The sequence below is a fragment of the Ovis aries genome, chromosome 23 (assembly GCF_016772045.2).
Source record: "Ovis aries strain OAR_USU_Benz2616 breed Rambouillet chromosome 23, ARS-UI_Ramb_v3.0, whole genome shotgun sequence".
Taxonomy (NCBI): Eukaryota; Metazoa; Chordata; class Mammalia; order Artiodactyla; family Bovidae; genus Ovis; species Ovis aries.
The window spans coordinates 26,495,582-26,783,939 of record NC_056076.1 but is presented as its reverse complement, the minus strand read 5'-3'; positions in this window follow the sequence as shown (position 1 = coordinate 26,783,939).

Below are 288,358 nucleotides of genomic sequence, written 5' to 3'. Positions count from 1 at the left end.
TTATATTTCAGATTCTGGATCTAGAGATACTAGCGTTCACATATCTAGTAAAACTTGAATAAGATTAAAGTAGGCTTTCTTACTGCAACTATGGTTAAGCAGAGTTGTATCTTAGGGGTCATCAGAGTGCATCCATGCATGACTATTGCATTTCAATGGTCATGTAAGCAGTAGCAAATGAAACCCAGATCCCAGAAGTAAGCCATCAGATTCTCTTATAGCGCAAACATCTATGAACCAAAATGTATTGATCACTAACTTTTACTTTTTGGAAAGCACTTTTTGAAAAGTTTTTACTTAAGGCCTATGTCTCTTTATTTTAAACCAAAATCAACTAGGTGGCTGACTCATTGGAAGAAACCTTGATGCTGGGAAAGAGGGCAAGAGAAGAAGGGTGCAACACAGGGTGAGATGGTTGGATGGCATCACCAACTCAACAGACATGACTTTAAGCAAACTCTGGGAGATAGTAGAGGACAGAGAAGCATGGCGTGCTGCAGTCCATGGGGTTGCAGAGTCCGACATGACTGAGTGACTGAACAACAGCAAATGATTATCTTGAATCCAAGGATAGAAATAAGCTCACTGAAGCATAGCAGCAAAGGAAGTGCAAAAATCAGGCATACTGATTAGGTGCCATAAAATAACCAAAAAGGAGGGGGAAAAAAGATTTTTGATAAATATACAGTAAAAAAGTCTTAACAGTTGGAGGCCATTTTTGTAAAGCTCATCAGACAAGTATAGCTAAATAGCTTCCAAGTTCATTTTGTAATGAAAGCAGACCAGAATAATCACCAAATGTTAAAATTATGCTTTGAATACTGTGCTCCAAAGTCCACAAAAATTGGTGTCAATTTAAAAACTTCAACTCAAAAAATTTTAAATGTAGAACATACAACTAATGACTTTTATAGGAAGAAGTTTCATTTATGTGAAATGCTTTATTTCCACATAACGCCAGAGAAGTAAGCCATTGTTTCACTCTAGAGCTCATTGAATATCACCTCTTTGATACTATAACATTAATAATTAGGATTTTAAATGCATTCAAGTCTATATTGCCTTAAGACAAGTAAACATTTGCCTTATGTTCCTTATTTTCTGTCTTCTCCACTAGAGGGATGGAAACTTTTGTCTCTGCTTATTGGTAAATCCATAGCACATGCCACCACATACTACTTGTGTAGTAATTTTTATATTTGATTTATAATTCATAAGGAATAAAGGAATACTAAAAGAAGATTTTGTCATACCAATCTGAAAAACTGATATTAACCCACAGTACTTTTGTTATTTAAGCCTCCATTTTTAACTTCTGGGGGCAAGCCTCTTCAATTAAAAGTCCACTTCTAACAAAGTTAATAAAATGTAAGTAAATAAAATGACAACTAACGTTAATAGAACTAGTCTTAGTGTGATCTCTAGCATGTTAAATACAAACTGTTCTTTCTCTGCACATCCCTATCCCTGGTAGAACTTTTTTACTTTATTTTGTGTCTGTCTTTGTTTTGTTTTGCCTTTCTTCCCTTTAACATTTAAAAGACAACTATATTTTCCTAATGTACAGTTAAATAAAACAAAAAAGGTATCTGCTTTCAAACCTATGAACTATATATATGTCTCTTTATGCAAAACACATGTGCATTTCTGGACTGCTTTCTAAGACACGTGAAATAAGGTGCAGGATAATTCCCCAAATACAAAACATAGCAATACAGGTGTGCTAAGTTGCTTCAGTCATGTCTGACTCTTTGCAATCCCATGAACCGTAGCCCACCAAGATCCTCTGTCCAAGGGGATTCTCCAGGGAAAAATACTGGAGTGGATTGTCATGCCCTCTTTCAGAGGATCTTCACTACCCCGAGATAAAAACCACATCTCCTATGTCTCCTGCACTGGCAGGAGTGTTCTTTACCACTAGTGCCCCTGGAAAGCCCTACCAAACACTGTAGTAGCCACAGAAAATAAAGTATTTAAAATAATAGCCATCATGTATGGAAACTTTATTAAATGCCTAGCTGTGCACTTATATACCTATCTTATCTATCCCATCTCAGTTGTTATTCACATACTCCTGTATTTGTTTTCTATTTTTGCTGTGACAGTTCAGTTCAGTTTCTCAGTCATGTCCAACTCTTTGCAACCCCATGGACTGCAGCACGCCAGGCTTTCCTGTCCATCACCAACTCCCATTTGCTCAAATTCATGTCCATCGAGTCCAACCATCTCATCCTCTGTCATCCCCTTCTCCTCCTACCTTTAATAATTCCCAGCATCAGGGACTTTTCCAACGAGTCAGTTCTTCAAATCAGGTGGCCAAAGTATTGGAGCTTCAGCTTCAGCATCAGTCCTTCCAATGAATATTGAGGACTGATTTCCTTTAGGATGGACTGGTTGGATCTCCTTGCAGTCCAGGGGATTTTCAAGAGTCTTCTCCAACACCATGGTTCAAAAGCATCAATTCTTTGGTGCTCAACTTTCTTTACGGTCCAACTCTCACATCCATACGTGACTACTGGAAAAACCATAGCTTTAACCAGACCGATGTTTGTCAGCAATGTAACGTCTCTGTTTTTTATATGCTGTCTAGGTTGGTCATAGCTTTTCTACCAAGGAGCAAGCGTCTTTTAATTTCATGGCTGCAGTCACCATCTGCAGAGATTTTGGAGCCAAAGGGGGGAAAAAAAAAATCTGTTACTGTTTCCATTGTTTCCCCATCTATTTGCCATGAAATGATGGGACCAGATGCCATGATCTTCGTTTTATGAATGTTGAGTTATAAGCCAGCTTTTTCACTGTAACAAATGACCATAAAAAATTAGTGGCTTAAACAACAGAGTTTATTATCTACAGTTCTATAGCAGTCTGACTCAAGCCTCACTGGGTTTAAGTCATGATATTGTCAGAGTTTTGGTCCTTTGGGAAGCTCTAGGGGTGCACAAAAGTTGGAGTTAACTAAATGTAGGTTCAAAGCACATTTACTCATTCCAAGAAGGGCAGCTTTGGGCCAGTTATGCACAGTGATTTCATACATGCAATGGAGATAATTCCTTTCTTACAGCAATTTTCTAACAAAGAAGCCTTCATAAATATAAAGCATCTGTCACAATGATTGATACATAGTGATGAGCCACTCACCTCTTGAACTTCACTTATTATGAGCATCTTGACCAGTAAACTAAATTGCAGATTTGCTGTTTGTAAGGCATGCATCCTGGAATAAACCATTTTGCCTCTTTGATCCGCAGTTGCTTTATCTATGAAGGAGGACTTTTAAAAAATTCAACTTGCCCTGAGAATTAAATGGGACACAGAGGATGAAAGCGCTTGTAAACTGTTAAGATAATTCATTACGTTATTCTGGGGACTTAGCTTAAATATCAGGAATTATTAAATCTGAATTATCATTTATCTGATAACCTGGTGACCAGTGTTCCACATCTCAGAACACCAAGGGCCAACGATGTGTCTCATTTTCAATTCCAACATAGCAAAACTATTAAAGCTAAACCCTGGAAACATTTCTGAGCCAAAATTCAGAAGTTTTTCCCTAGGCTTCTGACACCAATTGTCCTCCTACGTAATACATTCTAACAACAACAAAAAAAATTCTAGGAACTGTTCTCCAAGTGCATGTCTGCAATTTCAAACAGACTCACGCTGCCATCTGCTCCTTCTGATAAGAGACTCATCTGTCTGCTGAGGAGGTAGGAAAAAGGCTCACTAAGAAAGAATAATGCTACTCTTCAGCCCCTACAGAATCGCTAGGTGGCTCATGGACATGCACCAACTAATTAGGGGTCAAACCAACATTTTTAGGATGTATTTGGATGGAATTTGAATTCATTGTGGCTGTGCTCTAAACAGCACTACGTACAGCTACTGGTGTAATTTGGACAATGAGCCCAGCATCTGCTACCTTTCAGCAACAAGGCATAACAAGAGAGAAGAGTGATTAAGGGAATTTACCTACCTCGGTGGTTTTCATGATTTTAAAAAGCTGAACTGAGAGATGCTTCTACACAGGAAAAGGAATATGTACGTGTGCTTATGTATATATGATCTAATAGCTATATAATACAGATTTCTCAGGGTAATGAAAATGATACAATTAAACTTGTTTTTATATATAAGGGAAAATTAAACTTTAAAAAATAATCCAAATAAACTCTCCAATTCAAAATAACGGACTTTAGTCAATAACATAACATATTAAATTGTACAACTGATATAATTCCTATTATGTCTACACTGGCTTTATGGTTTGAAAACAAATTAAGATATTTAACCACATACATATGCCTGTATATGTACAGGAAATTCCTGGAGGTACATGCCAAAAAAAAAAAAATGTTAGTAACACACCACAGAACACAATTTTGGTTGGATGGGAAGTTTGGAAAGGAACATCTTTAACTTTTCATCAATTATCTTCTGATTGTTTGGAAATCCTGAACCTATGTTACTTTATAAACACTCATCTAATTAAAAAAGGGAACTGGAAATTAAATCTAATTTGATTTAATCAGTCTAATTTTAAAGAGTAATTTTGCACTTAGAATCAGGAAATCAAGTTAGTTTTTCTCTTCTACTAACAGTACTGCAATTAATATTGAGGGACTTCATCTAAATGATCTTTGTTTCTCATCAGTGAAATTGGAACAGTATAATTAGATCTAGTCCACCTTTCGGAACTGTATTATATCTAAAATCAGATTTATTGTAATATATGATAGTATTAGTATTATTATGGCAATAAATTGTGGTCCAGTGTCTAACTACCAAGAGATGGAGGTAATTTTGTATATATTCAGAAATTTTCCATTTACTTGAATAATTCAAATAATGCTACTAAGAAAACCAGCTGTTCATTCAAAATATAAAAATTATATTTTAAATGAATGCTATATGCTGACATTGCAGAATATTTAAACCTTAAAATAGTTATTTCATAAGTTTTCAAGACAGAAAATACTAGATGATTAACATTATTATTCAAAATCCCATATTTGACATTTCTTTCACTTAGCATTCCTTTTAACTCATTAGAAAAGACTAACTGAGACTGATGGTAAAAATATACTTTAAGTCTTTGACTTTTACCTATGTTTTACCTTTTCTGCTTACATAGGGTACGTTAATTACAATTCTTGATTTATATTTTTGAAAGTGCTACAAAACACCTTCCCAACAGAAAAGGAAAAATAATCTGTAAACTGGAAAGATAAGTGAAGGTTGCAGTATCCTATTTTTTCTTTTTCTTCCTCCTTAAATTTTTGCTCCAGCTAATTCTGAGCCTTCCTGGGAGTTTGGGGATGATAGGGAGGAGTGAAAATCCAAATGCATGAATAAATAGATAATGCAAAGAATCAGCCAGTTCTGATGTTGGCTTCATGTCTTCAGTTAAAGAGAAAAGATGAAAAGGAATATTTGTTTCAAGGTAGAAAAAGACAAAGAATAAATATAACTATCAGGGGAAATCTTCACAAAATTTGCAAGATCTATAGTCTTCTGGGGTTCTGTGAATGTTTATATCCTATTGCTCACATAACACCTGTGCTTCCACAGCAAGTAATAAGTGTGTGCGTGTGTGTGTGTATTTCAATCCCTAAATACTCTGCTATTAGTAGGTGTGTTATGATGCTGAATGAATCACCACATTTCTGTGATTATTAGTATGGTTATATGCATGCTATGGTTGGATTATTGTATGCCTCAGTAGAAAATGTCAAAGTGGAATAATGGAAACAATAATGGCAAAAATAATCCATGTGGGGAAAAGGGCTCCTCTTCTTTGCCCAGGTTTTCAGCAACTTAGAGGAACATGCAACATTCTTCCCCAATAGGACATTTTTTTTCTTCCAGCCAATGACAAGCTAATAACAATACAACACCTCGTATATTTCTAATACCTCTTCCCCAAGGAGGCCACAGCATTTTGCAGATATTAGGTCATAAATCTCCAGATTTCTGTGCGCATTGGAGGAACTATGTATTATTAAAGTCACTTTACTTAGCTGAATCAGGGCACAGAGAAGGAATATGTATTCCAAGGAAAACAACTAGATGGCTATAGGGCGTAAACTTCATCCCACCAAGTCCATGTTTTTGTCATTACTCAGAGATTTGTTTTTATGCAGTGATTGTTTTGTTGCTGAGATCCATGGATGAGCAGTGTCAGCATCCTCTGGGAACCTATTAGAAAGTAGACTCTCAGGCCACATTTCAGACCCACTGAGCCATAACTTGCATTTACTAAGGTACCTAAATGACTTGTCTGTTCACTGAAGTATGAGAAGTAAGAGACTTAAGAGACTGTGGCATTAAAAAGACCTAACAACTTTCACGCTTTTTAAAGTTCTTCCTGCACATATGTGGATGGCCGATACTGAATAGCTACTCACCAGCTTCATTTCTGTTTCCTTCCAAGAAAACACCATCAGATTTCCTTTCCCACTTTCTCTTGCGGTTAGGAGTGATCACATAGTGGAGCTTTGGCCAGTTCCATATGGGTGGACATGATAAACCCTCTTTTCAGTCTTAGTACACATGACCCAATGCTCTTTCTCTCTCTTGTTCTTATCTTATTTTAGAGAGTGATCAGGAATGTAGTGAATGCACTGAAGTTAACAAAGGTTTTATCTGTTTGTTTTTAATTTTTATCAGAGTATAGCTGATTTACAATGGTGAGCTATTTTCAAGTATACAGCAAAATGAGTAAGTTATATATATAAAATATATGTACATACATATAGCTCCACTTTTTTTTTTTAGATTCTTCTCCCATATACATCATTACAGAGTAGTGAGTATAGAGTTCCCTGTAGTATTCGTTAGAATTCTTATTAGTTATCTATTTTACATATGGGTCTTCCCAAGTGGCACTAGTGGTAATTCCATATATAATAGCATGTATATGGCAATCCCAAGCTCTCAATTTATCCCTCACCACCTCATCCACTGGTAACCATAAGTTTGTTTTCTACATCTGTGACTCTATTTCTGTTTTGTAAATAAGTTCATCTTTACTCTTTTTTAATATTCCACATACAAGCAATATCATGATATCTGAATTTCTGTGTCTGACTTAAATTCATTCAGTATGGCAATCTCTAGATCCATCCATGTTGCTGCAAATGGCATTAATTTTGTTCTATTTATAGCTGAGTAATATTACATTGTATATATGATCCACATCAATATCCATTTTTCTGTGGATGAGCATTTAAGTTGCTTCCCTATCCTGGATATTAAAAATAGTGCTACAATGAACATTGAGGTGCATATCCTTTTCAAATTATGGTTTTCTCCAAGTATATGCAATGGCACCCCACTCCAGTACTTTTGTCTGGAAAATCCCATGGATGGAGGAGCCTGGTAGGCTGCAGCCCATGGGGTCGCTAACAGTCGGACACGACCGAGTGATTTCACTTTCACTCTTCACTTTCATGCATTGGAGAAGGAAATGGCAACCCACTCCAGTGTTCTTGCCTTGAGAATCCCAGGGACGTGGGAGCCTGGTGGGCTGCTGTCTATGGGGTCGCACAGAGTCGGACACGACTGAAACGACTTAGCAGCAGTAGCAGCAGCATGCCCACTAGTGAGACTGCTGGGTCATATGCTCATTCTATTTTTAGTGTTTTAAGGACCCTCCACAGCAGTAGCCGTGCCAATTTGCATTCCCACCAATGGGGTAGGGAGGTTCCCTTTTCTCCATACCCTCTCCAGTATCTATTGTTTGAAGTTTTCTGATGATGGCCATTTTGACAAGTGTGAGGTGATACCTCATTAGACTTTTGATTTGCACTTCCCTAATAATTAATGGATCACAATAAACTGGAAAATTCTGAAAGAGATGGGAATACAAGACCACCTGACTTGCCTCTTGAGAAACCTATATGCAGGTCAGGAAGCAACAGTTAGAACTGGACATGGAACAACAGACTAGTTCCAAATAGGAAAAGGAGTACGTCAGGGCTATATATTGCACCCTGCTTATTTAACTTCTATGCAGAGTACATCATGAGAAATGCTGGGCTGGAAGAAACACAAGCAGGAATCAAGATTGCTGGGAGAAATATCAATAACCTCAGATATGCAGATGACACCACCCTTATGGCAGAAAGTGAAGAGGAACAAAAGAGCCTCTTGATGAAAGTGAAAGTGGAGAGTGAAAAAGTTGTCTTAAAGCTCAGCATTCAGAAAACAAAGATCATGGCATCTGGTCCCAACACTTCATGGGAAATAGATGGGAAAGAGTGGAAACAGTGTCAGACTTTATTTTGGGGGGCTCCAAAATCACTGCAGATGGTGACTGCAGCCATGAAATTAAAAGATGCTTACTCCTTGGAAGAAAAGTTATGACCAACCTAGATGGTGTATTCAAAAGCAGAGACATTACTTTGCCTACAAAGGTCCATCTAGTCAAAGCTATGGTCTTTCCAGTGGTCATGTATGGATGTGAGAGTTGGACTGTGAAGAAAGCTGAGCGCCGAAGAATTGATGCTTTTGAAGTGCGGTATTGGAGAAGACTCTTGAGAATCCCTTGGACTGCAAGGAGATCCAACCAGTCCATTCTGAAGGAGATTAGCCCTGGGATTTCTTTGGAAGGAACGATGCTGAAGCTGAAACTCCACTAACTTGGCTGCCTCATGTGAAGAGTTGACTCATTGGAAAAGACTCTGATGCTGGTAGGGGTCGGGGGCAGGAGGAGAAGGGGACGACAGAGGATGAGATGGCTGGATGGCATCACTGACTGGATGGACGTGAGTCTGAATGAACTCCGGGAGTTGGTGATGGACAGGGAGGCCAGGCGTGCTGCGATTCATGGGGTCGCAAAAAGTTGGACACGACTGAGCGACTGAACTGAACTGAACTGAACTGAATAATTAGTAATGTTGAGTATCTTTTCATGTGCTTTTTGGTCATCTCTATATCTTCTTCAGAGAAATGTCTGTTTAGATCTTCCACAGTATTCTTGCCTGCAAAACCCTATGGACAGATGAGCCTGGTAGGCTACAGTCCATGGGGTCCCAAAGAGTTGGACATTTTTTGGAATGAGTTGTTTGTTTTGATATTGAGCTGCATAAGCTGTTTGTATATTTTGGAGATTTATCCTTTAACAGTTGTTGGTTTTCAAATATTTTCTCCCATTCTGAGTGTTCTCTTTTTTGTTGTTGTTTTTAGTTTCCTTTGCTGTGCAAAATCTCACAGAGTTTTAAACCACTTGGATCCCTCAGTCCCCTGAATTGCATGAGGGAGTGCAAATGCTCTTGTGTTTAGCCATTGAGTTTCAAGGTTTACCTATCTGAGGTAACACTTTAAATATTTTTCAGAGGTAATTATTAAGCTTTAAAAATAGTGTCTTGAATTATGGTATAGTTAAAAGAATCTTAGGTTGAGTAATATTGGGCTAGTTTTATCCCTTTAGCTGCATGAGTGCAGCCTCAACTCCCTTGGACTCATTTTATGTCATTTCCCTTTCCTCATAACTTCTTTATTCATCTCTCCTTAAAATCTATTATTCATGGCTTCTTAGCTTCTAGAATTCTCTACATTGCTTAATTATTCTCATTTTCAAAGTCAGGGAAAATTTAGAGAGAAATTGCTAGCTATGATCCCAATTTGGTAGATGCTAAGTGCCCCCGATCTACATTATTACTTATGCATGGCACCAGGGGAGCTATGGCGATTTATAAGCATATTAGCATCCTTTATTCATTTTTCTTTTTGAGAATATGTTTAATAATTTATGTATCTATTCAGAACATTTGTTTATTTAGTCTTTATTAAGTGAGCCACTTGTGGAAAAATTAGACAGTCCCACTGGCAGAAAAATTACCTCTTCTGACTGATGGAGTTTTAATAAATGATTTATAATTGGCTCTCTGATTTCTTGTTATAACTGGTCTCTGCAAACACACCACACTTTCAGATATAGATACAAACACAGTTTATATTTCAAATAGATCTTTGCATTGATGTGAAGAAAATGACCTAAAATGGAGAATCATTACATATATTTTAAAAAATATTTCTCTGTAGAATAAAACCATGAAATGGGCAGTATCTGATTATGTACTACATAGCTCAAGCCATTTGTCAGCCATTCAAAAGTACTGACTTCGATTTTACAGATTTGAAGACTTATTGCAAAGAAGAGCAATGAGACCTTTCAAGGAAAAAAAAAGATTTTTCAAAGAAAGAGTTTTGAAGAGTAAAATCAATGCTAGGTTATCTTGTTTTAGTTACAAAATATTCATAAACTGAAACATAATTGGTATTGATTAGTAGCCACAATTAATGTAAAGGATTTGTGCATGCTATTTAAACTAACTTAATTTAGGACTAATAAAAAATAGGAAAATATTTTCTATATATTTTCTGTATTTTATTTTTTAATTATGATCATCAGTAGAATACCCAGATTCCATTTAGCTTAAGTTATTTTTTTTAACTTTAAAGCACAACTGGGAAAAGTAGAATTCAGTAGACAGTCTATGACTGGATATTTTGAAAGAAGAAAGAATTGTATAACTTTTTCAGCATGTCTTCCACTTTCTGTTTTTCCCTTACCTTGATTTCTTTTTTTTTAAATTTTACTTTATTTTACTTTGCAATGCTGTATTGGTTTTGCCATACATCAACATGAATCCGTCACGGGTGTACATGAGTTCCCAATCCTGAACCCCCCTCCCACCTCCCTCCCCATCCCATCTCTCTGGGTCATCCCAGTGCACCAGCCCCAAGCATCCTGTATCCTGCATCGAACCCAGACTGGTGATTCATTTCTTACATGATATTATACATGTTTCAATGCCATTCTCCCAAATCATCCCACCCTCTCCCTTTCCCACAGAGTCCAAAAGTCTGTTCTATACATCTGTGTCTCTTTTGCTGTCTCGCATACTGGGTTATCATTACCATCTTTCTAAATTCCATATATATGTGTTAGTATACTGCATTGGTATTTTTCTTCCTGGCTTACTTCACTCTGTATAATCGGCTCCAGTTTCATCCACCTCATTAGAACTGATTCAAATGTATTCTTTTTAATGGCTGAGTAATACTTCATTGTGTATATGTACCACAGCTTTCTTATCCATTTGTCTGCTGATGGACATCTAGGTTGAAACCTGCCTGACTTCAGGCTATACTACAAAGCCACAGTCATCAAGACAGTATGGTACTGGCACAAAGACAGACATATAAATCAATGGAACAAAATAGAAAGCCCAGAGATAAATCCACACACATATGGACACCTTATCTTTGACAAAGGAGGCAAGAATATACAATGGATTATAGACAATCTCTTTAACAAGTGGTGCTGGGAAAACTGGTCAACCATTTGTAAAAGAACGAAACTAGAACACTTTCTAACACCATACACAAAAATAAACTCAAAATGGATTAAAGATCTAAATAAACATAATACCAGGAACTATAAAACTCCTAGAGGAGAACATAGGCAAAACACTCTCCGACGTAAATCACAGCAGGATCCTCTGTGACCCACCTCCCAGAATACTGGAAATAAAAGCAAAAATAAACAAATGGGATCTAATTAAAGTTAAAAGCTTCTGCACAACAAAGGAAACTATAAGCAAGGTGAAAAGACAGCCTTCGGAATGGGAGAAAATAATAGCAAATGAAGCAACTGACAAACAACTAATCTCAAAAATATACAAGCAACTTATGCTGCTCAATTCCAGAAAAATAAACTACCCAATCAAAAAATGGGCCAAAGAACTAAATAGACATTTCTCCAAAGAAAACATACAGATGGCTAACAAACACATGAAAAGATGCTCAACATCACTCATTATCAGAGAAATGCAAATCAAGACCACAATGAGGTACCATTTCACACCAGTCAGAATGGCAGAGATCCAAAAGTCTACAAGCAATAAACGTGGATGTGGAGAAAAGGGAACCCTCTTACACTGTTGATGGGAATGCAAACTAGTACAGCCACTATGGAGAACAGTGTGGAGATTCCTTAAAAATTGCAAATAGAACTACCTTATGACCCAGCAATCCCACTGCTGGGCATACACACCGAGGAAACCAGAATTGAAAGAGACATGTGTACCCCAATGTTCATCGCAGCACTGTTTATAATAGCCAGGGGAAATATTTTTAATACTGCATAAGTTGCTCAGTTCTTTGAATTTTTAATAACATAAGAAAGCCGTGGTACATATACACAATGGAGTATTACTCAGCCGTTAAAAAGAATTCATTTGAATCAGTTCTGATGAGATGGATGAAACTGGAGCTGATTATACAGAGTGAAGTAAGCCAGAAAGAAAAACACCAATACAGTATACTAACACATATATATGGAATTTAGGAAGATGGCAATGACAACCCTGTATGCAAGACAGGGAAAGAGACACAGATGTGTATAACGGACTTTTGGACTCAGAGGGAGAGGGAGAGGGTGCGATGATTTGGGAGAATGACATTCTAGCATGTATACTATCATGTAAGAATTGAATCGCCAGTCTATGTCTGACGCAGGATACAGCATGCTTGGGGCTGGTGCATGGGGATGACCCAGAGAGATGTTATGGGGAGGGAGGTGGGAGGGGGGTTCATGTTTGGGAACGCATGTAAGAATTAAAGATTTTAAAATTTAAAAAATTAAAAAAAATAAAAGAATACAGCAATACTAAACCTAAAAAAAATTTTAATCCTTGTGCTGAGATTTTAATTCTGTGATGCCTTGATTTTCTTCATTACAAAATCACTAATAATCATAATAACAAATGGGACATTTGTATCATTTCACCTGGAGATTACAGGAAATATTCTTATTCAGTTGAAGTGATCTGAATGAAAGTGTTAGTCACTCAGTGTTGTCCGACTCTCTGCAACCCTATGGACTGTAGCCCACCAGGCTCCTCTGTACATGGGATTAAATTCTCCAGGCAACAATACTAGAGTAGAAAGCCAGTTCCTTCTCCAGGGGAATCTTCTCAATCCAGGGATCAAACCAGGCAGATTCTTCATCTTTTGAGCCATAGTCTGTTGATACGGGGCAATTCTTAGCAAGTTTCGTTCCAGATCAGTGTATTGGTTACTGAAGGGGTAGGTCTGTCTTGTAAAACATGATAAAATTTTAATTGTGATCACCCATTTTAGACAATTACAGAAATATATTTATTGAATATAGTCTGCTCTGGATTCCAGCATCTGAGTTATTTGGGATTAAGTTTGAGGCTTTTTGTATTTTTCTATCATTTAGAAGTTTAACTCCATCTGAAGACAGAGCAGAAATGTATCTGGCTTTGCTTGAAAAAGTCATTCTCAAAGAATAAGACCTATTACTTTGTAAAATGTACCTGTCGTTCATTCGCATCTTTTTCTTAATGTATCCTGCATCTTCTTATACCTTGAAATCTGTAAACATATTGTACCATGGAAATTCTTTCTCTTTTTCCTTTGTGCACACCTTTCCAAGTTTTGAAAAACTTCAGAGAAGTCAAGCCATCCTCTTCAAAGATCCAGAAACAACTTCTTCAGAACCATTACTAGTCCTGGTGATCTACTGTTACTTGTTCACCTCTCTGTGATTTCAGGAGCTATGAGTTCCTGAAATCAGGGTCATGGTCACAGATTATTTGGCACACACAAGGATTTTTCTCTACCATTCCCTATGCCCTGCTCTTCCCTCGACCTTCCTTCACTCATCATTCATTCTGAAAATTTTAACCTGTAGAAACTTTATGACTCTTCCACTAGAAAACCGAATATCTGTACAAGCATTAAATACCAATTCCAATTTTAGTAGGTCCAGAGACTACTTAAAGTATTTTCATTGGCTTCTGGTTAAAATCCTCTGTTTTAAATGGCTCGGCGTGGTTATTTAATCAAGTCTTGATTTTTAGTTTCCTTTCTAATTAGAATCAGCACTCGCACTGCCTTCCCTTCTTCAAAATATACATAAATTCAGTGAATGGGTAGAACTTGGAACATTCTATTCCAGGATAGAACAGGTTTGGGAATCATTTCCATTTCCAGACTCCATGAAGTAGCTTCATTGTCTACTCAAAGCCTGTATGGACCTGTGTATTAGTCGAGCCTGACTCTTTGCAACCCTTTGGACTGTAGCCCGCCAGGCTCCTCTGTCCATCAGATTTTTCAGGCAAGAAAACTGGAGTGGGTTGCTATTTCCTCCTCCAGGGGATCTTCCCAACCCAGCAAATGAGTCCACATCGCCTGTGGCTGCAGCACTGCAGGCGGGCTCTTTAACAACTGAGCCCTGAGGAAGCCCACCATTGCGCAAAGCTGATTGGATTTTCCCCTCTTCTGTTGGAACAGTTCTCCCATCCTAGTATTAAGTTAATCAAAGCTATGGGAAGTGTTCTAAGATAGCTACCCTTTTCCTGTAATTTTTCAATTCTCTGGTAAATTATAAGGGAGATGCAAACAGAAAATAAAGAAAATGAACACTAAAAGAGCAATACATTCTTGCCTATCTGTATTTGTCATTCAGCAATCTTGGAACAAAATTTTCTACTTGAGAGAAAACTTAAGAAACTTTAATTAGGATTTTGGAACTTAAATCCGAGACCACCACGGTTAACGATGGTATTCCACTAAAGACTTGACTTTGTCATTCTTGTCTCCCTTCAGCTAGATATTACAAGTAAATAACTCCTTTCGTTCATTCTTAAAATGTGGAGACACATCAGGGGAAAAAAAATGAGACTAGACAATATTATCCCTCTCTCAGAGAAGTTGAGCAGGCATCTTTGATTTTAATGTCTGGGATTTGACAGAGCTATATTCAAGGAAGGAAAATAAGTGTCTGTGAGTTTCTAAGGGAGAACCCTTTGTAGTGGGCAGTTGCCTGTGAGTAAATCATTAGGGATGAAACAGATCTCTTTTGGAATTGAGAGTCAAAAAGAGGAGGACTAGGCTCCTGGAAGGAGACTTTTGGAAGAAGGATGAAAGAATTTTGAGGACAGATGCAGTCCTAACCCATTTTAAGGTGCCAGGCTTTGTTCTTGACCCAGAGCAAGCTGGAGGCAGGAGATTGGGGAAACAATCACTGTGAGGAGCACCATTTCATCCACACTACAGGACCATCCCAGATTAATCCCCACCAGGGAAGGAGGATTATCAACATTTCCTCATTTATTGCTAGCACTCTGCCTTTATGAACATTTTAGCATAATTTTAAAAAAATATTCCAAAATATTTCAAGACCTAGAGGACTAATAGACATGAAATGATTCAGGTGCTGCTACTGCTAAGTCGCTCCAGTCATGTCCAACTCTGTGTGACCCCAGAGAAGGCAGCCCACCAAGCTCCTCTGTCCCTGGGGTTCTCCAGGCAAGAACACTGGAGTGGGTTGACATTTCCTTCTCCAATACATGAAAGTGAAAAGTGAAAGTGAAGTCGCTCAGTCATGCCCGACTCTTAGCGACCCCATGGACTGCAGCCTACCAGGCTCCTCTGTCCATGGGATTTTCCAGGCAAGAGTACTGGAGAGGGGTGCCATTGCCTTCTCATTAAATTTGTGGACAGAATTTAGTCAACCAATAAACCTTAATCTAGCAACTAACAGAAATGAATACACTTATAATGTGTACTGGGCTTCCCTGGTGGCTCAGATGGTAAAAGAATTTTCTAACAATGCAGGAGACCTGGGTTCAGTCCCTGGGTCAGGAAGATCCCCTGGAGAAGGGAATAATAATCCACTGTAATATTTTGCTAGGAGAATCCCATGGATAGAGAAGCCTGGCTGGCAACAGTGCATGGGGTCACAAAGAGTCAGACATGACTGAGCAACAAGCACAACATTACTGTACTATGTTTAAGGCAACATTCTAGAGTTATTTGTACTATTATTTCTAACTCAAATAAATGTATTAAGTTATCATTGTGTTATGCATATTGTATGTGATAGACATGTGCTATTCCTAATCTGACCACAATGCTGAGATAGACATTGTTCTCCTTATTCATCAACTGAAGAACCTGAGATCCCTAGGGTTAATTAGCTCACCCAAGGTCAAGCAGCTATAGGGCTGCAGAGCTGTGATTTAAATCAAGACTCATGTGAAATGTGTATTTGCACAATGATTAGATGCTTGTGTGTCATATTAACTTTTCACCTTCACCTAAAACATCAACTCAAGTTAAGATGAGGTTATCATTTTTGATGGCTCACACACTTTAATCATCATCAGATACTATTCTTAGTACTGAGCAGTTTCAGTAACCTGCTTATTATCTGCCCATAGTTCTCTTGGTTACCCCAGAGACTGAATATATAAATATAATCCAGGTTTATTCCAAGTTTAAGAATCAGACATTTACCTTCTGTACCCCTTGTTTGGGCTCTTTAAAGCGTATAAAGGTATCTGCAGAACAATCTGACTGTGACTGGAATTGAGGCAATCTCCTTGAGCAGAATTATAATAGATGTCTTATGGTCATTTCTTGTGACATAAAAGGTAATATTTTAGTTCTAGTCTTAATTTTTTTTAGGGCTCTCCATACTCTTCCATAGTGACTGTACCAATTCATAGTTCCACTACAGTGTATAAGGGTTCCCCTTTCTCGACATTTCTCCATTTGTTATTTCTTGTATTCTCTGTTAGCCATTCAAACAGGTGTGAGGTGGTATCTCACTGTGAATTTGATTTACACTTTCCTGATAATCAACGATGTTGAACATCTTTCCATGTGCCTGATACATTGATTTATATGTCTATTTTTTGTGCCAGTACCATACTGTTTGGATTATCAATTTGCAGTGTAGTTTGAAATCAAGGAGCTTGACACCTCCACCTTTGTTCTTTTTTCTCAAGATTGTTTGGATATTCAGGATCTTTTGTGGTTCCATATACATTTTAGAATTATTTGTCCCAGTTCTGTGAAAAAAATAAGGTCACTGGAATTTTGAGAGGAATTGTATTGAGTCTAGAGATTATTTTGGGCACTTTGGACATTTTCAGTTCAGTTCAGTCTCTCAGTCATGTCCAACTCTTTGGAACCCATTTGATTGTAGCACGACCAGCTTCCCTGTCTACTACCAACTCCTGGAGCTTGCTCAAATTCATGTCCATCAAGTCAGTGATGCCGTCCAACCATCTCATCCTATGTCATCCCCTTCTCCTCCTGCCTTTAATCTTTCCCAGCATCAGGGTCTTTTCCAATGAGTCAGTTCTTCACATCAGGTAGCCAAAGTATTGGAGCTTCAGCTTCAGCATCAGTCCTTCCAATGAATATTGAGGACTGATTTCCTTTAGGATGGACTGGTTTGATCTCCTTGCAGTCCAAGGGACTCTCAAGAGTCTTCTCCAACACCACAGTTCAAAAGCAGCAATTCTTTGGTGCTCAGCTTTTTTTATAGCCAACTCTCACATCCATACATGACTACTGGAAAAACCATAGCTTTGACTAGATGGATCTTTGTCGGCAAAATAATGTCTCTGCCAAGGAGCAAGCATTTTAATTTCATGACTGCAGTCATCATCTGCAGTGATTTTGGAGCCAAAGAAAATAAAGTCTTTCACTGTTTCCATTGTTTCCCCATCTATTTGCCATGAAGTGAAGGGACCAGATGCCATGATCTTAGTATTTTGAATGCTGAATTTTAACCCAGCCTTTTCACTCTCCTCTGTCACTTTCATCAATAGGCTCTTTAATTCTTCACTTTCTGCCATAAGGGTGGTGTCATCTGCATATCTGAGGTTATTGATATGTCTCCCAGCAATCTTGATTCCAGCTTGTGCTTCATCCAGCCTGGCATTTTGCATGATGTACTCTGCATATAAGTTAAATAAGCATGATGACAAAATACAGCCTTGACGTACTCCTTTCCCAGTTAGGAACCAGTCTGTTGTTCCATGTCCAGTTCTAACTGTTGCTTCTTGACCTGCATACAAATTTTGCAGGAGGTGGGTAAGGTGGTCTGGTATTCCCATCTCTTGAAGACTTTTTCACAGTTTGTTGTGATCCACACAGTCAAAGGCTTTGGCATAGTCAATAAAACAAAAGTCAATGTTTTTCTGGAACCCTCTTGCTTTTTCTATTCCTCTGCCTTTTCTAAATCCAGCTTGAACATCTGGAAGTTCACAGTTCACGTACTATTGAAACGTAACTTGGAGAATTTTGAGCATTACTTTGCTAGCGTGTGAGATGAGTGCAGTTGTGCAGTAGTTTGAACAGTCTTTGGCATTGCCTTTCTTTGGAATAGAATGAAAACTGACCTTTTCCTGTCAGCCACACTAATGTCCTATGGCCACTGCTGAATTTGCCAAATTTGCTGGTGTATTATATCCTGCTCTTTGTGACCAATTTTCCAGGCCAGAATACTGGAGTGAGTAAAGTGAATTTTTCCTTCTCCAGAGGGTCTTCCCAACCCAGGGACTGAACCCAGGTCTCCTTCATCGCAGGCAGATTCTTTACCAGCTGAGCCACAGGGAAGCCCTTGGACATTTAAGCAATATAAATTTTTCCAATCCATGAACACGTAGTATCTTTCCATTTTGCATGTCTTCTTCAGTTTCTTCCATCAACGTCTTAAACAGTTCTCAGTGTAGAGGTCTTTCTTCCTCAGTTAAGTTTATTCCTAGATGTTTTGTTCTTTTTGATGCAGTTGTAAATAAAATTGTTTTCTTAATTTCTCTTTCTGATAGTTTGCTATTAATGTATAGAAATATCAAAGGTTTCTGCTGTTTATTTTGAACAATACTTTGCATTCTCTTACAACTTAATTATTTACTTTTTAGTTAATTATTTATTTATTTTCACACCCAGGCAGCAACACTTAATTTTTCGGTCCTCTGAATCAACAAATACAATCCCACATTTTTCACTACCTATTGCCAAGTTATTGAATGCTAGTACTTAGATTAGAACTAAACTGATTATATATATATATATAATGTATATATATATATATATCACCAGTAAAATTGCAATGTGTTTAAATTACAATTTTAGCTGATCCATTCAATCATTTTACATATTCTTATTATTCTTGCTTTTTCATTTCTTCCAGGTATTCCAGAAATTCACTCTCTTCTAAAGTCATTTCATTCCACGAACTTTGCTTTTAGCAAACAACTTAAATTATAATCTCTCTAATACTCTTTCCTTTATAATTAACAAAATGTATTGTCACCATCCTCATTCCTGCTCCTACTTGAAAATGTAAGAGAATAATGCACGCTGCTTCACAATCACATGATTCGTTCACTAATGCCTTTGATATCAAGACCTATCTTTTCTCCTTTCCAGTGCTTTGTTCCATCAGTTCTATACCTCTGTAGCTATTCCTTTTGCAACCTGTAAACATATCCAAATCTATTTTATTTTCAAAAAATATCTCTCTTAACTATGTGCCCCCTTTATACTCCTGAAAAATCTTTTTGCCGCCTCATACAAATGTCTAAAAGAAGTAAGCACCTTTCCTATTTTCACCCTTTCATCTTACTTTTCCTCAACTCAGTCCATTAATTCAACTTTTATCAACTACCATACTCCCAAAGCAGCACTTCTGAGATTACCAGAGATGTTCTGATTCCCTCTCCCTATGAATATATAATGTATTTATCCTAACTCTACCAGACATTGCTAATCGCATTTGCTATTTTATCAACACATTCTAAACATTCTTTATATCTTTGGCTTCTGTGATTCTCTACTCTTCTGGCTTTCCTTGTAATTCCTATTCTATGTCTTTAAAAAATTGCCATCTTTATAAATTGCTTTTTCTTCCAAGGTTCTTTTTATCACCTACTACCTTTTATTCTATTTATGCTTCCTCCTCTCCTCTTACAGTTTTAATGCTAACCTGTAGTGGCTACTGCTAAATCTATATATCCAGGTGGTATTTCCACTCTATCTTTTGATTTATATAATAAAATCAATTAACATAATTATTAAGGGAGAATGTACTTCAGCCATATTTTCTAAGTTTAAATTCTGGCTCCAATACTCAGTAGCTGTGTGATTCTAAGCAGATTGTTGAACATCTCTGAGCCTCTGTTTCCTCATATACAAAATGGAGGGAGGCAATAGTATAGTACCTGTTTGGGTATTTAAATGCATTAATATAAATAGAATGTTTTGACTAACACCTGGCACATTTGAAAATGTTATGTTTGTAAATGCTAATCTGAGGAATAGCATTTTTAGATATGTGTACTAAAATGCCTCCTTCAAATTTCAAATGTTTAAAACTCACCTCATCCTCTTTCCAGCTCAGTCAGCATCCATACTATGACTCACACAGACTAGAAAGTGAGAGTCATTCTGCTTTTCTCTCTTGAGTTCACTCCCAGCTCTAATCAATTTCCAGATTTACTGTCTTTATCACATAAATGTTTGTTGGATTTGTGTTCCTTCCCCACTCTTTTTCTATCTGCTTCTTTTTTATTTATTTTGTAAACTTATCTTTATCTGGCCTCAAGCATTTCTCAAGAATTTCCCTAACCCTTCTTCTTCGCTAATTCTATCCTCTCCCTAGTCAATTCTAGTCCCAAACATGGCTTTAAACATTTTCTTATGCAGATAGCTTCCCAATTTCTCTTTCCAACCAATAATATTCTTCTGAGGACCAGATTTATATGTTTGCCAGCCCAGCTGACATAGTGATTTAGATGTTCGAAAGGTATCTCAAAATTCTACATTAAATCTGGTCCTTCCTATAGTCCGTCAATGCCTGGCACCAACATTCATCAATTTCCACATGATGGATATTTGTTTACCTTTTTTGACACCTCCTTTGCTACAACTTCCTGAAAATCTAATCTATTTTCAAGTACTGTCATTTTTCCTACTAAATATCTTCTGCATATGTCTATTTCTCTCCATCTCCATCCCTGCCACGGTGTACCAAGCTAACATCACTTTGACAACTTCCTAAAGCATCCCCTTTTGTTCACTCTTCCACTTTCCCAATCCATTCCCCATAGCAGGCTGCCTACAGCCAGTGTTACTGAGAGCCAGTGGTCTTAAAATTTAGTGATGACTCTTGTCAGATTCCTTACTCTTTCAGTGGCTTGGTATTGAACTTAGAAAAAGAACAAAGCTATTGATATGATGAACAAAAACCCTATTCTCTAGGACTTACCTAACTCTTCAGCCTCATTTTGCCTCTAGTCACATTAGACACTTCTCTCCACCTTACTGTCTATACTACAGTCTTGTTGTAGTTCAGTTGGTAAGTCGTGTTCAACTCTTTGTGACCCTATGGACTGCAGCACACCAGGCTTCCCTGTCCTTTACTATCTCCTGGAGTTTTCTCAAATTCATGTCCATGAATGATGTTATCTAACCATCTCATCCTCTGCCACATCCTTCTCCTCCTTCCCTCAATCTTTCCCAGCATCAGGGTCTTTTCCAATGAGTTGGTTCTTCCCATCAGGTAGCCAAAGTATTGGCACTTCAACATCAGTCCTTCCAATGAATAATCAGGGTTGATTTCTTTTAGGATTGACTGGTTTGATCTTGAATTCCAAGGGACTCTCAAGAGTCTTCTCCAGCACCACAATTTGAAAGCATCAATTCTTTGGCACTCAGCCTTCTTTATGGTACAACTCTCACACCTGTACATGTCTACTGGAAAAACTATGGCTTTTTCTCGTAGCTGTTATATAGCATCACTGACTCAATGAACATGAATTTGAGCATGTACAAACTCTGGGGGATAGTGGGGCTTCCCCAGTGGCTCAGATGGTAAAGAATTTGCCTGCAATGCAGGAGACCCAGGTTCGATCCCTAGGTCGGGAAGATTCCCTGGAGAATGGAATGCCTGCCCATTCCAGTATTCTTGCCTGGAAAATTCCATGGACAGAGAAGCCTGGCAGGCTACAGTCCATGGGGTCACAAAGAGTCAGGCATGACTGAGCAACAAACATGTTCACTTAACATTCCAGGAGATAGTAGAGGACAGAGGAGCCTGGCATGCTGCAGTCCATGAGGTCACAAAGGGTCAAATGTGACTTAGCGACTGAACAACAACCTCACCAACCCTCTTCACCATACCTTAGTTGAACCACATCCCCTCCAACTACAGATCTGTAGATACTTTGCTTTGGACACATCATGGCTGTTAGCACCTCTCTACCGCTTACTCCTCTTACCTTCCACTGCAATGACTGGTCAGCATATACCTTGGTCAACCTCCTACTGGTGTGTCTGACAAACCTAGCCCTGACCATGTCCTCAGCCAGGTATCTCTCACTTCTTGTCCAGGGCCTTCTCTGATGTCAGTATTTAGATACCCACAGAAAACATTCTGAGATGCATTTCAGAAGGTCTCAGAGAAGTTGTCCCCAGGGGAATCAATTCCCTCCTCCAGGGCATCTTCCCATCTCAGGGATTGAACCTGTGTCTCCTGCATTGACAGGCAGGTTCTTTACCACTATCACCACCCAGGAAGACCTCCTATGCATATATACCTATGATGATAAAGTCTAATTTATAAATCAGCATAGTAAGAAGTTAGCAACAATAACTAATCATAAAATGGCACAATTATAAAAATATACTGTGATAAAAGTTATGTGATTATCATCTCTATCCTTAATCAACTTCAATAGTACAAGAAATGAGGCAACTTCTTCATCTGTGACAACTTCTACAGGAATTATTATATTTTTCAATCCAAATCTATTCTATTCCTGAATCTGTATAACTATCCCTTACTTGCAGAGTCTTCCCTGGTGGCTCAGATGGTAAAGAATCTGCCTGTAATGCAGGAGACCTGGGTTCGATCCCTAGGTAAGGAAGGTCCCTGGAGAAGGGAATGGCTACCCACTCCCATGTTCTTACCTGGAAAATTTGGCCTCCCTTGTTGAAGTCTGTATGATTCAATGTTTTCTGGTCATTGGGTGGAATACATTTTCTGTTCCAGTCTTCCACCCACAAATACAATGCTCTTTCTACTTCCCCCGAGCACTTATCATGTGCCATGGCCTTAAATTTTGCATTTTGAGAATGTGGCAACAAAACTAGCACAAATTTCTTTTTCCTTCTTCCCAATTTCACAGATAGCAGATTATATTATTATTATTATTATATTATATTATATTATTATTTCTTCAATTTTAGCAACCTCAACACAAGACTTTTTTTCTTATTAAGTGAAGAACTCTCACTCTTTCACTTAAAGGAAGCATTTTTTGGCTTCTCTTCAGCCTATCACTGCTCTTCGCCAACATCACCACTCTTGAGCTTTGGGTTCATTATTAAGTAAGATGAAAGTGACTTGAACACAAGCACTACAATGCCACAAGAGTCAATCTGGTAACCAAAGCAGCTATTAAGGGACTAACAGACAGGACACGTCAGACAAAGGGAAGATTCACATCTGAGTGGACAGAGCAGGACCATACAAGATTTCATCAGACCACTCAGAACAGTGCACAATTTAAAACTTACAAATTGTTTTAATTCTGGAATTTTTCATATAATATTTTTGGGCCATGGTTGACTGTAGGTACCTGAAACCATGGAATACAAAAGGGGAGACCAATGCATCTCATTCTCCCTTCCCTCTTTGCACATTTTTATAGGCATATTTCTCACCCTAGTGCTTCAGTTGATAGTTAACATTCGTTTGGGCCAGCATCAGCAAATATTTTCTGTAAAAGGTCATTTCGTGAATATTTTAAGTTTTCTCACCCATATATCACTGGCACAAGTACTTAACACTGCTGTTGCTTAAGGTTTTTAAAAGAGAGATGTGGCTGTTTTCTAGTAAAATGAAATTTACAAAAAAAGATGTGTAGCAGGTTCCTAGGGCTGCCCTAAAAGTGAAGTGAAATGAAGTCACTCAGTCATGTCTGACCCTTTTCAACCCCATGGACTGTAGCCTACCAGGCTCCTCCCTCCACAGGATTTTCCAGGCAAGAGTACTGGAGTGAATTGCTATTTCCTAAAGTGCCAAAAATTGAGTGTCTTCGAAGCTATAGAAATTTGTTGTCTCCTGTTTCCAGAGACCGGAAGTTTGAAATCAAGGTATAAATAAGGCCATGCTCACTCTGGCACCTCCAAGAAAAATAACTCTTTTGCTTCTTTTAGTTCCTCCATTTCCCAGAAATCCTCAACATTCTTTGGCTTGTGGGTACATCACTCTGGACATATAGCCTTTCTTACCTGTGTGTTTTCACTTCACCTTCCACTTTGCAAGTCTCTGTATGTCCAAATTTCTATTTTTTTTATAAAGACACCAGTCATATTGGGTTAGAGTGAATCATAATTACTGAATTTTAACATGATTACTTCTACAGAGATCTTACTTTCAAATAAAGTCACATACTGGTGTACTGGGGATTAAGACAATATATCTTTTAAGCATGACATAATTCAATCCCTAACAAAGTCGAAGTCTAGATTTGCTCTGAGAGCTATTGTCAATTCCTGATCTATGTAATGTTTTGTTAAAAGCCATCTGCTTCATTATCTTGAAAGCCTTGAGAATAGTGAATGTGTTTATTTTAGTTTAACTTTGTACTCCTAAGATTTAGGATATTGCTTGCTATAAAGAAAGCATTCAATAAATTTAGATTAAAAAAAGATTAAAATGGCACAATTTAATCTTAAGAAAACTCATATTAGATTATTAGTTAAGAACCCTACATGTTGTCTTTTCCTATATTCCACTTTCTCTAAAATGCCCCACAAAACAGATAAACTTAGCTATCTCGAGTGACAAATTATCAAATTCCCTTAGCTGCAAAAAAAAAAAGTCGAGATTTTTATTTCTATGGACATATTCTGAAGTTCTCTATATCATGACTATTGGCTACCTGTCAGTCCCATGATCCATTGTTCTCTAGCTGACATTTGATGATGCTATCACATTATAAGACATGGTTTCTGAAATATACTGAACTGCTTTATTTGGGTGGCCCTTGGTACATGTTACTTTCCAGGCTTGATATATCTGGCCTGTTTTCCTTGTCTATCAGTTAACACAAAACAGTCAGCTCAGGCATTATCAATCCCAAGAAATTATCCCTAGTTTTCCAATGGTAGATTAAGTACTTGTCTGTATTGTGTCTGAAAGTGCATTCTACAGACCTTTCATTGCACTTACGACAATAATTTTTAATTATTTGTTTCTAGAGGGTAATTACCAATGTGGGAAGGAGAATCAAATTACCATTTCAGAAAGAATAAAAATATGGATCTGAAAAAAAAGACATATAATTGTTCTCAACCATTTAAAAGATTTTTATAAGGAGTAAGGATTAGATTTACCCTTCATAGTTCAATAAGCTGGAAACATAACTGTTGTACAGTATTAGATAATTCTTAAGCAGAACTTTATTGTTGGAAAGGTTAGATGAAATTATACAGGTAAAGTAGTTAACACATGGTAATAACTCAAATATTTTCCAGTGTTTACTGTTCATAGTAGTAGCACAGCAGCAGTAAAAGTAAATTATATTTAACTTAGAAATTTCATGATTTAAACAATGATAAAATGGCATGAATTTATTTTAACATTCTAACACCATCTGAATGTTAGAAACAGACACTGTTTTTTTTAAAGCATGTCAGGTTTTAAAGAATTTTTTTTTCCTTCCCTGGTACATATGCTTAGAATTTGCAGTTTCTATGACACCTAGATACACCAATGAGTACCTGAATACTTAGACTAGGAAGCTACATGCTGTCATAAATCATGAAATTAGTGGAAAGAACTTTGTCATTTATCCAAACATAACTGAAAGCAAATATGATTCTATAGAAATTCACATTCTTGGTGTGATTTCATAAAGTCTTTATAAGAATTGGATTTCTTAGGCCTGAAACAGTAAATTTTCGAAGGAGAAGTTGATATATCAGAGTCTCTGGCACTAAGAATCTAGTGTAGACAATAAAGGTTGAAAGCATTACCAGCAGATTTTGACACATACCCATTCCCTCTGCTAAGTGATGAGAACAATTATTCAGATACATAATAAAAATTCAGGGGAAAAAAGCCCACTCCTTGGTAGGAAAACAGAATCAAGAACTGAATTTATTACATACTGAATGATGTTAATTTATGATTCAGTTCAGTTAAATCTTTTGTTTTTAAAGTTCTGTTTGGGCTTTTGAATATTTTTTATATATTTTTTTGACTGTGGAAAGAAAACCAACATGAATTGATTACCAACAGCACACTGGCTCTAGACACTGTGCTTCACATGCACAGCTTAACCAGAATTAAAAGGTAGGTGATGGAGCATGCATTTTTAATACATGAGTGGAATTCATAACAGATGGCACTGCAGGACAAAATTCATTGGAGCCAATTTTCCGGCCCCGAATTCTTTCAAAAAAATTGTTTCTTAAGATAATCCTTCATAGTGAATTTTTACTGAGAAGGTTATTCCCTTTATCTTTAAATTATAATGGAAGCTCTTCAGAGCTTTGGAAAACATAGTCCCTGTCACATTACCCTCAAAATTCCGAAAAGACAAATAATCATATGCAAAAGTCCAATATTGTTACAGGTTTTTCACAGAAAGCGGAATCAGCTTAATCCAGGGAAGAGTAGTAATTAACAGATAAGTGGTTCATTAAATGAATATGCAGTGCCATGATGTTAGAACTGGGCATTGATCACTGTTAGATACAGGTTTTCCCCTTGCCAGAAATTCTGACACCACATTTATCACTCTATCTATTTTTAGAACTTTAATGAGTAGATCACTAAGACTTACCTCATTAACTTAGGTTCTGAGAAAACATTATTTACAGAGATAATAGTAGGTTAGAATAGGTACTACTCTCAAATTTGTGAAGAAAAAAAAATACATGGAGAAAAATTACATTTATTTCATAGCAGGAAAATCTGATCTTGTTTAACAGGTAAGCTTTTAAAATATTTGTGTTCCTAAAATTAATAATATTAATTATATATATATGTATATATGTGTGTGTATACATATATATTTTTAAGAATATGAGAAATTTTTATTTTACAGTTCTTATGACTCATAACAGCACATCATTTGAAGTAATATTCATTACTTAGTATCTTTCTGCACTTTCAGTTAATAATTATTATATATTAGTAATCAGTACTATTTTCAAGAAGTGTTTAAAAGCATTTTTTGTCTGACTTTGTTTACCTAGAGTAATAGAGGTTATACTGTAATTAGATGCATTTTGTGTGTATTTTGAAGTTTAAAGTCATAAATCCAGTGTTTTAATAAATGAAATATAGTATAGAGAATGTGTGTGGCCCTTCCACCAATCCGATAAAAATGGTAGTGGAAATTTAAAATAACGGCATAAACCCAGAAAGACAAGGGGAAAAGGTATTGGGAGATGTAATATGTCTTCAATAATTTGGACAATGAAAAGCAGATGGACAGAAAAGGCAACTGACTAGTAGGTCAGAGGAGCCTGGAAGAGGAAGACCAGGCTTAGGCAGGCTGATTCCCTGCACGGCACCAGATGAAGTCTGGCTAATGGAGGCAGGAGGGAATCTTTAGAGAGTAGGACAAAAGGAAACAAGATAATTGATTGCACATCGTTGTAAGGAGCAATTGTATCCTTCTTGAGTTCCTTCCATCACAAAATTACTCCTTTCCCATCTGTGAAAAAGTCAGATGTTTCTGTGAGAATGCCAGAGCTGGCAGTGGTAATAAGGGAGGCTGGAGGGAGGGTGGGGCTCTATGAGACACAAAGGGATCAAGTGAAAGTATGGGTATTCAATCCTGAGACCCCCCAACCCCACTATCTTGCTCAGCACCAAAGCAGATTTTTAATGTCTGGTCACAAATGGGATGGGGGGTGGGGTGGAAGGAAGGTTCAAGATGGAATGGATATATGTATATTTATGGCTAATTCATGTTGTTGTACAGTGGAAACTAACATAACATTGTAAAGCAATTATACTCCAATATAAACTAAACTAAAAAAAAAAGTCCAGTCACAAAACTTAAGAGTTTTCTTTAAGGAGAATAACAAACCCAGGAGAGGAAGCATAAAGATACTAACAGCTGTGGGCCTGATACTGTCCTGGTGACCTTTAGGGAATCTCAAATCAGCAAGATCTACTCAAATATTCACTTTCCTATCTGCTTTCAGTATGTTGGTATAAATATATAAATTAGACTCAAAGATCATCAGTTGAGGAGTACCTCCAACGTAAAACATAGAAACCTAAGAAAATAAACCAAATTGAAAGGACTCAGGAGAAGAAAAAGACAATAGAAGGTAAGGGTTAAAAAAAAATTTCAATTTTGTATCTACAGAGAGATAAAAAAAAAAAATCCTTTAAGAGCAGAACACTTTTTAAAAGAAATACTCAGAGAACAAGGAAGAGCTCTTAGAAATTAAATACTATATGGCAAACATATTTTCAAATCCATTAAAGAGGCTAAAACATAATGTTGTAAATTTTCCCAGATAATAGATTCAAAAATGGAAAACAGGTGAAAAATATAGGATCAATTCAGAGGTCTAATATTTGAAGAAGGAGTTCTAGAGGGAGAATGTAGATGAGGGAAAATAATAAAGAAACAAATATTTTTATAATATACTGTATCTGAAAATCATCATTTTTTAGATAGTAGCAACCAAGATAATCACGATGGTGTGATCACTCACCTAGAGCCAGACATCCTGGAAGGTGAAGTCAAGTGGGCCTTATAAAGCATCACTATGAACAAAGCTAGTGGAGGTGATGGAATTCCAGTTGAGCTATTTCAAAACCTGAAAGATGATGCTGTGAAAGTGCTGCACTCAATATGCCAGCACATTTGGAAAACTCAGCAGTGGCCGCAGGACTGGAAAAGGTCAGTTTTCATTCCAAGAAATGCAATGCAAAAGAATGCTCAAACTACTGCACAATTGCACTCATCTCACCCACTAGTAAAGTAATGCTCAAAATTCTCCAAACCAGGTTTCAGCAATACGTGAACTGTGAACTTCCATATGTTCAAGCTGGTTTTAGAAAAGGCAGAGGAACCAGAGATCAAATTGCCAACATCTGCTGGATCATGGAAAAAGCAAGAGAGTTCCAGAAAAACATCTATTTCTGCTTTCTTGGCTATACCAAAGCCTTTGACTATGTGGATCACAATAAACTGTGGAAAATTCTGAAAGAGATGGGAATACCAGATCACCTGACCTCCCTCTTGAGAAACCTATATGCAGGTCAGGAAGCAACAGTTAGAACTGGACATGGAACAACAGACTGGTTCCAAATAGGAAAAGGAGTACGTCAAGGCTGTATATTGTCACCCTGTTTATTTAACTTATATGCAAAGTACATCATGAGAAACACTGAGCTGGAAGAAGCACAAGCTGAAATCCAGATTGCTGGGAGAAATATCAATAACCTCAGATATGCAGATGACACCACCCTTATGGCAGAAAGTGAAGAGGAACTAAAAAGCCTCTTGATGAAAATGAAAGAGGAGAGTGAAAAAGTTGGCTTAAAGCTCAACATTCAGAAAACGAAGATCATGGCATCTGGTCCCATCACTTCATGGGAAATAGATGGGGAAACAGTGGAATCAGTGTCAGACTTTATTTTGGGGGGGGGCTCCAAAATCACTGCAGATGATGACTGCAACCATGGAATTAAAAGATGCTTACTCCTTGGAAGAAAAGTTTTGACCAACCTAGATGGTATATTCAGAAGCAGAGACATTACTTTGCCAACAAAGGTCTGTCTAGTCAAAGCTATGGTTTTTCCAGTGCATGTATGGATGTGAGAGTTGGACTGTGAAGAAAGCTGAGCACTGAAGAATTGATACTTTTGAACTGTAGTGTTGGAGAAGACTCTTGAGAGTCCCTTGGACTGCAAGGAGATCTAACCAATCCATTCTAAAGGAATTTAAATTTCTGAATTTTGTAGTAAAAATATGAGATGAAAAGCTTACAAAAATGTAAAACCATTCCTTAAAAATAATATTAGAAATTAGCAGGAGAAAGCTATCATCAAAATTATGAGAAATAATTTTTAACTTACCTTTTTGTTTGACCAAAGTATGAATTGATTCTAAGGACAAAAAAACAATATTTTCAGATTTGATAATTCTTTAAAAATTTGTATCCATCTATTATCCTTTCTTGGGCTTCCCTGATTGCTCAGACAGTGGTAAAGAATTCCTGCAATGTAGGAGACCCAGGATCCGTCCCTGGGTTGGGAAGATCCTCTGGGGAATGGCAAGGCTACCCACTCCAGTTTTCTTGTCTGGAGAATCCCATGGACATAGAAGCCTGGTGGGCTGCAGTCCATGGGGTGACAAAGTTTCAGACATGACTGAGCAACTAACACTTTCATCCTTTCTTAAAATGCTATGGCAGGGGGAGGGGTGATGATCTACTGAAATAAAGGAGAAAACAAAAGACAAAATGTACTGGGAATCCAGAGAAAGAGTCTCCAAAGTAGCAGACAGGCAAAGGGAATTACCAGGATGGTAAGGAGACATCCCCGGAGAAGGCAATGGCAAGCCACTCCAGTACTCTTGCCTGGAAAATCCCATGGACGGAGGAGCCTGGTAGGCTGCAGTCCACAAGGTCGCGAAGAGTCGGACATGACTGAGAGACTTCACTTTCACTTTTCACTTTCATGCATTGGAGAAGGAAATAGCAACCCACTCCAGTGTTCTTGCCTGGAGAATCCCAGGGACGGGGGAGCCTGGTGGAATGCTGTCTGTGGGGTCACACAGAGTTGGACACAACTGAAGTGACTTAGAAGCAGCAGCAGTAGCAGCAAGGAGACATCCCAGGCTTCCCTGATAGATAGCTCAGTTGGTAAAGAATCCACCTGCAATGAAGGAGACCCTGCTTCAATTCCTGGGTAGGCAAGATCTGCTGGAGAAGGGATAGGCTACCCACTCCAGTATTCTGGCCTGGAGAACTCCATGGACTGCATAGACCATGGGATTGCAAAGAGTCAGACACAACTGAGTGACTTTCACTTTAAGGAGACATCCCAGCGTAATAAATGTACAGCAGGCTTAAAGAATTCTGATCAAGACTGAGGCATAGCTAAAAGCTCTAATGAGAATATCTCTGTATATCAATTGAATGTTGTTGAGCAAAGGCCACTTCCAAACTTAATTATTTAATTTTTATTATTATTACTAACATATTTATAGACCAACTGAGCAGTGTCTGCATATCTGCGCTGGGCCAAACTTATCTTGGCTAGACTTGTTCACGATGTGAGCAGCTAGTGTTGATAGATTATCTAAGGGCAGACAGCACTATATTGGTCTTGTGGGACAACTCAGGTCTCCTTTATATTTATTTCATATCTTAATAGCAAACTAGCAAGCAATATGGAGAAGGACATGGTGACTCACTCCAGTACTCTTGTCTGGAAAATCCCATGGACCCAAGGGGCCTGGTAGGCTACAGTCCATGGGGTCGCGAAGAGTTGGACACGACTGAGCGACTTCACTTTTACTTTTCACTTTCATGCATTGGAGAAGGAAATGGCAACCCACTCCAGTGTTCTTGCCTGGAGAATCCCAGGGACAGGGGAGCCTAGTGGGCTGCCATCTGTGGGGTCACAGAGAGTCAGACACGACTAAAGCGACTTAGCAGCAGCAGTGGCAGCAACAGCAAACAATAATCTCTTGAAAGGAAGCACATTTCAAGCTGTCCCTAGTACCAAGTTTGCTACTCTCCTAGAAGACATGGCTCTAGGCAACCAATTCATATGGCTAAGCCCAGAGTCACTAGAAGAGAGATATCAAAGAGCATGGAGGCAGGAAGATGTGAAAAACTGGGGTGATTAACATAATCTCTTCCCTAATCTCTAAAAAATATGTAAAATGATACCTGTTTGTATTTCCTTACATTTTGAGAGGAGTTTTAGTATTTCTAGGTGAAAGTTTAGGGATAAGTTAGTAATAGACAGACAGGAAAACCAACAACAAAAACACATTAGATAATTATTAATTTTAGGAGAAACAAAACTACAATCATGTCAAGAGTTGAAAAAAAATTGATAACTATTACAAGAATGTTTTTAAATCACAAGGAATGCATGGTGGATGGGCAGGTATGAAAAGCAGATTTCTGAGTTCATTACAAGTCTTAGAAAAACAGTTGAGTTTTTTAACTCTGTGCATATATTTATTTTAATCTGACATGTAAAACAAAAAGAAGCCAAAAGAGCAATGATATATCTTCATAAAGGATACTTTACAAAGATATCAAGAGCTGAATGACCTTGAATTTCCTTATCCTTATTTCCCTTAAAAACAAGCAAAAATAATCAAATGAGCTAATCAATCTCTATCATTCCTTTTTATTTAAAAATTTCAAGATCCACAGTTCCAATAAAACTTGCTAAAGACTTATTCTTTAAAATCACATCCTTAAATTATTTTTAAATAATAATTTAAGTCTCAGTTTAATGTCTTTATTCTTTTATTCATCTGTTCTATGTATGTTTTGTCTATATCCATTTAACCACAAATTCTGCTGTCTTGATATTATTATTACTTGTTTAACAGCAGGGCTACTGTCCTTATTCCCCAACTGCCTGAACCAAAATTACTCTGTTTATTTCTGAGCCTAAAAAAAAATTTTTCAAAAAGGGCTAGAGAGTGATATAAGCACCTCAGGCAGAGAAGTAATTTAGAGCTTCTTCAGACTGCTGTCTTTTAAGTAGTGGCTCAAAAACTATCTAGTAAAATATAGCCAGTCAGAAATATTTTTCTTTGTCTGTTTTTCAAAGTTATTCTTAAGGCCATTACCTTCTGCAGGAAAAAAGTGAATTCATTTCAATAGTAAGGTGTTACACATCGATGTAAATTTGGTATCATTTCTGATTTATTCAGTGGCATTATGTGCTTCTTATGAATTGGTGCTCTAATCAGCTTCCTAACTGGCACTCGTTGTTATTGAGTTTGGGTCTTAAGTGCTCTAGCATATCTACAGTGCTCAACAAATGTCAATGAGGTTTTTTCTTTCCATTTTTTTTTTCATGTTCACAGTATACAAAGCTGCTTGGAGGTTTCATCATTATCCTTACTTTTCCTAGGGTGATGTGATACAACATGCTAAACATAATATCTGACTATTTTCTCTCCTAAGTAGCCAAAGTGGAACCTTTCCAGCTTAATCACCCACCCCTTCCTACTTGTTACCATTCTCTTAGGAGAGACATTTTGTGTGTGACTAAATGTTAGAATATTTTTCAGGCAGAAATAGGGAGCAGACAGAAAGGATTGTAACAGGGATTTAAAGAAGGAGAAAGGTTCGATCATGGTGGTTTAAGTTAATCTACACCCCCTGTTGAAGATCACTTGACTGTCCTTGGGTGAGTTTATTTCTTAGATGTTTATTCGGCTCTATTGGTCTTTATATCAGTACCATACCGCTTTAATTACTGCAGCTTTGTAATATATCTTGAAACCAGGAAGTTTGATGTCTCCAGCGTTATTCTTTTTTCTCAAAATCACTTTGGATTCTGGATCATTTGTTGTTCTGCATGGATTTTAGGAGTGTTTCTCCTACTACTATGAAAGAATGCCATTTGGGATTTTGATGCAGATAACATTGAATCCATAGAATGCTTTGGGTAGTATGAACATTTTAACAATACTAGGTCTTCCAATCCACAAATATAAGCTGTCCTTCCATTGATTTGTGTCTAATTTCTTTGATCAATGTATCATAGTTTTCAGTGTACCAGTATTTCATCTCCTTGGTTAAGTTTATTCTTAAGTGATTTATTTTAGTTTAAATGGAATTTTTTATTCATTTCCTTTTTGGATCATTTATTTTTAGTATCGAGAAACACAACTGACATTTGTATGTTGAGTCTTTATCCTTCACATTTATTGAATCTATTTATTAGTTCTACCATTTTTTGGTGTTGACTTTAGGTTTTTCTAATATAAGTTCTTATTATTTGCAAACAGATAATTTTAATTCTTTCTTTCTTTTTGGAAGTCTTTCATTTCTTTATCTGGCCTAACTGCACTGGCTAGAACTTCTAGTATTATGCTGAGCAAAGGCAATTCTCATGTTGTTAGAATGGCTGTTGTTGTTGTTTTCTTTTTTTAATATAACATGTGTTAGTGAGAGGAATAAGAACCCTTGCCCATTGTTGGTGGGGATGTAAAATGGTAGATCTGCTATGGAAAACATAATGGACATTCCTCAAAAAATTAAAATTAGAACTACCATATGATCCAGCAACCTCACTTCTTGGTATATATCTAAAAAAATCTGAAATTAAAATCTCAAAGAGATATTCTGTACTCCCATGTTCACTGCATCATTACTCACAACCAAGTTATCCCAAGAATAAAAAATAAAATGTCAAGAAAAAATTATATATGGTAGGTGTGAGAGCTGCCTCTCCTAGAGCAGTTGGAACAACGTCCTCTTTTGTGTTAATAATATCTATATTATATACCCTGAGGGCTTCCCTGATGGCTCAGAGGGTTAAGCGTCTGCCTGCAACATGGGAAATCCAGGTTCAATCCCTGGGTCGGGAATATCCCCTGGAGAAGGTAATGACAACCCACTCCAGTACTCTTGCTTGGAAAATTCCATGGATGGAGGAGCCTGGTAAGCTACAATCCTTGGGATTGCAAAGAATCAGACACAACTGAGAAACTTCACTTTATACACCCTGGAGGCACATGATTAAACTAGGTTGGGATAGCCAAGTGGCCAATGGGATAGTACATTTGTTGTTCAACAGATGTCAGGAACTGAGATTAAATGTCAAAGACAGGAAGATGTCTAAATAATGATTTTAAATGACTACAGACTTAGGGGGCAAATATGAATTTGAATCCTTGTGTGATCACTTACTAGCTGCTTTATCTTAAGCACAATGGTTCTGCATCTCAGTTTCTCCATGTGTAAGAGAAAAAGTTGCATATGGCAATTTGTGTCCATTGCCAAGAGATAAACATTTGACAAAAAGAAAAGCAAGTGCACAGCTTTTCATGTACTTAACAAAAGATTTACATATTGGATGTCATGAGCAAAATTACTGAGATTGAAAGGATAAATTAAATATACATTGATCCTGAAGAAGCCAAAACACTAGGAGATAAGATTTGTGTGTGTGAGTGTGTGTGTGTGTGTGTGTGTGTGTGTGTGTGTGTGTGTGTGTAAATATACAGAGAGATGTCACTAGTGTTATTATGGAGAACACATGGAGAAACTCAGGGAGAGAGAACTGCTAGCTTATAGGAAGAAATGGTTTCATTGCTAACAAATAAAACAGCCAAGAAACAGGATTTAAAGTTTCCCATAGATATTAACTCTGGGAGAGAGAAACAGCTCTTCTTAGACCAGTAAGATTACAGAAAGATTAGGGTGAAGGGTGAAGTTGCTCAGTCGTGTTTGACTCTTTGCCATCCCATGGACTGTAGTCTACCAGGCTTCTCTGTCCATGGGATTTTTCCAGGCAAGAGTACTGGAGTGGGTTGCCATTTCCTTCTCCAAACAGAAAGATTAAGTAAATTTAAAGATATATATATATATATATATATATTCTTATGGAAAGAAAATATTTATTGATTGATAGAAATAATTCAGACTGTTTTTAACAAATTCAGAGGCAACTCATTGTTAAAGTAAGGGGAAGAAAAGATAAACAGAGAAATGAGAGTACTAGAAAAGAATCAATAGATTTTGATGAAAAAATGAATTGTTTTGCCTGCCTGGATTGCTGTCTGCTTGCCCCCTTTCTAACCAATTAAAGCCCTACAGAGACTTCAGCAATATATTGGTCATGTCTCCTTAAAGAAATCTCTGTTCCTGTGTGTTTTTTTTTTCTCTTTTCTGTGATTTCTCTTCTTAAATGTTCTTATATTGTATAGTTTATCCTGATAATATAACCTTATGCCATACAAGCATGACATTTTCTTCCAAATATTTCATGGATATATCTTGTCTGTAAGCTCCTCAAGGCTAGAGATGCCATCTGTGCTTATCTTTCACCATTCCTTATTCAGGAAACATTCAAAAGTAACGAGCTGTACAACTTGTACAAAGACTTAGGGAAGGAGGCTGGTGAAAAAGTAAGATTATATTCCCTTTACTATTCCATAAACTATTTTCTTTTTATTAAACTGGAATGAATGAAAACTATTAAATCAGTCATATTTATATTTATATAAAATATAAACATTGCAACTGTATCAATCATGTTATCTTTAAATTTATATATAATCCTTACCAAATAGTGAAAAGAATTTTGTAAATATTTTCAATGAGGGAGAAATGAGCCAAATTTCATTAGTTTAATGTCAAAAGAGACTGAGTGATGTATTACCTTATATTGCCAAATTCCGTAACCATTCTAAAAGGAGCATCAAAAAGACATAGAAAAGACAAACGTAAAGTTAAATAAAACAGTGAATCTATTATCCATGCAGCATAGAGGTTAAATTGATTCATCCCTTTGTGAAACAATTAGAATAGTTATATCATCATTTATTTATTTAAAAATAAATATAAAATATTTTTTAACTTCAAAAATGATGTGTAATAATTTGAGGAAACATAGAAAAGTATAAAGCAGTTGAAGCTATCCATGAACAGTCCAACCAGAAATAGCCAGTGGTGACAGTTTAGTATATAATATTCCAGTGTTGCAGTACCCATAAACAAGAGTACTTGTCTTGCAGGGAAATTAAAGAAGCTGAAGAGAAAGATGAAACCAGGACTAGAGTCTTAAAGGCACCCAGGGAAATATAAGATTTTCTGCCACATTGTGATTCAATCTAATAGCATGGAAGCAATACACACTGTATAAAAGACTTATGGCTAAATGCTTATTGAATTCATACCCAATTCCAGAGAATTGGACCAAGCAGAATGGGGATGCAAAAAAAATAATAATAATAATAATAATAAAAAGGATTCTGTCCCTGTTCTTTTAAAATCAAAATCCGGTAAGAAAGATAAGATAGAGAAACAGGTGAAAATTAAAATATGTTAATATTGTAATATTTAGATAAAAATTCAAGACAACAAAACATATCAGAAGATTATATATGATCAGTTAGCAAAGGAAGTCCACAGACAATAACTACTATCTGAGTTCACAAGCACCTAAGTGTGACTTATGGTAAGGCCCATTTAGGTAGGAACTCTAGCATAACCCCTAAGCTTCCTAGGAGAACTCCATGTATAAAGGACCAGTGCAGGCATACTTTCAAGTTCACCAACAAATTGAAGCTATTCTCTTTTGATTAGTTTGTCCTACTTTCCCCGCTTTTCTGCATTGCAAAGAGCATCTGGACTAAGAAAGCCTGTATATAAACTTTGTTAATAACAATAAATAGTACTCTTTGGTCAAAGGAGCAGAATCCTGACCACCAAGAGACTCATCGTAGTCCAACCACCTACAGTGGTTTTAATCATCTCTTACAAGAAAAGTCTCTGCAAAAGACCACTCCTGACAGTAGCAATCATTATTGTGGTGGGGTTTTCCTTATGCATGCACTAGAGGCCTTGTGGATAGCTCTGTTTCCCTAAGCTAACAGCAAGTTTAAGTAATCTCCCTTTTGTTGAAAGACCTCTGTCTCTTTATAATATTAAGGGGGAAATGAGTGCTGGGAAAACCTCCAGAAGATCAGAAATTTGGAAAGAAAGCAGTGTTTCTTTCTTTCAAACAAATTTATCTATTTATGTATTTGACTGTGTCAGGTCTTAGCTGCAGCATCCAGAATCTTCGTTGCACCACGCAGAATCTTTCATTGAGGTCCACCGGCTTAGTTACTCTGCAACATGTGGGATCTTAGTTCCCCCACCAGGGATCAAACATGTGCCCCCTACATTGCAATGGAGATTCTTAACCATTGGACTAGCAGAGAAATCCCGAGTGTTTCTGGCTAAGTGTTACTACCATCCTCACCTACTCCCAGTATCCAACTCTAAGGAGCCAGGAATCCACTCATGACCTTGGCAGCCCTGTGCCATTTAACCACAGGATTTGAGAGAGAAATGAATGACTCTCCTAAGTGACAATATCCCAAAAGATGACTTCTCTCTGAACTTCGCAGAAGGGAAGAAATCTTCCTCTTGGGCATGGGAAGGAGCTGAGAGTGAATCACTCATTTAGCAAGAATTCCTAAAGCTTTGGAGCCCCATTTGGGGTGCAGTTATGTTCCTGTACTCCACCGGTCTACCTCAACATTTCCTAATTCTGTGGATGGAATAATAATAAATAAGGGATGGGAAAGTGGGTACAGATGTGGTTTTTAGGTGTTCTTGGAAGCTAACAATATAGGCTGTCAGAAAACTTTATAAAGGCATTACACTACAGTTTTCAGAATTGTTATTTCTAGCACTCAAGATTCCAGACAAAACTGGTGTAAGCTGTTGATAGATTAATTTCTGTTAGCTATAAAAAGTTAATTTTTTTATTTATACACTTGAGCGGGTGGCAGGTTGTAAGGTAGCTCATACAACACTCTCCATCTTCTAACATGACTTCATGTAATGGAAAGGCTGACAAGATAAAATGGCCTGTTTCAGACTGAAATTATCCATGTCCCTTTGTGTTCCACCCATCATGGAACTGTGAGCAGTGTGAGATGAGGAGATCAAATCTTTGGGGAACCTCAGTGCCAGAGGCACCTGGGTTTTCAACAGCAGATTTCAGGCCTTGGGGCAGCAAGAACACTGGTGCTTCAGCAAGAGCAGCCGTATGTCTGTGTCTGTCTTTTTCCTGCCTAAGGTATCTCTGACATCATTGTTCTTAAATAAGTAGCCAGAATGGACATTCCTGACTATAATTAAAGTTGATAAAAATTTGGGAAAAGTTTATGATTAATTAAGAGCAGTTTACTTGGTCATTCTGGAAAAAAATGGATTTGAACCAGAAGGTGTAGATCAAAAAATTATTCTACAACTTAAATGTATTCAACCATCCCTGAGCATTTAATGAGCACCAGGTATGAGTTAGGTGCCATGCTAAGTACTAGGACTACAAAGATGAAGATATCTAGGCCTCATTAAAAAAAAAACAAAGCGAGTGAACTTTGATGTCCTGTAATAAGGGCCATGATAGAGGAAAACAGATGCATTATAACACAGAAAAAGTAAGCAGGTCAGTTCAGTTGTCTCAAGAAGAATACCTGGAAGGGTAAGGGTGAATCCCTAAAATTTGGAATAGGAATGTGGGGCATTTCCAGCAGATTGGAGAATGTGGAGGAAGAATGAAATTAAACTAGAGGTTGGTGTTTCTTCAGATACTAAGTGAAGTGCTTGGTAGGGAGAACTATAGGGTGAAGGGAGAAGGAACCTGTGAGTCAGAGGATAAAGGTTGTTGTAAGCCATGCTGGAGAGCTTGGATGATACCTATAGACACTATGGGAATTAGCTATGGAGTTTCAAAATGGTGCTAAAATGCAGATAATAAATTTAAATAGGTCACAATAGCAGCGGAGAAGGCACTGGCGACCCACTCTAGTACTCTTGCCTGGAAAATCCCATGGACAGAGGAGCCTGGTGGGCTGCAGTCCACAGGGTCGTGAAGAGTCAGACACGACTGAATGACTTCACTTTCACTTTTCACTTTCACTTTTCACTTTCATGCACTGGAGAAGGAAATGGCAACCCACTCCAGTGTTCTTGCCTGGAGAATCCCAGGGTCAGAGGAGCTTGGTGGGCTGCCGTCTCCGGGGTCACACAGAGTCGGACATGACTGACGTGACTTAGCACCAGCAGCAGCAGCACAATAGCAGCGTGAAGAAGCTAGGAAGGCTGGTGGCATAGTCTCTACATGACATAACCTGCTTTGGAACAAAACGGAATAAAGCAAGGGATGTTTAAAAAATATGTCAGAAGTTATGATGTAGGGCTTTATATCAGAAGCACAAAGACTTCCCTCTGACTCCAAGTTTCTCTTTTGAGTGTGTAGGTGGAATGTAAACAACAGAGCACAACACACTTGGACGTTAGTCAACGGAAGAATATTGTCCAGTTGGCCTTAGGTAGAGTTAAAGAGCATGGCAGGGGCCAGCCAGTGCAGGAGATGCAAGAGTCAATGGTTTGATCCCTGGCTCAGGAAGATTCCCTGGAGTAAGAAACCTGCTCCAGTATTCTTGCCTGGAGAATGCCATGGACAGAGGAGCCTGGCAGGCTACAGTCCATGGGGTTGCACAGAGTCAGACACGACTGAGCACAGCACCGCACACACAATGTTATGGCAGCCCGCCTGGGAAAGGATTCAGACAGCGTACAGTCCCAGAAGCAGTGCCTAACTGAGTGATGAGATGAGTGTACAAGTTACAAAGGCTTTTTTCTTCAATATTGTTTTTTCTTTGCATTCTGCTATTAATGTAACAATTGGGCATGTACAAAAGAAGTAAATATACCAACACCTCTTCTCATGGGAGACAAGAAAACTTAGCAGAAAATGATTAATAAACATTCCATGTCAACTTCCGAGTAAATATTTCCTTCAAAGCAAATTACCCACATTACTGATACGAGTGTGAGGTGAGTGTCACACCTCACTGGTAAACGGAAGTAGACGCTATATTGTATTGTTAAAGAATTGTGCAATTATCCTAAGACATCAGTTTCATGCTTTCTACATACTGCTCAAATTTTAAAAGGTTGCCCCTCACAGAATTCATGCTTAAACAGCTTTAATGTAATTTAGTGATTCTGTCAAGTGAATTCAACAATGAAAATATTAGGACAATCCCAATTAATATGACAGAATGGCAAGAGAAGCAGCTGGCTGAACAATATTTTCACCTCTGGATGTTGTCTGCAATTAAATTTCCTATCAGATGAAAGAATTGATTAGTCTTTTCAAGCAAGAAATCTTGCTTCCTGCAAGTAAACAGAACTGTTTCAATTAAAGCTTTCAGTCCCTTTAAGAGGTTGTCATCTCTGACCGGTGAAGCAGTTTATGGCATCTCAGCACCTGCTTTCAATACATGCACTGATTTGGCCATCAATGGTATGCTGCAAATTCAGGAACATCCCCTACAAAGGCCCTAGTTGGACCCCTGAAAAAGAGACAAAAGACTCAGCCAGTTACCTTTGAGTTTTATGATGTGTATTTCTATGCTTTGATATGCAGTTGTGTATACACAATCTAATTAGTGCCAACACTAGCTTTATAATGAAAACAATCCATTTTCTTACTCAATATCTAATTTTCTTATTTGTGACATCTTTGATTAAAAAGAGCACACCACACCGTCTTGTTGATTGCAGCAAGGATGGAGCCCATTATTACATTATTAAGGCAATACACTGAGTGATAAAATGAATTTGGCCAGGAAAAAAATTACATTTAAAATAATTATGTTGAGTGGTTTTAATGGAGATAATCACACGTTTTATTTAAAAACATACATGAGCTTCTAAACCATAGGGTAAATTTTCGAGTGGATATCTTGAATATTCAAGATACTTGTAAAAGGTATAAAAACCAGTAAAGATGAATTAGGTAGTTCTCATTCAACATTTAAGCCTAAATATGTTTCGATTCACACCTTGGCTATATACATATCTTTTTAGTCATCAATTTATTTTAGCAATTTAAAAACATCGTGTTCACTGATGACCTATGTTAACTTTCTGATATTCATGGTACAGTACTTCAGGAATACATTCTTATATTTACATAAGCCACATGATTTCATACAGTTTGTGATGAGCATCTATCTACCTTATAATGGACCTCCATGGTAAAGAATATTATGCTTCCAAGATTTCTTCTCCCATACTGTTTATTTATCATTTTTAATAAATAACATATATAGGTTACTATCAAGGATAGTGTGGCAATCAAAACTATAAATATATTAGCTATGATTACTGAGTGTCATTTACAATTTCCATGCACATGTATACAGTTGCATGGCAGAGGAAATAAGGAATGTGAACATATATGGTAAAATAAACTGTATTTTGTACTTATAGCTGTATATAAGTATAATGTTACCATATACAGAAAGATCATGTTTTTGCTTCAGAAACTCGTAATCTCTGTCATTTAATATAGTACACAGGGTGAGTTCAGACACTTTCCATACAGGTATAATTCATGTTTAAAGAAGACTCTCAAATAGAAATTTTATGTAAGTCTGAAACTATCACAAAAACTGAAAATTATGCTATGAGGTAGCTATTAAATATAGGCCTTACCTGGGACTGTAACTGTGCTTTGATTTTAGTTTGGCTTTGATTTTTATTTTGATGACTCTCCCAGTGTTGTATGTTCCTTTAAATACTTTTTATCAAAGGAGCAGTGCCAAGTATCTGCTCTGTACATCCTTACATCTAGAAAAAAGTGCACCTCTTAGTTCTTTGATCCATGAAACATCTTCTTGCTTCTCCATTCTTATTATAAAATCAATACATGTCATTAGAGAAAATTGCCAAACTGATAAATATAAGGGAAATCACCATGGTCGTATTACCTAAACACAGGTATTAGACAATTTTTGTTGTTTTCTTTCCTCATGTATGTTTTTTTTTTCCTCATATGTTTTTCCGTTTTCAGACTTTTAGCATATTGGACATGTAATGGCATGCCCTGCTTTTTATGCTATTTATACCACAGATGCTTTCATGGATCAGCTTTTTAATAATTGAAGCACGGTTGATTTATTATATTAGTTTTAGGTGTACAGCACAATGATTTGAAATGTTTATACATAATGCACCATGCAAAGTTATTATAGCTGAATATATTCCCTGCACTGTGCATTGCATCCTTGTGACTTACTTATTTTATTTTATAACCGGTAGTTTGTTTCTCTTAGTCTCCTTCACCTCTTTCACCTTCTCCTACTCCCCTTCCATCTGGCAACCACTTGTTTTGTTCTTTTCAATTTAAAAAAGTACGCTTTAAGTTTTAGCATAGCTTTAGATATTTAGAAAAGTTATAAAAATAGTACAGAAATTCCCCATATACCCAAACAAACTTCCCTGATGATGAAATAAGGTTGATGTATCATTATCAACGCCAACACTATATTCAGATTTCCATAGTTTTCCCTAATGTCTATTTCCTGTTATAGGCTCCTACCGAAGACACCGCATTACATTTGGTGGTTATGTCTCCATAAGCTTCTCTTAAAAATGACAGTTTCTCAGACTTTCCTTGTTTTTGATGAGTTTGACAGTTTTTGAAGACCACAATCACGTCTTTTGTAGGATGTCCCTCCCTTTAAATTTGTCCAATGTTTTTCTTATGATTATACTGGGGTTATGTGAGGAAGACCTCAGAGATAAAGTGCCATTGTTATTACATCATATCAAGGATACATGCTATCAACATGACTTATCGCTGTTCACTTTGACCTTGATCACCTGTTTAAGATGGTGTGTGTCAGGATTTCCAGTGTAAAGTTAGTCCTTTGCCCCTCTTTTGATACTGTTCTCTTTGAAAGGAAGTCACTCTGTACAATCTAGGCTTAAAGAATGAAAGACTGCTCCACTTCTGAGAACAGAGTATTTACATAAATTATTTGAAATACATCTCATGGGAGGGTTGTCCATTCTTCCACATTTATTTGTAAAGTCAATATCATTTATATCAGTGTGGATTCAATGATATTTATTTTATACTTTGAGTTATAGTTCAATACTGCTTTATTTTTATTGCTAAAATAGTTGTAGGTTTGACTCTTGGGATCTCTTCCAGTAGGTTCTTTAACCGTTTGATATCCTCCTATTAGTCTGCAGTTGTTTTTTAACACTTTCTGATTTTCTGGTGCTTTTCTTGATCATCAATCATCTAATGTGATACTCCTCAGATTATAGCACCTGGGAGTTCAACAGAGTCATAATAACTGTTAATGATAACATCTACTTCTGATTTATTGATTACACCAAAGTTTTTGGCTGTGTACATACATCACAACAAACTGTGGAAAATTCATCAAGAGATAGGAATACCAGACCACCTGACTTGACTCCAGAAATATTTGTGCTAGTCAAGAAACAACAGTTAGAACCAGACATGAAACAACAGACTGGTTCCAAATTGGGAAAGGAGTATGTCAAGGCTGTATATTGTCAACCTGCTTATTTAACTTATATGCAGAGTACATCATGTGAAATGCCAGGCTGGATCAAGTACAAGCTGAAATCAAGATTGCTGGGAGAAATATCATAACCTCAGGTATGTAGATGACACCACCCTTATGGCAGAAAGTGAAGAAGAACTAAAAAGCCTCTTGATGAAAGTGAAAGAGGAGAATGAAAAAGCTGGCTTAAAACTCAACATTCAGAAAACGAAGATCATGGCATCTGGTCCCATCACTTCATGGAAAATAGATGGGGAAACAATGGAAACAGTGACAGATTTTATTTTCTTCGGCTCCAAAATCACTACAGATGGTGACTGCAGTCATGAAATTAAAAGACGCTTGCTCCTTGGAAGAAAAGCTGTGACCAACCTAGACAGCATATTAAAAAGCAAAGACATTACTTTGCCGACAAAGGTCCATATAGTCAAAGCTATGGTTTTTTCCAGTAGTCATGTGTGGATGTGAGAATTGGACTGTAAAGAAAGCTGAGTGCTGAATAATTGATGCTTTTGAACTGTGGTGTTGGAGAAAACTCTTGAGAGTCCCTTGGACTGCAAGGAGATCAAACCAGTCTATCCTAAAGGAAATCAGTATTGAGTATTCATTGGAAGGACTGATGCTGAAGCTGAAACTCCAATACTTTGGCCACCTGATGTGAAGAACTGACTCATTTGAAAAGACCCTGATGCTGGGAAAGATTGAAGATGGGAGAAGGGGACGACAGAGGATGAGATGGTTGGATGGCATCACCGACTCAATGGACATGAGTTTCAGCAAACTCTGGGAGCTGGTGATGGACAGAGAAGACTGGCATGCTGCAGTCCATGAGGTCACAAGGAGTCGAACATGATTGAGGGACTGAATTGAACTGTTAATAAAATATTAGTCCTCAGACACACCATCATCCCACAGCAGAATTTCTGGTTGTTGTTATTGTTCAATCACTCAGTCATGTCCAACTCTCTGCAACTACATGGACTGCAGCAGGCCAGGCCTCCCTGTCCCTCTCTGTCTCCCAGAGTTTGCCCAAGTTCATGTTCATTGCATCGGTGATGCCATCCAGCCATCTCATCCTCTGATGCCCTCTTCTCCTTCTGCCCTCTATCTTTCTCAGCATCAGGACTTTTCCAATGAGTCATCTGTTCGCATCTGGTGACCGAAATACTAGAGCTTCTTCAGCATCAGTCCTTCCAGTGAATATTCAGGATTGATCTCCCTTAAGATTGACTAGTTTGATCTCCTTGCTGTCCAGGGGACTTTCAGAAGTCTTCCTCAGGACCACAGTTAGAAGGCATCAATTCTTTGGTGTTCTACCTCCTTTAGGGTCCAGCTCACACAACCATATGTGACCACCGGGAAGACCATAGCCTTTAGTATACGGACTTTGACAGCAGAGTAATGTCTCTGCTTTTCAACACACTGTCTAAGTTTATCATCGCTTTCCTGCCAAGAAGCAATCATCTTCTGATTTCATGACTGCAGTCACCATCTGCAGTCTCTAGTGTGCTCTGTCAATTTCCTCCCTTATGCTCTAGCAAAGGGCAGAGGTTCCCTTTGAGCAACTGTGAAAAGCCATGACTAACCACACATTTCCCCTCAGAGATATTTATCCCTGAAAATTAGTTCTTTATTCACTCCTAATGACAAGTGCAGTTCATGTCATAATTCTTGACATGATGCCTGGTGATAAACCTTGAACAAGTGAATTCTCTGATCATTTCCTTAACTGAGCACTAAGAAAAAATATCTTTGTCTAGCACAGCTATAAGGAAAAGTAAATATTTTATGTGTCATATAGATGTATGCTATTGCATAATGTACATTTATATAATATACAGAAATCAAAACATAAAATATATCCTTCACACTCACCTTATACAAACACACACACACATGCAATAGATATTTAACACATGGAAGTTCCTCTCCTTTTGCTCCCAGATTTAGTGCATCTCTGTGATTCAGAAGCTTCCTTGGATGGTTTCTTTACTTAGCTCTTCTCATTCATCCTGCTAACCCATGTTCTTGAGGTCTGGTACAGAAAAATAAATTAACTATCACATAGCGATAACCTTCATCTGAGGCCAGTCATTGTCTCTGAATCAAGTTTATGTTGGCTTAGTGCCCTCTCTTTCCCCTTCTCCTTTAATTGAGTTCCTGATTAAGGAGACTTGTGTGATGAATACTTATGGGAGATGGCCCTGGATAGGCAGATACTCAATGTTTCCTGTGACTGTACGTCCCAAGGGCATCTTAGGCTTTCTCATGAATATTCTGCCTGACTCACGTATGATCTCAGTACAACCAGCCAGGTTGGAACCACAATGGCACACAGGTCTCTAGCCCTGATCATTTTCCTTGTCCATATCTGTAATGGAACCACTCGCATTCTCTTCTGGGGATATTACTTAACCCTTTGTTTCTCTATGAACACTTCACTAAGTGGAGCAAATTGAGAAAGCATATATGATTTCTACCAAGCTGCCAGTCCCAGCTGAAGCTGCATGAGCTAGAAGACCTGGAATGAAGAAATAAGTGAGAAATGTAGAAAAAGGGGAGGGAACCCTTTTGAATTTATTTCCTTATTCCTTTGCTCTCATACACTTTTATTTTATTTAAAGTAAAACTTTATTTTGATTTTAAGTATATATTAAATCAGACTTTCTAAGGTTTACTACTACTGAATGATGAAAAATAATATTTAGACTCTACATGTGGAAATTTCTAGATGTGCACAAAAGTAGGGAAAACTGAATTCCCCTGATCCCACTGTTCTCTTCTACTACATTTAAGGTTCCCTCATGTTATGTGGCAAATATGGTTAACTGCCTAACCTAGACTCACTCCTTCCCACCCCACCCACTTCCTTGTTAAAGGAATCCTGATGTGTGTCAAAATGGCAACATCCTACTGTGGCAAGCTTAAAGCAGTCTTCCCTACAGAAAGACAGTTTCCAGCCAGGCTTCCAGGAAGGCATGAACATATCATCCAGTTCTAGCCAATGACACGTAAGAAGAATCTTCTTTCTCTTTGGCAAAAGAAAGCCTCATTTTACCCATGTTTTCCCTCTTTATTTTATATCATAATATGTGGATGCAATACCTGGAACTCTAGCAGCTATTTTGTGATCAAGAGGTAAAGAAGATCACATGAATGACTAAGATGCCAATCTAGGGCACTGATATTATTCATTCATTTTACAAACCCTGGAACTGCTTACCTTCTCTAGATTATTAACTGTGTGAGATGATAAGAAGGATGAATTGCTGCATCATGGTTGCAGGCAGCCAAAATCTTTTGGTCCATTTCATAATAGATTAATATATTTGGTTTCATATCATAGGAAGCTATATAGAATCTTCAGATTTGTCATGTCCTGGGCTCAGACAGTAAAGAATCTGTCTGGAATGTGGGAGACCTGGGTCAAGAAGATTCCCCTGGAGAAGCAAAGGGCTATCCAATCCAATATTCTTGACTGGAGAACTCCGTGGACAGAGGCTATTGTCCATAGGGTCACAAAAAGTCAGACATGACTGAGCTACTTACACTTCCTTTTCACTTTCAAATTTGAGGTTGAGATACACCTCACAATGTGACTGGTAAATCAGTGAAAGTACTTGATCAAAATTCCCCTCTGGGAGCTGGAAGGAAGACATGCCATAGTGAGCTCCATAAAGAATGGTCAGAGAAAGGCATCTGGGTTTTTATGCTGGGCTTTAAACTTGTGCCAACAGCTCACCCAACATGAGAGATTTGCCTTTTTTGATCAGTCCTGGTGATGTAATGATGGTCACTTCTACTCATCTTGGAAATAATATTGATCAGCTAATGTGGAATGACTGAGCACCAAAGAATTGATGCCTTCAAACTGTGGTGCTGGAGAAGATTCTTGAGAGTCCCTTGGACAGCAGGGAGATCAAACCAGTCAATCCTAAAGGAATGCGAAGAGCTGACTTATTGGAAAAGACCCTGATGCTGGGAAGAATTGAAGGCAGAGGAGAAAGGGACAACAGAGGATAAGATGGTTGGATGGCATCACCGACTTAATGGACATGAATTTGAGCAAGCTCCAGGAGATAGTGAAGGATAGGGAAGCCTGGCGTGCTTCAGTCCACAGGGTCACAAAGAGTCGGACACAACTAAGTGGCTGAACAACAACAAAAATGAGGAATGTTCTCTGTGGCAGCATATATTTCTGCTAGCTGCTCTCTGTGTGTACAGGGGATATTTTCACTTAACTATACACAACAGTTAAAGCATTTTAAAAGGTTAAATTCAATTTATTTTTAAAATTCCTTGACTTATTAACTGATTACTATGAAGTTTTGATTGTATTTTCCCCTATGAATTTTCTTTGGGGATGAAGTTATAAACCTTGGTTTGAGTCTAGGGTCTTCACACTCTGGCCCCTCTGGCTGGAAAGCCCACTCCAGCAGTCTTGTCCTTACTTGTCCACATTCTCACACCTGGCACCAAGCACTGTGTGTGTGTGTCTGTGTGTGTGTGTGTATGTGCACTCAGTCATGTCTGATACTTTGTGACCCCATGGGCTGTAGACTGCCAGACTCTATCCATGGAATTTTCCAGGCAAGAATACTGAAATGGGTGGCCCTTTCCTTCTCCTGGGGATCTTCCCAACCCCAGGATCAAACCTGTGTCTCTTGCATCTCCTGCTTTGGCAGACAGGTTCTTTACCAGCTGAGCCACAGGGAAGTCCCAGCACCAGGCACTGCTGCTGCTGCTGCTGCACCAGGCACTGGTTACACTTAAATATGTGAGCACAATCTGATCTAACTGCTTCCAGGTCTTCCTGTGGTGCTGAGATATCTCTGATATGTATCAGAACTGTTCTTTACAAAATTCCAAGGAAGAAGTTTTTTTTCCTTATAGCTGTACCTCATTTTTTTGAGGTGTCCATGTCACTTCTGGTCCCTGAACAGCTCCCGCAAATTTGTCTTAACCCAAAGTAATAGGTGAGGGTGGCAAATGGGGCAAGAGGACACTTTCGTTGACTGAGTGCTTATTATGTGGCAGGATCTGGGCTAGGTTCTGCTCCTAGGATGTTCCAGCAGACTGAGAGCATAGAAGCAGGAACCAGGTGATATGATCTGATGGATGGATAGTATAGCGCTCAGATGCCACCCCAACCAAATCAAGAGAAAACACTCCCTTCCAAAGATTCCTTTTGACTGAAGAGAGGTGCATCTTCTAATATCATGTCCTTCATGCTCCATTCATAAAGACGGCCTGTATCCTGTGACTGGTGAATACATGTGTACACAGGTCCCCTTGCCCAACTCTGCAAGACCATCCCAGACCCAGAACCCTGGAGCTGCGACCTTCGTTGTAAGTTTATTCTGGTTCAGCTTCCCTCTCTGCCTATTCTGTCACTCTTCCAGTATGTTGATTTGAAGAGCGCTTCCCCCAATACACGTCCTGCAGGTTAATTGCTAATTTCCGCTTCCCAGAGTAACTCACCAGCAACCCCTCTGCTCACGACCTTGGGTCTCATGCTTCTACCTGGAAAACTGTGGAAGGTGGTTTGTTCTATAAAGCCTATTTCCGACTCCATGATGCTCGGGAAAGAAGGATTCAGGGTTAGGAGAGTTTTTGCGTACTTGTTGCTGTTTAGTCACTCAGTTGTGTCCAACTCTTTGAAACTCCGTGGACTGTAGCCTGGCAGGTTCCTCTGTCCACGGGATTTTCCAGGCAAAAATGCTGGAGTGGGTTGCCATTTCCTGCTCCAGGGGATCTTCCTGACCTAGGGATCGAACCAGAGTCTCCTGCATTGGCAGGCAGATTCTTTATTGCTGAGCCATCTGGGAAGACCTTTGGCATACTAAGTAACAACAAAGTAGCCACCTCTTCCTGGATCAAAGCCTTGACACTGGAGCTCTGTGAGGACCTGCGTGGGTCAGAAATCCCTGCAGTCATTCTTCACTGTCACTGATCACTGTGACCTATTATATATTTTATTCTTTTCTAGACTTTTCTTGTTTCTCAACATGTAGTTATGTATGCCATATGTGAGATCATTTTTCCCTTTCAAATAAATCTTATAACTTCTGTGTTTGTCAAGAAACCCAAAGTAGAGAAACGTGAGTTGTGAATTGAGAAAAGTTCAGGTGACTGAGCTCCATTAATTCTCAGGAATGACGAGTCAAGGTCAGTCCAAGGAAGAATGAAAAATATCACAAAATGATTTTCTTTAAAATGAGAAAAAATAAGCCCGAGGAGGGTGTTCACCTTAGTTCTTTTGAAAATATTTTATAGCCTATAAATAAGATATGAGTTTATAAAACAAAGGCCATAAATTTTATAGCTTAGAAAAGTAAAAACTTGATTTGATATATTTTGACTATATTTAATATTATTTAAAATAAAATCATTCTATTCTCTTAATGATCCTGAAGCTTCCTTAAAAAAAATTTAAAAGACATTGATTGAGCAGTCTATTTATTTCACACTAAACTCTCAGATTTCATCAAATGAATATCACTATATATTTAATGGAAATGTCTTGTATTTCTGTTTGCATGTTTACTATTTAGTGGTAGATGCTTGGCATCATTTAAGAAAACATTTAGTTGATAATATAATTTTTAATCCATATATTTTAACATCACATAAATAAATAAGTGCTGGGACAAGGCCAGAGATAATGAAAGCATAAACTTCCCCCAGATAAATTTTGTAAGGTATTTTCTCTGGATATTTTAATATTTCTTTCTTCTTTTTTCAGGTTCCCAGTCATTTCAATAAACAAAGCTATATATATATATATATATATATGAAATTACTGGCCCCATTACAACAACACTTCTTTAGAAAATGAAATTTCTGACAGATTTTAATACACTGATCCAGTGTTGAAACCAACCTGTGAGCCTAAGTTTTGCCCTAAGCTTAATGAAAAGGCCACAGTGTCATTTTTCCTAGATGACTGTCTTATTCTCCACACTGATTGCTCAGCTTCTTCTCTAGCCTTTCTGTTGTTCAACTGATGTCTTATAACTTGAATATGATTTCACCACTCCTCTACTTAAAGTCCTCTAAAGGAGTTTCATATATATATAATATAGATATGTATGTGATATCACATCTCTCCTCTCCACTCATGATGACAGCTCCTGTCAGGTCCCCTTTGCCCCTGGCTCTTAGTAGCCATTCCCTTCTCCAGGGGTCTTTCTGACCCAGGGATTGAACCTGGATCTCCTGCATTACAGGCAGATTCTTTACCATCTGAGCCCCAAGAGAAACCCAATTCTAACTTGTACCTTGCATTAAAATTGTTCCTGGCATGTGGTGCTAATTCTATGGCTTGTCGTGAATTGCTGTCCTAAACACTGAACCTGAGTTCCTTTTTTTTTGTTCCATATTATGAATGGATTATTGTCGCAGTGTGCAATAAAAATGACTCTCAGGTACGCACAAACTCTGAATAGTAAATTGCCCCCCAAACAGGCTTATCTTAAATTTATGCTTTGCATGTTTCACCTCTCATAGTGATTAATATCATATCACTATGTAAGGCTCAGATCATTCAGCAATGTAGCCACCATACTTTGAAAGTCACACAGTGGAAAAACACTTACTTTGCTAGTAAAATAGCATCCTTTGACAACCTGATTAATGAATATTTGTGTTACATAGAATAAAGATACAGACAGTATCAGGAGTTAATCTTGCAAACACACACACACACACACACACACACACACACACACACACAAACCCTTTTTCCTGAGAGAAAAGGCAATTCCAAAAGATATTTTGGCAATAAAAAAGTACTAGCTCACAAAGGGGACCCATTTAAATTTATGAAAATGCTAGAGGATTAAAGAGAAACTTTAAAATATGAGCTTAGGGTCTTGGGTCCAAAACCATTTGGATAAAAATCCTGCTAGCATTGGATGGATTGAATCTTGGATTCAATAAAAGAATGTGTTCCAAGCAATGACCTTTAAAAAGATCTAGTAAAAAATACAAAATTGAGCTTTAAAATAAGCTCCAGGAAGGCAATACCTCATCTAGGAACATGAACAAGCAAACTTTGCCAAAAGTAGCTTTGTGTAGTTGTTTTCATTTGTTTATATTTTTAATTTTTGCTTTTACCTAAAGGCTAATTTCTTTTTTCCATACATTCTAATAAATATTGTCACTACAACTTAATAGGTTACCCAAAAAAAGACATTCTTAAACTTAAGCTGGATGCCCCCTCTTTCTTTGTCAAGCACCCTTTTGAGCCAATATTGTACCTTGTACCTAGAATTTGATATTTTAATGTAATTTCATACTTCTTTGAAGAAAAGTTATGACCAATCTAGGTAGCATATTGAAAGCAGAGACATTACTTTGCCAACAAAGGTCCGTCTAGTCAAGGCTATGGTTTTTCCAGTGGTCATGTATGGATGTGAGAGTTGGACTTTGAAGAAAGCTGAGTGCCGAAGAATTGATGCTTTTGAGCTGTGGTGTTGAAGAAGACTCTTGAGAGTCCCTTGGACTGCAAGGAGATCCAACCAGTCCATTCTGACGGAGGTCAGCCCTGGGATTTCTCTGAAGGGAATGATGCTAAAGCTGAAACTCCAGTACTTTGGCCACCTTATGCGAAGAGTTGACTCATTGGAAAAGACTCTGATGCTGGGAGGGATTGGAGGCAGGAGGAGAAGGGGACGACAGAGGATGAGATGGCTGGATGGCATCACTGACTGGATGGACGTGAGTCTGAGTGAACTCCGGGAGTTGGTGATGGACAGGGAGGCCTGGCGTGCTGTGATTCATGAGGTCGCAGAGTCGGACACGACGGAGCTACTGAACTGAACTGAACTGAAACTGTGGGCTAAACTTTGCCTAGTGCTAAGGATACAAAAACAATAAAGACCTTGTCCCTGTCCTCAAGAAAGTTACATTCTAGGAAAAGAGAAACAACATTTAAACAAATAAGTCTGCTAAAGTGTTATACAGTACACAGGAAAAGAAGGAAATGGAGGAAAAGGTGACACCTCACAGAGGAAGCAGGTATTCTTCTGAGAAGCAGTGACCTTTGAACTGCATCTTGAAATATTGGAAATTCCATTTTCAACACATATTGGGTCCAATATGTTTCAGGCCATGGAATCACTATGAATGCAGTCATGGAGATCATGATGTAGACTTGACACTGGGGTTCTAGAATGAGGAGTCATTTCGTTTAAATTCAGATATTCTTTCATTTTGTTAGAGAAAGTGTTGATGGAGGGAGCTCAGAGACAAGGGTGGCAGAAATAAAGCCAGAAACGTCTGTAGGAACTTGACTGTGTACCACTTTATATTCTTAATAATGATTTTGAACTTTATTTATTAATCATTTGAGAACTTTTGGACAGTTTAGAGCTATTTGATTATCTACTTCCTCCCTCCTTTGAAAAATGGGAATAATAAAAAATATCTACCTCATAAAAAGGATTAAGTGAGAAAAATTATATGAATCTACTGTTTGTTGTGACTCTCAGTTGTTATTATTACATATTTGGCATTGAGGATTTATAGTGGTCATGAAAATCACCTTTCAAAAAAGTAGAAAATATTTTTGTAGAGAGACATAAGCAATTCTGTAATATTAACATATATAATTATCTTTCCTTTGAATATCAAATTTTAAACTTTAGCATTTCTTAAATGTTCAAAATGCTGGATCAGGCCAAATGATCATTCACTCACTTTAATAATTTTAACTTTGTAGTACATATGATAATAAGTTTTAAATTATTAAAATTTCGCCTTCAGTACTTTCTTGGCTATCTGAAAACCACAAAAGAGTACTATATATTTACAGGTTAAATTCTAATTCCTACAAAAACTCTAAATTGAATAATGGATAGTTCAATAAGTTTCTTAAAATGTCAAGTACTAATTCTTGTACAAGTAAGAGTGTGATGATTATTTTCTATTGATATGGACATGACAGTGTTCAGTAAATATACAGTTGACCAATATTTTTTACAATACTTGTAGAGTGATATGAACATGTATTTCCTTATGCAAGCTAGAGTTCTGACTCTTTTAACACTGAAAAGATTATTTTTCATCAAGTTGACAGCTGATGAAACTGCAGGATTATTGTGAATCCACAGCTACCTGTCAATATAATGTGAAGTAAATGATTTTCAGGGAGATCCATAAAATAAGGATATCAGCACGAACTAGAATGGTTGCCTTCTTGTCCAATTTATTCAATGCGCTTGGTCTTGACAGTATGAAACACTAAAGCTGGCAGCTGGCATCATTTTGAGCACGTTCCAGGTTCACAGGCCAATCAAGGACTATTTAGAATCCGCTTGTCCTCGATCTATGTGAGTGGGATAAGGGTGATGTAGCCTTCAATGTTTGTGTAAAAAGGGGCATGAGAAATTGACTTCTTGTAAAACTCATTTTATGACTTTACCGAGAAAAGCTTTTGACAGTTCATTGGTCTTCTGTCACTCATTAGCAAAAAACTGCTTCCCAAGGTCAGTGTGACATGGCTCAGTATTAGAGTGCATTGTTCTTACAGTAGATGTCTGATCACACATGGGATGGTAAATAGTGAAAAATTAGCTCTTATTCAAGGATGTATGCTTAATACTCTTTGCCAAGAGTTCAGATTAAATAGGTACAGTAGCTTTTGTCCAAATGGATTTTAAAAAATCTCCATTTGTGATTTACAAGAGAAGAAAAAATGAGATGGTTATGGGGTTTTATTTGCACGTTTTGTTCTAAGAAATTTATGGACCAAATTTTGTCCTCAGATTTACATAAAAGGTTTATGGACTGTGTGCACATTAGAGCAGAAATTGCTTTTATTTAGTGATGCTGTTTTCCCAAAATGATATTTCCATGCAAAATTCATTCATCATAATTTTTGAAATTTGTAGAGGCCTTAGTTACTCCAAAATTAACCCATAATGCATTTTTAATTGAATCATAAATGTGGTATTGCTCAATGTAAGTGCACTGGCTCTTTCTGCATATTTATCACAATGTAGATGAGAAAAAAAACATTTTCTGGATATCCAAGTTATAAAACCTTGGGGGGGTGGCAGGGAGGTTTCAACTATGAATACTGTTTCTGTCTTTAATGAGAAACAGTAGCCCCAGATCTCAACTTTTCACGTTTGAAAAATAAGAAGAAAGGGTCCTACCTCATAGGGCCAGCACAATACCCAACACAACGAGAGTAAGCACTAGCTAAATATTCATAAGTATTATTATCACGAAGAATTGAGTGGTCTCTATTTTTGTAATTTCATTTGCCTTGCATGTTCATGTTTTGCCTCATTTAGATTCTTTAGCCAATAAAAATATGCAATAGTTGCATATGCTACTTAGGGAAGTGAAAATGTTTCTGCTATTTTCTGCCTACCGTATTGAAATATTTGATGTTGATAATGAGTTTTATTAAGTGAAGTGAAGCAAATAATCAGATGGAAAACATGAAGAAAGGTTGAAATTTAACCAGGGTTGTGCCCTAGTCCAATAGCACAGTAACAGCATGAATTTTAAAGATATATCTGTTACACTTATTTACAGTACATCTTAAATTTGTCCATCGCATTTCAACTTCCAGAATGTGTCTCATCTAAGCCATCCCACCATTATCTCCCACCTGAGTGGATGCAATGGTTTCCACACTATCTCTCTAGATGAGTTATTATGCTGCTGCTGCTGCTGCTGCTGCTGCTGCTGCTGCTGCTGCTGCTACTGCTAAGTCGCTTCAGTCATGTCCGACTCTGTGCGACCCCATAGACGGCAGCCCACCAGGCTCCCCCGTCCCTGGGATTCTCCAGGCAAGAACACTGGAGTGGGTTGCCATTTCCTTCTCCAATGCATGAAAGTGAAAAGTGAAAGTGAAGTCACTCAGTCATGTCCGACTCCTAGCGACCCCATGGACTGCAGCCTACCAAGCTCTCCCGTCCATGGGATTTTCCAGGAAAGAGTACTGGAGTGGGGTGCCATCACCTTCTCCAGATGAGTTATTATAAGGTCCCTCCAATTCATTGTCCACACAAAAGTCAGAGAAATGCTTTCGAAACATGAAATATTTGTGCCATTCATTTGCATAAGTCAGAATGACAGAGATAAAGACTATATGCTGTCACTTTTATGTGGAATCTAACAAACAAAACAAACCAAGGAATATAACAAACAGAAATAGACTCATTTACATAAAAAACAACTACTGGTTAAATACCATTGGGGAGAGGGGGTGAGGGATTAAGAGGTACAAACTATTAAGTATAAAATTAATAAGGTGGCTCAGACATTTAAGCATCTGTCTACAATGTGGGAGACCCAGGTTCGATCCCTGTGTTGGGATGATCCCCTGGAAAAGGAAATGGCAATCCACTGCAGGACTATTGCCTGGAAAATCCCATGGACAGAGGAGCCTGGTAGGCTACAGTCCATGGGGTTGCAAAGAGTCGGACACAACTAAGCAACTTCACTTTTTTTCTTTCTTTTCTTTCTTTCTTTCTTTCTTTCTAAGGCTATATTGTGCTGACACTCCAGTACTTTGGCCACCTCATGGGAAGAGTTGACTCACCGGAAAAGACTTTGATGCTGGGAGGGATTGGGGGCAGGAGAAGAAGGGGATGACCGAGGATGAGATGGCTGGATGGCATCACTGACCCGATGGACATGAATCTGAGTGAACTCCGGGAGTTGGTGATGGACAGGGAGGCCTGGCGTGCTGCGATTCATGGGGTCGCAAAGAGTCAGACGCAACTGAGCAACTGAACTGAACTGAACTGAACTGAACTGAAGGCTATATTGTACAACACAGGGAATCTAGCCAATACTTTATAATAATTTTAAATTGGATTATAATCTATTAAAATATCATATCACTAAAAAAAAGATCTTTTAGTCAAGGCTATGGTTTTCCTGTGATCATGTATGGATGTGAGAGTTTGACTGTGAAGAAGGCTGAGCGCCGAAGAATTGATGCTTTTGAACTGTGGTGTTGGAGAAGACTCTTGAGAGTCCCTTGGACTGCAAGGAGATCCAACCAGTCCATTCTGAAGGAGATCAGCCCTGGCATTTCTTTGGAGGGAATGATGCTAACGCTGAAACTCCAGTACTTTGGCCACCTCATGTGAAGAGTTGACTCATTGGAAAAGACTCTGATGCTGGGAGGGATTGGGGGCAGGAGGAGAAGGGGACGACCAAGGATGAGATGGCTGGATAGCATCACTAACTGGATGGACGTGAGTCTGAGTGAACTCCTGGAGTTGGTGATGGACAGGGAGGCCTGGCGTGCTGTGATTCATGGGGTCGCAAAGAGTCAGACATGACTGAGCGACTGAAATGAACTGAACTGAACTGAATCTTGCCAAGTGATATGAACAGTATCTATCCAAAAGTTACTTCAGATTTTAGAAATCCATTGCATTCACCAAAGCATTTAGGATTCTGCCCTTTCCAAAAGTTTCCTGGGTTGTCTTTGGTAGATTCCACTGAAACTTGATCTTTACAATTTTAGTTAACTTGATAGTGAACTAACTCAAAACTAGTACAATAAACTAAACCAGAATAAATTACAACATGTACCCACACACACACACACAGATACACAAAACCAACAAAATTCCCATACCAATGTTTCTGATATGGAGATTTAATATGGGCCTTGTTTGGCTTCATTTTGTCTTTTAGGTGAGCATACTGGTGAAAGCAGTATACTTTGTCTTTGAGCAAATTCAAATTCCATCAAAGTCTCCTATCAGTGAGATTTTGTAGCCTCTAGCAGTATATAGAGAGTTTAACAACACTTTCTGAGTATCTATCAAATGGGATCATGTTCTGGGATGATTAAACATCAAAGTAAACTCATGTACAGAAAATCTGAATGATAACAGTTATTCCTCAAGAGGTCATTACTGCAGAGACCATTTGAATTAAAAAACAAAACAAAACAAAAGTGAGATCTTAGCAGTGAACACATTATAACATTAATCTAAAGTTTCTGCAAAGAGGAACTTTGCTTACGTGATGATCAGTGTTGGCTATTTTTATCCTATCATTGTTATTATTGCTTATCTTTTTAAAGATTTTCCTGAAAGTAAACTCTAAAGTTGTATAAATATTTCAAAGTTCCTTTGACTTATAAACTAATTTTTATATCAATCATCTCCAATCTCACTTAATGCAATGTAAAAGATAAGATAAAGAAAATAAAGTTAATACAAAAGATTTTTAAAATTTAAAAATATATTTTAAAATGTTTGCTGTGTAAGAACCTATAACATGTTATTTATGCTGTTTTCAGCATTATATATACATTTTGACCATACTGTGGTTGGATCAATCAAGTCAATTACTTATTACTTTTGAAAAGAGAAAATCAGAAAATGTATGAGTTGATTGAAACCTCTGAAAAACTGCTTATATGATGCTATGATGAAATGCACTTTGAATTCACTAAAAAATTGCACATCCATTCATATTCATATGACACTTTAAGATCTACACTAAGCTTGCAACTTTTCATGAGTAGCGGCCTTGGTAAAGATGTGTCACACTCAATTTATGATTCAAAGGGATATGATTGAATTTATGATTCAATGTCAACTGACATTGTGTATTTGTTATAGTAGAGAGAGAATTCATTGTCCAAATTGGACATACCAAGAATCCCACCATAAAGTTGTCTCAGGTGGTGAGAAGTGGTCACTCTAGAACAAGAAGTAGCAAATTAATTTAACCTTTGATATTAAAAGTATACATATAAATAAGCCATATATATTTATGTTTTAGATATGTGATATAAATGTGGATATAGATAAAGATATGGTCTTCCCTGTTGGCTCAGCTGGCAACAAATCTGCCTGCAATGCAGAAGACCGAGTTTCAATACGTGGGTCAGGAAGAGCCCCTGGAGAAATGAAAGGCTATCCACTACAGTATTTTCGCCTGGAGAATCCCATGGACAGAGAATCCTGGCAGACTATAAACCATGGGGTCACAAAGACTGGGAACAATTGAGCAGCTAACACTTTCACTTACTTATATATAAATATATATATATATATATATATATATATATATAATATGTGTGTTTTACAGAAAAACAAATGAAACGGGCTTAAAATGTGTATAGCTTAAAAACTTTTTGTACTTCTTTTTTCCATTACTTAAATTATATTCCAGGCTTCCCAGGTGGGTCAGTGGTAAACAATCCCTTGGAATAAAAGCCATGACAAATCTAGACAGCATATTGAAAAGCAGAGACATCATTTTGCTGACAAGGAGCCTTATAGTCAAAGCTATGGTTTTTACAGTAGTCATGTACGGATATGAGAGTTGGACCATAGAGAAGACTGAGTGTCAAAAATTGATGCTTTGGAATAGTAGTGCTGGAGAAGACTCTTGAGAGTTCCTTGGACTGTAGGGGGATCAAACCAGTCAATCCTAAAGGAAATCGATGGTGAATATTCATTGGAAAGACTGCTGCTGAAGCTGAAGCTCCAATAGTTTGGCTACCTGATGTGAAGAGCCAACTCATTGGAAAAGATCCTGATGCTGGGAAAGATTGAAGACCAGAGGAGATGGGAGTGGCAGAGGATGAGCTGGTTGGATGGAATCACTGACTCAATGTACATCAGTTTGAACAAACTCCAGGAGACAGTGAAGGACAGTGAAGCCTGGCATGCTGCAGTCCATGGGGTCACAGATACAACTTAATGATTGAAAAACAACAGAATAAAGTTACTTTCTAAAGTTGAGAGTGGTAGCTAGAGAGGCCAAGATCCATAGCCTCTTTAGATCACTGGATTGCCTCTTAGAATATATGATTCCAGGGAGTTAGCTTGAATTTAATTATACCCTATCTGACTGATATTAATCAGTTCTCTCTCTTGAATTGAATTGGCACTTCAACAGCCTAGGTCTTCACAATATCATTAAAAAAAAGATAATTTAGCCTAAACTATTAATTAGTTCATTAATTTTTAATGATGTTTATTTTTATTTGAAATTTTACATCATACAATGAGTTGACTGATACAGTGAATAGGCTGATATAATGAATACATCAGTAATTTTAGGATACCATTTTAGACACAGAAAAAATAGTTCATTAGAGAATACGTTGCATATATTGCTTGGTTTTTAACATTTTATCATCCTTATACGTTAATTGATGCAGAATATCCCAATAATATGTTGGGAACTTTGGATGTTAACTCTTTCCTTTTACTTACTTGACTGAGACTATTCTTGTAATGGCCTAAAAGACATAATGGCTCAGACAGTAAAGAATCCTCCCACAATGCAGGAGACCTGGGTTCGATCCCTGGGTTGGGAAAATCCCCAGGAGAAGGGAAAGGCTACCCATTCCAGTATTCTGGCCTGGAGAATTCCATGGACAGAGAAGCTTGGAGTCACAAAAAGTTGGACACGACTGAGCAACTTTCACTTCACTTCACTTCCATCACGTGAAGATCCTTCTCTATAACATGAAAAGAATAAGAGTTGTCTCACAAATCAGGTAACATTTGCAAAGCGTTTGGTATGGAGTATCTGTTCAAAGAACATTAGTTTGGGCTCCCCTCGTAGTTCAGTCTATAAAGAATATTCCTACAGTTCAGGAGACCCGAGTTCCATCCCTGGGTCAGGAAAATTCCCTGGAGAAGGAAATGGCAACCCACTCCTGTATTCTTGCCTGGAGAATCCCATGGACGACGCGCCTGGCAGGCTTTAGCCCATAGTGTTGCAAGAGTCAGATATGACTTAGTGACTCAGTCAGTGCAGTCTCTCGGTCATGTCTGACTCTTTGCAACCCTATGGACTGCAGCATGCCAGGCTTCCCTGTCCATCACCAACTCCCAAAGCTTGTTCAAACTCATATCCATCCAGTCGGTGATGCCATCCAACTATCTCATCCTCTGTCATCCTCTTCTCCTGCCTTCAATTTTTCCCAGCATCAGGGTCTTTTCCAATGAGTCATTTCACCAATCAGGTAGCCAGAATATTGGAGCTTCAGCCTCAGCATCAACATCAGACTTAATAACTGCTGCTGCTGCTGCTGCTGCTAAGTCGCTTCAGTCATGTCCGACTCTGTGCGACCCCATAGACGGCAGCCCACCAGGCTCCCCCGTCCCTGGGATTCTCCAGGCAAGAACACTGGAGTGGGTTGCCATTTCCTTCTCCAATGCATGAAAGTGAAAAGTGAAAGTGAAGTCACTCAGTCGTGCCCGACTCTTAGCGACCCCATGGACTGCAGCCTACCAGGCTCCTCCGTCCATGGGTTTTTCCAGGCAAGAGTACTGGAGTGGGGTGCCATTGCCTTCTCCAGACTTAGTAAATAGACCGCCACAAAAGACATAATATACTTCTCAAACGTTCTAATTAATTGGTTACCCAAATCATAAATTATATTAAATTGCAGAGTCATAGAATCCTAGGTCCTGTGAGAACACTTTAAGTCATCTATTCAAACCTCCCATCAGATGAAGCAAATGGAAGGAATGGTTTGTTCTCAGAATGATTAACTAGCTCATTAGTTCTATAATTACCCCACATACCTCAGCTCATTTCTATGCTGTATTAATATATCCTCTTTAACAATGTCCTTGTCACTTCCTTTAGCAATATATATAGTTTAAACATCTAAGTTACAGATCTATTCATCTATAAATATTTTCAGATAATAAGAACAAATCAAAAATACTAAGATTGGAATTCATATTATTATTTCAAGGTCCAAAAGCTGCTTAGTAGTTGATATCTTGTTAGCAGTAGGATCTCTTTAGCAGATTTCTGAGCCTACTACTGTAAAATGCAAGGAACACAGAAATACAGATACCTTGCAATTCTGACACACACAGATGATTCATTTTGCTCTCAGAAAAAATGTGCAATTGGCACTTCCCACCATTATGGGAGCGTTTTTGCTCCCCATTGCAGTATTGATTTACCCTAAACTTTGGATTACTGTAGATTGAATCACATTGAACTAAAGGTAATTTTTGTCCAGGAATTTCATACCAAGTTTTATATCAAGGAATGAAATATTATCTACAATGAGATTGTGAATCCATAACATAAATATAATTACTGTTTTATTAATTATCTTAAATCAAGTACAATATTCACAACAATGTGTATAATAAATACATCTAATATTTGAAAAACTATATGTAATAATTTAAGAAACAGTTCATTGTTTTATTTGACCATGTTAGTACTATTTTTCAACATGGAAAGAGAATTGCAATTTATAATCATGAAATATTTTACTGCCATAACTTGTATGAAAAATGACATTTACCAAACAATGATGTAATTTTTCTTTGTTAATTTTCTTGCCTAATCACTTAAACCCCCTGGAAATTTGTCAAGTCTCTCTTAGAAAACTGATCTGGAGTGGGGTTACAGAAAACAAGGACATTGATAAGAACTGCCCTTGAACTCATCTGTAAGGTTTAGGTATTGATTTGATTACTACCAAGATAATGATCAGTAGCATGTGATACACAATTAATAAGAAATTTAGCGAAAAAATGATTAGAATTTGGATAATAGGTGAACTTCATAAAATAAAATGGTACAAATTGAAAACACTATACAGTAAGTGGTTGGTGACTCAGATGGTAAAGACTCTGAGTTCCTGATGGCTCAGGTGGTAAAGAATCTGCCTGCAATGCAGGAGACCTAGGTTCAATCCCTGGGTTGGGATGATCCCCTGGAGAAGGGAATGGAATGGCGATCCACTCCAGTATTCTTGCCTGGAGAATTCCATGGACAGAGGAACCTGGCAGGCTACAGTCCATGGGGCTGCAGAGTCAGACATGACTGAGTGACTAACATGTTTCATACAGTAAGTCTGTGGTTAGCCCCAACCATGTTAATAAAATTCTTTTAATATCCTGTGAACTATAGCCATAAAAAGAAGCAGGTCACAGACTGAGTCAAAGCACTAAATACTTTCTTACTCTCCCCTTTGAATAACACCTTTCTAGTGCCATAGGTGAAACTTTCCATTATTTCATCTCTTTATACCTGACGAGTGAAAGCCAAGAGAGGGGGGAGAAGACCAACAGACATGAAGAAAAAACATAATGTCTAAATATTGCCCTCTTTTCTTATCTTTCTCTTCTCTCATTTTCTCTTCCTTCTTCCAGATGCCATGTTTGCAGATGAATGCTAATTCCTTAGTAGAAAAACCAAACCCAAAAGTTCTGGGGTTTTTATCAGAAATACAAGAGAGTAAAAGAAGAGGAGAATGAGGGACAGAGGAAGAGACAGACACAAAGATAGAGAAAGACAGAGAGAGACAGAGAAAGGGAAAGGTTGATCAAAAGTTAAAGAAGGCGATCGGGAACAAGAAAGGAATGCTCCCTCTCATGACTTTTATTCAAACTATTACTGCAAATCCTAGGCAAAGAAATTAGTCAAGAAAAAGAAAGAAAGGAATCCATATCTGCAAAGAAGGAATAAAATTTTCTGTAGCAGCAGATAACATGACTTTATATATAAAAAAACCTTGAAGATGCCACCAAAATGCTGTTAGAACTAATACATAATTTCAGTAAAGTTGCACAACACAAAAATCAATATACAAAAATGTGTCCTATTTCTACATATGAACAACAAACTATCAAGAGAGAAATTCAGGAAAAAAAATGTGTATACTATAGCCTTGAAAACATCATAATTCTTAGGAATAAATTTAACCAACAAGGTAAAAGACCTGTACACAGAAAATTAAGACTTTGACTAAAGAAATTGAAGATGATATAAATAAGTGTAAAGATATCCCTTTTCTATGTATTATAAGAATTAATATTGTTGAAATATCCATACTACTCAAATTAAACCATAGATTCAATACAATCCCTCTCAAAATTTCAATGGCATTTTTCACAGAAATAGAACAAACCCAAAATTTGCATGGGACCCACAAAAGACCCTGAATAGCCAAAGTAATCATGAAAAAAATAAAAGAATAAAACTAAAGCTGTCATACCTCCTGATTTCAAGCTGTATTACAAAGCTATAGTAATCAAAACAGCATGGCAGTGACATAATGTCATATACATCATGTAGACACATAGACTGAGGAAATAGAAAGCTCACAAATAAACCTCTGCATATATGGTCAATTATTTTTCTACAAAGCTGCCAAAAGTATACTGGAGAAAATATAGTCTCTTCAATAAATAGTGTTGGGTAAACTAGGTAATCACAAGCCAAAAAAAAAAAAAAAAAGATTAAATTGGACTGCAATCCTATACTGCACAAAAAAATCAGCCAAAAATAGATTCGACTTGAACACAAGATCTGAAACTATAAAAATTCTAAAAGAAAGCACAGGAAAAAGCTCCTTGACATTGGTCTTGGCAAGAACATTCTGGATAGCAAAGGCTTAGGAAAACAAGCAAGTAGGACTACATCAAACTAAACAACTTCTGCATGACAGAAGAAAAAAGATAATAAAATGAAAAGGAAATGTATGGAATGAGAGAAAATATTTGCAAACAACATATCCACTAGGGATAAATATTCAAAATACACAAGGGACTCATACAACTTTATAGAGAAAAAAAAAAACTTCAATTTTTTAAAAAATGGGCAAAGGATCAATATAGGACTTTTCCAAAGAAGACATATAAATGGCCAGCAAGAATATAAAAAGGTGTTCAACAATACTAAACGTCAGGGAAAGGCAAATTAAAACCACAGTGAGATATCACTTCATACTTGTTAGGATGACTATTATCAAAATGGCCAACAAATAACAAGTGTGGCCAAGATGTGGTGAAAAGGAAACCCTTATAGTAGGAATGTAAACTGTTACAGCCACTATTACAAACAGTATGGCATTTCCTCAAGAAATTAAAAATAGAACTTCCACATGATTTGGCAATCCTACTTCTAAGTGTATATCCAAAGGAAACAAAATCATTATTTTAAAGAGATTTCTTTACTCCCATGTTCATACTGCTGCTGCTACTACTAAATCACTTCAGTTGTCTCCGACTCCGTGTGACCTCATAGACAGCAGCCCACCAGGCTCCCCCATTCGTTGGATTCTCCAGGCAAGAACAGTGGAGTGGGTTGCCATTTCCTTCTCCAGTGCATGAAAGTGAAAAGTGAAAGTGAAGTCATTCAGTTATGTCCAACCCTCAGCAACCCCATGGACTGCAGCCTTCTAGGTTCCTCCGTCCATGGGATTTTCCAGGCAAGAGTACTGGAGTGGGGTGCCATTGCCTTCTCTGCTCATGTTCATAATAGCAACATTATTCACAAGACAAGGTATGGAAAAAATTAAGTGTCCATCTGTAGATAAATGGACAAAGAAGTTGTGGTATATATATGGGGGCTTCTTCGGTGGTTCTGAAGGTAAAGAATATGCCTACTATGTGGGAGATCCAGGTTCAATCCCTGGGTTGGGACGATCCACTGGAGGAGGACATGGTAACTCACTCCAATATTCTTACCTGGAAAATTCCATGGACAGAGGAGCCTGGTGGGCCACAGTCCATGGGGTCACAAAGAGTCAAACATGACTGAGCAATTAACACACTAACACTAACTCTGTGTGTGTGTGTGTGTGTTTAATAGAATATTATCCAGCCTTAAAAAATTAAAACTTGTCATTTACAAAACATGGATGAAACTGGAGGGCATTCTGCCAAGTAAATTAACCAAACAGAGAAAGACAAATACTGCCTGGTGCATGGTATCACTTATGTGGAATCTAAAAAAAAAAAAAAAAAAAAGTCAAAATCAGAAATTAGAGTTAAAAAAGTGGTTTCAGGGGACTAGAGAGTGGGAGAAATAGGTAAACATTATTGGAAGGATAGAGGTTAATGACAGGGAAGCCTGGTGTGCTGCAGTCCATGGGGTCACAATGAGTGGGACATGAATGAGCAACTGAACAACAACAATGAAAGGGTGTAAACTTCCAGTTACAAGGTGAAGAGTTTTGAGGATCTGTAAGTGTAACATGATGACTATCATTGGTAACACTGTACTGTATAGTTGAAATTTGAGAAGAGAGTAGAAAAATGTTCTCACACAGACACAAAAAGGTAAATAAGGGAAGTGATGGATGTGTTAATTCAAGAGAGTGAATCCTTTCACAGCATACGTGCATATCAAATCATTCCACTGTACACTTTAACAGTTTTACGGTTTTTTGTCAGTTACACTTAAATGAAGCTGGAAAAAAGTCAAAGAAGAAACTCCTAGTTTTTAGCTATATGGATCATCTTACAATTAACACCATTCAATTAACCTTTCATGTCATTTCTAAAGTTAAAAAAATATTCTAAATGTGGTGACTTCTTAGAGCTATTTGCAAGGTGCTTAACTCTGTTCATAATAGAATATTATTATAGGTTAAGGGCTGGGAGTTGATGATGAACAGGTAAGCCTGGCGTGCTGCAGTCCATGGGGTCACAAAGTCGGACACGACTGAACGACTAAACTGAACTGAACTGAAGGGCTAATCATTTTACCATACACTTCATAAAACTTGTCATCTATTTCCTATTTAATCTTTAACATCCATTTTTCATCTGCAAAATGAGTTTTAATATCTCTTCAGGTTATTTTCAAGTATAAAATGAGATAGCAGAATATACGTAACAAGATTTCTTTTATTTTTTGTTTGTTAAAATGCCCAAATGCCAGATTAACCATTTGTATACTGGACTGGTTCAAAATTGAGAAAGGAGTATGTCAAGGTTGTATACTATCACCTGCTTATTTAACTCATATGCAGAGTACATCTTGTGAAATGCTGGATTGGATGAAGCAAAAGCTGGAATCAAGATTGCTGGGAGAAATATCAATAACCTCAGATATGCAAATGACACCATCCTTATGGCAGAAAACGAAGAGGAACTAAAGAGCTTCTTGATGAAAGTGAAAGAAGAGAGTGAAAAAGCTGACTTAAAACTCAACATTGAAACAACAAAGATCATGGCATCTGGTCCCATCATTTCATTGCAAATAGATTGGGAAACAATGGCAACAGTGACAGACTTTATTTCCCTGGGCTCCAAAATCACTGCAGATGGTGACTGCAGCCATGAAATTAAAAGATGCTTGCTCCTTGGAAGAAAAGCTATGACCAACCTGTAAAAAAAAAAAAAAAAAAAAAGGAAAGAAAGTGAAGTCGCTCAGCCGAGTCCCACTGTTTGCAATCCTGTGGACTTGAGCCTGCCAGGCTTCTCCATCCATGGGATTTTCCAGGCAAGAATTCTGGAATGAGTTACTATTTTCTTCTCCAGGGGATCTTCCCAACTTAGGGATCGAACTCGTGTCTCCCTCCTTGTGGGCAGACTCTTTACCATCTGAGTCACCAGGACAGCATATTAAAAAACAGAGACATTATTTTGCCAACAAAGGTGTGTATAGTCAAAGCTATGGCTTTTCCAGTAGTCATGTACAGGTGGGAGTGTTGGACTATAAAGAAAACTGAGCCCCGAAGGATTCATGCTTTTGAACTGTGGTGTTGGAGAAGACTCTTGAGAATCCCTTGGACTGCAAGGAGGTCAAACCAGTCAATCCTAAAGGAAATTAGTCCTGAATATTCATTGGAATATTCACTGATGCTGAAGCTCCAGTCCTTTGGCCACCTAATGCAATGAACTGACTCACTGGAAAAGACCTTGAAGCTGGGAAAGGCAGGAGGAGAAGGGATGACAAAGGACAAGATGGTTGAACGGCATCACAGATTCAATGCACATGAGCTTGAGCAAGCTGCAGGAGATGGTGAACAACAGGGAAGCCTGGCATGCCACAATCCATGGGGTCACAAAGCATTGGACATGACTGAGCGACTCAACTGAATTGAACTGATACCCAAGTGACTAATGGGTTAACAGAATTTTACTTGAGTACCTTAAAATTATACTTCCTAACACAAGGCATTTTTAGAAATTCTAACTTGGAAGACTCCTACATATGTATCTTAACATCACAACAAAATTTGAAAGAATATTTTAAAGCTTTTTGTTGTTCAGTCCCCCAGTTGTATCCAACTCTTTGCGACCCCATAGACTGCAGCACACCAGGCCTCCCTGTCCCTCACCAACTCCTGATGTTTGCCCAAGTTCATGTCCATTGCATCGGTGACAGAGACATGAGTTCTATCCCTGGGTTGGAAAGATCCCCTGGAGAAGGGCATGGCAACCCACTTCAGTATTCTTGCCAGGAGAATCCCATGGACAGAGGAGCCTGGCGGGCTACAGTTCATAGGGTCACAAAGAGTGGGACACAATTGAACTGACTTAGCAGACACCCATGCATACTCCAATGAAACAAAATATTTTAAAAAGACTACTAAGCTTAAAAACTGATTGTTCCCATAATAAGACAAAACCCAACTGTCTCTTTAAAATATAAAAAGTGCAAGATTCACATATAGAAATATAGTAACTCAAAATTTAAAATATACAGTCAATGGAAACTATTCATATAAACATATTCATAAATAACTTTCACTAAGCCATTTTAAAGCAGAAATCTAATTCTTCAGCTTTGTAGAAAGAAGGTGCCCTTACTCTATGCACAGATTCAAGAGAGACTGTCCTAAAGAAGGAATCTCTGCCTTCAGACAAAAACTGATGCCAAGTCCTCCTTGGAGGCAAGTGAAGAACAGAGAAAATTGTCATGCACAACTAATGTGTCTGTTGCTCATAGTGGCCATCAATGTTTTCTCTAGTGGGAACTCATAATTATTTGGCTTTTCATAAAAAAGACAGAAAAGGGTTCAAAAAATTAGAAATGATGACATGGTTAGTACTGAAGATAATATATTTAGTATAAAATATCTAATTGTGTTAAACTGCATTCAACACTTAAGTGCATACATAGCAACATCATGCCAAGATCACGGTGTCTCCATAGCTTCATGGGAAATAGAAGGGGAAAAATTCAAAAGAGTGACGAATTTTATCTTCTTGGGCTCCTCAATCACTGCAGACTGTGACTGCAGCCATGAAATTTATAAGACACTTTCTCCTTAGAAGAAAAGCTATGACAAACCTAGAGGGTATATTGAAAAGCAGAGGCAACACTTTGCCAACAAAAATGCATATATTCAAAGCTATGATTTTTCCAATAGTTATGTACATATGTGAGAGTTGGACTGTGAAGAAGACTGAGTGCCAAAGAATTGATGCTTTTGAATTGTGGTGCTAAAGAAGACTCAAGAGTTCCTTGGACAGCAAGGAGATCAAACCAGTCAATCCTAAAGGAAATGAAACCCGAATATTCATTGGAAGGACTGATGTTAAAGCTGAAGTTCCAATACTTTGGCCACCTTCGCATCAGGTGGCCAAAACCCCTGATGCTGGGAAAGACTGAGAGCAGGAGAAGAAGGTGGCAACAGGGGATGAAACGATTGGACAGCACTGCTGACTCAATGGACATAAGTTTGAGCAAACTCCAGGAGATGGTGAAGGCCAGGGAAGCCTGGCGTGCTGCAGTCCATAGGGTCACAAAGAGCCAGACATGACTTAGTTACTGAACAACAACAACAAATCCAGAGAACCTGAGGAATGCTGAGTAATGGGGAAAGGGATTTATATATTGCCTGGCTCTTCATTCAAGAACACACATAAAAAGAAAACATTATATTAACCTGGTGAAACAATCACTGGCATTTCTATATTTGGGGTGGATTTTTGAAGCATAGTACATGGCTAAAGTAAAATTAAAAAGCACCAAATTATGCTGAGCTTCAAAGAAAAACTTTGAGCAGGTAGCATGGCCAAAACTTATCACATCTATCACTACAGTTTCTATAGGAGAAAATTGAGATTCAGGCATATTAAGTTTCTATGTTTAAAATCAGGTTGATTTAAGAGATGAGTAAGGCTAGACCATGTATGTTACCATATCACTGCTTTTATCATTATGCTTTCCTTTAAGTTCCCACCATACGTTCACATTCTCACTTTGTGAGAAAAAAGTTTCATCCTTTTTTTGTCCAAGAAGCTAGAGTATTAACATCTGTCTGGATGCTGCAGAACTAAATAAATCAAACATATTAATTGATAGATCCCCATATTTCTTGTGGATTCCAATCATTTTGGATTATGTAGAGATAAGTAATGTAAATGTCAAATAAAAGTAGAAGAGAGAAATAATCAGTACAGTGGTTCCTGTACTTACATTTAATATCATTCACAGAGTGGTTTACCAAAGAAGGGCTAGAAGTGTGAGCGGCATTCTAGAGCTCTCTGGGGAGCTCTCTACCCTGTCCTATCATGCCAAATCCAGATGAACACTTACCGCTTTTCCTGGCCACAGTTGCCAATAGCGTCTCACTGAAATTCCAATTATGGCTTCTCAGCCAAGTGCAGAAGAATCTCCTTACACATCCAACAAGACTGTTCCCAATTTGTTACATCTATCTACACGTGAACATCCATGTTCTATATTTGAACTTTTGAATTAGTTTCATCTTGCGCTCAATTATCATGTAAATTAGAATTTCTTATACCTCTCTAATCTTTCTTTTTTAGTCAAACAACTTTATGTCAGGTTCTCAAACTGATACTATATTTCTTGCTGAATATTTATTCTATGTATAATAATTCAAAATGAGCAATTACTGAGTGAATAAATGAATAAATTCAAAGCTTCTGATATCTCTGAGATATCATTTAAAGACTATTATCATAGAAGCAGAGAAGGAAATGGCAACCCACTCCAGTATACTTCCCTAGAGAATTTCATGGACAGAGCAACCTGACAGGCTACAGTCCGTGGGTCACAAAGAGTTGGACATGACTGAGCAACTAACACTACTACTATCATAGATGAAATGGGCAAACATTATTTTGGTATGAAAGAGAACTTGAATGCCTGGAAAATACATATTTCAATGAAATCTGAGTAGTATGAGCACCATACACTTTTTTTTTTAATTTTTATTTTTACTTTATTTTACTTTACAATACTGTATTGGTTTTGCCATACATTGACATGAATCCGCCACGGGTGTACATAAGTTCCCAATCCTGAACCCCCTCCCACCTCCCACCCCGTATCATCTCTCTGGATCATCCCCGTGCACCAGCCCCAAGCATCCTGTATCCTGTTTCTAACATAGACTTGCAATTCGTTTCTTACATGATAGTATACATGTTTCAATGCCATTCTCCCAAATCATCCCACCCTCTCCCTCTCCCTCTCCCTCAGAGTCCAACAGTCTGCTCTACACATCTGTGTCTCTTTTGCTGTCTCGCATACAGGGTCATCATTACCATCTTCCTAAATTCCATATATATGTGTTAGTATACTGCATCGGTGTTTTTCTTTCTGGCTTACTTCACTCTGTATAATCGGCTCCAGTTTCATCCATCTCATTAGAGCTGATTCAAATGTATTCTTTTTAATGGCTGAGTAATACTCCATTGTGTATATGTACCACAGCTTTCTTATCCATTCGTCTGCTGATGGACATCTAGGTTGTTTCCATGTCTTGGCTGCAGTGAAACAATGCAAACAGTGCTGCAATGAACATTGGGGTACACGTGTCTCTTTCAATTCTGGTTTCCTTGGTTTGTATGCCCAGCAGTGGGATTGCTAGGTCATAAGGAAGTTCTATTTGCAATTTTTAAAGGAATCTCCACACTGTTCTCCATAGTGGCTGTACTAGTTTGCATTCCCACCAACAATGTAAGAGGGTTCCCTTTTCTCCACACCCTCTCCAGCATTTATTGCTTGCAGACTTTTGGATCGCAGCCATTTTGACTGGTGTGAAGTGGTACCTCATTGTGGTTTTGATTTGCATTTCTCTGATAATGAGTGATGTTGAGCATCTTTTCATGTGTTTGTTAGCCATCCATATGTCTTCTTTGGAGAAATGTCTATTTAGTTCTTTGGCCCATTTTTTGACTGGGTCATTTATTTTTCTGGAATTGACCATACACCTTTAAGAGAAAAGTTTTTATCTTTTTTTTCTCTAAACTAGGTTCAAACCCAGCATAATAAAAACTAATCTCCCATGTCTCATAATCAGTGAAAGCCTGGAAAATAGACATAAAGTCAAATGCGTAGCTAATAATAATGCCTTACTCTACATACTGCCTTATAATTTATAAACTTTCTCATAGTTATCTCATTTGATCTTCAGAACTGCCTTTCACACTATAAAGTATAGAGGTATATGATCTTTTATCTCCTCTTTCAAAATTCAAAAATCTCTGAAAATCAAGTGTTGTTTTTTTTAAAATTTTTTTCAGTTTGGTGCCAAAACCCATTTAAAGACAAAAACTAATCTGAGCTTTTGTCAGTATGTTTATAGACCTTCTTTCCCCACTTAGTATAAATATTCATGAATCACTACAAATATATGAATATGTTTCTCTGTGGGATGCTGCTCCAGACCCCACTTAGTATTAAATAATATATGATAGACACACTGCATGATTTTGCTAAATTTGAATTTAAACACAACTGGGCCCACAGGTTTCACAGAATATATTGTGGGCCATTGTTTACATGGTCGATTTAATAATGAAAAAACTAGTTCCTAGTGGTTAAAGCAACTCACCCAAGTTCACACTTCCAAGCAACTCCCATTTCAGGTACAGGGCTTTGATGGCCTTCTTCAAAATCATATTTGCTAGATAAAAAAGATTTTTAGCCAGGGCAATAAACACTCAAAGATTTTAGATCATAGTAACTTTGTTTCAATACGCTACTTCTCCAGAATGAGTAGAGGACAAAATATAATCTTCATTCTTGTTTAAGTAGGCCTATGGTCAATCTACTCACAGGTCCTCTAAAGCAAGAAATATAGATATGACTTGCAATCTATAACTCACTCCAAGTGACAGTCCTTCAAAACTGTAAGTAATTTACCCAAAATGAAAGTCAACTTTTCCGTTAATGTGGTACACCAGCAATTAAATATTTAACTAATAGTGGACACTTACTGAGGGCTTCCTTAGTGGCGCTAGCGGTAAAGAACCTGCCTGCTAAAGCAGGAGACATAAGACACAGCTTCTATCCATGGATCAGAGGAGGAGGGCATGGCAACCCACTCCAGTATTCTTGTCTGGAGAATCCCATGAATAGAGGAGCCTGGTGGGCTACAGTCCATAGGGTTGCAAAGAATTGGAGACAACTGAAGCAGCTCAGCAAGCAAGCGTGCATGCAACATATAATATAGCCATAAATGAAAGTCTTCTCTGCCTAAAAATATTACTTAAAATCATGTAGGTCTTTAGAATCAGAAGGCACCTCAGAGGCCATCTAGTTTGAAAGGTCACCTCCTGCACTTCTAGAAACAAAAATTTAAATTCTTATGTTTTTGTCAAATGTATTATAAAAAATTCAAAATAACTTCCTATAACTTCCATACATTTCAGCATGCTAGCTCTGAAAAATAGAGAATAATTTCAATCCCTTCCATGTAAAAGTCCTTTATGCGGTCGAAACCTGATACTAAGACCTCCATTTCCCATAACTCTACATCCCGACAATAATATAAATAGATATTTTGTTTGATTTCTCTACTTGCATTTTTCATAGCAGTGAAAATTTAAAAATTATATTAAAAGGAATTGATAAACTGCAAGGCTGGATTAAAGACAAATGGTGATTGCTATGATGATAATAATTAATATTACATGATTCTTACAATTACCAGGAACTCTTCTAGAATTACTGTAAAGTGTGCCCTGTGTAATAAAATTTAATCCTCACTCTCATCTTATAGGCTATTCACTATTATTATTCCCACTAAAGAAGGAAAGTGACGCACAGGGAGGTTGACTTCCTTATGGACACACAGTAAGTGGCCAAGCTGCAATTTAAACCAGTCATGTCATTATGGTTATCTTTTATGTCATACTATAGAATATATAAAGAACTAATGGAGCAAAGCATGTCCCCTAAATACTAAGCAATTAACAACTGGTAACCACTGTAAGGAGATCCAACCAGTCCATTCTGAAGGAGATCAACCCTGGGATTTCTTTGGAAGGAATGATGCTAAAGCTGAAACTTCAGTACTTTGGCCACCTCATGCGAAGAGTTGACTCATTGGAAAAGACTCTGATGCTGGGAGGGATTGGGGGCAGGAGGAGAAGGGGATGACAGAGGATGAGATGGCTGGATGGCATCACTGACTGGATGGAGGTGAGTCTGAGTGAACTCCTGGAGTTGGTGATGGACAGGGAGGCCTGGCGTGCTGCGATTCATGGGGTCGCAAAGAGTCAGACACGACTGAGTGACTGAACTGAACTGAACCCAAACACATGAGGACAAGGAACAAATAAAAAAATAAAGTCAGCACATGTTGTCAGATAACATAATTGAACTAGTGCAGCAGTGAAGTTATTGTCATGCAACTTCACCTGAGTTTTAAACTTTTTAAAACCTCCAACTACCAATTAATAATTTGTTTGGAACAAGTTATTTCTCTGTAGGTGGAATCACATGGTCTCAGAACTGGATTATTAGAAATAAGAGAAACCTAGAAATAATTAAATTGATCTTCAGTGGCATCTTCATATATATCATTCTCTTTTATAAAAATAATAGAATAAGAGCAATTTTACTCTTTGTTATTTGTTCACCTTACAGAAGACCCATTCATTATATAAATCATTATTGTGTCATTACTATATTCCAGGTACTATTGAGCACCAAAATATCATAATGAGAGACACTATCTCTGTCTTTAAAGCATGAACAGACTAGTAGAGGGAACAGAGAAGTTAATCAAAAATTATAACCCACTGTAAGTGCAGAGTAGGTGTAATAACAGATGTTGTGAAAATAGAGACACTTCAGGTAACCCTGATGGAAAGGAAGGAATCATTGCATGGAGTCTTAAAGAAACTTTCCAGTTAACTGTAGGGGAAAAATAGAGAAAATAAATCTTTGAACAGAAGTAAGGCAAATTACAAAGCCTAGTGGCAAGAGAAAGCATCTAGCAATGGGAAAATTGCTAACAATTTGCTCCTATTTTAGAGACTGGTTAAAGAGAGACTTCTGTTACATTTCCAAGCAAGACTGTTAAAGGAACCATATTTACCCTCTTGCCTTGAACAACCAAAATAAATAAATAAATCGCAGCATATATAAAACATTATTTTAAAGACACTGACAGAGAGAGAGGGAAAGATGGCGGAGGAATAGGACGGGAAGATCACGTTCTCCCTCACAAATTCCTCAAAAGAACATTTCAACGCCAGCAAACTCCGCAAAACAACTTCTGTAGGCTGGCAGAGGACATCAGGCAACCAGAAAAGCAGACCATTGTCTTCAAAATCAGATTTTTAATCTTTGTTGTCAATTTTGTACATTTAAAAACCCAAACTTCACTACCCAAGTTTACCTGAGAGCAAGATTACTGGCTTGTCCACTCTCTCCTCCTCTGGCCTCTCCTTTTTCTCCACCAGGTGGCCTCTGTCTCTTTTCTCCCCCATCTCTTCTCTATCCAACTCTGTGAATCTCTGTGTGTTCCAGACGGTAGAGAACACCTAAGGAACTGGTTACTGGCAGGATTTGTCTCTCTCCTACTCATTCCTCTCTCTTATCCTCCTGGTCACCTCTGTCTACTTCCTCCCTCTCCTCTTCCCCGTATAACTCTGTAAATACCTCTGAGCGGTCCAGACTATAGAGCGCACATAAGGAAGTGACTACTGGCTAGCTTGCTCTCTCCTCTCTTGATCTCACCACATCTCATTCCAGTTACCTCTAACTACCCCCTCCATCTTCTCTTCTCCTTGTAACTCAGTGAACCTCTCTGAGTGTCCCTCAAGGTGGAGAAACTTTTCATCTTTAACCTAGATGTTTTATCATCAGTGCTGTATAGATGGAGAAGTCTAGAGGCTACTGTGAAAATAAAACTGAAAACCAGAAGCAGGAAGCTTAAACCCAAAGCCTGAAAACATTAGAGAACTCTTGAATTCAGGGAACATTAAGCAATAGGAGCTCATCAAAAGCCTTCATACCTACACTGAAACCAAGCTCCACCCAAGGGCCAACAAGTTCCAAAACAAGACATACCACGCAAATTCTCCAGCAACACAGGAACACTCCCCTGAGCCTCAATATACAGGCAGCTCAAAATTATCCCAATACCTTTGATGTCTCATAACCCATTACGGGTCACTCCACTGCACTCCAGAGAGAAGAAACCCAGCTCCACCCACCAAAACTCCAACACAAGCCTCCCTAACCAGGAAACCTTGACAAGCCACTGATAGAACCCCACCCAAAGTGAGGAAGCTCCATAATAAAGAGAACTCCACAAATTATCAGTATATAAAAAGGCCACCCCAAACGCAGCAATATAACCAAGATGGAATACTCAGCAGGTAAAGGAACAGGAGAGTTGCCCACCAAATCAAACAAAAGAGGAAGAAGTAGGGAATCTACCGGAGAAGGAATTCCGAATATTGATAGTGAAAATGATCCAAAATCTTGAAATCAAAATGGAAACACAGATAAATAGCCTAGAGACAAGGATTGAGAAGATGCAAGAAAGGTTTAACAAGGACCTAGAAGAAATAAAAAAGAGTCAAAATATAATGAATAACACAATAAATGAGATCAGAAACACTCTGGAGGCAACAAATAGCAGAATAACAGAGGCAGAAGATAGGATTAGTGAAATAGAAGATAGAATGGTAGAAATAAATGAATCAGAGAGGAAACAAGAAAAATGAATTAAAAGAAATGAGGACAATCTCAGAGACCTCCAGGACAATATGAAACGCTCCAACATTGGAATTATAGGAGTCCCAGAAGAAGAAGACAGAAAGAAAGATCATGAGAAAATCCTTGAGGAGATAATAGTTGAAAACTTCCCTAAAATGGGGAAGGAAATAATCACCCAAGTCCAAGAAACACAGAGAGTCCCAAATAGGATAAACCCAAGGCGAAACACCCCAAGACACATATTAATCAAATTAACAAAGATCAAACACAAAGAACAAATATTAAAAGCAGCAAGGGAAAAACAACAAATAACACACAAGGGGATTCCCATAAGGATAACAGCTGATCTGTCAATAGAAACTCTTCAGGCCAGGAGGGAATGGCAAGACATACTTAAAGTGATGAAAAACAATAACCTACAGCCCAGATTACTGTACCCAGCAAGGATCTCATTCAAATACGAAGGAGAAATCAAAAGCTTTACAGACAAGCAAAAGCTGAGAGAATTCAGCACCACCAAACCAGCTCTCCAACAAATTCTAAAGGATATCCTCTAGACAGGAAACACGAAAGGGTGTATAAACCCGAACCCAAAACAATAAAGTAAATGGCAACGGGATCATACTTATCAATAATTACCTTAAACGTAAATGGGTTGAACGCCCCAACCAAAAAGACAAAGACTGGCCGAATGGATACAAAAACAAGACCCCTCTATATGCTGCTTACAAGAGACCCACCTCAAAACAAGGGACACATACAGACTGAAAGTGAAGGGCTGGAAAAAGATATACCACGCGAATAGAGACCAAAAGAAAGCAGGAGTGGCAATACTCATATCCGATAAAATAGACTTTAAAACAAAGGCTGTGAAAAGAGACAAAGAAGGCCACTACATAATGATCAAAGGAACAATCCAAGAAGAAGATATAACAATTATAAATATATATGCACCCAATATAGGAGCACCGCAATATGTAAGACAAATGCTAACAAGTATGAAAGGGGAAATCAACAATAACACAATAATAGTGGGAGACTTTAATACCCCACTCACACCTATGGACAGATCAACTAAACAGAAAATTAACAAAGAAATGCAAACTTTAAATGATACATTAGATCAGTTAGACCTAATTGATATCTATAGGACATTTCACCCCAAAACAACGAATTTCACCTTTTTTCAAGTGCTCATGGAACCTTCTCCAGGATAGATCACATCCTGGGCCATAAATCTAAACTTGATAAATTCAAAAAATCGAAATCATTCCAAGCATCTTTTCTGACCATAATGCATTAAGATTAGATCTCAATTACAGGAGAAAAACTATTAAAAATTCCAACATATGGAGGTTGAACAACACACTTCTGAATAACCAACAAATCACAGAAGAAATCAAAAAGAAATCAAAATATGCATAGAAACTAATGAAAATGAAAACACAACCCAAAACCTGTGGGACACTATAAAAGCAGTGCTAAGAGGAAAGTTCATAGCAATACAGGCATACCTCAAGAAACAAGAAAAAGTCAAATAAATAACCTAACTCTACAACTAAAGCAACTAGAAAAGGAAGAGTTGGAGAACCCCAGAGTGAGTAGAAGGAAAGAAATCTTAAAAATTAGGGCAGAAATAAATGCAAAAGAAACAAAAGAGACCATAGCAAAAATCAACAAAGCCAAAAGCTGGTTCTTTGAAAGGATAAATAAAATTGACAAACCATTAGCCAGACTCATCAAGAAGCAAAGAGAGAAAAATCAAATCAATAAAATTAGAAATGAAAATGGAGAGATCACAACAGACAACACAGAAATACAAAGGATCATAAGAGACTACTATCAGCAGTTGTATGCCAATAAAATGGACAACGTGGAAGAAATGGACAAATTCTTAGAAAAGTACAATTTTCCAAAACTGAACCAGGAAGAAATCGAAAATCTTAACAGACCCATCACAAGCACGGAAATTGATACTGTAATCAGAAATCTTCCAGCAAACAAAAGCCCAGGTCCAGATGGCTTCACAGCTGAATTCTACCAAAAATTTCGAGAAGAGCTAACACCTATCCTCCTCAAACTCTTCCAGAAATTGCAGAGGAAGGTAAACTTCCAAACTCATTCTATGAGGCCACCATCACCCTAATACCAAAAACCTGACAAAGATGTCACAAAAAAGAAAACTACAGGCCAATATCTCTGATGAACATAGATGCAAAAATCCTCAACAAAATTCTAGCAATCAGAATCCAACAACACATTAAAAAGATCATACACCATGACCAAGTGGGCTTTATCCCAGGGATGCAAGGATTCTTCAATATCCGCAAATCAATCAATGTAATTCACCACATTAACAAATTGAAAAATAAAAACCATATGATTATCTCAATAGATGCAGAGAAGGCCTTTGACAAAATTCAACATCCATTTATGATAAAAACTCTCCAGAAAGCAGGAATAGAAGGAACATACCTCAACATAATAAAAGCTATCTATGACAAACCCACAGCAAACATTATCCTCAATGGTGAAAAATTGAAAGCATTTCCCCTAAAGTCAGGAACAAGACAAGGGTGTCCACTTTCACCGCTACTATTCAACATAGTTCTGGAAGTTTTGGCCACAGCAATCAGAGCAGAAAAAGAAATAAAAGGAATCCAAATTGGAAAAGAAGAAGTAAAACTCTCACTGTTTGCAGATGACATGATCCTCTACATGGAAAACCCTAAAGACTCCACCAGAAAATTACTAGAGATCATCAATGAATATAGTAAAGTTGCAGGATATAAAATCAACACACAGAAATCCCTTGCATTCCTATACACGAATAATGAGAAAGTAGAAAAAGAAATTAAGGAAACAATTCCATTCACCATTGCAATGAAAAGAATAAAATACTTAGGAATGTATCTACCTAAAGAAACTAAAGACCTATATATAGAAAACTATAAAACACTGATGAAAGAAATCAAAGAGGACACTAATAGATGGAGAAATATACCATGTTCATGGATTGGAAGAATCAATATAGTGAAAATGAGTATACTACCCAAAGCAATTTACAAATTCAATGCAATCCCTATCAAGCTACCAGCCACATTTTTCACAGAACTAGAACAAATAATTTCAAGATTTGTATGGAAATACAAAAACCTCGAATAGCCAAAGCAATCTTGAGAAAGAAGAATGGAACTGGAGGAATCAACTTGCCTGACTTCAGGCTCTACTACAAAGCCACAGTCATCAAGACAGTATGGTACTGGCACAAAGACAGACATATAGATCAATGGAACAAAATAGAAAGCCCAGAGATAAATCCACACACATATGGACACCTTATCTTTGACAAAGGAGGCAAGAATATACAATGGAGTAAAGACAATCTCTTTAACAAGTGGTGCTGGGAAAACTGGTCAACCACTTGTAAAAGAATGAAACTAGATCACTTTCTAACACCGCACACAAAAATAAACTCAAAATGGATTAAAGATCTAAATGTAAGACCAGAAACTATAAAACTCCTAGAGGAGAACATAGGCAAAACACTCTCAGACATAAATCACAGCAGGATCCTCTATGATCCACCTCCCAGAATTCTGGAAATAAAAGCAAAAATAAACAAATGGGATCTAATTAAAATTAAAAGCTTCTGCACAACAAAGGAAAATATAAGCAAGGTGAAAAGACAGCCTTCGGAATGGGAGAAAATAATAGCAAATGAAGCAACTGACAAACAACTAATTTCAAAAATATACAAGCAACTTCTGCAGCTCAACTCCAGAAAAATAAACGACCCAATCAAAAAATGGGCCAAAGAACTAAATAGACATTTCTCCAAAGAAGACATACGGATGGCTAACAAACACATGAAAAGATGCTCAACATCACTCATTATTAGAGAAATGCAAATCAAAACCACAATGAGGTACCACTTCACACCAGTCAGAATGGCTGCGATCCAAAAATCTGCAAGCAATAAATGCTGGCGAGGGTGTGGAGAAAAGGGAACCCTCCTACACTGTTGGTGGGAATGCAAACTAGTACAGCCACTATGGAAAACAGTGTGGAGATTCCTTAAAAATTGCAAATAGAACTACCTTATGACCCAGCAATCCCACTGCTGGGCATACACACCGAGGAAACCAGAATTGAAAGAGACACATGTACCCCAATGTTCATCGCAGCACTGTTTATAATAGCCAGGACATGGAAACAACCTAGATGTCCATCAGCAGATGAATGGATAAGAAAGCTGTGGTACATATACACAATGGAGTATTACTCAGCCGTTAAAAAGAATTCATTTGAATCAGTTCTGATGAGATGGATGAAACTGGAGCCGATTATACAGAGTGAAGTAAGCCAGAAAGAAAAACACCAATACAGTATACTAACACATATATATGGAATTTAGGAAGATGGCAATGACGACCCTGTATGCAAGACAGGGAAAGAGACACAGATGTGTATAACGGACTTTTGGACTCAGAGGGAGAGGGAGAGGGTGGGATGATTTGGGAGAATGACATTCTAACATGTATACTATCATGTGAATTGAATCGCCAGTCTATGTCTGACGCAGGATGCAGCATGCTTGGGGCTGGTGCATGGGGATGACCCAGAAGATGTTATGGGGAGGGAGGTGGGAGGGAGGTTCATGTGTGGGAATGCATGTAAGATTTAAAGATTTTAAAATTAAAAAAATAAAAAACAAAAAAAAAAATTAAAAAAAAAAATAAATAAAAATAAAGACACTGACATCAGCCACTGATTTAAAGTGATCCCTGAGAAACAGGAACACCATGAGAGCTCTCCGGCTGTTCAGTGGCTTTGATGTATTTCCTGGTCATAGTGCAGACAGGGGGAACCCAGCAGAATATTTAAGTTGAACTGGAAGTTCTGGGTGACCAAAAGGACTAACACTGGCAGTACTGAGAACCTATGAGAAGAGCGCTGCTCAGCAAGCATGCTCTGAATATATAAAGAGACCTTCTCAAGTATTCAGCTGAGTACTGATCAGCGTACACTTCCAAGGAGACTAGCTCAGGGCTGAGGCAATCCAAAAGGATTGAAAGAAACAGAGCTGATGCTGACATAAGGTGGAGGATAGTGATTCATCTCACTAGCTAGACTGAAAGAACTCATGCCTCACTGGGCATTGGCTAGAGTACTCAGAAGAATCTTATCTCAGTAGTAGAAATCAGCCATACAGTAGGTATTGGCCAGGTCTCATAACACAAATCTTAAAAGTAATACATAAAGGATCAAACTGTTCCAAGTACTTAGATGTGTCCTGCAGTAAAACTCAATTATATCTTTGTGTGCTCAGTAGTGTCTGCTCTTTCTAACTTCATGGACTGTAGCCTGCCAGGCTTCTCTGTCGTGAAATTTTCCAGGCAAGAATACTGGAGTGGGTTGCCATTTCCTACTCCAGGGGATCTTCCAGACCCAGGGATCAAACACATATCTCCTGTGTCTCCTGCATTTGCAGGTGAATTCTTTACTACTAGCACCACCCGGGAAGCCCCTACAATATCTATAGGGATACAAAAATATCTAGGACAAACTAGACAAACAAGTTAAAGTGAACAATGTCTGAGATTCAATAAAGAATTTCCACATATGGACAGAGAGAAAAAATTATTGCCTATCATTTTAATTTTTTAGACATAATTGCAGTCTTTCCAGGTGGTGCTAGTGGTCAAGAACTCGCCTGAAAATGCAGTGGACATAAGAGATGTGGGTTCCATCCCTGTGTCAGGAAGATGCCCTGGAGTAAGGAAATGGCAACCCACTCCAGTATTCTTGCCTGGACAATCCCATGTGGACAGAGGAGTCTGGCAGGTTATGGTCCATGGGGTCACACAGAGTCAGCTATGACTGAAGCAATTTAGCCATGCAAAATAATTGCCTGTTCAAACAAAAATGGTATCAATTTGTGTGGGTTGATTATATATTAAATGTGAAATATAATAACATAAAGAGTAGAATGGGAGAAATGCAAGATACTATTAGAAAGTTCTCATACATGAAGTGCTGTAAACCCACTTGAAGATATATTGTGATAATAGTTATATACTGTAAACCCAAATGCAAACACAAAAATAATAAAACAAAGATTCATAACTGATAACAAAGGAGATAAAATAGAATCATAAAAAGTAATCAGAGAGAAGGCAAAACAAGAGGGAGAAAGCAATAGAGAAAAATTGGAGAAAGCAAAAGAAATATCAAGAGGAAAGACTTAAAATCAAGCTTATCAATTGCATTAAATACTATGGTTGTTGTTCCGTCCCTCAGTTGTGTCTGACGCTTTGCGACCCCATGGACTGCAGCGCTCCAAGCTTCCTGGTCCTTCACCATCTCCCAGAGTGTGCTCAAACTCATGTCCATTAAGTCAGTGATGCCATCCAACGGTCCAACCAGATAAATTATAGATTTCGGTAACAAGAGCAACACTCCACTATAGGCTGCTTATGAGAAACATACTTTAAGTATAAAAATAAGCATGGATTAAAATTTAAAGGGTAGAAAATATGCATCATGCTAATATTAACCTAAAGAAAGTTGTAACAGTTATATTAATATCAGAGAAACTAGACTACAAAGCAAAGAATACTGCCAAAGCTAAAGAGGGTAATTTCATAATGACAAAAATGTCAATTCATTAAAAGAATATAACAACCCTCAAAGTTTATAAACCTAGAAACTGAGATACAAAATGCTCATAACAACTTTATGTAAAGAATATTTTCAAAACTTCTACAAAGAATTCATTAACAACCTACACTTTACCTTTGAACAACATAGATTTGAACTGTGTGGGATCATTTATACATGGATTTTTCAACCTTTGATAGCTAAGTTGGTAAAGAATCTGCCTGCAATTCAGGAGATCCTGGTTATATTCCTGGATGGGGAAGATCTGCTGGGGAAGGGTAGGCTACGCACTCTGGTATTCTTGGGCTTCCCGTGTGGCTCAGCTGGTAAAGAATCTGCCCTCAATGTAAAAGACCTGGGTTTGATCCCTGGGTAAGGAAGATCTCCTGGAGAAGGGAAAGGCCACCCACTCCAGTATTCTGGCCTGGAGAATTCCATGGACTGCAGTCCATGGGGTCACAAAGAGTCAGACACAACTGAGCAACTTTCACTTTCACTTTCTTTCAAACACTACAGTACCACATGATCCACAGTTGGTTGAAGCCAATTATAAGTTGTATTCAGATTTTCCATTATTTTCTAACTATAGAGGATATTTAGCAAACTTTTGCTTTTTAATGTATTCTGACTTTTTAGGACTAGAAATCTACTCATATAAATTGTTAGAAGTCATTTTTCTTCTTCACATATCTAAATAGCAAGCACATGTAACAATGTTATTATATTCATAGTGACAAAGTAGGCTAATTCAGACTGGTACATTTTATGTAGCAAAATAAAAAGATAAAGTATAATCAATTTTTCTGTCACGTAACTTTTGAATGTAAATAGGTAATATTGCACACCCCATGGACATTTACTTTAATATAAGACTGTCATAGCATTCAGACAATTGCGATTTTTAAGTTAGCACAATTGAGATGAATCCTAACTTGAAAACTAATTTAAATTTTACTTGTATGGAAAATATAGGCATGATTGTTTTTTCAAAATGTACTCATTACAGTCCTTATTTTCATTCAGACATGATTAATCAGCCATTAATGAAAAGAAAATTTCTCTATTACTGTAAATACGATGATTATACCACTCTAATTTATTATATTATGGGATCTAGCCTTTGCTCTCTACAGCACTAATATATACTGCCTAAATTATCACAAGTGGATTTCCTACTGTTATGTACAAAAGCTAATAGTAACATAAATTTAAAAAGACAGGATACTTAAAAGCATCTACAGGCAACTCATGATTACAAATGTATTGTCAACAGGGGAACAATATTTTAAAGCTATAAAAGCCAATAAAATTATAAAAATTATAAAATATAAATCTTTGGCTTCTACCAGAGAATACAATTTTTTTATTGCATATGCCCCTGGTGACAGTTAACAATTTTCACTGAATATCTTTATCAATAAAAAGCTTAGCAAAAAATACAAGATATATAGATTTCTACTTGCTGTTAAATTAAAACTGAAAGAAATAATGATCCATTTTATACAAAGATAAAATTAACAAATGCATTCCATCAGGAAAGTACCACCCACCTATGTTTACCACCACTAAATCTGACAAGGTGTCCTTTAACTCGTGGTAAGAGCTATGTTAAATTTAGACATAAACTTGATTTAAGCATCCATATGTTGCACTTGACTAAACTTTCCTAAAAATGTTAAGTCGAACAAAATTAATACAATTCATTTAAAAAATAAAATAAAAATAAGTCGGCAGTCACAGGTCACTTAAATCTCATTTTTATGGGAGAGTTGGAGTTTCCACATATAATTTCTATATTCAAGTTCTAAGTTTGCTTTAATTACAATGTATTCTTCTGAATGCTATATCTTATTTGCAAAGACAGCTACATTCTCTGTCTTTGAATGCTATGTTAAATTAGGCAGCACTTGTGGAATCTGGTGGCTATGAAAGTTCTAAACACCCCTTGTTTTATTGGAAGAAAATTGCATTCATCAGTGAATGAGTCATAAAGATATGTATATCCACCTCAGCTGTGTTATCATGAAAGATAGGGCTGAAAGCTAAAGGCAAAACCAGACTCCTCCAATAATTCCATACTGGACATCGATCTTTTATAGTCAAAATCTTAAGAACTGATTATACCTGCAAAGTGAATTTTCATTAGCAATTTTAATGACTTTAAAAATTTTTTTTCATTGAGTTCAAGTAAAGGATTATGCAGCAAATATGTTAATGTTTTACATATTTTTTTTATCATGTTCTCCTTTGCTTTAGAGACTGTACATCCTACGTGGATTTTGAAATTCATTGCAGCTTTTAATATTTCTCCTATTTGAGCATAAATCAAGGAATTGTTTAAAAATTATGTCAACCTATGATATTGAATAATGATAATAAAAATAAAAGTTCAAACCCATCAAAAAGATTTTGAATTATATAATGATATTCAAGGTATGAAAACTTAAATACCTTTTCATCTAATTTATTGCCTAGTATTTAACCAACTAGTATATTTTAAATATTTTAGCATACTATGGTTTATTTTCCTTAAAAAGAGTGTGAGAAAAATTTGAGACACGAAACTTTATTTCGAAACATAATGAAACATCATGAGAATGCCACTTGTGTGTACAGCATTTCATTAATTTAACTTTATCTTCAGACTCCCAACTTCTTGTTTTACGTTACATGGTTCAGTTCAGTTCAGTTCAGTCTCTCAGTGGTGTCCAACTCTTTGCAAACCCATGGACTGCAGCACACCAGTCTTCCCTGTCCATCACCAACTCCCGGAGCTTACTCAAACTCATGTCCATCGAGTCGGTGATGCCATCCATCAAGCTGGTGATGATGATGTTACATGGTGCACTGTGCTATATAATACAGTGTCCAGAAATGGCAGGAATTCTAACAAGTATACTCAGAAGTTTTTATCACATTCTCTGAAGGCTCTGTCTACACATGAGAATTATTTATCAAAATATGATTTATAAAGTTCAAATTACTAGAATGAACTCCACACGGACAGCTAGTAATATGAAAATGAGATTCAGGGACTTCCCTGGTAGTCCAGTGGCTAAGACTCCACGATCCCAATGCAGGGGGCTCAGGTTCCATTCCTGGTCAGGGTACTAGATCCCACATGCCACAGCTAAGAGTCTGCATGCCCCAATTAAAGATCCTGCATGCCACACCTAAGAACCAGTGCAGCCAATTATAAAAAAAAGAAGAAAAGAAAATGAGATTCATTCCCAAACAACCATTCCACACCATTTTGGATGTCAGATCGCCACCTTCATGCCTTCTAGTCATCATCTCTGCCCTGTGTCATTATTTCTTCCCCTGGACTACTTCTACAGAAATGTTTTCTCTAGGTGTCTTCTCTTTACATTTTTCATATTACCAAGGCTGCAAGGATGGTATTTGGTTGTGCCAACAACCAGTTTGTGCCAACTTTGCATAACTGTATTTTTAATTTATTCATTTCTCCCTCCCTCTACCTTTTTTTTTTCCCCCAACAGGAGGCTGCTAGATGAAACTTTCTTCTTTTTAATCTATCCCTGTTTTCCACTCCCCAAAACTAAGGTCACTGGTTATGGCTTACCCATTTCCTTTTCCTTTGGAGAAATTCTTTTCCCTAGTGTCAACTTTTATGCCTGCTTATTTGACAAGATGGCTAATTGAAGGGCCAGGAAAACAAACAAACAAACAAAAAATGATGGGTGGGTGAACTAGTATTCTCCTCTATGTCCTCTTTTAATACCAAATTTCCATTTCTCCAAGTTCCTTTTACTGGAATGGGTGTTATTTTAAATTTTATCATAGGAAATGATAAGATATTCAGAGTTCTAAGCTTCATTTTCCACAGAATCCTTTCCACTTGAAAATTATTATCTTCCTGTTTCTCTATCTTTCCTCTTATTTTCTGAAATCCAGTGGAGACATAAGGGATTAAGATATGTCTTATCTTAATCATGTTTCTGAAACTTTTGTCCATCAAAACAAAGATGTGTTGAGTTCTGTTCAGTTGATGTCTCATGTCCAACTCTTTGCAACCCCATGGACTTCAGCAGGCCAGGCTTCCCTGTCCATCACCAACTCCCGGAGCTTACTCAAACTCACGTCCATCGAGTCGGTGATGCTATCCAACCATCTCATCCTCTGTCATCCCCTTCTCCTACCACCTTCAATCTTTCCCACCATCAGAGTCTTTTCCAATAAGTCGGTTCTTTGCATCAGGTGGTCAAAGCTTTAGCTTCAGCGTCAGTCCTTCCAATGAACACCCAGGACTGATCTCTTTTAGGATGGACTGGTTGGATCTCCTTGCAGTCCAAGGGACTCTCAAGAGTCTTCTCCAACACCACAGTTCAAAAGTATCAATTCTTTGGCACTCAGCTTTCTTTATACTCCAACTCTCACATCCATACATGACCACTTGAAAAACCATAGCCTTGACTAGACGGACCTTTGTTGGCAAAGTAATGTCTCTGCTTTTTAATATGCTGCCTAGGTTTGTCATAGCTTTTCTTCCAAGGAGCAAGTGTCTTTAATTTCATGGCTGTAGTCACCATCTGCAGTGATTTTGGAGCCCAAGGAAATAAAGTATGTCACTGTTTCCCATTGCTTCCCCATCTATTTGCCATGAAGTGATGGGACCAGATGCCATGATCTTAGTTTTTTGAAAGTTGAGTTTTAAGCCAGCTTTTTCACTCTCCTCTTTCACTTTCATCAAGAGGCTCTTTAGTTCTTCTTTGCTTTCTGCCATAAGGGTGGTGTCATCTGCATATCTGAGGTTATTGATATTTCTCCTGGCAATCTTGATTCCAACTTGTGCTTCATCCAGCCCAGTGTTTCTCATGATGTACTCTGCAAGTAAGTTAATAAGCAGGGTGACAATATACAGCCTTAATGTACTCCTTTCCCAACTTGGACCCAGTCCATTGTTCTATGTGTGGTTCTAACTGTTGATTCCTGACCTTCATACAGATTTCTCAGAAGGCAAGTAAGTTGGTCTGGTATTCCCATCTCTTTAAGAATGTTCCACAGTTTTTTATGATCCACACAAAGACTGTGGCTTAGTTAATAAAACAGAAGTAGACTGTTTTTCTGGAATTCTCTTGCTTTTTCGATAATCCAGCGGATGTTGGCAATTTGATCTCTGGTTCCTCTGCCTTTTCTAAAACCAGCTTGAAAATATGGAAGTTCACAGACATGCATTGTTGAAGCTGGGCTTGGAGAATTTTGAGCATTACTTTGCTAGTGTGTGTGATGAGTCCAATTATGTACTATTCTGAACATTCTTTGGCATTGTTTTTCTTTGGGATTGGAATGAAAGCTGACCTTTTCCAATCCTGTGGGCACTGCTGAGGTTCCAAATTTGCTGGCATATTGAATGCAGCAATTTCACATCATCTTTTAGGATAAGAAAGCCCTCCTCAGTGATCAGTGCAAAGAAATAGAGGAAGACAATAGAATGGGAAAGACTAGAGATCTCTTCAAGAAAATTAGAGACACCAAGGGAGCATTTCATGCAAAGATGGGCACAATAAAGGATAGAAACGGTATAGATCTAACAGAAGCAAAAGATATTAAGAAGTGGCAAGAATACACAGAAGAACTGTACAAAAAAGTTTCATGACACAGATAACCATGATGGTGTGATCACTCACCTAGAGCCAGAGATCCGGGAACAGGAAGTCAAGTGGGCCTTAGGAAGCATCACTACGAACAAAGCTAGTGGAGGCGATGGAATTCCACTTGATCTATTTCAAATCCTAAAAGACGTGTGGGTTCTTCATTTATTTGATACCTTTAATGCCTTGATTAGATAGTAATATTTTGAAGAAAAAAGCCAATAATGGATATTGTCCCATTACCATTTATCGCATCTATATATTTTACCAGCTACATCACGGATTAAAAGAACAATTCTGGATTTGTCTAGAAACTTAAGCCCATTAAATATTTGCATGTCCTTAGACTACAAATTGACAAATTGGAAGTTGCCCATTTTATTACCAATCATTAATTGTTGTTAATTAATGGTCTTACCAATTTTCCATTCCAGAGAAAACAGAAGAGCTAATTTTTAAATGTTTGTTATTATAATTATTATTTCTATAAGAAGGTATCTTACCTTCATTCTAATTCGAGTAGGATTCCTTTAACAATAAGAAGCTCATATCATTGTGACAATGAATTTTATTCTTTCATTGAAAACTCCTAGTTTTTCTTTTTTTTTCCTGTGTACAATTTATTGCCTAAAAGTTTGTTAAGCTCTGATCCTACAGCCTCTATCCAGGCTGAATAACTATGCTATAATCTGAAAATAATAGCTGAGAACTACTTATCCCAGAACATTTAAAAAAAAAAAACTTATTTTATTACCTTTTTTTACAAAAAGGAATTAAAGCACAAAGATTTTGTGAAGTCACTAGACTGTCATGACCTATTTTAAAATTTGTATGACCTGGAATGGAAACTATAATTTAATTCTTCACTAGAGGGAACCAAAATTGAACTTTAGTCACATAAGGGAGGACTCTTCGGAAAAGCTAGCTTGACTTGCCTGAGAGCTGAGGCCAAGTCATGAAGACCTAACTTAATTATGCATAAGTAAGGAAGAGCCAGAATTCTCAGAAAAATCATGGGTCAGGGGAGCAGTGAGTTAACCCTGGCTGGTAGTTTCAGGATCTTGGGAATGATAACAATATAGGTATGTTCTTTCCTGGGGATTTTTCTTTAGAATTTTTATAAATTTGAAAAGTGTTCTTCAACAACAAAAGTACTTTTCTCATTTAGAAACAAAGGATCCAAATATAACTATTGATAGTGATAGCTTATGGTGAATGATGTTGATATCAGATTCCTCATCTCCAAAGATTTACTTTCGGGACCAGGGACCAGGCTTGACACTCAAGAGCTTTTGTGTAGCAGAGTTTATTAAAGTATAAAAAGGGACAGAGAAAGCTTCTGACACAGACATCAGAAGGGGGTTGGAGAGCACTCCCTCACTAGTGTTAGCAAGGGAGTTATATACTTTTTCAATAGGTTATTACAGTAAATTGTCAACCTACCGAAGAATTGACTCTCTCAATAGGGATCTTCTTTAACATAGCTGTAAAATCTCCTGATAGAAGGATCCACTGTGTGAAGATGGAGGGGAATGGTGTGGATGTTTTGATAGGCATAGACAAAGATTGTCTCTACTGCCTGGCCCTGCAGTTATCTTTGAGTAAGCTGTAAGAAAATCTTTTCTGTGCTCCAGGAGAAGGATAGAGGTTCACAGGAAGTTCAAAAGGAATGAAGGATAGGGGGCCTATGAGGGAAATTAGAATTGTATTTTTGGGTGACCCAAATTTTTATCCTTTCCCCCACTAAGGATTCTTTAGTAAAATCTACATTAGTCATTAGTGCTTTGCAAGATCAACTTTGTGTGTGTGTGTGATAAAAATTTTGTTTCAGTGTTGGCACAGAGAAAAAAAATAGAGGCTGCCTCCAGGACAGGCAACCATAGCTGGATTAAATGTAGCATGAAATAAGGAGATTGTTAAAAAGCAGTAAAGATAAACGAGTCTCAAATTCTTGTTTCCCTGGATTCTGGGAGAGTTGGAGCTAGAATACTCTTTCACCTTGGACAATAAAGGGCTTTCCTGGTGGCTCACAAGGTAAAGAATCTGCCTGCAAATCAGGAGACCTGGGTTCAGTCCCTAGGTCAGGAAGATCCCCTGGAGAAGGGAACCCACTACAGTATTCTTGCCTGGAAAATTCCATGGACAGAGCAGCCTTGTGGGCTACGGTCATGGGGTTGCAAAGAGCCAGACACAACTGAGCAACTAACACTTTCACTTCACTTGGACAACAAACATCAAGAGCTTCTCATCACAACTGTGGGTGACATAGTTCAGTTCAGTTCAGTTCAGTTCATTCATTCGGTCATGTCCGACTCTGCGACCTCATGAATCACAACACGCCAGGCCTCCCTGTCCATCATCAACTCCTGGAGTCTACTCAAAGTCATGTCCATAGAGTCGGTGATGCCATCCAGCCATCTCATTCTCTGTCGTCCCCTTCTCCTCCTACCCCCAATCCCTCCCAGCATCAGAGTCTTTTCCAGTGAGTCAACCCTTTGCATGAGGTAGCCGCAGAATTGGAGTTTCAGCTTTACCATCAGTCCTTCCAATGAACACCCAGGACTGATCTCATTTAGGATGGACTGGTTGGACCTCCTTGCTAATTCAGTTGAGGTCAGTTCAGTTCAGTCGCTCAGTCATGATTGACTTTTTGCTACGCCATGAATTGCAGAATGCCAGGCCTCCCTGTCCATCACCAACTACTGAGTTCACTCAAACTCACATCCACCAAGTCAGTGATGCCATCAAGCCTTCTCATCCTCTCTTGTCCCCTTCTCCTCCTGCCCCCAATCCCTGCTAGCATCAGAGTCTTTTCCAATGAGTCAGCTTTTGGCATGAGATGGCCAAAGTATTGGAGTTTCAGCTTTGGCATCAGTCCTTCCAAAGAACACCCAAGATGGATCTCCTTTCAAATGGACTGGTTGGGTCTCCTTGCAGTCCAAGGGACTCTCAAGAGTCTTCTCCAACACCACACTTCAAAAGCATCAATTCTTCAGCACTCAGCTTTCTTCACAGTCCAACTCTCACATCCATACATGACTACTGGAAAAATCATAGCCTTGACTAAATGGACCTTTGTTGGCAAAGTAATGTCTCTGCTTTTGAATATGCTATCTAGGTTGGTCATAACTTTTCTTCCAAGGAGTAAGCATCTTTTAATTTCATGGCTGCAGTCACCATCTGCACTGATTTTGGAGCCCCAAAAAATAAAGTCTGACACTGTTTCCACTCTTTCCCCATCTATTTCCCATGCAGCGATGGGACCAGATGCGATGATCTTCGTTTTCTGAATGTTGAGCTTTAAGCCAACTTTTTCACTCTCCTCTTTCACTTTCATCAAGAGGCTTTTAAGTTCCTCTTCACTTTCTGCCATAAGGATGGTGTCATCTGCATATCTGAGGTTATTGATCCAGCAATCTTGATTCCAGCTTGTGCTTCATCCAGCCCAGCGTTTCTCATGATGTACTCTGCATAGAAGTTAAATAAGCAGGGTGACAATATACAGCCTTGACGTACTCCTTTTCCTATTTGGAACCAGTCTGTTGTTCCATGTCCAGTTCTAACTGTTGCTTCTTGACCTGCATACAGGTTTCTCAAGAGGTAGGTCAGGTGGTCTGGTATTCCCATCTCTTGAAGAATTTTCCACAGTTTATTGTGATCCACACAGTCAAAGGCTTTGGCATAGTCAAGAAAGCAGAAATAGATGTTTTCTGGAACTCTCTTGCTTTTTCCATGATCCAGCGGATGTTGGCAATTTGATCTCTGGTTCCTCTGCCTTTTCTAAAAAAGGCCTGAACATCTGGAAGTTTGTAGTTCACGTATTGCTGAAGCCTGGCTTGGAGAATTTTGAGCATCACTTTACTAGTGTGTGAGATGAATGCAATTGTGCAGTAGTTTGAGCGTTCTTTGGCATTGCCTTTCTTTGGAATTGAAATGAAAACTGACTTTTTCCAGTCCTGTGTCCACTGCTGAGTTTTCCACATTTGCTGGCATGTTGAGTGCAGCACTTTCACAGCATCATCTTTCAGGATTTGAAACAGCTCAACTGGAATTCCATCACCTCCACTAGCTTTGTTCGTAGTGATGCTTTCTAAGGCCCACTTGACCTCACATTCCAGGATGTCTGGCTCTAGGTGAGTGATCACACCATCCTGATTATTTGGGTTGTGAAGATCTTTGTTGTACAGCTCTTCTGTGTATTCTTGCCACCTCTTCTTAATATCTTCTGCTTCTGTTAGGTCCAGACCATTTCTGTCCTTTTTCAAGCCCATCTTTGCATGAAATGTTCCCTTGGTATCTCTAACTTTCTTGAAGAGATTTCTAATCTTTCCCAGTCTATTGTTTTCCTCTATTTCTTTGCATTGATCACTGAGGAAGTCTTTCTTACCTCTTCTTGCTATTCTTTGGAACTCTGCATTCAGATGCTTATATCTTTCCTTTTCTCCTTTGCTTTTCACCTCTCTTCTTTTCATAGCTATTTGTAAGACCTCCCCAGACAGCCATTTTGCTTTTTTGCATTTCTTTTCCATGGGGATGGTCTTGATCCCTGTCTCCTGTACAATGTCATGATCCTCCATCCATAGTTCATCAGGCACTCTGTCTATCAGATCTAGTCCCTTAAACCTATTTCTCACTTTCACTGTATAATCATAAAGGATTTGACATAGGTCATACCTGAGTGGTCTAGTGGTTTTCCCTACTTTCTTCAATTTAAGTCTGAATTTGGTAATAAGGAGTTCATGATCTGAGCCACAGTCAGCTCCTGGTCTTGTTTTTGCTGGCTAAATAGAGCTTCTCCATCTTTGGCTGCAAAGAATATAATCAATCTGATTTCGGTGTTGACCATCTGGTGATGTCCATGTGTAGAGTCTTCTCTTGTGTTGTTGGAAGATGGTGTTTGCTATGACCAGTGCATTCTCTTGGCAAACTCTTAGCCTTTGCCCTGCTTCATTCCATATTCCAAGGCCAAATTTGCCTGTTACCCCAGGTGTTTCTTGACTTCCTACTTTTGCATTCCAGTCCCCTATAAAGAAATGGACATCTTTTTTGGGTGTTAGTTCTAAAAGGTCTTGTAGGTCTTCATAGAACCATTCAGCTTCTTCAGATTACTGGTTGGGGCATATACTTGGATAACTGTGATATTGAATGGTTTGCCTTGGAGACAGAGATCATTCTGTCGTTTTTGAGATTGCATCCAAGTACTGCATTTTGGACTCTTTTGTTGACCATGATGGCTTCTCCATTTCTTCTAAGGGATTCCTGCCCACAGTAGTAGATGTAATGGTCATCTGAGTTAAATGCAGCCATTCCAGTCCATTTTAGTTCACTGATTCCTAGAATGTCAATGTTCATGCTTGCCATCTCCTGTTTGACCACTTCCAATTTGCCTTGATTCATGGACATAACATTCCAGGTTCCTATGCAATATTGCTCTTTTCAGCATTGCACCTTGCTTCTATCACCAGTCATATCCACAACTTGGTATTATTTTTGCTTTGGCTCCATCCCTTCATTCTTTCTGATTGGTGGTCATCAAAACTGCAAAGAGCAGTCTTGAGAAAGCTGTAGATGTAGCAAGAAGTATGAGGATGATGGTGATCAAGATGGTCTTAAGGTTCCCCTCAGCTTGAATGAATTTCAGACAGATTTCTTTCTAACTATGGCTCCCTAATCTCCATTTTCTTACAACACTTACTTTAGAAAATCTGTCATTGTAAATTCTCTCTCTGAGAAGAAATGTATGTGAATTCTTCTCCTAGTCTTTTGCCAATTTTACAATCCAGAGAATGTCTTTCTCAAGACATTTCTCCCATGCAAATATTCCTGAGTATTTCTTTGATTATGTGTGTGTGTGTTAGTCACCCAGTCACATACCACTCTTTTGCGACCCCATGGACTGTAACCCTCCAGGCCCCTCTATTATGAGGAATCATATGATTACATGATTGCTCACATATGTTTAGCAAAGCATCTACTTCATCCAGCACTCTATGGCCCAAGCAGCACTGCAGATTTTCCCAGTTGCTGCCACAATGACCTCTGTGGTTTCAGCCACTTATAATGCTTAGATGGCATCATGTTGTAAAGTGTGGGGAAGTGATACATTTGGCTTTCAATTTTTCACTATGTTCTATTCATGGGTCTCATGATAGCTGGAAAATGAGGAGGAAATACATTTTAGGCAGTCTGAGTGATAGATTTATTAATACTGATAGGAATAAACATAGGTGGCTTGTTTGAGATACTGACTTTGCATAATATCATTTAGGAGAAGAACAGAAGATGAGGCAGAAAAGGTAGTTCAGGACCAAGTTGTGAAGGATTTTAATAACATGCTCCTTTTTCCTTTAGGACAAGTGGTGAGGCATTCCTGAGGATTTTAAATAATAGAATTACACAGTTAAATCTTGTTTTTAGAGTCTCCATCTTGGTGTTAATATGAAAGACATAATTTGTGCTTAGAGGCAAGGCGACCCACTAGAGTGTTAGAGTAGAAAGGATAGTTAGAGATAAATGTCTAGAGTGCAGCCAAATCATCCAGATGGACTGAGACAACTTTGGGAGACATTAACTGGTTTAGTAAAGGCTGTAGGAAATAATCCCAGGAAACTTTATAGATCTGCAGCAAAGTAGGCGAGAACTCTGGGGATGATCAACATTTGAACCACTGTGATGGTAAAAGAAAACAGAGTTGGAAGGACAACCAGAGAAGTAGTTAGACCAGGAAAGATTGGATTCATGGGGTCCAAGGCAGGGAAGAGATTCTGAGAAAACACTCAGTGTCACCTGATAAGAGCTGAAAGCAATCCTCAGATTTGGCAGGCTGTGTTGCATCAGTGCATGAGGGCTACTCAGTTGAGAGGTGGGTATGGAAGTTCACTGGCAATGGATTAAGAAGGCTGTAAAATAGTCAGTCGTTGTAGGGTTTCTTTTGCTCCCATGGTACAGGTCTTGGGCTGACAATTTGATAATATTAAAAAAAAAATGTACTTGAAATGTTTATTCATCTCAGAAAATCAGGTTTAATATTCATGATATATTCTTCCCTTGTGTGGAATGAGTTTTCTTCAGAGATGTCTCATTCCTTATGTAGTCAGAACACTGGCAACAGCTCAAGATTCATGTCCTCTTCATTTTACCAGATGTACACAGACACATCTGATTTTTACTTGGTCTCTAGAGGGGCCCTAACACATTAAAACTGAAATTATGGAATTTTACCAGCTACCTCTAAATGTAAAAGGTTGGTCACCTCATTTTCTAACTTTGTTTTTTCATTACATTACTTCATATCTTAATTTATAATACTAAACATAAGAATTACACCATTTAATCAATTCTTCTTTTCTTACGATCATTTTCTTACATTCTCTGTCCAATCTGATTATTTCAATGTCAACCTAAAATACTTTTATATTTTTTTAATTCAATCCAACTAATTTTAGAAGTTATACATGTGCTAAATAATATTGTTAGTAAAATAGAGATAGACTCTCTAAAAATGGTAAAATATTGATAAAGCCCTCTTAAGATACTTTGGCTTGTTCTTTATGAGGTGTTTTAAGTGAACTTAAGAATACTTGCTGTTGGCAAATAACTTCTTAATATTTAATCCTCCTAACTTTTGATTAAAATATTCTTCATGTAAATATGCACAATAAGTGATTGTACTTCCAGATTTTCAAAGCTATGCTAATATTGGGGGGGAAATTGGCAAAAAATATATATTATAGTGTTCAAAAAAGTAACTTTATTACATCAACACATCTTGAAAATATGTTTTGCTAAACTCTCAGACAGCATACACCTGGCATATCCAGGGCAGGTGTTCTAATTTGCTTAGTGTACCTAAGCATGTGCCTTAATGTTCAAGGGAATATACTCTGCAAAATGTGGAAAGTCCTCCTTTTTTATATTAGAAAAGCATGTTCTTAGCATCCTTTGAAATGTGTCTAGAGGTGAAGTTGGTATTTTACATGATATTTTAAAGTTTCATGGAGAAAAGTTTTTTTAAGAAACAATTAACATTGCATATTCAAATACAACTTACACTTTATTTCTCTGCCAAGTAAAATCAAGTTCTTGGATTGTTGTTCTAATAAAAGAAAAAACCTCTAAAGAATGATATCTTTTGGCATTCTAAATCAAATATATTTTGTCACCAAGGAGATATCATGCTTTTTACTTGTTTTTATATATATATATATATATATATATATATAACAGATGTCCATTTAGGCCCATTTCCAATTTTAAATAAATCTCAGACACATCAGTTGATACCAATTAATCTGATTCCATGTAGTAAAAATTTAAGAAATACAACAAATAAAACTGAAGCATAAATACTCAAAATGATATGAGTAAATACCTTTGGAAATTAAAGGAAGTAAATCCAGCAATATTATCCTAAATCCTAAATCAACAAAACATGAAATTCAACTTTTGGAAGGATTTTGGAAATGTATTTAACACAATAACATTCCTGAGCTCCATTCAGATTTCCTTTTGTTTCATGGTTTATACTGTGCCAATCAAATAATTTCATTTAATCTTCACAGAACCCATGGAAGCAGAGATTATAATTACCTAGCAAGTTGGTACATGACAAGGCTGGAACACAACTGACTTAGAAGACCATGTCAAGAAATCAGTATTTTTGATTAATGTTGATTTCCAAGACATCAACATTAATACTTTCTTGTCAAACCATCTCTTATACCAGTTCGGTTTAGTTCAGTTTAGTCGCTTAGTCGAGTCCGACTCTTTGCAACCCCACGAACTGCAGCACACCAGGCCACCCTGTCCATCACCAACTCCTGGAGTTCACCCAAACCCATGTCCATCGAATCGGACGACATCTCATCCTGTGTCGTCCCCTCTTCCTCCTGCCCCCAATCCCTCCCAGCATGAGTCTTTTCCAATGAGTCAACTCTTCACATGAGGTGGCCAAAGTATTGGAGCTTCAGCTTTAGCATCAGTCCTTCCAAAGAACACCCAGGGCTGATCTCCTTTAGAATGGACTGGTTGGATTTCCTTGAAGTCCAAGGGACTCTCAAGCATCTTCTCCAACACCACAGTTCAAAAATTCAATTCTTTGGTGCTCAGCTTTCTTCACAGTCCAACTCTTACTCCATACATGACCACTGGAAAAACCATAGCCTTGACTAGACGGACATTTGTTGGCAAAGTAATAATGTCTCTGTTTTTGATTATGCTATCTAGGTGTGTCATAACTTTCCTTCCAAGGAGTAAGCGTCATTTAATTTCATGGCTGCAGTCACCATCTGCAGTGATTTTGGAGCCCCCCAAAATTAAGTCTGACACTGTTTCCACTCTTTCCCCATCTATTTCCCATGAAGTGATGTGACCAGACGCCTTGATTCTCATTTTCTGAATGTTGCGCTTTAAGCCAACTTTTTTGCTCTCCACTTTTACTTTCATCAAAAGGCTTTTTAGTTCCTCTTCACTTTCTGCCATAAGGATGGTGTCATCTGCATATCTGAGGTTATTGATATTTCTCCCAGCAATCTTGATTCCAGCTTGTGCTTCTTCCAGTCCAGCGTTTCTCATGATGTACTCTGCATAGAAGTTAAATAAGCAGGGTGACAATATACAGCCTTGACGTACTCCTTTTCCTATTTGGAACCAGTCTGTTTTTCCATGTCCAGTTCTAACTGTTGCTTCTTGACCTGCATACAGGTTTCTCAAGAGGTAAGTCAGGTGGTCTGGTATTCCCATCTCTTGAAGAATTTTCCACAGTTTATTGTGATCTACACAGTCAAAGGCTTTGGCATAGTCAAGAAAGCAGAAATAGATGTTTTTGGAACTCTCTTGCTTTTTCCATGATCCAGCAGATGTTGGCAATTTGATCTCTGGTTCCTCTGCCTTTTCTAAAACCAGCTTGAACATCTGGAAATTCTCAGTTCACGTTCTGTTGAAGCCTGGCTTGGAGAATTTCAAGCATTACTTTACTAGCGTGTGAGATGAGTGCAGTTGTGCGGTAGTTTGAGCATTCTTTGGCATTGCCTTTCTTTGGGATTGGAATGAAAACAGACCTTTTCCAGTCCTGTGGCCACTGCTGAGTTTTCCACATTTGCTGGCATGTTGAGTGCAGCACTTTCACAGCATCATCTTTCAGGATTTGAAACAGCTCAACTGGAATTCCATCACCTCCATTAGCTTTGTTCGTAGTGATGCTTTCTAAGGCCCACTTGACTTCACATTCCAGGATGTCTGGCTCTAGATGAGTGATCACACCATCGTGATTATCTTGGTCATGAAGATCTTTTTGTACAGTTCTGTGTATTCTTGCCACCTCTTCTTAATATCTTCTGCTTCTGTTAGGTCCATACCATTTCTGTCCTTTATCCAGCCCATCTTACCAGTACTTTCTTACAAAATGAGAACTGGTAATATTCATCCAGAGTTAAATCCATGACTTAAAATCAAATGACAATAGTAAGTCAGTGGATAATATCTAAGAGCATTAGCTTTAGAGTCAACCAGACCCAGGGTTGAATCCTACTCTTGCAGTGATTAGCTCTATAGTATTTATTTAGCATGTTGGTTATTCTTTTCATTATGTGAAATGGGTCAACTGATAATTACATCATAGATTTATTATAAATAACAGTATAGTCAAATAGCAGCTAGTAAGAGCACCATATAAATTATTTCAGGATACATAAAATAATATAGTTTCCCAGAATGGTAAACATGTACTTTGAATTTATTTTATGTGATATGTTAAAGAATCTTTTTTAATAGTTACATACTTAGTTTATATTAAAATAGCAATAACTATTACCTCAACACTGTGATTTTAAGGGTATATTTCCTTAAGTTGAGAGTTCCTTACCTTCAGGCTAAGATAACACTGTGAGTTGGCTTAAGGTTAATTTGAAGAAAAATATTCTGTTTCAGTGAGACCAAAAGATTTATAACTTGGTAAGAAATACAGTCAATAAATTTTAAATCAGTTGGGATGTTCCTAAAAACCCAAATTAATGTTTTGGGAGAAAAAAGAAGAAAAGGGGAAATAAATAAAATAATCTTGTAAACATTCTATAACCTATGATTTGTAAATTTAGCTAAACTTGTTTTCTAATGTTACATACAAAACAATTATATATTGTCATATGAGTGACCTATTTTGATTCTACATATTAATAAAAAGCTCACTATAATTCATAGAAAGCAGATGTATAATGGACTATATACTGCATTTTATGAAGTGCAATAGGTCTAGTTATTTTCACAATTGTTTAATATTCATTCATTCAATCAACAATATCCTTGAATGACTTTTATAAGCTAATCTATTATAATATAATTATAATCTAGCATTATAATGCTAGCATTATAATCTAATGCTAAGAATATAATGGTAAATAAGACAGACATAAACCCCTGCCCACATTCTAGTACAAAAGACATGAAATAAATAACTGGATGTTTACTTTGTTGTAAAATATCACTGGGTTTTTGAGCTAGTCACACAATTTTATACTTAGATCCATTCCATTCACTTTTCTCATTGGATTATGCTAGTGCTAGCATAATGGCAATGGCACCCCACTCCAGTACTCTTGCCTGGAAAATCCATGGATGGAGGAGCCTGGTGAGCTGCAGTCCATAGGGTCACTAAGAGTCAGACACGACTGAGCGACTTCACTTTCACTTTTCACTTTCATGCATTGGAGAAGGAAATGGCAACCCACTCCAGTGTTCTAGCCTGGAGAATCCCAGGGACAGGGGAGCCTGGTGGGCTGCCATCTATGGGGTCGCACAGAGTCAAACAGGACTGAAGCGACTTAGCAGCAGTAAAATAAATTCTTTTATCAATAAGATCAGATTGAAGGATTTTAAAACATGAGCATATACTATTTTGGTAAACATATCTGTAATGTATAATGGTTAACTTATATGTATCATTTCTTTCTCAGTATATATATTATAGTTTCATATAGCCTTCATGCTAAAGAATGTGGGTTTTCAGTATTAGGATTTCAGTTGTGTTCACTCAGGGAACACCAGCTACTTCTGCACCTTCTCATCAATATTGCAAACTTTCAGAGCTCCTATCCAAACCATCTTACAGTCAGTTTTTATTTAAAAAGCAGATCAAACTTTGTATTTAAGCTTCTCATAAAAGCATGCTTTCTTTCTTCTGAATAACTCAGAATAATGATCTTTTAATTCTCTGTCACTCTGAAATGACTATGTAACTTTGATTTTTAGATTTTTTCTCTTCAGAATTATTTTTTTAATTGAAAAAACAAGTGACTTAATATAAACTCATCTTTATTTTCCAGTGTCTTTGAAAAACAGAGGCCCAAACAATAGTCCAAAATTTAAACTTAGAAAGATATGTAGGACACAGCAACTTTGTCTAAGTTCCAATTTGATAGAATTAATTAGAGAAAAAAGATTCCATTTGCAAGCATTTCAGAGAACCAACAGATATTATAAAGTATTTCACTATCACCATCACTTCAACTAAGGAAAAGTAGTTTTCCATAAAGAGCTGTCAGAAGAGAGAATACAAATGATGGGTTATTTTCTTAACTGCCATTATTCTTGCTATTAAGGTTTCTGTTTTTGTTTTTGTTTTGCCAAGAAACCAGCTTTAGGAAAACTCAAACTCTGAGCAAATCAAGTTTTTTCTTCTACTCACTGACTTTAACCTTGAGGTTCTGAGTGTACAATCCATTTCCTCACTTTGCTCACAAAAATAATTTGAATTTTTGCAATAATTCCAGCACATGAGGTTGTTGGGTACAAACTAAGAGACTAGCCAATAAGCTATTTAGGAGAATTATGTTGGGCAAGGAAGTACTAGCTAATTATTCTGTCAGAAACTGTCAATGCAATGAATTGAGAGATTGATTTAGATGAATTTTTTCTTTCAAGGAAAAATCCCTGAATCCATAAGGCAATTAATTATACCTATGTGGAGATTAATTTGGTAAAGGCATTTTTTTTTTTTTTGTTCAACAAAAGTAAAAGAGATAGATCTCAGTCTTCCAGAATTCACCAGCTACACATAGGGGGAAAAAAAAACCCTGCATAAAACCCATTGCACACTGAAATCTAAATGAGTGAGTTCAAGGAGAGCTTCAGTCATGTAAGACTTTATGATTTCTTCATGGAGGAAGTAAGACTTTATCTGGATGAAGAAGGAGAAAGAGAAAGCACCTTAAATATCAAAGGGCATAGATATTTTGACAAAAATGTGAAACCATGAGTAAATATGCTCAGAGCACAGGGTTTCTATAGAAAAGTGAGGCCATTTTAGGAGCAAGGTTGTAATTCCACATAAAATGCTGAGAAATCTAGCATAGGGGTGGGACACATTTTTTTTTTCTTTAACGATGGAATGAATTTAGAAGACAAGCATTTGTTATATGTCACCAAAGAGATACTTCTGTTATAATAATATATGATCATAACTGGGCTTCCCTGGTGGCTCAGCTGGTAAAGAATCCACCTGAAATTCGGGAGACCTGGGTTCGAGCCCATGGTTGGGAAGATTCTTGTCTGGGGAATTCCCATGGACAGATGAGCCTGGCGGGCTACAACCCGTGGGTTGCAGAGTCAGACACGCCTGAGTGACTATGCACATGATCAAATCTTCTTTTTTCTATTCCTCAATATTCTAAGAGTACTGAGCGCAGGCGGCTGCGAGCAGCTACCCCACGTCCGAGGTCAGGGGCAGCAGCCTAGAGTGCCAGGCTGCGACAGCACAGGAATGGCCAAGAGGAGCTACCCTGCGTCCGAGGTCAGAGGTGGCCAGGAGAAGCCTCCTCGTACCCGAGGCCAGGGGCAGTAACCCTGAGGAGCCACCCGGAGCCCGAGGCCAGGGGCGGCAGCTGGGAGGAGCAACCTGAGGAGCGGTGGCTAGCAGGCGCAGGAGGGCCTAGAGGAGCTATCCCACGTTGAAGGTCAGGAACGGCGGCGGTAAGGAGATACCCCTCGTTCAAGATAAGGAGCAGCGACTGTGCTTTGATGGAGCACTCGTGAAGAGATGCCCCACGCCCAAGGTAAGAGAAACCCAAGTAAGATGGTAGGTGTTGCAAGAGGGCATCAGAGGGCACACACTGAAACCATACTCATAGAAAACTAGTCAATCTAATCACACTAGGACCACAGCCTTGTCTAACTCAATGAAACCAAGCCATGCCTGCAGGGCAACCCAAGACGGTCGGGTCATGATGTAGAGGTCTGACAGAATGTGGCCCACTGGAGAAGGGAATGGCAAGCCACTTCAGTATTCTTGCCTTGAGAACCCCATGAACAGTATGAAAAGGCAAAATGATAGGATACCAAAGAGGAACTCCCCAGGTCATTAGGTGCCCAGTATGCTACTGGAGATCAGTGGAGAAATAACTCCAGAAAGAATGACTGGATGGAGCCAAAGCAAAAATAATACCCAGTTGTGGATGTGACTGGTGATAGAAACAAGATGGATTGCTGTAAAGAGCAATATTACATAGGAACCTGGAATGTCAGGTCCATGAATCAAGGCAAATTGGAAGTGGTCAAACAAGAGATGGCAAGGGTGAACGTCAACATTCTAGGAATCAGTGGACTAAAATGGACTGGAATGGCTGCATTTAACTCAGACCATTATATCTACTACTGTGGGCAGGAATCCCTCAGAAGAAATGGAGTAGCCATCATGGTCAACAGAAGAGTCCAAAATGCAGTACTTGGATGCAATCTCAAAAACGACAGAATGATCTCTGTTCGTCTCCAAGGCAAACCATTCAATATCACAGTTATCCAAGTATATGCCCCAACCAGTAATCTGAAGAAGCTGAAGTTGAATGGTTCTATGAAGACCTACAAGACCTTTTAGAACTAACACCCAAAAAAAGATGTCCTTTTCATTATAGGGGACTGGAATGAAAAAGTAAGAAGTCAGGAAACACCTGGAGTAACAGGCAAATTTGGCCTTGAAATGCAGAATGAAGCAGGGCAAAGGCTAATAGAGTTTTGCCAAGAGAGTGCACTGGTCATAGCAAACACCCTCTTCCAACAACACAAGAGAAGACTCTACACATGGACATCACCAGATGGTCAACACCGAAATCAGATTGATTATATTCTTTGCATCCAAAGATGGAGAAGCTCTATACAGTCAACAAAAAGAAGACCAGGAGCTGACTGTGGCTCAGATCATGAACTCTTTATTACCAAATTCAGACTCAAATTGAAGAAAGTAGGGAAAACCACTAGACCATTCAAGTATGACCTCAATCAAATCACTTATGATTATACAGTGAAAGTGAGAAATAGATTTAAGGGACTAGATCTGATAGATAGCGTACCTGATGAGCTATGGACTGAGGTTCGTGACATTGTACAGGAGACAGGGATCAAGACATCCCCATGGAAAAGAAATGCAAAAAAGCAAAATGGCTGTCTGGGGAGGCCTTACAAATAGCTACGAAAAGAAGAGAGGTGAAAAGCAAAGGAGAAAAGGAAAGATATAAGCATCTGAATGCAGAATTCCAGAGAATAGCAAGAAGAGGTAAGAAAGCCTTCCTCAGTGATCAATGCAAAGAAATAGAGGAAAACAATAGACTGGGAAAGATTAGAGATCTCTTCAAGAAAGTTAGAGATACCAAGGGAACATTTCATGCAAAGATGGGCTTGAAAAAGGACAGAAATGGTCTGGACCTAACAGAAGCAGAAGATATTAAGAAGAGGTGGCAAGAATACACAGAAGAACTGTACAACAAAGATCTTCACGACCCAGATAATCATGATGATATAATCACTCACCTAGAGCCAGACATCTTGGAATGTGAAGTCAAGTGGGCCTTAGAAAGCATCACTACAAACAAAGCTAGTGGAGGTGATGGAATTCCAGTTGAGCTGTTTCAAATCCTGAAAGATGATGCTGTGAAAGTGCTGCACTCAATATGCCAGCAAATGTGGAAAACTCAGCAGTGGCCACAGGACTGGAAAAGGTCCTTTTTCATTCCAATCCCAAAGAAAGGCAATGCCAAAGAATGCTCAAACTACCGCACAACTGCACTCATCTCACATGTTAGTAAAGTAATGCTCAAAATTCTCCAAGCCAGGCTTCAGCAATACATGAACCGTGAACTCTCTGATGTTCAAGCTGGTTTTAGAAAAGGCAGAGGAACCAGAGATCAAATTGCCAACATCCGCTGGATCATGGAAAAAGCAAGAGAGTTCCAGAAAAACATCTATTTCTGCTTTCTTGACTATGCCAAAGCCTTTCCTTTGACTGTGTGGATCACAATAAACTGTGGAAAATTCTTCAAGAGATGGGAATACCAGACCACTTGACCTGCCCCTTGAGAAATCTGTATGCAGGCCAGGAAGCAACAGTTAGAGCTGGACATGGAACAACAGACGTCCCAAATAGGGAAAGGAGTACGTCAAGGCTGTATATTGTCACCCTGCTTATTTAACTTCTATGCAGAGTACATCATGAGAAACACTGGACTGGAATTAACACAAGCTGGAATTAAGATTGCTGGGAGAAATATCAATAACCTCAGATATGCAGATGACACCACCCTTATGGCAGAAAGTGAAGAGGAACTTAAAAGCCTCTTGATGAAAGTGAAAGAGGAGAGCAAAAAAGTTGGCTGAAAGCTCAACATTCAGAAAACGAAGATCATGGCATCTGGTCCCATCACTTCATGGGAAATAGATGAGGAAATAGTGGAAACAGTGTCAGACTTAATTTTGGGGGGCTCCAAAATCACTGCAGATGGTGACTGCAGCCATGAAATTAAAAGATGCTTACTCCTTGGAAGAAAAGTTATGACCAACCTAGATAGCATATTCAAAAGCAAAGACATTACTTTGCCAACTAAGGTCCATCTAGTCAAGGCTATGGTTTTTCCTGTGGTCATGTATGGATGTGAGAGTTGGACTGTGAAGAAGGCTGAGCGCCGAAGAGTTGATGCTTTTGAACTGTGGTATTGGAGAAGACTCTTGAGAGTCTCTTGGACTGCAAGGAGATCCAACCAGTCCATTCTGAAGGAGATCAACCCTGGGATTTCTTTGGAAGGAATGATGCTAAAGCCGAAGCTCCAGTACTTTGGCCACCTCATGAGAAGAGTTGACTCATTGGAAAAGACTCTGATGCTGGGAGGGATTGAGGGCAGGAGGAGAAGGGGACGACCAAGGATGTGATGGCTGGATGGTATCATGGACTCAATGGACGTGAGTCTGAGTGAACTCTGGGAGATGGTGATGGACAAAGGCCTGGTGTGCTGCAATTAATGGGGTCGCAAAGAGTCGGACACGACTGAGCAACTGAACTGAACTGAACTATCATAAAACGGCCTAGTGAGCTGCATCAAAATCTAGCTTTGTCAATCTCAATCTCCCTATTTATCCCTCTCCCCTATCACCCTTGGTAGCTCTTACATTGTTTTCTAGGACTGTAACTCTATTTCTGTTTTGCAAATAAGATCATTTAACCATTTTCCTTGTTCACAGTAGTAGATATAATAGTCATCTGAATTAAACTCACCCATTCCAGTCCATTTTAGTTCACTGATTCCTAAAATGTCGATGTTCACTCTTGCCATTACCTGTTAGAACACTTCCAATTTACCTTGATTCATGGACCTAACATTCCAGGTTCCTATGCAATATTGTTCTTTACAGCATCAGACATTACTTTCAACACCAGACAAATCCACAACTGCGTGTTGTTTCTGCTTTGGCTCAGGCTCTTCATTCTCTCCAATATGCCCGGAGATGTTTCTCATCTCATATCTGGCATATTGGGCATCTACTGATCTCGGGAGTTCATGTCTCAGTATCATATCTTTTTTGCCTTTTCATACTATTCATACAAACAAAGCTAATGCAGGTGAAGGAATTCCAGCTGAGCTGTTTCAAATCCTGAAAGATGATGCTGTGAAAGTGCTGCACTCAATTTGCCAGCAAATTTGGAAAACTCAGCAGTGAGCACAGGAGTGAAAAAGGTCATTTGCATTCCAATCCCAAAGAAAGTGAAAGTGAAGTCGTGTCAGACTCTTTGCGACCTCATGGACAGTAGCCTATCAGACTCCTCTGTCCATGGGATTTTCTACGCAAGAGTGCTGGAGTGGATTGCCATTTCCTTCTCCAGGGGATCTTCCCAATCCAGGAATTGAACCTGGGTCTCCTGCGTTGCAGGCAGACGCTTTACCGTCTGAGCCACAAGGGAAGCCTGCATTCCAAAGAAAGTCAATGCCAAAGAATGCTCAAATTACCACACAATTGCACTCATCTCACACGCTAGTAAAGTAATGCTCAAAATTCTCCAAGCCAGGCTTCAGCAATACGTGAACCATGAACTTCCAGATGTTCAAGCTAGTTTTAGAAAACGCAGAGGAACCAGAGATCAAATTGCCAACATCCACTGGATCATGGAAAAAGCAAGAGAGTTCCAGAAAAACATCTATTTCTGCTTTATTGACTATGCCAAAGCCTTTGATTGTGTGGATCACAATAAACTGTGGAAACTTCTGAAAGAGATGGGAATAGCAGACCACTTGAGCTGCCCCTTGAGAAACCTATATGCAGATCAGGAAGCAACAGTTAGAACTGGACATGGAACAACAGACTGGTTCCAAATAGGAAAAGGAGTACGTCAAGGCTGTATATTGTCACCCTGTTTATTTAACTACTATGCAGGGTACATCATGAGAAACGTTAGGCTGGAAGAAGCACAAGCTGGAATCAAGATTGCTGGGAGGAATATCAATAACCTCAGATATGCACCACCCTTATGGCAGAAAGTGAAGAGGAACTAAAAAGCCTCTTGATGAAAGTGAAAGAGGAGAGCAAAAAAGTTGGCTGAAAGCTCAACATTCAGAAAACGAAGATCATGGCATCTGGTCCCATCACTTCATGGGAAATAGATGAGGAAAGAGTGGAAACCATGTCAGACTTAATTTTGGGGGGCTCCAAAATCACTGCAGATGGTGATTGCAGCCATGAAATTAAAAGATGCTTACTCCTTGGAAGAAAAGTTATGACCAACCTAGATAGCATATTGAAAAGCAAAGACATTACTTTGCCAACTAAGGTCCATCTAGTCAAGGCTATGGTTTTTCCAGAGACCATGTACGGATGCGAGAGTTGGATTGTGAAGAAAGCTGAGTACCAAAGAATTGATGCTTTTGAACTGTGGTATTGGAGAAGACTCTTGAGAGTCCCTTGGACTGCAAGGAGATCCAACCAGTCCATTCTGAAGGAGATCAACCCTGGGATTTCTTTGGAAGGAATGATGCTAAAGCTGAAACTCCAGTACTTTGGCCACCTCATGCAAAGAGTTGATTCTTTGGAAAAGACTCTGATGCTGGGAGGGATTGGGGGCAGGAGGAAAAAGGGACGACAGAGGATGTGATGGCTGGATGGCATTACCAACTCGATATACGTGAGTCTGAGTGAACTCTGGGAGATGGTGATGGACAGAAAGGCCTAGCGTGCTGCGATTCATGGGGTCGCAAAGAGTCAGACACGACTGAGCGACTGAACTGACTGAATTGAACGGGGTTCTCGAGGCAAGAATGCTGATATGATTTGCCATTCCCTTCTCTAGTTTGCCAAGTTTTGTCAGAACTCTCCACCATGACCCATCCATCTTGGGTTTCCCTACATGGCATGGCTCATAGTTTCATTGAGTTAGACAAGGCTGTGATCCATGTGATCATTTTGCTTAATTTTCTGTGATTGCAGCTATCATTCTGTCTGCCTTCTGATGGATGAAGATAAGAGGTTTGTTTGTGGAAGCTTCCTGGTGTGAGGGACTGGCTGTGGGTAAAACTGGGTCTTGCCCTTGTGGGCAAGGCCATGTCAGTATATCTTTAATGAAATTTTATGCTGATAGGTGGAGCTGTGATGACCTGTATATGGGTCAAGAAGCAACAGTTAGAACGGGACATGGAACAAAGGACTGGTTCAAAATTGGGAAACAAGTACATCAAGGCTGTATATTGTCACCCTGCTTATTTAACTTCTATGCAGAGTACATCATGAGAAATGCTGGGAAGGATGAAGCACAAACTGAAATCAAGATTTCCAGGAGAAATACCAATAACTTCAGATATGCAGATGACACTACCCTTAAGGCAGAAAGCAAAGAGGAACTAAAGAGCCTCTTGATGAAAATGAAAGAGGAGAGTGAAAAAGCTGACTTAAAACTCAGCATTCAAAAAATGAGGATCATGGCATCTGGTCCCATCACTTCATGGCAAATATACAAGGAAACAATGGAAATAGTGACAGACTTTATTTTCTTGGGCTCCAAAATCACTGCAGATGGTGACTGCAGCCATGAAATTAATGACACTTGTTCCTTGGAAGAAAAGCTATGACCAACCTAGATAGTATATTAAAAAGCAGAGACATTACTTTGCCAACAAAGGTCCATCCAGTCCAAGTTATGGTTTTTCCAGTAGTCATGTATGCATGTGAGAGTTGGCCCATAAAGAAGGCTGAGCACTGAAGAATTGATGCTTTTGAACTGCGGTGTTGGAAAAGACTCTTGAGAGTCCCTTGGACTGCAAGGAGATCCATCCAGTCCATCCTAAAGGAGATCAGTCCTGAGTGTTCACTGGTGGGACTGATGCTGAAGCTGAAACTCCAATACTTTGGTCACCTGATGCAAAAAGGTGACTCATTAGAAAAGACCCTGATGCTGGAAAAGACTGAAGGCAGGAGGAGAAGGGGGCAACAGAGGATGAAATGGATGTATGGCATCACCGACTGGATGAACATGAGTTTGAGCAAGCTCTGGGAGACAGTGAGGGACAGAGAAGCCTGGCGTGCTGCAGTCTAGCAGGTTGCAAAGAGTCTGACATGACTGAGCAACTGAACAACAGCACCATTCCACATACATGTATTAATATATGATATTTTTCCTCTTTCTGACTTACTTCACTGTGTTTGACAATCTCTACGTCCATCCATGTTGCTGCAAGTGGCATTATGTGTTCTTTTTTATGGCTGAGTAATATTCCATTTCATATATGTCCTGCATCCTCTTTATCCATTCATACTACTATATATAAAATAGATAACTAATAAAGGCCTACTATGTAACACAGTAAACTCTACTCCATGCTCTGTGGTGACCTAAATGGGAAGCAAATCTAAAAATGACATAATCTAAAATAGGTATATGTATAACTGATTCACTCTACAGAAGAAAGTAACACAATACTGTAAATACTCCAATAGAAGTGTTTTTTAGAAGTTTATCTTTGGTAATGCCAATCTCATTATGATGGATAGACTACTGTGGCCTGAGCAGCAGGGAGGGAACACGGATGTCCTGAAGATATGTCCATCAACTCTGCTTGTGAATTCAGTCAAAGCCACTAAGGCTCTGAGCTACAGTGCAAAAGCCTAAATCCATAATACATGGTCTAAGCCAGTTTTCAAAAACAAATATCCCAAAATAAATATTTTGATCAAAAAATTTTTGGAAATAGAGGCAAAATGAGTCTAGAAATCTAGAGATATTGTAAAAGGGAAAAAAAAATTGTCCCAAAACACAAACAGGGATATTAAGGATTTGGGGAGGTTTGACAGCATATAAGCAAAAGTAGATAGTGGAGACAAATTTTGCTCAATATAACCTTGGTAAAATAAAGGATGGGCTTCTTAGGTGGCTCAGTGGTAAAGAATCTGCCTGCAATGCAAGAGACAAGGGTTTGATCCCTGGGTCAGGATGATCCTCTGGAGAAGGAAATGGCAACCCACTCCAGTGTTCTTGCCTGGGAAATCCCATGGACAGAGGACCCTGGCAGGCTACAGTCCATGGGGTCACAGAAGAGTCGGGCACATCTTAACAGCTAAACAATAAAACTAAAGGATAAATCCATTATGTTAACTTAGAAAGTTTCACAGATAGGAAAACCCTTTTTCCCAGAACAGTATTTCCACACTGCTCTGATACCTTAAACGGGTGAAAAAATATTCCTGCTCTTCTATTTCTAGAGTAGAATGAAACCTGAAGAAATCTCTAAGTGGCAATGCCTTCCTCTCAATAACAACATGAAAACTATACATTTACAATTTCACCATTTTCTGCTCATCCACACAGTTGGAACTTTAGTTCCTGCAGAGAGCCTCGCTGCCCTCGAGTCTTGGCACAGAAATCTAGACTTATCTGTGTGTCACAAAAATGTTTTCTTGACAGACTGCTACCCTAGCAGAATCCAGCATCCCAAATGTAAGGCCGTGGATTCAACCACCTTGTCTCAATTTCAAAACATTGAAGTTAACATCTGTGAAAAATTAAGAGTTTGGATAATAAATCATCCAGGCTACACTGTCCAAGCTTCAAGAAGCAAATAAGGAAAGGGAAAAAAAAATTCATTCATTTAACAGTTACTGAGGTCGATTAGCATAGAAATAGTGCTCACATATAAACCTCATATGTATTTCATCTTGTAAGTGTTCCACTTTGTTCAGTTTTTAATATTTGCTATTATAGTCCTGATTACATGCCAGAAATTTCCATTTAAGTTGAAACGAAATTTTATGATTATGTCTTGTGTCCGGGACCAATTTGGAAAGCAGGAAGTAGTAAATCTATAGAGGCAAATTTTTCATGGAGCTAGATGGGGAAGGAGCATGCTTGCCACTAAGTGATAGCACAGAAATTTACCTTTCAAGATGCAGGGGCTTCCTCAGAGGTCAGTACAAGACCTCCCGGGCAATCTCGAGGCTGAAATGGAGCTGAGCGTTCCTTCAGTTACTTTCCTGCACTTCTCTGAGGTATTTAGAGAAATAACATACCTGACAGTGATGAAGCTGGAGACCTGGGGACCACGATGGCTACCCAAGAGTATGGAGCCTGCAGGAGAGATATGGAGAAATCTCCTCTCCGATCTGTCTCCCAGCACATTTTTAGTGTGATATTTAAAGAAGAGAAAATAATTACTTCAAATTTAGATCATTACTTCATGTTGATCACTCTTGAATTTATGTCACTTGGGTCCTATCAAACTCAGTTCAATATTCAAAAATAAAATCCTTTAGTCTCCAATAAGGTACAAGGAGTCAAGAATTTCTAGTTAAGGAACAGCACTGTATTTTTTAAATATTTATATATTTATTTTTGACTGCGCTGAGTCTTTATTGCTGTGTTGTGTTGTGCTGAGTTCCCCAGTCATGTCCGACTCTCGGCGACCCCATGCACTGTAGCCCCCCAGGCTCCTCTGCCCATGGAGATTCTCCAAGCAAGGATACTGGAGTGGGTTGCCATGCCCTCCTCCAGGGGATCTTCCCAAGCCAGGGACTAAACCCAGGTCTCTTGCATTTCAGGTGGATTGTTTACTGTCTGAGCCACCAGAGAAGCCCAAGAACACTGGGGTGGGTAGCCTATCCCTTCTCCAGGGGATCTTCCTGACCCAGGAATTGAGCTGGGGTCTCCTGCATTGCAGGTGGATTCTTTACCAGCCGAGCTGCCAGGGAAGCCCCATCTTTGTTGCTACTCAGGCTTTTTCTCTAGTTGTTTCAAGCAGGGGCTCCTCTAGTTGCAGTACTCAGGTGCCTCATCGCAGTGGCTTCTCTTGTGGAGCTTGGGCTCTAGGATGTGAGGGCTTCAGTAGTTGTGGCTCCCAGACTCAAGCACAGGCCCCGTAGTTGTGGCTCAAGGCTTAGCTGTTCCATGGCTTGTGAGATCTTCCTAGACCAGGGATCAAGCCCATTTCTCCTGCACTGGCAGACAGATTCTTTATCATTGAGCAACCAGGGAAGTCCAAAGAAGAGCAATGCATTGTTCACCTCTGGCTCATCTCTAAGCAGAACTCGGTTTAAATGGTATTTGTTTTAATAATCTTAAGACCTTCTGAATAAGTTTTAAATATAATTAAAATATGGTGCATGCAACTGATTATATAGCTGTTGATGTATATAGAACTAAATCATTAGAAATTTTCCAAACTTCTGAAATAATAAGACATATTTGACAAGTGTATTTGTCTATCTAAATAAGCAATAATAGACATTTAAAATAAATAATAAACATCCAAATTGTGTCTACATCAGTAACAGAGAACATAAGACAGTGTATGTCATAGTGCTTAGCACTGCAAGAGCTTCAGAAGGTAGTTTAACTTTCCTTGGGACTCATGATATATATAATTCCAGACCAGAATGGCCCTTTTGATCATAGTAACACTCACCCCACTGCATCTAAAAACCCTCAAAAGTCTTAATCTAATCACAGAATCAGGAAAGCCTGGGACCTGGTGATTTATGTCAAGTCTAAATATGCATCCTCTTGGTCTATAGATCTAGAAATGTAAATAGAGAAAGAGACTGATAAACTGACAGGTCATTTTTTTTTTTTTACCCTCAAGCATACATCACACAATCCATGGAATAGAGATGAGAGAACTCCCATAAATACTTACATTGAAAAGGATAAAGAAGGAGAAGCACATAGAAATCACTATTCGATGGTAACTCGGAATTCTACTGTGCAAGTCTGTCCATGCATGCTGTCTCTTCAGTCCTGTCTGACTCTCTATGACCCTATAGACTATAGCCTGCCAGGCTCCTCTGTCCATGGAATTCTCCAGGCAAGAATACTGGAGTGGGTTGCCATATCCTTCTCCAGGGGATCTTCCCAACCCAGCGATCAAACCCACAGCTCTGTGTCTCCTACACTGGCAGGCAAATTCTTCACCACTAGTGCCACCTAGAAAGCCCCATTCCCCTCTAACTGAAAGTAATAAATGGTCATTGATTAAGTCCAAGTCCTGGGCGTGACTCAGTCTGTGCCTCCCCTTGGCTTTAATCTCATTTCTATGGGGAATTATTCTTTTTTAATCATTATTCAGTTCAGTTCAGTCACTCAGTCATGTCCGACTCTTTGTGACCCCATGAATCTCAGCATGCCAGGCCTCCCTGTCCATCACCAACTCCTGGAGTTCACTCAAACTCATGTCTATCGAGTCAGTGATGCCATCCAGCCATTTCATCCTCTGTCATCCCCTTCTCCTCCTGCCCGTGCTCCCTCCCAGCATCAGAGTCTTTTACAATGAGTCAACTTTTGGCATGAGGTGGCCAAAGTACTGGAGTTTCAGCTTTAGCATCAGTCCTTCCAATGAACACCCAGGACTGATCTCCTTTAGGATGGACTGGTTCGATCTCCTTGCAGTCCAAGGGACTCTCAAGAGTCTTCTCCAACACCACTGTTCAAAAGCATCAATTCTTCAGCACTCAGCTTTCTTCACAGTCCAACTCTCACATCCATACACGACCACTGGAAAAACCATAGCCTTGACTAGATGAACCTTTGTTGGCAAAGTAATGTCTCTGCTTTTGAATATGCTATCTAGGTTGGTCATAACTTTCCTTCCAAGGATTAAGTGTCTTTTAATTTCATGACTGCAGTCACCATCTGCAGTGATTTTGGAGCCCAAGAAAATAAAGTCTGACACTGTTTCCACCATTTCCCCATCTATTTCCCATGAAGTGATGGGACCAGATGCCATGATCTTCGTTTCCTGAATGTTGAGCTTTAAGCCAATTTTTTCACTCTCCTCTTTCACTTTCATCAAGAGGCTTTTTAGTTCCTCTTCACTTTCTGCCATAAGGGTGGGGTCATCTGCATATATGAAGTTATTGATATTTCTCCTGGCAATCTTGATTTCAGCTTGTGCTTCATCCAGCCCAGCGTTTCTCATGATGTACTCTGCATAGAAGTTAAATAAGCAGGGTGACAATATACAGCTTTGGTGTACTCCTTTTCCTATTTGGAACCAGTCTGTTGTTCCATGTCCAGTTCTAACTGTTGCTTCTTGACCTGCATACAGGTTTCTCAAGAGGCAGGTCAGGTGGTCTGATATTCCCGTCTCTATCAGAATTCTGCACAGTTGTGATCCCCACAGTCAAAGGCTTTGGCATAGCCAATAAAGCAGAAGTAGATGTTTTCCTGGAACTCTCTTGCTTTCTCGATGATCCAGCAGATATTGGCAATTTGATCTTTAGTTCTTCTGTGTTTTCTAAAACTAGCTTGAACATCTGGAAGTTCACGTATTGCTGAAGCCTGGCTTGGAGAATTTTGAGCATTACACTACTAGCATGTGAGATGAGTGCAGTTGTGCGGTAGTTTGAGCATTCTTTGGCATTGCCTTTCTTTGGGACTGGAATGAAAACTGACCTTTCCACCTATAAAATGGTTGTTAAAGAAAATAAGTTCTGTCACAGCTTAGTAGCTCTCTTAGCCTAAATTTTGCCTGCAAATTTGAAGATCAACCGTTATTTTTCATATTAAACAGCCTCAATGTCTTCTAGGCTTGGCTGGTGGTGCCTTAGGCATGTTCCCCAATATCCCTGAAGGTTTTATATATTTGATTATAGTTACTTATGGGCTGCCCTGGTGACTCAGATGGTAAAGAATTCACCTGCAATGCAGGAGACCAGGTTCAATCCCTGGGTTGGGAAGATCCTCTGGAGAAGGAACTGGCTACCTACTCCAGTATTCTTGCCTGGGAATTCCATGGACAGAAGAGCCTGGAGGGGTCTCAAAGAGTCAAATATGATTGAGTGACCAAAACTTTACAGTCAACCACATTTACAAAAGTAACAAATTTGTGGGTTTTATTGTGTATCCTATTACCATAAACTATATTTATTAAAGCCACAGACAGATTTTTGTGTGCTTTCAGTATTATTGGTCCATTAAGAACCTGTGAAACTGCTTTCTCATGGCATTTAATTTCTATGAAGATATTCTAGGTGGCACCTTAATTCTTTCAAATATCATAAGAAAGTGCAGGAGAGCTATTCCTTAATTTGGACTACACCCCTAAGACCCTTGAGTTTAAGGGTTTAAGACTACATCTTAAAGACCCTTGAGTTTATCTTTGCTCCAAAGCTTTTTCTTAATTTGATCATATTTTTTTGTCTAGCAGGGTTATAGAGGCAAAAAAATTTTAGATCTTTACATGCATGCATGCATGCATTCTAAGTTGCTTCAGTCATGTCTGACTCTGTGCGACCCCATAGATGGCAGCCCACCAGGCTCCTCTGTCCACAGGATTCTCTAGGCAAGAATACTGGAGTGGGTTGCCATTTCCTTCTCCTTAGAGCTTTACAAACCAGTGTATTTGGGGACTTTACAAGGGAAGAATGCTGTAAAGAAGAACACTCTGTTTGGGGGAGGAATTGCTAAATTTTCTGAAAAGCATGTCTGTTGAGGAAGGAATGAGATCTACTTTACTTCTGTAAAACAGATAATGATTTTGTTCTGTTTTATACTCAGAAATGAACGTAAACCTCTAGGGTATATCCAGGAGGTTATACCCTAGAGGTTATACCCAGGAGGTGATAGCCACTGAGATCAAAGGCTTGGTGATACTAGAACCTAAAGTATGTGTGGGGCAGTCTGGCTACATGCCACTCAAAAGTCAGTAAAGATGCAGGGCTGGTGAAGAGGAAAGTTTGCTTTGTTTTGGATGCCAGCAAATGGGAGTAGTGGGAGGAGTGGAGGGGGTGCTTCTGTCTGAAGGCTGACTCCCTTCTTACCCACTAACAACCAATGGACTAGAGTTTTTATAGATGGCAGGAGGGGGCTCCAGCAAACAGCACAGTCATCTCTGACAGTCATCCTGAAATTGGTCACGCCATGGTCCGATCAACCTCATCTTGATCGTTTTAGGTACAGTTAGTCTTCAGTTCCAGGGTCGGTCTGTCCCCATTTCTTTGAAGCTAATTCTTGAAATTGTGGCAGCTTATCTCATGGCTACAGTCTTCATGTCTTGGCTACAGTCATCATGGAGTTAGCTTCTTCCAGCTGGTGGGGGCTTCAATATTTACAAGGCAGCTCACAGAATATGGTTCAGAATATTATCTATAGCCCTTGAGAAGGAACTGAAGGTCCTTGACTTTGTTTACCGACTAAGCTATTATTGTTTGTCCTGTTTGACTGTACTTCTTTGCTTCTGTGTTTTCTCACTTCTCCGATTAAACTTGTTCTTTGGTTAAAGTTTTTTTATAGACAAAAAGCAGGCAGTGAACATGGAGTGCGGACCATAAGGTCCTGCTCTGTTTCAATATTGGAGCTAGGGAAATAGATTTGGACAATACTGGTATACAAGCATGTAACAACTTTGCAGCACATGCAATATGACAGGATAAAAGGGATACTATTTCGGAATAAATGCAAATGCATGATGATAAACTGCAGAAAAGAAGATAGAAAAGGAGGTTAAGAAGAAACATTAGTGTATAAAGTACACGTGAGCAGTGTGGTAGATACTAGAAGAAAAAGAAGTTTGAGGGAGGAAGAAATCATAAAATGTACAAAAAGGTAAATAGGGCTAAGACCCAGAAATAGATAATTACATTTGGCAATTAACAGGTATTATTTCCTTGCTGTTGCTGCTGTTAAGTCGCTTCAATCATGACCGACTCTGTGTGACCCCATAGATGGCAGCCCACCAGGCTCCCCTGTCCCTGGGATTCTCCAGGCAAGAACACTGGAGTGGGTTGCCATTTCCTTCTCCAATGCATGAAAGTGAAAAGTGAAAGTGAAGTTTCTCAGTCATGTCCAACTCTTAGCGACCCCATGGACCGCAGCCCACCAGGCTCCTCCACCCATGGGATTTTCCAGGCAAGAGTACTGGAGTAGGTTGCCATTGCCTTGTCCGTATTTCCTTGCTACAGATATATAAAGTAATCGCATAATTTGTACATGGTTTATGACATCTAAACACAAATTATGGATCACAGTATCTGTCTTTAGGGATGCCTGCCCTGAATCCAATTTAATAAACATTAGACTTTGCCCTTCACATTTCTAGGGGCAAATTTAATATTAAGATCCTTTGATATCTATATCCAAGACATTCCTATAATTAGATGCATGTGGAAGGAAAGTAATTCAAAATACAAATTTGAAAAAAAGAATCAGTTTGACAATACCTCTTTAGTCTCTCTCATTTACAATATGGGTAATAAAAATTATAAATAGAATAAAGCACATTAGGAGGAACAAATTTCCCAAGCCTACCCTACAAGTTTTGACTCTGTAATCCAGAGGGAACTTATCTAAATGAGCCAAAAGAAAATGCAACCCACTGGGAATAACAAAATCATAAGTAATATCAGTAAAGTCATTTGCTCCCCACAATAATATCTGTTAGAATTTCATACTAAAATAAATAACAATGCTATTCCCACCAAGAATAAAACTTGTTCAGATAGGTTATATAAAGAGAATGCTATCCATGGAATATGCTTAGCAAAGTTTCATCTACTTTTTTTATACATGTGACAAGAAACATAAAGTAACTTTGGCCACAAATGTTGATTTTCATGTGTGTATTGGGAGTTAAATCATATGCTTTCAAAAAAATGTTTATTGAAGAGTCCTTTGGACAGCAGGAGATCAAATCAGTCAATCCTTAAGGAAATCAATCCTGAATATTTACCAGAAGGACTGATGCTTTAGTTGAAGCTCCAGTATTTTGGCCACTTAATGGGAAGAGCTGACTCATTGGAAAAGACCCTGATGCTGGAAAAGATGGCAGGAAGAGAAGAGGGCAACAGAGGATGAGATGGATGGATAGCTGGATGGTATCATTGACTCAGTGAACATGAGTTTGAGCTAACTCCATGAGATAATGAAGGACAGGGAACCCAGGCATGCTGCAGTCCATGGAGTCACAAAGAGTCAGACCCAACTTAGCAACTGAACAACAACTCCCCAGTACCTTAAAATGCAACCTTACTTGGACATAAGGATTTTTTCAGTTACTTTTCAGATGTAATTAGCTAAGATGAAGTCAAACTGGAGTAGAGTGGACCTCCAACACAAGATTCAGTTTTTACAAGGTTGTGTCCCTTCCCAGGACACTCTACCTCCAATGTCTCATCAGACTTGACATTCATCTCCTCTAGGGAGCTTTGGCCAGTCCTCTCACTTTATTTATTTAGATGCACAGAAAGTCCTGATCAACTCAGCCAGTAGCTCTAAAAGGTCATTCTAGCTCAGAGCTCACCATATTGACTGAGACCATGATTGCAGTTGAATCCTCCACTTCTCCTTCTGCTCACTTCTGCTTCATTCCCCCACTGACCCACCCACCCACGTTATGGGTATTGATCCCAAAGGCTGTCCTTAAGAGGATGCTGCTCAACAAATTCCTTGTCACAATTGGCTTCCAAGGAAATAAATCTCCAACCCCCTCAACCTAAGCCAGCTTTGTTTCAAAGGAGACATAACCATACATGCTTGTCAAGGCAGGCCTTTATTCTCTCTGTTAATGACAAACTTGACATTCCTCTCCTCTGGGGAGCTTCTCCTGGCAAGTCCTCTCACTTTATTTATTTAGATTTTCACTGTCAATCATGAAAATCTTTCTAGTTAAAATATCATTACCTTTACTTTTAATCCAAAATAGGTATCTGCAATAGGCATATAAAATGCAGAGTTTCACAGAATTGATTGGAAATATGTATAAGTGAACTATTTTCCTGAATTTCAAAGCTCTCAGTTTGCAGAACGTTCTGGAATGTATAGAAACATCAATAAGAGGTCTCAAGATAAAACAAAGCAGTCTCCCTTAGGAAGGGGTTCATTACTTTCCAGAGAAAAAATAGTATTGATTTCTACAGCTCTGCTATAATATTCTCTCTTTCTTTCAGTATCTTCAGATAAAGGCAAGAAAGATAAAAGAAATTGGGGAAGTAACAAAAGTTAAGTTTCATCTGACCTACAGATTTTTCATTAACCACTCCATTATCACTCCATTAGTGACAAAATGACACCATATTGTCTTTTTGTCTAGAATCAATGGAACAAATTAGGAGCTCAATGAACATGTAAAATGAAATAATGAATAAATTAACAGAAAATCACCTGCAATTTATTTCTCAATAAAAATCTGAAATTATATTCTTCAAAAAACAGTTTTGTATGTATATACCATGAATATGATGCATTACAAGGTTTGCCTCTAAATATTTAGGGTTAGATGAATTAAAAAATGGGGTCACTTAAATAAAACCAGGTAGGCAAGTAAAAAACAATTTATACAGACCATAGATCTATGTAATTGCTACCTTATTCTAGCAGAAGCAGCAACATATACAGAAGTTCTACTTTGCACTTTTTTCCATGGGTAACTGCATTTTCAGAAATTATATATTTAAAGTTACTCTGCACTATTATACTTACAGGATATTTCAGTCATCATTCTGCCCAAAGTCATATCTAAATCACTATTTCTCTATGAAATTCCTCTAAAATTAATACTGTACTCAACAACTATTCCTACTTGTTCTGGTGGCATTTCAACACCTTGAAGAGAGGATATCTAAGAAAATTATAAATATCCTGTTTCTGATGAGCACACTAATCAATTATGCTTCCCAAGGCACTGAAACATAACGTCAAAGAAGTAAAAAATTTCTTGGTTTTCCTTGTATGTGTGCTAGTATCCAGCTGTTAGCTTTTCAGTCATGTCCGACTTTTTGCAACCCCATGGACTCTAGCCTGCCAGGCTTCTCTGTCCATGGAATTCTCCAGGCAAAAATACTGAAGTAGGCAGCCATTCCCTTCTCCAGAGAATCTTTCCCACCCAAGAATCAAACCCAGGGCTCCTGCATTGCAGGCAGATTCTATACCATCTGAGCTATCAAGGGTAGCAGTAATAGATTTGAAATAACAAACTGCAGTGAGCTGATTACTCCAGCACTACTAGATACTATAGACTATAAAAAAGGACAACCAAGCCTTAACCCTTGTGTGTTTCCACTACAATGAGAGTCTTGTTGATTGCCCAAGACCTTTAACAAAGTGTCAGTATTAGAATACTCACTTTGAGCTCTGTAAGATTATGGAGTAAATGAGAATTTAGGACTGATGCTGCACAGCAGGATCTGGGATAAAGCAATTGATGGGGCTCATAGATGTGAATCTAATTCTACCATTTGAATTCAAATGTGATCCTATGCTAATCTTGCCAGTAGTTTTCTACCTACAGTTAAATTAACCTAGAAAATAAGTCATTAAATGCTAAGCCAAAGAAAGGTATATTTATATAGAATCTGGACAAGGTGGCAGTGATTCAACTCATTAAAGTAACCTTTGTCATACACTCTGTGTTTACCTTTTTTTAGGACATTTGCATACACAGAAATAAACATTATTGCTAAGAGCATCTTCAGATGGCAGGATTGTAAATTGAGTGAAAATATTTAATTTACTTATGCTCAGTTCCAGCAAACGTGAAAGCAATATTATGGAAGGGAATAGGAAAAGCATGAGTTAAAGGAAATATTATTTCTAAAAAGACTTTGATTCTTTTCTCCCCTAGTTTTTCAGGTCTAGAGGTTGGAACACTATGTGTCATTCTTTGATTGACTTTCTTTCCCACTTAGTGATTAAGCAAGCAAAATCTGCAGGGCAGTTTTACAGAATTAGGATAAAGAAATGTGAGAAATAGCAGGCAAAATCAATAAGGAATTCACTATGAATTTCTCTCCAAGATTTGCCAATCTTGAAAGCGACTACAAATACTATTAAAGTTTGTAAATTCTCAATACTTGCAACCTTTTCACAGTGAAAGATTTTAGACAGCATTTAAGTTTCCTAAGTTCTTCCTGTGATCAGAAAGAACTAAGAGCTTTGAGTGAGGATCCTATATAGGAAAGAAGCAAAAAGAGAGGAATGGAAACAGAGAAAAAGAGAATTAAAAGAAAAACTTCAAGCTTGAAGCTTGAACATCTCTCCTCTCTTAGGTAATTATCATAATTGAAATAAAGATGGAAAGAATCAATGTTTACCTTTTGTATCAAAGTAAACTAATGAACCTTTTGACAAATTCTTTACCTTTTTGAGTTACAAGAGGCTAGATCATTAAAGCAAGAGGCAGGTTCTTAGTGTTAATACAGGTAGGCTGAGTAAGTAATTATCAGTTCATAATATCTACAGAGCTTCCCTGATAGCTCAGTTGGTAAAGAATCCACCTGCAATGCAGGAGACCCCGGTTCAATTACTGGGTTGGGAAGATCTGCTGGAGAAGGAATAGGTTACCCACTCCAGTATTCTTGGGTTTCCTTTGTGGGTCAGTGGTAAAGAATCCACCTGCAAGGTGGGAGACGTGGGTTCACTTCCTGGGTTGAGAAGATCCCCTGGAGAAGGGAAAGACTACCCACTCCAGTATTCTGGCCTGGAGAATTCCATGGACTGCAGTCCATGGGGTCACAAAGAGTCAGACATGACTGAGTGAATTTCACTTTCACTGATATCCCCAGGCACACCTAAAACTACTGAAGATTTCTGTGGTTTAGGAAGAAGGGAGAAGAGGCAGAAAGTGAGTGGCAGTAAAGGGGCCTTGGATCTTGCCTATCTAACATTAACTCCAGAGTGTATGTGCACCTGAGGGGGGAAATTGATCTTAAAGTTCTTTCAGGGGAGACATGTTTCTTGCATGCTTGGAAGCACCCTAAGACAATGTCAAGAGACACCCCACATGCTCAGATAGGAAACAAGAACAACTAACCCCTAGCCCCTTTCACACCCCTTAGTGGAGAGTGTCGAGGATATGACACCCGGAGTTGATGAGCCTGAAAAGACATGTCTTCCTGTAATTGGGGAATGAATCAAATGGGAGGTCTCCGGGTACAAGGCGATAGAGAGGTGCTGAGACCATGGACTGGGAACTTCCACAGTTCCAGATGGTGTAGGCAGAACACAGAGGGAAAATGTTCCTGGGAAGATGCAGGATTGAGAAGAATCCTAAATTCATTTTTTAATCTCAAGTTGACTGAGTTTGTATAAATGCACTAAGGAAAATTATGTTTTTCTCCAAAAAGGTTGAATGGGAACATTTTTATTGAAACAAACAAAGTTATCATTTACCACATCTGAGTTGTAGCTTGAGATTGTGTTCACAAAAATATGTCTCTCTATTTGTGAGCTTTCAATTATTTGCTTATGTTGTCTTCTGAGAAGGTTCTAGACTAGTCTCTGCCTTATTAAATTTACCTGTCCTTGCTGCATCTCCAACGCCTTGAGTTATACCTGTGGCACTAAGTTGACCCTCAATAAACACATACTAAGAAAAGAAGGAAGGAAGGAAAGAGTACTTGCTTCCAAAAATAATGAAAATTGTGATTTACATCTTAGCCTGTCAGTTAAATTACTTTGACCCTCTAAGGCTTATTTTCTTAAGTGTAAAATAAAGATAATGATACCTCTCTCCCTGGATTCTTGTGAGAATTTAGTCAGGTGTTGCCTCTACAGTGTTTACTAAGGTGCAGCATTTAAAGTTAGCCTTAAGTACATGCTAATTATTATTATCATTTTTGTTTGTATTTATTGCTAATAATGTACACTGTCTATATCTCATCACTCAGCACTTATTATTTTCTAATTATTTCACATTCATTCATTCATTAAGATATATCGTCAAGCCAGATAGCATTAAGGAAAATATTTTAGATTATAGAACACCATAAACAAAAACTGACAGATATACTTCAAAAGGAGGACAATATTTTAGTACATAAGGTAAGAGATTAATTGCAAGAAATAGTCCAGGTCAAATACAAAAAGATAAAATTAAAGAAAGAGAATAAGTGATGTACAGGAAATCATTAGAAAGTTATTTTAAATATCCAATCATTAAAATATGGGAAATAACCTTACTAATTTAAACTAAATGACTTTTTCAAAAATAAAATGGCAAATTAAAAATTGATAATAAAAATGATAATAACCCAGTGCCAGATCCAACAAATTTGGAGGGCAGTTTGACAATTTGTTGTTCAGTCGCTCAGTCTTGTCTGGCTCTTTGCGACTCCATGAACTGCAGCATGCCAAGCTTCCCTGTCCTTCACTTTCTCCAGGAGTTTGCTCAAACACCTGTCCATTGAGTTAATGAAGCCATCTTATTCTCTCTTACCCCCTGCTGCTCCTGTCTTCAATCTTTCCCAGCATCAGGGTCTTTTCCAATCACTTGGCTCTTCCCATCAGGTGTCCAAAGTACTGGAGCTTCAGCATCAGTCCTTCTAATGAATATTCAGGACTGATCTCCTTTAGGATTGACTGGCTTGATCGCCTTGCTGTCCAAGGGACTCTCAAGAGTCTTCTCCAGCACCACAGTTCAAAAGCATCAGTTCTTCAATCCTCAGTCTTCTTTATGGTCCAACTCTCACATCCATACATGACTACTGGAAAAAACATAGCTTTGACTCTACGAACCTTTGTCAGCAAAATGATGTCTCTGATTTTTAATATTCTGCCTAGATTTTTCACAACTTTTCTTCCAAGGAACAAGAATGTTTTAATTTCATGGCTGCAGTCACTGTCCAGAGTGATTTCTATGAAAGTGAAAGTCACTCAGTTGTGTCCAACCCTTTGTGACCCCATGGACTATACAGTCCATGGAATTCTCCAGGCCAGAATACTGGAGTGGGTAGCCTATCCCTTCTCCAGGTGATCGTCCCAACCCAGGGATTGAATCCAGGTCTCCCGCATTGCAGGCAGATTCTTTACCAGCTGAGACACAAGGAAAACCCAAGAATACGGGAGTGGATAGCCTATCCCTTCTCCAGGGGATCTTCCCAACCCAGGAATCCAACCGGGGTCTCCTGCATTACAGGTGGATTCTTTATCAACTGAGAAGGTTCTCACTGCAAGAAAATAAAGAAGTCTCTCACTGTTTGCATTGTTTCCCCATCTATTTGCCATGAAGTGATGGAACCAAATGCCATGATTTTCATCTTTTGAATGTTGAATTTTAAACCAGCTTTTTCACTCTCTTCATCCACCTTCATCAAGAGGCTATTTAGTTCTTCTTGGCTTTCTGCCATAAGGGTGGTGTTTCTGCATATCTGAATTTATTGATATTTCTCCTGGCAGCCTTGATTCCAGTTTGTGCATCATCCAGCCCAGCATCTCTCATGATATACTCTAAATAGAAGTTAAATAAGCAGGGTGACAATACACAGCCTTGACATACTCCTTTCTCAATTAGTCCATTGTTCTATGTGTGGTTCTAATTGTTGCTTCTTGACCTGCATACAGGTTTCTTAGGAGGCAGGTAAGGTGGTCTGGTGTTCCCATCTCTTTAAGAATTTTCCATAGTTTGTTGTGATCCACAGAGTCAAAGGCTTTAGCATAGTCAATGAAGCAGAAGTAGTGTTTTTCTGAAATTCCCTTGCTTTTTCTATGATCCAACAGATGTTGGTAATTTGATCTCTGGTTCCTCCACCCTTTCTAAATCCAGCTTGAACACCTGGACGTTCTCGATTCACATAGTATTGAGGCCTCACTTGACAAAGGATATCACAGTTCTTAATATGCATATGCTTTGACCTGTAAATATCACTTCTGAAAATTTAGGAAATAAATAGACATACTGTAAGTGGTAAATGTACAAGAATATACACAGCTGGGTTTTTTTATAGTGGTGCAGAGTATGATTAGCCTAAATGCTCATCAGCAGCATTTAGTTACATAGCTAGATCTATACAATGAAAAAAAAATACTCTGTGGAAATCAGAAAAACTTATATTGTTGACTTTTGGATGGGTCCAAATTATATTGTGAAAAAAGAGAACACTCAAAACCATGTATTCTATGATAGTATTTTGTTTTTGATAAGTAGAAAGTAAGGAGAGAAGGAAGGTATAAGGCAAGAAAAAAGAAAGAAGGAGAAAGGAAAAACAGAAACTAGGAAGATATTCAATGAATATACTAAAAATTATTCTTAGATTATGGATGATTATGACTTTCTTCCTTAAACTTTTAGTTTAATAGCTTAAAAATATTTGTAACACATAACATTTGTGTCACAGAAGTAATTTAAATACTAAATTGCTTTCACAAAGAAATGAGATAATAACAATATCTCATTTAAATATAAAGGCAAATTATATAGCAAGAATTTCAAAAAAAGTAAAAACAAAATGGAATATATTTAAATTAATGTTCAGATTTATTCACAAAAAAATATACTACAAAGCAACAATAATGCCCCATGTCTAAGCAAAAACAATGCCCCATTTCTAAAATGATTCAGATAAAATATTTTATAAATCTTAAGTCAGTGAAGTTATGAGAGGGTGGATATGGTCAATTGCTATTGACAAGATCTGTCTATTTTTCAGAAAATATACAGGAACTTAAATATGAAAACTTTTAAAAATATAAGCAGCTGAAAATTCCTTTAAATGTTAAAAACAATTCTAATATCAAGAAGCAGAAGACAGATCAAACAAATTATTATAAATCTATACAATGGAGTATCATGCAGGGATTAAAAAGAATGTGGTTAATTGACATGAAATGGCACAAAAGATGGATTGTAATAAATACTCAGTAAACATAAAATGAAGGATAAATCACAGAATGGTGGTTAATGGTCATATTATATAAATTAGTTTTATCATACAAAACTAGCTAGTTCTGAGAAAGGGAGAAGGTGACCATAAAGACTAACTTTTTAATTTTTATTCACATAATAGAATGATGCTAAAGCTGAAACTCCAGTACTTTGGCCACCTCATGAGAAGAGTTGACTCACTGGAAAAGACTCTGATGCTGGGAGGGATTGAGGGCAGGAGGAGAAGGGGACGACAGAGGATGAGATGGCTGGATGGCATCACGGACTCGATGGACGTGAGTCTGAGTGAACTCTGGGAGATGATGAACAGGGAGGCCTGGCATGCTGCGATTCATGGGGTCTCAAAGAGTCGGACACGACTGAGCAACTGAACTGAACTGAACTGAATAGACCCTCTGTATCTCTCTGTGTGGTATTGTTTTGTTATATACTGGTTTATATTACTACTTTTTTAATAGACAATTTAAAATTATTGTAAAACATTCAAATATAAAATGCCAAGCAGTATAGTAAAAATACTGGTCTTCTGGGATATGGTCAAATATCTATTTCTCTATTTATCCAAATATAAAAGCCATAATCAAATTAGTTTTAAAATTCAAAACTGGATCTCTTTAACAAGTGGTGCTGGGAAAACTGGTCAACCACTTGTAAAAGAATGAAACTAGATCACTTTCTAACACCACACACAAAAATAAACACAAAATGGATTAAAGATCTAAATGTATACAGAAACTATAAAACTCCTAGAGGAGAACATAGGCAAAACACTCTCCGACATAAATCACAGCAGGATCCTCTATGATCCACCTCCCAGAATACTGGAAATAAAAGCAAAAATAAACAAATGGGATCTAATTAAAATTAAAAGCTTCTGCACAACAAAGGAAACTATAAGTAAGGTGAAAAGACAGCCTTCTGAATGGGAGAAAATAATAACAAATGAAGCAACTGACAAACAACTAATCTCAAAAATATACAAGCAACTTATGCTGCTCAATTCCAGAAAAATAAACGACCCAATCAAAAAAATGGGCCAAAGAACTAAATAGACATTTCTCCAAAGAAGACATACGGATGGCTAACAAACACATGAAAAGATGCTCAACATCACTCATTATCAAAGAAATGCAAATCAAGACCACAATGAGGTACCATTTCACACCAGTCAGAATGGCTGCGATCCAAAAGTCTACAAGCAATAAATGCTGGAGAGGATGTGGAGAAAAGGGAACCCTCTTACATTGTTGGTGGGAATGCAAACTAGTACAGCCACTATGGAGAACAGTGTGGAGATTCCTTAAAAATTTGCAAATAGAACTGCCATATGACCCAGCAATCCCACTGCTGGGCATACACACCGAGGAAACCAGAATTGAAAGAGACACATGTACCCCAATGTTCATCGCAGCACTGTTAATAATAGCCAGGACATGGAAACAACCTAGATGTCCATCAGCAGATGAATGGATAAGAAAGCTGTGGTACATATACACAATGGAGTATTACTCAGCCATTAAAAAGAATACATTTGAATCCGTTCTAATGAGATGGATGAAACTGGAGCCGATTATACAGAGTGAAGTAAGCCAGAAAGAAAAACACCAATACAGTATATACTAACACATATATATGGAATTCAGAAACATGGCAATGATGACCCTGTATGCAGGACAGCAAAAGAGACACAGATGTATAGAATGAACTTTTGGACTCTGTGGGAGAGGGAGAGGGTGGGATGATTTGGGAGAATGGCACTGAAACATGTATACTATCATGTAAGAAACGAATCACCAGTCTATGTTCGATGCAGGATACAGGATGCTTGGGGCTGGTGCATGGGGATGATCCAGAGAGATGATATGGGTTGGGAGGTGGGGGGGGGTGGTTCAGGATTGAGAACTCATGTACACCCGTGGTGGATTCATGTCAAAGTATGGTAAAACCAATACAGTATTGTAAAGTAAAATAAAGTAAAAATAAACATTTTAAAAATAAATAAATAACAATTGGGGATCAGACATCATACAGAAAGCTGCTCTCAGATGGCCAATATAATTGCAAAATTCTCATCTTTATACATTTTTAGAATTCAAATGAAAAGTATAACACAATTGTAAGATCATAGATTTCTTTTCTTCTGTTAAATTCTGATGCCTTAGTATTGTGTATTAGTTTTAGTAAAACTTTGCAGCAGTTAAACTGTGTATTAGTAAAAATTTGCAACTGTTTTCTAGTTACAATACAGTATATATAAGAAAATATATCTAAAATTCAAAATTCATTTTATTCAAAAACTCAGGCGAAGCATAAGACTTATATTCGGCTCTCAGACCTTTTAGCTAATAGTTGTATGATCTTGAGCAAGTTCTGCCATAATTCTGGGTCTTATTTTCTTCTCGTATAAAATATAGGAAACAGTGCTTATTTTGCAGTGTTATCTTATGAATTAAATGTGATAAGGTAATTTAGTGTGAATGTATAATACATGCTTAATAAAGTTTCTCTTTTCTGAAGAAGAAAAACAAGTCTCTAGAGTACAGTATCAGTTTTCAAAATAAACTCAATAAATTAAGCAAACAAATAATAATAATAATAATCAATCAATAAAACTGGAATAATACACTGTAATGTATTGATGTTTTTATAACTTTATAACTTAATATTCTTAATGCTACAAACATACAGAAATTAAAGATAAAAGTGTTTTGTCATAAATACAGAGTAATTGTCAGGACTTACATAATAATAGCAATATTTATAATGTCTAACTTTATTTCAAAGTTGTCAAAGACTCATAATGTCCATTACTATCTTATTTGAGGTTCATAAAAGCCATGGTAAATTATAGATGAATATAATACAATTCTAATGGAAATTGCTCCCAAATAGCCATATTCACTCATATAAACATCTTAGACAAAACATTGCATTTAAAAATGCATTGTAAATATAAACTTAAACACAGATTTTAAAAATGTGTCTATCTTAAAATTTACCTCTCTGAAGGTTTAGAAGAAAAAAAGATTCCATATTAATGTGGCTTATGTACAACAGCAAATTGTTTTTCCATATTTAAAGCAAATAGGCTTCCCTGGTGGCTCAGTGGTAAAGAATCTGCCTGTGATTCAGAAGACAGACAGGAGAGACAGACTACCTCTGGGTTGGGAAGATTCCCTGGAGGAGGGCATGGCAAACCACTCCAGTATTCTTGTCTGGGGAATCCCATGGACAGAGGAGCCAGGTGGGCTACAGTCCATGGGGTCGCAAAGATTCAGACATGAGTGCAGCTACTGAGCACTCACACGCAAACCTAATAATTATAGTTATTCCTGTGTATAATATAAATTAAGTCTAGTTTGCTCCACATGCAGTGAATTTGTACAAACTAGGGGGAAAACAGCATTCCCTCCTTCCTAGCTACAGCGGTATATAAAGCTGCTGCAAGACATACTCTTCAAAACCACACAGATAGGACTTTCAGGTGCAAAAATGAAACACGCTGACATTTTTATTCCACTGTCCCCACAAACCCTTTCAATGAGAATTAACTGTCTCCTTTTCCAGATGAAATCTCAAGCAGCGTTCATATATTTTTCTGTCATTGTCTGCTTTTATAAAGGCCTCAGTCACATTACTCTCTCTGATTATCCAAGAGATCCATTCCAGTAACTGTTACTTTCAAGCAAAGTAACAGTCAAAATTGTAAACTTCAATAAAATGCAAAGCTTCTTTTTGTCCCTTTACTTGGACGCACTAAAGGCAAGGACACTTCAAGTGGAAAGAAGTAGGGGGCTGCCTAGCTCCTCTCCTATTCTCTGCTCTTCCCTTTGCTCCTCCTTTTCCAAGCCGGAAGAAGCGAAGACAGTCAGAAAAGCCTTATTTTTGTCTATTCTGAGACCACAGTGAGCCGTCCATGGATTCCCTCCCAAAGGAAGTGGCAACCCACTCCAGTATTCTTGCCTGGAGAATCCCATGGACAGAGGAGCTTGTTGGGCTCTAGTCCATGGGGTCCTGAAGAGTTGGATAGGACTGAATGACTAACACTTTCATTTTTCACTTTCCCTGGAAACAATTCTTTCTTTTGCAGTTTCTTATCCCTCCATCATACTTCATGTCACTCTTTAGGAAATATTTGATAGGAAATATGTATTTCCTTTTTTTATTTAATTTTTTAAAATTTTTACTTAACTTTTATTGGAGTGTTGTTGCTTTACAATGTCGTGTTAGTTGCTACTGCACAGCAAAGTGAATCAGGTATATACATGCAAATATCCTCTTGGGGGAGTTTCCTTCCCATTTAGGTCACCACAGAGCACTAAGTAGAGTTCCGTGTGCTGTACCGTGGGTTCTCATTAGTTATCTGCTTTATATGTAGTATCAATAGTGTATATATGTTAATCTCACTGTCCCTTTTATTTTGTCAGTTCGAAATGCTTGGCTGGAAACGCAGGACAGTGAATGTAATTGAAATGGCAGTATCCAGACTAGGAACTGCCAAGGGTTTCCCTGGTGCCTCAGACCATAAAGAATCCACCTGAGATGCGGGAAACCTGGGTTCAATCCCTGGGTAGGGAAAATCCCTGGAGAAGCGAATGGTTACCCTCTCCAGTATTCTTGCCTGGAGAATCCCCATGGACAGAGGAGCCTGGCGGACTACAGCCCATGAGGTCACAAAGAGTCAGACACAACTGAGCGACTAAGCTCATGCAGACAAGGAAAGGGATCTCTAAACCCAGAAACCAGACATAACTGCTCTGGGAGAATCATTTTCACACAGCACTACACCTAATCCAGCACTTTTGCTTAAACTCTGAAAGCTTTCATAAAAAATGTATTATCCAGTTTAATCATATTCATAAGACTTCAGAAGCACCCATCACAGTACCTTAACCTTGGTTGTAATTCTATTTCATGTATATACTTATAAATATAATTTATGCCCATTATATGATATCTTTAAGCTTTTTAAAAGTAACAACCTTTAACAGTTTTTACATTGAGTGGTATGTAAGATGTTTTTCAAAATATTTTCAAGATCAGGAAAGACTCAAGAATAAATTATTTTAATATTTCTCATATATGCATAGATTCAGCTTAAGAACTTAAAAATAGCAACTAGAGGGACTTCCATAGTGGTTAACTGGTTAAGACTTCACCTTCCAATGCAAGGGGGTACAGGATCAACCTTGGTCAGGGAGCTAAGATCCCATATGCCTTGTGGCCAAAAATAAAATAAAACATAAAACAGAAGTAGTATTGTAACAAATTCAATAAGCACTTTAAAAATGGTCCATATCAGAAAATATTTCTTTAATTATTACTAGAAAGAGCAGCAATTATTCAAGTGAGGAATTTTCAAGCCAAAGTAAGTTGACACTGTTACTTTACATTAAAATATTTGTAACATAAGCTATTTCAAATACAAGAAATTCAATTTTCATATTTGCTGACAAAACTTACATAGAATACGCATACCTTGCATAAAGTGAAGTCACTCAGTCGTGTCCAACTCTTTATGACCCATGGACGGTAGCCTACCAGGCCCCTCTGTCCATGGGATTTTCCAGGCAAGAATACTGGAGTGGGTTGTCATTTCCTTCTCCAGGGGATCTTCCCAGGGATTGAACCCAGGTCTCCCACATTGTAGGCAGAGGCTTTACCGTCTAAGCCACCAGGGAAGTCTATACCTTGCATAAGGTATTGTTTATTTCTGCCTTCCTGCAACCAACCACCCAACTCCACATTATCAGTCAGTAAGCTTATCATCCACTTGCTACAATCAGCATCTCTGTTTTTGAAACTGATAGATATCTTGTCCTATTCCTAGTAGGGAAAACAGAGATGAGTCACTTATCACTTGTCACCATAGGAAAGTAAAATGCACAGTTCTATTACAAGTTGGGTATCAGAACAAGTACAGACATCTGAATTTAGGATTTTTACATTTAATAAACAAGATTTTTTCAGGTAATATTTGTCTGGCAACCAGTGGGAAATGATTCCTTGTTTATCACTATTGGCAAAAAGCAGGGCAATGTCAGCATCTATGTAGTTGGTCTCTCACAAAGACCAAAGAGTTCTAAGAGCTAGGTTCATGATGTGGTCATGAGTGAGGAATTATTTGATCTTAATCATATTTTAGAAAACTTGTACAATGTTTTTCTACCCTTGCATTCACAGAAGAGAGTATTTGATGTTTGTTTATTCTACAAAATATGTGCTATGCATCTATTCTGTTTAAGCGCTCAAGATACAAGTATGGGTGAGAGAGACTAGTTTCAACCTTCTAGGGCTGTATAGAATGGAGATAGACTGAAATAGGCATGCTAACCAAAAGTTATATTGCAAAGGTTCATTGCTCTAGCAAAGTTACATACCAAATGCAGGAAGAATTCAAGACAGACAAGATGAAGAGGCTCGTGGGTGACAATGAGCAGCAGGGATGATAGATGAGAGGACTATCAGGTGTGAAGGTATGCATCTGACAGGGCCTGGCAACACTAAGTGATTCCCAGGGGGATGTGGAAGGTTGAATCAGGTGAAACACAACCTTGATGTAAGGTTAAGACCAGATTTTATTCTTTAATTTTTTCTTTTTTTTTTGCATTTCCATTTGTAGGTGTCTAGTTAGCTGTGTGCTGAAAAGATCACTCTGGAGATGATATTGAGGCTGGACTAGAGAGAAGTAAGCATAGAGGGAGAATGAACGAGAATATAATTATCCAAGTGAGAAGAGTGAGGGAAGAGAATTAGGGCAGGGGCAGTAAGGATGGGGCTGGTGGGGGCAAGGGGTAGGGGAGGGAGGGGGGTGGGAACAGACCAAGAAGAGAGATGTTTAAGGCAGTGAGACAGTGCTAAGTTTTGACTCCAGAAGGTAAACGAGAGGGGAAATCTAGGCTGACGGTCCTCTGTTTATGGATTGGGCAAATGAGAGAGTGATCTTAATAAGACAAGGTATATAGAATGGAAAATAAGTTTGTTTCATCTTGTTTTTAGCAAGAGTTTGAAGGGAAGAAAGTTTTCTTTAGGTTACATTGAATTGGAAGCTCCTATGTAAACCTTGATGGAATTTCCTACTGGAGAAAGAATATTTTTAAATCTTTTTTTTTTTTTTTGGTTTTACATGATAAGGAAGTTTTCATAAAATCTCTACAAATGGTCAAAAAAACTTGATATCTAATGTTTAATATTTAAACCACTGATATTAGAGTAATTGATCCGGAAGTAGCATTGGAAGTACGTGGTTTAAAGAAAATATAAAGTAATTGTTCTCTACTCTTAAAAAAATATTTTAGTATTTTAGTAATATTTTAGATATTTTTAGTATCATGCTCTAAGGCTTTGCCTTCCAATGTTTTTGAAATGGCTTACCTGATGTACCAATTCATGCTCTTTATTGGAGTCAACAAGAGGTAGAATTGAGAAAACTCAGTGATAAAATGAGTGTCACCTCCATCAGTGAAATTACAGCAGGGCCAAGAAGAAGCTGACCAGGCCCTGAAGTGCAGTAAAACAGACAAAATTGCACTTAACCAAAACTTACCTTGAACAGAATATTGGATATGGTTGGAAGCAAGATGTTGATAAATCATGTAAGGTCTGGGTGGAGATGAATAAGAATCCAATGAGCCCTTCTTAAATAACAACATATGGTCACTAAATGGTTTTCCAAGAAAGGTGGGCCCTGTTATACATATTCAAGGGCTTTCTGGAAAAGAGCCTGCTATTTCTGAGACAGAACTAATTTCTTAGTTATAAAATAAGACACATCCAACTCTGTCTCCATGAGTCCTCCTTCTCTGCCTTGGTCTTGACTTCTCCTCTAAAAATTGTCAAAATTTTATTTGTTTAAAACAGTGCCAAATTACTTGGCCTGTGTGAAGCACCAATTGTTAATATTCTTAGAGTACTCATGCATTTAATCCACTTAGTCCAAGAAGATAAATCTAAAATCCTCAAAAAAAAAAGTCCTTCATGGGCTAAAAGGTTTTGTTTTTCCTTCCATTTTTCACTTCTACACACTTGCTATTATCTACGGTGTGCTTACACGTAATAGAAACACCTCTTTTAGGGTCAGTATGTTTTATATTGGCATGTTTACATCTAATATCCAAACTTGAACAGGTTTATGATTATGAAAAAGAGGCAATATGCTGGCAATATTAGTACATAAATCATTGTCAGGAAACCAATCCTGTGTTTCAAAGCAGCAAAAATCTTTTAAAGTATTGATATAGGTCCAACCAAAAGAGCACTCAGCATATTTTTTTGTTCTAACTGGCTATCTCCTGGAGATGTGGCATTTTTTAAGTCTCGAGAAATTCCATTGATTAAACATTCTTATAAATAAGTTCATTTAACAAACTTTGAGTTAAAATCTGTCAAAACTGAAGCTCTTTTCCTAATATCTGTCATTTTATACACCATTCTGTAAATTTTAGAGTTAGAAATGTAAATTGTTCTTTTGGAACTAGAATACTCAACCAAAACAGCAACTACAGCATTTTTCTAAAAGAGCAGAAACAAAGACAGTCATTCTAATTCATGCTAAGAATTTAGGAAGATTTATTGTTAAGTTTGGTCAAATTCTGACTTGCCAAATCATGCTGAGATATTCAAATAATGTGTATTTTTTTTAGCATCATTCAAAAAGTCTCCATTAAATTGCTTACATTTAGCCTATTATTTCATCCTTTAACTTTATGAAGAAAGTTTTACTGAATAATAATAACAAAAACTGATCTGAATCACAATGTTGAACTTTCAAGTCACAATTGTTTACCTCATTGTTAAGACATTTCCACATTCCCTCCCTATGCAAGACAGGATCAGGACAGACTCTAGTGAATAAAAGAAGAAAACATCTTTAAATATCTAATTAAATTATTTTTTGATCTCTGAAATTGAATCAAAAGACTTGAGACCTGGTTCTGTTATGGGTAGTTTGTGCCTTGAGTCTGAACGAACTTTAAATCCTTGGATCTCAGTTTTCCCCAAATAGAAGTGAATGGAAAAAAGAAAAACAGTTTCTGTTGCACCTAGTTTATACCACTCTTCTATGATTTTATGATAAAATAAGTTTAAATAATGAAATTTTGTTCTATTTATCTCCCCAAGTCATATACTCTGAGATACCTCGTTAGGTTTTCTTATAACAAGAATGTAAACAAAATTGTTAAAATCGTATGAAAATTCTCTTTCCTTTAAGAAATAGTCATCCTCATGATGAAGGTAAAACAGATTCCCTGGTGGCTCAGAAAATAAAAGCATCTGCCCACAATGCGGGAGACCTGGGTTCGATCCCTGGGTTGGGAAGATCCCCTGGAGAAGGAAATGGCAACCCCCTCCAGTACTCTTGCCTGGAGAATCCCATGGACAGAGGAGCCTGGCGGACTACAGTCCACAGGGTGGCAAAGAGTCGGACACAACTGAACGACTTCACTTTCACTTTCACTTACTTGATTAAACCCCATGGTGGAACTCAAGTATAGGAAAGAAATCCATATCAGTGAAAGCAATGGATGAAGTGGAAAGGGGGAAACAAGAAATATTATTTGGAAACATTTCTTACACAGACATAATAGTAGAGCAGAATAGATAGCAGATAGAAATAGACTTGAGTTTGAATTATGGTAACATAACTTCCCAATCATATAACCTCAATCAGATATAAATTATCCATCCCTTTAAACCTAAATTTTCTAATCTATACAGTGGAGTTAAAAATAGAAAACGACTTTGCTATTGCTTTGAGGACTAGACGAAAAAACGCATTAAAGTTACTTAGTACAGGGCCCAACAAACCCTTAACAGCTGGAAGGGATCTCAAACATTCCTGGAGTTTAGTCTTGGTAGAGACCTCAGGAATACTTGAAAATCTAATCTTGAGGTTACTAGTCTCATGACAAATACTCAAGAATGAACAATGATCATCTTGTAACATTTCCTTACTTGTGGAGACCAGACAGACAGGTAACAGCCTTTTCAAGGACACTAAGCAAGATAGTCATGAAAGAATGGAAGAGAGCAAGTTTTTCCATTGGTCAGAATTCTCACTTGGGTGGGTGTAACATCAGTAATTAAAGTCTCTGTGGGCAACTGTGACATAAGTAAAAACATTGTATCTTCATCTCAAATCATAACACAACCTTATTTATATATTTGTCTTATATCTACTGCCATTAAAAGTATTGTATTTTTTAACTTTCCATCACTCTTATTCCCATTTTTCTAGCACGCAGAAAAGGCATAAATGTGAGATTTCATGTAATAAGCTTACTCACTCTGGCCACAGATCACTTTTCAACCCCAATCTTCTATAGAAAGTCTTATGAGGTGCCTTAGATCTTTAACTAGGAATTAGACCTAAAAATTATCAGGATAAACAAGCTGGAAAAGGGTATCCAAAGGTAAACAGAGATGGTTATAATAAGATCTTAACAAAAACTTTAACTTTCATGAATAAATAAGATTCCTGAATCTCTGCTTTTCTTTAACTGCTCACATTCATCTTATTTCCTCTACAAGGCCATGTTTCTCCCCAGATCCCCACTTAAAATTTGTTTCCATTTGTTAATTTACAAACATGTGCTCCCCTGTGTTACTGACTGGAGACTTTCAAGTAGCATCCCAGTTGAATCACATATTATTTTGAAATAACCATCCTCAAACTGAAAAATCCTTGGACTTTTGTTTTATTTTTGGTGGTGTTAGTTTTTAATAAAAGTTGTGCCCATCCTTTTAGTCAAACATTGTCTTTTGCAGGATATCCAAATCCAATAGAATAATTTACCATGAAATTAACAACAAAAGAAAACAAAGAAAATTTTAATTTGAGTAGAATGAGCTTCTTAAACTCTAATTTTGAGAACCTGAGACTTTTCAATGAATTTTTTATTGTGAAATTCTGCTTTTCTTGGTTCTAGAAAAGTGAATTAGAACCACAGGCAACTGCTCAAACTTCCAGATTTGAAAACAAGCTCTATATTTTACTGACTTTGTTAGTGTCATTTCATGCCATGACTATCAGTTCAGTTCAGTTCAGTTGCTCAGTCATGTCCGACTCTTTGTGACCCCATGGACTTCAGCACCCCAGGCTTCCCTGTCCATCACCAAAAACTCGGAGCTTGCTCAAACTCATGTCCATTGAGTCAGTGATGCCATCCAACCATTTCATCCTCTGTTGTCCCCTTCTCCTCCCACCTTCAATCTTTCCCAGCATCAGGGTCTTTTCAAATGAGTCAGTTCTTTGCATCAGGTGGCCAGCGTGTTGGAGTTCCAACTTCAGCATCAGTCCTTCCAGTGAAGATTCAGGACTGATTTCCTTTAAGATGGTCTGGTTGGATCTCCTTGCAGTCCAAGGGCCTCTCAAGAGTCTTCTCCAATACCACAGTTCAAAAGCATCAGTTCTTCGGCACTCAGTTTCTTTATGGTCTAGCTCTCACATCCATACATGACTACTGGAAAAAACATAGCTTTGCCTAGACAGGCCTTTGTTGGCAAACTAATGTCTCTGCTTTTAAATATGCTGTCTAGGTTGTTCACAGCTTTTCTTTCAAGGAGCAAGCGTCTTTTATTTCATGACTGCAGTCACCATCTGCAGTGATTTTGGAGCCCAAGAAAATAAAGTCTCTCACTGTTTCCATTGTTTTCCCATCTATTTGCCATGAAGTGATGGAACTGGATGCCATGATCTTCATTTTCTGAATGCTGAGTTTTAAGCCAGCTTTTTCTCTCTCCCCTTTCACTTTCATCAAGAGGCTTTTTAGTTCTTCTTTGCTTTCTGCCATAAGGGTGGTGTCATCTGTGTATCTGAGGTTATTGAAATTCTCCCAGCAATCTTGATTCCAGCTTGTGCTTCATCCAGTCTGGCATTTCACATGATGTACTCTGCATATAAGTTAAATAAGCAGGGTGACAATATACAGGCTTGACGTACCCCTTTCCCAATTTGGAACCAGTCCATTGTTCCACATCTGATTCTAACTGTTGACTCTTGACCTGCATACAGATGTCTCAGGTAAAGTAGTCTGGTGTTCCCACCTCTTTAAAAATCCTAAAATGTGTCTGTTGAATGAGTCCAGTCCAAATCCACACCAAAAGCATACAAATCATGGAGCAGAAAGTACATTTATTTGTATCGAATTGCCTGAAGTGATTTTTCTACCCTGATTTAATTTAAAATATTATTATTTTTCTCTTCATTCTGCTTTATGTGTGTGCTTAGTCACTCAGTTGTGTCTGACTCTTTGCAACCCTGGGGACTGTAACTCACCAGGCTCCTCTGTCTATGGGGATTCTCCAGGCTGAAATATTGGTCATTCTGCCTTAGTTCTCTTATTTGCATGGTCTCTTCCCTTGTTTTGTTTTCTTAGGAAGGAGGGGGCTCATATTGCAAAATTAAAACTTTTTGGACAATTTCATAAATAATAAGTATAAAAGTAGTACAAAATTAATAAAAATTATTGTGAAGTAAGTGACATAATCAGCTTTGAGTAACAATAGTATAAACAAAAATTCATGATATACGTATAAAAGTATTTGGATACTGCTGTCCAGAAAGGTATTCAAATTATCACATAAGCTTGAGTAATGAACAACCAACACTCTGCCAGGTTAGTTTCTGCTTTTTGGAAATTGCAAAACATTCAATAAATGTATGCTAATGTGGCCCTTGAAATGTCCTTACATCCCTGGGATAATTCCTACTTGATCATGGTATATGGTGAGATTTGGATTGCTAATATTTTATTGAGGACTTTGGTCTCTGTGTTCATCAGTGATACTGGCTTGTAATTTTCTTTTTTATGGTATCTTTTTCTGGTTTTGACATCAGGGTTATGTTGGCCTCATAGAATGAGTTTGGAAGTGTTTCTCTGAAATGTGTTGAAATAGTTTCAGAAGGATAGATATTAACTTTTCTCTAAATGTTGGACAGAATTCACCTGTGAAGTCATCTGGTCCTGGACTTTTGTTCGTTGGGAGTTTTTAAATCAGTTTCAACTTCAGTCCTTGTGATTGATCTGTTCATATTTTCTACTTCTTCCTGGTTCAGTCTTGAAAGATTGTATCTTTCTAAGAACTAGTCCATTTCTTCTAGGTTGTGCATTTTACTGGCATAAGTTTCTTGTAATAGTCTCTTATGATCCTTTGTATTTCTGTGGTATCAGTTGTAGCTTCTCCTTTTTCATTTCTAATTTTATTGGTTTGGGTCCTCTCCCTTTTGAGAGAAGGAAATGGCAACCCATTCCAGTGTTCTAGCCTGAAGAATCCAGCGACGGAGAAGCCTGGTATGCTGCCATTAATGGGGTTGCACAGAGTTGGACACGACTGAAGTGACTTAGCAGCAGCAGCAGCTCTCCCTTTTTTCTTAATTAGTCTTTAAGAAAGGAGATCTGTAAGCCTTGATAGTTTCAGGAGGCATTCTCAATCCAGGAGCAGTGTCTGATAAAATATGCATTGGCTGTTCAAGCCAAAAATCAAGCTACAACATAGATAAACCTTGAAAACATCATGCTAAGTGAAAAAACCCAGTCATCACATATTGTATTTTGCCACTTATATAAAAGATCAAAAATAATCTAGTGACTGCCTAGTCTGTGAGGAGCTGGGACTAGAAAGAAATGGGGAATGGCTGTTAGTGGGTATAGAAGTTTTCCTTCAGGGAATGTTGAAAATACCCTGAAATTAGATAGTGATGAGGTTGCACAACTCTGTGAATACATTAGAAACATTACATTGTGCATTGTAAATGGGTGAATTACATGACTTGTGAATTATACCTCAATAAAACTGTTATAAAAGATAAAATTGAAGAAAAAGCTGCCCACAATATTGTAAGAGATCTGAGAGTTGGAGGGCTTGCTGCCAAAATAATCTCTGTGGCCAAGAAAATGACACACATGGTTTGGCAGAGTCTAAGTGCTGGAACTCTGTTCATAAGACAACGGATGGAATCAGTTTCTAAAGAACCATATGGATTTCCAAATGCAATTCAGGTCTTTTCAAAAGAAAGGAATAAAGCAACAAATATAGTCAAGGCATACACGTGTCTGTCAAATATGGCAGCCATATATATATTTTTTTTTTACTAAAGTAGGGATTTTTCTACTTCTTGATAAACAGAGAGAATTCCACACATTGCTTTTTGAAGCCTTGCAAAACTTAGTTAAATACAATTTTTCTTTAGTCCCTATTTTATGGATGAGAGAATTTCAGGAGAGGAAGAGGCCAAGATTGGAAAGTAGGCCTTTTGGCCAGAGGCCCCGTGGTCTTTCCATATATCAAGCTGCCTGACTCTTTTAGGATTCCACTAACTTATGATATTTAGATTTCTCTTGTTTTGAAATCAGTACCACCCTGGAAATGCCTGCAGAAAGGGAAGAAACATTCTACTCATTAAGTGTTTTTTGCCATGCAGTGTGACATGTGAGATCTTAGTTGCCTGACCAAGAATCAAAGCCAAGGCTGAGGCAGTGAGAGCAAAGAGTCCTAACTACTGGACCACAAAACAATTCCCTTTAAGTTCTTATTTATTTCATTTAACAGAACATAATTTGAAGAAGATGTTTAATCAAATGAATGCTTTACTCTGTGCCTACAATGTTCTTCTATGAAAAGTTAAAATAATAATAATAATAATAATAATGTTGCAAGAGAGCTACACTTCTGTTAAGTGTAAAATTCAGTGCAGTCACTTTGAAAAACCATTTGTCAGTATTGACTTCAGTTCAGTTCAGTTCACTTCACTTCAGTCACTCAGTTGTGTCCGACTCTTTGTGACCCCATGGACTGCAGCACACCAGGCCTCCCTGTCCATCACCAGCTCCCGGGGTTTACTCAAACTCATGTCCACTGAGTTGGTGATGCAATCCAAACATCCCATCCTCTGTCGTCCCCATCTCCTCCTGCCTTCAATCTTTCCCAGCATCAGGGTTTTTTCTAATAAATCAGTTCTTCACACCAGGTGGCCAAAGTATTGGAGTTTCAGCTTCAGCATCAGTTCTTCCAATGAAGATTCAGGACTGATTTCCTTTAGGATTGACTGGTTGGATCTTCTTGCTGTCGACTTAGGGTGAACAAATGCGCACTCAGTGGCCAAGCCTAGTCACGCAACAACTAAACATGTGCACACAGTCACCAAATGACATATCCAAGAGTGTTCACAGCCTCTTACTCTTAATAGCCCAAAAGCCTGAAAAAATGATCCAAATGGAATACATTTGTTCTATTCAATTCGAAGACTGAGTGCTGAAAAATTGATGCTTTCAGACCGTGGTGCTGGAGAAGACTCTTGAGAGTCCCTTAGACGGCAAGAAGATCAAACCAGTCTATCCTAAAGGAAATTAACCCTGAATATTCATTGGAAGGACTGATTCTGAAGCTGAAGCTTCAATACTTTGGCCACCTGATGCAAAGAGCTGACTCACTGAAAAAGATTCTGATGCTGAGAAAGATTGAGGGCAAGAGGAGAAGGGGATGATGGAGAATGAGATGGTTGGATGGCATCACTGAGTCAGTGGACATGAGTTTGAGCAAGCTCCAGGACATAGTGGAAGACAGGAAAGCCTGGCATACTGCCGTTGGTGGGACTGCAGTGTACTGGACAAGAATTAGCAACTGAACTGGCAACAACAATTCAATTAGTGGAATACTATGTAGAAATCCCTGAAAAATGGGCAGCTATTCAAGACAACATGGACAAATCTAGAAAAACATACAAAGAAATAAACAAAAAAGCCACATGTAAATGAGTACATGCAGCATAATTCTATTTATATGAAGTTCAAAACCAGGGAAAACTAACCTAATGTCTTAAAAATCAGGATAACAATTACTCCTAGTAGGGGTGGGAGGAAGGGAGGTAACAGTACTTGGAAGTAAACAGGGGTGACTTCTCATGGGCCCGCAATGTTGTTGTTTCTTAATATGCTACTTCAAAGGAGGTATTAATGTAGTAACAATTGACCAAGCTATCCACTTTTGCTTTCTTATTTTTATGTATGTGTAAATGTACATATTCTAGTGTTTATTATGTGAACTCTTTCAGGAGAGTTATTCTGAATTTCTACATTTGTGCCGAGCAAAAGCCTATATAAAATATGCATGTGACAGATTTTCTCTCAGACATAATGCACAGGCCCCAGGGAGAAATCCTTCACTATCATGGATTATATATGCACTTGTTTGAAACAAGCACCTACACACAATCACACAATATGACACTGTACACAAATGACAAATTGCTCCAGGGCCTGTACCTAAGGAGACTGGATACACCTGAGAGCCAATTTTGACACTAAAGAGATAGAACGTAGTAAAAATAAGACTCCAGGAAGTGTTTCTGAGCAGGTGGCCTTGAGAAGGTGACATTTGACAAAAAAAGAGTCAGCAGTGTGAAGCCCTGGGTCAGAGCTGTCTAGGCAAGAAGAAACAGTAAATGCCAAGCTCCTGAGGTGAGAAAGCATATGGAATTCATGAAAAATAGAACAATGCCTGGTTGCTGGCTACAGTGTAGGCATGGAGAAGTGACAGAGATGGTTGGACCAGCAGATAGTGGGTGGGGACTAAGGTCATTGACAGTAGACAAAATGAATTTTAGTGCAATTCTGAAACCCCCAAAAGGTTAAAACTGGTCAGTAACATGATCTAATTGGCATTTTCAAAAGTTCGTTCTGTCTGTTGTATAGAAAATGGATTGTGGAACAGAAACGGAGTCAGGAAACCTATCACAAGGTCATCATCATAGCCCTAATAAGAGGCATTAGCAGCTTAGAGTTGATAGGGATGAACCGAAGGAATCAAAGATTTCCCAGGTGGCTCAGTGGGTAAAGAACCCACTTATCAATGCAGGAGAATCAGGTTCGATCCCTGGGTGGGGAAGATCTCCCGGAGGAGGGCATAGCAACTCACTCCAATATTCTTGCCTGGAGAATTTCATGGAAAGAGGAGCCTAGCCTACCATCCACCTGGTCACAAAGAGTCAAACACGAATGAAGTGACTGAGCACCCACACACTGAAAGGATTGCATGTAGGGGTGAAAGACATTGAAGAATCCAATATTTGAGGACTTGAACAAATCAAAGGACAGAAATTCCAATCACTGAGAAAACTTGGAAAGACCAAGATCAACTGAAAGGATGCATGTACAGCATTTAGCCCAAAGCATAGGGCTTCCCAGGTGGTTCAGTGGTAAAGAATCCACCTGCCAATGCAGAAAACACAGGAGATGCAAGTCCGATCGCTGGATTGGGAAGATCCCCTGCAGGAGGGAATGGCAGCCCACTCCAGTATTCTTGCCTGGAAAATCCCATGGACAGAGGAGTCTGGCAGGCTACAGAACAAAGGGTCACAAAGAGTCGGACAGAACTGAGCACACAAGGCACATAGGAATGTTTAATTAATGCCATTCTAAAAGTGTTTTCCCTGTTGGATTGCCTCATCAGAGGCTATAAAACTCTTAATAGAAAGCATTGTCTGTGCACTTGATCATGACAACCATAAAAAGTCCCATTAAGGTTCTTCAACATCAATTTTCACACTTAATTCTGAAATGAGCTTCCCTTTTACAGGTAATGAGACTAAAAATTAAAGAAATTGTTTCACTCAATGCCAACTTTATTCTCAAAGCCAAATTGTCCTGAAATCTACTCTTATGAACATGAAATCTCTTTTAAATTGCTATATAGTAGAGTAGATATATTATTTATAACCAAAGTCAGCAGTAGTCACTTGTTCCCTCTCAGGGCAGCTCAGATGGGTTGGAAATACATCTGTGTTCTACAAATGCCAAGAGTGATTCAATATCTTCTGTGCTGCTAAATGATGGGATTCGAAATAGATAATTTATCTGTTGTCAAATAGAGCACATTAAAGAGTCTTTTTTACAGCGAGGTAGAGTCAGAAAGAGTAGAGAATTAAACTTCTTTGTATGTTAGAGCAAATGAAATTGAGTTTTCAAGAGGCCGACTTTTTCATAGAAAAGGCCACCCACAAATGTTTTGCATGGGTTTTTTGTAGGTTAGAACATCATGAAAATTCAGTTGATGTTTCATATCTGATTAGACAGAGGGCAGAGAGAACAAAGGAAATGAAGCAGCAAGTACTTAGAGGACAAATCATAAATTGGGCTAATTTGGAATGCACACCTGTACATACACCTGTAAACACACACATACATATACACACACATCTGTGTACTTAATTGAAGTTCAATAGTAATAGTAACAACTGTGTATTACTTAGATCAAAGATATTTTCAAGGAGGATAATTTTATTGTTGGCATTATTTAGAACTGTTGGCATGTGGTGATGAAAATATCAATGTTGTGTCAGTTTTTTTTAAATTATCTAAGAGGATATCATACAAGCGTATACCATACCCAATCTTCCTCCCTTTGTCTGTATATCATAAAAAAAGGTATGCAGAAATAAATGGATTACTAAAATTAGCATATATATGTGCATATACATCTTATATATATATTCATGAAATATACATACTTATTAAAGTGCAAGGTGATTTCAGCTAACATCTGTGTTACACTTAGAATGCACTAAGTATAAAACACTAACATTTATCACAAGAGCAATAATTTCTAGAGCTGCAAAAATACAAGCATGTAGTATAAACATCTTTGTTGAAAGGATGAATGTTACAGTTTATATGCAATAGTTTGGTTTTCAAATGTATCCTGAAATGCATGCAGTATTCAAAGATATAAGCTTTAACTTTATACCTAATGTCAGACTTTATATAAAGATAATCATTTCCAAAGATGTTTATATAAAATGAATATAATAAAATTTTTGATTGCACATTATAGAAATTCATATTAAAAGACAGAAGATACCACATGTACAGAAAACCTTTCAAGTTCCATCATATTTTAAATCTCATTTTTTCCATAAAGAATAGTGGAATCTCAGGATAAACATCCTAAACTTCAAACTATTCTCTTTTACTCATTTTTTTTTGTAATCATGTAAATGACATACACACACAAACAAAAGGGATGAGCTAAAATGACCTAAAATTTTGGCTTTAATGTTGACTCTATAAAATGACTCTTTATGTGAGTAAAAGATTCATCAATATACCATACAAGCAGTAAATTTTCTGGAAGTTTCTTCTCATGTGGATAGCAAGTATCCTCATGAGGCTTTCATAGCTATATGGCAAGTTATTTTACATTCTAGTCATAATTTGAAGAAGGTAAAACAAAAGCCCAGAAATCTAGATTGCTACAGTGCACTTGAAAAGAAAACTGTTAGAAGTAGTTGAGATATGTTTATGCCTTTGTACCAACCAGGCACACATGTATTAAAAACTGGGTGACAGAAAATCAATAAAATGCATTAAGCCTGACTTGGTTCCACAAGTTAAAAAAATAAATAAATTAAAATGAAAACAAAGCCTATTATTCTATTTGAAATACACGGTCACCTACATGGTCTGAATCCTCTAGGAATACAGCCCATATTTAAGGGATTTACTAAGATAACGAGTAACAAGAGGGTTAAGATTTAAGATCCATACTACATCTTATTGTATCTGTAAATAGCATTCATTTTCTTCAAATAGTTGAGAAATATTTGTCTTAAACCCTGTTTGGCCTATGACAAAGAAGTGCCAAATTTGATCCAAATTGTTAGCGTATTGCATTAAGGACTAAGTACTTTTTAAAACCCCAGTTCTGGTTGGTTCCTTTGTACTCAGCATCAACTAAAGCTATCCTGTAGCTTGACAGAGAGGCTTCTAAGGGAGCAACTTTGCCCAGGGCTGAGCCTTTGTGCACTGACTAGCTGTCTTAGAGAGATGTTTGGTGTTCTGTCTTGCAAAAGCTACTGCTTTTTTGTGGCTTCACCTGCTGTTTTAGACTCTGCTTGGTCCTTCCCTTGGTCTCAGGTGGTTATCTCTTGCTCTGATGTAAAAGAAAGCATTTCATTTCTGCACAATTTGGTGTAGACCTTTCAGGTTGCAGACATTCCAAAACCACCACTCTTTGATGGCTTTGTTATCTTATTAGCCTGCTTAGAATGTATGGAATTCCTTCCACCACCATGTGCCCCGTGAGTAGTAGAAACCATGACTCCCTTCAGCTTCCAGCTACAGCTAGACTAGTAGAGGGATCTTGCTATTCCTTATATGAATCCTAATGGACTGACTTTGCTCCATGACCTTGGTAATATTGACTTGTCATCTAATGCTTAAGTTGGTTACAGGATTGTGTGTCTTTGAGCATATCATTTCATATCAGTGGGTCTCAGATAACTCATTGGCAAAATGGAGGGGGTAAAAAGTAGACAAATTCATGTGCTATTTTAAATATGAAAAATGAAATAAATCATTATTTTCTGTGGTAAATCAGTCCTTTAGAAATAAAGAGCAAAGGATTAGTTATTAACACATTAATTCATTCATTTACTTATTAGAAGATAAGCTCCATGCAGACAGGAGACTTGTTTTTCTTCTCCAGGCATCCAGTATTAGAAGATAGTATATGTCACAGGCTTAGAGAACAAAGTTAGGGTTGCTGGAAGAAAGGATAGGCAGGAGGAATAGCTAGGGAGCTTGGGATCAATGTATACACACTGCTATATTTTAAATGGATAACCATTTAAAAGGACCTACTGTGTAGCCCAGGGAACTCTGCTCAATGTTGTGTGTCAGCTTGGAGGGGAGGCTGCCATGGGGAAGAATGAATGCCTGTATATATATGGCTGTGTTCCTTTGCTGTCCACCTGAAACTATAACAGCATTGTTAATTAGCTACACTCCAGTACAAAAGTGAAAGTGTTACTCACTCAGTCCTGTCCAACTCTTTGCAAGCCCCTGAACTGTAGCCCTCCAGGTTCCTCTGTCCATGGGATTCTTCTACAGGCAAGAATACTGCAGAAGAACATTCCATTCCTTGCTCCAGGGGGATCTTCCCGACCCAGGGATCGAACCTGGGTCCCCTGCATTACAGGCAAATGCTTTCCCATCTGAGCCACCAGGGAAGCCCCACTCCAATAGAAAATAAAAAGTTAAAAGACAAAAAACAGTGCCTGGCACATATTCACATATCCAGAAGATAGAAAGATATGTCAAAAGAAATAAAGGTAAGTTATTACCCCCAAGTAAGAATTCCAGTTGTTTTACAGTGAAAAAAAGCTTGGAGGAAGAAACCTCAAAACACTAGAGTTTCTCCTTCCACTTTGAAACTTACTTGGAATGTGACCTTTGGCATCATTTAACCACGCTTTCACCTTCAACCTCAGTTCAGTCATCAGGAAATGGAATAATGTGTACTGCATGAGAATAATATATTGAGTTCAGTCATATAAAACCGAAAATCCAAGTGAGTAATAAAGGCTTAAACAGGAAGAGCATATATTTTTCTTCAAGTAATAAAAATTCCATTATTGGCAATTTAGGTCAGGCTTTATGGCTCCACGATACTAGCAAAGACCCACATTCTTCATGCCCCCTGCTCATCTGTCTATTGGATTTTCCAGGCAAGTCCACAGCTACAGTCTGTGGGGTCGCAGAGAGTCAAACCCTACTGAGCACACACGCGATTCCTCATCTGTCCTTATCATGTTCACCTTGTTTCATGGTGGCAGATGGCTGTTGGAGCTTCAGTATCACAATATTCCAGGCAGAAAGATGGGAAGAACAAAAGTGCAAAGGGCCATTCTGGCTGAGGTGGCTTCCTTTTAAGAAATTAGACTCATGCTATGCTTTCCCTTAGATCACAATGGCAAAAACTGTACCATGTATTTATAAGGGATTCTAGGAAATGTAATTTTTTAACTGTTCACTTGCATATCCAACAAGTTCAAAACTTTGTTACTAAAGAGGTAGGGAAGAATAAATCTTGAGGAAAAAACTAGCTGTTTTAGTCACAAGGAGATCAAAGCAGTCAATCCTAAAGGAAATCAACCCTGAATATTCATTGGAAGGACTGATGCTAAAGCTGAAGTTCCAATACTTTGGCCACCTTTGTGAAGAGGTGACTCATTAGAGAAGACCCTGATGCTGGGAAAGATTGAAGGCAGGAGGAGAAGGGGATGACGGAGGATGAGATGGTTGGATGGCATCACCGACTCGGTGGACATGAGTTTGAGCACACTCCGGGAGACAGTGAAGGACAGGGAAGCCTGGCATGCTTGGGATTGCAAAGAGTTGAACAAAACTTAAAGACTGAACAACAACAACGAATCAACATTTATTGCGTGGGTATTTAGGGTTAATTATTTTTCAGTGGCTGATATGGAGAGAAAGTAATGTCCAGCGATGAATAAAATAAAATGCGTTCTCTAGACTGTTTGTGTCCCCCAGTATTCATATGTTGAAATCTAATTTCCGAAGTGATAGTATTAGAACATGGGACCTTTGGGAGGTGATTGGGTCATGAGAGTAGAGTCTTCATGAATGGAATTAGACAAGAGATGAGCCTATACATGGACATCACCATATGGTCAATACCAAAAATGTCCTTTTTAAAATTAATTTTTATTGCAGTAGAGTTGTTTACAATGTTGTGTTAGGTCTGCGGTGCCTCCCAGGTCTCTAGTGCCTCCCATTACAAGACCTTCTAGAATTAACACCAAAAAAGATGTCCTTTTCATCAGAGGGGACTGGAATGCAAAAGTAGGAAGTCAAGAGATACAGGGAATAACAGGCACTTTTGGCCTTGTAGTACAACATGAAGGAGGGCAAACGCTAACAGAGCTTTGCCAAGAGAACACACTGGTCATAGAAACCACCCTTTCCTAAAAACACAAGAGACAACTCTACACATGGATATCACCAGATGGTCAAGGCAATGGCACCCCACTCCAGTACTCCTCCCTGGAAAATCCCGTGTATGGAGGAGCCTGGTAGGCTGCAGTCCATGGGGTCTCTGAGGGTTGGACACGACTTGGCGATTTCACTTTCACTTTTCACCTTCATGCATTGGAGAAGGAAATGTGTTCTTGCCTGGAGAATCCCAGGGATGGGGGAGCCTGGTGGGCTGCCGTCTCTGGGGTCACACAGAGTCAGACATGACTGAAGTGACTTAGCAGCAGCAGCACACTCTTTGCAGCCAAAGATGGAGAAGCTATATACAGTCAGCAAAAACAAGACTGGGAGCTGACTGTGGCTCAGATCATGAACTCCTTATTGGCAAATTCAGACTTAAATTGAAGAAAGCAGGGAAAACCACTAGACTATTCACGTATGACCTAAATCAAATCCCTTAAGATAATACAGCGGTAGTGACAATTAGATTCAAGGGATTAGATCTGATAGATTGCCCGAAGAACTATGGACAGAGTTTTGCGACATTGTACAGGAGGCAGTGATCAAGACGATCCCCAAGAAAAAGAAATGCAAAAAGGCAAAATGGCTGTCTGAGGAAGTCTTACAAATAGCTAAGAAGAGAAGCTAAAGGCAAAGGAGAAAAGGAAAAATACACCCCTTTGAATGCAGAGTTCCAAAGAATAGCAAGAAGAGATAAGAAAGCCTTCCTCACTGATCAATGCAAAGAAATAGAGGGAAATAATAGAATGGGAAAGACTAGAGATCTCTTCAAGAAAATCAGAGATGCCAAGGGAATGTTTCATGCAAAGATGGGCAAAATAAAGGACAGAAATGGTATGAACTTAACAGAAGCAGAAGATATTAAGAAGAAGGGGCAACGATACACAGAAAAACTATACAAAAAAGGTCTTCATGACCCAGATAACCAGGATGATGTGATTACTCACCTAGAACCAGATATCCTGGAATGCGAAGGCAAGTGGGCATTAGGAAGTATCACTACAAACAAAGCTATGAGGTGATGGAATTCCAGTTGAACTATTTCAAATGCTAAAAGATGATGTTATGAATGTGCTACACTCAATATGCCAGCAAATTTGGAAAACTCAGCAGTGGCCACAGGAATGGAAAAGGTCAATTTTCCAGAAATATAGATCAATGGAACAAAATAGAAAGCCCAGAGATAAATCCACACACCTATGGACACCTTATCTTTGACAAAGGAGGCAAGAATATACAATGGATTAAAGACAATCTCTTTAACAAGTGGTGCTGGGAAAACTGGTCAACCACTTGTAAAAGAATGAAACTAGATCACTTTCTAACACCACACACAAAAATAAACACAAAATGGATTAAAGATCTAAACGTAAGACCAGAAACTATAAAACTCCTAGAGGAGAACATAGGCAAAACACTCTCCAACATAAATCACAGCAGGATCCTCTATGATCCACCTCCCAGAATACCGGAAACAAAAGCAAAAATAAACAAATGGGATCTAATTAAAATTAAAAGCTTCTGCACAACAAAGGAAAACTATAAGCAAGGTGAAAAACAGCCTTCAGAATGGGAGAAAATAATAGCATATGAAGCAACTGACAAACAACTAATCTCAAAAATATACAAGCAACTTATGCTGCTCAATTCCAGAAAAATAAACGACCCAATCAAAAAATGGGCCAAAGAACTAAATAGACATTTCTCCAAAGAAGACATACGGATGGCTAACAAACACATGAAAAGATGCTCAACATCACTCATTATCAGAGAAATGCAAATCAAGACCACAATGAGGTACCATTTCACACCAGTCAGAATGGCTGTGATCCAAAAGTCTGCAAGCAATAAATGCTGGAGAGGGTGTGGAAAAAAGGGAACCCTCCTACACTGTTGGTGGGAATGCAAACTAGTACAGCCACTATGGAGAACAGTGTGGAGATTCCTTAAAAATTTGCAAATAGAACTGCCTTATGACCCAGCAATCCCACTTCTGGGCATACACACCGAGGAAACCAGAATTGAAAGAGACACATGTACCCCAATGTTCATCACAGCACTGTTTATAATAGCCAGGACATGGAAACAACCTAGATGTCCATCAGCAGACGAATGGATAAGAAAGCAGTGGTACATATACACAATGGAGTATTACTCAGCCATTAAAAAGAATACATTTGAATCAGTTCTAATGAAATGGATGAAACTGGAGCCAATTATACAGAGTGAAGTAAGCCAGAAAGAAAAACACCAATACAGTATACTAACACATATATATATGGAATTTAGAAAGATGGTAATGATGACCCTGTATGTGAGACAGCAAAAGAGACACAGATGTGTAGAGCAGACTTTTGGACTCTGAGGGAGAGGGAGAGGGTGGGATGACTTGGGAGAATGGCATTGAAACATGTATACTATCATGTAAGAAACGAATCGCCAGTCTATGTTCGATGCAGGATACAGGATGCTTGGGGCTGGTGCACAAGGATGATCCAGAGAGATGATGTGGGGTGGGAGGTGGGAAGGGGGTTCATGTTTGAGAACTCATGTACACCCGTGGTGGATTTACATCAATGTATGGCAAAACCAATACAGTATTGTAAAGTAAAATAAAGTAAAAATAAAAATTAAAAAAATAAAATAAAAAAGAAAAGGTCCATTTTCATTCCAATCCGAAATGAAGGAAATGCCAAAGAATGTTCAAACTACAGCATAATTGTACTTATTTCACACACTGGCAAAGTAATGCTCAAAATTCTCCAAGCCAGGCTTCAATAGTACATGAACTGAGAATTTCCAGATGTTCAAGCTGGATTTAGAAAAGGAGGGGAACCAGAGATCAAATTACCAACATCCATTGGATCATCGAAAAAGCAAGAGGGTTCCAGAAAAATATCTACTTCTGCTTTATTGACTATGCCAAAGCTTTTGATTGTGTGGATCACAAGAAACTGTGGAAAACTCTTCAAGAGATGGGAATACCAGACCACCTTACCTGCCTCCTGAGAAATCTGTATGCAGCTCAAGAAGCAACAGTTAGAACAATGGACTGCTTCCAAAATAGGAACAACATGGAACAACAGACTGGTTCCAAAATGGGAAAGGAGTACGTCTAGGTTTTATATTGTCACTCTGCTTATTTAACTTATTTACAGAGTACATCATGTGAAATGCCAGTCTGCATGAAGCACAAGCTGGAATCAAGATTGCCAGGAGAAATATCAATAACCTCAGATATGCAAATGATACCACCCTATGGCAGAAAACAAAGAGGAACTAAAGAGCCTCTTAATGAAAGTGAAAGGGGAGAGTGAAAAAGCTGGCTTAAAACTCAGCATTCAGAAAATGAATTCAGGGCATCCAGTCCCATCACTTTATGGCAAATAGATGGAGAAACAATGGAAACAGTGACAGGCTTTATTTTCATGGGCTCCAAAATCACTGCAGATGGTGACTACAGCCATGAAATTCAAAGACGCTTGTTCCTTGCAAGAAAAGCTATGACCAACTTAGACAGCACATTAAAAAGCAGAGACATTACTCTGGCAACAAATGTCTGTGTCGTCAAAACTATGGTTTTTCCAGTAGTCATGTATGGGTGTGAGAGTTGGACTATGATACTGGATGCTTGGGGCTGGTGCACTGGGACGACCCAGATGGATGATACGGGGAGGGAGGAAGGAGGGGGGTTCAGGATGGGGAACACGTGTATACCTATGGCAGATTCATGTTGATGTATGGCAAAATCAATACAATATTATAAAGTAATTAACCTCCAATTAAAATAAATAAATTTATATTTAAAAAAAAAAGAAGCTGAGCGCCGAAGAACTGATGCTTTTGAACTGTGGTATTGGAGAAGACTCTTGAGAGTCCCTTGGACTGCAAGGAGAGCCAACCAGTCCATCCTAAAGGAAAGCAGTCCTGAATATTCATTGGAAGGACTGATGCTGAAGCTGAAACTCCAATGCTTTGGCCACCTGATGCAAAGAACTGATTCACTGTAAAAGACCCTGATGCTGGGAAAGATTGAAGGCAGGAGGAGAAGGGGACAACAGAGGATGAGATGTTTGGCATCACTGACTCGATGGACATGAATTTGAGCAAGCTCCAAGAGTTGGTGATGGACAGAGAAGCCTGGTGTGCTTCAGTCCATGGTGTTGCAAAGTCAGATACAACTGAGTGACTGAACAGAACTGAACTGAACTGAACTGAACTGATGCTATATAGCAGATTCTTATTAGTTATCCATTTTATATATAGTGCTGTATGTATGTCTGTCCTAATCTCCCACTTCATCCCACTCCCCCCTCTTCCACTGGTAACCTTAAGTTTGTTTTTTACATCTGTGATTCTATTTCTGTTTAGCAAATAAATTCATATGTGCCATTTTTCTGGATTCCACACCTAAGTGATATTATAGGATATTTGTCTTTCTCTGTCTGACTTACCTCACTCTGTATGACAATCTATGTCCATGCATGTTACTGCAAATGGCATTATCTTGTCCTTTTTATGGCTGAGTAATATTCCATTAATTATATATGAAACAGACTTCAGGAGGCTTTCTCACCCTTTTCATCATGTGATCATAGGACCATCTGTAAATGAGAAAGTGGATATTAGACCTGATGGAGCTTTGATCTCTAACTTCCCAGCCTTCAGAAATGTTATAAATAATGTTTCCTGTTTAAGCCACCCAGTCTTTGATATTTTGAGAGTACCAATTCCATGCTCTTTCTAACATCTTGGAAAAGAGTTAATAAAGGAATATTTATAAATCTTTTCTCCCTTCAGGAAGTCTATTATAATGCTTAATAAAAACTTGTTGTAGAAGTCCCCAAGCTACTATAAATGATTGGGATGCTGACTCTTACAGACTCAGTTCTTTGATTCTTTCATCAATAGAAATTGATGCAAGGCCAGAAGAGAACTTCAGCAAGGCTTTATTGGGACTCTTGCTGCAACATGAGGGATCAAAAACAAGAAACTGGTTTCCCTGCTAAATCTTTGTGTCAGGGAAAGGGAGAAGGGGAGAGCTATTCCCCTCAATGAGGTAAGGGTGGTATGGATCATTGGTTAGGGTAGGAAGGGTGGCATAGGTGGTCTGCCAACCCTCTTGGTGGTGTTGTGCAGAGAGATCTTTTGCTCCCGGGTTCTCATGAGTGGAAGTCAGATTTTTGCCTTTCTGTATCTCTTTGTTCATACTTTACCCCCAGCTACTGGACTACTGGGCATGTGTGAAGTTCTTTTTAATCCCTTAGACTTTCTTTGTATTCTGTTGCTTTAGGAGCTATTAGTCTAGGGGCAAGCACTCCAGTAAAAAGTACCAGGTCCCAGGTTACAGCCTGTCTCATTGTACCTGTTGGTTAAAGAAGCATGGCAGGAGTTGATATATCCATTTTTGAGAACAATTTTGTACATTTCATAAGATGATCAATGTTATTTTGGTCAACTGAGTGGCTGAGTAACCACCCACGCTAGCTTTCCTTATCAAGGTCAAAATTCTCTAAAGCATTCATACAATAGGAGATAGTACCCTGAAACTTTACTAATTTTAAACTCTCCACCTACATTTTTCAGGGATAAAATTGCCCCATAAGAAGCATAAAATTCTCTACCATACTATTCTGTTCCATTTGACCCATTCTGTAAATTGCAAATTGGCTATCTTGATTATGACAATATTTTACATTTCCTCATATTTAAAAATAGAATGATATCACTGACTTTATTAATCAAAGAAAGTTTACATGTCAGCTCAAATAATGGAATAAGAGTTCTTCACCAGCGGCAAATTACTCTGAAAATATGAACTGTTGTTATTATTATACTTTGCTTTGGTTCATCTTGTTCTGCTCTATCAACATTATTTTTCCTCCTACACAATTCTTTGCTCAATAATGATTTCATAAAAACACATCATCTTCTCATGGTATGGCAATCCTTCATAATTAAAATGAAAGTCAAAGAAATTAAATACAGGCATAATTTTATTTCCTTCTGAAAATTCTCCCCTAATTTGCCATCCTAGTTATTACCTTCACATCTCACAGCAATAACCAATGTGAATTTCAAAGTATATTTGAATATTTGAATGATTATTTATTCATTTCTATAATTTATACTCATTGTTTGCTATATATAGCCCTATTCAAATAATTCATTTACAGAAAATTCAGCTATTAGCTATAATGAGGAGAAGCAGGACACTGATAATTTAAAAGAGTGTTCAGGGCAGTTCCTATTTGTTTGGGGATGAATTTTCTAAGAGGATTTGCTTTCATAATTATATTTTTTTCTCACTAGAATTAAATTTTATTTGCATTCCTTTGGCAGGGAAGCATGAGATACTGAGGAGAATTCTGAGTACAGTGAGAAGATGGTCTGGATATAAACAAAATTCCATTATGAAGAAGCCACACAATTTTAAAATATACTGGTCATTCACAGCTGATCACATAACACATTTGCTTATGTTCATTGCATTTCTCTACCATATTATAGAGTCCTTGAGTAGAGGGGCCAGCTGCAAACAAGTTCTGTAACTGTCAAAGTGAAATGTTCTGCACTAAGCCCTTAGTCTGAATAGGATCAGTAAGTAGCAAGAATATTGTCACCTCATTCTGGGGTTGCACGCATACACACATAATTCTGGGGTTGATCCCAAAGCTAATAAGCTGATGTGATTTTGTTCTGTCTTTTATTCTCTCCTTTCTGATATAATCATTTGGCTTGTGTTTGTGCATATGTTTATATGCAGAGAGAAAGACAGAGGAGAGGGGAAACTGGGTAGAATAATAAAAGAAAATGATGTTCCAACTGATTTTTCTTTTCTCCCCAAATTCACAGTGGCATCGAGAATGATCTCAGGGGAGGCAAACAATCAGATAAACATTTAAAACTCAAATTTCATAAATATAAAGTGATTTTGGAGTTTACCTCCATGAATGTAACGGAACACTTATTGCTTGTATTTAATTTAGAATAGGATACGCATTAGCTGTCTCTTGGCTAGTTTCATTTATAAACTATTAATGATTTAATTTGAATTTTCATCAAGAAGAAAAAAAGAGAACAGTTATTGCTTAGGTTTCTTTTTCTCCAGACTCTGAGTCATAATTTGATTAAGCACTGTTTACAGTTTCCCATACCACATTTGCATTGCCTAGGTCTGCAACTGAGTAACTATATTTAATTTATCATCTCATATATTTTTTAATCTAGGCATATGAAGACCATTAGATTTTCTTATAATGCCATGTTTCCTTTAAACTCACAGACAATACTTTCACTTCCTTTTCTTTGAAAATAGCATTGTTCACATGTTGAAAACCAAAATATTCTGTGCAACTTTTCAGTGACCTAGTTCACAGATTCCATTTTAAAAGTAATTGCATTTTTACTGTATATTGTGTGGTGTTTCCAAATTACTTTTTTACACAGACTTAATTTTCCCACTGCATGTCTCCTTTTAAGAGCTATGTAAGTAGTTAACCATGTTTTGAAATTGTTAAAAAATCCTTAATAGAGCTTAAGCTAAGATAACACAAAAGACTATTATTAAAATGGAAGAAATGAATACAGTATATGAGCTCAAGAGACTGTGATTATTATCTACAATAATAGAAGGAATTGTTTTCATGAAACAGAAGTATAAAATTACAAAAATGAAAATTGATTTTGGCTATCAGGGAAATAGGATGGAAGTCTTTAAACTCTGTGATACACTTCTGAACTAGGTATGTGTAATAGTTTATTAACTTCTTTATATTTTATTTTTTAACTTTGCAATATGCCAGTTTATTCCTTTTTAATATTTATGTATTCATCTATTATTTTTTAACTGTAGTACAAATACTTTACAATGTTGTGTTGGTTTCTGCTGTAAACAACATGAATCAGCTATGTGTATGCTTATATCCCCTTCCTCTCTAGTCTGTCTCCCACCTCCTCATCCCAACCCTTTAGGTCATCACAGAGCACCAAGCTGGGTTCCCTGTGCTATATAGCAGCTTCCTGCTAGCTACCTATTTTACACATTATAGTATATATATATGCGTGTGTGTGCGCGCGTACGTGCACACGTGCGTTACTCTCTCAGTTCGCCCCAGGAAAATGAATACTTTATTAGCTTTTTTAAAAGAACATGAAAGAAAAACAGCAGAAAAAAATCTACAACTGCCTCTATATGTATGTACATTATGTCTGTATCTCTCTGTCTGCGTGCATACTCAGAGTCGTGTCTGACTCTCTGCAACCGTCCACAGGATTCTGCAGGAAAGAATACTAGAGTGGGTTGCCATTTCCTCCTCTAGGGGATCTTCCTGACCTAGCGATTGAACCTACATCTCCTCCATTGGCAGGCAGATTCTTTACCACTGAGCCACCTGGGAAGTTCATCCGTGTATCTGTCATATATCATCTCTATCTCTGTACGCAGGTATTTAAAGAGAATATTGTAAAACTTACCAACATTTCACCAGAGTGGTGATGTCTCTCCAGCCTAAGATTCACTCTTTTTAAAATTAATTGTTATTGGAATATAGTTGCTTTCCAATGTTGTGTTTCTAGTGTGCAGCAAAGTGAAATCAGTGACACATATGCATGTCTCCCCTCTAAAATTCACTCTGTAGACCCATGACTCTCTTCACCAATGGTAAAAGGAGCCTTCAGGCTCAACTTCCCCAGACTTCCTGGGCCTCCCCTAAAAAAAAAAAAAAAAAAGAGGTCAGGAGACCAAGAATCAGAACTTCAGTGTCCTGGAGCTAGAACATCCAAAAGTTGGACTTGGAAACGGGGCCGAGAGATTTGGAAGCATAGGGCCAAATTCGGAGCAGCAGAAAGGTGGCCACTGTCAGAATTAGAAACAAACTGTATCTGGAAGAAAGTTTCCCCAAGATAACTGCAGGATTAAGATCACAGACAGAGAATATCAAACCCACTAAAAGCCAAATCTCTATCATGATCAACAAGACAGAAAAATTGGAAAGCAAGAACTGCAGATTTGGGAACGGCTGGATATAGAGGATGAAATAGCTATATATAAAATGTAAGGAAACAAAGAATGTGTTTATAAAGTAGACATAGAAGAAGTCATAAGGAATGGTATATTTGAAAAATACATTGAATTTCTAGAAATGACAAGGGGAACCACTGAAATAAAAACAAACTCAGTGGACAAGTGAAATGATAGATTAAATGCATTTGAAGGAGAATTTTATGAACTTGGAAAAATACACATGAAATTACTTCTGAAAGCAATAAGGAAAGATCAGGAGATGGAAAACACAAAAGAAAGATTAAGAGAGGAAGTACAAAATGAAGACTCCTAAGTCATGTCTAGCTGAAGTTCCAAGAGCGAAGATTAAGCAGAATGCTGAGGAGACAATATTTAAAATTATAATAGCAGTAAGTTTTCCTGATGTAAAAATATGGATCCACAGATTAATGCATCCCGATCAGGATTAAAAAGAAATCTATGCCAAGACACAGAAGGAAAAATGAAAAAATTGCCAAAGACAAAAATCTTGAAATAGAAAAAAGGAGAGCCTGCCTACAATGGAATGATTGTTTAAAAGACCACAGAATCTCAGCAATAGCAGCAGAAGTCATAGACAGGAAATGTTATACTTGAAAGTTTGAGAGCTCACTGTCAATAGGAATTGCTATTTAAATACATTGTTATATTATTTTATATAATTCCAAATTATTATCCTAAACACTATGTATTATATAGGATAGCATGGATGTGTAATAGAGCTACACTTACTGAAGTACAGTATTTTGGGAATAGTGGCTATACTAAAAGGAGGAGAGATAAGAATATGGGGTAAGGAAGGAACACATTCATAGACATATATTACAAGAAGTTTTGCATTTTTTAATATGTGTTGATTCATAGGTTTACATTGTATCATAATAAAAAAGAAAGCAAGCATAAACCAAGATAATAGTGTATCATTAACCAAGTTCTGGGTTATAATAAAACACCAAACAAAAAATAATCTTTATCCATTAAGTAACTGAACTTAAGAAGTAGATAATGAGATACAATAATCACTTAGTACTATTATGTAACTGTTAATAATAATCCTTAAAATCTTACAAAAGGAAGAAGCAGCTCTCAGGTTTACCGATGTACTCTGGGACTAGTCCTCAACAACATCAATTGCTTTTCTCCCCTCAGGGCTGAGATGGAAAACAGCTTCAACATGATTTCCTAGCATCATGGACTCTGAATCTCTTTTCTATTATACACAGAAAAACACCTATCATCAAAATAAATAGTTGCTAATCTGCTTCTAATGGCAGTACACAGGCTCAGAAAGAAATGGGGTGAACTTGAAATGCTGCAGTAAGTGTATGAGGGAAATAGCTTTAGGGAAGTATCAAGTATAAATTATCAAGAAAGAAATAATTCAGGATGACTATGTTCATGAAATTTCTCTGATTTTATTTTGCAAAATTATTGAATGCTGTTATTTTATATCATGATGCATTTTGAAATACTGTCTCCATTAGTCCTACATCACTTAATATTATTTCCATCACCACTTTGTTTACCCTGGCCCGGAGTAGCAATATAGAGAAAGAAAGACACTGATTTGAATCACAGAGTCTTGCCAGGATTTGTTGATTCCATGATGGATGCAATTAACATTGGCATAAAGCTACAGATAAATTCAGCCAAGTTCAAATGATATACCTCTGACCAAAATTTACTTTAGCTAAATACAGATGTTTTAACATTTTTTAATTAAAATGATCCCATGCTTGTATCTTTATACTTTGCTATTAGTTTTTAATAAACAAAGGACTATGTCAAATTTTTACAATTTCCATATACTAAGTCACTTCAGTCGTGTCCGACTCTGTGCAACCCCGTAGACGGCAGCCCACCAGGCTCCCCTGTCCCTGGGATTCTCCAGGCAAAAACACTGGAGTGGGTTGCCATTTCCTTCTCCAATGCATGAAAGTGAAAAGTGAAGAAAGTGAAAAGTGAAGTCGTGTCTGACTCCTAGCAACCCCATGGACTGCAGCCTACCAGGCTCCTCCATCCATGGGATTTTCCAGGTAAGAGTACTGGAGTGGGTTGCCATTGCCTTCTCTGAGGCATTCTCTCTAGTGACTGTCAATACGTGGTTTCCAGGGATAAGGAAGAAAAGGAGTCTGGCTAATGGTTTGTCAATTTTATTTATCCTTTCAAAGAACCAGCTTTTGGCTTTGTTGATTTTTGCTATGGTCTCTTTTGTTTCTTTTGCATTTATTTCTGCCCTAATTTTTAAGATTTCTTTCCTTCTACTCACTCTGGGGTTCTCCAACTCTTCCTTTTCTAGTTGCTTTAGTTGTAGAGTTAGGTTATTTATTTGACTTTTTCTTGTTTCTTGAGGTATGCCTGTATTGCTATGAACTTTCCTCTTAGCACTGCTTTTATAGTGTCCCACAGGTTTTGGGTTGTTGTGTTTTCATTTTCATTAGTTTCTATGCATATTTTGATTTCTTTTTTGATTTCTTCTGTGATTTGTTGGTTATTCAGAAGTGTGTTGTTCAACCTCCATATGTTGGAATTTTTAATAGTTTTTCTCCTGTAATTGAGATCTAATCTTAATGCATTATGGTCAGAAAAGATGCTTGGAAGCCTGATGTTGTTCTCTACTTAATCTAAAAGTTTACTTTTTCAGATTTCTTCATGGTGTTTATTAGAAGTCCAAGAAATATTTTTGATTTGACAAAACATTTGTCTTAAGTGAGGAGAAGCATTTGAGTCGGTGATAAGAGAGAGAGTAAATTAACCAAGTGGAAATAAATGAAATCATCATTCATTAATTGTCCCCACTAACTTGTAATAATAAATAGAATATTGAAATGTATAGGTGTAAAGGAGTTATCTCAGTATGATATTAAAATTATACTTCTCAAAGGACTTACCAAAACAAAATATGTATTATTAGATCGAGGTGAATCTTTTTAGCCAAACATCATAACAATAGGTTTACTAAGATCACCCTTTACCTTGTTAAAATTGAAGATTTTTCTACAATTCCTATCAAATACATATGGTAATTGTACATATATATTTGTTTTGAATTAAAAATATATTTGGGTCTCTAAAAAAAAAAAAAAAAAAAAAAAGGAAGAAAAGGAGCGAGATCATTCTGACTCTGTAAACTCCACAAATTAAAGTTGCAAATGTAAGCAGTATTTTTCCTCTTTAAAACTCTAGGGACTTCCTTGGTGGTCAAGTGGTTAAGAGTGCCTTGCAATGCAAGGGACATGAGTTTGACCCCTGGTCAGGGAACTAAGATCCAACATGTCTCAGTGCAACTAAGCCTTCATGCCACAACTACTGAGCCAGCACCCCACAACTAGAGTCTGTGTACAGAAATGAAAGCTCTCACATGACACAACTAAGACCTGATGTAGTCAAATAAATAAATAGAAAAAAATTTTTAATCTAAATGCTAAGAGGAAAAACCATAGATTTTCTCATTTGGAAAAAAATATGAGAACTTTCTTGGTGGTCCACTGGCTAAGACTCCATACTTCCAATGCAGAGGGCCTGGGGTTCAATCCTTGGTCAGGGAACTGACCATATATCATCTTTATTAAATTCTTTCACACTTGAAAATACAAATATTAAATGTTTGCTTTAGCATATTGTTGTATCAGAAAATCTTCGATCAGGTTTGATAGAAGTAAATATGTTCCTAGAAAACTTGTTATAGATTCTTTCAAAATGAGTACTGCTTCAAAAAGACTTGAAATTAGCCTAATACGTATATAGTAATCTTTCGTGATAGCTGTTAATGTAAGAATAAGACTATAAATAAGTTCAGTTCAGTTCAAAGAAACTTTATAATGTAGCTTCCAAGATTTCCTTCCTTACAACACTGAAGATTTCAGAGCAATAATTTTTATACCATAGCAAAAAATTAAATAACTCTATAGAAATATAATAGTTAGGCTAATATGATATACAAGCATAAATAAACATAACAAAGAAGATGTATTTTTCAACATAAGGATATGTTTAGTCTCCAGATTAATCTATGTTGTCACCAACAGCAGGATTTCTTTTTAAGGCTGAATAATCTTCCATTGTGTGTATTACCACATTTTCTTTATCCATTCATTAGTCAATGGACATTTAGTTTGTTTCCAAATCTTCACTAGTGTGAATACTCTTCAAGATTCTGATATCAATTATTTTGGATAAATACCCCAACGTGGGATTGCTGAATCATATGGTAATTCTATTTTTTTTTGAGGCAATTGCATACTATTTTCCACAGTGGTTGCATCAATTTACATACATACACTCTTACAAACAATGCACAAGGATTCCTTGTTCTCCACTTTCTCAGCAACTTTCTCAGCAACACTTGCTATCTTTTTTTCTTTCTTTCTTTTTTTTTTTTTTTTTTTTTTGGTAATAGCCATCTGTACAGGTGTGAGGTGATTTCTCACTATGGCTTTGATTTGCATTTCTTTGATGAACAGTGATGCTGAATATCTTTGCATATACCTGTTGGCTACTTATGTGTCTTCTTTGTGGAGATGTTTACTAAATACCTTTGCTCATTTGTTGGAGAAAGATGGTAACCCAATCCATTATTCTTGCTTGGAAAATCCCATGCACAGAGGAGCCTGGCAGGCTACAGTCCATGGAACCACAAGGAGTTGGACATGACTGAGCAACTGAGAATGAATGCTATTTATTTGTTGGGTTATTTGTTTGGTAGGACTGATTTTGAAGTTGAAGCTCCAATACTTTGGCCACCTGATGGGAAGAGCTGACTCATTTGAAAAGACCCTGATGTTGGGAAGGATTGAGGGTAGGAGGAGAAGAGGACGACAGAGGATGAAATAGTTGGATGGCATCACCAACTCAATAGACATGGGTTTGGGTGGACTCCAGGAGTCAATGATGGACAGGGAGGCCTTGTGTGCTGTGGTTCATGGGGTCACAAAGAGTCAGACACGACTGAGCAACTGAACTGAACTGATTTGGTTTTTTACTATTGAATTCTGTATTTTAGATATTAACCCTTTATGAGATATATACATGTATAGTGGGCAAATATTTTCTCCCTTTCTGTAGTTTGATTTTGGTTTGTTGGCTTTTTCCTTTGCTGTGCAGAAGCTTTTTCTCTTGCATTTCTTTTATTTTCATAAACTACTGTATTTATCTACAATTAGCATATTTAAATCTGTACATATTTAATGTAAACAATGTAATGAGTTTGGAGATAAGTATATACTTGTGTAGGGCTTCCCTGATGACTCACCAGTAAAGAATCTGCCTGCCAATGCAGGACACGCAGGTTCCATCCCTGGCTGGGGAGGACCCCCTGGAGGAGGCAATGCCCACCCACTCCAGTGTTCTTGCCTGGAGAATCCCACAGACAGAGGAGCCTGGCAGGCTACGGTCCATGGTGTCACAGAGTCAGTCATGGCTGAGCACACACATACACATTCACTTGTGAAACTATCATCACAATTAAGACCGCTTATTTATAAGGAATTTTCTTTTTATTTATGAGCAGTTTACAAGGCTTTACTTTTATGAGAAATCTGAAAGCCAAACTCATAGAAATGCAGAGTAAATGGAGGTAGCCAAGGGCTGTGTGCGTGTGGTGCTCAGTCATGTCTGACTTTTTGCGACCCCCATGGACTATAGGCCAACAGGCTCCTCTGTCCATGGAATTTCCCAGGAAAGAATACTGGCTTGGGTTGTCATTTCCTTCTCCAGGGTATCTTCCTGACCCAGGGATTGAGCCCACATCTCCTGTATCTCCTGCTTTGCAGGCCAATTCTTTACCATTGATCCACCAGGGAAGCTAGGAGAAGGATGAAAAGGAGGAAGTATTCATCAAAGAGTCGTTTTTTCAGTTCTACAAAACGAATAAGTCTACAAAAGAAGTTTCAGTTCGACAAAATGAATAAGTCCTAAAGGTCTACTGTACCACCTAGAGCCTATAATTAGTAATCTATACTATATACCTACTCAATGGACATGGGTTTGGGTGGACTCCAGGAGTTGGTGATGGACAGGGAGGCCTGGCGTGCTGCGGTTCATGGGATCACAAAGAGCTGGACACAACTGAGAGACTGAACTGAACTATATACATAAAAACTTGATGAGAGTAGATATTCAATTTTATTATCACAAAATTAATAATAATAATGAAGAGGCTGGGAGGAGCCTTTTGGAAATGATGGATATGTTATGGCACAAATTGGTGATAGTCACAGGTGCATATTTATCTCCAAACTCATCAAATTTATATATTAATTACATGCAGTTTTTTGTGTCAATCATACCTCAATAAAGTATTTTTAAGAGCATCTTTCCTCAAATAAACCCTATCATTTTCATATACGCATCCTAACAAATCTTGAATATCACTGATTGAACTAAGGTACTGTATTTATCCTAATAAGTGTTTGGAGGAGACCTCAAATATGATGCAACATTTTGGGGGATATGCGATATAGAACAACAGCTTGCAAATATAAATGCTTAAGATAAATGACATACTGTCTATGAGCATAGGCATAAGAGATAGAACTGAGTTTGAAACTTGGCTTCACTGCTTCCCAGCTGGTGACATTGGGCAAGTTTCCATATCAGAAAATGGGGATGGTAATGACCCTAGAGGTATTTTTTTTAGCTTTAAATGATAAATACATGTAATGGTTTGGCAGAAGACCTGTCACTTAATAAGCCCTCAGTAAATGGTCACTATGTCACTAGTATATTTTGAAAGGTAGCATAGGAAGAGAAAGAGAATGTTAATCTAAGCGCTGATAACCTATCTAGTCAAGTGAGCTTAATAAGATACAGGATTTAGTCTCAGAAAACTTAATTAAATATAGTCACTCTCTCACTTCTTTGCCCTGTAACTCAATAACTCCGTTTTGGAAGGAATCCAAATTTTTGAGGAGCCGGACTCTACTTTTTTGCAAGCGCACTTGCTTTTGCTTCATGATGTGGAACGACAAAGCAGATACGATGCTAGGAAATATGAGATGGCACAGTGCAAATCTGATGGGCCAAATAGAATTTCTGTGGGTGTAATGATTTTTAGGAACTGACAGCAAGCTGTCTAATACTATATTTCCATATTCATCCTCCAGTAGCATGAGCTACAAAATTCCTAGCTCAAAGCCTTACTGGTTGGCTGGGTTATAACTTTGGGAAGCTTTATAGCTGAACTTTAAAATAAATCCACACGACTTGGGGCTTTAAATTCAATTTTTGGAATATTAATCTAAGAGAACAACAGACATTTATTCTGTCCAAATGTGCCATTGGCTCTCTTAAAACCATGCTCCACAGTTTCTGTGAATGATTGAAAACCTTCTATTGCCTTCTTGCCACCATAAGGTTCATGAAAGGCAGTAACTCCTTAATGGATATTTGTTCACCTGTCTCATCTATTCCAATAAAAAGCTGAAAAACATATACGCTTGAATTGCTTTGAGGATTTATTCACAGAGAAATTATCTGTCAGGAAGTTAGTTATATCCACGAGACATTCATCTCCTCTCCGTGTATAGTCGGCCACCAGATGGTAGCTCTCCACAGCTCTCCTGGGCTGTGAATTGGCACTAATTGAAACATCAACAGTTGCTTCAAGGCTCCTATAGAAGAACCACATCGCCCGTCCTCCAAGTCCTCTAAACCATGAATTTAGAGTGTTCTGCATTTAATGTCATTGTTTTTATTTTGCAAAAATCAATAACATCTTCACAGAAAATGTTACACATGGGTTGGAAAAAAAACAAAACCCTTGAAGTTTAATCATTTACATTTCACATAATTTTATCCTGATTCTAAATGGTTCCAAGTAGCATTTTTTCCATGACGGTACAAAACACTGCGTGTGATGATTTCAGTCTAAGAAGGATGTCATTTTGAATTGCTTTGATTTCATTGGGGGTATATGCAGATTTTTTAATGATCAGAAATAAAAGTAAATTACTATTTGATTATCTCCTGTATCATTTTCATGACCCTGAACTATACAGATGAAAGTGCACTTAAACAGACTATAGCTACTCAATTAAATAATGCCCCATCTCATTATTTTCCCAACAAATATTTTACATAGATCAAGTTCTTAATTGTTGACAAAATGCTATAATAAAAATGATTCTGTTTAAAGTGCTTACTGGAAACTCACAAGTACTAACCATTGTGCTAGTCATGGCTGGAGAACTAAGGTGGCTGTAAAATAATTTCTGACAATTTGAGGCTTCCTTTTCAGTGGGAGAAACCCAAAGTAGATGAAGACACAAAAAGAATGATTTTAGGGAAATTGTGGAGTTATAATAGAGGCACAAAGAATAACTTTGCCAGAAATACAATAAAAAATAAATTGGATTAGAATAGATTTGGATGAGGAAAGGCATAGAGAGAACATGCGTGTGTGCATTCTTAGTCGTTTCAGTTCTATCCAGCTCTTTTGCAAGCCCATGTACTGCAGCTTGCCAGCCTCTCCTGTCCATGGGATTCTCCAGGCAAGAATACTGGAGTGGGTTGTCATTTCCTCCTCCAGGGGATCTTCCTGACCCAGGGACTGAACCCCAAACTCCTGCAACTCCAGCACTGGCAGGAGGATTCTTTACCACTGAGCCACCTGGGAAGTCCAGACAGAACAAGATTATAAAAAATAAAATATGAAAGTAGTCAGTGGAGTAAATTCCAGGAAAGAGATTGAGTATGCCGAACAAAAGGCAAAATGGAGTCCACTCTGGAAGCTAGTTGGTGACTTTACCCAGATGTAGTTTTCACTGACATGGACTTTTTCTGATCATAGGCGATGGCACCCCACTCCAGTACTCTTGCCTAGAAAATCCCATGGACAGAGGAGCCTGGTAGGCTGCAGTCCATGGGGTCTCGAAGAGTCGGACACAACTGAGTGACTTCTCCAGTGTTCTTGCCTGGAGAATCCCAGGGACAGGGGAGCGTGGTGGGCTGCCGTCTGTAGGGTCACACAGAGTTGGACACGACTGAAGTGACTTAACAGCAGCAGCAGTTTTCACTGACATGGACTTTTTCTGATACTCACTTTTATTCTGAGATTAATGGCTCTTCTTGTAGCTCATAGCATGTTCACTTTCACATTAAACATCTCCTCAGTATGAAGTGGTGAGGTTGAAAGTCAGATTACAAAGGAGTTGAGGGTTAAAGCATAACCGAGAAGATCAGGCTAAGAAATGTGGATGGTGTGGCAGGTCAGAAAGCATCAGCTGTTAAAAGATTCAGTTCAATTCAGTTCAGTTCAGTTCAGTCGCTCAGTCATGTTCAACTTTTTGCAACCCCATGAATCGCAGCACACCAGGCCTCCCTGTCCATCACCAACTCCCGGAGTTCACCCAAACTCATGTCCATAGAGTCAGTGATGCCATCCAGCCATCTCATCCTCTGTTGTCCCCTTCTCCTCCTGCCCCCAATCCCTCCCAGCATCAGAGTCTTTTCCAATGAGTCAACTCTTCGCATGAGGTGGCCAAAGTACTGGAGTTTCAGATTTAGCATCATTCCTTCCAAAGAAATCCCAGGGTTGATCTCCTTCAGAATGGACTGGTTGGATCTCCTTGCAGTCCAAGGGACTCTCAAGAGTCTTCTCCAACACCACAGCTCAAAAGCATCAATTCTTCGGTGCTCAGCTTTCTTCACGGTCCAACTCTCACATCCATACATGACCACTGCAAAAACCATAGCCTTGACTAGATGGACCTTTGTTGGCAAAGTAATGCCTCTTTTTTAATATGCTATCTAGGTTGGTCATAACTTTCCTTCCAAGGAGTAAGCGTCTTTTAATTTCATGGCTGCAGTCACCATCTGCAGTGACTCTGGAGCCCAAAAAATTAAAGTCTGACACTGTTTCCACTGTTTCCCCATCTATTTCCCATGAAGTGATGGGACCTAATGCCATGATCTTCGTTTCCTGAATGTTGAGCTTTAAGCCAACTTTTTCACTCTCCTCTTTCACTTTCATCAAGAGGCTTTTTAGTTCCTCTTCAGTTTCTGCCATAAGGGTGGTGTCATCTGCATTAGAGTGTGTAGAAAAATAAATCATTCTTCACAGAAATCTGTTTTAAATTAGTTGATCAGCTCTCTCCAAAATTCGATTCGGCAAAGAGATTATTTTAGCAGGAAAAATTCATGCATGAGAAATTCTTGGAGGCTAAAGAGAATAGTGTGAAGAAAGTATTAATACTTAAGGATGGACATGAACATTGGCGTTCAACACCTGTGTTCAAATCAGGACTCGAGTTGTGTAACCGTCTGCAAGTTATCAAAACTTTCGGTGTCTCTGTTTTCTCACCTGTATAATGAAGTAACTAATACATACTTCAAAGTGTTGCTTGTGGATAAATTAAATAAGTGCTCAGAATAGTGCCAGAATGTAGCGACCACTCAATAAAAGATAGCTATAAAAAAATATGACCATAGTTTACAAACTGGATAAGGAAGTGAAGAACTGATTGCAAAGAACAAATTATCTGTTTAAAAAAACACACACACACAAACCTATATTTGCCTCCTCTTATACATGGAAGAGGATTGAAATTCTTTTGGAAAAATGCTCTTTCAGAGTTTGAAAGTGAAACTAGCTCAATTGTGTCTGACTCTTTGCATGGACTATACACTCCAAGGAATTCTCCAGGCCAGAATACTGGAGTGGGTAGCCTATCCCTTCTCCAGGGGATGTTCCCAACTCAGGAATCAAACCTGGGCCTCCTGCATTGCAGGTGGATTCTTTACAGCTGAGCTAACAGGAAAGCCCATAAGGTTTTTAACTGACTTTGTTTGTCATTCTCACAGGATCTGAATCTGTCTCTCTCCCCCTCTCTCCATCTCTATCTCCATCTTTCAGGGACTACTAGTCAAAAATGCCTGGACTCCACAGTGGGTCTCATCAACAGACTTTTTTCTTCAGATCTGGGATATAAACATTTTGCAGAGGTCACATTATTCAGACAGTACATAGCATGTGTGTTAGTCGCTCAGTCTTGGCTGACTCTGCAACTCCATAGGCTGTAGTCTGCCAGGGTCCTCTGTCCATAGAGTTCCCCAGGCTAGAATACTGGAATGGGTTGCCATTTCCTTCTCCAAATACATAGAATTTCGTATTTCAAAGTGTTGGTTGCTCAGTCATGTCCGACTTTTTGCGACTCCATGGACTATAGCCAGACTCCTCTGTCCATGGGATTCTTCAGGCAACAATACTGGAGTGTGTAGCCATTCCCTTTTCCAGGGGATCTTCCCGACCCAAGGATTGAATCTGGGTTTCCTGCATTGCAGGGAGATTCTTTGTTCCATCTACTTTTTAAACTTTCATATAAATAAAATAACACTGTATTTTCCTAATACAGATTTTTTTAAGACTTGATTTTTTGCTCAATATTAGTTTTGAGATTTAATCATATTTATTCATATTGATGTTAATCAATTTGTTTTCACTTTTCATGTAACATGCGTGTCTGCTGAGTCCTTTCAGTCATGTGCAACTCTCTGCAATGCTATGGACTGTAGCCCACCAGGCTTCTCTGTCCATGGGATTCTCCAGGCAAGAATACTGAAGCGGATTGCCATTTCCTCCTCCAGGGAATCTTCCCAACCCAGGGATCAAACCTGCCTCTCCTGCTTCTCCCATATTGCAGGCAAATTCTTCACTTCTGAGCACCAAACCATTCTATAAATGTACCTCGACTTATTCATTTGTATATTCTTCAGCCAACAGATTTTGGGGACATTTCCCAGTGGTTTTCTATTATAAAATTGCTATTTTAAGTATTCTCATCATATCTTCGGTACACTCATACAAGAGTCTTTCAAGATACTACTTGTATGTGTACCTTCAATTTTACTGGATAAAATGATGCCAAGTTATTTTCCGAAGTGTCTGTACAAATTTGCCCACCTACAAGTATTAGACAAAAGATCTTATTGATCCATACCCCTTCTCATTTTTGATACTTTCAGATCTGTTGATTTTTGCCACAAAGATGTATCTTAACAAATAGATTCTTATCTATTGAGCAAAAGAGAAAGCAAAAGTTTACGTGACCATAAAGTTCTAGTCTTGGTGAATAATAGTAACATTATTTACGACTATAACTCATTTGAAAAGGACCCTTGTGATGAAGTGCACCCAAATACAATCTGTAAGGTTTCATTAACAACTAGGCTTGTAACTAGTCAGCTCTTTGCTATTTTTGCTTTGTAAAAAGAAAAAATAGTGGACAGTAGTAAAACAACAGAAATTTTAATTACTTATATATCCTCGTGCACATATACAACCTTCCTACATTGTGACAAATGCCTATTTACACCTCTCTTTTGTGTCTAGCCTCGCTTATGCTTTATGACTTGACATCTGTCCGCAGAAGCTCAAGATTTACTTAATTTACCTGATAATATAACATAATGCATTTAATCATTTGACAAAATCATAAAATTCTATGAAATCATCATTTCATATTAATAGGGCACTTACAGTCATGTGTGAGAGAGATGTGTCTTATTAGAGGCTTTGTGTGATTAACTTTACAACTCTATTTTCAATTGGTGGGCAGTAAATGAAACTATGGAAATCACAGTGACACTCAAACAATGTTTTTGGTAGCCCAATTTAATCCTGAGGATTTAAAATATTGAAAACTTCATTGGTTACATCAAACCATAGTTTATCTTAGAGAACTACAGAAGCGGGAGGTTAGGGAAATAGTTAATTTAAAATGGACTGAGTTCCACAGCAAGATCTCTTTTGATATACCTCCTACAGCAATGAAAATAAAAACAAAAATCAACAAATGTGATCTAATTAAACTTGAAAGCTTTTGCATAGCAAAGGAATCATAAACTAAACAAAAAGACAACCCACAGAATGGGAGAAAATATCTGCAGACAAAGCAACTGACAAGAGATTAATCTCCAAAATATACAAACAGTTCATGTAGTTCAATATCAAAAAAACGAACAATACAATAAAAAAAATGGGCAGAAAATATAAACATACTTTTCTCCAAAGAAAACATACAGATGGCCTGGAGGCATGCAAAAAGATGCTCAGTGTTACTATTATTCAATTCAGTTCAGTCAAATCAAAACTACAATGAGATATCACCTCACAACAATCAGGATGGCCATCATCAAAAAATCTACAAGCTATAAATGCTGGAAAGAGGGTGGAGAAAGGGGAACCCTCCTACACTGTTGGTGGGAATGTAAAGTGGTACAACCATTATGGAGAGCATTATGGAGGTTCCTTAAAAAACTAAAAATAGAGCTACCATATGATCCAGCAATCCTACTCCTGGGCATATATTCAATGAAAACCACAATTCAAAAAATTCATGCACCACAATGTTCATTGCAGCACTGTTTACAATAGCCAGAACATGAAAACAACCTAAATGTCCATGGATGGAGAAGTGGATAAAGAAGTGATACATATATACAGCCATGAAAGAGAATGAAATAATGCCATTTGCAGTTACATGATGGACCCAGAGATTGTCGTACTGAGTGAAGTAAGCCAGACACAGAAAGATGAATATTATATGGCATTGCTTCTATGTGGAATCTAAACAAATGGCACAAATGAATTTATTTACAAAACAAATAGAGTCACAGATGTAAAAAAACAGACTTGTGATTACCAGGAAGGAATGGGGATGTGTGATAAATTGGGATATTGAGATTGACATATACACACTACTATATATAAAATAAATAACTAATAAGGACCTACTGTATAGCACAGGGAACTCCACTGAACACTCTGTAATGACCAATATACGAAAAGAATCTAAAGAAGCAAGTATTTCTAAATGTATAACTGATTCACTTTGCTGTTCAGCAGCAATTAAAAACACAACAATGTAAATCAACTATACTCCAATAAAAAAATTAAATAAGTGAAATGGATTGAGTTCATTTTCCATGCTTATGTCTGCTTTATAGGCATTTGTTTAGATGTAATGTAAAGAGAGTGGAACTATTTAAGCTTTTATTCCTTTTGCTCTTTTTTTTGTATAATGATTTTTTTTAAGTAATGTTCAGTATTCTTTAGGCACCATACTGGAATACTTTCCATAAATGCCTGTATTGTTCACATTGCTTGAATGTACTTTTCTTGGTTCTCATTGCCCAAATCAGGACAGAATCTATATAAATCTATAAAGTCCTTAATCATTAACACCATTTCCCCTCACAATAAACTCCAGCTCAGTCATGAAAATACTAGTGAATCTTAATATGGATCCATGAAAAGTCTTGACTGTGATGGTCCTGAGTACCTGACCAGTGTGTGTGCCAAGCTGATTGGACCATGTTTTTTTTTTACAATAGCTTTTTAGTTTGGTGTAGAGAGGGAGAAAGTCTGCCTTTTCACACAATGCCAAACCTTGAATAGTTCCAATTTCAGCCTAATCACACTGTCCTTAAAATTTCACTCTGCTTGAATAATGGAAAAGGGTGATATGAAAATTGTATGAAACTAGTGTGCCCCAGGACAGGTAGAGTAGGATGTAATTACATCTGCTTCAACAGCTGGAGCAACATGGTGTAAGGAAGGCTTTTCAGGTGACAGACGTTAATTGCACAGGTTTTAGGGCAGAAGAAAATGTATGTGAAGAAGCAAAGGAAAAGGACACAAACCCCAAAAGGGTGTCAGATTTAGAAATTTGAAAGAAAAAAAAGAAAAGGCTTCTTCCAAATTAGAAATGGACATGAAAAGGTAAATGGTGAGCCACTTTTGTTCCATAGAAGAAATATAAAGGAGAATCTTGGCTGAGTGACCTCCCAAGCATAAAGCTCTTCATATTGTACCTGCATATAAAACAGGACAGCCGCCTATAAACCAGGCTGCGATATTTCCCCAGTGACACTGGTCCACGAGGCAGCTCAGTAAGAAAGAGCATATTTTCCCTCAGTATCTGTAATGACAGTAGTGTCTGTCTTGGATTGGATATTGTAGGGCTATAGAAACGGTGATGCATTCAATCTTGCCTCCAGCTGAAAGACACAAAGCTTTCGAAAGAGACCCTTTGGGTGGCATTTCTCTAATGAAGGCTGAATCACTTGCTGCAAGCTGTGTGAGTTTGTCACAAAGAAGAGAAAGGGACTATGTATGATAGTAGGTGTCATATTGAAAATAAAAGTTTCAAAAGGAAAAAAGGAGTAAGTTGTCTTATCAGTCTTGGTCTAGTCCATCTTCCCTGGAGGGCTACCTTTTTATAGAGTTAGTTGGACATGAGCTATGCTGTTCACTCCTGGTAGGTGCACAATAAACACAATTTCTTACAAATATAGTCTTCATTTTGCAATGTTTTCAGAAAGATATATGATAAATCACCAAAAAAGAAATTTTTTGGATTTTGTATAATTACAGACTCTTCTAGAAAAGTGGAAGGATGTACAAGTATTTTTATAAAGCTTGATATTGTAAATTATAACATTTACTCAAGGATATTATCAAACAAAATCTTTAATTGATACTAATAAATTAATTGTATGGCACTAAAACGCTTAACAAAAGCTGAGACTTGGCTCAGAGAATGAAAGTTTATTGTTGAATTTTAATGCATAATTCAAATATATCAGTTTTAATTGCTCGTTCTTCCCCCTTCTTTGGACACTTGATTTTGATTAGCTAAAAGTGTTTTGAAGACATTTTTTCAGTTTGCTGAAAAAGTCAAAATCTTTCCTAAGCTAGAATGTAAACACAAACACTAAATCATTTACTAAATATCTGTCAGCAATTTACAATCCTATAACCTCATTTCAAATTAAAATCTCTTAATGATCCATCATTCTCCCCAGGGAAGTTCAGCTTGAAATTCTCAAGGCAAATACAAATTTCTCCTCCAGATTCAACTTAATCCTGATTTCTCATTAGAAGGCTTATTTAGAGTGACATGATGTAATCTGCTTTCTCATTATGGACAGCTGTGTTTATCAGCCTCCAGCTATTTTAAAGGTACAGATATATTCACTCATGATTTTTGAAATATAAAGCAATTTCGGTTATTTTTTATAGGTTCTTTTGTATACCTTTGCATGAAAATTTTCACCTTACTTTTGTATTTGGTCAACTTCATTTTTATCTCAGCAGTCAGCTATTTTTAAAAAAGCAGAGTTTTTGGAAAGGAAAGCATAACCCAGATTTTGCTTGTTGAAAGTACTTTCTAAGAAGTGGTGCACTGATAAAGAATCCACCTGCCAATTCAGGAGATGCATACGTACATTTATGGATGTGTATGTACATACATATGTGTGTGTATATGTGTGTGAGAGATATAAACAGAGAGAGGGATGTGACATTCAGAAGTGATCTGATACTGGGGCTAGGAATTGCTAGTTGGATAAGAGCCACTGACAGAATAGAGAAAACTTTCAATGAAAGAATCACAAGTAAAAGAATTTAAATACAAAAGGTAGAAGGTGAGTTGAGACATCTAAGCTATCAACTTAAACCCTCTTGTTAGTCCCAGTTCCTGTACTATTTTGCTGGTGGTGAGTGGTTTCCCGCTTCAAATGGTTTCTTCTATCGGCGTTTGATCAAAGAAGAGGGCAAGAGAACTAACAAGAGCATGTGGCTTTACTGACATTAACACAAAAGCTGTAAGCTCAACTCTTTTCTTTCATCTTTTTACATTCATTATAAGGCAAAGTAAAACAAATTTAAGAATTTTGAAGGCTACCAAAAAATGTATGTTCATTTTTATTGGTTAATAATCATAAGTCAATCCATTATACAACTGCAAATGATTTCCCTTAATGTAAGAGGTGCAACTTATTTATTCAACTGAAAGCCCCAAATATTAGCTAAATGTTGAGGACACATTTTAATAACACAATGGCAAATACTGTGAATTCAATTTGAAAATCAGAAAATCTCAGGCAAACTGGCTGGTTAAAGGATTAGGAACCTTGCATTGCTGAGCTAGCTCATGAAGGTGACATCTTCCTAGTATTAAGAGTTGTGGTTTCAAAATTACTCACACACATCATCCTGTAGTAAAAACAGAAAGTATGCATCAGCCTGGCATCAGCTAATAATGCTGGTGCTTGTTCCTGGTCTCCTGTAATCTGGATCCTTGTCGAACAGCCATTTGCAACAGGCAATGGCTTGCTTTGTTATAGTTTAGTGGCTAAGTCCTGTCTAACTCTGTTGCAAACCCATGGACTGAAGCCCACCAGGCTCCTCTATCCATGGGATTTCCCACACAAGAATACTGGAGTGAGTTGCCATTCCCTTCTCCAGGGAATCTTCCTGATTCTTACCAGTGAGCTACAGGGAAGCCCTTAACTTTCTTACCTTCCCATTAGGTGAACTTTCTCTCTTCACAACTTCCTTATCTAGATCCATAGTATCTTATGGTCTTTCCCTGGCCAGTCAGACTGATCCTTACTCTTGTTGGCCAGTCTTATCCTCCTGTCTCCTAAACCTCGGCATGACAAAAAGGCATCCTACCTACTTTTACTCAAAAAGATCTCCATTCCACCAGATCTCCATTCTTTCAAACCCTATCAGTTATGAACAGACAATGCAACTAGAAAATGCAAACAATATTCAGTGGTCACTAAAGACAAACTAAAAGTTAGTCCCCAGGGCAAAAGAGGTAGATGGAAAAATTCATACATTTAAATACTAAAATAATTCTTTCCTTGGATCTTGAGCTAAATCAAAGTTAGAGTGAATAACAGGTGGAAAATAGGGGAGGGGGAAGAAGAGAGAAAATATCTCTATCTGTATTTATTGAGATGTGCCTGTGATGCCGTTTTACGAATGATGAAGACTATAGTTAGGGTGAACATTTATCTTGGTTTGCCAGAGACAGTTGTAAATTTTGCCTTTTCCTGGTGTAATTACTAACAGCATCTTTTTTTTGCACTTAAAAGTGTTCCACTTTGAATAATAAATCTCATGATCATTCTACCTAGAGTCAGAGAAGTTGTCATGGTAAGGATGAGTTATTAAAATTTAAAAAAAAAAAAGTTCTGACTGAGAGAAGAGTATTATGACCTGTGGAAGGCAATGAGCCAGCAGTAGGCAGTGAAGTGATAGGAGACCAGGACTGGAGGTTGAGACTGCTGATTCCTATGTGGGGAAGAGTAAATATATTTGCTTTTGTGGAGCGCAGTGTTTGACTTTAAATGTTACAGAAAATGAGATCAACTAAGCAGAGAGAATCCTAGTGATTAAGAATTTTGAAGCCCGTAATTTAGAATTTTAATTAGACTTTAGCCAGTAGTCATTTTTCTCCTCAGAAAAGGAGCATGGCTGTTCAATTTATACAGACAGATCCTTCATTCTTCTGGCTTCAGAAAGTCACAGTTGAAGGCACAAGAAACTGAAATCAGTAGAAGTGGCTGTCACCCTGGTCTAGACACAGAGTGGATAATATACAGACTGTAATTATGCCTGTGCATGTGAAGAGAAGTCAAAAAGAGATAAAAAATCTCAGCTATGTATAGAGTGAGGCTGAGATAAAAACAGCATCCCTTCTCAACTGATACTTATACATTTCATTGACTTCAAGAATATAAAGAGAAGGGCATTCAAAATACTAATTAATAACATGCATCAAGATTTTGGGGCTTCCCTGGTAGCGCAGATGGTAAAGAATCCACCTGCAATGCAAAAGTCTCAGGTTTGATCTCTGCGTCAGGAAGATCCCCTGGAGAAGGGAATAGTTATCCACTCCAGTATTCTCTCCTGGAGAATTCCATGGACAGAGAAGCCTGGCATGTTACAGTCCATGGAGTCACAAATGGCTGGACACAGCTGAGCAACTAACACTTTTACTTTTTTCATTAAAATTTTTAACTGCTATGAACTCCCTTTCTTTATTGACTTTTCTCCTATTTATATCTCAGGAAAAGAAATAAAAGCAAAATGTTAATCAGATAGTATAAATATATCTTAGATTGCTTATTTACTATACATACAAATCTTACATACTTTAATGGTGAAAAAATAAAAATAGCAAATCTTCATTGTCCTGTCCTGTGCTCTTAACTAGAGGCATTATATCTGCAGTGCCTTTCTTATCAGTGCCCAGTTGCTGGGTTCTCAGTTCCCAGGGGCTTTTAAATGGCTAATAGGTAACTGTGTATGTGTGTTAAGGCACTTCAGTCTTGTCTGACTCTTTGCCACCTCATGGACTATAGCCCACCAGGCTTCTCTGTCCATGGAATTCTCCAAGCAAGAATACTGGAGTAGGTTGCTATAACTTTTCGAGGGGATCTTCCCAACCCAGGGATTGAACCCATGTCTCTTACACCTCCTTCATTGGCAGGAAGATTCTTTCCCACTAATGCCACCTGGGAAACCCAAAAGGAGACTGTAGCTCATGTGAAAAATTAAACTACATCTAGCTGTGCTTTAGACCTGAAAGCACAGCCCACTAATGAGCCACCTTTGCTTGTATGTTGCTTTTCATTCTCCTTAAATGTGATTAGACTGGATGTAGTGACTGTTTTCTTGTTCAGTCACTAAGTCATGTCTGACTCTTTGTGACCCCCATGGACTGTAGCATACCAGGCTTCCCTGTCCTTCACTATCTCCTGGAATTTGCTCAGACTCATACCCATGGGGTTGATGATGCTATCCAACCATCTCATCCTCTGCTATTCCCTTCTCCTCCTACCCTCAACCTTTGCCAGCATCAGGATCTTTTTCAGTGAGTTGGCTCTTTGCATCAAGTAGCCAAAGTATTGGAGCTTCAGCATCAGTCCTTCCAATGAATATTCAGGATTGATTTCCTTAAGGATTGCCTGGTTTGATCTCCATGGTTAGTTGTCTTCAAATCCATTCTCCTCCCTTACATTTTTCTGTTTAGTATCACTGAGGGGCTGAAAATGTAACCCCCAGACAAACCCCCAGACTCCTTTAGGGAATTGGTATCTGGTTCAACCAGAGTGCCAAGTCCCTTCAGTCATGTCCAAATCTTTGTGACCCTATGGACTGTAGCCTGCCAGGCTCCTCTGTCCACGGGATTTTCCAGGCAAGAATACTACACTGAGTTACCATTTTCCTGCTCCAAAGGATCTTCCTGACGCAGGGATTGAATCTGGGTCTCCTGTGTCTCTTGCACTGCAGGCGGATTCTTTACTGACTGAGCCACAGAGAGGTACCGGTAAGTGATTGACAACAGAAGGAGAAGAGAACCTGGAGGACTCCCTCCCTGCCTTTCCCCACCTCTGCTTCAGGCATGTGTCTATGACAGTGACTGTTTCTCCATTTGCTTCCAACCTCCACAACTTCCGGTCCCAGTACCTTTCTTTTCACAACATAATGCCCTCTCCTGATTATGTAAATGGAGGTTTAAGTGAAGTGAAGTCACTCAGTCGTGTCTGACTCTGCGATCCCGTGGACTATAGCCTACCAGGCTTCTCCGTCCATGGGATTCTCCAGGCAAGAATACTGGAGTGGGTTACCAGGGAGGTTTAGAAGCATCTAAGCAATTAGATCTAAATCTAATCTAAAGCAAAGAGATCTAGAGATTTAGACAGAGATTAGAGGGTTAGCAGTTGGAAGTTTAGAGGTTAGTTAAGTGGAGATTTAGAAGAGGTTTAGAATAAGATTATTATTATGATTGGACCAACTGCATTCAGTTTTTTACAGAAGATTCCCAGTTTATGCCTGTTGTCCTGACATAATTATGAAAAGCAGCCTTTTTCATCTTCAAGGATGTTTCAGTTCACAAATAGTATGGTCACTGTACTCATTTACACTCTAAATTTATTTCAGTTTTTACAAATTTAAAGATGACAAATTCCCACAGAAAATGTGGAATTCAGTACCATTTTTGTAACTTGAGCCTAATTCTTTCCCAAATTATTTGAGTTTCTCTCTTACCCCAGAGGTCCTGGGGTGAAGACTAGCTTACATTTTCACAGAGTATACAAATATTTAATGAGTAAGTTTTGAACACATAAGTGGGCAAATATTCATGTAATGCCTGGAAAGTTTGAATCCATATAAATTATAACAAAAAACACTAAAACTTGTATAAATTGCTAAACAAACCAAAATATTCTTAAACAGTAATGTCCAAAGGGGTAGAATAGACAGAAGGATTGGGACAGAAATCGGTGCTTTTCCTAATGTATCCATGTAGCAATGATGTTTAGGTGTTTATTTGTGCTAGTCTATGGACTAAGTGATGGAGAAATGACAAGGAGCAACACAACATTTATTTGCCTTCAGTGGGGCTCCATTGCTAACAACATGGAGAATTAGAACCACAGCTTTAGGGAGAAAAACATATATGCAACTCAGGAAGCAAGAGTTAGAACTGGACATGGACAACAGACTGGTTCCAAATAGGAAAAGGAGTACGTCAAGGCTGTATATTGTCACACTGCTTATTTTTCTTATATGCAGAGTACATCATGAGAAATGCTTTGCTGGAAAAAGCACAAGCTGGAATCAAGATTGCCAGGAGAAATATCAATAACCTCAGATATGCAGATGACACCACCCTTATGGGAGAAAGTGAAGAGGAACTAAAAGCCTCTTGATGAAAGTGAAAGAGGAGAATGAAAAAGTTGGCTTAAAGCTCAACATTCAGAAAACAAAGATCATGGCATCCGGTCCTGTCACTTCATGGGAAATAGATAGGGAAACAGTGGAAACAGTGTCAGACTTTATTTTTTTGGGCTCCAAAATCGCTGCAGATGGTGATTGCAGCCATGAAATTAAAAGACACTTACTCCTTGGAAAGAAAGTTATGACCAACCTAGATAGCATATTCAAAAGCAGAGATACTACTTTGCCAATAAAGATCCGTCTAGTCAAGGCTATGGTTTTTCCAGTGGTCATGTATGGATGTGAGAGTTGGACTGTGAAGAAAGCTGAGTGCTGAAGAATTGATGCTTCTGAACTGTGGTGTTGGAGAAGACTCTTGAGAGTCCCTTGGACTGCAAGGAGATCCAACCAGTCCATCCTAAAAGAGATCAGTCCTGGGTGTTCATTGGAAGGACTGATGCTGAGGCTGAAACTATAATACTTTGGCCAATGAGTCAATACTTTTGCAAAGTTTTCACTCATTGGAAAAGCCCCTGATGCTGGGAGGGATTGGGGGCAGGAGGAGAAGGGGATGACAGAGGATGAGATGGCTGGATGATGTCACCGACCAGATGGACATGAGTTTGGGTAAACTCCAGGAGTTGGTGATGGACAGGGAGGCCTGGCGTGCTGCGATTCATGAGGTCGCAAAGAGTCAGACACAACTGAGCGACTGAACTGAACTGAATAGAAATATATTACCAAGGGCATGGTATCACCTACTCAATAGACATGAGTTTGAGCAAACTCTGGGAGATAACAAAGAATGGGGAAGCCTGGTGTGCTGCAGTCCATGGGGTCGTAAAGAGTCAGACACAACTTAGTGACTGAACAAATGTATGTCCACATCTTTGATTATTAATGTTCCTCAACACTTAATGCTAATGAAATAAGGACAATTATCTATAGGCAAAGTCCAGAACACAAGGCATAGCTTGCAATGATGCCGTAATACCAAAAGTTAGGCAACTGATAGGCTATTAAATAAACACAAATACATGTAATTAAATGTCTGCTATTATTCAGTTCAGTTCAGTTCAGTCGCTCAGTCGTGTCTGACTCTTTGCGACCCCATGAATCGCAGCACGCCAGGCCTCCCTGTCCATCACCAACTCCCAGAGTTCACTCAGACTCACGTCCATCGAGTCCATGATGCCATCCAGCCATCTCATCCTCTGTCATCCCCTTCTCCTCCTGCCCCCAATCCCTCCCAGCATCAGAGTCTTTTCCAATAAGTCAACTCTTCACATGAGGTGGCCAAAGTACTGGAGTTTCAGCTTCAGCATCATTCCCTCCAAAGAAATCCCAGGGCTGATCTTCTTATGGACTGGTTGGATCTCCTTGCAGTCCATGGGACTCTCAAGAGTCTTCTCCAACACCACACTTCAAAAGCATCAATTCTTCGGCGCTCAGCTTTCTTCACAGTCTAACTCTCATATCCATATATTATGATTACATTAAAAACTAGAATATGAAAGTATAAAAATAAATGTGATCATTTTGGAGGGCAGTGACTTAATAGTTTTTTTTTCAAATAAACTTTCTGTAATATCATTTTCTCAAGTCCATTTTAAAATAAAAATAAAGAATAAATTCACATTGGCCTAACAAATAATTAAGAATTTAAGACACTGACACTTGAAGTTACTTTCCTCAAGATGAAAAATTAAATGCTTATGAAATGAATGCTTCTTTGTTTCATCCTGTACATAATACTGTGATGAAGCCTCAGTGTGATTTTAAAAATAACGAGTGTGGGCTGAGAGTCACAAGCTGGGGTTTTGTTGCTTTTCTGTCAATATCCAAGAGCTAACTTTGACTAAAATTTCTTGGAGTGTAGTTACTTATCTATAAACAGGTAAATATAAACTCAATTAGCTATTGATATATAAAAAGCTTTTTTAAAAAGCATAAAACATTTTAAGTCTATGAAAGGCTGCTATTACTAACAGCTATAACTAATTGCATTTCCATTGTAAAGTGGATCTCATTTGAAATAAGGTTTATATTTTTAAACCTGCATTTATCATTTTATGCTTAAAATGTAATTTTATAGACCACTGATAAATCCAGAGACACACAGTTTTAATATAAATGCCATAAAAGTGGTAGACAGTATCATCCTCCACTTTTAAAAAAATAGCTATTTTGTTTTCCTTTTTATTGTAACAGTAATGATGTGTGAAAAAGATGTTATACAAAAATATTCATGTACCATATAACATAATCACTTTTTATTAAAATGAAACAAAAAGATAAAGAGGCCCCTGGGTAGAATGTCCCTAATAAACGAGAGGACATTAAAATGTGACAGGTTGACAGACAGGACAATCTGAAGAACTCAAACATTTTTATTGAACTTGCATGAACAGCCAAGAGATGGGAGACAGATAAAATTACTAATTAATTATTTTGTCATTATAATGAGTATTTTAATTGACACATAATTTATTTAAAAGTTCATTTTTGAATAATGTTGCATTCATAAAAAACATTCAAGTGAAAAGCACACAATAGCTTAAATAAAGGTAGGGCCTATTCCATATATGTATTTCTACATACATTTGGTATGTCTTCAATACTTTTATATTTAAATATTTAAATAACAATAAGTAATACTGAAATATAGTACACATGTTTACGGATGTATACCAAGCTCCTAGAAGAGTGACTGACACTTAGTAGGTGTCAATAAGCATTTTTCAAAAGAAAGAACAGATGATACACAGAAAAAAATATCCAATTTCTCACCTAAGCTCATGGGGTTATATTATTGTTAAAATGTCTCTCTCAAAAATATACTGTTTATTAGAAAAAATGGTACTGACGGACCTATTTTGGGGGCAGGAATAGAGGCATAGACATCGAGAACAGACTGTGGACACAAAGGGGGAAGGCGAGAGGGGTGAACTGAAAGAGTAGCATTGCCATGTACGCCCCGCATATGTGAAACAGATAGCTAGCAGGAAGCAGGCGCTCGGCACAAGGAACTCTGCTCAGTGCTTTGTGATGACCTGGAAGCTTGGAATGGCAGTCGGGGGCAGGGTGGGGGCGGTCAGGAGGGAGGCTCAAGAGGGATGGGATATATGCGTGTGTGTGATTAGTTGCTCAGTCATGTCCAACTCTTTGCGACCCCATGGTCTGTAGCCCGACAGGCTCCTCTGTCCGTGGGGATTCTCCAGGCAAGAATACTGGAGTGGGTTGCCATGCCCTCCTCTAGGGGATCTTCCAACTCAGGGATTGCACCCGGGTCACCACACTGCAGGGGGATTCTCTACCATCTGAGCCACCAGGGAACCGGGTATATATACATATATAAATATATACATGTATATGTATATATATATACATATATATTTACAGCCAATTCACAATGCTTTAGAGCAGAAACTTGGGCTTCCCTGGTGGCTCAGATGGTAAAGAATCTGCCTGTGATGCAGGAGATCAGGTTCAATCCCTGGGTCACAGACATCCCCAGGAAAAGGAAATGGCAACCCGCGCTAGTATTCTTGCCTGGAGAATTCCGTGGACAGAGAAGCCTGGCGGGCTACAGTCCATAGGGTTGCAAAGAGCTGGGCATGACTGAACACATCTACCTACCCACAACTTAGTGGCTTAAACCACAATAAACTTTAATAACTCTCACAGTGTTTGTGTGTCAGCTATGTGAAGATGGCTCATCTGGGAAGTTCTGACTCCATGGCTCTTGTGAGGTTGCAGCCAAGTTGTCAGCCAGAGCTGGAGTCATCTGAAGGCATGTCCAGGGTTTGAGGATCTGCTGTAAAGGAGGCTCCTTGTGACTCAATTGACTGACAAATTGGTGATGACTGTTAGCAGGAGATCTAAGAATCTCCCCACCTGGACTTTTATCATGATTGCTGGAACATGGTCATAACATGGCAGCCCCAGGGCCCAAGAATGAGTGAGGAGAGCTTAAGATAGAAGCCATGGTATCTTTTGCAATCTAGCCTCAGAAATCACACTTTGCCACTCTCGTGACATCCCATCCTTTGAAAAGAGTCACTAATGCAGCTGACGTTCAGCACAATGGAAGAATGAGACTACTCCTTCTGAAAAGAGGAATATAAGAGACTTTGTGGACATATTTTAAAACCACTAAAGCTGCTTAACTGACTTTACATATAAGCTCCTTATCCATTGCTATAGTCATATAGGGGAAATGAATGAGGGGAGATTTTCCATTTTACAATAAAATGAGTCCTATTATCTTCCAATAAATATTCTTGCACACTAAGAACCTTTCCCCCCAGAACTAGTCAAGTTATTATCGCCACTTTCTACTCCATTTTGTCTATGAGTACACGTTATATGTAGGGGAAAACACTTTATTACCAAAGGGTCTAATATTTACCATCTGGACTATTGTAGGTATCCATAAGAACCTCCCAGGGATGCTTATTAATAATTCAGATCCTTGGATTTCAACCCAGACTGACTAAATTGGAATATTGAGTGTAAGATACTGGGATCTTCATTTTTTACAAGCTCCTAAGGCTGATTCTGATTCCAGCTGGTCCATGAACTCTAATATAATAGGCTCAGGAAAAAAGAACTGGTAATGTAGTTTGTTTCCATGTCCTGGCATGGAAAAAACCTAAATGTCTATTGACAACTGAATGGATAAAGAAGGTATGGTATACACAATGGAATATTACTCAGCCATATCAAGGAACAAAACTGGGTTGTTTGTAGAGATGTGGATGGGCTGAGAGACTGTCACACAGAGTGAAGTAAGTCAGAAAGACAAAACCAGATATCATATACTAACACATACATGTGGAATCTAGAAAAATGGTACTGATGAACCTATTTCCAGGGCAGAAATAGAGATACAAAGAGAATGAGCATGTGCACACAGTGGGGGAAGGGAGAGGGGGAACAAATTGGGAAAATAGGATTGACATCTATACACTCCCATGTGTAAAATAGACATGTGGGAACCCACTGTATAGCACAGGGACCTCAGCTTGGTGCTCTGTGATGACTTAGACGGGTGGGATATGGTGCAGGATGGGAGGGAGGTTCTAGAGGAAGAGGAAATATGTATATGTATATGGCTGACTCACTTCACTGTACAGCAGAAAAACATAACATTGTAAAGCAATGATACTTCAATTAAAAAAGAAAGAACTGGCAAAACAGGGCATCACTTTTAGTGTAACCATGCTAAGACAAATGTCTGGATAGAATTTCTCATGTCAGGCCAAAGAACTAAACAGACATTTCTCCAAAGAAGACATACAGATGGCTAACAAACACATGAAAACATGTTCAACATCACTCATTATCAGCTCAGTTCAGTCAGTTCAGTCACTCAGTCATGTCCTACTCTCCGTGACTGCCTGAAACGCAGCACGCCAGGCTTCCCTGTCCATCACCAACTCCCGGAGTCCACCCAAACCTATGTGTATTGTATCAATGATGCCATCCAAACATCTTATCCTCTGTCATCCCCTTCTCCTCCTGCCTTCAATCTGTCCCAGCATCAAGGTCTTTTTAAATGAGTCAGCTCTCCGCATCAGATGGCCAAAGTATTGGAGTTTTCATCTTCAACATCAGTCCCTCCAATGAACACCCAGGGCTGATCTCCTTTAGAATGGACTGGTTGGATCTCCTTGCAGTCCAAGGGACTCTCAAGAGTCTTCTCCAACACCACACTTCAAAAGCATCAATTCTTCGGTGCTCAGCTTTCATTATAATCCAACTCTCACATTCATACATGACCACTGGAAATATCATAGCCTTGACTAGACGGACCTTTGTTGGCAAAATAATGTCTCTGCTTTTGAATATGCTGTCTAGGTTGGTCATAACTTTCCTTCCAAGGAGCAAGCATCTTTTAATTTCATGGCTGCAATCACCATCTGCAGTGATTTTGGAGCCCAGAAATCATTACCACTCATTATTAGAGAAATGCAAATCAAAACCACGATGAGGTACCATCTCACGCCGGTCAGGATGGCTGCTATCAAAAAGTATACAAACAATAAATGCTGGAGAATGTGCAGAGAAAAGGAACCCTCTTACTGTTGGTGGCAATATAAACTAGTACAGCCACTATGGAAAACAGTGTGGAGATTCCTTAAAAAATTGGAAATAGAACTGCCATACGACCCAACAGTGCCACTGCTGGACATACGCACCAAGGAAACCAGAATTGAAAGAGACACGTGTACCCCAATGTTCATCACAGCACTGTTTACAATAACCAGGACATGGAAGCAACCTAGATGTCCATCAGCAGATGAATTGATAAGAAAGCTGTGGTACATATACACAATGGAGTATTACTCAGCTATTAAAAAGAATTCATTTGAATCAGTTCTAATGAGGTGGATGAAACTGAAGCTTATTATGCAGAGTGAAGTAAGCCAGAAAGAAAAACACCAATACAGTATACTAATACATATAAATGGGATTTAGAAAGATGGTAGTGATAACCCTGTATGCGAGACAGCAAAAGAGACACAGATGTAAAGAACAGACTTTTGGACTCTGTGGGAGAGGGCGAGGGTGGGATGATTTGAGAGAATGGCATTGAAACATGTATATTATCATATGTGAAATAGATAGCCAGTCCAGGTTTGATGCATGATACAGGGTGCTCAGGGCTGGTGCCCTGGGATGACCCTGAGAGATGGGATGGGGAGGGAGGTGGGAGGGGAGTTCAGGATGGGGAACACATGTGGAATCACCCATGGCTGATTCATGTGAATGTATGGCAAAAACCACCACAATATTGTAAGGTAATTAGCCTCCAATTAAAATAAATAAATTTTTTTTTAAAGAAAAGAAAATTTCTCATGTCAGAGGCTATTTAAGGGAAGTGAAAGTGTTAGTCACTCAGTCTTGCCTGACTCCTTGCGACCCCCATAGACTGTAGCTCACCAGGCTCCTCTGTCCATGGAATTCTCCAGGCAAGAAACTGGAGTGGGTAGCCATGCCCTTTTCCAGGGGATCTTCCTGACCCATGGATCAAACCCCAGTCTCCTGCATGACAGGCAGATTATCATCTGAGTCATCAGGGAAGCCCAGTTAAGAGGAAGAGAATTGCAAATGTGCTTTTTTTTTTTTTCCTTAAACTTTATGAACTACAGCATCAAATAAAACTAGTAGAGGAAAATCATAATATTTTTCACAATTTTACTGTTAATTAGGAACTAAGCAATAAGTATTGATAGGCTTAAATCATTATAGAAACCTGAAAACTTTTTTGAAGTGAAAAACTGTATCCGTTAAAATTAGGTTTCTGACTTACAAAACAGGAAAGGAAAGAAATCAAGCATCATTCATCACCAGTTACAAAAGATATTATGGAAAAATGTTGCCTCATAAAACAAAAGGAAGGAGAAAGTCCTGACTGTGACTCTTCCCAGACAACAGTCATGTTTGCAATTATTTTCTGAAAATAAACAAGCCATTGTTTAATATTTGTAAAATGTCAGAAAATAAGTAAAGAGCTCTCCTGTATTAAATTTTAATTTTATTGAAATGATTTTCAATGCATATTATTTTACATTGCCTTTGTAAATGTTTCATTTTACATTAGGGTACAGCCAGTTAACAATGTTGTAATAGTTTCATCCCCTCCCAACCAGGCTGCCACATAACATTGAACAGTTTCATAGAGTAGGTCCTTATTGGTTCAGTTCAGTTCAGTTCAATTCAGTCGCACAGTCGTGTTCAACTCTGCAACCCCAAGAATTGCAGCATGCCAGGCCTCCCTGTCCATCACTCCCGGAGTTCACTCAGACTCACGTCCATCAAGTCAGTGATGTCATCCAGCCATCTCATCCTCTGTCGTCCCCTTCTCCTCCTGCCCCCAATCCCTCCCAGCATCAGAGTCTTTTCCAATGAGTCAACTCTTCGCATGAGGTGGCCAAAGTACTGGAGTTTCAGCTTTAGCATCACTGCTTCCAAAGAACACCCAGGGCTGATCTCCTTTAGGATGGACTGGTTCGATCTCCTTGCAGTCCAAGGGACTCTCAAGAGTCTTCTCCAATACCACAGTTCAAAAGCATCAATTCTTCAGCACTCAGCTTTCTTCAAAGTCCAACTCTCACATCCATACATGACCACTGGAAAAACCATAGCCTTGACTAGATGGACCTTTGTTGGCAAAGTAATGTCTCTGCTTTTTTTATATGCTATCTAGGTTGGTCATAACTTTCTTTTCAAGGATTAAGTGTCTTTTAATTTCATGGCTGCAATCACCATCTGCAGTGATTTTGGAGCCCAAAAAATAAAGTCTGACACTGTTTCCACCATTTCCCCATCTATTTCCCATGAAGTGATGGGACAAGATGCCATGATCTTCGTTTTCTGAATGTTGAGCTTTAAGCCAACTTTTTCATTCTCCTCTTTCACTTTCATCAAGAGACTTTTAGTTCCTCTTCACTTTCTGCCATAAGGGTGGTGTCATCTGCATATCTGAGGTTATTGATATTTCTCCTGGCAATCTTGATTCCAGCTTGTGCTTCTTCCAGTCCAGCGTTTCTCATGATGTGCTCTGCATATAAGTTAAGTAAGCAGGGTGACAATATACAGCCTTGACGTACTCCTTTTCCTATTTGGAACCAGTCTGTTGTCCATGTCCAGTTCTGACTGTTGCTTCCTGACCTGCATACAGGTTTCTCAAGAGGCAGGTCAGATGGTCTGCTATTCCCATCTCTTGAAGAATTTTCCACAATTTATTGTGATCCACACAGTCAAAGGCTTTGGCATAGTCAATAAACAAGAAATAGATGTTTTCTGGAACTCTCTTGCTTTTTCCATGATCCAGTGGATGTTGGCAATTTGATCTCTGGTTCCTCTGCCTTTTCTAAAACCAGCTTGAACATCTGGAAGTTCACAGTTCACGTATTGCTGAAGCCTGGCTTGCAGAATTTTGAGCATTACTTTACTAGCATGTGAGATGAGTGCAACTGTGCAGTAGTTTGAGCATTCTTTGGCATTACCTTTCTTTGGGATTGGAATGAAAACTGACCTTTTCCAGTCCTGTGGCCACTGCTGAGTTTTCCAAATTTGCTGGCATATTGAGTGCAGCACTTTGACAGCACCATCTTTCAGGATTTGAAATAGCTCAACTGGAATTCCATCACCTCCACTAGCTTTGTTCATAGTGATGCTTTCTAAGGCCCACTTGACTTCACATTCCAGGATGTCTGGCTCTAGTTGAGTGATCACACCACCGTGATTATCTTGGTCGTGAAGATCTTTTTTGTACAGTTCTGTGTATTCTTGCCACCTCTTCTTAATATCTTCTGCTTCTGTTAGGTCCAGACCATTTCTGTCCTTTATCGAGCCCATCTTTGCATGAAATGTTCCCTTGGTATCTCTCATTTTCTTGAAGAGATCTCTAGTCTTTCCCATTCTGTTCTTTTCCTCTATTTCTTTGCACTGATCACTGAGGAAGTCTTTCTTATCTCTTCTTGCTATTCTTTGGAACTCTGCATTCAGATGCTTATATCTTTCCTTTTCTCCTTTGCTTTTCACTTCTCTTCTTTTCACAGCTATGTGTAAGGCCTCCCCAGACAGCCATTTTGCTTTTTTGCATTTCCTTTCCATGGGGATGGTCTTGATCCCTATATCCTGTACAATGTCACGAACCTCCATCCATAGTTCATCAGGCACTCTATCTATCAGATCTAGTCCCTAAATCTATTTCTCACTTCTGCTGTATAATCATAAGGGATTTGATTTAGGTCATACCTGAATGGTCTAGTGGTTTTCCTTACTTTCTTCAATTTAAGTCTGAATTTGGCAATAAGGAGTTCATGATCTGAGCCGCTGTCAGCTCCCAGTCTTGTTGGTTACCCATTTTAAATACAGCAATGTCTGCATGTCTATCCCAAACTCACTAACCATCCCTTTTTAAGTTAATTTGGAGCTTCATGAAAGATGACCCATAGCTGTATCTTTTTCCATTCATTCACAATAGTGGAGGAATGAAGGCAACAGTTGGGCATCCCAGGTGGGTCTAGTGGTAAAGAACCCACCTGCCAATGCAGGAGAATAAGAGACTAAAAGAGTTCAATCCCTGGATCAGGAAGATCTCCTGGAGGAGGGCACAGCAACCCATTCCAGTATTCTTGCCTGAGAATCCCACCAACAGAGGAGCCTGGCGGGCTGTAGTCCAGAACACGTGTACACCCGTGGCAGATTCATGTTGATGTATGGCAAAACCAATACAATATTGTAAAGTAATTAGCTTCCAATTAAAATGAATAAATTTAAATTTTAAAAAAAATTTTAATAAATCTAAAAAAAAAAAAAGAGTTGGACACAATTGAGTACAGCACAGCTTCTTGGGGGTCAGTTTTATGCCGGGATTCTGATCCAGATGCACAACCACATTCACCTCTGTTAGTACTACTCTGTGACTTGTCTGTGATAGCCTTGCTTATGAGGACCAAGCCAAGTTGTATTCATATCAGAAATTCATGTTATCTGTGTATACATGGATAAGCCTTTATCTAGATACATTAATTTAAATGTTTTTATTTTCCTAGTTATTGATTTTCTTTAAGTGACTGAGTATAACACTAAAGTGTGTATTAGAATTACATAAGGAGCATTTTAAAAGTTAAAAGTTTAAGACTTGTATCCCAAAGATTCTGATTCAGAATTCTTAGTCAGGAATTACAATATACTTTTTTTTACCCTTTATAAAAATTTTCTTTAGCTATTTTTAAAAGAGCACATGTTTATATAAACAAAAAGTTGAAACCTAAATATTCACAAAGCATAATTTAAACATTCTCCTGTATTCTTTTTTTCTATTTTACACCTATTAGGTTAACAATCTGCTGTGAACCCCTCTATAATTTTCTATATGCTCAAATAAACAAGTTCATCTATTTATTTGTTTATAAATGGGATTATATAATAAATATTATCTGCACCTTTTTTCACTTAATTAGGCATTGCTGATATCATATAAATATGTTTAGACCAATCTCATTATTTCAATTATGCAGTATTTAATTCCATGATATACTACAGTTTTTTTCCATGATATACCACAGTTTTTTAATTCCTTTGCACACTGTTGGAGGTTAAGTATTATTTCTATACCTGTGAGCTGGGTGCTTCCAGAGGTGAAACCTAGAAGAAATTTTTTAGATAGCCTCCGAATCCAATATATTCTTGAAAACAGTATAGCTTATTGACAATTACAGAAGACGACATAGAATGCAAGTTGTATAAGAGCAACACAAATAACTTCAGCAGGAGCATCAGTCATCACCCTTTTTATATTGCCTTGTACTCCTGCTTTAAAAATGTCTTCAATTCACAATATCTTAATCTGCTGGTGTTTTTATTTTAAAATGTGATTGCTAATCAGTGGTATCTGGCTTTTAAATTTAAATAGAAATTTCTGAGTTACTTTTTAAAATGCTGCATCAGTTCATCCTTCATAAACAATGTAAGATGGTATTCATTTCCTTGCATCATTACTAGCATTAGATTGTATTACTCTTCGTAGTTTTTCTAAATTTGAAAAGATAATCACAATACCTCATTATTGATCTAATGTACAAAATGCGTGACACAAAAGGCCAGTGTCTCCAAAATGCACTAATCTCTTACAAACTAATAACAAAAGAAAACATCCCAATGGAAAAATGCACAAGGAGTATGAATAAGCAATTTCAAAAAAGGAAATTCAAGTGGCCAATAATCAGATTTAAAAATACTGGCCCTCATGAAAAGTAGAAGACATGTCTCCCCAAGAAAGATGTAAGTTCCACGAGGTAGCAATTTTTGTCTGTCTGCTTATTGATGTACATGGTGCATCTCCCAGTATGACAGGTCCTCAGTAACATACAATGAATACTTGGTGTCTGTGCAGAGAGGCTGACAATAATGGAGGAAAAGAATCTGCTTTAAAAATCCCAGAATGACACCAGATTCATCCACTCAAATGAAACAGAGGAAAAAAGTAAGACGTGTGCTAAAAATCAGATATTAGTTGAAGATACTCTGGCCACATGGAAAGGCCAAGAGTTAAGCTTTTAATGGAGAGAAAAATGTGCACAAAACTCTCTGTGCTTTTTGTGTGGGTGTAGTGGAAGAACATTCTAGATTCAGGCATTGGCTGAGCCTTCAGTGAAATATCCATTCTTCATGAGTTCAGCACTACTTGCCATCCAAAATTTCTATCCATGTAAATACAAACTCAAGCCGCCTTCTTACTCCTTCATTATTATTATGAACGACCAAATGAGAACCATTAGACATTTGAAGAACTCTTACAAATCAAAGGAAGAAACAAAGATGAAAGGAAAAGAGGTCCTAGAGGATACAGAGATAATTCAGGGAACAGAGAAACTCAATGAACAAAAGGAAGGAAGGAAAGTCAGTTCATTATGGCAAAAAAATGGCTATCCACTCCAGTATTCATGCCTGGAAAATCCTATGGACAGAGGAGCCTTGCAGGCTACAGTCCTTGGGGTTGCAAAGAGTCAGACATGACTTAGCAACTGAGCACAATCTTGTAAATGCAATGTACATTGGGCTGCATGTATCTTTTTAAACTATGGTTTTCTCTGGTTATGTGCCCAGGAGTAGGACTGCTGGATCATATGGTAATTCTATTTTCAGTTTTTTAAGGAACCTCCATACTGTTTTCCATAGTGGCTAAATCAATAGCCAGGACATGGAAGCAACCTAAATGTCCATCAACAGAGGAATGGATAAAGAAGATGTGGTACGTAAACACAATGGAATACTACTCAGCCATAAAGAAGAACAAAACAATGCCATTTGCAGGAACATGACTAGACCTAGAGACTGTCATATTGAGTGCAATTAATCAGACACAGAAAGACAAATGTCATGTAATATCACTTATACATGGAGCCTAAATACAAGAGGGCACAAGTGAACTTATTTATGCAACAGAAGTAGAGTCACAGATGTAGAACAAATGTATGGTTACCAGGGGATAGAGGGGAGGGATGAGCTGGGAGATTGGGATTGATACATACACACTACTATACATAAAATAAATAATAAGGACCTACTGTATACCACAGGGAGCTCTTCTCAATACTCTGTAATAGCCGATATGAGAAAAGAATCTGAAAAAAAAACAGTGGATTATATGTATATGTATATATATATAACTGATTCATTTTGCTGTACACTTGAAACTAATACATTGTAAATCAACCATATTGCAACAAAAAAATTAAAAATAGGAATGCAAAATAATTTGAAGCTATGTAAATTATATCCAATAGAGGTTTAACTGATTTTTTTACCCACTGTGAAAAACATCAGTTTTTCCTTCATTTGCATATTCATCTTGATATCCCTAATCTATAAATGTATTCCTCCTTTGATCTGGAGGAACATCTTACCAATTCTCTCTTTAATACCTAAAAAAATAATTTAGATAAAATCTTTAAATTGTGATAGGACTGGCATCCAGCCAGGAAATCCTACAAATACAAATCTCAGCAGAATAAAAAAGAAATACAGAAGAAAAAAAGCCACAACTTTAATGCTTGAAAAACAGCATGGAAATATGATTATATTTCATTTCTCTTATTCCAGAGAGAAAAATTGTGACTTGGCCAAGCAGCCAGATGACATGGAAGGAGAAAAGTGCTGAGGAGTCACTGCTTCCAGCATGAACTGTAGAAACATAATGAAAAAAACTGAGTATCACCCTCCTTGTACAAATTCCTGTGTGTGCATGCTCAGTTGCCAACTCTTTGCAGCCTCATGGACTGTAGCCTGGCAGGCTCCTCTGCCCATGGGATTTTCCAGCTAAGAATACTGGAGTGGGTTGTCATTTCCTCCTCCAGAGGATCTTCCAGACCCAGGGACTGAACCTGCATCTCTTGCATCTCCTGCATTGACAGGTGAATTCTATAACACTATAATGTACATTTTAATCATTACTTAATGTAAACAGTGCCTTAACTAGAAAGTACCTTGGAGGTGGAAATTTTAGATGAACCAGTGAAGGGGATGATTCCATGTAACAATCATCAAACCCCTCAAGCTTATCAAGTTGCTCACTTATCTGCTGTAGAACCTGAAGAAGTGAATGGCGTTCAGGGACTGGGTAACAATGTTGGTGGAAACATGAGAAAATATTCATTCCTTTGTTTTTTTGGTTTTTCTCATTCTTGAGTCTTCATAAAATCATCTTCTTCTATATTTATTGAGACATAAAGTCATTTTATGTATTTCTTAGAAATAAGTGACATATAGAACTAGAATTTAATTTTTCTCATAGCATTCAAAAATTTTAATTTAGTGAAATATCAAAAAGAAATTGAAAGACAAACAGCTAAAAAAAAAAAACAAAAGTTCTGAGCTAGAAATTGAGGATTATCACTTAAAATTCCATGTTTGTCATCAAATGCTTGTATGGTCTCTACCTGTCATGGGGTCACACATAGATAATATGAGCAATTTGAGAAGGAAAAAAGACAAAGAAAAAAATTATTTATATTGTATAGTTACTATTGAGCTGTTTCATAGGGGGACAGGATGCAATAAAAATACACTGAACAATAATATATTATTTTGATGGAACCATGCACTTAATCTATCAAATGACTCAGGACTTTCCCAAATCCCAAACAAATTATTTTTGAAATTTATTCTTTTCATTCTTGAGGTTGAAATCACACAGTAAATTGTCTCTACATACTATAAGCAGTTCCAAAGAATAGCAAGGAGAGATAAGAAAGCCTTCCTGAGAGATCAGTACAAAGAAATAGAGGAAAACAACAGAATGGGAAAGACTAGAGATCTCTTCAAGAAAATTAGAGATACCAAGGGGACATTTCATGCAAAGATGGGCTCGATAAAGGACAGAAATGGTAGGGACCTAACAGAAGCAGAAGATATTAAGAAAAGGTGGCAAGAATACACAGAAGAACTGTACGAAAAAGATCTTCATTACCCAGATAACCAAGATGGTGTGATCACTCACTTAGAGCCAGACATCCTGGAATATGAAGTCAAGTGGGCCTTAGAAAGCATCACTACCAACAAAGCTAGTAGAGGTGATGGAATTCCAGTTAAGCTATTTCAAATCCTGAAAGATGGTGCTGTCAAAGTGCTGCACTCAATATGCCAGCAAATGTGGAAAACTCAGCAGTGGCCACAGGACTGGAAAAGGTCAGTTTTCATTCCAATCCCAAAAAAGGCAATGCCAAAGAATGCTCAAACTACCACACAATTGCACTCATCTCACATGCTAGTAAAGTGATGCTCAAAATTCTGCAAGCCAGGCTTCAGCAATATGTGAACTGTGAACTTCCAGATGTTCAAGCTGGTTTTAGAAAAGGCAGAGGAACCAGAGATCAAATTGCCAACATCTGCTGGATCATTGAAAAAGCAAGAGAGTTCCAGAAAACATCTATTTCTTGTTTATTGACTATGCCAAAGCCTTTGATTGTGTGGATCACAATAAACTGTGGAAAATTCTTCAAGAGATGGGAATAGCAGACCACCTGACCTGCCTCTTGAGAAACCTGTATGCAGGTCAGGAAGCAACAGTTAGAACTGGACATGGAAAAACAGACTGGTTCCAAATAGGAAAAGGAATACATCAAGGCTGTATATTGTCACCCTGCTTATTTAACTTATATGCAGAGTACATCATGAGAAACGCTGGGCTGGAAGAAGCACAAGCTGGAATCAAGATTGCTGGTAGAAATATCAATAACCTCAGATATGCAGATGACACCAACCTTATAAAGTGAAGAGGAACTAAAAAGCCTCTTGAAAGTGAAAGTGGAGAGTGAAAAAGTTGGCTTAAACCTCAACATTCAGAAAACGAAGATCATGGCATCTAGTCCCATCACTTCATGGGAAATAGATGGGGAAACAGTGGAAACAGTGTCAGACTTTAATTTTTTGGCTCCAAAATCACTGTAGATGGTGATTGCATCCAAGAAATTTAAAGACGCTTACTCCTTGGAAGGAAAGTTATGGCCAATCTAGATAGCATATTGAAAAGCAGAGACATTACTTTGTCAACAAAGGTTTGTCCAATCAAGGCTATGGTTTTTCCTATAGTCATGTATGGATGTGAGAGTTGGACTATAAGAAAGTTGAGCACCAAAGAATTGCTGCTTTTGAACTGTGGTGTTGGAGAAGACTCTTGAGAGTCCCTTGGACTGCAAGGAAGTCCAACCAGTCCATCCTAAAGGATATCAGTCCTGGGTGTTCATTGGAAGGACTGATATTGAAGCTGAAGCTCCAATACGTTGGCTACCTGATACAAAGAGCTGACTCATTGGAAAAGACCCTGATGTTGGGAAAGATTGAAGGCAGGAGGAGAAGGGGACGATCGAGGATAAGATGCTTGGATGGCATCACCCACTCAATGGACATGAGTTTGGGTAAACTCCAGGAATTGGTGATGGACAGGGAGGCCTGGCGAGCTGCAGTTTATAGGGTTGCAAAGAGTGGGGCAAGACTGAGCGACTGAACTGAACTGAACTATAAAATACCCACTTGCCAAGGCAGGAGATGATGTAACAGAAGCAAGTTCCTTTCCTGGGTTGGGACGATCCCCTGGAGGAGGGCATAGCAACCCACTCCAGTATTCTGGCCTGGAGAATCTCATGGACGAAGGAGCCTAGCAGGCTTCCATTCATGGAGTCTTTTTAAAAAGAGGACATGAATGAAGAGACTTAGCACTCACACACACAAAAGTACAATGCCATCATTCTGTTGCATGCATTCTAAGTCACTTCAGTCCTATCCGACTCTTTGCAACCCTATAGACTGTAGCCCAACAGGCTCCTCTGTCCATGAAGTTTCTCCAGGCAAGAGTGGGTTGGAGTGTGTTGCCATGCCCTCCTCCAGGGTTTCTTCCTGCCCCAGAGATCCAACCCACATCTCCTGTGGTTCCTGTGTTGCAGGTGGATTCTTCACCACTGAGTCACAGGGAAAGAAGCCCACCATTATTCTAGCAGAAGTGATTCTTTTCCACCAAATTTTATTTTAAAATATGATGAATCTTTAAACAATAAACATTATTTCCCTCATTGTCAAAGTTGGAAGAGAAAAGCAGTACTTGGTTAGACACAAAAATATTATCTCAGTTTAAAATATTATCCACAAAATCCATTCTCAAGAGTGTAGAATCAAAAACTCTATGTTGAAGATATAGGTTAATTTTAAGAAAATTTAAATTGTCTTAGGAAACTATTTTGAGAAAAAGAATATAATTATTCATTCCATTAAAATATGTTTTGCTATTCTACTGTAATTTAGTCAAGTGAGAAAAACACTAAAAGGAATTAAAACTTCTCTCTGGTTTCACTCAAATAAAAAAAAGGATAATGAGCAAATAAAATGGAGAAGTGGAAGGGAATCAGATTTACAATACATAAGTTTCTGAAGGAAAATTTGAGACATTATTCAGCAGACAGTTGTTGAATCATAAAAGGACACTAAGGTGGGGAGTGTCAAAATTGTCGGCTACAGTTGTAAGCTACAATCTTCTTAAAGAAGATTGATCTTGACTATCTGAGAGTTGACCTCTGAGAGCTGTGTTCCAGAAAAGTGTGGTTAATAAGTCGTTGCTCTATGTGGACATCTAAGAAGGAAAGTTATGTGCAGGAACCCTTACTTTGGTTCTGCCCTTGAAATAAGTAGCCACTCAATACTTTAAAATGTCACACAGATGTCAGCATATCACCTTTGTGAGCTAGGTCTACTTGACGAATTTTTTTCAGTGCCAGGTCTTATTAACATCCAAAGAGATCTATAGATGTCTCAGACACATTTTCTTGGTTCACTTTGCCTACAGGTTTCTGCTTCTTTATATGCTATTTCTAGGCTTCACTATGCTTCTCCAGATATAAAACTGAGAAGAAACTTTGAAATGATCCCAAGATCCACTCCTGGAATTTTTCATAAGTATAGAAAATTTCACCAGGGGAGATGGAGGGGTGCTTTATATCAGAGCAAGACAAATAACCTTTAAGGGAACATGAACCAACATTTTTAATTGTCCTTTAGCCTACTCATCTCCCCAGCACTTATTAATCTCCATCATTCCAGCATTTTTTCATTTTATAAGCACCTCTTTTGCTCTTCTCCTTTTTGTCACTTTGGATTTTTCTCTTCTCTTCCATTTTGGACCAAAAACTACAAATTGCTAATCTTCTACCCGTTATAAATATAGCTTCCTTCTCCTACATATGATGATTTGGTATCTGACAACATTCATGCCACCCTGGCCCCATCTAGCCTAAGAATGCAAAGTGTTTCCAAACAAAAAGGTCTAATGCTAGCTGGTAAGATAAAGAAACAAATTTCTCCCCCAATTAATTGCTTGAGGGCTAAGATCTCTTTTCCTCTAAAACAGCATTGCAGTGGTTGGGTATGGAGCTTTGGAGTACAAAAGACACAGGTTAAATGTCAGCCCTAGTAGTGAACAAGATATTTATCCTCTCTGAGCTTCAAAGGTAATATTTTCTACTCTCAAATGTCATACCTAAATAAAGGATGCCTTTAAGTGTCTAGTACTATGTTCAGCACATGATCTATATACAATACTGAATGCTATTTCTCCCAGCATTAATGAGATATAATTAACATATAATATGATATAAGTTTAAAGTTTACAACATGTTGATTTGGTACATTTATAATTACTAAATAGTTACCACTATAGCCTTAGCTAACAATGCATCACATAATTACCCATTTTTTGTAGTGAGAACATTTAAGATCATAATAATTTTTAAATATATAACTATTAAATATAATCACTACATTGTACACAGTAAAGATTGGATGCTCTTTAGTTAATTTCTTGGGTTGGGGTGGTAAATTTTGCATCCACCTCCAGACCTCTGTCATTTTTCTCTTCTTGTATCTTCTTAGCATGCGCATATGTTTCATTTACTGAATCAAAGGATAAGGTCCTTTGAGAAGAGTTAACTAGCACAGATCTCAGATTTGACCTCAAGATGAGGCCTATGCATCCGCCTGACAGTAAATCCTAGAAGAAAATTTCAAGTGACTCTATTCTGATGTTTCACACTGGATGCAATAATTATAAAAGGCTTATAGTCAGCAAATACAAAGAAAACTAGAATTTTCTCATCCTACTGATTTGAGCTCGGTGTTTGAGTCTGAGACTCATGGTCCTTGGGGATTCATGTCAATGAATGGCAAAACCAATACAGTATTGTAAAGTAAAATAAAGTAAAAATAAAAAATTTTAAAAAATAAAAAAATAAAAATAAACAACGGATTTAAAAATTAAAAAAAATTTTTTTAAAAGAAAAGAAAACATTATAATGTCTGGCCAGAGTCGAGTAGAATTATAGGGAAAAATACCTTTTTTCAAGAAAATACTACTGAGAGTTTCTAATTAATATCCTGCAATTGTAAGTAATACCTGTTTTATAGACAAAAAATAGTTAATTTTTGCACATTTGAGTATTTTTCCAAGTAGGAAGAAGATTGAAATGTGATTAGATGCTGACACTGAAACATATGGTATGTAGCTCATATGGCTACATACCATGATTGACAGAAAGCAGGGACCTATTTTTTTTTAAGTTGATCTGATAAATATATTTGAAAGTAAAGGCTTCAGAAACTTAACTTTAATTCTAGCAGGTAATATGAATAAGCATGATTAGAGATGGAAAAGGAGAAAGATACATGTATAGGGGAAGTATTGTTATTCCACCATTAATACAATCATTATCATAGTTAACATCTTCCAGCAATTTTTACCTGTCAGCCATTGTGCTTGAAGATACACATAGTGCTTTAATTAATTGCTGCAGAAACTCCATTTTATTTTATTTTATTTTATTTTATTTTATTTTATTTTATTTTTAATTTTTCTTTAATTCTTACATGTGTTCCCAAACATGAACCCCCTCCCACCTCCCTCCCCATAACATCTCTCTGGGTCATCCCCATGCACCAGCCCCAAGCATGCTGCATCCTGAGTCAGACATAGACTGGCGATTCAATTCTTACATGATAGTATTCAAACTCCATTTTAAAGATAAAAGAGATGAGCTTTAGGATTTTTAAGTCAATGACAGGGTTACACACAGTGGTAGGTTCACAAGGTTCTAGGAGAAGATACCACCTTTCCTTTCAGAGACATAATTCACACTTCTATACACTTTTCCTTGGTAGATACAGACACATTGGGACTATACTGAAAACTTGGGGTGGGCTAAGGCACATTAACGACTTCTCTTCTGTAGAAAGCATACTCCTCTCAAATTTAATTAGAACACTCAGGTAGCAATAGTAATATTTTTTAATAGAAATTTTACTCCTAGAATCCCATGTTTCTGTAATGAAAACTAATGAAGAGTCTTGGCAATAGAACAGAAGAGGACAAAGAAAAACAAATAAGACAAAACATATTTGGGGGTGATTGATTTTGTTAGTCTTTGATTGTGACTGATAATTTGTGTTTCATTATCACTTGTTCAGTATTGCTGTATAGTCTGTTATCATGAATCATTGTAGGTATCTAGCTACATATTTTGATGAAATCTGCCTAGTTGCTATGGTGATAGTCATTATAAAATGAGTAAAATGAAATTAAGACACTACATGTCTAGAATAAAATCAATGTAATACTTTAGAAGTAGGCATTTTCTTTTTTATATGTTGTTAGACCACTGAAATAAAACTACATTTGCCCTAAACAGTTGGCATCTCCAGTTTTGCATTAATATATATGAAAGAGATAGAAAGGGGAAATATTAATATAGAGTGATTGCATGAAAAAAGTGAATTATGTAAGATGTTCTATATTGAGATTAAGCATATATAATAAAGCATATTGTTTTGCGTTCACAGGTTCAAAAATTAAATTTCAAAACTGATTTTGAAATATCAGCCCATACCTCATACAAGTTTTCCTAACTGTATGGTTCTGCTGTTGTCCATCTGTACTCAACAAAAGAAAATGGAAAATACCCCTCTTTTTCTTTTAAACTACTGACTCAATTACTGCTTGGTATTTGACAGACAACCAAGAATAGACAGTTCTCCCCATGTCAGGTTCTTTTTTTCCCTCCCACAAAAACTTTCATCCTCTTTAAATTCTAAATATATGTTTTCTGATGACAACAGATTGAATATGTCTTTGAAGAATTTGAGAAAATATCCTATGACTCCTGGGCTTTCACTATCACTTGTTCACATCAAACAACACTGCCCATCCCTTTCTAAGGAGCAGAGAAACTTATGGGAACTTGAAGAACAGAGTCCATAAAGTTTAATCTGCTCTCTTACATTGTGAGAAGTTTGTAAATCGATTCCTTACCAGATGCTGCAATTCTTTTGGATTGAAGATAAATTGTTAAATTCCAAAAGAGTACAATACCAAGAAAACCATTAGCCGTGACAATTCAGAAACCAAATAAAGCTCATTTCATTTGTTGCTCTTCCAAAAGAGTATCAGGTTTTAAAAGTCAAAAGAATGATCATGTACATCTTTTCACTGATTTAGGAAAAATAATTGGCTTATTTATGAATAACAAGAATAGAAATTTCATTAAGGAATGTAAAATTAATGGAGAAATAAAAGCTGGGAATTTTACAGAGCATACAGCACACAGTCTCATCAGTTATGTGGACAATCACGGCTTCCTTTTTTGTTTTGTTTGTCTTGTTTTGGTTTTTAATAATATTGCTCTAGTGACGTTTTGCTTAACTGAAAACATGGAGAGTCTGAGGCTTGTTAGCTATTGGTGATTAGGTCTTGAGACTTCGATTCAATAAAACCTTGCAAGATACACAGAAAAACCCCAGGATTCCAAGAGAGAAGCATTCTTATTCTATTATCATGCTCACATCTCCAGCCTCTGTGAATTTAATCATTCCCTCGATCACTGCCTGTCTCACCTTAGAAATTAACATATATTTTACTTTTCTTTCTCTAACATTAAAAATGCATTTCAATGAATAATACAGCAGGGCTGTGTATAAAACTAAGACTTCTGCATCCTCTTTTAAATGTTTGTTCTTCAGCAGAGATCCTCTGAGGAAAACATATTGAAAGGATGAACAGTAATTTAATTTTTTATCATAAGCATTAGTGGCAAATAAAGGACAAAAGCACTTTGCAAGGCTAAAGAAAAAAGATGAGATATTCACCAAGGGAAAATACTGCCTTCTTATTGAAAGCCAGGTCATTCATATTCTTTTTCTTTTCAAACAGAGAAAATCACAGTATTAATATGGAGACCCTGGAAGTATTTTCTATGTATGTCACCAGCAGCAAATATTGCAGACACTTCCTATATACATTGTTGGTGCTTTTAGAAAGATCTCTAAAAGCTTTTATGAAAAAAGATGAGGTTACTAAACAACATTTTTATTAAAATATGAATCTAAAATTCAGAATTATATTGTTTTCCAAAGTCTCTTGAACCAAGGTCTTTTCTAAAAATCACTATGAGAAAAATCTGTTGTCAAGTTAGATTGTTAATTAGCTGTGTAAAGTAAGAACAAAACAAAATCTCAGTTTTGACTGGTGCCCAAAGTCATCATGACATATTCCACTTCTATACTAATTTTGTTAATTTGACTAACAGAAAGCTGAAAAGGCCTACAGGTCAGATTCAGTGAAACAGTACTGCCAATCATTGCTTTAGAATTTTGCAGCAGTCTTACAAAGAAGGTTAAAAATAGGTATTATCTTATATTCTAAGGAAAAGTTTAGTTATTATTTTATATTTGCCTGTGATATTTCTAAGTTCTATCGTATTTGATCCATGAGTAATGAAAAAAATTAATCGGGAAGGTTTTCTGGTCTATGAGGAAATAAAACTGAGTCTCATGTAGCAATCTATTAAACAATAATATAATTAAATTGTTCACCTAGACTTCAATTGAAGATCTCTGTTTAATTATCTATCCTGACCTTCAGTTGTAGACCAGTGTTCAGGAACTAAACTGTAATACTGGCAGTATCTCACCTTCAAATAACTGAATCTTCTCATCCTAGGCTCCTTCTCCAGTTTTCCATTTTTCACCCTTGAGCAAAGGTTCCCAAACATGGGACCTTTAGTGTCTCACCAATTTCTTAACAGTACTCTTGACCCAAAAGAAATACCTAAGTGTTCCATTTGGTAAGTTGTGGTATGCAACAAATTAATAAGTGTATCTGTCCTTAACAACTTAGTTGACTACTGAAAAGATAATACACATAAATTGAAAGAAAAAAGCAACAGTGTTATCTCATTCTTAAATAACTGTAATTCCTTACTTACCTACTGGGCATTGTGCAACTTCCAACTCTTGGAAACCAGACTGAACATCTCAAGTAGCCACTTGTTCTTTATATGGCAAATATTAACCAACCCCACCCACCCAGCCCTGCTTTTCAAAAACATTATGTAACTGGAAGGAACATCATAAGATCTAATGTTCAATTCCAAGTGAACAACCTTGAACTAATAATTTTCCCAGCCTTCACAAATGACAAATATTGACACTATCTTCAAAAGATTAAAATTCCTATGGCACCTCTAAATTCTTTGACATACCCAAAGAAACAGCAGAATTGGGGACCTAAAAGTCCTCAAAGAAATTCTAGAGGAAAGTCAGGCAAACTACATGTATGCCTATCCTTCTCTCTAAAGCCCAGATGATAAGCTTTTGCTTCCAATTCCAACTTCATCTCCTTCTCTCTCTCTGTCCACCATACATGCACACATGCACACACACACTTTGGGCACATTCTACTAACATCTATTCCTTCATTCAAGAAATATTAGATATTATTAAATGTCTACTATAGATACCTTGATAAACTTATGGACATGGTGATGAGCAAGATTCAGTGCTTGCTCACTAACTGCGAAAATCTAAAGAGCAATTAATCATTTCTAATGCTATTCTTCTAAAGAGAAAAGAGTATAGAGCATTATGAGAATGTGTAGACAAGTCAACTGGCCAACCTGGGGAATTTGAAAAGTGTCATGTAAACCAAAATTCTAATATACACAAATATTGTTCTGTATAGGGCTCAGTGCTTACTTAAATGATGTACTCTAACATAAACATACTTTTTTTCTATCCTTTGAAAGTAAAGTCTCTAAAACTCTTAAGCATTTGAAAGAGTTGTACCTTTTAAATCATTAAAGGGAAAGAATAAAGCCTAAATCACAATGCACCCCTAGAATGATATCAGAACTAAGTAGACAAAAGCAAAGTGGGTCAACTTAAGGGACTCCTCTTTGAAGATGGTATTTTGAGGGACTTTGGAAAACGACAATTGCTCCATGAGAATTCTGATGGAAGAGTATCGTATTTGACAACTCACTGGAAAGGATCTTTAGTACTCAGAGTATCTCCAAATGCATGCTTTTGTTTTTGTTTCTGTCAGTGCTTTTTTTTTTTTTTTTTTTTGGCCTGCTACAGCAGATATGGGACCTTTTGAAGGAAGTCACCATTATCTTCACTACCTCCACCATAGTTTGGCCTCAGGTCAAACAACAGAGGGAACACAGCCCCACCAACAACAGAAAATTGGATTAAAGATTTACTGAGCATGGCCCCACTCATCAGAACAAGACCCAGTTTACCCCTCAGTCAGTCTCTCTGATCAGGAAGATTCCATAAGCCTCTTATCCTTATTATCAGAGGGCAGACAGAATGAAAACCACAATCAGAAAACTAACCAAACTGATCACATGGACCACAACCTTCTCTAATCAATGAAATTATGAGCCATGTCATGTAGGGCCAACCAAGATGGACGAGTCAATGGTGGAGAGTTCCAACAAAACATGGTCCACTGGAGAAGGAAATGGCAAATCACTTCAGTATTTTTGCCTTGAGAACCCCATGAACAGTATGAAAAGGCAAAAGATAAGACACTGAAAGAGGAACACCCAGGTCAGTAGATGCCCAATATGTTACTGGAGATCAGTGGAGAAATAACTCCAGAAAGAATGAAGAGATGAAGCCAAAGCAAAGACAACACTCAGTTGTTGATGTGGCTGGTGATGGAGGTAAAGTCCGATGCTGTAAAGAGCAATATTGCATAGGAACCTTGAATGTTAGGTCCATGAATCAAGGCAAATTGGAAGTGGTCTAACAGGAGATGGCAAGAGTGAACATTGACATTTTAGGAATCAGTGAACTAGAATAACTAGAATGGTGAATTTTACTCAGATGACCATTATATCTACTACTGTAGGCAAGAATCCCTTAGAAGAAATGGAGTAGCCCTCATAGCAAAACAGTCCAAAATGCAGTACTTGGATGCAATCTCAAAAATGGCAGAATGATCTCTGTTTGTTTCCAAGGCAAACCATTCAGTATCACAGTAATCCAAGTCTATGCCTGACCAGCAATTCTGAAGAAGCTGAAGTTGAACAGTTCTATGAAGACCAAGACCTTCTAGAACTAAATTAAAAAAAGATGTACTTTTCATTATAGGGGACTGGAATGCAAAAGTAGGAAGTCAACAAACACCTGGAGTAACAGGCAAATTTGGCCTTGGAGTACAGAATGAGGCAGGGTGAAGGCTAATAGCGTTTTGCCAAGAGAGCACACTGGTCATAGAAAACACCCTCTCCCAACAACACAAGAGAACACTCTACACATGGACATCACCAGATGATCAATATCGAAATCAGACTGATTATACTCTTTGCAGCCAAAGATGAAGAAGCTGTATACAGTCAGCAAAAACAAGACTGGGAGCTGACTGTGGCTCAGCTTATAAACTTCTTATTGCCAAATTCAGACTGAAATTGAAGAAAGTAGGGAAAACCACTAAACCATTCATGTATGAACTAAATCAAATCCCTTATGATTTACAGTGGAGGTGATAAATAAATTCAAGGGATTAGATCTGATAGACAGAGTGCCTGAAGAACTATGGACGAAGGTACATAACATTGTACAAGAGGCAGTGACCAAGACCATCCCCAAGAAAATGAATAGCAAAAAAGGCAAAATGGTTGCTTTAAGGAGGCCTTACAAATAGCTGAGAAAAGAAGAGACGTGAATGGTAAAGGAGAAAAGGAAAGATATACCCATTTGAATGCAGAGTTCCAAAGAAAAGCAAGGAAATATAAGAAAGCTTTTCTCAGTGATAAATGCAAAGAAATAGAGGGAAATACTAGAATGGGAAAGATTAGAGATCTCTTCAAGGAAATTCGAGATAAAAGGGAATAGTTCATGCAAAGATGGGCACAATAAAGGACAGATATAGTATGGACCTAACAGAAGCAGAAGATATTAAGAAGAGGTGGCATGACTACACAGAAGAACTATACAAAAAAGATCTTCATGACCCAGATAACCAAGATGGTGTGATCACTCACCTAGAACCAGACATCCTGGAATGCAAAATCAAGTGGGCCTTAGGAATCATCACTATGAACAAAGCTAGTGGAGGTGATGGAATTCCAGCTAAGCTATTTCAAATCCTTAAAAATGATGCTGTGAAAGTGCTGCACTCAATATATCAGCAAATTTTGAAAACTCAGCAGTGGCCACAAGACTGGAAAAGGTCAGTTTTCATTCCAATCCCAAGAAAGACAATGCCAAAGAATGCTCAAACTACCACACAATTACACTCATCTCATATACTAGCAAAATAATGCTCAAAATTCTCCATTCCAGGTTTCAACAGGACATTTACCATGAACTTCCAGAAGTTCAAGCTGGATTTAGAAAAGGCAGAGGAACCAGAGATCAAATGGCCAACATCCATTGGATCACCATGAAACCTAGAGAGTTCCAGAATAACATCTACTTCTGCTTTATTGACTATGTCAAAGCCTTTGACTGTGGATCACAATAAACTGTGGAAAATTCTTCAAGAGATGGGAATACCAGACCACATGACCTGCCTCCTGAGAAATCTGTATGCAGGTCAAGAAGCAACAGTTAAAACTGGACATGGAACAGTAGAGTGGTACCAAAATGGGAAAAGAGTATGTCTAGGTTTTATATGGTCACTCTGCTTATTTAACTTATATGCAGAGTACATTATGCAAAAAGCTGGGCTGGATGAAGCACAAGCTGAAATCAAGAGTGCCAGGAGAAATATCAATAACCTCAGATATGCAGATGATACCCCCTAATAGCAGAAAGTGAAGAAGAATTAAAGAGCCTATTGATGAAAGTGAAAGAGGAAAGTGAAAATTTTGGCTTAAAACTCAACATTCAGGAAACAAAGATCATGGCATCCAGTCCCATCACTTCATGACAAATAGATGGGGAAACAATGGAAACAGTGACAGACGTTATTTTCTTGGGCTCCAAAATCACTGCAGATGGTGACTGCAGCCATGAAATTAAAAGGCTTGCTCCTTGGAAGAAAAACTATGACCAACCTAGACAGCATATTAAAAAGCAGAGACACTTGTCGACAAAGGTCCGTCTAGTCAAAGCTATGGTTTTTCCAGTAGTCATGTATGGATGTGAGAGTTGGACTATAAGGAAAGCTGAGTTTTGAAAAATTGTTGGTTTTCCACTGTGGTGTTGGAGAATACTCTTAAGAGTCTCTTGGACAGCAAGGAGATCCAACCAGTCAATCCTAAAGGAAATCAGTCCTGAATATTCATTGGAAGGAATGATGCTCTAGCCAAAGCTCCTATCCTTTGGCCACCTGATGTGAAGAACTGACTCATTGAAAAAGACCCTGATGCCGGGAAAGACTGAAGTCAGGAGGAGAAGGGGTCAACAGAGGATGAAATGGTTGGATGACATCACTGACTTTATGGACATGAGTTTGAGTGAGCTCCAGGAGTTGGTGATGGACAGGGAAGCCTGGCATGCTGCAGTCCATGGGATCACAAAGAGTCACACATGACTGAGCAAATGAACTGAACTGAACTGAACTGAAGAGCTCAGTGGTAATAAAGTCTCTGCCTGCAGTGCACGAGCCGCAGGAGACACAGATTTGATCCCCCAGATCCGGAAGATCCCCTGGAGAAGGGCATGGCAGACGACACTCCCACTCCAGTATTCGCTTGGAGAATCCCATGGACAGAAGGGCCTGGTGGGCTACAGTCCATGGGGTTGCAAAGAGTTGGACATGACTGAGAGACTAAGCATGCACCCAAGATCATGTATATATATATATATATATATATATATATATATACACATACACACACACACCCACTTACGTATATGAAGATCTCAGAGCAACTCTACCAACTCTTTTCTTTCTTGAAATATTTCTGTTTGGGAAGTCATTAAGGTACCAAATTAAGTATACATCTTACAAGCTTGTTGTCTCTGGCTGTAAAGTGGCAAATTATTGTTATCACTGACGTACTTATTACTTCTGTCTGTACGTTTGTACAGTGAAGCTTAAAGCACCTGTGATGCCAGAAGCCCCAGGGCATATTTCAGAAAGCGTTCATAACATGGAAAGAGAAGAGGTGTCATCTGAAAGAAAGCATGCTCGCTGGTGCAGTTTCCGTTCCGTGCATCTTTCCCTAGCCTTCCCTAAGTGAACAAGAATAATAATAGCAAGCTCTTATTCCATGCTTACCATGAACCAGATAATTTTCATCATGCTTTACCTAAATAAACTGATTGGCTTCCATACAACCCCATGAATTAGGTACTCTCAGTATCCCAAGTAAGAAATGGAGACCCAGAAAAGAAACCAGCAAATGGTGAAAAGTGATTTAAAATGCAGACAACCTGGTTTCAGAGTCTGTTTTCAAACCATCATGTTATATTGCTTCCTGCCCCAGATTTTTACATTCCCATCAGACATGCACACTCACCTACAACCCCTGCAGAAGGGAACTTAAGAAGAAATATTGATGATTTTTTAAAAAATGAGAATAACCGCATTCTCAAGTTCTGTGGAAAGATTCAAGTTCACCATTATTGCTAATTAAGATTCTCTTATCTGAGCTTTCCTTTGAAGGGTGTCCCCATATATCACAAGGCACAAACAGGTCTTTCAAGCTCAACACAGTTCTCACTTATTGGTGTTAACTAAAATGTTAATAGGAGATGTCTGGACCTCTCTCTCTCTCTGTCTCTCTCTCTCTCGGTGGCTATATATAAAATATGACTTGCTGTCCTTTGGCTCTTGCTGCCTACATATTTAGTCAGTCTACGAATCCCTAGATTTGACTTTTAGCGCTAATCCTTATTTTTAAACTCAAAGCTGCTTTGCAACATTGACCTATTTCCATGATATCGCTGGTGACTGGAGGTGACCTAACCTCTATCTTCCCTCCCATTCCCTGGGTCTTTCCCAAGGACCTGAGCCTGTGTCGACACCTGGTACTGTCATCCCTCTCCAACACCATGCCCAGGGGCCCCAGGATATGATCAAAATACATCTGGCACTTGCCGGGGAATGCAGGCTCCTTTCCTGTCCGCCCACCCCCCTCCACCCCTCTGCACCCCCCACCCTGACTGACTTGAATACCATGCCATGGAGGTCAGAAAATAGTCCTTCAGCAGTCTGCATTTACAAAACACTAATATTCATCAAATGCAACAATATCACATTAGTTTTCAATGTCTGCCTCTCTGTTGTAACCCTTGAGTCCTTGCAGTCCTTGCAAACAGCGTTCAACCTCACAACATAGAGGGATACAACGCATGCTATATTTTAGAACTTATTTTTTTCTCGCAGCTTGCAAGATTTGCATAAAATAGCAAGAATAACATGGTCAGTGCATTCTTCAGGTTGATTTTCAGCAGAGAAGTATCTGGTCAAATGTCAGAATAAGTTCCAGTCGACTGTGATTTTTTTTTTCTCTGTTCAGGAAAGGATTGTGATAATAACTTGATGGTGAGTTTGATAGAAAAGTGTGGGTTCTGTATTGTCCCTAATCAACAGCACCACCTTCTGTCAGCAGAAATGCCAAGTTCTGGTGAAAGCACAGCTTGCTTTGCCATGTGGGAGCCTAACTCGGGGCTTAAGCCAACGATGCAAATCCCATCTTCTCCTTACTTGACATCAGTGAAGTCAAAATCATTTTCAAATAGCCCAAACTGCACTTTAGGCCAAATAATTTAAAAACTGCAACTAAGCACTTGGAAAGAAACATCACAGCTTCACTATCATTCTGCTAGACCTGATAAATCTTCCAGGTATATCCTTTTATCTATTTTCCCCACATGGAAATTCTCCAGAATAGGCTGCAAATTTCATGATTTTTGCAAAAAAAAAAAAAAAGGAAAGTGTGAGCTCTAGTTTGTTACAACCAAAATGATTTAGAAAACTACGTCTCAAATCTCATAGTTAGCTCCATCTGATGTTACAGTACGGGGAAATAGGAGATCTAAGGGTTTGAGTAGAATCACCAACCCGTTGAAGTATGTGCGCCTGCCAAATAAAAAGCTGTGTGAAACACACGCTGTCGCTCTTTTCTGCACTCTAGTTCAGATAAGTGAAATAACTGAAGCCTTGAGCAATTAAAGAAATTATAAAGCCAAAGTTAACTTGCTATTAAATCCTTAAAATACCTGAAGTCATGTAATGAATAGCAATGCAAATAAATGTGGAGGAGGGCCCAGCAGACACCTAACTCATCCTTGGATATATTTAAGTAAGTCTATAAGATCCCCTGGAGAAGGGAATGGCAACCCACTCCAATATTCTTGCCTGGAGAATCCCCACGGACAGAGAAGCCTGGCGGGCTATAGTCCATGGGGTCGCAAAGAGTCAGACACTTCAGAGAGACTAACACTTTCACTTTCTCTTTCATAAAACAGGGACAGGCTTCCCATATGAGGCTAACAGTAAAGAACCTGCCTGTCCATGCTGCAGACATTAGAGACACAAGTTCCATTACTGGGTCAGGAAGATCCTCTGGAGAAGGATATGGCAACCCACTTGAGTACTCTTGCTTGGAGAATCCCCATGGACAGAAGAGCCTCGTGGGTTATGGTCCATAGTGTTGAAGAGTCAGACACAACTGAAGTGACTTGGCACATATAAAACAGGGACACGGTTTCTCCAAGAGTCTATCTTTAGGAGGGCTCTTGGAAGAACTCGTCTTTGGATGAAATGTTCAGGTACCATGTTCTTAAACCCATCCTTCATCCTAAACCATTGACAGTAGGGCAATTATGAAAACATGACTTCCACCCTCAGGTCTACCTAGTTAAAAACTGAGAAAAGCTTTGACACTAAAACTCTGTCACACATTGGAACACAGGCAGTCCTACCTCTATCAAAAACATCACTTAAGAGGAGTAAGGGTTTTGATCCAAATTTGCCAGGCACCACCGTGAAATACTGAAATTGTAGAAATCCTGTTCATTATTGATGATGGTGTCAGGCGAAGCATCTCTAGTGTTTGGAGAGAGAACTTTGCAGAAGATACTTGGTGAATCCATTTGAAAAATATAGTGGGACTTCTGAGAACAGGTGGCAACCAAAATGAGCAGGAGGGATTCATGAGGAAGACGGATTTGCGGGAGATAGAGGGGCTCATTATTAGAGACAGACTGGCAGCCAGAATCCAAGGGCAGTTAGCATTGTTTTTAAGTCCTCCATTTCCACTTATGAGATTATAGAATCCACGTGTGAACATAAGAAGAATTTTTCACCTCTGGGAAAATTGCAGAAAACAATATATATCATTGGTATGTTACAGTTCTCAAAGGACTATATCTATCCTTTTTGAATTACCTATACATAGTCAAAGTACAACAGAAAGTTATGAGTTAATTTAAGATGGATCTTTCAGGCAGAAATGAAATTTTTCCCCTTAAAAGGTACGTATTATACTTTGCTTGTGAAGTCAACGAAAATTCACTGGCATATTACCCAACTCTCCAATTAGTTTGGCTAGATAGGTGAACTTTGACAATATTGAGTTATTTTTTCCACTTCCTGGAGACATAGAAGGAATAAATGATCTCTTGAAGTCCCTTACTATCTGTGATTCTGTTTGTTACCTTGTTTAAAACTTTCTACAGAAGAAGTTCCAGGTAGAGCCAAAAGTTTCACGGCAAAACCCTGCCCAAGACCCAAAGTCACAGATTTCCAAGGATTAAGCCGCAGTGCCAGTATTCCTGTGTGCAATACAGAAACCAAAATTATACCAAATATAGAAATATAGGTGTCCCAAATGTCATCTCAATAGCAAACAAGTGACTTTTCTTCCAGAACAGAACTGTTTCCATCACTACAATTCAGTTTTTAAAAATCACTTGCTGCAGGAACCCACTGATCAATGCAAAAATACAAGTAGAATAATAGGTTGCTATAAAAAATATATAAATTAACCACCGGGTAGAAATATTCTTTAGTTTTTCATAAGTTATACTTCTCTTTAATCTTTCACAGTCTGCATTAAAACATCATTAATAAGTTCTCAGAACCAAAACTCATGGTACTATATTTTCTTAGTTTCCTTCTTAGAAGAACCCTGAGTGTGTGTATGTGCTAAGTCGCTTCAGTCATGTCTGACTCTTTGCAACCCCATGGACTGCAGCCCACCAGGCTCCTCTGTCCATGGAATTCTCCAGGCAAGAATACTGGAGTGGATAGTCATGCCCTCCTCTGGGGGATCTTCCTGAGCCATGGATCGAACCTGCTGCATCTCACATCTCCTGCATTGGCAGGCGTATTCTTTATGACTAGCATCACCTGGGAGGCCCCAAAAGAACCCTGTCACCGAGCAAGTTATCTATGTTGTAAATAATACTTTAAAAATACTGGCTTTTCGAAGATGCTATTAACAAGAGATGAGACTGTGATTTTAAGGGAATATTCCTTAAGGTTCCCTAAGAGTAGATCATTTTCATGCTATCAGCAACATACATTGCAACTTCGATAGCTTTTGCTTGTTTGTTTTTACAGCTGATCTCTCAAGTACCTTTCAACACAGTTGCCTGTGTTGCAGACTTACTGTGAGTCTTTAAGCAAAACCAAAGTGACCTTTTGAGACAGCACAGCCACAGCCATTCAGACTATAAAAGCTCCATCTGCTTTGTTACCCAGGCATTAGGCAGCTACCTACCTCTAGTGTCGCCCTTTGCCCTGAATTCCCCGCCAAAGTTAATCCAGATAAAACAAGTCATTTCATATTGGGATTCAGCTTTTCATTCAAAGTTGCTGTCCCTTCTCCTCCCTTGGATTTTAATCATATTCTTAATGTGAAATAGTATCCAGGAAAAATCATCCAGGCTTCATCCCTATTTTACTTAACCACACCAGTGCCTTATTCAGTTGTCAAAAAATTTAAAAAAAAAAAAAAATAAGTATGTGAATTATTTCTCCTCAGAATGGAATCCTAAGGATTAAAAACACTAAAGTCAGTTCTGAATAATCTTACACTAGGGAAGCTGGTGTTATAAAACCAACCCTTCCGTACTTCCCTCCTAAAACTCGGCACTAATCAAGATGCTGATGAGAAACTTCCAAGTGAACAACTTCAAGGAATCCATGAAAGGGAATGACTCTTGTCCAAAAAAAACAAATAATTAGCCTTCCCTTTCCCCCCTAATATCAGGGAATGTTGATATCCACTGACTCTTTTAATATAATATTCTGCTTTTTGCTTTGTAAATTCCTAGATCAAGAGAGGGTAAAAAGCTCAAGAGTAAAATCCTATCAAACTATATCCTGCAATGTGATTGTTCCAGAAATAGACTGGTTTTGAAACCAAAGAGCCATAAATAAGAAGCTTTGCTATTACCTTATAAATAAATAAAAATAATATCAGTGACCTGATTGAAATCAGTTCAGTTCAGTCCAGTCACTCAGTCATGTCCCACTCCTTGTGACCCTATGGACTGCAGCATGCCAGGCCACCCTGTCCATCACCAACTCACTGAGTTTACTCAAACTCATGTCCATTGAGTCAGTGGTGCCATCTGACCATCTCCTTCTCTGTCGTCCCCTTCTTCTCCTGCCCTCAATCTTTCCCAACATCAGGGTCTTTTCAAATGAGTCAGTTCTTCGCATTAGGTGGACAAAGTATTGGAGTTTCAGCTTTAGCATTAGTCCTTCCAATGAACACTCAGGGCTAATCTCCTTTAGGTTGGATCTCCTTGCAGTCCAAGGGACCCTCAAGAGTCTTTGCCAACACCACAGTTCAAAAGCATCAATTCTTTGGCACTCAGCTTTCTTTATAGTCCAACTCTCACATCCATACGTGACTACTGGAAAAACCATAGCCTTAACTAGACAGACCTTTGTTGGCAAAGCAATCTCTGCTTTTTAATATGCTGTCTACGTTGGTCATAACTTTCCTTCCAAGGAATAAGCGTCTTTTATTTCATGGCTGCAGTTACCATCTGCAGTGATTTTTGAGCCGCCCAAAAATAAAGTCTGCCTCTGTTTCCACTCTTTCCCCATTCGTTTGCCATGAAGTGATGGGACCAGATGCCATGATGTTACTTTCCTGAATGAATGTTGAGCTTTTAGCCAACTTTTTCACTCTCTTCCTTCACTTTCATCAAGAGGCTCTTTAGTTCTTCTTCACGTTCTGCCATTAGGATGGTGTCATCTGCATATCTGAGGTTACTGATTCCAACTTGTGCTTCATCCAGCCCAGCATTTCTCATGAAGTACTCTGCATATAAGTTAAATAATGAGGGTGACAATGTATAGCCTTGACGTACTCCTTTTCCTATTTGGAACCAGTCTGTTGTCCATGTCCAGTTCTAACTGTTGCTTCCTGACTTGATACAGATTTCTCAAGAGGCAGGTCACGTGGTCAGGTATTCCCATTTCTTTCAGAATATTCCACAGTTTATTGTGATCCACACAGTCAAAGGCTTTGGCATAGTCAATAAAGCAGAAATACATGTTTTCTGGAACTCACTTGCTTTTTTGATGATCCAGCTGCTGCTGCTGCTGCTGCTAAGTCCCTTCAGTCTTGTCCAACTTTGTGCAACCCCATAGATGGCAGCCCACCAGGCTCTGCCATCCCTGGGATTCTCCAGGCAAGAACACTAGAGTGGGTTGCCATTTCCTTCTCCAATGTATGAAAGTGAAAGTGAAAGTGAAAGTGAAGTCACTCGGTCATGTCTGACTCCTAGCGACCCCATGGACTGCAGCCTAACAGGCTGCTGCATCCATGGGATTTTCCAGGCAAGAGTACTGGAGCAGGTTGCCATTGCCTTCTCTGCAATGATCCAGCAGATGTTGACAATTTGATCTCTGGTTCCTTTGCCTTTTCTAAAACCAGCTTGAACATCTGGAAGTTGACAGTTCATGTATTGTTGAAGCCTAGCTTGGAGAATTCTGAGCATTATTTCCCAAATTTGATAATTATTTAACTTTTTTTAAATGAACTTTTATTTCGTATTAGATATCTGATTAACAACATTCAGGTAGACATCAGAGGAACTCAGATACATGTATCCGTTTTCCCTCAAACTCCCCTCCCTTCCAGGCTGCCACTTAACACTGAGCAAAGTGCCCTGTGCTATACGGTAGGTTTTTGTTGGTTATCCATTTTAAATACAGCAGTGTGTACATGTCAATCCCAAATTCTCTAATTATCCCTTCCAGCCATCCTTCCTCCTGACAACCATAAATTCATTCCCTATGTCTGTGAGTGTATTTCTGTTTTGTAAATATGTTCATTTATATCATTTCTTTTTAGATTCCACATATAAGGGATGTCATACAATATTTCTCCTTCTCTGTCTGACTCACTTCACTCAGTAGGACACTCTCTAGGTCTATACATGTTGTGATCAACTTTTTAAAACTACAGTATTAGCTTCTACCATTAGTAATAATCTTCTTTGTTTGTATAGCAAAAATATACATTTACACCAACATTACAAGAATCTAAAATCACCCTGCTATTTTTCCCACTTTGCATTAATTTCAACTACAGAAAACTAGAAAGGATTTACTTCCCTTTAGGCCAGCACCAGTCTACTCAAGTATTAGTTGTGAATGAGTAAACCGTTCATAAAAACAGAGCTATGTATGTAATACGGTGGGCAAAGCTTAAGGTAAAAAAAGAAATTAGAATTTAGTGATATTAAAGAAATGAAAATTCCACTGTTCCTTTCTAAATTCTTAAATGAATACATGTCAAATCTTTACATATTACATACATTCCTTCCTACTTTACTAACCTTATGCTAAATTAAGCAAATACATATTGAAAGTATTTTTCATATTTCTTCCTCAAATATATGAGGAATATATTTGTTGAAATATATGAGCTGTCACTTTAAAATTCTGAAGAATTCACCGTTCAGAACATCTGCTAAAAAATTTTCCTTCTCTGTCATGAAGAAGGGTCTGAAACAAAGACAGACATAAATCATTTTAGAAGATAAATAAGGGATTATTCATTTACAATTAGATTATAAAGAAAGACAAGTCATTTGAAGTAAATGGGAGCTCACTTTTTTTTTAAATGCAGGGGAGCTAAGAGCCTGAAAAATCATTATAGCTTATTTTACATTGGAGAATTGGGAGGTCAAGCCATTAACTTTGTGAATTTGTGGAGGTTTCCCAGAAGCTTACTCAAATCCATTCCTAGGCCAATGTTAAACTTATTCAACTCATTAGCATAATAACATAAATGACCATTTGCAAAATGAAGACTGACAAGAGTTTCTAAACACCACTAGTGAAAACTCAGGGTCACATTGAAAAATGGTAAAATAATAAACAAGAGTCTATACCAGCACCAAGCCAGGCAAAAGATAAGTCAGTCTGTTATCCTCCTGTAAAAGACAGCTAGACCTATTTCTCTGTGTAAACTTGTTTTTATAATAATTACTAGAACTAAAAATTAATAGTCTCTACAAGCAATTTAAAAAATGCATGTGATTTGAAAAGAAAATAAAAACACCAAATATTTTTATTAAATATACTCAAAGTACTTAGTAAGTTTTAAATTGTTTAATGTTGTTTGGCAACTAACAGAAAAAAATAAGTGATAGTGACTGATAGATTTTAAAACAGTACATTTCTTTACTTATTCCAAGCTAAATCATAACAGTATTTAATTGAAGGAATAAAACAAGATGAAAAAATTTAACCATGACAACGCTTGTCTTTCTTAACAATTTTGAAGCAAAATTCATAGTTTGTATAAACATCTGATATATAAGAGAATATATTACTTTGCCAAAGCCTAAGAAATGCCCAAGAGCGAATATACATCAAAAACTCTATATACCACTTGACAAACCACAGAATCCAAGAAGACAATATTACCATAAAAAAGCAGAGCATTTATTCAAGATTTCAGATCAGAAATATTGACCAATAATCATTCAGGTTTGTATGGATTATGCAGAGATGTATATGCAGAGAAACCTAGATTCTGAATTTAATCCTACTATTTATTCACACAACTGTAGTCAGGATTAGATTAGGTAATGTAGGTGAAGTGCATGCATGCATGCCCAGTCACTTTAGTCATGTTCAGCTCTTATGTCCCCCCCTGAAGCATAGACCGTTAGGTTCCTCTGTCCATGGAATTTTCCAGCCAAGATCACTGGAGTGGGTTGCCTTACTCACCTCCAGAGGATCTTGCTGACCCAGGGATTGAACCCGAGTCTCCTGCATCTCTTGCACTGCAGGCAGATTCTTTACCCACTGAGCTACCTGGGAAGCCAAATAGGTGAAGCTCCTAGAGCCTATTGCTGCAAATAATAAGGCTATTTGATTTTCTATTCAATTGCTTGACAATCAATACAGAGTTACAGCATACTTTGTAGACAACACTGTGCTAGGTTATATAGAGAACATCACAAAACTATACGACATAACTTCTGCCCGTAAGGAGCTTACAGAAAAGATAGTTAAGAAGCATGCAGCTAAATTGTGCTTTGAGTAGATAAAATCTGTAGTTCAGATTAAACAGTGGTCAAAGAAACTAGGAAAAGAGTCATAACATCAGAAAATGTTGTAATTAGAAGAAATCTTACAATTATCATTTGAAATATCCACTAGGGTGGAGTCCTTTTAGGTCATCTCTTATCTCAATCTTAGAGATTAATAAAGATCTCTAGCTTTTTTTTTAAGTCAAAAGTCTTCCTTTCTGGTACTCCCAACACTAGAGATGGTTTTGTCTTTCAGATGACTTCAAAATTTAGATATTTTGATATTCAGAGATTTTCCAATGAAGAAAATTTCAAACAAATAGGCTAACAAAAATTAATACAAAAATTAAGAAAAGTAATGTATTCTTTCTCTCAACAGATATGTTTCAAAATTATTTTATGTTGTGTTGTTAAGAAATATATTCACTACTTATTTGGATTGATGCCTTCCTGACAAGCACTCACTAGGGACCTGTGACTAACACAGATCCGTTCAACTATTCATTTATACAACAAATATGTATGGAACACTTCTATGTGCCAAAAGCAATATTATTATTAATATTAACACTGGGGATGAAGTAGTGAATATAACAGGTAAAAATCCTTTTGTTGTCAATTTATCTCTCAGAAATTACGTTAACAAACATGAGAGTGATTTTACTTACCTTCTATTTGTTTGATTTTCTTCCCAGTATGTGAGGAAGCACAGAAAAAAAAAAATCCATGCCTAAATAAACCAGGAGACCTCATGGAGTACACGTACAGACTGTCTCATTAATAGTGAATTCCTGAAGCCTATGGGGAAATAAAGTAATTTGTATTCTAATTCCAAATTCATGAAGAGTCTTAGAGTGTCAAGGAAAGTTGTTCTCTTTGAAGATGATCTAAGTAAAGATATACAGTTCAACCAAATGTGCTCAGATTACTTTAAACTCTTTTCTCTTACCAGTTCCTAAAAATGAGGATATCATTTGCTTTAACACTTGCTTTTTATTACAGTGCTATATTTTAAAGAATTGATCTTGGCCAAGTAAGAAAAATGCTAAACCCTTTGTTTTTTGCTTATATCCACCATGGAATGAATCCTCTCTGCTGTCATTAAAATTGCTGGGCTAATAGTAAAAACTGAAGAGTTTGACTATTTCAAAGAGATCTGTATAAATAATTGAGAGGTCTGAATGCTTAGCCACTTTTCCAAATCACATGAAATCCTTGAAACTTTACAACTGATATACATCAAAAGAATGAAATCTGGAGCTTTTCATCAAGTCAGGCTGAGAATTTTGACATTTCTCCAATTTATTATGTTTTGGTTATTGGTGCAAATGAAAATTGCTCCTAGGGACACAATTTTGTGCCATATGAGTCACAAGAAGTTCAAAGAAATACTATATGAACTAGTTTCTGCACTGAATCTAGATGAAATGACAATGTACAAACAGGAGGCACCTTGCTTGTCCTCTTGTACAAATTCTGATACTGTTTTCTAAGTTTGGAGGAAGGAAAAAGATCTTTTATTTATTGACACTGTTCCTAGCACAGCTTTGCCCTTTAGTTCTTTCCAATCCTTTTCATAATAATTCAGCCACCAATCAAATCATTAGGTCAACCACTCAGCATAGGAAAATACTACTTCACCGTAGTGTGAAGAAACAGCATATAAACTATAAGTGGAGAGCCCAGAATTTATCTCTGCAGAATAGAGAAGAGGAATATAGATTATGTTCATATTTCTTCAAATTCCTTCCATTCTATTCCCCAATGACTCTTCTTCCTAGTCTAGATCTGTGTCTGCTTAATTACTCATGTTACACTCTGTGTATAGGTTTAATCTACTCCTATTAGTAGTATTAAGCATTTCCCTTTTCCTCTAGGAATCTATGTACATAATTTTTTTCCCCTTTCAATGTTATAAGTAATCCCCTGGCTTCTCATTCATTAAAGTTTCTCTATAATCTTACAGGTACTTCTAGCCAAGCAAATCACTCAAAGCTGTCTCTTCATCTATAAATAGGAAAAAAAAATCCTAGATCATGGAGTTGTTAGAAAAATCATATTGAATAGGACATGTAAAGTTCTAGCTAGCACTGCACTATGCCCAGCTGGCAGAAAAAGACAAAAGGAGCTCCTATGTTTATTCTGTTTTTTACCTTTTCTTATTTACCTGCTGTCTACAACCCACATCATCCTTTCTTGTCTGTCACTTAAAAGCTCATGTGCTATTCTGTTTTTAGTAGCTACATTTTGATTCATTATTCTGCTGATCATTCATTGCTTATAAATTTATTGTTATATCTGTCCATCATAATTAACATTTATATGAGTCGTTTCTAAACAATGACATCAATACAGAGACTCACAATATAAATTTAATACTCTCATCAAAAAGTACATACTCCTTTCTCTACGGTACCATAATCTCGTCTTGTAATTATAAGTATTGTTCTTGCTAATATCTGCATCGTGTGTGCGTGCTTATGTGTATCTATTACATGTATATAATTAAACACGTGTGTGTCAATGTGTGTATATATAGGGAGAAAGAGAGAGAGACACACACAGGTAAAAAGGGAGGGACAGAGTCTTCATTTTTGAAAACAAAAATAAAACTAATATTACAGCAAGGTATATTATATGTGGCAGCATCGAGATTCCCTGGTAGCTCAGAGGTTAAAGCATCTGCCTGGAATGCTGGAGTCCCAAGTTCGATCCCTAGGTCGGGAAGATCCCCTGGAGAAGGAAATGGCAACCCACACCAGTATTCTTGCCTGGAGAATCTCATGGAGGGAGGAGCCTGGTAGGCTAGTCCATGGGGTCACAAAGAGTTGGACACAACTGAGTGACTTCACTTCACTTCACTTCACTTCACTTGAGTTAAATTTAATAGGGCCAGGACTACAAGTCACAAAAGGTTAGGGTGCCACAGAAAATGTGACTCACAGTGCTTCTTAGAAATATACAAACTTTGTAATATTTATCCAGTGGCAATTCCATTTTCGTTCCGTGAATCTCATTGCATTCTACATACCACTTGCGCACATGCTTACTAAGTCGCTTCAGTCATGTGCAACTCTTTGTGACTCCATAGACTGTAGCCAGCCAGGTTCTTCTGTCTATGGGATTCTCTAGGCAAGAATACTAGAGTGGGTTGCCATTTCCTCCTACAGGGGATCTTCCTGACCCAGGGATCAAACCAGCATCTCTTACACCTCTTGTGTTGGCAGGCAGGTTCTGTGCCACTGGCATCACTGGCGTGTAACTCCATGCTGCATGCTCCCAACCAGTTCAGTTCAGTTCAGTTCAGTCGCTCAGTCGTGTCCGACCCTTTGCAACCCCATGAATCGCAGCATACCAGGCCTCCCTGTCCATCACCCACTCCTGGAGTCCACCCAAACTCATGTCCATTGGGTTGGTGATGTCATCCAGCCATCTCATCCTCTGTCATCCCCTTCTCCTCCTGCCCCCAATCCCTCCCAGCATCAGAGTCTTTTCCAATGAGTCAACTCTTCTCATGAGGTGGCCAAAGTATTGGAGTTTCAGCTTCAGTATCAGTCCTTCCAATGAACACCCAGGACTGATCTGCTTTAGAATGGACTGGCTGGATCTCCTTGCAGTCCAAGGGACTCTCAAGAGTCTTCTCCAACACCACACTTCAAAAGCATCAATTCTTTGGCACTCAGCTTTCTTCACAGTCCAACTCTCACATCCATACATGACCACTGGAAAAACCATAGCCTTGACTAGACGGACCTTTGTTGGCAAAGTAATGTCTCTGCTTTTTTATATGTTATCTAGGTTGGTCATGACTTTCCTTCCAAGGAGTAAGCGTCTTTTAATTTCATGGCTGCAATCACCATCTGCAGTGATTTTGGAGCCCCAAAAAATAAAGCCTGACACTATTTCCACTGTTTCCTCATCTATTTCCCATGAAGTGATGGGACCAGATGCCACAATCTTAGTTTTCTGAATGTTGAGCTTTAAGCCAACTTTTTCACTCTACTCTTTAGATGCCCTCTATTCGCCTTGACCATTCATACAGCCCAAAGAGACAAAAAGAGATCATTTGTTTCTTTCTGTCTCTTTATAATTACCCACAGTGTCTACAGTTCTGAACAGTTAGACACAATAAAAGTTATTAATCATTGCAGTCACTTAAGGCCATTCATATTCCTAGGATCTTCAAGAGTTCTGCCTATGAAAACTCATAGGACCAATACCCATAGGATGTGACAGGGGTATGGCTTGGCACTGAGAGAGAACACAGCTCTACTTTGCCAGTGGCCAAGTACTGCTGTCAAATTTCCCAGGAGGAAAACATTTTGGTTATGTTAATAAAATCATATTAATTATGTGAATTCACTTAGAGATGCCTGTCCAAGTCAATTTTCTTGCTAGCACAGAAAATTGCTTATGACGTCACCTGACAAATATTTCCCTAAAATGAATTGAAAATATAAAGTTGTATTCTTTCCTTATCCCCATAACATACATCATGTTGCCAAAATGTCAGACTTCATAAAAACCCATTTGCAATAATTCTGCCCATGCATAAGTTAGTGTTATATTTAACAACACTCCGTGCTTTGAAGTGCCCCCTTCCTAACCACACTTGTCATTTCTTGGCAGCTCTAGCCATCTTTTGGCATCAAACAGACCCAGCAGAGGTTTACCAGTCATCAATACTGAACTGAGAGCAAAGTAAAGAGCTTTGGTACTGTAGGGACTAAAGAATAGGTCCCCTGATGCACAGGAGAAAAAAAATCAATCGTGGACCACACAAAGAAAGCTGAGCCTAATCTATCCTTTAACACTGTTTGAATTGTGGTTTGTGTTTTTGAAAAAGAAATACCCTAATTAAAACAAATAATATATGACTTAAAACTTTATTAGAAATTCAATAATTTATGTAATTATTCAGTTACTGGAGAGTTACAAGTGAAAGTGAAAGTCGCTCAGTCAGACTCTTTGCGATCCCATGGAATTCTCCAGGCCAGAATACTGGAGTGGGTAGCCTATCCCTTCTCCAGTGGATCTTCCCAACCCAGGAACCAAACCAAGGTCTCCTGCATTGCAGGTGGATTCTTTACCAACTGAGCTATCAACGAAGCCCTGATATCAAGAGAGTTACAAATCTCTGATATCAGAATCTCCTGATATCAGGAGAGTTACAAAGAGACATAAATAAGACGCAAAAAATAAGAACAGTAAGGGGCATATGTAGGTTTTTTTCAAAGACATGGGAAAAAGAAAGAGAGAATCAGGAGGATTGATACAAACAAAATATTTTCATGGGGCATAAGAAGATTCTTCCTAAAACTTTTAGAACTTCTTGTGTTCTTGAGATGTTAGGGGAAAAAAGGAAATTCCAACAATTGAAACGTGATTCATTGGTACAAGAAACAATGAACCATACTCAGAAACTGAATGTTGAAAGGCAACTATTTTAGTATTTTAATAGGGCTAATTGCATTATTAAGTTATAATGGCAAATGCTAACACTTGATTAAAGCAGCAATAAGTTAATTATTGTGCTTATGATAATATATCAATCAGGACAAGGACTAGAATGCAGTTGGAGAGAGTACAAAATTGATTAAAAGTGGTGTCAAGAGTTACTAAAAATTAAAAGCAAAGAAAATCCAATTAGAAGAATAAGTAACAGTTGAAGCAAGCTTAACCATTAACATTTAATCTAAATCCTACAAGGTCCTACAACAAAGGAAAGTTAAAAATAGGATGCATAGTTGGGCAGAAATGATTCTTAAATATCTTTCAAAGAGTTTGCATCCTGGGAATAGGAAATGAGAATTATCAAGATGAAGGCAAGGCTAAAGCAGGAAAGCTTTAGACACATTGATCGTGTTTTGTATAAAAGAATCACTCCATTTAAATCACTACTGAATAAGGGTCTGGCTTTTCCAGGACTCTAGCTGGCCACAAGGTATTCCTCTGAGAAGATTCTTCAAAACAATGAAAGTGAAAATGAAAATAGCTCAGTAGCATCGAACTCTTTGCAACCCCATGGACTATACAGTCCATGGAATTCCCCAGGCCAGAATACTGGAGTGGGTAGCCTTTCCCTTCTCCAGAGAACCCTCCCAACCCAGAGATCGAACATAGGTCTCCCACGTTGCAAAACTGACAATATATCTACCAAATTTTAAAGATAATGTATTGACATGATGGTTAGAACTGTGACAAAAAGTCATTAGAAGGAATAATATGAGAATAAGACGATGAGAATCAGAGAAATTATAGGCAGAAGAAGTACATATCAGGTAAAACCTGAATCCAGTTCTCCCAGCTGGTGAGTTCTCCCCTTTCACTTTTTTTTTTTTACTTTATTGGAGTATAATTGGTTTACAATGTTGTTCCAATTCACTTTTATTTCTCTGCACTAAGAAGCTTGTTTGGGTTTCCCTGGTGGCTCAGATGGTAAAGAATCTGTCTGCAGTGAAGAAGATCTGGATTTGATCCCTGAGTTGGGAAGATCCCTTGGAGAAGGGAATGGTGACTCACTCCAGTATTCTTGCCTGGAGAATCCCATGGACAGGGAAGCCTGGCAGGCTACAGTCCATGGGGTCACAAAAGAGTCAGGCAAGACTTAGCAACTAAACAACAAACAACCTCAGAGTCTATTCTTAAATTTAAAAGTCCAAAATAATGGATATAATTCTTTTGTTTTCTAATTGTAATCATTAACTGTGATCAAACAATAGCAGAGATTAAAGCAAAACCAAACAGAAAAGTATGTTTGTATAATGTCAAAACTGTATGCTAATGCATTTAACTATACATTTCAGGCATTCTTCATTGCAGGGTTTTTTTGTTGGTTTGTTTTTTATAAGTTTTTCTGCTTAAAATACTCTGATTTAAAATTGGAGAAAAAACGTTCTGATCTAATTTTAATGCTATGGTTGGAACTCAACTGTCCCTACACATGAATTCAACCACTGCATCTCTCCGTTAGCTGGCTGAACACTCCAGAAGGGGTCATGTCTTTTGAAATTATTAAGAAATAGCAACATATGCCTTGTTTTTTCCTAAATATTTTCCAAAGTACTCTATCATACTTCATTATGTACACTTGTGGTGATAAGGATAACCTTTTTACCACTGATATACATTGTATAATAATTTTATTATAAATTTTAATAACTTTCTGTAAGAAGTATAATTTATTCTCATTTAAAATATTCTAGAATATGCCCCTGAAAAAATTATATAATTAATTTAAATATTGTGCTTCCTAAGTGGCTCAGTGGTAAAGAATTTGCCTGCAAATGCAGGAGACATGGGTTCAATTCCTGGGTCAGAAAGATGCCCTAGAGAAGGAAATGGCAACCTATTCTAGTACCCTTGCCTGGAAAATCCCATAGACAGAGGAGCCTGGTGGGCTATAGTTCATGGGGTCACAAAAGAGTCTCTACTAAACAATAACAACAATTTAAATATCACCTCATCCTTCCATTTGACTAAGATGGCCTAATGTTCTGTTTCAACTAGATTAAATAGCAGGCAGGCTGTTTCCTGACTGGCCCACTAGCCCCCCTCTGTTTAGAGCATTTACTTTAGAAAGCTTCCTTCCCTAAATTCTTTCTCTCCCTTCAAGATATAGATATTCCCCCAGCTTCTTTGTCAGTTTTACAACCCCAGAACATCTTTCTCAAGGACCTGAGAGCCATTCCTTTGAAATATAATTATTTAGAAAGACAGTGCCTTTATCTCCCAGTCTCTGATGGATAAGTGACACTTAGCAATCCCATAAAGCATAATCATATTGACCAATCTCCCCTATAACTTCCTCCAGTACTTTTCCACTAGCTTACACCAGTACTTAAAAATTCTTTCTGCTTTTTGTTTCAGCGAACTTGAGTTCAATCTCTCTCCCCGTTACAGTGGCCTTGAATAAAGTCTTCCTTGTGTCAACTACAAATTGACATTTGCCAAGAGCATTGCCAGCAACTGAACAATAAAGGCATTTATCATCTGCCTCTGCAGCTACAGGGAAGTTATGGGCTTCGCTGGTGACTCAGACTGCAAATAATTTGCCTGCAGCGCAGGAGACCCAGGTTTGATCTCTGGGTCAGGAAGATCCCCTGGAGAAGAAACTGGCAACCCACTCCAGTATTCTTACCTGGGAAATTCCATGGACAGAGGATCCTGGTGGACTACAGTCCATGGGGTTGCAAAGAGTCAGATACAACTGAGCAACTAAACAACATGATACAAGAAGTGGATTTACTTGGGCTTCCCTTGTGGCTCAGCTGGTAAAAAGTCCTACTGCAATGTGGGAGACCTGGGTTCAACCCCTGGGTTGGAAAGATCCCCTGGAAAAGGGAAAGGCTACCGACTCCAGTATTCTGGCCTGGACAATTCCATGGACCAGTCCATGGGGTCACAAAGAGTCAGACACAACTGCATGACTTTCACTTTCAGACTCCACAGATAGAGTGTGGGCCAGCTCAGAAGGTGAGAGAGCCCTAAAACATGGCACGGTTAGTTTTTGTGGGTTGGGTAATTTTATAGGCTGATGAGTGGGAGTACTATTTCAGTTATTTCAGGAAAGGGGTGGGGGTTTCCAGGAAATGGACCACCACCCACTTTTTGACCTTTTATGGTTAGCCTCAGAGCTGTCAAGGTGCTGGAGGATGTGTCATTTAGCGTACTAGTGTATTACAATGAGCAGATGAAGAGGTTGAAGGTTCACTAGAATCTAAATATTCTGCCGTCTTGAACCATGTTGGTTATTACCAGTCTTTGTCATATGCTATGGCTATGTTGTTTTTTTAAAGGTTATGCCCTGCTTTCTTCCCTACTGTTTCATTATTACCCAGATATCTTACACAATTTGATTTGCTTACATTACCTTCTTGAGATCACTTGATATACTAAGGTTTTTATATAGCACCTTTTTAACTTTTTGACCAAGGTGTAAAATCAATTCAATCAAGAAAGGATGACTTTTTCAATAAATTATGCTGGAGCAAATGGATATCTATAGACAACTGATGAACCTCAACCTAAACTCAAAATGAATAATGGACTTAGTATAAAATGTAAAAGTATAAAAATGTTTCAAATAAGAAATCTGCTTCTAAGTCGCTTCAGTCGTGTCCGACTCTGTGCGACCCCATAGATGGTAGCGCACCAGGCTCCCCCGTTCCTGGGATTCTCCAGGCAAGAACACTGGAGTGGGTTGCCATTTCCTTCTCTAATGCATGAAAATGAAAGGTGAAAGTGAAGTCGCTCAGTCATGTCCAACTGTTTGCGACCCCGTGGACTGCAGCCTACCAGGCTCCTCCGTCCACGGGATTTTCCAGGCAAGAGGACTGGAGTGGGGTGCCATTGCCTTCTCTGAAATAAGAAATCTAGGACTAGACAAAGAATTCTTAGACTTAACAATAAGAGCACAGTCAATAAAAAGGAAATTTTCGATTTTGTCAAAGTCCTTATTAAATGAATAAAAATACAAATTGCAGACTTAGAGAAAATATTTGCAAACCATATATCTCACAAAGAACTAGGCCCTAGAATAAAGAATTCTCAAAACTCAACAGCAGTAAAACAAACAATCCAACTGGAAAATATACAAATACATGAAAAGACATTTCAACAATAAGAATATACAAATGGCAAATAAGCACAGAAAAAATGTTCTCATTAGTTATCTATTTTATACATGGTTATCAGTAGGGTATATGTGTCAATAAAAACTAACACAGCATTGTAAAACAACTATATTTTAATAAAAATTAATTTAAAAATAAAAATTATTTTTAAAAACTTCAAAAAATTGTTCAACATTAGCCTTTCAGTCAGTTCAGTTCAGTCGCTCAGTCTTTGCGACCCCATGAATGGCAGCACACCAGGCCTCCCTGTCCATCACCAACTCCCAGAGTTCACTCAGACTCATGTCCATTGAGTCAGTGATGCCATCCAGCCATCTCATCCTCTGTCGTCCCCTTCTCCTCTGGCCCCTAACCCCTCCCAGCATCAGTCTTTTCCAATCAGTCAACTCTTCGCATGAGGTGGCCAAAGTACTGGAGTTTCAGCTTCAGCATCATTCCTTCCAAAGAACATCCAGGACTGATCTCCTTCAGAATGGACTGGTTGGATCTCCTTGCAGTCCAAGGGAACTCTCAAGAGTCTTCTCCAACACCACAGTTCAAAAGGATCAATACTTCTGCACTCAGCCTTCTTCACAGTCCAACTCTCACATCCATACATGACCACTGGAAAAACCATAGCCTTGACTAGACGGACCTTAGTCAGCAAAGTAATATCTGCTTTTGAATATACTATCTAGGTTGGCCATAACTTTTCTTCCAAGGAGTAAGCGTCTTTTAATTTCATGGCTGCAGTCACCATCTGCAGTGATTTTGGAGCCCCCAAAAAATAAAGTCTGACACTGTTTCCACTGTTTCCCACCTATTTCCCATGAAGTGATGGGACCGGATAGGGAAATGTAAATTAAACCATAATGAAATATCACTAGTTACCTTCAGAATAGCTAACATGAAAAACAGTGACATAAAAAGCTGACAAGGATTCAGAGAAACCGAATCTCTAATATGTTACTGGTAGGAATGAATAATGATATAGATGCTGTAAAATAGCTTGTCAATTTCTTGTCAAAGTAACCATACCATTACCACACGACCCAACAATTGCACTCTTTGGCATTTATATCAGACATTCAAGCTTATATTCACACAAAAATCTCTACAAGAATCTTCATAGAAGCTTTAGTCATAATCAGTAAAGCTAGGAAATGACAACCCACTCCAGTATTCTTGCCTGGGAAATGCCATGGACAGAGGAGCCTGACAGGCTATGGGGTTGCAAAGAGTTGCACATGACTGTGAGAGACGGAGCACACAGAAACCACACAGATGTCCTTCAACAGGTGAATAGTGAAACTGTGGTACATCCAAAATGCACCGCTGATACACTCAAACCACTGATACACAACATCCTTGAGGACTCTCCAGAGAATGATGCTAAGTGGAAAAAAAAAAATCCAAAAAAGGTTACATGCTTTATGATTCCATTTACTATAACCTTCTTGAACTGAAAACATGATAGAAATGGAGATTAGCTTAGTGGTTCCCAGTGTATGGGGTAGAAGGAGGGTAGAAATGGCCACAAAAGGGTAACAGGAAGGATCCTTATGGAAAGAATTCTGCACCTTAACTGTATCAACATCAGCGTCCTTGTTGTGATGTTATTCTATAGTTTCATAAGCTGTTAGAGAGTGAACGTGCTAGTCCCTCAGTCATGTCTGACTCTTTGCAACCCCATGGACTGCTGCTCCCAGGCTCCTCTGTCTATGGAATTCTCCAGGTAAGAATACTGGAGTAGGTAGCCATTCCCTTCTCCAGGGGATCTTCCCAACCCTGGGATCAAACCTGGGTGTCCTGCATTACAGGCAAATTCTTTACTGTCTGAGCCACCAGAGATATTATAGGGAGTGAAAAGATGGCATACAGGCCATCTTTCTGTCTTAATTTTCACAAGTGCTTCTGAATGTATAATAATTTCAAAATATAAAGTCTAACTTTAAAAATAAAAAGTTTACAATCTGCATATTTCATACTAAGCAAAAGTATTTGCCACGTGTGAAAAAACAAGAACAGAGTTGTAAAAATACACTATTTAAAAAAATACTTAAAGAGGGTATCAAACAAAAAAATGAAGCAAAATTAAACTCTCAAGAATAGAGTATTCAGAACATTCAGGATTAGCTCTGAAACTAAGGGAGAAAAGACATAAGTCTGAAGAAATACTGCACATCTGGCTACAAAATTGATGTGCAAATATAACAAGTTACCTTTACAAGAGGGGAATATAAATGAAAATAGCATTTTAATAGAAGTAATCTATATTTAAATACCAAATGTTCTTTTAAAAACAAAATGCTAAGGATCAAGCACTTTAATGGCTTCTGCTCTAGATTTAATGGTGAGAATAAGATAAATAGTTGCTTTACAAATCGTGATCCTAGAATAACAATTTTTGAATATAGCATTTTCCTTTCCTCACTTTCTCACAAATTTCTGTATTATTCACTACAGATTTTCTCAAAATGAAAGCAAGATCAGATAAAAATCACAACTGCCTATTAAATTTTACGTAAAGTTAAATATATCTGTGTTTACATCATTAAGTATAATACTTACTTAAAGTTAAAATACATGTTTCCAATATTAAGTTTAACTTCAGCATCCAGTTATTAATCACAAGTTCATCCAAGTGAAGCTTGATAAAGCTTCATCATCCATAAACAGTCTTTATAATTTGGCACTGTGTGCCATTATTTGGATCTGTTGTTTGTTTATGGTTCTGCATTAGGTGCTGTATAAAAAGTGATGCATATCCTAGATGGCACAGTGCCATGATGAACACATAAAAACAGCCAGCAGTTTCTCAGTTCATTTCAATGTTCATTTAAATTAAGGTGACTAAACATCCTATAATCTGACATAAAATCATGATGTGACTTTGGCACTTACTGTAAGTTCATAATGAATATCACAATAAGACTGCTTTGATCTTAGGCCCTAGGCATCTGAACACCACATCCAAAGCAGAGCCGTAGAAATTGTCTTCATTCTGGAGGAAGAGATGGGGGGAGGGGGAGAGAGATAAACAGGGGAAGTACTCTAAAATCTCAATCTAACGTATTATACTTGGATACTAAGGGCAGGTGGTACAGTGGTAAAGAATCCACCTGCCAGTGCGGGAGATGCAAGAGATGTGGGTTCTATCCTGGGTCAAAAAGATCTCCTGGAGTAAGAAGTGGCAACCCACTCCAGTAGTCTTGCCAGGAAAATTCCATGGACAGAGGAGCCTGTCAGACTAGAGTCCACGGGGCCACCAAGAGTCAGACACAACTGAGCAACTGAGCACTCACACACAAATTGAAAGTGAAAGTTGCTCAGTCATGTCTGACTCTTTGCAACCCCATGGACTGTACAATCCATGAAATTCTCCAGGCCAAAATACTGGAATGGGGAGCCTTTCCCTTCTCCAGGGGATCTTCCCAAACCAGGGACCAAACCCAGGTCTCCCTCATTGCAGGCGAATTCTTTACCAGCTGAGCCACAAAGGAAGGCCACACACACTCAAGGCAAGCATTAAAAAGATGCTTCGAGACAAAGCTTAAAGCCCACAGTGGTATCACCTGTATTATCAATCTAATTGTCCCACCTATTCACCATGTGTTGGTGAAGGTCCCTTAGTTTTTCATAACCTCTCTTTAGATTGTTAACATTCCCAGCCAGAATAATCTTTTCTTACAGCAAAGTTTCTGTGATTAATTCTAAGAGCTGAAAATAAGCCTGTGAATTGACCTAAACAAAATCTTGATCTTATCTATTTTCTACTATACACTTTCTATACTACCTCTATTTTAAAAAACTGTTCTTAGAGACATTGTACTAGATCCCACAGTGTTTCCTTAGCAACTTCTGCAATGCCCCTGAGCTACGGATTTTAATTCCACCACATGCTGTATTTTTTTTTTAAGTGTAACACGTCTTAAGCTTCAGCATTAGTATACAGAAAATTCAACACATTTTCAGGTTTTCCTATGGGTACTTATAATAGCATCTGTTACTAGCTGCAGCTAGAAGTAAGAAAAGCTCAAAAAAAAAAGACAATGAATAGCATGATTTCATAAGAATAACTAAATTATGGTTCTTTTGAATTTAATATCTAAATCCTCTTATAAAGATCCACAATGTTAGATCCACATTTAAATCTTGTTTCTGTGTTTGGTCCAAATGAAGAATTACTGTCATCTGAATAGCTTGAAATGCATCTCTCTCATAGATAGCTCAAGGATATTACTTTCTGAGCCCCTTAATCCTGAGCCACACGAATTTTTTTTTTTGTATTTAAACTGTGTCCAAATGCTTTTAACGTTTAATGTGTACAACTGTATAACAATGATTTCACATTATTTTTGAATTTAATTTCTATTTATTGTTTTTCAAAAAGAAAACAGAAAAAATGCAAGAAATTTTCCCACTATAATATTAATTTACCATTCTATTTATATTAATCTTATCACCCATTTTCTTCATAAGAACAAAAGAGCAGATGTTTGACCACATTAGGTGCTCACTAGGAGTAACTAAGTAATAATGTGTGCAGTTTGACTGCATCTTTTTCTAACACTAAGCTATTCTGTAAACACAAAATCACCCTCAGCTCTGTACAGGAGATGCAGGATGATGATATGGAAAGAGCAATGGACTGAGCAGGTAGAAAAGATTGGTTCAATTTCCAGTGTTGTTTTTCCAACCCTTCCTTTTGGTAAATTACTTACTCTCTTTGCTTACTATCTCATGCATGCTAAGTCACTTCAGTCATGTCCAATTCTGTGATCCCATGGAGCCCACCAGGCTCCTCTGTCCATAAGATTCTCCAGACAAGAATACTGGAGTGGATTGCCATGCCCTCCTCCAGGGGATCTTCCCAACACAGAGATCAAACCTGCATCTCTTATGTCTTCTGCTTTGGCAGGCAGGTTCCTTACCACTGCTGCTGATGGTGACTCATCTTGATATCAGAGGCACAGTGCAGAGAATAGAAGATTGCTTTGAGAATGAAATGAGACAATATAATTTTTATAAGCGGAGCTATATATATAAAATACATCATAGCCATTTGGAATAAATATTAATTATCCTTTGTTTTGTCTCTTTAGTTTTCAAATAACACCTTTTGAAAAGTAATATTGTAAATGTAAATAATAAATAATACGATGTAAATTTAGAAAATAGAGCATTTTCTAAGTGGTGCCATGTTATATACATATTTACATAGATGGAAATATAGATACTAAATAGATAATCAGATACTATTAGTGGATGTCATTTCCAAGCCCTGTGCAGAAAGTTTTAAGTCAATACTCAAATATTTTTGGCCAACTCAATAGTTTTCTGAGATGGATACTATTATTAGTCTACTTTGCAAAGGAGTAAACTGATAGTTTTTGCAGAAAAAGTTACATGGCTAGGAGAGGAGACAGGGGGCAAACTAAACCATCCAACTCCAGAGCCCACTTCCAGCAGATATCAATAATAAACCACAATAGTTGCACCAAATACATGTTTTAAAATGTAAATTTCATAAGGCAGTCACATGTCACTCTTTAACATGTAACTTTAAATTTGTTTCAGAATCCTCTGACTTACCATCTATTTTAAGGTTCAGGAAATAATTTTAATGAATATTGCAAAACTCTAATTCAAAGTCCATTTGTTCTTACAGATTTTTAAGCAGGATTTTTAGACCTTCATCAAGAACTATAAAGACATAATCATAAACTACAAATATGAGAAGAAAGTTTCCGCTTAAAAAACATCTCCTAGAACTATCAACTGCCTATTATAAATCCCACACCAAAATATAAACACTGTCTTTTTAAAACTCTGTGCACTAGATTCTTGAAAAGATTAGACAGCTATTGGGAAACACAGCCTGTCTTAGAAGTCAACCCCAAACTATTTAACTCTGTAGGAGATAAATAGAGATTTGCCTGGAGAGGGAAGCAAAATATTGCCATGAATCACCTCCCTCACAGCAGTTCTGAAGCTTTTAATTTTCAGCATTGCTGGTCTCCAGGTACGTGCCCTTGATTAACAGTTAACAGAAATTGAACCAACTCCATGCAGAGTTGTCAATGTTAGTGTGTAACACTATTTTCAACAATGTCTTCCTTCTTTCTCCCTTTTCCTCTTCTTCAATTTGTGCTCTTTTTTCTTGCTTTCTTTTCTTTAAAAAATTGACATTATTTATTTATTGCATGAATATCCCAAACATATTCCAAACAACCTGAGAAATGCATATATGTTTGAGTTTTTTGTCTACTCTTTTTTTTCTTCTTCCACCGTCACTTCTTAAACCATATAAGTAAACTGATCAGATCTTCACTGGGAAGTGATTCAGCAAGGATAAAACATGTAAACTACTGCAAAGAATTATTTTTATGTTTCCATCCTCTCCTTTGTTTCATGTTAATTTTTTATTCATCCTCTAGTTTCTCTTACACCAATTTCCCCCTCCTTTATCTCCTTGGGGTATTTGGCTTTCATAACATTTAAATACTGATGCTCAAATTGTCTAAGATTCAGGCTTACATAGTCTCTTAAGAAATTTGGTGACTTTATTTGCATTTGTAGGTAGCATAAAATATATTTATTTTCTCTCTCTTTTATCTTAAAGCAATTATATAGATTTTGTGAGATATGTCATATATATTTACAGATAACTGTGTAAATATGTTTAATTAATTCATTAGCAACCAAAAATAGCAGTAAGAAGGATTATCTTTTGGAATATCACTCTAACCTCCATCCAAAAACTTAGATAATAAGTCTGCTGGGAAATCAGATACCTCCCATGCTACTAAATTTACGCAGTGTGAAAGAAGATGTTACTCAAAGATAGGGTCAACATCAAATTAAGAAATAATGTGTAAAAAACACAAAGTGTCATGTAATAAGTATTTCTCGATATTAATGATAAGCTCCAGAGGGAAAAAAAAAAAACACGTAACTAAAATAGGTTTCTTGACTTCTAAATCTCATACTAAATGCAAGAATGAATATCCTCAGCCCCAGCCTCCTATTGTAAACGCAGGGACTTACTTCTGTGCCTTGCTGCCCTGCAGCTCTGCTTCCTGGCAGTCAAGGTCAGTGAACTGGTGATTCCCAGAACCTTGTCACCTACTCACACATATTCTCTTCAGATTTGGTCAACTTTGGTGTCTTTGCCTCCTTTTTGTCTCCAAGGCTGGTCCTAATCATTCCAAAGAAACCAATGCTTCCTCATCTTTCCTCAGCAGGCAATTCTGTTTTCAGCAACTGGTCCAGCTATCACATCAAAGTCCAGCTCTTACAACAAATTGCCAAAACCCATCAAGAGAAGGAGGATTTATCCAGGAGAGGTCCAGCCTGTATATAGCCCTTCTCCTTTGGGCTTACCCCATTCCCCAATCTTAAGTACCTTACCCCTCTGTATCACTGTACAAATCACCATACCTTACCCCTCCTCCCAAGGCATTGCCCCACTCGGCCCTGCAGTAAGTATAATGTGACTGGAATCATGAATCATGAGTCAGTTAGTGTGCATGTACTAGTTGCTCAGTCATGTCTGACCCTTTGCAACCCCACAGACTGTAGCCCACCAGGCTTCTCCGTCCATGGGATTCTTCGGGCAAGAATACTGGATGTTCCCTTCTCCAAAGGATCTTCCCAACCCAGGGATGGAACCCTGGTCTCCTGCATTGCAAGCAGATTCTTTACCATAGTCAACTAGAGCTGATGCTCAAAGGTTGTGCTCTGGCTTATAGAGCTAGAAGAAATCTTCTTCCCAGAGTTCAAGCAACTTTACACTTGCATTCCAACATGCAAATTCTTAGGTAAATTCATGTTAAACCCACGTATTAGCAGAATACTCATTTGTGTATACATTGGCAATAAATGTTTTAATGTTTAATGTGTATCACTAAGATTTTGGCTAAATGTCAATTATATCTTTTACATGTCTAAACATTCCTTCTAAAATTAATCTCTCAGGGAAGTAATTTGGAGTTAATAGCATGGCAAATGAATTTTGGTGTTGTGTACTTCAGAAACCTCAAGCCATTTTCTCCCTTGATCAATAGATATTTGACATATAATAGCTGTATTTTGTAATCTAATTAAAGGATTACTTGACATACTAATAGCTTTAGCACATTGAATCAAGACTTTCTGACAGAGAGCACTGATGTTGAATGTTTATTTTCTCAGGAAATCCTTACTTATACACTGAGGACTTGTCTCATAATGAAACACCTCATGTTTAACATTAGCAAGCATTTTTATCAAGAAGAGTACTAAATAATTTCTAAATTACTCAATACCATCCATATGACATAGACTGATTGTATCATATAGAAAACCAGGAGAAACAATAATTTCAATTAAACCTTAATGTTAAAACCCCTTCTGAGGGAAAAAAAATATCAAAAATATTATCTTCTGATTGCAATTTAAGTCACTTCCAGTTCCCAAGTTGGCACTTGATCTTGTATAGTGAAAGCGTTACTCACTCAGTCGAGTCTGAGTCTCTGCAACCTCATGGACTATAGCACACCAGGCTCCACTGTCCATGGGATTTCACAGGCAAGAATATTGGGATGGATTGCCATTTCCTTCTCCAGGGGACCTTTCCAACCCAGGGATCCAATTCAGGTCTCCTGTTTTGCAGGCAGATTCTTTTACCATCTGAGCCACCCATGAATACCATGATCTTATATAAATAGATGTTATGTTATTTTACTCATTTAAACATAATTTTTCTGATGAAATTTATCTCTTTAACTTAGAATAATATTTATATTATCCCCAAGTTCATCATAATGATGAGTCATATTTATATATTAATATTTTTATAAAATACATATATTCACAGTATACTTCAGTTCAGTCACTCAGTCGTGTCCAACTTTTTGAGACCCCATGAACTGCAGCACACCAGGCCTTCCTGTCCATCATTAACTCCCGGAGTTCACTCAAATTCACGTCCATCGAGTCAGTGATGCCATCCAGCCATCTCATCCTCTGTCGTCCCCTTCTCCTCCTGCCCCCAATCCCTCCCAGCATCAGAGTCTTTTCCAATGAGGCAACTCTTCGCATGAGGTGGCCAAAGTACTGGAGTTTCAGATTTAGTATCATTCCTTCCAAAGAAACCCAGGGCTGATCACCTTTAGAATGGACTGGTTGGATCTCCTTGCAGTCCAAGGGACTCTCAAGAGTCTTCTCCAACACCACAGTTCAAAAGCATCAATTCTTCAGCACTCAGCTTTCTTCACAGTCCAACTCTCACATCCATACATGACTGCTGGAAAAATCATAGCCTTGACTAGACGGACCTTTGTTGACAAAGTAATGTCTCTGCTTTTGAATATGCTATCTAGGTTGGTCACAACTTTCCTTCCAAGGAGTAAGCATCTTTTAATTTCATGGCTGCAGTCACCATATGCAGTGATTTTGGAGCCCCAAAAAATAAAGTCTGACACCGTTTCCACTGTTTCCTCATCTATTTCCCATGAAGTGATGGGACCAGATGCCATGATCTTTGTTTTCTGAATGTTGAGCTTTAAGCCAACTTTTTCACTCTCCTCTTTCACTTTCATCAAGAGGCTTTTTAGTTCCTCTTCACTTTCTCCCATAAGGCTGGTGTCATCTGCATATGTGAGGTTATTGATATTTCTCCTGGCAATCTTGATTCCAGCTTGTGCTTCTTCCAGCCCAGCGTTTCTCATGATGTACTCTGCATAGAAGTCAAATAAGCAGGGTGACAATATACAGCCTTGATGTACTCCTTTTCTTATTTGGAACCAGTCTGTTGTTCCATGTCTAGTTCTAACCGTTACTTCCTGACCTGAATATAGGTTTCTCAAGAGGCAGGTGGTCTGATATTCCCATCTCACTCAGAATTTTCCACAGTTTATTGTGATCCACACAGTCAAAGCCTTTGGCATAGTCAACAAAGCAGAAATAGATGTTTTTCTAGAACTCTCTTGCTTTTTCCATGATCCAGGGATTGGCAGTTTGATGTTGGCAATTTGATCTCTGGTTCCTCTGCCTCTTCTAAAACCAACTTGAACATCTGGAAGTTCACGGTTCACGTATTGCTGAAGCCTGGCTTAGAGAATTTTGAGCATTACTTCACTAGCATGTGAGATGAGTGCAATTGTGCAGTAGTTTGAGCATTCTTTGGCATTGCCTTTCTTTGCAATTGGAATGAAAACTGACCTTTTCCAGTCCTGTGGCCACTGCTGAGTTTTCCAAATGTGCTGGCATATTGAGTGCAGCACTTTGACAGCATCATCTTTCAGGATTTGAAATAGCTCCACTGGAATTCCATCACCTCCACTAGCTTTGTTCGTAGTGACGTTTTCTAAGGCCCACTTGACTTCACATTCCGGGATGTCTGGCTCTAGGTGAGTAATCGTGCCGTCGTGAAGCTCTTTTTTGTACGGTTTTTCTGTGTATTCTTGCCACCTCTTCTTAATATCTTCTGCTTCTGTTAGGTCCATACCATTTCTGTCCTTTATCGAGCCCATCTTTGCATGAAATGTTCCCTTGGTATCTCTCATTTTCTTAAAGAGATCTCTAGTCTTTCCCATTCTGTTCTTTTCCTCTATTTCTTTGCACTGATCACTGAGGAAGTCTTTCTTATCTCTTCTTGCTATTCTTTGGAACTCTGCATTCAGATGCTTATATCTTTCCTTTTCTCCTTTGCTTTTCGCCTCTCTTCTTTTCACAGCTATGTGTAAGGCCTCCCCAGACAGCCATTTTGTTTTTTTGCATTTCTTTTCCATGGGGATGGTCTTGATCCCTGTCTCCTGTACAATGTCACGAACTTCCGTCCATAGTTCATCAGGTACTCTATCTATCAGATCTAGTCCCTTAAATCTATTTCTCACTTCCACTGTATAATCATAAGGGATTTGATTTAGGTCATGCCTGAATGGTCTAGTGATTTTCCTTACTTTCTTCAATTTAAGTCTGAATTTGGCAATAAGGAGCTCATGATCTGAGCCACAGTCAGCTCCCAGTCTTGTGTTTGCTGACTGTATAGAGCTTCTCCATCTTTGGCTGCAAAAAATATAATCAATCTGATTTTAGTGTTGACCATCTGGTGATGTCCATGTGTAGAGTCTTCTCTTGTGTTGTTGGAATTATACTTCCAATAATATATACAGGATAATTCTCTGGTGGCTCAGATGGTAAAGCGTCTGTCTACAATGCAGGAGACCCGGGTTCAGTCCCTGGGTTGGGAAGATCCTTTGGAGAAGGAAATGGCAATTTCCTTCACTCCAGTACTCTTGCCTGGAAAATCCCATGGACAGAGGAGCCTGGTAGGCTACAGTCCATGGGGTCGCAAAGAGTCAGGCACAACTGAGCGACTTCACATTCACATTCATTCATTCATACTCACCACTTGTGATATATGGATCATCGTGATCTAGTTTTATTAGTTAATGAGATCAAGATTCCAATGTCTTGCCTTAGATCACATAGCTACTAAGTATTAGAGTGGGAAAGGAATAAAATCTTCTGTTTCCAATGCACATATTCTTTAAATCACTCACACTTTTATTGTCCTGGAGGGAAGTTTAGCAGCAATATGGGGAGGGAAGACGAACAGAAAATGTACTCATCTAGAGGGAGATGACACTTCCATGTGCTCCATTCCTTGCGCATATTTTGAGATTGTTTTGGAAGTTTCTGAACTAACCCTTAAAGCCATTCACAGAGATCACAGATAGATGAACATGACTTTAAAAATCTTGTTCTTCACTTTGAAAATATATTTTTCCTTGCCAACCATGTATTCCAACCTATTAACAAATTCCGTCATCTATAACAATTAATGAGAGCAATGAATATAGTTATATCTACTATCCATTCACTCATTTGTTCATTCAACATCTGTTATTCATTGAGAATGTACCATGTGCCAGGACTTCAAGAACTTGAGGTATAGCAATGATAAAAGCAGAGCCCAGTGGTTGCTGTTGTTGTTCAGTCACTCAGTCATATCCAACTTTTTTTTGACCCTGTGAACTACAGCATGCCACACTCACCTGTCCGTCACTATCTCCTGGAGTTTGCTCAAACTCATGTCACTTGAATCGATGATGCCATCCAACCATCATATCCTCTGTTGTCTCCTTCTCCTCCTGCCATCAATCTTTCCCTGCAGGGTCTTTTCCAACGAGTGGACTCTTCGCATCAGTTGGCTGAAGTATTGGAGCATCAGCATCAGTCTTTCCAATGAATATTCAGGGTTAATTTTCTTTAGGAATGACTGGTTTGATCTCCTTGCAGACCAAGGGACTTTCAAGAGTCTTCTCCAGCCCCACAGTTCAAAAGCATCAATCCTTCTGCACTCAGCTTTCTTTATGGTCCAACTCTCACATCTATACATGACTACTGGAAAAAACCATAGCTTTGACTATATGGACCTTTGTTGGCAAAGTGATGTCTCTGCTTTTTAATATGTTGTCTAGGTTTATCATAGCTTTTCTTCCAAGGAGTACATGTCTTTTAATTTCATGGCTGCAGTCACCATCTGCAATGATTTTGGAGCCCAAAAAAATAAAGTCTGTCACTGTTTCCATTTTTTCTCTATCTATTTGCTGCAAAATGGTGGGACTGAATGCCATAATCTTAGTTTTCTGAATATTGAGTTTTAAGTCAGCTCTTTCACTCTCTTCTTTCATCTTCATTAAGAGGCTCTTTAATTCCTCTTTGCTTTCTGCCATTAAGGTGTTATCATCTGCATATCTGAGGTTGGTGATATTTCTCCTGGCCATCTTGATTCCCTCTTGTGATTCATTCATCCTGACATTTTGCAAGATGTACTGTGCATACAAGTTAAATAAGCAGGGTTGACAACATACAGCCTTGATGTACTCATTTCCTAATTTTGCACCAGTCCATTCCATGTCCAGTTCTAACTGTTGCTTCTTGACCTGCATATGGGTTTTTCAGGAGACAGGTTAGGTGGTCTGGTATTCCTATCTCTTGAGGAATTGTCCACAGTTTATTGTGACCCACACAGTCAAAGTATTTAGCATAGTCAATGAAGCAGAATAAATACTATTAATTTAATTTATTAATATAGTAACTGTACTTAATATACTATTAAATAATATATTTCTTGTTAAAATCAACAATTAAAGACTGACTATAATTTGGAAATGTTTTCTGTATACATGTACAATGATATCTTGCTAGTATTGTATTTGAAAAAATATAATAGAACATCATCATTTTACCTATATCTTTAACTGTTTTTTATTCCCATTAACTTACCATGTATTTTCATAAATTTACCACATTTTTCATGTTTTCACTTGCAATACCTTTTATACTGATTCTTCAATCAATATTTGCATAATTGCCAGTCTAATATAGTCCCTCATCATTTTATTTCAGGAAAATCTTTGATACTTTATGAAACAATGGGTTGCCTCATTAGCAAAAGAAAAAATAAATGCTAACAAAAGAAAGACTATCCAAAGTTCAAGCAATTAAGAAATATGAAGACATAGTACTCCAAGAGTTTACAATCTGTTTATTTAAAACAGGCAAATAATTACAATACAGGTATGACAAAGTATGTATTTAGACAAAAGAACATAGCAAAATTGAGCAATAGGGGAAAATAAGTGGACAAGGGAAAGAAAACGGAGAAATGCATAAGAAATGCTTTCCCAAGACAAGGCGCTCAGGCTGAGTCTGGAAGACTTACTAGATCAGCACTAGGAAGAATGTTGTTGTTCATTCTCTAAGTCGTATCCAACACTTTGTGACCCTATGGACTACAGCACTCCAGGCTCCTCTGTTTTCCACTATCTCCCAGAGTTTGCTCAAATTCAAGTCCATAAAGTCAATGATGCTATCTTACCATCTCATCCTCTACCACTCCCTTCTCCATTTGTGTTAAATCTTTCCCAGCATCAGGTTCTCAGCTCTTTCCCAATGAGCTTTTTGCATCCAGTGGCCAAAGTATTAGAGCTTCAGCTTCAGCATCAGTCCTTCCAATAAATATGCAGGGTTGATTTCCTTTAGGATTGACTGGCTTGATCGCTTTGCTGTCTAAGGGACTCTCAAGAGTGTTCTCCAGCATGACAATTTAAAAGCATCAATTCTTGGTACTCAGCCTTCTTTATGGTCCAACTCTCACTCCTCTCTAGAAAGGTAGGAAGATGTAATGAAAGCATTCTGAGCAGAAATAATAGTGAAAATATGCTTCCACTGTGTTTATATTAATACTTTTTTCCATAGAGTACCCAAAATTGCACAGGTCATTACTAAGACGTTCAGGTACTGGTGTAGACATAGCACACACACTCAAAGAGGGTAATTGACCATTACAATGTTATGGGTGGAATTAAGGGAAACTGACCATGAATGATGAGTACCAGAACTAGCAAAAGGGGGAGCTGCAACAACCCTTGGGTATAAAGGAACAATGAGAAGGAATAGTTCCCTGAATGTGGGGAAAACTGGCTCTGAAAGGCTTTGAGAAGAGCCAGAGAGATGCCACCAACCTGTTGCCCTCAAGCAGGGAAGGAGCCAGGGCAATAACAATTTTAACCTTAATTTCTTCTCATCTTCTGATCTCCCAGTAGGGTCTCTCATGGATGTAGACAAATGGAAAGCAGCAAGTAAGCATCACTGTTCATAGTTCTGTTTCATGCAACACAGAATAGAGAGGAAGAATGGAAAGGAGATCTGGAGGGATAAATAAAAAATACTAAGTGCAGTTCTTTAATTTCCCACAGCACCAAGAAAAGCAGATTGTATTATTTTTAATATTTTACAAAGAACTTGAGGAGAGCAGCAAAGAAAATTACCCTTAGAATCTTTCACAATTGGATCTTAGAAACGTGGCTCCCAGAGCTGAAGATTGTTGACAATCCTCAAATGTTGTCTGTACACTTGCTTCTCTACCTCAAGTAGGTTCTCCTCCTGTTGGCTTCCTTCTACACTATCTTTCCCCTGCACCCAGGACATTCCAAGTTTATCTAGACGCTCTAGAATCTAAACCAAACAAAGGAAAATTTGTGGTTCCAAGGTTTACTTACTGTCATAGGACCTGCCTTTTTCCACCATGATTGCAATTGAAATGGTACACTTCCCTGGTGGCTCAGATGGTTAAGAATCAGCTTGCATGTGGAAGACCTGCATTCAATTCCTACATCAGGAAGAGCCCCTGGAGACGGGAATGGCTACCCACTCCAGTATTCTTGCCTGAAGAATTCTATGGACAGAGGAGCCTTACCGGCTACAGTCCATAGGGTTGCAAAGAGTCAGTCATGACTGATCAACTAACAATTTTCATCCTCCACCTATGACTTTAATCTATGACCTTGGGAGAATAATATTATACAATTGAAAGAGCCCAGTATCTGTAAAAGGGAAGCAATAGCAGAGGGGTGATTTTATCACATTTCATCCTTCTGAAATATCAAAAGACAAATTTTTCCTCTTACATGTATCAATATATGGATTATTTAACTTTAAATGACTACAGATGTCCTCATCAACACTACAGTCCTCCTAGAGTCTCACAGAGAGTTGGGGTTTCTCCCTAAAAATAAAGAACATAACTCATATCCTTCCTGCAGTTTGTAAATCTCACTTCCAAGCTCTTCCAAGCTGCATCTTAAATATATATGTGTGTATGTATCTCCAAAAAAGCAAGCAACAATTTGCAATCACACTATAATTAAAATCTATTTTGAAAAAGACACTTTTCTCAAGAGGAAACACAATACAGAGATGCAATTCTGCTTACAACACAAAAATGTTATGCATTGTTACCCAGGGTAATTTACTTAGAGTTGGAACTTCTCACACATCTCAATTTCTGCTTATGATGGGGGTCCCCAAGACCACCATCAGGTCTGATAACATGCTGGGCTTCACAGAACTCAGAAAAGCTGTTTTACTCAAGGTTAGGGTTCATTGCAAAAAAAGATATAGATTAGAATCTGCAAAATGAAAAGATACACAGTGGAAAAGATACATAGTGGAATCCAGAAGCCAGACTCAAGATTCCAGTTGTCTTCTCTCAGTGTAATCACACAGACAGAACTTAATTCTCCCAGTGCCATGTATGACAAGACATTCAAAGTGTTGCTCATCAAGGGAAGCTCATCAAGCCTTGGGTCCTTTTTTTTTTTTTTTTTTGCCCCTAACTGAGGCTCAGTCACAGAGATGTAGAGCTTCTGCATGACTGACCTTGACTATTTAGTCTCCAGCATCCCCAGAAGTTAAACTGATATAGCACAACCTTAGATCACAGGCAAATAAAACAGGCATTCACCATAAACCAATTATCACCATAAACTATCTAGTCCAAACTCTTATTAGACTGGATATTCCAAGGGCTCTAAAGTTATCTTCCAGGAACTAGACAAGGACTAGGCTGACAACATTTAAAATGTTCAGAGTTTGGACAACCTAGGCCTACTGAGTTAACCCTTTAATTCACATTGCTTATGGACTTTTAAATATATCTCTGCTTAAAGAAATAGTCCATTGCTTTGGTCTTTCCATTGCAAAAACCATTAGCAAGATAGGTGTGTTCAGAGCACTGCTTCAAAGATAGAAAACTGCTAGTAGCTTTACAATAAGAATGTTTTGCTTGTCTTTTAACCCAAAGTCCAACCTCTTATGGTTTGAAAACTCTCAAGGCCAGGTGTTAGTCACAGCTCTAACTCAAAGTACCTTGCCCTTCCCTTTTCCTCAGCAGTTGTAAAGGAAACATCTACCAACAATATGGCTAGAAATAAATGTTCAGATCTGGGGAAATAGCAGATTAGAGTGAATTTCCTTTTTGTAGATTCCTACCATTTTAGCTTTTAGAAACTAAACTGTCAAGTCTCAGTTTGAACCAGCAAGTCAAGTACATTCTCTTACAGAAATCAAGTAATAATATCATACTAAAGTAATAGTGGTAACTCCATATGACACTGAAAAGAAAGAGCAGTTGACAAAATGAAAATAAAAGTCAGCACTTTAATTTTAAAAATAGATTATCGTATATTACTAGTAAGTAAACATATTATTTCTGGGATACTTCAGGCAAGAATACTGGAGTGGGTTGCCATTTCCTTCTCCGGGGGATCTTCCTGACCCAGGGATCAAACTTGGGTCTCCTGCATTGCAGGCAGATTCTTTACCATCTGAGCTACCAGGGAAGCCATTAATTCTTTACATTCTGCTTTTTAAGTATTCTTTTTGACAAATGCTATTTTCTTTCCTACACATTACATTTGACACACATTGATTTCTATTGAAATCTCTTTCTGAAATATTCATCTTTCAGACAAATCATGTTGAACTAAATGGTTCTATGAAAAAGGCAGTATCTTTATAATGCAGTCTTGTGAATTGTGTTCTACTGCCCCTAATGGGTCTGAAATGAAAAAAATGGAGGATATAATATAATCAGAATAAATGAAAGAGCCTTTAAAGAATCCCCATTCTTACATCTTTTATTTAATGGCACTGTGACAGAACATGCTGGTGTATTGTAGTTTAAAGAACAAAACTATAAAACCACATATAAGCCCTTAGATGAAGGTGACATATGTAACAAGTGCTTCAACTACCAGTTTTGTCCATCCACTGCCAAAACTGGAAATTAGACAATTAGACAATAAAAGTATAAATTCAATTGCATTATTTTGAAGCAATTAAACTTGCTTGATCACTTTGTGAAAGAAAAAGAGCATTTGCTGTCACAAGATTAGATCCCTGAGAGGAGAGATAGTACAGCATGAGGTAAAATAGTGATTTAAATTTTGCCTCAAGGTCTGGAGGGACTTGCTTTCATTTACTAGAAATAAGCAAAACACAAGAAGGCTTAGTGTTGCATAGAAACAGTTATCAATCAAGATATATCTACCTAATGCCAATAGACCTTAGGGGACAGTTAAATAACTTGTATGCAACACAAGGCTTCCTGAACATCAGAAGAAAACCACAGCATGATGGTGAAAATCATATTTCACTTTTATTGAGCCATTTATTATAAATCAAAAAATAACAGCAAAGATTAAATGGGGGAAATATCTGTTGTTTGAATTAAAGTATTTATCTTTTTCCTTTCAAGAATGCATAAGATACATACATTTTTCTGCTATTCTGAGCTCAAAAAAAAAAAAGCAGTAGTCAAATATTTTGTGTTTGATTTTTTGGCCTAAGCCATGAAGAAATTAATCTGACTTTTTTTTTAATGATGCATTGCTCTCCTGAGTGTCTCTGTGCTTGGGCGATCAAAACATCTCGACAGATTGAACACAGCATGATTTCTGTTTCAGAACTTCCTATATAATAACTATTTGAAAAAGAGTTTTTAACTCTCAATGTTTTAGCCAAAATAAGATTTAGTAAAAATCAATTGATTAGTTATGCGTCCACACAGTATAGCTGCCTCCTTCTCTGTAAAACAATTTCATTCTGCAGGTGACTAATAACTTCATGATCAGAGTACTGACACGAAGCAAAATTGAGCCTCCTGAAATATCTCTTTCCCCCTCTGAGTTTCTGGGTGACTATTTCCGTCAAGCATCTCCCCTTACCTAACTGATCCATTCTTACCTCTTATCTCACTTCTGTTTTTCCCAAAATTCCAGAACATATGGTTCTCCCCAAATTCCAGTCCTCTACATCTGTACTCTTTCTTTTCTTGAGATTATTTTTCTTGATAATGTGATACCTTGCAGTATAGGGGAATGACCCTGAAACTGTGGTCTCTATCCCATCACCCTTCTTCACATTCCAGTGTTCCATCTCCCAGTGCTTGACTGATACTTGTCAATAGATAATCCCCTGGAACCTCTAACTAGCCAAAAAAAAAAAAAAATGTATTACCTTGCCTTAGTCCAGATCCCTCACCTTTTATTCCTTCATTCAACAAATAATTTTTGTTTGTTTGTTTAATTTATATTTTTTATTGAAGGATAATTGCTTTACAGAATTTTGTTGTTTTATATCAAACCTCAACATGAATCAGCTATAGGTATACATATATCCCCTCCCTTTTGAACCTCCCTCCCATCTCCCTTCCCATCCCACCTCTCTAGGTTGATACAGAGCCCCTGTTTGAGTTCCCTGAGTCATACAGCAAACTCCCATTGGCTATCTGTTTTACACATGGTAATGTAAGTTTCTGTGTTACTCTTCCCATCTCACCTTCTCCTGCCCTCTCCCCATGTCCATAAGTCTATTCTCTATGAAAGTTTCTCCATTGTTGCCCTGTAAATAAATTCTTCAGCACCATTTTTCTAGATTCCATATGTATACTTTAGAATACAATATTTATCTTTCTCTTTCTAACTCACTTCACTTTGTATAATAGGTTCTAGGTTCATCCACCTCATCAGAACTGACTCAGATGTGTTCTTTTTATGGCTGAGTAATATTCCATTGTGTATATATACCACAACTTCTTTATCCATTCATCTGTCAATGGACATCTAGGTTGCTTCCATGTTCTAGGTATTATAATTAGTGCTTTGATGAACAATAGGATACATGTGTCTTTTTCTATTTGGTTTCCTAAGGGTGTATGCCTAGGAGTGGGATTGCTGGGTCATCTGGTGGTTTTATTCCTAATTTTTTAAGGAATCTCCATACCGTCTTCCAAAGTGGCTGTATCAATTTATATTTGCACAAACAGTACAAGAGTGTTCCTTTTTCTCCATGCCCTCTCCAGCATTTATTCTTTGTAGACTTTTTAATGATGGCCATTATGACCAGTGTGAGGTGATATCTCACTGTGGTTTTGATTTGCATTTCTCTAATAATGAGCAATGTTGAGCGTCTTTTCATGTGTTTATTAACCATCTGTATGTCTTCTTTGGAGAAATGTCTGTTTATATCTTTTCCCCACTTTTTGACTGGGTTATTTGTTTTTTTGGCATTGAATTGTATGAGCTGCTTGTATTTTTTGGAAATTAATCCTTTGTCAGTTGTTTCATTTGCTGTTATTTTCCCCCATTCTGAGGGTTGTCTTTTCACCTTGTTTATAATTTCCTTTGCTGTGCAAAAGCTTTTAAGTTTAATCAGGTCCCACTTGTTTATTCTTGTCTTTATTTCTGTTACTCTAGGAGGTGAGTCATAGAGGATCTTGCTTTGATTTATGTCATCGAGTTTTCTGCCTATGTTTTCCTCTAAGAGTTTTAGTTTCTGGTCTTACATTTAGGTCTTTAATCCATTTTGAGTTTATCTTTGTGTATGATGTTAGGAAATGTTCTACTTTCATTCTTTTACTTGTAGCTGTCCAGCTTTCCTAGCACCATTTATTGAAGAGGCTGTCTTTGTCCCACTGTATAGTCTTGCCTCCTTTGTCAAAAATAAGTACCCATAGGTGCACAGGTTTATTTCTGGGCTTTCTATCTTGTCCCATTGGTCTATATTTCTGTTTTTGTGCCAGTACCACACTGTCTTGATGACTGTAGCTTTGTAGTACAATCTGAAGTCAGGAAAGTTGATTCCTCCAGCTCCATTCTTCTTTCTCAAGACTGCTTTGGCTAATCTGGATCTTCTGTGTTTCCAAATGAATTATGAAGACTTGGGTTCAATCCCTGGGTTGGGAAGATCCCCTGGAGAAGGGAAAGGCTACCCACTCCGGTTTTCTGGCCTGGAGAATTCCATGGACTGTATAGTCCATGGGGTAGCAAAGAGTTGGACATGACTGAATGACTATATATATATATATATATATATATATATATATATATATATATGAATAATGAAATTTTTTGTTCTAGTTTTGTGAAAATTGCCATTGGTAATTTGATAGGGATCACATTGAATCTGTTGATTGCATTTGGTAGCATAGTCATTTTCACAATATTGATTCTTCCTATCTAGGAACATGGAATATCTCTCCATCTGTTTATGCTGTCTTTGAGTTCTTTCATCAGTGTCTTATAATTCTCTGTGTACAGTTCTTTTGTCTCCTTTGGTAAGTTTATTCCCAGATATTTAATTCTTTTTGTTGCAATGGTGAATGGGATTGACTCAATTTCTCTTTCTGATTTTTCATTGTTAGTATATAGAAATGCGTGTGATTTGTGTATTGACTTTGTATCCTGCAACTTTGCTAAATTCACTGATTAGCTCTAGTAATTTTCTGATACTATCTTTAGGGTTTTCTACGTACAGTATCAGGTCATCTACAACGAGAGCTTAACTTCTTCTTTTCTGATTCAGATTCCTTTTATTTCTTTTTCTTCTCTGATTGCTGTAGCTAGGACTTCCAGAACTATGTTGAATAATAGTGGTGAAAGTGGACACCCTTTCTGGTTCCTGATCTTAGGGGGAATGCTTTCAGTTTTTCACGTTGAGGATAATGTTTGCTGTAGGCTTATTATGTATGGCCTTTACTATGTTGAGGTAGGTTCCTTCTATGCCCATTTTTTAAAGAGTTTTAATCATAAATGGGTGCTGAATTTTGTCAAAGGCTTTTTCTGCATCCATTGAGATTATCATATGGTTTTTATCTTTAAATTTGTTAATATGGTATATCACATTGATTGATTTGCATATATTGAAGAATCCTTACAATCCTGGAATAAACCCAAATTGATCATAGTGTATGAGCTTTTTGATGTGTTGCTGAATTCTGTTCGTTAAAATTTTGTTGAGGATTTTTTCATCTATGTTCATCAGTGATATTGGCCTGCTTTTTTCTTTTTTTGTGTTGTCTTTGTGTGGTTTTGATATCAGGGTGATGGTGGCCTCATTGAATGAGTTTGGAAGTGTTCCTTCCTCTGCCATTCTTTGAAAGAGTTTTAGAAGGATAGGCATTAGCTCTTCTCTAAATGTTTCATAGAATTCTCCTATGAAACCGTCTGGTCCTGGGCTTTTGTTTTTTTGGGAGATTTTTGATCACAACTTCAATTTCAGTGCTTATAATTGGCTTGTTCATAATTTCTATTTCCTCCTGGCTCAGTCTTGGAGGATTGAACTTTTTTAAGAATCTGTCCATTTCTTCTAGGCTATCCATTTTATTGCCATATAGTTCTTCATAATAGTCTCTTATAATCTTTTGTATTTCTGCATTGTCTGTTGTAACCTCTCTTTTTTCATTTCTAGTTTTGTTGGTTTGATTCTTCTTTTTCATTGACCCAGCAAGCAAAGGAAATCAAAAATTATATTTACCAGTTAAGAATAAAACTAACTAAATCACAAACTGGAAAACAAAACTAAAGCAAGGTGCCAAGTGGGGAATAAAGCAATGAAAACAAAGCTAACAAATCTGTTGAGCGAAAGGAAAGAAAGAATAGATATGTAAAGTTAAATAGAGGTAGATGAAGATTTATATACATTAAAGTTTAACTGCAAGGGGAAAAGAACAATAGGAAAGGCAAACAAAGGAATAAATGTAGAAAAATATAATAAGTCTTAAAATTTTAAATTATAAAAAAGAGAAAAGAAAAAGAATGGAAGAAGAAAAGAAAAAAGGGCAGAGAGGACGAAAACTCCACAAAACTGCAAAAACCCAACATAGAGGCAGAGGTTTATAACAACAATAAAAAGTGTGACTGAATATACACGTATACATATACACCCATAAGCAAAATCAAAACAGTCCAACAAAAACTGCAAGGGGAAAAGAACAGTAGGAAAAGCAAACAAGGGAATAAATGTAGAAAAAATAATAATTGGTTTAAAATTTTTAAAAAGAAAGAAAGAAAAAAAAGGAAAACTCCACAGAACTGCAAAAGCCCAATATACAGGCAGAGGTTTACAACAACAGTAAAAAATGTGACTGAGAAAAGAAAAAAAGGCTCAAAATCTTAAGTAGATTTCATATTGCCAATAAAATTGACAAGTACAATGGGGGCAGGGGGGAGGCAGGAGGAGAGAAGGAAAAAAGAAAGAAAAAAATCGAAAAGAATCTACAGAACAAGTCAAAACATAAGCATAATAAATGTTTTTCTTGAGTCACTGCTGTCAGAGTCCTTTCCCTCGCTGGGAGTCACAGTCCACCTCACCGCCCCAGGATGCCCTCCAACACTGTGCTCATCTCTGGACCTGCTGTGAGGGCAGCTTAGATTCTAATTTGGTCCTTTTCCTTTGTGTTCTTTCCTCCAGTGTCCACAACTATCAGAACCAGTGTGTTTTCTTTTGTGAGAGCTCTCAATGACCTTTTATACATTCCATAGACACAGAGTCTGCCTAGTTGATCATGTGGATTTAGTCTGCAGCTTGTACAGTTGGGGGGAAGGTTTTGATTGTTCTTCCTTAACCACACTGCCCCTGTGCTTCAATTATGGTTTTATTTCCACCTCTGCATGTGGGTGGTCCATTGGGTTTGCTCCTGAGGCTGCCCTGGAGGACTTGGGTTTTCCCCTGAAAGGGCCAGGTGTGGAGTTGGTGCAGCTGCTTGGGTTGCATGGGTTCTGGCAGCACCAGGTACTCAGGGGAGTTGGCAGCTAGGGCAGCAGGAAATATAGTGCTCTAGAAGGGTATGGCAACCAGTACTGGTCAATACACTCTAGTATTCTTGCCTGGAAACCAACTCCCTCCCTCCCTGACAGAGAAGCCTGGCAGGCCCACAGTCTCAGTTCAGTTCAGCATGCCAGGCCTCCCTGTCCATCACCAACTCCCAGAGTTCACTCAAACTCATGTGCATCGAGTCAGTGATGCCATCCAGCCATCTCATCCTCTGTAGTCCCCTTCTCCTCCTGCCCCCAATCCCTCCCAGCATCAGTCTTTTCCAATGAGTCAACTCTTTGCATGAGGTAGCCAAAGTACTGGAGTTTCAGTTTTAGCATCATTCCTTCCAAAGAACACCCAGGGCTGATCTCCTTTAGAATGGACTGGTTCGATCTCCTTGCAGTCCAAGGGACTCTCAAGAGTCTTCTCCAACACCACAGTTCAAAAGCAGCAATTCTTTGGCGCTCAGTTTTCTTCACAGTCCAACTCTCACATCCACACATGACCACTGGAAAAACCATAGCCTTGACTAGACAGACCTTTGTTGGCAAAGTAATGTCTCTGCTTTTCAATATGCTATCTAAGTTGGTCATAACTTTTCTTCCAAGGAGTAAGCATCTTTTAATTTCATAATAAATTACATATATTTAAAGTGTACAATGTATTTTTACTTATATATTCAAAATTTTAAATAATAACTTTCCTGAGACACAATTCACATATCATAAGAGTCACCTTTTTAAAGCAAACAATTCAGCAATATTTAGTATATTCAGAATTCTGCAACTATCACCGCTATCTAATGTCACAATTAGATCACCACCAGAAGAAAGCATATATCCTTAGCTGATCTCCAGTCCCTATTCCTCCCAGCCCCTAGCAAACACCAATTTCCTTTCTGTCTCTATGAATTTGCCTTTTCTGAGCATTTCATACAAATGAAATCATACAATATATGCCCTTTTGTGTCTGGTTTTTATCACTTAGGGCAGTGTTTTCAAAGTTCATTCTCACTGTAGCAGGTATCAGCATTTCATTCATTTTCATGCTGAATAATATTCCATTGTATGATACACCACATTTTGTTTTGTTGTTCAACAGTGATGGATCTCTGTGCTGTTTCCACTTTTGGGCTATTATGAATAGTGCTATTATGCACATTCATGTATGAGATATTTTACATGTAAATGTATGTTTCACTTCTCTTAGACCTACCCCTAGGAGTGGAATTGCTGGATCATGTGGTAACTCAGTATTTAACATTTTCAGAAATGCAGCTGCACCATTTTACATTCCCAGCAGCAATGTATGATGGTCCCAATTTTTCCTCATCATGTATAACTTTTGTTTTTTCTGACAGAGTGGGTACTGGTTCAAATCTTTCCCGCATTATTCCTGGACTATTGAAATAGCCTCACTATTTACTATTCTGTCCTCAGTCTTTCATCTTTCAATTCATCCCACAATACCATCAGTATCAGTTTCATCCTAAACAATACTAAGCAAATATCACTGTCCTATGCCACAAAAGTCTCAGAGGTTACTTCCATTTGAAGATAAACTGCTAATGGCTCATTCTGCAAATCCCTAAAGACTTATAAACCAGCAAAATTCCCAACAGCTTATAGCATTCTGCAACAGAAACTCCCAAGTTCAACCAAAACTATTTATGCCTAGCCTGGTTACCTCCTCTGCAGGCAGGGCTGGCTTCATCAACCTGCCACTGTGTAGCCACACAGGGACACAAATGTAAGACACCCTTGCACTTAGTTCTGGGTTATCTTGTCACCACCTTGACATTTTAATAATATTTTAACAAGAGGCTCCACATTTTCAATTCGCAGTAGGCCCAATAAATTTTGTAGCTAGTCCCTGGTGACTCAGACAGTAAAGAACCTGCCTGCAATGCAGGTTTGGGTTGGATCCCTGGGTTGGGAAGATGCCCTGGAAAAGGGAATGGCAACCCACCCTACTATTCTTGCCTGGAGAATTCCATGGACAGAGGAGCCTGACGGGCTAAAGTCCTTGGGATCACAAAAAATCAGATATGACTAAAGACCAACACTTTTGCTTTTCACTTTCTGTCTGTGAAAGTTGGGTTTTAGTGTCTAACTCCATCCAATACAGCACACACTCTTTTGCATCTCATCTGCTTTTGTTAAGATCGCAAAGCACTTGCCTTCCGTGTTTCAGACTAGCCAGTTTCTTCATGTCCTTTTTATGATATTAATGCTTACCAAGTTTTCATTCTGAGTTCAGTTTCCATCTTTATTCTTCCAGAGAAGTCATGATACCCATCATTATTTTATTTTTAGTTCACAGCCCAAGATGACATATAACCTTAAATAGTTTAGCAACTTTATTTTTAACTTTGAGATACAGAGGCTTTGGGCATTTGCTTTTAAAAAGTACTCTAGCTTAGAACAAAGGCTCTCACAGTAGAGGTTTTGATCAAATATATACCTTGATGATGCTAAGGCCCCTCAGGCAAAAAAAAAGGGGAAAAAAGGGAGGAGGGAAGCATACATTCTCTAAATGGGAAAAATATCTTGCCTATAAGTTTCTTTTCTGTCCTAAAAAGCAGATAATACCTTTAGCTTTAGCCCTCAGTTTTGGCCCAGTTGTAGAGATGTACTTCACTTTCTGAGAAGTGTCACGCTCCAAAGCAAGTGTATGTGAATTGAAGTTTTATAAATTTAGATACATCCTTTCATTGCTATAAATTGAAATCTCAGTGCTAAGAGGTAGAACTCCACAAGAAATTGTTTAAAAGAAGGCTTAGACCTGAATTTTAAGGTCTAATCTATTTCATTTGACTACTGCTCACAGTGTTAGAGCAAACAGTGGAATAAGCCCATTTTTAGAACTAGTTACATTGTTTGCACTTGGGAGATTGTAGATACGTGAAAATTAAAATTCAGTTTTTCTTGTCTAAAACAAAGCAGTGTGTGTGCATGCCATGTGTGCATGCTAAGTCACTTTAGTCATGTCCAACTCTTTGCGACAAAACGGATTATAGCCCACCAGGCTCCTCTGTCTGTGGGATTCTCCAGGTACGAATACTGGAGTGGGTTGTCATTCTCTTCTGCAGGGATCTTCCCAGCCAGGGATTGAACCTGGGTCTTTTACATCTACCTGCATTGGCAAGAGGGTTCTTTTCCACTAGGGCCACCTGGGAAGCCCAAACAAGACAGTTCTTATCAAGAACTTGAAGAAGTATCAGGAGCTAGCAGCATTATTTCCTATTCACAATTAACAAAGACTAGGTTTTATGAAGACTATTTTTTAGAGTAGTTTTAGATTCAAAACCAATTTGAGAGAAAGGTACAGAGATTTCTCATCTACCCATTGCCCCCACACATGCATTATCCGTTATCAACATCATTTACCAGAATGATACATTTGTCACCAAAGAGGAGCCTGCATTGAGATATCATCAGTACCCAGAGCCTATAGTTGACCTTAGAGTTTGGTCTTGGTACAGTATATTCTCTGAGTTTGTACAAACGTATAATGATATATGGGCTTCCCTGATGGTTCAGATGGTAAAGAATCTGCCTGCAATGCAGGAGACCTGGGATCAATCCCTGGGTCAGGAAGATCCTCTGGAGAAAGGAATAGCTACCCACTCCAGTATTCTTGCCTCTATTCTATGAACAGAGGAGCCTGGCAGGCTACAGTCCGTGGGGTCACAAAGAGTCAAACATGACTGAGCAATTAATACAACAAAACAATAATAATATCATTATAATATTATACAGAATATTTCAGTCTTAAAAATCCTTTGTGCTCTACCTAGTCATCCTTTTCCTCCCCTTCCCCTGGCAACCACTGAGTGTTTTTTTTTTTTTTTTATCATTTCCATAGTTTTGCCTTTTTCAGAATGTCATGTGGTTGGAATCATACCATATATGGCCTTTTCAGATTGGCTTCTTTCAATTATTAGTGTGCATTTAAGTTTCCTTTATGTCTTTTCATGGCTTGACAGCTCAATTCCTTTTAGAAGAGAATAATAATCCATTGTCTGAATGTATCATCACTTATTTATTCATTCACTTACTAAAGGACACCTTGATTGCTTTTAAATTTGGGCAATAATGAATAAAGCTGTTATAACATCAGTGCTTGGGATTTCGTGTGGACATAAGTTTTCATGAGAAATGCTGGGGACTTCCCTGGTGGTCCAGTGGTTAAGAATCTGTCTGCCAATGCAGGGGACATGAGTTCAATCCCTAGTCTGGGAAGATTCCACATGCTGCAGTGTGACTAAGCCCATGTGCCACAAGTACTGAGCCCAAGCACTTCTGAAGCCTACAAGCTCAGAAGCCCATGCTCTGCAACAAGAGAAGCCACCACAATAAGAAGCCCTTGCACCACAACTAGAGAGAAGGCCCCACTCAGCACAACTGGAGAAAAAGCCATCGTAAAGCAAAGACCCCGCACAACCAAAAATAAATATATGAATTAATTTTTTTAAAAAAAGAAATGCTGGTCTGGGTAAGTTAAAAGCTGGAATCAATATAGGCAGGAGAAACATCAATAACCTCAAATATGCAGATGATACCACTCTAATGGTAGAAAGAGAAGAGGAAATAAAGAGCCTCTTGATGAGGGTAAAGGAAAGTGAAGGAGCCAGCTTAAACTAAATATTAAGAAACTAGGATCATGGCCCCGTTACATCATGGCAAATAGAAGGGGAAAAGGTGGAAGTGCTGACAGATTTCCTCCTCTTGGGCTCTAAAAGCACTGTGGATGGTGATTGCAGCCATGAAATGAGAAGATGGTTGTTTCTTTGCAGGAAAGCTATGACAAAACCTAGGTATAGGCAGGAGAAGAATTTGTGGCCATTTTTAGAATCTACCACAAATGTGTTGCTAATATTAACACTGCCAACAGTGTGTTGAAAAGCAGAGACAATTCTCTGCTGAAAAAGGTCTGTGTAGGCTGTGGTCCAGGCTGTGGTCTTCCCAGTGACCACATATGGTTGTGAGAACTGGACCATAAAGAAGGCAGAACAACAAAGAATTGATTCCTTAGAACTCTGGTGATGGAGAGACTCCTGAAAGTCTCCCAGATAGCAAGGAGATCAAACCAGTCAATCTTAAGAGAAGTCAACCCTGAATACTCATTGGAAGGACTGATGATGAAGCGGAAGCTCCCATATTTTGGTCATCTGATGCAAACAGTCCACTCATTGGAAAATACCCTGATGCTGGCAAAGACTGAGGGCAGAAGGAGAAGAGGGCATCAGAGAATGAGATGGTTGGATGGCATCACCATTGCAATGGACATGAACTTAGGCATACTTCAGGAGATGGTGAGGGACAGGGAAGCCTGGTGTACTACAGTCCATGGGGTTGCAAACAGTTGGGCATGACTGTGCGACTGAACAACAACGTGTTTTCCACTGTTCTGGGCTAATACCAAAGAGAACAATTGTTGGATCATATGATAAAGAGCAAGTTTAGGTTTATAGGAAACCACCAAACTGTCTTCAATGTGGCTGTACTGGTTTTGTGTTCCCACCAGCAATGAATGAGAGTTCCTGTTGCTCCACAGCCTCATCAACATTTGGTGCCATCAGTGTTCTAGATTTTGGCCATTCTAGTGGGTATGTAGTGATATCTCACTGTTGTTTTTATTTGCATTTTCCTAATGTGGTATTGGAGAAGACTCTTGAGAGTCCCTTGAACTGCAAGGAAATCCAATCAGTCCATTCTAAAGGAGATCAGCCCTGGGTGTTCTTTGGAAGGAATGATGCTAAAGCTGAAACTCCAGTACTTTGGCCACCTCATGTGAAGAGCTGACTCACTGGAAAAGACTCATGCTGGGAGGGGGGGGCAGGAGGAGAAGGGGACAACAGAGGATGAGATGGCTGGATGGCATCACTGACTCAATGGTTGTGAGTTTGAGTGAACTCCAGGAGATGGTGGTGGACAGGGAGGCCTGGCGTGCTGCAATTCATGGGGTCGCAAAGAGTCGGACACAACTGAGCAACTGAACTGAATTGAACTAAATGATATATATGAGTGAAAGTCATTCAGTCCAACTCTTTGTGACCCCATGGACTGTCCATGGAATTCTCCAGGCCAGAATACTGAAGTGGGTAGCCTTTGCCTTCTCCAGGTGATCTTCCCAACCCAGGAACTGAACCCAGGTCTTCCACATTCCAGGTGTATTCTTTACCAGCTGAGCCACAAGGGAAGCCCAAGAATACTGGAGTGGGTAGCCTACCCCTTCTCCAGCATATCTTCCTGACCCAGGAATCGAACCAGGGTCTCCTGCATTGCAGGCAGATTCTTTACCAACTGAGCTAAACTGTGAAGTGTTAAATATTTTCATGTGCCTTTTGCCCTCTGTACCTCATCTTTCGTAAAGCAGAAATTTTCTTCAAGATGTGACCTTCCACTCTTCATAACAGTCACTGGCTATATTTAATCAAAATTTAGTATAATCATTCTCTGTTTAATAGGCAACAAATTTTGGTACAGTTTCTCTGAATCCAAAATAAGTAAGTGAAAACTGGAGTATTAAACATACCTTATTTGTCATCAAGACTTAAGAAAAAATGGAATTCCTGGTGAATGGCTTCCAAATTAAATCTTTGAGTAGTTGTAAATTACCACCTTCTAATCTATTTGCTAAGTAACTTCTATTGGCTTATTTTAAAGTAGAGTAGACCTGTAGAAATACCACATCAATCACTCTACTGAAAATATGAAAGGAATTTCTCTGTCCAAATACTTTTCTTCAGTCAGAACAATTAAGTACAACTTTCAGGAGTCTCTTGTACCAACACAAATATAAAAAGAAAAAGGATCTGAAATTTCACCTAATAGTGCTTAAATTCGGCAGCTCTAGGTTGTTTAGATCTTGAAATCAACTGGATAGTTTGCCTTCACTAACTATTCCACACAAGAATGATTGCTAATTAATGATTCATCATCAAAACTATCCCAAATGAGAACATGCATAGAAAATACACAGTTATATTATTACCTCAAATACAGAAACAGTATAACTCAGTGGCTTTCAATATGGTAGCATATTTTTAGAATCGCTTGTATAGAGAGCAGAGATGGAGAGAACAGAGATGAAAAAAAAAAAAAATACCCTAAGAATTCTGCTTGGTTTGGTTCTGATGGAGCTGAGGAATGGACTTTTAAGTACTCTGGGTATTTCTAATGTGCAGTTGTAGTGGTTAGAATTATTTTAAAAAAATAAAAATGGATCAAAATCAAGCTTTTTTCAAGACAGGCTCAGACTTATGGGTCATGGATTAGTTGTGGTCACACTAAAGACACATGAAATTTCAATATCAGTGTTCTATGTGAAATAAGTTGTTCTGTCTCATGTTAAATGCAGGCACATTCCTTAAAGCAGAGCCCCAAACTGCGGTGGTGTAGTTTCTGTTTGCTTTATCTCACTTTGTGTTTCATCTCTGGGTAGGATAATTACAGCTGAGTCCCAACAGCATATGGTAGTGGGTTGCGGAGAAGAAGCCAAACAAGGACAAAAGCACAAATACAAAAATGAAAACGTAAGTCAAGTTGGTGCTGCTGAGCAGTTTTCTTTCATCTTTCTGTGAGGTTAATTAACTGCATGATATATCTTTGCCACTCTGATGCATCAGAATCTTCCCAGAAGACTCCTCCTCCACAATCTAAATTATAATGATGTCTGATGACAGTAGAATTTTCAGTTTAACTAGAGGGAAGCGAGTCTGTCTGAGCAGCATAGAGGCACACCTTCACCATTGAAAGTGAAAGTGTTAGTCACTCAATTGTGTCCAACTCTCTGGGACCCAGTGGACTGTTGCCCACCAGGCTCCTCTGTCCATGGGATTCTCCTGGAAAGAATACTGGAGAGGGTAGCCATTTCCTTCTCTAGAGGGTCTTCCCGACCCAGGGATCAAACCCAGGACTCCTACATTGCAGGCAGATTCTTTACCTTCTGAGCCACCAGGGAAGCCCTACTTTCACCATTATCCTTATGATAAACTGAACCCCCACTGCATGGTCTCACTGAGGCCAAGAGATGGCGCTGGTGGGTTTCCCCACATACAGGGTGTAGTCTGGCTCACCCTTCATCATATTAAACCCACCAGATGCCCCTATGAACCACATTAAGTTTTCTTTAAAAGTTTTTTACAAAGTGTTAAAATTTTCTTTCACAATTGCTTGCCTTAAAAAAAATAAGTGCCTGAGGCCATCATTTATTTATGCTAAGTCACTTCAGTTGTGTCCAGTTCTGTGCGACCTCATAGATGGCAGCCCATCAGGCTCCCCCGTCCCTGGGATTCTCCAGGCAAGAACACTGGAGTGAGTTGCCATTTCCTTCTCCAATGCATGAAAGTGAAAAGTGAAAGTGAAGTCACTCAGTCATGTCCGACTCTTAGCGACCCCATGGACTGCAGCCTACCAGACTCCTCCCACCATGGGATTTTCCAGGCAAGAGTAGTGGAATGGGGTGCCATTGCCTTCTCCAACATTTATTTATAATTGACTAAAATTTTGTGTGCAATTGTCGCCAACAGAGAAAAATTTAACCCTCAAATTCTCATCTTGTGGACACTTACACATTATTTTATTTGTTTAGATTTTCTCTTTGTGTTTTGCACCCAACATTGTCTTTGTAGTCCAAGATATTTTCAGTGGCTCCTGAATTCTCTGGGGCCTAAGACTTGTGCCCAAGTATCTGGTGGATAAATGGGTCTTTGTTGTCCCAACTCTAAGATTCCAGTGAGGAACAATATACAGAAGGACAATGTCAGACCAAATTCCAAGCCGCAGCTTCTATGGCAACCAGCTCAGAACAGTGAGGACTTGGTCATTGCCAGCTTTTGTATTCCCTTTGCTATCTAATCAGAACATGCCTGCAGCCTTGGTTTATTCCTCTATAAAGCTTTCCCACTTCTCTACCTGCCTTTGAGTTTCCGCCAACCACAGGTGATGCTGGCTGATTCTCTTTCCGTAGCAAGCCCCCAATGAATAGCTCTTGCGTATTCTCATTCAAGTGGTCTTCCCTGGTTTCCAGCCAGCAAGGAAACAGTGGGAAAGGGCTGGTGAGTGAATCTAGATCTGACTTCTCAATGGTGTCTCTCATTTCTGCTTGCATTTATATATGCAAGAGAATTCTAGACTGATATATTCTCTAGATACATGGACAGCAGATGAATGAGGAGGGAAGCAGTTGTTTATATTGTATAGGCTAAAGAATTTGTTAATTTACGTCACAGTGGTTACTATTTTAATCAATAAATTATTAAATATATTTTAAAATAATAAGGTTCTGAGTAATAACATTTGAGAATAGATTAATCTACCTAGTGGCCCTTATACAAAATATCAGATATGCTCTGCCCTATGGTAAAACGTCATTTAAGATCATTCAAATGCCTGGTGGCTCAACAGTAAAGAACCTGCCTGCAACACGAGAGACAGGGGTTTGACACTTGGGTCAGGAAGATCCCCTGGAGAAGGAAATGGCAACCCACTCCAGTATCTTGTCTGGGAAATCCCATGGACAGAGGAGTCTGGTGGGCTACAATCCATGGGGTTGCAAAAGAGTCGGACATGACTAAGCAGCTAAACAAAAACAGCAACAATAAAATAATAAATCCAACCAGAAGTATCAACACAAGTAGGCGTGGCTATTAGTCACCTGAATTTCAAAAAAAAAAAATTTGGTAATAGAAAAAAAATCTTTAAGGCTAAGAATAATTTATATTCATGGACATAATTAAATGAAACAAAGTCTAACGTTATTCCGTTTCTTGCCTCACCTTCATTTACTGCCTTTCTCTGTATTGTTTTCAGTTTCTCACTTGCTCCAACAGCATAATACAGGAAGTCAGCAATTTAGAACAATCCATTCTATTATAGCTGCAAAAGCAAACCAGTGAAGAGGAAAAACATAGATCTTAGCTTCAAGTTTCGAAAACTGTCTAATTAAAACTCAAGCTTATATTCCCCACTGTGTAAGTGGTGCCCTAAATTTGGGACAGCTTTGTTTCACTGCAGCATCTTTTATTGTTCTCATTTGATGACTGATACAAACAGAAGAAATTGGCCTCTGTGTGTGTGTGTATCTCCCAAAGAGCCTTACTCCCCTTGTTTCTACATACCCTTGAAAATACTTATAATTCTATTCATTATAAATATATGGAAGTAAAATACATAAACTTTCATTTATTATAAAATATGCATTTTCACATTTAATCATTGACAAAACATCAAGAGAGAATAAAGTTAAGAACAATACTGAAAGAAGTACATTTTATGAAACATAAAGTTCATTATCTTAACATTAGACTTTTTAAATTATGTCCATTATCTATCAGTTATGTTCAGACATTTTGCCAATTATGGTATGGAAGCCAGCTTTCCAGACGACCTTCAAGATTCCCATCTTCCAGTATTCACTTCCTTTTGCAGTCCCCTCACCCACTCCAGTGTTCTTGCCTGGAGAATCCCAGGGACAGGGAAGCCTGGTGGGCTGCTGTCTCTGGGGTCGCACAGAGTCACACACAACTGAAGCGACTTAGCAGCAGCAGCACACACCGCTACCGGAGCTTTTTGTTGTTTTTGTTCTGTCATTAAGTCATGTCCAACTCTTTGTGACCCCATGGAATGCAGCAATCCAGGCTTCCCTGTTCTCCACTATCTCCCAGAGTCTGCTCAAATTCATGTCCATTGAATCAGTGATGCCATCCAACCATCTCATCCTCTGTCATCCCCTTCTCCTTCTGCCCCCAATCTTTTCCAGCATCAGGGTCTTTTCCATTGAGTCGGCTCTTCGTATTAGATGGCAAAAGTATTGGAGCTTCAGCTTCAGCATCAGACCTTCCAGTGAGTATTCAGTTTTGATTTCCTTTAAGATTGACTGGTTTGAGTCTATGTCTGACGCAGGATGCAGCATGCTTGGGGCTGGTGCATGGGGATGACCCAGAGAGATGTTATGGGGAGGGAGGTGGGAGGGGGGTTCATGTTTGGGAATGCATGTAAGAATTAAAGATTTTAAATTTTAAAAAATAAAAAACTAAAAAAAAAAAAAAAAAGATTGACTGGTTTGATCTCCTTGCTGTCTGAAGAATCAATGCTTTCCAACCAGCTTTGGTACATACAACCAATAGAATATGGCAGAAACAATGATACATCACTTTCAAGATTAAGTTGTGAAAGTCACTGTGGCTTTTGTCTGAGTCCTTCTGTGTGTGTGTGTGTGTGTGTGTGTGTGTTTACCCAATTCTTTCTTTCTCTCTCATGTTACTTGCTTGAAGAAAAGCCAGCTGTCACAACATGGGCAGTACAAAGGACAAGTCCATTTATCAAGGAACTGAGGCCATATGAGTGAGTGACCTTGGAGGCAGATACCTCCAGCCCCAGCCGAGATGACTATAGCCCTAGTTGACATTTAGCCGCAACCTCAGGAGAGACCCTGAGCTAGAATCACAGTTAAGCCACCCCTAGGTGCTTGACCCTCAGAAACTGTGTGAGGTAAAAATTTTTGTTACCTTAAGCTGCTGTTTTGTAGTAATGTTATGCAACCATAGATTACTAATACCCAGTTAATATACATTAGCTGAAAAGATAGCAATAAGATGTTGTGCAAACTTACTCATTTGTAAAAGTATATATTTTTCTGAGTGTAGTTTCATTTTAAATGACTAGCGAATGAATACATATAAAGCATTTACAACAATGGCTGACACAAAGCAAAAACTATGTAAATAGCAAATATGATAATGATGGTGATTTAACACCAAAGGAAAAAAATACTACTTAATGGAAAAATGTTTAAGGGTGTAAAATAGAAATTCTCACAAGTAATTCATATATTATTTTGTGGCTAGATGTTAACACTCATCCCTTCCAGTTAGAAGAGGGATTTGGAATCAGAAAGCTTCTCACTGGAGCCTAATGCTGTCCATCCTAAATGGCTAAAACAAAAATATTCACTGTTAAGAAGGTGAGTCTTGACTTAAGACAGGCTTATGAAGGAATTAACATCTTGGGAAGATCCTCTGGAGAAGGGAAAGGCTTCCCACTCCACTATTCTGGCCTGGAGAAGTTCATGGACTGTAGAGTCCATGGGATCGCAAAGAGTATGACACGACTGAGTGACTTTCACTTTCACTTTTACCCAACAGTGGCAAGATTGATGATGTACAAGCTGTAGGTTAACATCATGTTAACAGACAAATTATGCTTTTCTTATATGCGACTAAGTGTGCTTTCAGCTATAATAGCCTCCTCAGTAACTAGGGAGAAACTTAAACCTTATTTACCTTCTCATCAACTCAGAGATTATGTATATCTCATTAGCATTTAGCAGAGGGCCAGAAATTTTTTCTACTTTTAAAACTAGCCTTTCAATGAACTACTTCCCCTACATTTTGTTGGTGACGTTAAGTAGCTTTTCTTTTAAAATATCTTTTTAAAAAATTTTTCAGAAAACCTAGAATTTCAGACATAAGAGCTTCAAAAATGGCCATTTCAGAAACAGGAGCTATGAAAATGGGTCGTTTCAAGCTGCAACAGCTTCAAATGATTCGCCTTTTGAGACAGCAGGTGTTAGATTCAGCAGGGTCCTAATGCCAGAAACACATTTACATTCAAATTAAACTGAATATAATTCGAAGCTATTTCTTCAAAGTAGGAACCCCTTTGTGTAAGAAAATAATTGCATGTATGCAAAATTTGAAATAAATTTTTATACTTAAAACACCCATCTTGGCCATACTAAGAAGGAACTGAAAATCAGTTCAGTATTTCCCCCTTTTGATACTAAATTCTGCTACATACTTATCCTTCCATTAACTTTCCCATCATTTACTTTGAATTCTAACTTGAAAAATCAAAAGTATATGCCCATATTCAAAATAAACATGACTGAAAAGCAAATTTCCATTATAATTGCCAAAGTTATTTAAAACACTTTAAATGAAGAGACGGATTTCTATAACTAAAGCAAACCCCCTTTGCCCAACCTGCCTCCCTGCCATGCGCTGCTCTCGGTATCTCTACTGAAACAGGTAAGCGTTCCTTCATGTGACGTCTGATTGTGGTTTATCTGATCTGATCCCCTTACAACAATGATACCATGACCATGCCTTAGAAAACATTTTCTCCTTCAGTGAATATCAATGATGCTACAGAAATATCAAGAGGATACCAGAAAAAAAAAAAAAGGTTTCTCAGTGACACTATGAGATTTTGAGTGAGAAAAGGCACATCTCTCAAGCTCATATGCAATGACTTCAGAAAGAAGGAAAATATACTGGCTTCAGGTTTTTATTGTGGTTACAAGATAAGGACAGGTTGAGGGATCCCACATGTAGGTAGGAGCTTATGTGGTTTGAATATTCCACCCAAAGAGGGAGAATCCAGGCTTTCTTAGCTTGCACAAATGTAGAGAGGAAAAGGGAGGGATGGATCTTAAAAGCTGTCATCAGCCAAGCATCAAAAACATGGATTCAGATTACTTATTGCAAAGGGATTTGTACGATTTGAGGAAGTTTACCAATGTGTGATGCAAGGAATTTGCACAGATATTATAAAGATATATATCTGAATTATTACATGCACCATATCTAGGTTTGCATTAGCCACTCAACTCCCAAGAGCACCAAGAAACACAAACAGTTGTGGATTTAGTGTCCCTGTTTATTAGCACTAGACTTTGAATAACCTGAGGACAAGAAATATATTTTATAGGCCTTGGTATTTCCAGATTCTACTATGGCATCTGGCACATAGTGAATGATCAATAAATGTTTATTGAATGAGTGAATCCATTAACTCTACTATACTATAAAATTCATTTTAAAATACTTGAGCATAAATGATGTAATAGCTGGCATAATAGTTTGCCCTAGGGGCAGTTAGATAAAATGTGCAATACTTTCATCAGGATTATACGCTCCAAAGTGGTTGGTTAACATTTTAAAGACTCTTATCAGAAGTTCTCATTCTAGAGGAAGCTTCTACAAAAGCTCTAATTATCTTTATGTATCATAAACATATATAGGGTATGAATTGGCAAAAAGGATCAGAAAGTAGTATTTAGCTGGTAAAATGTGTTTTGTCTACCTTATGTGGATTGACTAGAAACACGTTATAGGTCCCTCAGCCCTGGCAGAAACATAATCTAAGAATCTAACAAATCTTGTAGCCCATAATGTTTATAATTTGGGGCTCTGTTCAGCCTCCTCCTCGGAAAAGTTCAGAGGAGTCTGAGCATCAGGGCTCCAGTGTACAGCCCTATGTAGCAAAATGTGACTTTGATTGACCTCGTTCTTTCTCCACAGTTGTATCAGAGGCTGATAACATCCTGATATAGAAAAGGCTGTGGACTTCCCTAGTGGTCCAGTGGTTAAGAATATGCCTTCTAATGCAGAAGATGTGGGTTCGATTCTTGGTCGGGAAACTAAGATGCCATGTGGTGTGGAGCAACTAGAGACTGTATGCCACAACTACAGAGACTATGGGCTTTACAGCCTGCCCTCTGCAACAAGAGAAGCCCTTGTACCACAACTAGAGAAAGCCTGCACACCTCAACAAAGAGCCCACACAGCCAAGAATAAAACAAATAAAAAGTCCATATAAGAAAAGAAAGAAAAGGTTAGAAGGAGCTGCTCTAGATTATTATTGCATCTGCCTCAAGTGAACATTTTAGAGATGATGCTAAGTGGAGTGCCTAAAAAGACAGAGGGCTGGGACCACACAGGGCTTACAGGCACAGCATGAATGATTGTATTGTGCCTCTTGTCTAGCATCTGCTTTGAAGTATGCAGAATTTGGTTTGCAACTTGCTTTCTTTTAAATACAGCCATGTGGCTGATTCCTGTCAATGTATGGCAAAAACCCACTACCATATTGTAAAGTAATTGGCCTCCAATTAAAATAAATAAATTAAAAAGATAAATTTGAAAACTATGCACTTTTGAAATAATTAAATAATATTTCTGAAATTTCAAATCCTGGAAATTTACTTTGCATATTTGAAGTTTCTAGTATTTTTGTTAACTATTAATTTGGGCTTGAATTATAACTAAACTAACTTTCTTCATCTTAAAAATTATCCCTTGATGATTAAAAAAATAAGATTAAAAAAAAGAAAAGACAGCCATGTAGTGAGGTTGTGTGGGAAGCCTATAGCCATCACGTACTCCCACTAATTAAAAGCAACAATACCATCAGAAGAAAATATAATAAGTGAAAACCACCCAAGTGGCTTAGGTAAGTCCACAACATCTCATCTGTAAAATAAACTACTTTAATATAATATAAAGGAGCATTCCTTAAGACGTTCAGACTTTTAATTAAGAAATATTTCATGAGGAAGGTCTGAGTTATTTTCTTAGGGCTGTTGTAAACAGCCTGGATGGCTTAAAATAACAGAACTTTCTTCTCTCTTGGGTCTGGGAGCTAGAAGTCCAAAATCAAGGTGTTGACACTCTTGAACCTGCTGGGAATCCTTCCAGGCCTCTCCCTGCCTTCTAGTGGCTTGTGGGCCATTGCTGACTTGTAGACAAACCACTCAAGCCCTCTGTCATACCATGACTTCTCCCTGGGTGTCTTTCTCTTCACGTAGCTGTCTTCCTGGAAAAACACCAGTCACATTGGAGTAAGAGCTCACCCTCATCCAACATAACCTCACCTGAACTTAGCCAATGACATCTATCTATGATGACCTTATTTCTTTAAAAAAAAATGAAACAAAAGTCACAACCTGGGGTACTGGGACCTAGGATTTCATGTCTTTGTTTGGGGGTGTGGGGCAGAGAGGGGAGACAATTCAACCCATAACCAAGTCTATTTTTGATCTTGCCTATGTGAGAATTCCAGATCCCAAAAGATAGCTGATTTTTTTTAAGCCTTTTATTGCATTTGTTACAATATTGTTTGTGTTTTATGCTTTGGTTTTTTGGCCAAGAGGCATTTGTGATCTTAGCTTCTCCACAGGGATTGAACCTCCACATTGGAAGCTGAAGTCTTACCCACTGGACTGCCAGAGGAGTTCCCGATTTTTAATATATTGATCAAGGGATAGTTTTTTGAGTTTTTATTATGTAACAGAACTAAAATCTCAGTACTTGTTCTCAATGAGCTGTTAGTCTAATGATAAGGCAAACATATAAACAAGTAAATACTGTGAAGCTGCTGAGCTAATGGAAGCATGTGCCTCATTATGGTGAAGCATAAAATTTGAGAGATGAAAATAATTATAGCAGATTGTGTTACCATTTTATTGAAAATTAAAGATAAAAAAATCCCACACATTGCCCTGAATTCTAAAATGCTCTAAGCTCTCGTTAAGAACTTTTATTTCTCCTGAAGAGAAAGCAAAACTTTTTAATGTCTTATCTCAGAGAAAGTAAGACTAATAGCAGAGTAAGATGATTCAGCAATTTTGAAAGTAATTTTGGAAGCAAAAAAAAGCTAACATCCATTTTTTTTTCAGCTCCCACATATCTTGTATTATAGGAAGTAATCAGTATTGTCAGCCTCACAGAAGAAAATATGAGAATAGCATTCTCGTTTTCACTGACAGATCAAATCATATCCCAAGCCCATCACCAAGAAAGCATTTTCTTTTGAAATATAATTTCTAATACATTTAATGCTTGTGTAACTCTTTTTTCCTATGCACTTAACATCAGAAAGTAAGGGCACCACACGCATTTCCTATAAAGAAAAGCAAGAAACAAGAGTAATAAGAATAATAAAATTCAATGTTGCTCCTAAGCAGCACAGATGAGCAAGGTCTAGAAAGGTTCTCAGAAAAGCTCTTAAATACAGGCTGGGGCCTTGGGTTTGCAATGTACAGAGCCCTCCACAGACAGGGAATCTTTCCAACTCACTCACTTGCCCTCAATTGGTAAGCTTCCCAATTCTCACCTTTTAGGGAATCCCAGACTCTCTCCCATACCCTCCGTGCTAATCTCTGAGGCTCTTAGATCATTTATCACTGCTTCCCACTGTCCCCCCTGCCCCTATCTAAAGTTCCCTTCTGCTCAGCTTCCAACAGGGATTGGAAGTCAGGGGCCCCACTGCTTCTTTCCAGCAATCTTACCTTCTCTATGCTGAAGACTTCAAAACCATGCATCTAGAAGCATTTATTTTGTGCATTAAGCTAAAAATACCCATCTCTTTCTTTGTCTTAAATTGCATTGAGGTGGCAGGGGGAAGTCCTCTCATCCCTTGACCTGGGGAGTATCTGGTTCCAAAACTGAAATTGGCCAAGGGTGTGCTCCAGCTACAGGGAAAATTAAAAGATGCTTGCTCCTTGGAAGGGAAGTTATGATAAACCTAGACAGTGTATTAAAAAGCAGAGATATCACTTTGCTGACAAAGGTCTGTACAGTCAAAGCTATGGTTTTTCCAGTAGTCATGTACAGATGTGAAAGTTTGACCATGAAGAAGGCTGAGCACCAAAGAACTGATGCTCTCAAATTGTAGTGCTAGAGAAGACTCTTGAGAGTCCCTTGGACTGCAAGGAGTTTAAGCCAGTCAATCCTAAAGAAAAATCAACCCTGAATATTCATTCAAAGGGCTAACATTGCAGCTGAAGTTCCAATTCCACCTGATGTGAAGAGCCACCTCATTGGAAAAGATCGTGATGTTGGGAAAGATTGAGGTCTGGAGTAGAAGCAAGTGGCAGAGGAGGCAATGGTAAGATACCATCACCAACTCAATGGACACAAGTTTGAGCAAACCCCCGGAGACAGTGGACGGCAGAGAAGCCTGGCACGCTGCTGTGCGTCACTCTGTGACATGGGGTCACAGAGTTGGAAGTGACTTAGTGACTGAACAAAAACAAGGACATGCCCCAGCTACAGGGAGAGAGGGAGAAAAAAAAAATTCAGATATTTCATTTTGAGGAAAAATTTAATCTTATATAAGACTTGGGCCAGAAGACATGAAGTTCTAACCATGTCCTTTTATGGTATAATCATCTCTTATATGAGCCACAGGAAGAAGTACTGTGAAAGAAAGAAGGAAAGGAAGTAAAAGAGAGAGAGGGAAAGAGAGTGAGAAGAAAGGAAGAAAGAGAAAGAAAAAAAGGCAGGAGGGAGGGAGAAAAAAGTCTGGAAAACAAGAGCTGTTCTTTCAGAATGTAACAAAAGAGTGTTCCTTATATGTGTTGACACATTTTGAAGGCTGAAATGAAGGACAGAAATTTCTACCATGACATTAAGGGTTGTAACTAATACAGATAATTTTTCTTCTTTGAGCCATTCATGGAAAAGTTTATATGTTTCACTTTTAACGCTAATATAGGATATATTAGAATTATTTTTAGGTAAGAAAAAACACTTAACAATTTTTTTCAATCTCATAATATCTTCTAATACCCTAAATGGCTTCATAATATCATAAATTGTTGTCGCTAAGTCATGTCCAACTCTTTGCGACCCCATGAACTGCAACACACCAGGCTTCCCTGTGCTTCACTATCTCATAAATAGTTTCTAATTATAAGAAATGCTTTTTTAAAATAGATATTGTCTAAAAAGAATACATTTGAATCAGTTCTAATGAGGTGGATGAAACTGGAGCCTATTATACAGAGTGAAGTAAGCCAGAAAGAAAAACACCAATACAGTATACTAACACATATATATGGAATTAAGAAAGATGGTAACGATAACCCTGTATGTGAGACAACAAAAGAGACACAGATGTATAGGACAGTATTTTGGACTCTGTGGGAGAGGGAGAGGGTGGGATGATTTGGGAGAATGGAATTGAAACATGTATAATATCATATAAGAAATGAATCGCCAGTCCAGGTTCGATGCAAGATACAGGAAGCTTGGGGCTGGTGGACTGGGACGACCCGGAGGGATGGTACAGGGAGGAAGGAAGGAGGGGTGTTCAGGATGGGGAACACATGTATACCCGTGGCGGATTCATGTTGATGTATTGCAAAACCAATACAATATTTTAAAGTAATTAGCCTCCAACTAAATAAATTATTATTAAAAAAATAAAAACAGATATTGTCTAAATTCTCTCTCACCCTGTTAATTTAAATATATTTTTTCTGATTCACTATAATTCCGTATAGAAGTAAATGATCTCTACAAGAGTATTTTATGTAGAAATTTGTAAATAATGTGATATAATTATCACATATGATAATTATAAAACAAATTCTCCAAGTCAGTTAATATGAATGCTAACTGATAAAGAGTTGCCCTCTGCAGACGGTGCTTGCATTAAAGAATTTATTTCCTAGCAGGAGCCTTGCATAGTAATTTTTGACATTCCCACTGACCAAAATTTGCACCCTATAGATGCAAAATGAGTCTGGTTGATCAAGTTTATTGAATTGTATCACTCTATTAATAAGATGATTTATGGCAATACATAGAGTTTGCAGCCATTTTCCAAGACATGTTCTAAAAAGTATTTTTTATTTCAATATGAATGTGGCAGGTAAGACAATGATCTCCTGGTCCTCACAACCTATGAATATAGTACTTTACATGGTAAAAGGGATTTTGCAGGTGCGATAAAATTAATGGTCTCAAGATGGAGAGATTTACTAGATTATCCAGGAGAGTCCACTGTAACCTTGGGGTACTTATAAGATGGAGGCAGGAGGGTTAGTTAGAGAAGGAGAAAGGACACAAAAGCAAGAAGCCTCTAGAAGCTGGAAAAGCCAAGAACTGAGCTCACTCCTCCAGGCCCGAGCAGGAACTCAGCCTTTGATTTTAATCCTGTAGACCCATTTCAAACTTAGGACTTTCAGACTATAAAATAATGAGTTTGTATTGCTTTAATCTACTAAATTTATAATAGCTTGCTGCTGTAGCAATAGGAGACTAATACAATGGGTTATATTATTTGGTGTAAGAGAATAAATCAAGTATAATATTGAGAGCTCAGGCTCTGAATTCAGACAGATGGAGTTAGAATTTGCTTCTCTGCCTTTTGTCATGTAAAGAATCTTTCAACAATGCAGGAGACCAGATTCCTTCTCTGGGTTGGGAAGATCCCCTGGAGAAGGGAATGGCTACCCACTACAGTATTCTTGGGCTTCCCAAGTGGCTCAGCAGTAAAGAATTCACTGAGGAGGCTTTCAAGAGCCACAGGAGACATGGGTTCAATCCCTGCATTGGGAAGATCCCCTGGAGAAGGGCATGGCAACCCACTCCAGTATTTTGACTGGGAGAATCCCATGGACAGAGGAGCCTGGAGGGCTACAGTCCATAAGGTCACAAAGAGTTGGACACAACTGAAGCAACTTAGCACACACGCACGCACACCCTGGGCAATTAACATCGTCCAGCCTAAATGTTTCTTGTTTATAAAATGAATATTAAAGTAGGGCTTTCATAAAGATTACAGGAGGTATTTATAAAGCACTTTAAATAGTGTCTAAGTCTTTAGCAAGGCCTTGCTTCTAACATTAGCTACTGTGATCACGTATTATAAATATATTAGCACAAAATTTTTACCAGGCATTCAAGAGAGGTTTTTTGCCTTTTTTTTTTTTTTCTTCACTATTTTCAGGTGAGGATTGGAACCACCTTGTCTGGGTAACTACTATTATCTCTTCATTGCTGTGAAGGAAATGAGACTTCAGAAGTTGAATTGAACCAAGTTATCCTGAGCCATTCTCACAATTTTATGGTTAAATATGAAACAGAAGATAGAAGAGCTGATTCTGAGAAATATGATCCATCTATAACATTGCAAAATGGAGGGAAGAACAGATTAAATTGTGACTTGGATCACATTTTTTTTTTAATATTTCCTTCCAGAAACAAAAGCATAATCAGGCAATTTGTAGTCAGCTTTCTATTATAGATACCAAATCATAGTCTTGGAAAGCTTGAAGGTAATTGACTTTTTATTCATTTTTAAATACCTGAAGTCATAACTTTAACCTACCTTATAAAACAAATGTGGCTTTTTATTTTCACATCAGGATATTTTTAAAAGGTTAGTGTGAAGTGCCTATAAATATGCAAAGATTTCAACAGCTAAGACAAACATCTCAGTAAATAACTTAATTGAGCTGTGAATATTTAGTGATTGAAATCCGATTACTTTGTGGCTTAATTTGTGTACTGCTTGACTGCTCTGCGGTTTCAGGCAATTTAACAATGTAGACAGTATATGAAGATGGAATGTTAAATAGTGACTGAGACATTCAAGGCAAAAATGTCTGAGTTGTGTTCATTTTTTAAAGCATCTCGCTGAGTGAGATGCAGGCTTGATTTAAAGGATCCAAGTAGGTAGAATATATAAAAGTCATGGAAGGCACAGGTTCTTTCCCCTCACATCTCTGGATAACTAGTTTTACCCTCTTGTTGAATTTTGGTGACTATTAGGCTCATAAAGATTAATAATATAGCACACAAAATCACCTTCCCTCCTGTAAACTGCATTTCTCTCTATGACTACAAAGTAGAAGAATCAGTGAGTTTTTGTGATGATCTAATGCTATCAGAAGACACATAGAGTACAGGCCCTTCTGAGAGATCCCTTGTTATCCCCAAACCCAACTAAATGGGATTCTGATATTTCATAGAGCTCTATTCCCAGAGACACTGAATTTTAAGAGATTGATAAGTTAGGTCAATAAAGGAAACAAATTTAGACATTGTGTGCCAAACACTGGAGTTTCTCTTCCATATGTCTTTTTACAAGCACATTACGGAATACTGCTTCTGTTATCTGTTTATTTTATTCTACCTTCAAAATAAGGCCATCAGTCTGTCTTCCACCCTCTGCACTCACACCTAAACCACTTGGATTAATACAAAAATCCCAATATTTCTACATCAATCTCATTCCCCCACCCCAATCCCATTCTTCTCACAGAAGTCAAATGAGCTCTTCAAAAGCTAGCTGTGTTACTGTCATCTCAAAACCTGTTGCTGTCTTCTTGGGCCGTTACGGAAAAAAAAGTCCTTACTCTGAGCCTCAGGGTCCTGTTGTTTTGACTATTGCTCACGTCTTTATTTACATCAACATATCCACACATAATTATTTCAATATGTAGCCAGTATGACAGTAAGCTATTTCATACATCTTTGGTCATACTAAATTATCAAAATCTGAATCAGCACTTCTCCATTCACATCGGTCACATGTCTAGCCATCAACAGCCACATGTAGTGCTTATGCGGAAGTCACAGTTCTAGAAAACTAATCCATTAATACCGATGAGAGTATCAGACGATGAGAAGCATAGGTCACTAAATAAATTGTTTCCTTCACAAACTAGAAAATATTTTTCTATAATCAGAAAAAAAATCAAGTAAAATCTTTCCTCCAAATTGTTAAGTATTAATTTCTAAGTTAAGTATTTTATGTTAACATAAATTACTCTTAGCAATCTAATAAATTCTAACATCTTAGATTTAATAGTTGTTCCTTTGATGAATATTGCCTTTTTGCTTTATAATGATTACATAATAATGTAACAAATTATGAAGTTTCAGTACAAGTATCACATACTGAATGTGTCTTTACCAAGAAGTATTTCGTGAAAACCATTTTGGGCATTTATAATCAAATTAATGCAACAGTAAACACAGCAGCAAGTTCATAATTACTGTGATAAATGTGGAATAATTGTAGGAACTAAGAACATCTATTCTTTAAATAGTGTAACTTAGCTATTAAAGGGACTTAAAATGGATTTAAACATTTTCTAATTTTTATTGTCAATAATTTAAAATGACAGAAAGCTACACAAATTGATTGCAATGAGAACAAAACTACACACAATTAATTCTGCCCTAAATTATCTTGTTGTCTGGTTGATTATACCTTTTTGGCTTTTATATGATTGAGAACCAGCCCATTGTTCAGTCATGAAACACCATTTAAATTCAATGTTTTTAAATGGTCATTTGGACTTACTAAATAAAATCCTGAGTGCCAAGGTCTAAATTGCCATAATCATGTAGCAACTGACTGATGGTCATCTATTCTCATAGCAGAAACATCTCTTCAAATTAATCAGTGGTCACAGGCACAGCCAGACAGAGAAATTTAAGTATAATTCTACTTACACTATATCTCAAATGCAAAATTAACACGAATCATTATCTTCTGAAATGAGGAGCTGTTGTTGGCATGTTACTAGAAAAGAGCCAGGTTATAAAAATTTGGTAAACCTTGCTTTCTCATTGTTTAACATGTTTTAGCTCCAGCCTGGTTAAGCTGTGTCTTGAGTTCTTGAAGAAACAGGGTTATCTTTGTCTGTAATTCAGATGTGACTTCACATTTCAAGTAGAGACTGTTTTCCTAAAAGCTGCCTGGCACTCCAGGCTGCTAATGTTCTTTCCCTTCATTATAAATACACAATCTGGTGAAGTTATCTTTCCCTGTGGTCTTGTCCTAGGTAAGTTTCACTGTCACTCTTCCAGGTATTTCTGGTTTGACTCCAATATCTTTTCAAGCCTCTGTTCAGCCTTTTAGATCTTCAAATGTTATTTCTAGATCCTTCTCCATTTCTGTCTCCTATCTTAATTCCCACTTCCTTCCCAGGAATTATCTCAGTCATAAATTTCTGCCTATGGTCATTCTTTCCCCTTTCAATAGGTTTTTGTGACATTATAAAAATAACATTCCCAAGACCAATATATTCATCCAGATACACATGAATACACTTGTTAACTTGCTAAAATAGGTATCTTGGTTTTCTTCACATTGTGGGGAAGAAATAAAAGTGCCAGTGTCTACAAAGCAGTACCTCTCAACCCCGGTTGCACAGAAGAATCACATGGAGGGACTCAGATCAGACCTCAGAGACTCTGATTTAAATGGCCTGGAAGGAGACCCAAGCATCTGTATTTCTAAAAGTAATTCTAATGTACATTCCAGCATAAAAACCCACCCTTAAGTGTTCGAGAAGCCTTGAGCAAGGAAATTACTACCAGTTTAGGCACCGTGGAAAGGAAGTGCTGAGAAGAGATGTTGTCAAGTGGACTTGCCCAGGAGGAAGGACCTGAGCATAGCCAGGGAGGCTGGGAACCAGGCAATGGGGAAGGCTGTCTATGTTAGAGTAAAGGCCCTTTGCAAGCAATTTATACTAAGAATTTAAAAGAGAATTGGAAACATAAAGACACAAAGTGGGTATTTCATGACAAGCTAGCAGCAGGACTTCCCTGGTGATGCAGTGGATACGAGTCTGTGTGCCAGTGCAGGGGATAAGGTTTCAATCCCTGGTCCAGGAAGATTCCACATACTGAAGAGCAACCCATGGGCCACCCACAGCTACTGAGGCCTGTGCGCCTAGAGCCCCTGTTGTGCAACAAGAAAAGCCGCTGCAATGAGAAGCTTGAGCACGGAAACAAGCAGCAGCCCCCCACTCGCCACAACTAGGGAAAAGCCTCACAGCCACAAAGGCCCTGCACAGCCAAAATAAATAATTGTTTTTTAAGAAACTAGCAGCAAAGTATAAACCAAAACACTGGATCAGGCCAAAATCAGTCAAAATGTACTTTTATAAGTTAAACAGAGATAATAAACCAACTCTTAATAAGACACATGGTTAAAATTAACATGCAAACAAGTTAACGTTTAAAAAACCCTTCTCTGGATCCGAGGAAGAAGGGATATATGTATATGTATGGCTAATTCACTGTGCCGTGCAGCAGAAACTAGCACAGCATTGTAGAGCAATTAGTTAGTTAGTTCAGTCGCTCAGTTGTGTCCAACTCTTTGCGATCCCATGAATCGCAGCACGCCAGGCCTCCCTGTCCATCACCAGCTCCCGGAGTTCACCCAAACTCATGTCCATCGAGTTGATGATGCCATCTGGCCATCTCATCCTCTGTTGTCCCCTTCTCTACCTGCCCCCAATCCTTCCCAGCATCAGGATCTTTTCCAATGAGTCAACTCTTCGCATGAGGTGGCCAAAGTATTGGAGTTTCAGCTTCAACATCAGTCCTTCCAGTGAACACCCAGGACTGATCTCCTTTAGGATGGACTAGTTGGATCTTCTTGCAGTCCAAAGAACTCTCAAGAGTCTTCTCCAACACCACAGTTCAAATAATCAATTCTTCAGTGCTCAGCTTTCTTCACTGTCCAACTCTCACATCCATACAATGCTGCTAAGTCACTTCAGTCGTGTCCGACTCTGTGCAACTCCATGGACTGCAGCCCACCAGGCTCCTCCGTCCATGGATTTTCCAGGCAAGAGTACTGGAGTGGGGTGCCATTGCCTTCTCCGATCCACACAATAAAAATTAATGGGTAAATAACCCCTTCTCTGGACCCTGTGACTACATCTATCTAAATAGGTAGATATAGTCTCTTCTGCTCATTGGCACTCTGAAGCCATCTTCAACCCGATCAATAGTGACTCTTTATTGGTAAATCCCATGGGCTGCTTTCAGTCATCTTTCAGGGACTCAAGCAGATTTTGACAGAGGTAACCATTCTCTGGATACTCATTAAAAGGACTGATACTGAAGCTAAAGCTCCAATACTTTGACCACCTGATGCAAAGAGGTGACTCACTGGAAAAGACCATGAGGCTGGGAAAGATTGAAGGCAAGAGAAGAAGGGGACAAGAGAGGATGAGATGGCTGGATGGCATCACTGACTTGATGGACATGAGTTTGAGCAAGCTCCGGGACATGGTGAAGGACAGGGAAGCCTGGTGTGCTACAGTCCATGGGGTCACAAAGAGTCAGACATGACTGAGTGACTGAACAATAACAAAAAACCATTCTCTCAAATCCCTGTCTTTCCTTGGCTTCTCTTACATGGACTAGCCTCCCATATCTTAGAAAATCTTACTATTATTTTCCTTGGTGGTTAACCTGTCCCTCACTATCCCATTCTTATAGCTCTCAGGACTCCATCTTTGGCTACAACCACAAATCACACTTTACCCAGGTACTTCTGTCAACTCTGATGGTTTCAGCTACTCTCAAGAGGCTGATGATGTAAACATCTCTGTCTCCTGCCCAGATATCTAGTTCAAGCTCTAAAACCTGCATGTTCTTTCATAGTTTTCCCAGGTACATTACATGCAATATGCTCAAAACTGAATTCATGATCTTTATCTCAACTTTTAAACTTTTATTACCAGATTCCTTTAGTCATTGTAGTCTGAAATAAGAACCCATCCTTCACTTTCTTCCTCTTGCGCCGTATAAAATACATCACTTTACTCCACAAAATATGGTCTGAAGACATCTGAGAGCTTGTTAGAGGGGCAGTATTTCAGTCCTCATCCTAGACCCAGCAAATCAGAATCTGAAGTTTTGGCCAGATCCTTTGTTTATTCTTATGTAAAGATTTAGTAGCATTGCTCTGCATTTCACACCTTAAAAACCCTCTAACCCAGCTCCTGCTCTTCACCTCCACCCCCACAATCATACTCCAGGACCTAAACAAAATTAGCTGCATATCACAACACTTTGGAGATTTCTTTTTAAGTACCCACCCAGGTTCTACCCCTGGAGAGTCTGATATAATTCACTAGAGTGAAATTCAGGAATCAGTAATTTTTTAAAACTCCCCAAATTGTTTTACTGTATGGCCAACACTGACAGCTACTTATTTAAACTATCCTCACCCTTCAAACCGACTTTTTAAAGTGAAAGTATTAGTGTATTAGTCACTCAGTTTTGTCTGACTCTTTGCAACCCCATGGACTATAACCCACCAGGCTCCTCTGTCCATAGAATTCTCCAAGCTAGAATACTGGAGTGGATTGCCCTTCCGCTCCACAGGTTCCTCCCAACCCAGGGATCAAACCCAGGTCTCCTGCACTGCAAACAGATTCTTTACCATCTGAGCTACCAAGGAAGTCCCTTAAACAGATTATTATAACATGATAATCTCCTAAATAGTCTCTCAGTCTTCTGTTTTTCCAATTCTCCTTATTCACAATAAAGTGATCTTTCTTAGAAGCTGTTTTTCAATGGTTAATGTTGACTCCAGTTCTAAGCCCATACCCTGAAGCATGACAGACACACCCTGCAGTATCTGTTCCCAACTCATTCAGCCAAAGTCATGTCTCACTATAACCTCTCCTCCCCTTGTGCTCTTCTGCATCACAGCCTGACTGAATTGTTTGCAGTTCACCAAATGGACCTTGGTGTTTGTAATTGTTTCTGCTCTTTTAACAGCTATATTGAGGCATAGTTGATATACAAAGCACTGTAAATATTTAATCTGCACAGTTTGATGAATTTGGACATTTTCAAACATTCATGACAGGCTTCCCAGGTGGTGTAGCAGAAAAGAATCCGCCTGCCAATGCAAGAGACACAAGAGATGTGGGTTTGATCCCTGGGTCAAAAAGATCCCCTGGAGAAAGAAATAGCAACCCACTCCAGTATTCTCGCCTGGAAAATCTCATAATTATAATGTCAATAATTCTTTACAATCAAAGGATTGAGTGGTCTGATCTCCTTGCTTTCTCATGATCCAACAAATGTTGGCAATTTGATCTCTGGTTCCTCTGTCTTTTCCAGACCTAGCTTGTACATCTGGAAGTTCTCGGTTCATATACCGCTGAAGCCTAGCTTGAAGGATTTTGACCACAACCTTACTTGCATGTGAAATGAGCGCAATCAAATGGTAGTTTGAACATTCTTTGGCATTGCTGTTCTTTGGGATTGGAATGAAAACTGACCTTTTCCAGCCAGCAGCCACAAGCTGAGTTTTTCAAATTTGGGGACATATTGAATACAGCACTGTAACAGCATCCTCTTTTAGGATTTTCAATAGCTCAGCTGGAATTCCATCACCTCCACTAACTTGGTTTGTAGTGATGTTTCCTAAGGCCCACTTAACTTCACACTCCAGGATGACTGGCTCTAGGTGAGTGATCACACCATCGTGGTTATCTGGATCATTAAGACCTTTTCTGCACAGTTCTGTGTATTCTTGCCACCTCTTTAATCTCTTCTGCCTCTGTTAGGCCCTTACTGTTTCTGTCCTTTATCATGCCCATCCTTGCATGAAATGTTCCCATGATATCTCCAATTTTCTTGAAGAGATCTCTAGTCTTTCTCATTCTATTGTTTTACTCTATTTCTTTGCATTGTTCACTGAAAAAGGCCTTCTTCTCTGTCCTTGTTATTCTCTGAAACTCTGAATTTAGTTGGGTATATCTTTTCTTTTCTCCCTTGCTTTTTGTTTCTCTTCTTTCCTCAGCTATTTGTAAAACCTCCTCAGACAAGTACTTTGCCTTCTTGCATTTGTTTTTCTTCAGGCTGGTTTTGGTCACTACCTCATGTACAATGTTACAAGCCTCTGTCCATAGTTCTTCAGGCACTCTGTCTACCAGATCTAATCCCTTGAATCTCTTCATCACCTCCACTGTATAATCATAAGGGATTTGATTTAGGTCATACCTGAATGGCCTAGTGGTTTTCCCTAGTTTCTTCAATTTAAGCCTGAATTTTGCAGTAAGGAGCTGAGGATCTGAGCCACAGTCAGCTCCAGGTCTTGTTTTTGTGACTGTATAGAGCTTCTCTATTTTCAGCTGCAAAGAATATAATCAATCTGATTTCGATATTGACCATTTGGTGATGTTCATGTGTAGAGTCATCTCTTGCGTTGGAAAAGGGTGTTTGCTATGACCAGTGCATTTCCTTGGCAAAATTCTGTTAGCTAGCCTATCCTAAAGGAAATCAACCCTGAATGTTCATTGGAAGGACTGATGCTAAAGCTGAAGCTCTAATACTTTAGCCACCTGATGCGAAGAGCCAGCTCATTGGAAAAGCCCCTGACGCTGGGAAAGACGGAAGGCAAAAGGAGAAAAGAGTAGCAGAGAATGAGATGGTTAAATAGCATCACTGACTCAATGGACATGAACCTGAGCAAACTTCAGGAGATAGTGGAGGGCAGGGAAGCCTGGCATGCTGCAGTCTGTGGAATCACAAAGAGTCAGACAGGACTTAGTGACTAAACAAGAACAACAATCAAGGGATACTGGCCAAATGGCATCTGATTGATGCCGTCCACTAGTGGTATTAATAATCTTCCATCTTTCAGTCAAGCAAGAATGCTAATTATTGTCAGATTAAAAATTCACTCAGTCTTTTGATGCTGAAAATTTAGATACTTGGACACATCTGGTTAATTCACAGAACTTTTACTTTTCATCCAGATGGCCTGTCGTTATAAATGTTACAACGTAAACACAACAAAGCTTGAACTACTCGAGCTTGTCTAAATGGACCTCCAAGCACTCATCACTCTTTCAGAAGTGTAACAGTGACTTTGATACACTACCATCTTTTCTGTGATGTCCTATAATTAAATGAAAATGGTCTCATTACAAAGATATGAAACTAGGAAATAGAAAGTTGAGATGAGATATCTAAAGTTTATTGCTTTCTGAAGAATCTAGAAAATGGAGAAATACCACTGGTGTTGCAGTCCCCTCTGGGGACTGAGGAACTGATGGACAATACAAACACCTGAATGTTTTAATGTTTTAGTGTCTTAGTGTTTCTGTTCAGATATTCCCCCAATTATACAAGGGTTTAGGGTCCAGCTTTCTCCCAGCAGTGAGACCGTAGGTCATGATGTCGTTATATCAGATAGTAGCCAATAAATTTTTTTGTTTTCATATAGACACCTTGAAATGTAAATAAGATGAGTTTTATTGCTCTTCGGACACATTTAGTATTTATGGGCCACATCTGACATGAAAATGGAATAATAATACCTGCCCATGTCGATACTCTTAAAGAGCTACCATCAGCAGGAAAAAAATCTATCCTCTTACTTCTTTGGGGTAGGAACTTTCATTTTAGCTAATAAACATTTATTTTATACTGATTAAACTTTCAGAGAAAGGCAATGGAACCCCACTCCAGTACTCTTTCCTGGAAAATCCCATGGACAGAGGAGCCTGGTAGGCTGCAGTCCATGGAGTTGCTAAGAGTCAGACACGACTGAGCGACTTCACTTTCACTTTTCACTTTCATGCATTGGAGAAGGACATGGCAACCCACTCCAGTGTTCTTGCCGGGAGAATCCCAGGGACGGGGGAGCCTGGTGGGCTGCCGTCTATAGGGTTGCACAGAGTCAGACACAACTGAAGCGACTTCGCAGCAGCAGCAGACTAAGCTTTTAGTCACATGCATCATCATCGTGCTGTGCTTAGTCACTCACATGTCTGACTCTTTGTGACCCCATGGACTGTAGCCCGCCAGGCCCCTCTGTCCATGGGATTCTCCAGGCAAAAATACTGGAGTGGGTTGCCATGCCCTCCTCCAGGGGATCTTCCCGACCCAGGATCAAACCTGCATCTCTTACACCTCCTGCACTGGCAGCCATCACTATGGCTATCACTATCTTTATCACTATGCACCTGGGAGGCCCTCATCGTTAGGATGAGATAATAGAGTTCTATGTGAAGCACCGATAGGCTCCTCTAGAAAATCAGACAGATTGTAATTAGGAATTGTTGAGATATTTCGCAGAACCATGGAGCCTTCTGGGTCACCTTCTGCTTGTTCTTTGGGACGAGCCATTCACATGAAGCAGCTGGAACTCCAAAAGGACATTTGACTGATAAATTGACTTGATTGATTCAAATTTGATTACATACTGGAAACACATTTAGTTCAAGTTAAGCACATTAATATATATCAGTTAGAATAAAGACCCAAATGCTCCTTTGTTATTCATTAATGAAACTTAATGACTTCAACAAAACATTAATGAAGAAAATATATTGGCTTGCATAATTCACTTGGAAAAATTATTAATTGTTGTATTAAGGGCAGCCTGTTCCAAAAAGTAATTACTGAGGCTTTGATGGAGAATTGTTTTATGTTATTTATTCAGCAAGCTGTTGTTTACCTTTTTCATTTTACATTGATTTGTTATGCATATTGTTTTTTTCTCCTACAGAAGGAAATTAATTTGAATGGATGACTGTAAGTATGTACTTATAATTGATAAGGTGGCTACATTTTAATATGATGTTTACTAAATTCAACATGCAATACAAAGATAAAAGGATTATTTAGTGGTAATATCCTACACAATTAGATTTTCACCACAATATGTGACAGATAATATTCTTATTTAGTAGGTAACTAAAAGGCAGAAATGGGATAAAATAAACTTCAGCAAGTTAGCATCAAGGCTTTCTTTTTCACTAGGCAAAGTCATGATTTGTAACTGTTTTAACACAGAGGTGCCAGATATAAATATTTAATAAGAAAATTTAATGTTTTCTAAAATGCAGTATCAATGGCTATATGAATGAATAATTCAACATAAACCCGAATCAATAGTTTAGAATACTCATTTTCTTTCAACTTCTGTTTTCTTCTGTGACTTTGATCTACATACTAAACCTCATCGTATCTATTTATATGAAACAGAAATATTAACAGAAAAATTCTTGATTAGGGTTTACTGGCTAATGACTTTAATTGGTTTGACAATTAATACAGTGGTTAAGATGATTATTAAGATGATCCTTAATAGAATGTTCATTAAATTATCTTTTCATTAGCTGCAACTCTGAAAGAGCAAGTAATTTGTTTTAAATTCATAAACAACTGATCAAAAGCTACCCTTCTTTTAGAAGATAACTCATTATCCGCTGTGAATAAATGAAAGTGTTTCTACATTGAATTGCTTCAGACAGACTCTCATTCCATTACAGGGTAGATTATTTTGCAGGTAATGGCCAGGCCACTTGCATAATAGTACCATGTTTCATTAAGATTAAAAAAAAAAAGATAAATCCTACAGGATTCACATTCCAAAATAAATCAGCCCAGCTCTCAGCTGATGGGCTTCAGCTTTTTCATTACCATATGGATATGATGGATATTTTTCAAAACCTAGTTTAGACAAACTGCTCAAAAAGAAATGAGTTCTCCTGATCAAACCAAAATTAAGGTGAAAATTGATGTCCCTTTCCCTCCCCCTCCCCGTAGAAATATTTAAGAAGAAGAGACAATTATTTCTCAGAACTGTTAAGTCCTCTCAGGATTTGTCTCCTTCATACATTATGCAGTGACTATTTTAAACTCAGCCTATCTCTGAGGGGTGAAAGATAGAGAAAATAAATGAAGTAATGCCACCAATATCATTCTTCCTGGAGACAGAAGGCACATGCGTGCTTGCGTCTCTTATTTCTCTTATTTCACAGAAGCAGCTAGCTCAAATCATTTATTTAAACATTACATTTCTCCACTTTATTCATTTCGCAAGTAACCACCGGATGGCAGCATAGGGCGATAAATCAAAATTGATTCCTAATTCAGAAGCACCCACCAGAGGTTATTAATCAGGCGTGACTTCTTTCGTGCCTAACACATGGAACTGGTAACAAATTTATTCGTAGTGAAAATGTGTGTGATACTTAGTCCCACCGTGTGTGGTTGCGGTCACACTTTACCAAGTAATTTCTCAATTTAGTCCAGCAGAAACCATAGCTGAATCTGTCTTTATACTGTAGTGTTCCCGTTGGTAACATGAATTTGTCGTGAGAAATAGGAAAGCTTCACAAGAAAATGTGAAAAGTCCATAACGGCCTGAGAATTTGCTTTTTAATTGGGAATGCATGTAAGAATTAAAGATTTTAAAATTTTAAAAAAAAATTAAAAAAAAATAAAATATTTTAGTTAAAAACAAAAAAAAACCCATTCCAAGTTTCCTGTTTGCAGCTCCGTGTCTCTAGCTCATGAAGAGGGAAGTGAAATGTACAAAAATCCTTCTCGAATATATCAAGTGATTTGGGCTCGTTAACACAGGCTTTTTAACAGTCCCATTATCTTCTGCAGACCTGGATATAATTTATCTTCAGACTGGATGAACCAGCCAGTGAGTTTTAGGAACTGTTTTGTTTTTGTTTTTTTTCCCTGAGTCTCAGGATGCCCCAGAGGGTGGGTGAGTTCCTCACTTCTCCACTGATTCTGTTACTCTCCTGTTTGGGAGACAGTTTCCTCATTATCCTGGCTCTTCTCCCTCCATTTGGATGCCTTTGTTTATCAAAGATGCTCTGGTCAGCTCTCCCCCGGGTCCTACCTGAGTGCCACGCTGCCCCACCCCCCACCCCCACGAGTTGGACCACTTAGACGTTCTTGACTGGCCATATTTTTTCTTGCTGCCAAGCTGTTCTTTGAGAGTTTACACCTTTTTTTTTTTTTTTTAATGAATGGAGTCATAACTGACATATAGCATTATAATAGCTTCAGATATACAACAAAATGATTCAAAATTTGTGTATATAGCAAAATGCTCTCCACAGAAAGTCAACATCCATCAACACACAGAGTTATATTTTTTTTTCTTGTGATGAGAACTTTTAAAGTACTCTTAGGTAATTCTTTAAAGCTTAAAAATTGCAATGTTTTAAAAAATTAAATTTAGAATCCCCACATTCTATATTTCCTTGCTCTACATGTATTTCCTATTTACTCACATGCCTACATAACAGCATTTTCGTTGGAATATTGTGGAGTACTACTTCCCAAGGAAATGTTTCTCAAAAGGAAGTCTATTTAAGGCATAATATGTAAGGTTTCTTTTGGAAAGAAAGAATACGTATTAACACATGAAGTCTTTGAAAAGTCACACAAAAAATAATTATTTCACCGTTTATAAATCCAGCTTTTTAAACTCTGCTATTAACCTGCATTAAGAAACGCTGACTTAGAACATATGAACCAAATCATTAAGATTACATTTCAAGATCCATATCTTTTACATGCAAAACTGGCATTTGACCCCACAAACACTGAGATTCCAATTCAATTCGTTATCAATACAGAATATTTGTTAACATTGAAAATACCATCAAATTCCTGAAACAACAGTTTTGGCTTATTTTAAAGTTTCTCGTATATCTTAAATGATGTAAATGACTCCGTTAGCTTAAAATAGACCTCAATGAAAATTGTGCCCTGTGGAACTCTGACTTGACCTGTGAAAATCATCTAATTTAGCGATATGTATTGCCATCTAGTGGCCATGTGTTAAATCACAGTTTGAACTCAAAAAGAAGTGGCCATTTGGCTGGAAGCTCTCATACACAGTAATTATATTCAGAAATAAGGCAATGGCACCCCACTCCAGCACTCTTGCCTGGAAAATCCCACGGACGGAGGAGCCTGATGGGCCGCAGTCCATGGGGTCGCACAGAGTCGGACACGACTGAAGCGACTTCGCAGCAGCAGCAGCAAACTTCTCTGGTGACTCAGACGACGAAGAATCCGCCTGCAGTGAAGGAGACCTGGGTTCGATCCCTGGCTGGGGAAGATTCCCTGCAGGAGGGCATGGCAACCCACAGTCCATGGGGTTGCAAAGAGTCCAACACGACTCCAAATAGAAAAAAAAAAAAAAAGTATATTTAAAAGCCTCAGTGTAGAAAGGAGCTTAACCTCTTAAGAATCACTAGTATCTGTATGTCATCATCCCTTTGCAGTCTTTTATAACTTCTTGGACCCAAATGTTTTTAGGATATGTATATCTTCCAGTGAATGCTGTTAACATGTTATATCTCTTTATGTTAATGAAACTCAGGCTTGGTTATATTCCAGTGATATCTGCTCCTCATTTTCCCCAGACTGAACACACTAAACTAGCCAGTTCAACCCCAAACATACAGAAATGCAAGTCCACTCTCAGCCGCACGCCCAGTACACCAGGAGTGCAGGAGCTGGCTTGGAGACTCAGGTGTTGTGGACATTATGGAGCAGAGATTTTCATGAGACAATGACTGTGGTATGGCCTTAAGACATGGATTGGTTGTTGATCCCACTCACATTTGAATGTGGAATGCAAGTTGTTTGGGGGCATTTTCATGGGAACAAAATAGTTTTCAGTTTGAGTAAGTGAGTGTTAGTCACTCACTCATGTCTGACTCTTTGCAACCCCATGGACTGTAGCCCACCAGGCTCTTCTGTCCATGGGATTTTCCCCGGCAAGAATATTGGAGTGGTTCCTTCTCCAGGGGGTCTTCCCAACCCAAGGATCGAACCCCGGATCTCCCTCATTGTAGGCAGATTCTTTACCTTCTGAGCTACCAGGGAATCCCTGTATTTTATTTTTTCAGTTGAGGGCTCTGGATATAATTGTGTGACCTTCTGCTCAAACTACTCACAACTAGCCCCTCTCCCCACACAAATACCAAAGGGCTCAGGTCAGCTCTTGAGTGACAGTGGTAACACTCAAAATGATGCTGAGCAAGTATGGATGACTTTATTTGTTGTATCCAAGAGTGTTACCCTCCCTTCAAAGATAGACTGAATATCTTCCTTCATTGTAGCCAGAGTAGTAGGGAGTGGACAGAGAAAGAGAAAGTAGAGTTTTTACAGCTGGTTCACTTGGAAAGAAGTTCAAAGTACCTGGGGAAATCGACGCATCGAACATCAAATGAGAGGGGGGAAGAATGCATGTATGCAAAGTCCCTTCAGTTCCAGTCGTGTCCAACTCTCTGTGACCCTGTGGACTATAGTCTGCCAGGCTCCTCTGTCCATGGGATTCTCCATGCAAGATTCCTGGAGTGGGTTGCCATTTCCTCCTCCAGGGGATCTTCCTGACCCAAGGACTGAATCCACATCCCTTGTGTCTCCTGCTCTACAGGCACATTCTTGACCTGCTGAGCTATTGGGGAAACCCAAATGTTCCTATTAAAAGCCTTCAGTTCTGATATATGGGGACTGATCATTTGAGTGAGCTGACCTGGAAATTATAAATGAAAAGCCACTGTGAGTAGAAGTTCTTGGGGTTCACCTTGAGACCTCAGCTTTGATAGAAAGATCAAACGCAGCTTGTATCTTTTGGGACACGAAGCTGAGTGGATGATGAAATTTTGCTATCATAAGAACAGAAATGACATCTAACTGTGCTAGTTCAGACTGACAAAATTTGGGGATGATGTGTATTTTGTTATTTGTACTTTCATGTCAATGTTTGCATTCTTGAATAATGAGTTTGCATCATTTTTGTTATGCAACATTTTTTTAAGAAGCCAGAAATATAAAAAGTATAATGGAGTAATCAAAAATATTCACAAAACACAAGCACTAGAAGGTTTATCATGATATTAGCAGTTATCATTTCATGTGACCTTTACTATTTTGGCATGATTTTTTCTTCATTTTTATTTTATATTGGAGTGTAGTTGATCAACAATGGTGTGTTAGTTACAGGTGTATAGCAGAGGAATATTGTTATCCCCATGCCAGTATCCATTCTTTTTCAAATTATTTTCTTATTTAGGTTATTGCAGAATATTAAGCCAAGTTCCCTGTGCTATACTGTAGGTCCTTGTTGATTATCTATTTTAAATATAGCTCTTGGCATGTTATTACAGGCTGTCAAAAACTTGAAACACCTTATCTCTTTAACATTTACTCTTTCTTCATTAAAAGTGTTTGGTTGGTCATTCTCTCAAAATGACCCCTTTATTCTCAAAGGTCTTATTTGAATAAATTTTCAGCCGTGAAGCACTTCTTAGTTAATTGAAAAGGTAATTGAAAGTAAAAACCAACTTTGAAACCTACTTGTGAGGATACTCATAATTACAACATTAATTGGGTTGATTAAATCAACACGATTTTGAAAATTATCTTCACAAAGACAATTCCTATGACCACATATTACATTTTATCAGAAGAGAAAGATCATTCTTTGACAATGAAAACCGTAAGAAATCTCCAGAAAAGGATTTTAAACATGAAGGCAATGATACTAGATATTTCAAATTGTACTTTAAAAAGCAGAAACCACTATTCCTTGTTTTAAATTGATAGCAAACAATTTTATGACTTGAAATTAAATGTGATACTTGAAGTATATAAAAATATGAAGATATTTACCCACTGTACAGAGAAATCAAACATAGCACCATAAGATATTCTATATAAGCATTACCCAAGTCAGAAAAATTTTACAAATATTTTTATGTTCAAGCTCTCTCATTGAGCCTGAACTATTAGGATTTAATATGTTACTTATAACACAATGGGGAATAAAACTCAACTTTCAGACAAAAAACAATGTACCCTTTAATTTTTTTTCATTCCTTAGCCTGTCTGGCAAATGAAATGCCAGAAAGCGGGGAGAAACATGGGGGAAATTGGCATCATATGGGCAGTTACAAACTCTATAGACTCTAACATCAGAGACAGACTAAGAAGATCCAAACTCTCCTTTCTACCTAAAAACATCAAGAAAACAACAAGAAGCTATCTACACCAGCCTTGTAAGAGTTCTGGAAACAAAGGTTTGTGATGTGGCAAACACCCAACCATGAAAAAGCCATCTCCAAAGTGGCAGGAAAGTTTTTGGGGTTTTTTTGGGGAGGAGGGGGCGCAGGGGTGGTCATTTTAAATTTTCCATTTTATTTCAAGTGTATTTATAATTATTCAAATAATACACACAGATGGTGTTCTAGTAAAAAAAAAAAAAAGTCAAACCTTCTAAATAAAGGGAAGGTTCTGTCGAATCCTCATGTAGTTATATTCTTCTCAGAAATAACCACTAATACAGCCTACTTTATGCATGTCTTGACTTTAGTGCATTAATTTACAAGCATACACATATCCTCTTTTTTTATTTAGAGTAGCTTTATAGTAACTATGGAAATCAAGCAGTGAACATCCTCTGAACTTGCTTTCCTTTTTCAAAGTTGCTTGAACTATCCAATTTTCTTTTCACTTCCACATGAATTTTAAAATCAGATATAATTTTTCAAGTGTCCATTGGGATGTGGATTATAATTACATTTAGTTTATAGATCAGTTTGGGGATAATTGACATCTAAACAATATTTAGCCTTCTGACCCATTAACACAATATATCTGTCCTTTTATTTTTCTTTAAAATTTTAGTGCAGTGTTTTTCAGTTACCAGTGTAC